The sequence below is a fragment of the Colossoma macropomum genome, unplaced genomic scaffold (assembly GCF_904425465.1).
Source record: "Colossoma macropomum unplaced genomic scaffold, Colossoma_macropomum, whole genome shotgun sequence".
NCBI lineage: Eukaryota > Metazoa > Chordata > Actinopteri > Characiformes > Serrasalmidae > Colossoma > Colossoma macropomum.
Genome location: NW_023494810.1, coordinates 17,519,088 through 17,807,445, shown reverse-complemented (window position 1 = coordinate 17,807,445; position 288,358 = coordinate 17,519,088). Strand labels below are relative to the sequence as shown.

Here is a 288,358-nt window from a genome sequence, read left to right as displayed (position 1 = left end):
ATAAAGCGACTGCTCTCCTGCTGCTGCGAGTCCCAGCTACAACTCCCAGCAAGAAGGTTATTTAAACCTTTCCAAATTTGTTAACACTGCATGTTATGAAGGTTTATTACACCATTGTCTGTATCGTGGCTAGACGCTGTTAATACTATAAGCAGTTATCTTCATTTACGAGAATGCTATAGCTAGCGGTCCACTGTAACTGTACGAAGAAATTAAACATTAGGTTAATGTTAGGTCAGCTACCACTCACCTGCAACCTCACCCACCCCTAGACATCAGGGCTCACACTATAACTTGATTGCTGAGCATTCAGATATTTCTGTAAGCATTAGTTCTCAAACAATAAATTATCATGGATTAAAGTCCAGTTCTGGTCAGCCATGCTGGAGTTAAGAAGGAGCCGAGTGAAGAGTGCCATGATATTTCTGTGATCGTCCCGTCATATGATGAAAGCCGGAGTTTTCGAACATTAACTTATTAGCTGCAAAATGTAATTAGATATCGTTGTGTCTCATTTAAAGAACCGCTGCTCAGCGGTTTGTGGAGGAGCCTCCTGAGCAGCTGGCGCCAGTCGAGGATTCAGAACCGCTGCAGTGTCATAACATTTTTAAAAACGCAAGCTGAGTTCCACAGAGTTCAGTACTGTTGCATGTGTGAAGAGATTCAGCATAAAGTGGTAATTATTTTCTGTTTTCTCTGCTCCTAACTACAAAATCAACTTAAGTTGAACTATCACCGTACAGATTAGTTAATGTTAGTGACTTTTTCCGTTAATGTAGCCTCATATATGGGTCATTCTACAGAAACGTCCATTTTTGTGTCCCTAGCGTACATATATATTACACTTGAAAAAGTGTAATGTTAGGGGTACAATTTATTTATATTTTAAAATAAAACAATGTTATTTTAACAATTACACCTTCAGCCATCAATTTAGCAATATTGTTTTTTAAATCAATTATATAGAATTCCAAGCACCACAGAAGTGCTCGTCCTCACAGTCATGTGTAAAAAGTGAGTGCTATATTTTGAGGTAAAAAAAGTTTTACTGCAATTTTAACTGCAATAATCTATACATGACTATGAAATATATGAATTAAATGACATAAAGAAAAAAATGCCAAAAAAACATTATGAAATATATAATGAAAGTTGTGGTCCCAGGAGTTGTGTCACTGGTGTGAAAAAAAAATCTCTTAATTTGAAATAAAACTGATGACATCACTTGACTTCCTTTTACCTATTTTCTGAGGATCTATGAAAAAAGCATTTTAAGTCCACTGTGTCTTTTCAGTTATCAGAAATTTTTAAACAAACAAACAAACAAAAAAATTACAGATTATGTTATTTTGTAAGTGGCAGAGCATGTTTCATAACAAAACATTGTTTTTAAAGTGTCCAGTCTTGGGACTGTGGAGCACAGAGCAAAAAGGATGCGTGCAGTGATTTTTAACGTTTTCAAAATATTGTACAATTAAATTAATTTACCAACATCCAACACAATTATTGCCTTGTAGTTTAACAAAAGATGTTTGTTCCAGAATATTTCTTTGGTTTGCAGTCCTGTACTAAAGATCACCTTTGCTTTTCTTTTCCCATTTGTACAAATAACCTGTACAATATGTGGAAGATGAAAGAAAAATAATAGCTTTTGCAATGGCATCAGCACAAGTTTATTAGGTGCCTGAGAAAAACCCGTTTGGATTGCGGACCAGAGGATTTGTGCGTTTACTCTCAAAGAGTTTTGCCCTTTGAGAGTAAACACAAAAGTGTCGCCCTTGGCTTGCTCACATGGGGCTCGAACCAGGATTTCTGTAAAGCTGCTTTATGATGTCTGTAGTTAAAAGCACTATACGCATAAATTGAATTGATTTGAATTGTTCTGGGTTAATAATCATATTACTATAAAAAATAGTATAACTGTTTATAAATTACTTGTTCCTAGTTGGCATGTGTTAACAAATTATCGGTGTTGTATTCTGCTTCTGCAGGTCTACTTCCCTTCTTGTGATATGGTGCCTTGTTGACAAGGAGGCTTGGTTGCATCAGACAAGCAGAGAACTATGCTGCCTGGAGTTTTAACTCCTACAGGGTCTCCCATGGCAGAATGGTCTTAGCAGAAGTGCCCCACTAAACCTACCACCTATTCTGAGCAGCAGCAGCAATATAGGATGATGTCACTGGCGGATGATCACAGAGGTGACAACGACAAAGACATCAGTTCAACTGCGAGGAAGAAGGCAATGGTAAACCACTTCTGTAATTTACCAAGAAGGGAAGTCAACATGTTTCACTGATGATGTTATGAAATGTCCACAGGAAAATGGGAATACCTGACCATTTCATCGTTCTAATGAGAAATCTCTACTCTGATCAACAAGCCAGTGAAGACAGAAAAAGGACATACTGATTACAGAGTTACAGAAATTAAAGAAGGCTGCATACTATCACAATACCTGTTCAACCTGAATGCAGAACATATAATGAGAGAAGCAGGACTGAAGGATTCAGGCATGGTGAAAGAAACATCAATAGCCTTTTATATAAGGATGATGAAACACTCAGTGGAAAATCTGGAAAACCTGAAGGCCCTTATAAGGGAGGTTAAAAGAACAGTGAAAAGACTTTTAATAAGTTTAATATGAAGAAGACTAAGGTTAAGACAACAGTAAAGACCATTAACTGTACCACTAATGTAGAAGATGTGAAAATAGCAGACAGTTTTTGCTTACTTGGATAAATTATTAACAACAGATGATCCAACACTCAGGAAATCCAACACAGATTGGCACTCAGCAGAACAGGCATTAAGGTGCTTGGAAAGATTTTCGAATGCAACGATGTGTCTCTACAAAGAAAGATCAGAACTGTCCAGGCTGTGGTCTTCTCTGTGGCTTTTTTGGATATAAAAGCTGGACAATAAACAAGTGTCACAGGAAAAATACAGATGCCTTCTCTGACTTTTACGAGTACCTTGGACAGCAAAGAAAACACACAAGTGGATTCTCAAACAAATCAAGCCTCACCCTCACACTCGAAGGTCAACCAGACTGAAGTGCTCTTATTATGGACATGTTATGAAAAGAACCAGTTTATTGGAAATGGCCTTATGGTTGGAAGAGTTAAAGGTGAAATAGGAAGAGGACGACTGGCTACAAGTCAGAGGGAGACAATCAGAGCAGTCATGAACCAGCCACTGAGAAGCCTGAAGACCCAAATAGAAGAAAAGATATTCTGAAGAAACACTATCCACATGGCTGCCAGGAGTCAGAAACGACTTGTTGGCACTTAGTAGTAATAATAAAATTACTTCATGTTTTGTGTGTGAATAATGTTACGCTCTGAACTGAATTGACTGACTGATCTGATGATTTGGCTTCCAGTTACTTTTAAATGCCGCAAAAAAATCACATCAGTTTTGATGCGCATAATGGAATACTTTCATTTGATATCTTTTTGTTTCTCAACATGGAGTGCCTAAAATGCCATTTGTTAATGTTAGTGGTTCAATTTTCAGTTTATTTGAGAATTTAACATAAAAGTGTATTATGTGGAACTTTACAGTGGCACAGTGTAGTTTTATAGTGCTCTGATCCAACACACTAACCATGAGCTAATGATGAGCTTTGATGAGCTTTGATCCCAATTCTTTGGATCAGATCAGAATATTTCTAGCAAACCTTTGGTCTGTAGTGTAAAACACCACACAATACGTTCAAATGTTCGTAGATGTTTGCTCATCTAAAATCAAGTATTAACAGCCTCTATTCTTCTGAGAATGCTTTACATTAGATGTTGGAACGTTACTGTGAGGATTTGATTGCATTCTGCCAAAAGAGCATTAGTGAGGTCATTTACTGATGTTAGATGATCAGTTCTGGATCACAAATGCCACTCCAATTCATCCTAGTGCCAGCGAGCTTTATACCACTCTGGTCTTGGCATTGGCCATGGTGACCTTGCGCTCATGCGCGGCTGCTCTAGAGAATCCCAATGCTCTATGGAGATTATACCTATATATATATATATATGTATATACATATGCATATATATAGGGTAGCGCTTTCGCCTCACAGCAACAAGGGCCAGTTTCCTTTCTGTGTGGAGTTTGCATGTTCTTCCCGTGTCTGCGTGGGTTTCCTCCTACAGTCCAAAACACATGCAGTCAGGCCAACTGGATATGCCAAATTGCCCTAGGTATGTGTGAATGTATATGTGAATGCATACGTCGGTCTGTCTGCCCTGCAAAGGACTGCTGATACACACTGCTAAAAAAAAATTACAGGAACACTTTTTAATCGTTAGGGTTAATCAGTTATAGCTGCTTTGCTGTTAATGAAATTAACAACAGGTGCACTAGAGGAGCAACAATGAGACGACCCCCAAAACAAGAATGGTTTAATAGGTGGAGGCCATTGACATTTTGTCCCTCCTTATCTTTTCTGACTGATTTTTCACTAGTTTTACAGTTGGCTTGGGTCAGCGTCACTACTAGTACCATGGTGCGGTACCTGGACCCTACAAAGGTTGTCCAAATCCTGCAGGATGGCACATCAATACATGCCATTGCCAGAAGGTTTGCTGTGTCTCCCTCAAGGGGGTGTCTTAAGAGTATGGAGAAGATTCCAGGAGACAGGTACTTACTCTAGGAGAGCTGGACAAGGCTGAGACCCCTCAGCAGGACCGGTATCTGCTCCTTTGTGCAAGGAGAAACAGGATGAGCACTGCCAGAGCCCTACAAAATGAACTCCTGCAGGCCACTGGTGCGAATGTGTCTGACCAAACAATTACTGCCCAGCACCGTAGAGCTTGATTGGCATTTGCCATAGAATACCGAAATTGGCAGATCCTGAGCCCTGTGCTTTTCACAGATGAGAGCAGGTTTCACCTGAGCACGTGACAGACGTGACAGGGTCTGGAAACGCCGTGGAGAACGTTATGCCGCCTGCAACATCATTCAGCATGACACACACACACACACACACACACACACACACACACACACACACACACATTTATATATATATATATATATATATATATATATATATATATATATATATATATATATATATATATATATATAAATAAAAGCAGTGTGCACAATGGGTAAGTTTACTAGACTTATTACAAGAGGGTTATTTTTTAAATATTTCAAAATAAATGGGACACCAACTTGCAATATTTGTTTTTTGTTTAATGGGTATTATATGCAGGGAAAAGAAAAACCAAGTGGCCAAAATGAGCCATATCAAAACCAAAAGTATAAGCAGAGTTTTGTGTGTGTGTGTGTGTGTGTGTGTGTGTGTGTGTGTGTAGTTCATTGGATTAAAGCACAAAGGGATGGAGCTGTAAAAAACAAAAGAAAAGCAGGCAAACAGTACACAAAAGGGCTGCTAGAAAGTCACCCAGAATAAATAAAGTAATGAAGGTATAATATACTGCATTACTGCGCAAATGTGAATCAGTCTGGATACGAAAGGGGCTTCTGGTTAAAAAGAGGAATAAAACATCACATATTATGTACAATATGTCAGTTATACATCTGGGGCATTCCTTGAGAAAATCTCAAAACAGTTGCTTTGGTACGTTATTAAACTGATTTCTAAACAGACTGGAGCTAACCAGAAACATACTGATCTTTGATATTCCCCACATCATTATACGAATTTTATACAGTAAATGCCCTCTATGTGAGAAAATGTGAGATTTTTGTTTAGAATTATGAAAATCTCAAACGTTCAGCATATACTGGTATAGAGCAAAACAATAGTTGAGCATTAACAAGTAAAAGCAAGCAAACATACTGACAACTATCTTATTTACAATAATTATCCACTAACCTGTTATAATGTTATATACAAAGTAATAAATGTATGAAAACAGTTTTTAAACCAGGTTTTGCTGTTTGAGATTTTGAGAAAACATCTGAGGGCATAAAATGCACAGTACAATTCTGTTTTTTTTCCAAAGTGCAATTCTTTTTGGTAGAGTAAAAAAATATATATCCATACTTTTGTATATAAGTAGAAATGTTATGTTCATAAACATTTTTTTCTTAAACAAGCCCTAGAACCAGTGACTAAAATTGGCATTTGAAAGATTATAGCACTTCCTAATGCTAAAGATAATAATTGTACCAAATAAGAAGTTGTTTCAGTTCTGCTGACTGACCATTTGAACGGAACCAGGAGTTGTACAGAGTATAAAAAAATAACACTTGCTTAAAAAGATACTGTAACTAAGGAATAATGGTGGGTTTAAGTCCATAATGGGCAGTACTATAGGGGGTAAATTATGGGATTAATTAATCTACATGGTATTCAAAAAAATATTAAGAAGAAAATTATATATAATATATATATATATATATATATATATATATATATATATATATATATATATATATATATATATAAAATAAAAAACTAACCGGTATGCATGTTTATATGAAAACCCTGCCCAGAAAATACATAGCACTGCTGCTCATGCAAATTATATTGATATAACAAGAAAGGAAATAAGCATCATAAACATTATCATATGTAGTGAAAAAATGCATGTCCTGCGTATATTCTATTTTTGTGTAATACCTTCTTGTATTTTTTTTGTTTACAGATTTTTCATGTGGCACTAGCAGGTCAACTATCTGCTACTGTCAGCTCGCTAATTAGGAAACACTTTCGTTTCCAATATATTTTCAAGTATCTTTGTTAAATAGCTTATAACAAAATATAATTCCTCGGATTAGCTTGAGAAGCTAACTGAAGATGTCAGTCCAATGTGGTGGTGATTTCCATCCAGAGTGTCATCATTTCGGTGTTCTTTTTGATGCTGATTTGGACTTTTATGACAGCTAAAAAGTTTTAGTAAACAAAACTTCTGCTTTGGAAAGTTCTTGCTAATCCAATCCTTGTTCCAGTTCACGTCTTCGTAACCGTCCATAAGTGTGTTACTAAAATGCATGTATTTGTATCATGTATTTATTTTGCTCCTATATATCTATGTATTTATATCACTTGTTCATGTTGTTCGCTTTGCTTTAGGCATATCAGAAAGCGTCCTCCAAGTTTTTATTGTTTTTTCTATGAAGTGCCCACAGCCTCTCCATTCTTTCGCCCATTTGGTTGCTGGTTCTCCTGAGTGTGTGTCTGTTGTGTGTTCTGGTTGAGTTGTTGCTGTAGTTGAAGCACTGCTCTTTCCAGACTCTGCCTCGCTTCACGCTCCTTCAACAACTCCTCCCTCAACTGCTCTCGATCAGCCTCAGCCTGCTGCAGCTTCACCTGTAGCTCCTCAATCTGAAAAGAAAGAGAAAAAAGAAAAATCAACCAGTTATTTGTGCATAATATATATTATATACACACACTATATATATATATATATATATATATATATATATATATATATATATATATATATATATATATATATATAGAGCAGAGGCCTCTTCACTGCCAGCTTTAGTTCATTAGCAATGTATCGTAATGTTGGTGTCAGTGAATTTTTCTGAGTATGAGTACATAAACGCAGTATCGGGCAAGTACCCGATACCAGTATCAGTATTAATGCATCCCTACGGCAAGTCATCACTATCTTGAGTGGGTGTGTTCTTTCCAAGTAATTTTGCACCACTGATCGATTGATCATGAAATTTTAACACAGTGTAAAGGGCTGCTGGAGATTTCTGTGATACAAAAAAAGTGAATAATTACAGAAATGGAGATACAACGTTCTTAAAAGGTGCACATCATCACCTGGTGTCATTTATTATTCAGATGTTTATTTCTTGTTAAGAAAGCATTTATTTTTTAATGTATAATACTGACACAAGTGAAGTTGAAAGTGCAGATTCTACATTTTCTTCCCATTCCACATTTGTGATTTGAATTTGATAAAGTTTTTATTATTCTGCACAAACAAAATATCCTTTGCAGTTTTCGCCATGTTTTTCAAATTGAAACAAACTTAAAAAGGTTTTCATTTGTGCAGGTGGAAACAGATGTGCAGACAATTAAATTATGTAATTAGGCAGTTACATTTAAACATAAATGCAATGTTAATGTACAGCATAACGACAAAAGCAACTCTAGATTCCTAGATCAGTTCTGACGCCGTCAGGAAGCTGTATCTTTCTTACCTGTGTGGAGTATTTTGCACGCAGGCGTCCGGACTCGCAGCCTTTATCACACACTCGGAGCTGTCGCTCTCTCTCCACCTCCCGCTTCAGTCTGCCACACAAATCGTTGGCATCGCGCACCTTCTTTTCACACTCAGCTCTCAGCCGCTCAATCTCCTTCCGCAGGTTACGCTTGGCCTCAATGGCTTCCCGCAATCTGCCCTTCTTCGTTGCCCTCACAAACTCCAGCTCCTGGCATGCAATCAACAAAATGAAATAATTCACCTGAACCACTGAAATGCATGCGTGTTGTAATTTTATAGACATTTTTATACAGATCCTTGAAATCTGCTTCCAAGACAATAATAATTCTCCCCAGTCCATACAGTTCATCTGTGGAAACTAAGATGCAAAAATAGCTTGTTTTAAATTTTGTGATGTCACAAACCTCAATGCATTTAAAATTATGTCTATTTAGACTGCAGTTTAGCTCATTCAAGTTAAAGTTACAAGGAATGAGGCAAAGTTTGAAAATAGTCAAGTAAAATGAATGACTCTTACAGATGCATAAACACACACAGACGTCATACAAAACAAGAAAAAAAATAGTATATGGGCATTTTAACTGCTAACTTTACCTGTTGAAGGCTACGTTTGGCCTGCAGAGCAGCAGTGAGTTTTTCCTCCTGTTTGACCCTCATGCGAACAATCTCCTGCAGGAACCTCTCTCTGGCCTCTCTGGAGCTCAAGTCACTGTACAGCGTCTGCCGCAGCGCCTCCAGCTCTGATGGCCCGGCCACTTTCAGCCGCACATCACACACTTCTGCTGGGCTGGAGCCTGCCAATCCATTACTTAATGAATGCGAGCGAGGGACTGCAACAAAAACACACAGGAGGTTCTTTATGAAGACAAGCATTACAAATACACAAAACTATGTAAAGAAATTGTAATTATAATTCTTACAATAATGCTATGGGTACAATATTAATACATCATCAACATAACTTGCATTACATACAACAATTTTTATCCTATTAAGTCTTTTGTGAACTATAATTTTCATATAGCTCTCATCAATTAATTCAAGTTTGGGAAAAAATGTCTACAATTCAAAAGGGAAAAGGTCTACAATTTAGCATGCCTTTCTACAATTCCTAATTATAATGCTTTCTACTGTTTCTAATGTTTCTACTGACCTCTGCTGACCAATCTGAACACTGCTAAACTGGTTTCAATAATGCTATAAACACTTTTCAACATAGAATGACTAACTCTGGTAAAATTACTAATACAATAAGATAATGGCATACTGGGCTGACATTATGCTACACTGGCTGTTACTGTTTATAAAGTACAAAGTACAGAATATTGTACATGATAATGATATTGTGTTGCCCACCCATACATGTACTATTACTGGTGGATCAGACACAGCAGTGCTGCTGTGGTTTTTAAATGCTGTGGCTACTCACTGTCCACTCTATTAGACACAACTACGTTGGTCCACCTTGTAGATGTAAAATTAGAGCCAGGAGCTCATCTGTTGCTGCAGTTTGTTAGTCACCCTCTAGTCCTTCATCAGTGGTCACAGGACGCTGTTGCCTGGATATTTTTGGTTAGTGGACTGTTCTCAGTCCAGCAGTGTGTCAGTGAAGTGTTTAAAAACTCCAGCAGCACTACTGTGCCTCATCCACTCCAACACCAGTGCAACATGCACTAACATGCCACCACCACGTCAGTGTCACTGCAGTGCTGAAAATAATCCACCATCTAACTAATACCTGCTCTGTAGTGATCCTGACCATTGCACAGGGTATCAAGGAGCACAGAGAAACAGATGGACTACAGTCTGTAAATGTAGAACTACAAAATGCACCTAAATGGTATGCGGAACTGATAAAATAGACAATGAGTGCAGGAACGAGGTGATTTTAATTTTATGGCCGATCTGTCTATGCACCAAAAATAAAGCATACACACTAACTGAACTGCCTTCAGCCATCAGGTTTTCTGTTAACTACATGGTGCCTTAACTACATGGACTGAATGATGTTCCAAAAGTCACACTGGGGTAAGTACTGCAATATTTGAAAAACAAAGAAGCAGTCAAAAATGTACCCAGATAATCTATTGCCCCAAATGGAGCTAATTATCACTGCCAATGTACAGGGTGTGTTTAGAAGGGAATCAAGGCAGGGATTAAGACAGGGCAGTTAAGGATTAATTACAATATTGTGGATGGGCTGCACAACACTGACAATATACCAGGTATTTCTATTCTTATACATTGTGATTGCAATCTACCATTTTTTTGAAAACAGACCAGTGGTTAAAGACTATTTTTTTTCAGTATTTATGGCCACTATTATTTATGTTTATGTGTATCCGATCATGTGAATCCCTAAACATCTGTGACATGACTGGGTGTTGGCAGCCCACAAACATTCAGTGATTGGTTAAAGGCTCATTTGCATACTGTAGCCTTGTGCAATATCAGGATTGCGATAGCCAATACTGCGATAACAATTAACAAACAATATAGCAAACAGTTTTACAGCCCTAGTTTTTGCCTTTCTGTGAAACTCACTCTCGTTGCAGGTGTCCACTTCAATCTCAGCATCCGAGTCTGAGTCGTTTTTCGCTGGCTGATGGAGTCGCGCTGCAAGCAAAGACTGACTCTCTCCAGATGGCCAGTGTTTGGTGGGTCTGGAGCTAAGGGTGAGCGGGTCTGCAGGCTGACAGCCTGTGGCCTGCAGCGCCTCATCCTTACCAAGGCCAGTCGAGGTCACTGTCACACTAGGGGCCAAACTCTCAGGGCGTTTAGGAGGCGATCTAAAACATTTCAGAGCAAAAATCAAACAATCTGAACACGGAGTATGTGATACAAGACAGAAACTAGTGTCAGGACCAGAAGAATAAATCTGTTTACAATCTTTTATTTTTTAATGAGACAATGTTGGGACAGCCTGTACACTCACAAAAATAGATTAATGTATTAATTTAATTACATCACACATTTACATCAAACTATGGTAGTATACATGGAATGAGATACCTCAACATTAACTGAAACTTTGAACGTTTTGAAATTTTGAATGTTTTCAGTCTGTAAGCGAAACAACCCACTTTGTATGAACTTTTCCCCCCAGAGTGTAAAGGAATAAAATATGGCCTAAATTGTCCTACTGTCCACTTCATTCCTTAAGAAAATTTATAGTTTACTGTTGTAAATAATATAAATGCTTTATTTTTCGAGTAAATAAGTGTTGTTAATAACGTGACCACTCAGGTGGGGTGTTGGCCCTTTCATCAGGAGATCGCAAGTTTTAATTTTACCCGATTTTCTCCCCAATTTAGTCGTCTCCAATTCCACCCGCTAGTTAGGACTCCCCCAATCACACGATGCTATCAACGCTAGGAGGGTGAAGGCTAACACAGGCTTCCTCCGAGACCTGTGAAGCCAACCACCGCTTCTTTTCGAACTGCCGCTCACGCAACGTCACTGGACAGCCGAACGCGCTCGGAGGAAAGCGCCAACCGCCAGATCTGTTACGTCAGCTAACAGACGCCTGCGCTGACTAGCATCGCGCTGAGTGATGGGGGGAGAAGGAGGGGCCATCCTACCCACCCAGAGAGAGCGAGGCCAATTGTGCTCTCTCGGACTCCCGGCTACGGATGGCTGTAGCATCACCAGGGATCGAACTCGCGATCTCCTGATGATAGGGCCAACGCTTAGACGGTTGCGCCACTCGGGAGCGGAGATCGCAAGTTTGATCCCCAGTTTGCAGTCCCCATTTTGCAGCGAAAATTTGCATTATTAGTTGATAATTTTGTAGTTTAAGTACTGACTTGTCGTGCAGACATTTTAAAGGCTTTGCAAGGTAATGCTGGTAATGTGACACTGCATTTGAACACTGGTCTGCTGTTAGGGCAAGATGTAAGTGCCCTGTAACAGCCCTGAGAGGCAGAAATCAAACAATCATGGAACATGACAAAGGTGATAAATCAGAGCCATGGTTTATTCATGTGAAATAGCTAGGTTTGGAGTGCAGAAGCATACCGCTCATGTTTGTGACTGGGCACTGCTCTCTCAGAGGTTGGAACTCTAGGACTCCACGGCCGGAATGCTGATGGCCGCTGCTTGAATTGGAGCTGCTTCAGATCCTAAACAGAGGGCAAAGGGCATGTTAGAGACTTTGCTTACACGACAGACAAATTGTTATTATAATTACAATAAAGTATAAAATTCAATTAAATACAAATAAACTATTTTCATTATAACAGAACAGCACAATGGCAGGCTCCTTCATGGATTTAAGTGGTGCAGCATGCATGATAGACACAACAGTCCTAAAGTGAAGGATGGTACAGTATAGACTGTCTCTTTCACCTGTTGCATTTTACCTTCTGCACTCAGCCACTTTACTGCGAAACTCACATTATATGCACAGTCATTTTAATCTGTACACTGACTGCAGTTTAAATTATCTTTGTGGCCATATTACTAAATCCTATTGTTAAATATCATTGCACTGATAAAATACCTGCACATCTACTATGCTGCTTCAAGCATTAAACGAAGTGATTACAATAAAGCTCACTTTGATTTTAATTACTGGTATCAAACATGTTATCAATATTCATTATATGGATTTGCACTATTTTCAATGAAATATTTATATTGATGAATGTTCTGCTTAAATGGTAAATTGCTACTTCAGTACTTCAGTAGGTGGCACAGTGTGCCTTGCTAAATATCCTGTGTTTATAACAGTATTCACAGTTCAAAGTAAGCATTAGGAAAAGGGCATAAATATTGTTACTAAGAATTACTGATCCCAAACAAAAGGGAAAAAATATCTTGACCCTGACCATATTTCCCAGCACTTTAATAACCTCAGACATCAACTGAAGTGATTCAGTTGGTGGTTTACTGATACAGTGACAGTTTGGTTGGCAATGCAGTTTCAGAATTACCAACCTTGTTCGTGGACGCAGTCAGATACTGCAGCCAATCAGCCTGCTTTTCTTTGTCCTCAGACGGGGAACGTGACCGCTCCTGTTTGGATTTCTTGGACGGAATAGGACTGTATGCCTGTAGCAGAGAGAAAGACAGGAAAAATGTATTTTAACCCTTAAATTCACACCTCTTGTTAATTGCCCTTGACCTTATTTCCCTCACCTTACCTCATCCAACTACCAAGGTAACAATGTAAATTAATTATTTCACTACTGTCAATAAAGTAAAACAAAATACACTTTACTACGGAAACAAACTGTGTATAAGCAACTTAACAGACAGTAATATAGACAGACAGTACACACATGGCAGCGTGCTATGATTATGAGGTTGGGTTGGTGTGAAACTGCCTGCACATACACTTTTAGAGCTTGCTGCAAACATCTGAAAACAAGTACAAGCTACTGTCCGGGGGGAGGGGGGTGGGGGGAGGAGAGGGGGAAAAGAAAACACACACCACAGGTATTCATTCATTTCAAAAACAAAGCCATCGGGGCGTCAAAAGGCGTAAAGGCTGACAGTGAGTAATCTTGCTGCCCTCAGGTTAGCGCTTGCCAACACAGGATGTGTTTACTTTCGGCATTTTTAAAAACCTGCCTAGACCTGCTCTTCACTGACTTACACTCAGGAATTTAAACTGCAGCGCCCGGGTTAGTCTAGACTAGTTCAGTCAGTAATGCTTTGCATAAATGTCTCAAAAAGTATGCCAAAAGTCTTGAAGCAGGCGGTAATTTTGTTATTATATAATAAGTATTTCAGAATTAAATCAATTTGTCAAAAACAGAATTAGCTTTTTGCCATATAGTTAAACCAAAGGTTTTAGAATATTTCACTGGTTTTCAGAGTTATATTCGAATATATTATGTGGGCAAAATCTTTTTGTACTTCTAAGGATAACTTTTACATACTTTTTTATGGCTGTGATGTTAATTACTCCTTTGATATTGTATATGTTCTATCTGAGAACCGTCTAAATCCATTTTGTTATACAGTATACTTGTGTATAAGCATAATCACAGTAAACTTCAGTTGAACAGAATTCTATGGGAAAAGCCCTGTTTATACTCCTTGTCAATAACAGTCACTATTAATTCACTCCTAATGTAACACACCTGATTGTGTTGACTGATCTTTCAGGAAGCTTTGAGGAAATCTGGTCGAGATTATGCTGCAAAACTCATTAACAATCAGTTACTGTATACACCACTGCTGCATATATTCAGCAACAAACTCATCTGTTCTGGCTTAACAAATATATCATCAATGGTTATTTCTGGATATTTAAAACATTGTTTTTATTTAAAAATAAAAAAAGGTTTCAAAGTTGTCACATACAGATGTTTGGACTGTAGTGTATAAAATGTGGATGAGTGTTAAAGTTAGAAAGGAATAAATGAGAGGGACACTGCACTTTGGATGTTCGGCCACCAGGAGACAGTGTTGGTCAGGTTTTAATGTCACAACAGCACACTAAGCAGAAGGCCAGTGATATACTCTCTCACATTTACTTGTTCCCTCTTTTTTCCCTTTCCTTTCTTTTCTCCCTCCCTCCTCCCTGCCTCCCTCCCTCTTTCGCTTGTTCTCTGTTGCTCATTCTTTCTCTCTCTTGTAATCTCTCTCTGCTTTTTCCCTCCTGTCTCTTTTTCCCTTCTCTTTGCAGGTCTCTCTTATAAGACCATAATAATAAGCAGCTCCTTTTATCACAAGGCATAAATGTGTGTGGTGTGACTGTGGCTGTCTGGAGTCCACTCTTAAACACACACGCACACGCACACACACACACACACACGCTTCTGTGAATGAAGTGATGAATAGTGGTGGCAGTTCATGTTAAAAGAACTCTTCAGCTGTTTAGAGAGAAACCTTTCATAGATTTAATGCTCCATTATGTTTATGATTAAGATTCTTTAAGAAGGTGTAATTTTACATAAGAATATTTCGTGCCATAGAGAACAACAGTTGGATGATTCCAGCAGTACTGAGCAGTACTGATGAACTTTTTAATTTTATCTGAATACTTCAGCTTTGTATGAACTTTTCATGATGAATCAATAGAACTGATCCAAAATTACTTGGAATAAAGTCCTTACATTAACATATCATTGCTATCAAACCAAAACCTTGTATTGTTTATTTATTTATTTTTGCAGAGTCTGAAAACGGCAGCTGCTGTTTACACGGCGTCTTAATTTTATGACAAACTGACAGATAAAAATGATCCGAAATTACTTAACATAGTTATATTAAACTTTATGTTTTATGCTTTTCCTGTAAATACACTTTTGAGATGCGAGGCTTTGTTCCGACTGCAACGATGTATTAATTTTTTTTTCCTTTCTATAAAGATATCATATCAGAGATATGAGTATGTTGTTACAAAAGCAACAACACATAACAACAACAACAACAACAACAATTATTATTATTATTGTTTATTATACTATTTTTCATTTTTGTAATATATATATATATATATATATATATATATATATATATATATATATATATATATATATATATACACACACACACATACATATTACATTAACTATGCTTTGTTTTCCATCAATACTGCTAAAAAAAAATAATAAATAAACCTCAATATTGCTGGGTGACAATTATATATTGCCTGGTGCTAGGTTTCAAAGTAGATGTTACAGTTATAAGTATAGTTTTACATAATTATGTGAGTGTGTCTTTTTTTTCCAAAACATGTACGATACCACCTATTAAGATTTTTAATAAAGGCCAATACTGCAATGAATATCGCCTGACCTGATTGCAGAGCGTAGATGTGTTTGACCTTTGGTAACATATCACACTCCAAATCCTTCCCGAGCCTGTCTACAAGGAAAGAGGTCAACACTCAACAAACTGCGGATGGGCAAAATCAAAACATGACTGACTCTCACACACACACACACACACACAGAGCCCGTCTGTCTGCTGCTGTTCCTTCCCTGAGGTTTGCAGTTCCCGGAAGAGCGCAGAGCCCAGACAAAACATAGTACACACACTCCAGACGCCACCCAGAGCTCAGCTTATGTGCGTGTGCGAGACTGCCGTGATGTGGCCTTCGCTCACCAGCACATCAAACGGCCAGACGCATTACACATGTCACGCAGTATCAAACAGCCAGACAAAACCACACACACACGCACACACACACACTCGTGAGCAAGACACACGACCTCAAGGTACAAAAACTCTCCACTCAAACAAAACACTCTGTTTCAGTCTTTGGGTATATTTAACTTGAAGACTCAGCTTCATGTTCATGAAACTATCTTGCTTGGTATGAAAAAAAAGGTTTTGCCACAATTTGACCTTTCTTCTAATTAAACTTTTGACATTGCACAGTGTACTTAATTCAATATCTGGAACATTTTGATCCCGCAAGGCTTTAGTTCTGCTAAATGTCACCCAATGATTCATGATACAAAGGAGAAAAAATAAAAACAAAAACTAGAGGTATGCGATATAGCAAAAATACAATATTGTGATATTTCAAGTTTTCATGATACACGACAAATCATTTTTTTTTCCAGACATCTTGTCAGTTGGAACAGACAAAAGAACAAACAGTGCTACATTTTAAAAAATGTGTTGCACTAAATCCAGCTAAATGGGACAAATTTTGCTCTTTTCATTATGAAACATGCAGTTGGTCAGTGTACAAGTACTGACGATATCCATGATATGTTCAGAAAAGTATACTGTATTGTGACAATTTACCACAATAATAATACATATATTTTCATATTTTCCAGCCTTAACAAAAACTAAAACTCACCTGAGAATGCGTGAGTGAGTAAATGCCAAAGGAAATGAATAAATGAGTGAATGGATGAGTTAATGAGCAAGTGAAGGAGTTAGTGAGCGAGTAAACGTGAATGAGTGAGTGAGTGAATGAATGAATGAGCAAATGAATGAGCAAATGAATGGAGTGAGGGAGTGTGTGAGTGAGTCAGTAAATGAGTGAGTGAACAAATGAGTGAAGGTACGTTTTCTCTGTGTAGTTTGCTTTGGCTGGCAGCTCTCTGGGAACTGTATGTGTAGTTCCTGAATGGGGTGTGTGTTTGTGTGTGTGTAGGAATTTATACTTGAAGGCCAAGTACAGCCTCCTGAAGCGGCCATTCAATCCTATGGCCTTTCAGCGGCCCATTGTGCTGCGCTACTTTGATGTTGCACACACACACACACACCCCCACCCCCACACACAGGCACACACCCTAAGGCAGGGATAAGACATATGCACTGGGAAAAAGATGCCATCGTATTTTACTGGGAAAGTATGCCTTTTAAATTTCTACTAGTCCATTTGTCATGAAGGTGTTCACAAAATGTAAAAGTTGGTATTTTACATTTTTATAATTTTTTTAAGGTTTTCTTATAGAAATATTTTAAGACGTATCCACACGTGGTTTCAAGACCCAGGCACACTTGTTTTTTGACAGTGTGTAAAATTACACTAATATCACGTCACAATAGACAACAATCAAGAGTTTTACATCACAGACTTCTGCCAATTAAGAAACTGTGCACATAAAAATTCAAGTTTACTTTTGGCAAATACTTGACATGTAAATTCACATTATCAACCAACAGCACAAAGCTCTGGCTGGTTTGTATAGCAACACTGAATATCCTACATGGAGTAAGTGCTACTTTTAGCAATATCTAAGCAAAATGATTTAAATGTAAATCATTAAAAAGTAAAAAAGGGTTTCAATATGACAGCAATCAAATCTACTGTTAGACAAGCACTTTGAAGCTAAGGCATAAATAATGCAAACAAGATTCTATGTGAATAAAACTAACAGAAGCATGACCAAACTGGTTTCACTTGTTGTTGGAAAAAATGTGGAAAAAAATAATTTTGGAAACAGAACTACCACATGCTGTAGCTGAATTACTTACATCTCAGTTGTTTCCTCAACACTACCAATAGGTGTTAACTGGAGCATGATAATGTCATGTTTCAGCTTTGTGTCAAACAAGGGGAGAAATGACAAAAGACAGAGGTTATATTGACTTACAAGAGATCAAAAATGACCCTCTCAACCGGCCCAAACTACAACTGAATCAAGTGCAAATATGTAAACTGGCCACGATCTTGCATGTGAACACAGGGATGCGCATTGTTGTAACTGACCAGTACAACATCAATTAACATTCACTGCTGGCTGCACACTGGCTAATAGGACACCAAGCTCAGTTGATATTCCATGAAAGTAAATCAAGGAGAGCCGTGTAGAACCTGGAACAAAAGTAGTTCATGAGCTTTTTCCTCTTTTCCCTCATGGCTTTTGAGTGGAAGACAATTAGGCTTCTTTTAAATCTCCTCTTACAATGTTTCAAAAATGCATATTGTTAAATCAAAACCTTGTAACTCAAATTTTTCCTGTTTTTCTTTCTTCTCAAAATGCTAGCTGACCTTTACAGTGTGTGAATGTTTCATGATGAATGGACCAAGAGAAATGGTACAAAAGTACTTCTATTAACTTACATAGAAGTTAATTTATTTCCCCTTCTGCTACTAAGGTTACTACTTCCGATATACAACATTTTCTTCAACAGCAGAATCAACAATGTAATTTGTTTGATTTACCTGTCTTTATACTATTTTGCATATATTGGTTTAATGTGTCTATGCATTGTGCTTTAAAGTGGTGCGTTGCGTTCAAGGAGATAGAGTGTTTATTAGAGGTGGGAATCTCTAGGCACCTCACGATTCGATCACGATTCAGAGGGCTGCGATGCAATTATAAAACGATTATCGATGCATCTCAATGCATCTTTTTTTTTCTATTTCTATTTTCTTACTGTGTGAGGACTTGGTAGTTTTAAAACAAAGTATTTGTAATGATCCATAATGAATTTACTTCCAATATCTTTTATTAATAAAACAAATGGAAGTGATGTGGCAAGTGAACTAGAAGGCTCTCATTAACTGCTCTTGTTTGAAAACGCTGCTGCCACTCATCTGTGATAAAATGCGCTGTTACGGTGAAATAAGATCCAGTGGTAATGGATGACCACGCAGCACATTATATATTCTTTAGTGATCTCATAACTTCGGTTTTGGTCTCGTGATAAAGGGGGGAGCGTGAAAGACTGCAGGTTACGTAGCAACGAGGTTTTGCTGAGCGAGTAACGAACGAAAAAGGAAAAGAGAAAGACAGAAGAACATTTGGAGATGAATGGACTTATTCGCATTTATAAGCAGCGCAGTTCGTTTCCTGGTACGTTAAATCTGCAACGAGGGACTGTCAAACACTAAAAAGTTGCGAAGATAAAGTCGCTTCTCTTTCTAATTTTCCTGTTCTACCTTAAATGGTGCCGCTTTTACATTCGGCGCCTCAGGCAGAATTTAAGGTGGAACAGGAAAGTTCAGCAAGAAGCTGGAGAGTGAGAAGCGACTTCAGCCTCGTAAAACAGCGGAACGCTGAGAGACATTTTACAAGAAACTATTCAACTTTTGAGGAAAAGTTTTCTGGCGGAGATGGAAGAAAAGCAGCTATAGCTAAAGCTTAAAGCAGAGCAAAGTAATTCTTAACATTTGTGTTGTGACTCCTGACCTAACCTGGTTTTTAATGCAGAGGGTGCCAGTCGGATATCTCGCTCATCCAGTAGTGTTTTTGTTATGTGCCGTCACAGACTGTCCAGGCGCTGCACTTACCCACTTCCAGGTTCCGCCCTTTGCGTTCCGTCAACATTATGTTATAAATTAAATATTTAGAAAATCAATTTTTGACATTTCAGAATCATCCACGTCTGCATCACCATGCATCTAAGAATCGATTTTTTCCCGCACCCCTAATATATATATATATATATATATATATATATATATATATATATATATATATATGCACACATACACACACACACACATATGTATGTATTATTATTTTTTATTAGTCTTCCCTATTGAACTCCCTAAGGCAGCCAGCAGCCACACAATAGCATGCCCCAATTTGCAATGCTACTGTACATTGTCATTGGTGCACAGCAACCAGCATAACAAGTTTAGTGTTACAGCTTCACTCCCCTGACTAAACCCTGCCCCGTAAAGCCTCAGATCCGCGCAGGTTTAGCTGAGCTTCGCCAGGCTCAACGGCAACAGCCTGGCAGCGCCAGCCGGGGCCAAGGTGTTATTGCGAGGTGCCGGACACGGGTGGCTCAGATAACAGGATATGAGCGCATACGTTTGAGTTGCTGTGTGTGCGGTAGAGCTTCACAAAATATCGTTTGTTAATTGTTGAGACGATGTTGATATTTGCAATACTAATGTGTCAAGGCTTGCAATATGAAAATGAGCCAAAAATGAACAAATCAGGTGCCGTATGTATTTTAACTAAACACTGTTTCACATAAGTTTTCTGTGGGTATTTTAATGAATTAAAGGTATTCACAAAATCCAATCAAAGTAAACTATGGGTTTTATCAAATTTAAAATTTTATAAATGTCTATTAATCTATGAGTTTTGAATGTATTGCAAGGTATCATGCAGCCCTAGTTCACTGTGAATTTGTGTGTGTGCATTTGTGTTATATTAAGCTCAGTGATCACCCAACAGCAGCTGGTCAGGGCTAAGCTGGCCAATGTCATCTTTTTTTCCCTTTCGTCCTGCTGCATCCCCTGACATCCGGCCTTTTGCTTCCTTTCCTGGAAGCCCAATTGTTGTGGCTGAAAACAGTGAGCCTGTGGCTGTTCTGTAGCTGCACTGTCACTTCCACTACTAACTACTAGTGGTGGGATTTCAGTTAGGAACAGTCATATCAATCAATATGAAGAAAGCAATTCAGCAGCAGTGATTTTGGAATGTTAGAATCGACAATGTTTGATTATAATAATCAATATGCATCAGTATCCATCATTATGTGCTCACTTTCTGGCCACAATATAATCCTTCAAAAAGAGCCTGGTGTATTTTGTTTTTATCTGCATTCCACTACTATGTAAATAACATCATGTTTATGTATTCAGTTAATTTTTAAACATATTAATTAGGGGTGCAACGATTATTCAACTAAAATCAGTTAGATTAGTTGGCAACTAATTTAGTAGTCGATTAGTTGGTGACGTCATTATAGACTAGTCTTTCTCGCGCTCTCTAGAAACATTGACATTACCAGAGAACTTGTAGAGAGGAGAACTACCACTCTGCAATGTCTTTCGGTTTTCTCAAACGCTAGAGGGCACTCCAGAGTGAGTCCAAAATGAATGGGTTGATATGAATGGGCTGAACACAGGAGAGCGTTTGCAAAGTTTTCTGTTTTCCGCTGGGTTACCATTGAAATGAAGCGTTTGCACAAAATCGTTCAAATTTAACTGTTCATAGAGAAGTTTGCCACAAACATTCACCACGTTATCTTCCGCTCTATCAGAGCGCATCTTCTCTGCTGAGGGGAATGTTTGCTCTCAGAGGAAAGCGAGTCTCTCACAGGAGCACGGAGAGATGCTGACTTTCCACCGTTTCAATAAAGACCTGTGATTGCAGAATTTAGTTGCATTTAGTTTAGACACAGCAGAATGTACACAGCACAGACTGCACTGTTTAAATTTAACATTCAAATTTAGATTGAATTTATTTACCTGATTAAAGAAAAACTGATCTAGTTTTATTTTATTGCTGCTACTTTGCACATCCTTGGTTATAAATTTTGACAGGAAAAATACATTGGAGTTTTATTTTTTTTATCTTTTGTATTAGCAGGAAAGTTAATTAAAACAGTAAATTCTTGAATGGTATTCATCTTTATTGTCTTCATTGTTAATTAGCAAATGCATAAAACAACCTCAAGCTAAATTTAAAAGCCAATAGCTACATAAAAGTTATTTGGTAACGTAGTTATTCATAATCCGAATAATCGATCATTCGTTTCAGTAATCGACAGATTATTCGACTATCAAATTAGTCGTTTGTTGCAGCCTAATATTAATGTCCTTCTAATGTCTTATTATGTATTAGACATTGTATTAATGTTGTATTAGAGAACCTGTATGCATCCAAAGCTGTTATGGTCCAAGCCAGGGGTGTTGTCCTTCCAGTCAAGCAGTAGCACACCTCATATAACTTAATTAATAGTTTGAAGACTGAAACCAAGTGGAATCAGGTGCTTATACTTTGATAACTTAAAGATTAAGATGACTGTGGAATAGAAGAATTGTATACTCTAATCATTATACTCCCATTAGTATTTTTTCATCATATAATTATGAACATGAACTGATATGGGTCAGCTGTGCAAAAAACAGCAGTGTTTAATTAAAAGCCTTCACTTTAACACTTCACCTTCGTTTTCCAACAGCAACTGTAAGGGATTTGTGATGCACCAATACAGTGATGTCCTTTCACTTACCACATTGGGTTTCATACTATTTACTGGCAGCTCTACCTGATTCTGACTTCAAAGCTGAAACAACAGAACCAATATTGCCCCTTATGCTTCACTATAAAGAATTTAAGAGAACATTTTTTTTTTTCCCCCCATGATCAGGATTGACAATTTTGTCCAGTAATTACTGCACTACATTGTCTGCCCCCTTGTCTCCACAAATTTTAAGTAGAAACAGGGCATGCATGCGTGTGTGTATTCTGGGGCACGGTGCCTATGTCGTGAGGACGGTCTCAGGACAAATCAGTCCTGATTGGATTGCGATAATAGCCTTTGGGTTGGTTGCTTGGAGCTGGGCAGTGGATAGACTTTCAGGAGCTGTTTATGCAGATGGGTTTTACCTGGGTTCAAATACATAATCCACACAGAACACACTCCATCTGCCACACAAGTTTGGGCAACACTCAAACTGAAATCTATTCCAGTAACTCTGTGTCCACTCAAACCTCAAGGGGTCAGGGGAACGTTTCGTCATTTTTGCAGCTGATTCAGGTCAAGGATAAAAGTTAACAGCTAGCATCTGCCTGCACTGTTACTATGTATTAGGGCTGGGCAAAATATGATATTCCTGTGATAAATTACATCACTACATTCTTTTCTGAGTAAATCATAAATAACGTAAGTACTTTGAGAACTTTGAACAACTGCACCTGTTCCTACTTAGTTTAGCAAACACTGAATTAACAAAACAAAAAAAAACACCTACTCAGTTTTTCATAGCTTTTTAAAATGTGGAACCACTGTTATGCTGTTGTAGTTTGTATTCAGATTTGGGCAGGTCTTACAAAAACATCATAAATATTGTGATACACGTTGTGTAATGTGAAAATGTCAAGTACATTGCGATATTTTTGCCAACGTTACTGTGTATCTGTTCAAAGTTAAAAAAAAATCAAACAGGATGTTTTCCATATATGGACTGACTGTACTAGAGAGTGAATGTTTGCACACTACATCTAATTCTTAGACTCAAACACAGGATGATTTTACCCAATGACGTCTGAACATACACGGCTAATCAAAAGATTAAATGCAGCTAGTTTGCTAGTTTTCTTTGGCAAAGGGTGGCTGGTAACTTTGGCCACACAAATCACTCTTGATGGGCAGTGCATTAGAGAGTATTTTTATCCACTCATGCAAAGGAATCTCTTCATTAAGCTTATATTGTACTCATGGTCCTAAATGGAATCAATCTGTGCATTGTGAAGTTCATAAGCTTTGGGGTATGTGGAGCATGTTTCACAATACAGAGCCTCTACAGAGGCCATAACCACAGGATAAGTTACTCCACATAGACACACACAATCCACAAAGTCAGCTAACACAATGTCATTCTGCTTCTCTTCACATTTGGCGCACTAATAATGAAGGAACAGCTGCAGTGCTAACCAGGAAGCCACAGGGCCTCGTAGTAGGAGAGCTATTTTCACTGCCCTTTTCACCCTCTTTACTTTAAAATGATTCAGAAATGCATAGCAGCTACAGCTTAAATCTCCTGCATTTTGGGACTAGACAGTGCTACTAAAACATTTAATGCGCTTTCCAGCAAAGCATCTATTTTTCCTGCATGCTTTGTCATTTCTGTTGATTGTTTTAAAATGTCATGACACCAAGTTTTACTTTTTTTTTTTTAATCATTTGAAAATGGAAGCTGGCCAAACATTTCATGGTGACATGACTAATAAAACTGGAAAATGTACTACATGAAATAAAATCCTGTTCAATTAACATACATTAAAGTTAGAAATGTTTCTGTTTCTCCTATAACATTAGTATTTTGCAGATACAAGGTATCATCATGGCAGAATTCTGGATTGTCCATTTATGTAAGCATTATTTTGATTAAGGAAAATTCCTCCTACAAGCAAGGGTACTTGGCCTATAAACTGTTTCTGAAATACTGCAATAACAATTAGCGCAGCAACAAAGGTTACCATTTTGGAATGTTAAGCGTTCTTGACTGAATTAGTTTGTAAAACACATGGACAAAAGAAAACTCTCCAGGACAGCCAGAAGGACACGAAGACACGAGTGAAGCTCGAGAGTTGCCCAGTTCACATTTTTAATCTGGGAGCTTAAGCACTAATGCACAAACACGGAAGGCAAAGACACGATTAGAGTCTCATGGGATAACCTCGGCCCAACCCAAACACACTAGGCTCTAAATAAACAGTGACATGATATCAGGCAGCAGGTAAAATAGGATTCAAACAAGGGAAGAACAAGTGCTAAAACGGACAGCTGCACTAACCCTCAACTCAAATCTTACCTTACTCTCTCTCAGTTGACGTTCCTACTACTCACCTACCTACAAAATTTGTTCCCAATGCACAAGCGCTAATGAAACAATTATTTATTGTTATTTTGGCTGATCTGTGTTACCATTTATGGTGTAAATACTGCATTTGACCCATGCTAAATGCTGACGGACCAGAGTACAACGTCGCTGAAAACGTCAAGGTAAAGAGTTTGAGGTCAAGTGTGAAAAATCTTTGACCGTCATTAGTGCTGAAGTTCAAAGTATAGCCTGAACGTACAGCTTCATCTGGAATGTAAGGTGCGATCAGGTCAGGGGTTTTCCTCTGATCTCAGAGTTCAGCCCAGCCACTCATCAGTCAGCATAAACAGTTAAACAGAGCAGGACACACAGGATATGTGCTCTGTCAGGGCACTGCTGTGCTCTGTCTGAAACTGAATACACAAACACTCCCTCACACACTCCATCATTGCAGCACGGCGCAACAGGAAGTACTAGAAGACTGCAGAACAAGGGGTGGGTTATTTGAAAATGTTATTGTTATCAAGGTAAATAATGCCATTTTGCTTTTCTAAGTATATCATGGGTATCGCCAATACTTCTAAAATGGTGAAAGAAGCGCTTCACAGCCTATTTTATTTTTTCCATGTTTTCTCTAATAGCTTTTTTAATATATGTAAATGGACATCCAGTGGTGTGATAGTAAATGCCTGAAAAAGTCCATGACCATATCATTTCTGTCGTAGGATCAGAGTTCCTGCCAAGATGTAAACTTTTTGGGAGAATGAATAGACAGCTGAATGCCAAGGGGAGGTTAAGAGGTAGAAGGGTAAGGAGAGGCTACAAGGCTTGTAAAAGGTCGTTAAAGGGTGAGGTTAAGTTAGGGTCAGCGTTTAGGATCCTGGGCGATTCTGAGTCTGCCCCAGGAGTTTGGGGCGTGGGGTAGTTGGCCAAAGCTGTGTGATAAATCTGTCTGTAATTTACAGCCTCTATTGGGCTCCTTTAAACCCACACACACTAAAACAGTCCCTTCTTCATCCACTGCCTGTAGCATAACATGGTAACATGGCAAAAGAGGAGCATGGAGGGGCAGTAATGGCAAATGTGGCATGTCGTCAGAAAAGTCAGTGACTAGCAACTAGCTAGCACCACAATAGCTTCCATCCATTCAAGAATGAGGTCACGGTTTGACCTCCACTAGTCCACACTGTGTCCATTTGAGACTGCTAGTCATCACCGCAAAAGAACCTAATGGAAAACACAACGAATTCTGCGAAATGCTTTCAGGCCCTGTGCATTTGTAGAGCGGTGCCGAAAGTGTGTGTGTGTGTGTGGGGCGGTGGGGGTGGTGGTGGTGGTGATAAAGGGGCCTCTAATTAGGGTTTGATACAGCCAAGGCTGGGAATGTATTTATTTTACTTTGCTCTGCTTTTTACGCACAATCACTCCGAAAGGCCAATGTTCCCTCAGCATTCGTCAAAACAAACAGAAGTGCGGCTGGAGTGCTAAAGGGGGGAGGGCAGAATGACAGGAAGCATTAGAAATAACAGAAGAGGGAGAAAAGAAGGATTATGTGGTTATACGAAAAAAAAAAAACTGGGTGAAAGAAAAAACTTGCTACCAAGCTGCTGTTTTACAGTGAGCTCACCCCAGTGACAGATCGTTTTTCCAAAATATTTACAGGCATATAAAGTTTGATTTAGCTGTTATTAATGCAACATGAGAGAGGCCATATCACATCTCAAAATGTAACACGTACATTTTAGAAAATCCCCCTTTTTACATTTACTTGTTTCCATTTTCTGTCATACTTACACTTCTGTGCAAAATGGGTCTAATGTGTTTCTTTAATCCAGATGATTACGTAAAATGATTAACAGGATACTGAGACGATGGGAGTCTTCCACTGAGCAGAAAAGGAGGACACGTTCTTTTAGGACAGGAAATAAAGGAAATAAAAATGTTGAAAACACTCCATGAATCTTTTTTAACAATAAAACAATCAAGACAATTGTTGCTTTGTTAATAGTGCACTGAAGTTATATGATTAGGACTCTTTTGTTAGATCTAAGCATGCATTTTTAAAAACGTTTCTGACGCAGGGTGTGACATATTACATTATTTCATTCACTTCGTGTGCTGTCTGCTTCACAGCCCTGCGAGTTCCTGGAAGCGTCTTTTTCCTGGACCGTTTTACAGCACTCCTCTGAATTTGAAGGGGCCAATGTTTTTCTCCATAGCAACCACATAACAGTTTGAGCACAGCTAAGCTGTGACTCAACAAACAGAACTCAACAAAATACCAAATTCGTTGTGTCTGCGCCAGGGTTTTCCCCAGACTAGACCCTCTCCCAGCAGCTCCTGCTGCGGTCCACATTAGCCAGCCTGAAAAACCCTGAATGCTTCTCAAAGTCCATCTGCAGCTGACTTCCATTAAAAACCTACATTTGCACGCATTTGGCTGTAGCAACATCTATGAAATCACCACCTAATTTTCACCATCAAAAATTGAACCAAGAAGCTTACAATCTGTTGGACTAAATGAAAATATACAAAAATGTTGACATTATTTGTAATTGCTTTCTAAGTCCATATATCGTTGTGGTCAAATCAAACTCTTGTACCATCTTTTTTTGGTTTAAATTTCTTCAAACTATTTGAAAATGCACTGAAAGTGATGTACTGAAGTTGCTGGATTTCATGAATCGCATTTGGATTGAATGGAAATGTGTGGCATAAATAAATAAATTTCATACAACATTCTGTGCATGTACAAAGATCTACAAAGAACCAACGCGGCTGACCACTGGGCCAGGGCCAGTTTGTGGAGAGGGAGAGAACGGAGGATGCAGGCCAGTGTGTTACATAAATGTCTCCTAAGCGAGCGTGTATGTGCGCTATGAGGACATTCTGCTCTGTACGTTAATGTGTTCAGTCTGATCGGGTCAGAAGGATTAGGGCCTGGTGCTTCTGTCTCGAGTCCAGCAAGTGTAGAGGGCACAGTGTTAGCATTAGCATGTAATCTCCCAGATTTCCCAGCATCAAATCCACACTGACCCGCAGTCCTGGAACAGCAGGCCATCCATTTTGGATGACGTGGATAAAGGGACAGCTTGGAGAAAAATCACATTTTTACCTTAATGCAAATATAATCGATCAGCTAGGACGTTTGGTGCCTTGAGTTTAATTAGTTTTGCAGTGGAGAATCTTGCACAGTACTAATTGCTGGGGTAAAAGCTCACATTACTTGTTAGTTACACTGGCCTTGTAGCTCAATACAAAACTAAAGACAACCTACATAGACATTTTTGTCCTGATATTGTACAAAACACACACACAGAGTACAGATTCATTGTGTGAGAGAAAATGTGAACAGGGTGAACAGACAGCAGTGTGTTAGAGAGGGAGTAACTCTGTAATAACTTTCAGCAGTCTAGCCAGCCGGCTGGAGGCCCAGACTTTGGCTGTTTCATTGCTCTTCCTGCACCCCCTCTGCTGGCTGCTTTAGGACCCACCCCCTCCCTCTGCTCCAGCCTGCGTCTGCTCCGCAGGATCTCTAATGCATTCTGCAGACGGCCCGAAGCTTTTAAAGAAACACACTCCGCATTTTTCTCTTCTGAATCATTCCTGTTGATGCAACCGCTTCGGAACAGAGATCATTATTTCCAGGCTTTCATTCTCTCCTTTTCTTTTTTTCGTTTTTCTTGCACTCTTTTTTCCCCTTTTATTATGTTCTTAGAAGTTGAGAGACCTCGACATGACACAAAAAAGCATAAGACAGCTAAAAATATGTTAAGAGCCCCAGTAAATCTCAGGCCAATTTTTTTTTTTTTAAGTGCCTTTGATGCTGCTTGTCAAGTGCAATCAAAGTTCCTGGCCATGAAAACGTATTTGAAGTCATTATCATGATAATTATTAGCGGTTAAATCCAACAGCCATGCTCAGGCAGTATTGGAGCACTGCAGCTTGCTGCCAGAGGGCTGGATGTGTGATATACACTTCTGCTTGTAAATCAAATACGGATTGTATTACAGCTACGTGCATGGGCAGGGAATAGCATCTTAGCATCTATTATTGCTAAGTGCATCAGTTTGAAAGACAAAACTGCATTTGGGAACTGAAGCAGGCTAGTAAGTGCTCAGTGACTTCTACAACTTCTTTGAGAAAATATAGCTAATTTAGACAAAGATGTATGCATTTAGGGCTGCCATGATTGTAACAATAATAGTAATCAAATTATTCAATTTAATTATTATTATTATAACAACATCAAAATGTACTATAGAGCACCTTTCACATGCTAAAGGACACTTTATAATGCGAACATAATTCTAAATAATGTCCAAAAAAAAGTAAAAAACAAAACTGCATAGAAGTATTTATACACATGGAGAGGGTGACAGAGACAGAGACAGAGAGAGAGAGAAAGAGAGAGAGAGAGAGAGACAGAGAGAGAGAGAGAGAGAGAGAGAGAGAGAGAGAATTTTTTTAAAAGCTCCCTGGCTTCTCTTCTATATTATTTCCTTAATTATTTTATGGTTTGTTATTGTTCACTTCAGTCCATTTTTCTAGTTTTACTGTTCCTTTTTCACTCAAATTATCATCACAATAATTAACAGTCTGGCACGTCATAGCAATTTGCAGTCTAGAACTGAATAAGCATGGTGAAAAGACAAAAACCCCCTCAGTACTGAAAGTCTCACCTGCTTGCAGTGGGCGTCTATGGATTTGAACAGATTTTACAGATTTAACCACAAAACGTCTAACGCAGTGTCTAGCACATTAACCGAGAGACAGCATGGAGCCAGCCGGCTGGAGAGGTAGAGCGGTACACCACAGTGAGGAAATAATTAAAAATTTAATGGGCTTGAGTGACACAGAAACCTTCAAGGGCGTGCCTGCCAAACACTTTACTTATTTATTTTTTTTTTTCCGCCGTCAGCATTTTTTTCTTCTCCACAAAGCATGCAAGTGTGAGGGTGGCAAAGAGAGGCTGCAAACTCAACCCCAAGCTAGGAAGAAAAAAAGGAAATTAGAGCCAAGAATAATTAAAAGGAGAGAGAGAGAGAGAGAGAGAGAGAGAGAGAGAGAGAGAGAGAGAGAGAGTGAGAGAGAGAGAGAGAGAGAGAGAGAGAGAGGGGTCACCACACTTCCGGAAAAATGTGTTGAAAGAAAACCTTGTGTGTGCAAAATGTACAATAAGGATGTACATAAAGATTTTTCTGTTAGTCCTTTCATTATGAAATTTTCACACAATATAATGAGCAGCTGGCATTTTCAAAGAGATTGTGAAAAGATTTTCATACGATAGCACTGTAACGTATGAGTGGGCATTACAAAAAGTGCTCAAACAGATGAAGTATGTTAGAGACATAAGCCATCAATAATGGATCTCTAGAAGTCTTTAAAGGAAAAAAAATGGACAGGTCTTAGCATCAGCCGATGGTCAGCCTTAGTAACAATAAATTATGTGGTATCGTGCCTTGCTGAAATACTGTTATAATGCAGATTTTAACACACACACACACACACACACACACACACACATATATATATATATATATATATATTATATATAATATATATATAGATATATATATATATATATATGTCCACATGTATGTCCACATTTGCCAAAGTTAGTGAGAAATTAGAGCTTTCTACCATATTTTCTAAATTTACTACATGAGAAAAAAAAAACAGCATGTTGCCTTTACAGTTGCACTATGACAAAATCTTAAAAATGAACACGTTTTTCAGCGTTGTTAGATTTTCTTTACATATCAATAGAAATACAATAATATCTTTGAGAATCAGAAATCATTTTATTAAAAGAGAAAAGTAGATCACATCAAAGCCTTCAGAGGAACCAAGCTGAAACGGCATTAAATTCTGCTTTTATATTCAACACTGGAAAGTCTAACCTTGATTGGGAGTGTGGCAGTCAGTCTGGCATTAAATATTCCATCCCATTCCCCTCCAGCACAAGTTCAGTGTTACGAATGACTCTTAAATGGAAGATAATTAAGGCATCTTGTATAATTCCCTTTTCATAATCCCAAATTTACTTGACACTGAGTCAGTTAAATTTGTTTAAGTGAACAGTTGATGCAAAGGGTGACGCATAACCCCACACATACACACCTCATCCACTGAGTCATCCCAGAGCATAAAACTCTGCACCATCTGTGTGAATCACGTCTGCTGCCCAATAAAACCCCCTCCACCGCACCAATCTGCACAAAATGTCTGCTAACTCTTAGCAGTCCACAGTTATTGCCTTAGTTTTGCTATACTGTTAAAATGTTATGGCATAATTAGTTTACACTTGATTCACATTCTGTATTGACAAGTTTCAGTCTGCACTTTTGACCTTTCTGAGTTTGTGTCAAGATTTATTTCTGCAAAACAAGACTGAATGTTTAAAAAACAAAAAAATTCCTCAAATTCCATTCAAATCTCCTCTTCTACACAAACACAAATGTTGTACGGACCAAATGTTGTATCTGTAGAAAATACAGAATATGTATTTTCTACAGAAATTCTCTGCTTGTTTCAAAACAAGCTACAAATGATACGTTATTAAATAACTATTCATTGATGCTAAAAAGCATGCAGCCATTTTATACTTAAACAATATAACAATACTTGCTACAAGTCCTGACAACCTAGTGGAATAATCTGTTACATGCAACTTCGATTATATTTTAACTGCTCTGTGTTACCGTCAAGCTGCACAAAAATTACGTTGCATGGAACTTGCAACTATTTGCATTTAAGAGTCACCATTTAGGCCAGCCTTAGGGTTAAACCCTCTGCCACCTAACACCAAATACTGCTCGCAAGTAGAGGGGGGGAGAGAGGCAATGAACTTCTGACCTGTTATAGAGGTTTTCAGAGGAAGTTCCAGAGTTTGGGGGCATTTAGAGTGCATCTTCAGGGCTGCGTCTGTGTCTCACCCTGCAGGGCTGTAAAAACGGCACTAAAATCCAAACTTCCAGCCTTTTATAGTGGCCAGATGGTGGGGGAACTGTGTGCCCTGTGCCTCTGGACTTGTCTGAAACTCCAGTAAAGCCAGTCGACCTCTGCTACATAAAAAAGGCCACATTCACAAAGAAGAAAAAAAAACACAACACACACAGAACTGCCATCAAACAACAGTGAGATCCGTGAGAATGCAGGTTATAGACAGGGTCAGAATTTTTGCTAATGGTGACAAACTTCTGCACAAAGAGAAAAAGGCTTTTGTACTTCAAAATGTAAATGGACATTATCGTCATGTAAACTGTCCAATAAATTACTGCTGATTTAGTGAAAATTTAATTGATTTTAGCAATCTTCAGATACCAAACATGTCTTGGATGATCAACTAAATTTAGGTTAACCAGTTAGCTTAGATAGCTGGGTAAATGTGATTTTTCACCAAACTACTGCTTTAACTACTGAAAAACGCATAAATTTACCTGTAGTGAAATTTGTTATCACCTTCTTTGTAGGAATTGCTACATTTTTTCTTGCCTGTTCCATGTGTTCATGCACACTTTCTGTGAATGTTTTTCTCTTGCAGATTTTTTGTAAGACTGAATATGCCTTCCTACTCCCTTTCAGTAGTATCTAGCCGTGGAACTGTGGCTTGTTTTCCACAAAGAAAATGGATATCTCAGGGAGGCTGAGCGTCAGATGCAGGACTGTAACCATAGAACTAAGGTAAACTGAAACAAGTCTTATTGATCCTGTTTTCCAAAGAAATAAAATAAAAATGAACTGTTTTGGAGAAAAAAGCCTGAATACTGTGAGCATCCTGACCAATCAGTTACACATAAGTGTTTGTGGGTTTCAAAGTATTCATGTAATCTAACTAAATTACTATGACTGACAAAATAATTCATGACAACTGTTAACCATGTCAATATTAATTCATCAGTGCTTTTTAATACATTGCAAGGCTGTATCGCAATCGCAAAAATGCAATTTATGTTATATGCAATATACTTGCAATACTACTGTTGTTTTATCATACAGGTCTAATCCATCTCCTTCAAATCAACTCTGCCTTTCAACCAGTGTTATCTTCAGGTTCATCCTTGGCCAGGCCTAAGTGAGGTTAAAAGGCCAACACCCCCACACCTCCACCCCACCCACTCCCCAAACCCCCACTCACCCCCACACTATAAAAGAATGGATCAATCAATGGCTTCCGCTGCCCGTTTATCAGTTTAAGAGAATGGCTGCCTTTCTTAACCCATTCATGTTCAAAAATGTAATGAAGTATGATGAACAATGCCACAGAATTTTCTGATTGGTCTAAAGCTATACAATAATATTTGAATTTGAATAGCTTTGACTACATGGAATTGTCATACTTCTATTCAAAACCAAATTTGGACTTTCATCATCATCATTAAAAATACTCATCAGAATTCCACTGGGACAAAGAGACCAAAACTCACTTTAGTTGTATGGATTGATCAATTTCATCAGCTTTGTGCTCAGGCAAGCTCAGAAATCATAAGAATCAAAGGAAATTTAAAATTTCAGATAGGACCATTTAATATGCTTTAAATAAATAAATAGATAAATGTCATTTTGTGCACTCTCTCACTTCAGCAGCTGCCTCTTTTATTTACCCTGCTGGTTGAAGCTTCACATTGTCGTTTACGTCCTGCAATTCAACCTGACCTCTCTGTAACCCTGGTCAGGGCCTTTCCCGGATCATTAGGGCAGTGGTGGCTGCGGGCTGCTGGACTTAGAAGGTTAACTGTCTCCTCAGTGACTTTAGGGGGGGCTGCTTTAAAAACAGAACGCATGGCAGCTTCTCTTAAAGAAAGAAATACTGAGCTCTTCACACCATCCAAAATAACACCGGCCAATAACTTACTTTAGTTTGGACTGCAGCTAAGGCAGACAGTCTTGCCTTCCGTCCTCAAAGGCTGCAAAAAAATACTGAAGCTACATTAACGAGGCCCTATCCTACATTTTTCTTGTAGTTTTCCCCCATAAAGTCTGTGCATTTAAGTACGAAAAACAGGCTATATTTGTTACCATGCCTTTAAGACTGATATATGTAAATTAGCTCTGTTCTAAATGACTGACCTGTATTGTGCCTTATTGAAAAAGCAGTCTGGGCAGAAACATTTTTTATGATTTGGGACCGAGCTGCTATAAACTGAATAGGCAGATATATGTAAATGTGTTCATTTTTGTGACATCACAAACATCTAATTCAAAATGTGCCGTTTTACAGCTTAGTTTACATATTTAGACTGTATGGTCTGGGGTGAAACATACATTTCGAAACTTTAACAGCATTTACAATTCTTTTGTTTCACAAAAGCAAGGAAAATTAGATTTTTCATGATAAAGTTAGAGCAGGAGTTTTAATACAAAATGAATAGAAACATTCTTGAACACCCCCCCCCCAAGGTTTAGTATGCATGACTATGATTACAAATGCCAAAAACCTTATTCTTAATCTTCTTTCCTAATTCTGTATAAGCTAACTTAAATTACTTCCGAGTAAAACATACAAATATTCATTTTGCGTATTTCGGTCGTTATCTGCATTAAAGTCCATATTCATGAATCTGTTCAAAATGGATGTGTGTGTGTGAGTGTGTGCGGTGAGGGGATGTCCTAAATTTGCTTTCTCTTGCTTGTCTAAGCCAGCAAGGACAAATGCAGCTTCAGCACATTTTTCATACGCCATAGTACTTTCTAACAGAGCAAGAGAAACAGATGAAAGGGAAGAGAGAGAGAGAGAGAGAGAAGAGAGAGAGAGAGAGAGAGAGATATTAAAAAAAGGGAACAGAATAAAGGGAGAGGGAGAGGGAGAGAAAGACAGACAGAAAAGATAAAGAGAGAGAGAAAGAAAAAGAGAGAAAGTGAAAGAGAGGGATAGCAGAAAGTGAAGTAAGATGAAGCGGAAGTCCAGCAAAAAAAAGCTGATTCTGCGCTACAAGCCCAAACTGAGGTGAAGGTTTCCCCCCGCCCCCAGAAAGACGCCTCTTTGGCTCAAGTTCAAAAAAATCCAACAGGGAGGCTGTTTGCATTCCAGGAAATTTCTGCCGTTTTCTGCAGAAAGTTGGTTTCCGTGCTGAATGCGAACATTTCAGTGACCACAGCTGTCTCGACTTTTGCAGCTAGGCCTTCTGAAAGCAAAACGAAGCTGAGGCTCGTCAGGAATTTCAATGAAAACACACTGTGATCGACCTTGAAGCCCATCCAGGGAGGAAATATCCAGGCTGAAATCTGCGGGCCTCTTTTTGTTAAAAAAATGTCAGTTTGTCAAATTCCTGCTGAGTTGCACCTTTTTCTCTTTACCAAATTTTATAAGTGGCATGTTCAGGGTGAGCCAAAAATATATCTTGGCAAAAATAAAAAACAAATTGAAAATATTTATAACAAATTTCATTTACACAGGTTGAAGTTTATCATACCAAAATAGATAAAACAGCTGTATTTCTAAACAATCTCTAAAACCCCTGTAAGTGTACACTCATTATTGTCCTTTGCTATACTACTTGAATGTTTTTACCTAATTAATTATAGTTTCTTACATAATTCACTCCATTCATATTCCTATAGGTCAGTTTCCCAACCCAGTCCTGGAGATCCCATGTTCTGCACATTTTTTTGTTTCCCACCTGTACACACCTGACCCAGTATACAAGGAGCTTGTTATTTAGTTAAGGGTTTGGAATCAGGCTTGATAGATAGAGGGAAAGCACAAAAATGTGCATACCAGAGAATCACCAGTACTGGCACTGCAAGAGCAGCATGTCTTAACAAACACAGACAAAATGAGAAGAAGTACAGAAAAAAAGAAAAGAAAAAGAAAAAAAAAAAAACCACAAAATCAACTTTTCCCCCCAACTGTAGTGCCACACATGTCCCCCTACAGATCCACTCATGTGTTTCCATTTTACTCAGAGGAGGAAAATGACCTCAGCACAGTAAAAAGCAGACAAGGACTGTGAACCAGATGTGAGCAAGAAAGAGAAAGAAGAGGAAGGAGCGAGGGAGTGGAGGAGGAGAAAAAGAAAGCGCGAGAGAGCAAGATTGGAGCGCAAAACATCTGCCTCAAGATTTTACTGCCAGCCCCTGAGGAGGCCTGTGATTAAGGGTTCAAGTGGAGTTCCTGAGGAGGATTCTGGGATGTCTCAGCCATACTCCGCCTGCACTGTGGAGGCAGACTGAAAATAAAGAGGAAAAAAAAAGGAAAAAAAGAGAGAGAGAGAGAGAGAGAGAGAGAGAGAGAGAGAGAGAGAGAGAGAGAGAGAGAGGGAGAGGGACAGACCCAAGGAAGCAGGTGTGTGTGATAAAATGACAATGAAAAGTATTAAAATCTTCTTTCAGTGTTGACAATGTAAGTTTGAGACAATGTAAATTAAAAAATTAGTCACTAAAACAACAAAAAATTAATATAAAATAAATATTTCACTCGTGGAATAGATGGTTACATAATGAGCACTTGGTCAGACAATGACTTGACAAAATCCCATCCAAGCTCTTCCTCCTAAGCCTTCAATAACATCCTCCTACCAACCCCCTCCCTAATCTAAACCCACAGGTTTGGCCACAAAGACTCCCCCAACCCTGACTTCCCTCCCATCAAACCCCATCACGCACATGCCAGTGTCACTCCACACTTGGGCGCACCTGCCAGCCATACAAAGGCCCATTTCCTCCCACTGCGTTCAGCCAAGGCCCTGCGTCGCATTCACTGCAGGCTGCACCACAACAAAGGGAGATAAATTTAGGGAGCAGGCTTGATGATAGGGTGACTAATCCTTTTGGAGAGACTAATTCTATCACAGGCCCCGTTACATAGTCGAGGCCAGCTGAACCACGGGCTGCAGAAATGTTGCTTTGGTCAGGATGACCCTCCGGCCTGTACTTGCTCTGCTGCGGTCATAACTCACGCTTTCGCAGCTTGACCCAGACATTCCGATCATATCCGTCTGGGGTTGTTTTTATCTGGATGTTCCGACAATGTGCAATTACATAAGAGTCTGCTGCCAGAGCTGTTTTTAACCAGGCTCTCGAAGCACACCAGTTTTTAGACCTTGGTTGAAGATATACTGTCCGTGTTAGGCTACGGAATGCATCGTAAAAATTAGGACCGTATGACCAACCGTATTTTTATCATTATCGCGATAGGAGTTTCCACGATTAACACATTGCAAGAGCGGTGATGACAGAACATATCACATTACCTCATACATGTAGCGCCAGAGAGACATCATTACATTGCTGGCACAAAGCTTTAGAAGCCTACTTAGTGGTTCTCTGTGCTGGGATTAAACCCTGCTCTCCCACGCAGGAGATGAGTAACTTAAATCATGAGACGAAATGGCCAATTACAAAACACACACATGCACAACCCAAAAACTACTCCATCCTGAACTACAAGCCTGTAAAAACGCATTAAACATTAGGATTGTGTTTTAAGTGTGCAAGCTAGTAATTTCTATTGTCACAACATACTTCTTAACCAAGTTAAAAAAAAAAACACACATTTATTCTTGTGTGCCTACATAAAAATAAATATGTTTATTTGATTTTCTACTGAAAAAGCTGTTAAGGTAAAACTGATGCTAAGCCTTTCAGAGCTAAAAGAAATGTGCTTGCAGTTCTGATGCAAGTTGCCATTAGTAGTAGTATGTCATACAGTGTCAGAGACAACATAAGCATGTCTACTTGGATTACCTAATTTAACGTGGTTTGAGGTAAGTGTGTGATTTAGGCAAGCAGTTCGCACAATGCAAACTGGTTGCATGATGCTAAATACTTGATAGCTACACTAGCCTTATAACTCAGTACAAAACTAAAAAAGCTAACTTCAGAATCCAAATGTGTCTTGGCTGATCAACTACACTTGTGGGTAGTATGCTAGCCAGTGCTGTTAGTTGAGATAACAGAACTGGCGGTTAGTGTTCTCCACCAAGCGGGTGCAATGATGTTGCATTAGCGGCAATCCTTACTAGTGGGTGGAATTTAATACAACTAAATTTGCGAGAATTGTGAAAATTGGTAAAAAAAAAAAATCACCCAAAAAAATAAACAAATAAAAACCCTACATTTAGTGTAAGTGAGAAATTTGTTTTTCACTAAAGCTAATTTGATAATTGCATTACCATGAGCGGAGACTGGAGTGGATCTTTCAATCCACTTCAGCCAAATGTCATTGTAGCTAATATGTATACATTTATTTTTTGGTGAATTATTGCTTTTTACACTGGCACTGCCAAAAATTACAGGCCAATTTACACATTAACCTTTTCATAGGGGTAGGACATAGGGGCTATACTGTTCATCAAATCTGCCTCGTTATGTGGCTGAATAAAGGTGTTGGAGCCAAAAGGAGAGGTGATTACCCAGTTTGTAATGGTAAGCTGAAAATCAGCTTGGAGCTGTTTAAGATGTAAGGCTGTAAGCTAGCATTAGCTAGCAGATAGTGTCCTCCTCCTTCATGGACTGTAATGGTTAGTCTCAAGACACAAGGCTGTTAACAGTGGGCTCATTAAAGGATAAGGAGTGTTGCTATGGCTGGCATGATATTTCAGGCACTGGCTGCTGGTGTGGATGTTACTGGAGGGCTAGAATAAAAAACACTTGGACGCTAATATCACATTTACCCACCAGCCGGACAGAGACAGACAGAGACAGACAGAGAGAGAGAGAGAGAGAAAGAAAGAAAGAAAGAATAGGCTAATTGGAGAGGCAGGTAAAGTGGCTTTAGCTAAGGGTCTTAGCCAGGGCTCTGAAAGTAAAAGTCTTGCTAGTCACTTACTTTTGATGACTGAAGGCAGGAGCAACACAGAGAAAGAGAAAGAGAAGGAAAAAGAAAGAGAGAGAGAGGGGAGAGAGAGGCCCTGTGTAACTGAGTAATTGGGGATGACATGAATGTAAAGGCAAATCAGGCCGTTTTGAAAAAAGCTTCATCCTCAGAAAAATGGAAAGAGGTTCAGCAGATGTTTGCTGAGGAGTCGGTGAGGGGGCGGAGGGAACAAAAGAACGAGCAAAGGAGCGACAGTACGGTGGAGGAGTGAATACACAGACCCACACAGCTACACTGGGCTGTATAGCAGAGAGGCAGCTGTGCTGAATGCGTTTGACATTGGGATCTTGCCTTTAGGCATTCGTGCTGCGCTTTAATGCTGAATACAGCAGCAGTAATGTGGTCTGTGTTTAAAGCAAGAGTTCGGCAAAAAATCTGTTTTCTTACATTACCCCAAAAGTCATCTGTTGGCCAAGACATCACTGTTGTCTGAAGTTTGCTCTTTTAGTTTTGATCTGGAGCTAAGAGGCTAATGTGGCCAACCAACTCTACTTGTGATTGGTATTATGCAAATTGCATGACTAAATCCCGTTCTAACCTCAAACCCTGTTGAGAAGTAAAAATTAATAAAAATCGACAAAAGTACAGACAAAAGTTCGGGTTTTAAGATGGCTGCTATCTCTATTTTTAATATACTAAACGTCAAAGTTTATTTATATAGCGCTTTTTACAACAGGCGTGGTCACAAAACAGCTTTACAGAAAATCCAGGTCCTAGCCCCCATGACCAATCCAAGTGGCACGAATAAACTCCTTAAGAGCAAGAGAAAGAAACCTTGAGAGGAACTAAGACTCAAAAGGAAAATCCATCCGCCTCTGGTCAACACCACAGCAAAACAAAAACACAAGCAAAATGAACAAAGGAGAAGATCTGAACAGAGAATAAGATAAAATGTAGTTCTGTCCATTTTACAGAGAACAGTCTGTTTAAGATTACTTAAAAGAACAGACAGACCAAACATGCTAATGTGGCTAACAACAAAGAGAATGTAGTTTAGCACTTAGCATCATGCCAAGTGATCAGGCTTTACTAAACAACTCAATGCAGGCCTGAGGAGAGTGTGTGATAATTTAGTTATGCAGCTTGCAGAAGCAGTGGAGGTTCTGGAGGAGTGAATAAACACTTTCATACAGCTATGTTGGGCTGTTTAGCAGAGAAACAGCTGTGCTGAATGTGTCTGACACTGGGATCTTGCCTTTAGGCATCTGTACTGCATTCTAAAGCTGATTACAGCAGAAGTAATACTGTGTTTGAGAGAGTAGCACACTTTTGTTGTAATCTGTAGGCTTTACTCTTGCTCCAGCACCAATCATAAACTGGAAAACGTTCGTGAAGTTCAGTGGGAACAGCAATCACAAAGGCTTAGCTCTGTGTCAAAGCATTGCAACTTATTTTTTCACTTTTGCATTCTAATTTTCATCCCACACAAACCATACAATCACACTACTGAAACGGCACAGCCAAAAAAGGCTTACAAGAAATGAAATCGAATAGCCATCATTTAACACTGTGTACATGACATCATGCTAAAGCTGCTAGCTTCCATTTCACTATTAGCCACATATAATGTTTGGTTCAGAAATTAAATTACTTGCTTGAAGTCACTAGTTAGCACTAGCAAAAGCATATTTTTTATTAGTGGCTCAAAGAGAGAAACAATCAGAGAAATCTGTGGAAAGCACTGATTTTAACAACTGTGTTTGTAAGAGGAGATATTTTAATAACACGGATTGAAAATATCAATCCAATTTTCTAAAGTACTTTCAGCATGCAAAAACTTAAGGGGAAATAATCTTCCATTCCTCAAACATGACATACTCTCTGAAAGTGTATACAATGTGGAGAATCTGACATTATCTCCAAGCGGAGGCCCTCCTGCAGGCCGTGTGTTTTGCGAACAGCCATCTTGCTGAGTGAGGCTGAAACACCGGGTTTCTGAGAACCATCGCAGCACTGAGTGGAAAATGGAGGCCCAGCCAGCTGTATGAGGCGCAGGGGTGAATCAGCCTTTCTGGAAAAATCGGAAAAAAACCGCCTCAAAACCCTCAGCCTCTGAGCAGCAGTGCAGGAAAGCCTCGATCTCACACAAAGAGAGAGAGAGAGAGATGAGGGAAAAAAGTTCAATTTTGTTGCAATTAGCAATTTAGCAGTGGCTTAGCAGTTCAGCTGTGCAGAGTTGGCTGCTAGCAAGCTCTGAAAACAAACAGTTAAAAAACACAAAAAGTCATATCACCTAATCGAGCTTCCAGACTAATTGCACACAAAATTGCCTATCTTTTATGCATTAGATAATAACAGAGCTGGGAAGAACTATTTAAAAAAAAAACACTCATTGTCAAAACAATAGTTGCACCCAGAAGGAAGTGTTGAATTGCAATGCTATTTGGAAGGTAGATAAAGGTTACCAGGAACAATAAATAACTAAAAATGTAGAGTGATACGGGCAATAGTTATTGAGCTACACATACAGAAGTAGTATCTCTCAGTATGGCGTTGGGCTGCCATGTTTGCTAATGCAACATGCCAGATGTCTCGGCATGGAGTTGCAGAGGTTCCTAATTGTGTCCTGCGATAATCCATCCCATGCAGCCTGAATATTTTTGCACAGTTCCTGCAGATTTTGCAGTAGGGTTGGAATGTTGATCGCACATCCAACAGCATCCTACACATTTTCAATCGGGGATAGTTCTGGTGCTGCGGCTGGCCATGGCATAGTATCTGTGTCTTCAAGGCAAGTTCTTGAGATGGCAGCAGTACGCAGACAAGCACTGTCCTGTTGGAATAGCACACCAGAGTATGCATTCAGAAAAGGGCCACTGGTTGCAGAACCTCATTAACGTAATGTTGGGCTGTCAAAGTGCCTCCAATGAAGACCAAAGCTGATCTGGCATCGTACGAACCTGCACCCCACACCATGACACCAGACCTTCTGGACGTGTAATGCATGACAACAAACCGTTCATTTTGGCGCTGACCACGGTGCCTCCACATACAGATCCGTTGGTCGTCTCCACCAAGACAAAAGCGGGACTTATCAGTCCACTGCAGTTTGTAGCGACGTTGACGTGGTGTTAAGGACAGTCGTCGTAACAGTCTGCGTGCGTGTAGTCCTGCGTTATGCAGCCGTCTGCCAATGGTGCTGGCACTAACAGGATGACTCACGGAGGGCATCACTGTTTGCTGAATGTCCGCAATTGTGGCTCTTGGGTCATTCCGCACGTCGGACAATACATCGGCTCTCCCTCTCCATGGTTCATGTAGGTCTCCCAGATCATTCATGTCGCTGGTGCGTGCCTTCTTCTATCCACTTCGCCAAAAGCATGCTATGGTAATATCCTTATGACCGGTATGGTGCGCAATACCTCAATAAGACCATCCCGCTTCCCGGAGCCCTACGATGCGTCCCCTCTCAAACTTTTCCAACTGCTTGAATTGCTTTTGAACTCTTCTGCGAGGCATACTTCACTTGCAAAGGATGCTACCAACATAACAGCACAAGTCAAAATGGAAAGCACGCGCAATGGGACCTTAACCGATAAGGCCCATCCTTGCTTAGGTCACACGCACAGCCGACTTGAATCATTCGCATGTGTCAAACCTACCCACCAAGTTCCTGTCCTGTTCCTGTTCCCTCTGGGTGATTCCTTCTCGATTGAAATAACTAATTTTTCTTGCGAAATTTCATGATAAAAACTCTAGTGTGACTAGGCCTATTTTGTTGTTTGTTCATTAGCAAGTTTCTTTTTTGCTCTAGCTAGGCTAGCTAATGATAGGTGCTTGAGCTTCAGGAGTGGCATATGTGAATCCAATAAGCATGCTCAAATAAGCATGCTCAAATAAGCCCATCTGAATCGCCTGTTGGCAGAAAATGTTAGCCTAATAAGATTTAAAGTACTGAAAGTTAAGAGTACTGAATTGTTTACTGTGTTGTTGTGTTGGAACTTCTGTTATTTAATGAAATCCTTCAACAGAATGCTCCAATTGAAAAGAAAAAAAGTTTTCTTTTTTTTAACTGTCATATTGTTAGCTAATATTCTCATAAATAACATTTTCTTTTGTATTTTTTCTTTTTTGTCCCATTTATGTTTATTGTTACTTGCTTCTGTAACAACTGTACTTGTAACTTCGATATCAATAAAGCACTGCTGAACTGAACAATTTGTAATGTTTATTGTTCGATAAAGGCAAATAACAAACAAATTGAAATGTCATTTAATTCAGAACACTTTCATGCGTAGGGAAACGAAACGGAGGCTGTTGATACCAGGTCATCCTGACATCATTTTTGCTGGAGACTCACTCTTCTCTCGGTAACATAATCACCACCAGCACGGAGGAGGCCAGAGAGGCTGGAGATGAGTGAGTGTGCGTGTGCCAGTGGGAGAGTATGAGTGTGTGTGTTAGTGTGAGAGAGTGAGAGAGAGCAAGAGCAGAAGCAAGAGGCAGGCACAGAGAAAGAGTGAGCGAGAGGATGAGTGAGGAGGGGAGAGAAAGAAAAAAAGAAATGGAGAGAGAGAGAGAAAGAAAAAAAAAGACAGAGAGCGAGAGAGAGGAAGAAAGAAAGAAAGAAGGGGGAGAGAGACAGAAGGAGAAACAGAGAGAGAGAGAGAATTGGCCGGTTTTCCTCAGCTCCCACCAGCCAGAGGAAGCACTGAGTGTTCGTATTTAGCACAGGAAGAGCAGCTTTGCTTAGCAACCGCACTCGCCTCTCCAATCACAGAAGTTTTTGTGGCTAATGCAGGCTGGGCGTGGAGCGGAGCCGTCTGCGTGCCTCAGAGAAGTGAACAAGAGGCCATGGACTGCTTAAAAACACAAAATCACTATTTTCAGGAGAAAGTGTGTGTGTGTGAGTGTGTGAGAGTGTGTGTGTGAGAGTGTGTGTGAGAGTGAGAGAGAGAGAGAGAGAGAGAGAGAGAGAGAGAGAGAGAGAGAGAGAGGCTGAAGCTAAGAGCAGGCTGTCTGCACTACTGCAACAAAAAACACCCTCTAAGTGTTTAAACAATTTTAATTTCAGTACAACAAAAAAATGGAAAATAAACAATGCATGGCAACTCACCAATATGCCTATCTGTCTCTCATTTACTGTCTTATTTACATAAAATATAAACCCTAATACATAAAACCGACAATAGAACTGAAGCTTCATCTCAGAATCAAAAGTGTTTTTGAATCTATTTTGTACATGATTCAGAAATTAAGGAGCTGTTGGGCATTAATGCTGTTGATGTCACATTTAGTATAACAGGACTTTCATGGGAAATGAACATGTAAAATACCAATATGGCCAGTAAAATACCTTTTAAGGGTAAGTCCAAACATTAGTGGTAAAGGTAGGCCACTATTATACTGGGTTTTGGGCATGAAACCACTATAAAATAATTCCAATGACACTTGTTAGTGAAGTAAAATTTTTGTTTATTCTGTAAAATAATGACTCAAGCGGACGTAAAAGTACTTTCCAAAAAACAACATGAGGAGAAGTAAGAAAGAACTACTCACGTGATTTACAGAGGTGCACTGGACTAATTAAGTTATTTTGAACTGAACTGAATCAATAAGTAAACCACAAATGTAGGCTTAGTATTCAGTTATTAATCTTAAAGCTTATTGTTTAACAACTATTATGATTTATTCTATTACACTACTATGCAAGTTATAAGTTAGAAAATTGGGAATTATGAAAGTCTGAGTCCACATACAGGCTCTTAAATTTCCAGGAGTTTAAAAAAAAAAAAAAGCCAATTTTCTCTTAGCAAAGGCTGTTATCCTATATGAACTACATCGAATATATCCAGTTGTCTTTGCTTATACAAAACAGATATGCTCATTTTTAGCAGGGCAGCCTTTGAACATTTAACATTCAGCTTCATCTGAAATGCATGAGCTAATCTTCAAGTTAACTTTGGGGGCGGTCAGTAGGCGGTTCGTAGGCGAGAGCAACATACCAGTTTGTCACGCACAAAACACACATACACACGCCAAACACATACACAGCTCAGTTGAATCACCATCCCACTGACTAACAAACCCCAAAGAAACAGCCTGAACTACAGCCTGGTTAGCATGTACCACCTGCAAGCTACAATTAAAATTTGTGTATTTGTGCTATTATATACTTATATACACTATTATATACATAACTACTATGAGTTATGCAATGAAGGGTAAATCTGCATGTTTACATTCACACTTAAGGTTCAAGACAAAATGCAGCAGAACTGAAAAACGTCAAGAATGTTTTTCTTACCGCAGAAAAAGACACAACTCACTATCAAATTCGAAACATCAAATATCTTCTCCTACAGGTTTAACATTTAGAATCACTGCACTTCACACAGATTGCTGCAAATGAATTAGCATAAAATCACGGCATGTTTTATTAACTGTCAGCTATAACTGCGACCTCTAATGGTAAACGGACAGTAGCCTACAGGGAAGCGAGCTGAACCAGCAACCAGAAAGTCATGGGTTCAAACAATAGGACTGACTGGGTATTCCTGGTTGTGCACTTTGGTAAGGTACTTAAACCCCACTGCTCCAGGCACGGCTGCTGTGCTGCACCGAGATAAGGCATAGGTAAGCAGAAAAATTACCAATTTTCAATGTAAGCAGATCACTACAGTATAACTTAATTCAGCCTAAGGCAATATGATGGTGCTAAAGCTGTGCTTGGAAATTACATTGAAAATAAAAATAAAATAAATAAATCTATTATAAGTGGTGATTTATTCATATGTACATTTAACCCTTGCTGTTTTACAATTAATCAGGCATGCTGGTGATGGAACTTGGTCAGGAAAAAAAAATCTTATTACTTTACACTGTATATCACTGCACCCAAAGTTTTAAACGTAAATTAAAAAAACGTTTATTAAATATGGCACCACCAATTTCCCTATAGAGTGCATTTTGTGTCCTTTCAACTTGTTTGAAAACCTCACAAAAGCTAAATACTGTGACAGAGACTGGCATCAAGTATTGTGATGTATTTGCCACATTGCCTATCCTTAATTCCTAATTTGGTGTAACTAGCAGGACAATGATTAAAATTCTACCAGGATTAAAACAAATTGCATCCTTTGACTCATCAAAACAGATTAAAGAGGGAATATGAGGACACTGGGACAGCTCTAATGAGAATGGGGGAGGACAGTGTAATTCTAAATGAACGTGAACCCACGTAAAATTTTCACTTTGGCCGGATTCAAACTCGGCCGGCTCTGACTTTGTCAAACGTGTTCTGGATTAACCCAATGAGGGCAAGCTCAATTAAAGCAGTGTGTTTTGCGCATCATAGCAGCTGCGTACTTTAGGATTTTCCTTCTATCTCTGAGCAGCAGATGGGCCGCGGTGTTTATCATTGAAGTTGAAGATGATCACTATCGACTTCAGGGCAAATCTGAGAAACTGATCATTAAAACAACACGGCCATCACAGTGCCATCTGTTCGCATGTGCTGGTGGCAGTGGCTGGCTATGCCAGTCTGAGCTTTAACCCATGCCCCCTTTGAAATCAAAATCACAAAACTAAATAAACAGTACATTACTTTTCTGTAAATATTGGGGAATGCCAAGGGTCAGCAAGATAGGTATAAAGCCTCCCAGCATTCAGCTGTGGAGCAGTGGAACTGCTCTCTGGAGTGATGTGTATCATCCAATCTCTTTAGAATGAACTAGAGAAATGCTTTTGAGGTACCTGACCTCACTGATGCTCTTGTGGCTGCACGCCATCAAATCTTCACAGCAATGTTTTGACAACTAGCCTTCCCGGAAGAGTAGAGGCTGCAGCAAAAGGGAGGAAAACCTGCTATTAATTCCATTGATTTCAGAAGAAACATTATGAGTAAACGTCTACAAACTTTTAGATATACAGTGTACTTCTCCAATTAGCATCATGACAACTGCATACCTGAATCTCATTTGTCTCAATATATTTCAAGTTACTAAGTAATCTCAACTAAACTGCAGTTTCTAACACTGTACAACAATGTTATGTATAAAAACACAACAGTACAGAACATTGCTGTTCTTGATTTTTTACCCATCTTGGAGCCTTGCTTTTCTCTATACATTTACACATCGCAAAAGGAACAAATTCAGACACAAAATGTGCTGGCTGACAGACACGTCAGAGCATCTTTATCCTATAATCTGGCATGCAGCATACAAACATACAGAATTTGGCCAAGATTTTATTGGCATCACTGCATTAAACGTGACTGCCGGCTTGCAGCTGACAGCAGTTTACGTTCTATGATCTTGTATAAGCAACCTACATACAGTGAACAAAAAACAATATAAAACAACCATGTTTACACTGTGGTTGATGTGTTATTAGCAACATCCATGGAAACAGACAGAAGCCTAAAGCTTCTCTGAACTTTGTTGGGCAGTTTCCGATAGGTCAGTGGTAAATGCTGCGAGTGTCAGTTTTTGGAGATAAAAGCAGGTGTCAGGTCTTCACCCCCGCACCAGGCGGCACAGGACCACAGCTGACGGCCTTTAACCATGAGGTCAGGGCAAAGAGAATAGAGGGTACAACCTCAGAGAGAGAGAGAGAGAATCTTGCTTGTCTGCCCCACCAGGCCCGGCTCAGGGCGTCTCCGGGGAACGATTCAACCCATCACCCAGCATCATTAAAATTCAACTGCTCAGCATGGAGCCGGCCAAAAGTGGATTTTCAACTCGACCCGCTGAGAGCCAGCCAGTTTGTTTTTTGCGTCTGATTCTAAGTGTTGTTTTCAAACTGGCATGCACGGGTGGTCTAGATGTGCTGGATGCAGAGCCAGCAACAGCAGCTGTAGAGAACGTAGTAACACTGCACAATGTGGACAAAATAATATACTGCCCTTTGGGCATAATTGTATCATTGCAGCCATACTGCTACATATTTGCAATTAATCTTAAAACAAATTAACCCTTTAAAATCAATAAAGCTTATTATCAAAAAGCCTATAAACCTAAGATCACATTTCTGAACATTTCTGTGACTTCCTGATCATCTACATTTATCAGATCACACGCCTTGTGTACGATTATCCAATCAAAAGCCTTGACCTCCCACAGAATATGCGAGGTTGCTCACAGCACAAAATCATTAGTTTAAGCAATTTGTTATTGTGCTCACTTTCCATATACCAGCCTTTAACAATACTGGTATTTCAAACTTTTCCCCTCATACATGGAAGTGCATAAGAAAAACAATGAAAAAAGCACAATAAAATGATTGACTGAAATATCATGATAATTAGCGATATATCACTCAGTCCTAGTGGATGGCACTGTGGGAGCGAACCTGGCTGGCATGAAGCCTCACAGTCTACACCACGAAGTCAGTAGACAGATGGGGATGGAGATGAGGAGGCAGTGAGCTCATATTAATCTCTTCCCCCACCGGCACAGCTGATCCAGGCATTATGCATGCAAACTCGCACGCAAAGGGCCACCTCCACACACACCCATCCATTACCGCCCTCTCCGCCTTCAGCTGGACACTCGACTGATTGGTTTTGCTCTCGGGTGGGACAGTAATGTGATGGAGTGAGATGAGAGAGGAGGAGAAGAAAGACAAGTTTGATATGAGCTCCATTCAAAAGCTGCACGACACTTCCAAGTCCAATGTACTTCACAACGGTAGTGTCCATTATATTGGCTTTCTCTGTAGGTCATTTATGTAAGCACCAATTTAGGCAGGATAAATTCCTCATCCTCAAACAATATTAGGGCCACTGCAATTAATTTGATTAAATCACGATTAAGCTTAATTACTCAACAGAAAAAAAAAAAAACTTATTGATGAACTGGCACTGGCTAGTTCGCAAATTTAATGATGTGAACGCCTATTTAAATTTACCACACACACCCACTCATTATGGCCCTCATCACCTTGAACTGGACACTTGGCTGATTGGTTTTAGTCTCAGGCTGGACAATAATGTGACGTGAGCAGGAAAACAAAAACAAGTTTCATATCTGTTCCATTCAAAAGTTCCATGACCCCTCTGAGTCCAGTTTACTGCCCACTTCTGTTCTCTCTGGTTTCTGACGTTTTGGCAGGACTTCACTGACAATGCACTTGAAACGTACACTAGAGGAAGAAAGATAAAGCAGCATTCTGAGCAACTTCTTCCAAATCACATCACCTCCATACAATTCTAAACTTAGTGATCAGTGCTGCAAGTTACAGACAAAATACCATATCGCCGTTACATTGTTGTTGCATTGCGCCTTGCAATATATATTGTTATTCTTAAAAATAATGGGTCCCAAATAGTTCCTGGCATGGTCATGCAGTTCTTGAAAACACCCTTTACTAAGTAGAGAACATTTACATTGTCTGGAACATAAATTGTACTTCAAAGAACCATCCACTGAAAGCTCTTCATGGGACCAAAAGTCGTTCTTCTACGGCACTGCTCCAAGAGCTCTTTTTGGCACCTTGACTTCTAAGAGGGTAAGAATGATCAAGCCAGATCATGAGCAACAGATTAGGGCTGCATGATACAAACACGATACTAATACTCCAATTACTGCTTAATGCAGTAGCCCGTGAATTATATGGAAAACATACTGATGAACCCTCAATGTGACCAGTTTAAAGACTGGTCTGTATTATTTTAACCAAAATAATTTGTTTATTGGATCGTGTGAATGTCTAAATTCGTCCAAATACCTAAAGCATATAGCACTGATCAGGATGCTTGCAACACAGAGTAAAAATAAGTGATTGGTTAGAGGACTCACCGGCATATTTGAGACTTCTGCAATATTAGTACCGTGGAAGCCGACATCGCGATAACAGTTAACAAACAACATATAATACATGTATAGCACAGACGATAAAGCCAAATGTTAAAGCCTGAACAATTTGCTCCAATACCGTCTCTGTTCTGTAATATCTTGGAAACTGGACCACTCCATAAATGCTAAACTCAGATGCAGATAAAAGCTAGCCCATCAGAAATGACTGATCAGTCAGAGCATCCCTTTTCAGTTGGAAAGTAAACACTGCAAACAGCACTTTACTTACCAAGTACAACACTGATTATGACGTACCACTTGAAAAAAAATTAAGTGTAGGTAGTGGTCATCATGCTAATCTGTAGTCCTCTGAGCTCAATAAAATAATGTTTCAAATAACATACATAGCAAAACCAAAACTTTCCTTTAAGGTGTAGCATTGTTTTAAATCCGATAGTAATATGTTTTCAGATACAACGAAGTGAAGTAAGGAGTAAACAACTTTCAGTCAAAAATCAGACCCTTTGGCCAACTAAGAAAATTCCTGGGGCTGCCCTAACGCAGATGCTAATCCACAGACTGATATAAAATGGTGTTCTGAAGGTGATCACATTTGGTAAACTGCTTGGACCACTGTCAAAGTTTCTGTTGCAACATTCTCTGCAGATTGGGCAAGAGGTGAAAATATCACTTGCATCAAGCCGTGATTTTTTGTAGTAAATGTTTAGCCAGTAATTTATTCGCCATTTTTTGGGCCTTTTATCAGACAGCCATCTGTCCAGTTGGAGACCCAAAGGGCTATGTGATTGGCTAGCTGGAATGAAAGAAAAAGAGGGGGGTTTGGGGCAGGGAGGGTCACTGGTTTTGCAAAGAGGTCACGTGTCATGGCCCTTGGACTATACATGTCAAGGCCCCAGCGGACACAGCCGGCAATTTTTTAATGAATGTCCAACACCCTTCCCAGCAATCTCCCCAATGCTGCAGCCAGCCAGACAAAGTCTGGACACTGGCCTCAAAGGATTCAGGCCAGTTCTTTAACCACAACACAGACTCTGCAGCACATCCTTTCATGATAGTGATGTCATGATAGTGTGGACTAGATTTTCAGCAACTGCTGAACAAAAGCATCATCACTTACAAGAACCCGAGGAACGTGCGTAATCATAATGAATAATAAAAACCTTTTACACTATTTGAAAATGCCACCTGCCCATTACATTGCGCTAACACTTGATGAAGAATGGATCAACAGAAATTTTGGAAAGTAAACCTTTCAAGTTTTAAGTTATATTAACCAATATTAAGCCAAAGTTTTTTTCTTTCTTCTGTAAAGTTAACATTTCAGAGACAGAACATTGTATAATACAGCGGTTCTCAAACCAGTCCTAAGGGCCCCCAGAAAGTCCATATTTTCCCTTAATCCCTATGTATTGCAAATATGTGGACTGTCTGGAGGGCTCTGAAGACCAGTTTGCAAACTGCTTTTATAGAAGAACTATTTTTGGTTCTCTAAAGAATCTTCCAAACAGACAATTCTTTAAAGAACCACTGTAAGAGATGTGTGAAAATGGAAAAACGACAACATAATGTAAATAATACACACCATCTAAAGTTTTTTAGAACAATACCAACAAGCCAGGAAAACATATATACATATACAGCCATTTAGTTCCACCGTTCAGCTTTGCAAAGCAAATATCATGATAAAGGACAAACAACAATACATTGTGCAGCCTTATAAAGAAGCAGGCAGAGATTAAGTAAAATATGTATGACGTGAACCAGAGGCAGAGAGAGTGTGAGGGTAGTTTGATGAGTAAAACTCTGCCGTATTTAAGGGTAGCTGTGGCTGGGTGATAACACTGAGCTGTTGTCTGGTGTGTTAGTGAGCCAGGGTGGCCTGCTGTCCCCTCGTTCAGCTCCATCAGGATGATTTATGCACACACACACACACACACACACACACACACACACACACACACACACACACAGTGGTGCGCTCATCCCGGGGGGAGCTGACCCCCATGCTAACTGGGACACTTCTGACAATGAACCAGCGCAAACGCTTCATCCGAAGAAAAAAAAAGAAAAAACACACATCATCCTGAATATATCAGGACATTCAGGACAGAGGTGTAAACGAGTAACCATGTAAAGATTCGACTGGATTTGCCTCCTTAGGAAAAAAGATTCAACACATCACAGTCTCAGATTTCACCAAGATTCAACTGGATTATTTTGTTACGATTCATCATTTTTGTAAAATACACAATGAACTCAAATATGACTTGATTCAATTATGATTTTTTGGAAACAATTCAATGCATCATGTAATCTTAAATTTCACCATGATTCGATTAGAGTTTGATTTTATTATTTTGTTTTTGGTACAATAAGTACCTGTAATTTGGTTCAATAATTTTGAAAATATACCAAAAAAATGTAACTGGAGGAACTGAGGACACATCAGTGGAATATGGACAATAAAAACAATACATTAGGATTTGCATCATGAAAGTGCTCTTCATAATGTTCTGTAGATGGCTTTATATAGAACCTTGTTGAAAAGTGTTCTATATAGCACTCAAAAGGGTTCTTCTATTGTTATGATGTTAAGCTTGTAGCAATAGAAGAACCCTTTTGGGTGATATACAGAACCCTTTTCAACTATACATACACACATTATATATATATATATACATACACATACACATATATATATATATATATATATATATATATATATATATATATATATATATATATACATACACATATATATATATATATATACATACACACACACACACACACACACACACACACACACACACACACATATATACATATATATATATATATATATATACACACATATATATATATACACACACACACACACACACACACATACATATACACATATACATATATATATATATATATATATAATATATATATATATATATATATATATATAGAACCTATACAGAACCATCTACAGCAGGTTCTCCATCAATCTGAAGAACACTTCCATGATGCAAAGAATCCTTTAATCAAATTTAGTCCTTTGAGTGTTCATGATTTTCTTTACTAGAAAAGCCTTGAAAAACTATTTTTTAAGAGTGTACAATAATTGATAACATTCCAAAATCACTGCAAATAAAATGGCAGCTTAGATCGATGCATCATTATACTTTTGATGCATACAGTTTTAAAGCACTGAGTAGTACATTTTATTAAAACATGAACAATTCAAGTGCAAGCATAAACTGAGATGTAGGCCTTTCTATCGCCCTGTGTAGTAAATGATAAAAATAAACAACGCTGCATCTCTGAAATGTGTCACGTCTGTCACATTTCTCGTAGTAATCAAACTGCATTTGCCCCGATCAGCCACACTGAGCCTGCTGGAGTAACACCATGGTAACACACACACACACACACACACACACACACACACACACACACACGTCACGTTCAGCAGCTGCCACATGGTGTCTGTGACCACTCACACACAGGGTCAGTGGTGACCCCAAACACCACAGCTTTTTTGGGGGATGACCTCTACACCCCCATAGACACACAAACTCACACTGCACCCCCACAAAAAACACAATACACACCTCTATCTCATCCCCCACCCAGCCTTCCTATCTTTCTTATAATAAAGTATTCCCACAGCTCCATTTGTTATATGCAGATGTCACTGAGTGTGCAAACAGAGCACTAATGCTAAACATAGGGCAAAAAACAGACATCATTACTCCATTTTGGTAACAGACAGTGTTTAATTTCAGACTATGGCCGTAAAAGAACTGTCTAATTTCAAATGCTGGTAGAGAAAAAAAGCTCATCCAGTAAAAACTGCCTAATTTCAAATGTTACAGGTAAAGTCTTATTTCTAGTTTTGGGGAGAAAGTGTTTCATTTGGTCAAATTACTGAAGAAACAAAGCATCCAGCAAAAGATGTGTCTAATGTTAGATTCTGAAGGAAAAAATGGACTCGTCTGGCAAAGAAGTTGCTAATTTCAGATTCTGGAGGAAAAATGGTCACATCTGGCAAAAGAAGTGGCTAATTTCAAGTCACGGATATGCAGGTGAAATGCAGTCACTGCCGCAGAGGTTAACTGTGCAGAATGTTGGGCAGAACAGTGTTACATTCTTTAACACAGACCAAGTACATGCACATATCATGTATTAGCAATGTTCAGTGGATGCAGGTGTTCTGAAGCAGCTGTGCTTACATCACCGCAGTAAAAGTACGAATCTGCTTCATTAAAAAGGCAAACAGCGGTGTAACAGACATATTTTCACAATGTCTTGAATGGTTCAGATTGTTATTGTATTGAACAAACGTCTGAACTGATGGGGGTCGGCATTTTCCGAAGACAAACGGCAATATCACACACACACACAAACAGATGCACACACGCAGCCAAAGTTAAAAAACTGCCTGTCCTAAAAGAGTTGAAGTTCTCTCTTACATACACAGATGAACATGTTAGCTAGTAGTTTAAACAGCAACGTTCTCGTATTTAAATGCGCACAAGTGATCATGAGTGCATGCACTCTCACCCAAGTCTCAATCACACACTCAGTGTAACTCTTACCGTGATTTCTGGTGCTGCGTGTTTCCCGGCCCGCTGGAATTTCTCCTTTAGCTCGTCCAGCCTCCTCTGGAGCTCCGAGTGCTCCGCGGGCTGCGCGCGGTCGCGGTCCAGCAGCACGTACGCGCGCCAGTTGGCCGAGTCGAAGCCCCAGTGGCACGTGCGGTTTTCGCGGCGGCGGTGGCTGTGCACCACGAAGCGGCGCGCGGGGAACATGAACCCGCAGTCCGCACACTGCACGCAAGCGGCACCGGGGTTTGAGTACAGCTCGGGCACGAACACGCCGTCGCAGCGGCCGAAGCACTCGTGGTACACGGGGATGCTCTTCTTGGTGCTCGCGAGCTCCACGGCTGCTGGGTCTCCTCGCGGCGGGAGAGATCCTCCGTGCAAGAGCGCGTTGCAGAGTCTTTCGGCGTCCGTCTGCGTGATCAACCCGCACGAGGGTGCGGAGAACGGCAGCACGCCCACGACTTTGAGGATCTCGAGCTGCTCTGCGGTGCACCGGGAGCAGTACACGTGCAATTCGTCGCACACTGCGTTGATCTGCTGCAGGGAAAAGTCGCGCAGCACCGTGTTTAGAATCTGCGGCAAGCAGAGTCGCTTCTCTCCGCCGACCACGAAGCACGAAATGGTCTCGCGCTCTAGCACCGTCTCGCAGCGCGCTGTAGAACGGTCAGGAGGCACCAGTAAAGGCCCGGGGAGCAGGGGCGGCGGCGGAGAACGTGTGGGTCCTGGTGGAAGCGGCTCGTTCCCTCCGGTTTTACCAAACGGAGCCTCGCGCTGCCAGCGAGCCGAGAAAGCTGCTGGTCCGCCCAAAGAGCGCATGGAGCTCAGGTGGAACTGACGCAGAGTCTGCTGGAGACCAGCCGGAGGCTGGAAACTCGGAGCCGAATCCATTAGCTCAAAAATAAAGTAAAACAAAAATAAACGAGTAAACAAACAAACGAAGTACGCGTCGCAAACTTTCCGTTACTACTAAATCCAGTCCTCAGTGAAGCTCGCCAAAGTCCACACGCTCCATCTCTTCTCACTTTTCCGTGCAAGCGGTTAGCTAGCAGCAGAGCTAGCGGCTAACTGTGCTAACTCTCGTTAGCTAACTGCGTTAGCTCTCCGTGCTAACTAACTCTCCTCATGTTTAGCGCGCCGCAGCGATAGATTTTAACTCTGAAACGAGTTAAAATCTGTGTTTTTTCACTATCGAATAATATTCCGTGTCTGTTTACGACGAGGAAATGTCAGTAATTTTTGTCTCCAGTCAGAAAAACAAAATCCAAAAACTCCCCTCAATGCCTCAGACAGAATGAAGGCGGACCTGCTGAGGCAGAGACAGACAGAGAGAGTGAGTGAGTGAGTGTGTGTCTGCCTCCACCCTGAGAATCTCTCTCCCGTTTGCGTGCGTGTTCGTTCGTTCTCTCTCTCTCTCTCTCTCTCTCTTTCTCCCTCTCTCTCCCCGCTTTCGTGCGTTCTCTCTGTCTCCCTCTTTCTCCCCGCTTGCGTGCGTTCTCGCTCTCTCTCTCTCCCTCTCTGTCCCTCTTTCTCTCTGTTTGTTTGTGTCTGCTTCTCTTATTGAATTCCTGCCCGGAATGTAGTGACTCCCTGTGCTGGCCCTGCCCCCCCCCGTGCTGGCTGTTCTCCTCGGACCGGCTGTTCCCGGAATTGCTCTTCCTCCCCCCGTTGAGCGCAGCTGCGCTGCCCGGGACACTGCAGCTCCGCTAGGGGGGACAGTGTGTAACAGCATTTTTCATTCTGAAATACTGCTCTGGCAATAAACTTGACTAATTTCTATAGCAACACGTATTAATTTATGCGCATTTAAATCATGAATATTCATTATTCAGATTATAATTTGTATTTATATTTGTACGTTTACATTCAGATCATATTACATATAACATAAAACAGAATGCAACTTTTATATACACTTTTATTTGATCTTTTTATTTAATAATTTAAACTATTTACCTTTACAATAAGTGTGTCTTTGCTTGTAATATCACCATACATCATTAGATAGGAATGCAAATAAACAATTTCAGGATTTCAGAATTTCAGGATTCACTAATATAGTAACAAGAATGTCTTATTTTGTAAAAAGCAGTTAATAACTTGTGTGCTAGTTTGAAGAACTCCAGCCTTCACATGGATTTCTTAAATTCCATCACCAGCATATTTGATTTAATTTAATGAAGCATTGATTAGCCAATCTAGATGAAGGATAGATAATAACCACGTGTAATACTGGGCTGCCACAGAGAGATGCTTGAAATTGGTTAAACGAACATGTACCTGTGCATCAGGCTGCCACACAACCCTAAAGCATAATACAGCCACCCATATGCTTAGTAGTATTTATTTATTTATTATGCTGCGCTTTTTTTCTCCAAACACACCTTTAGCGATTGTGGCCAAAGAGTTTATTTTCACTTCATCAGTCCACAGCACTTGTTTTCAAAATGCCTCTGGCTTGTCTTTTTTTTCATACTTCAGACATCGACCCTTGTCTTATGGGGGTTTTCCTTTTGTTTTTCTGGCCAGTATAAGAGTGGTTCTGTCTGAGAACTTCCTTAGTCTTCCAAATCTTGCATTGACTTCCACAAATTCCCTGAACCACTGTAAGAACTTTAATATCTTTTTATAGCCTTCCCGTCTTGTAGGCATCACTTAGCTTCATTTTTAGATCCTCAGCCATCTGAAATGTTTGTGATCATAGCAACATTTCTCAACCAATCAGATTGTGCTGTTGAAACTGTTATATGTATGTGTATACACCGATCAGGCATAACATTATGACCACCTCCTTGTTTCTACGCTCATTGTCCATTTTATCAGCTCCACTTACTATATAGGTGCACTTTGTAGTTCTATAATTACAGACTCTGCATACTTTGTTAGCCCCCTTTTATCCTGTTCTTCAGTGGTCAGGACCCCCATGGACCCTCACAGAGCAGGTACTATTTGGGTGGTGGATCATTCTCAGCACTGCAGTAACATTGATGTGGTGCTGGTGTGTTGGTGTGTGTTGCGCTGGTCTGAGTGGATCAGACACAGCAGTGCTGCTGAAGTTTTTAAACACTTCAGTCTCTCTGCTGGACTGAGAATAGTTCACCAACCAAAAATATCTAGCCAACAGCTTCCTGTGGGCAGTGTCCTGTGACCACTGATGAAGGACTAGAGGATGACCAACACAAACTGTGCAGCAGCAGATGAGCTATCTTCTCTGACTTTACATCTACAATGTGGACTGACAAGGTAGGAGTGTCTATAGTGGACAGTGAGTGGACAGGGTGTTTAAAAACTCCAGCAGCATTGCTGTGTCTGATCCACTCAGACCAGCACAACACACACCACCACCACGTCAGTGTTACTGCAGTGCTGAGAATGATCCACCACCCAAATAGTACCTGCTCTGTGAGGGTCCATGGAGGTCCTGACCTTTGAAGACCAGGGTAAAAGGGGGCTAACAAAGTATGCAGAGAAACAGATGGACTACAGTCTTTAATTGTAGAACTTCAAAGTGCACCTATATAGTAAGTGGAGCTGATAAAATGGACAATGAGCGTAGAAACAAGGAGGTGGTCATAATGTTATGCCTGATCGGTGTATGTGTGTGTGTGTGTGTATATATATATTTATATATTATCATTCATATGTATAAGTACCTGAGCCAAACATAAATTCTTCTACTCAGTTTTAGAAGTCCAGTCAGATCCAGCAGTTTCTGATGAAAACTGGACAGCTTCAATTTGCTACAAGCAGTGAGTCAATGTGAACGGCATTATGATAAAGGAGACAAAGAATCCTAGAAAGAATTTTTAAATTTCAACATTATAAGTGCGGTCACCCTGATTCATAACAGCTGGTGATTTTGTCACCTGAAAGACTAAAAACTCTCATATTTAGATACATGCAATTGCAGCCTCTTTCATACAGCTCATTATTTTTTACCAGTCCACTGCCTACTGCTTCTGCTTCACATGTAAAACTAGTTTAAATCAATTGTTCATGTTGTTTACAGCATGTGAGAATTGATTATCTCTGTTAAGCCCTCGCTAGCTGCTAGAAAGGCTGTGCTCAGCCTGTTCGCTGCTTCACATGACTGTAGTAAATGCTATGGCCCAGTTAAACAGTCTGCATTTCATTACTTTATACTTCAGTAACCCATTTGGATGCTGCTAAATTAAAAACCATTACCACGTAGCAGTACTGTATTCTTTATTGGCCTGACTACAAGAGGGCCCATTTCCTTATCTTTTTTATATTGTATTTTTTCCCCCTAATGTCCTTATGTGGTTTTATGCACCAAAAACTTTCAGACTAAAATTAAACTTATTGATTTGCAAATTTCCTTTCTTTCTTTTTTTACACTATTTTCTTTTCTCAGTATCAACTTTTTCTTGACAGTTACACATCTTTCCAGACTGTGGAAGGGTGGACAGAAATACCTGTGGATTTTCTCAATTCTGAAGCAAGAGTGGAGCTTGATTTTCTCCTATCCCTCAAAGATAAAAGCTTAAAGTACTGTTTATCTGGTGATGAAACATTTGGTGGTCTTACCAGGAAGAAAAAAAAAGTGTACTATTTATAAATGTTCTATGAACCTCATATGGAACATTTAAGGACCTGGGTTCACTTCCCCAGCTGGGCGACTAGAGTCCTTTCTGTGTGGAGTTTGTTCTCCCCGTGTCTGCATAGGTTTTCTCCGGGCGCTCCGGTTTTCTCCCACAGTCCAAAGACATGCAGTCAGGCCAGCTGGACACAGTAAATTGCCCCTAGGTGTGAGAGTGTGTGTGAGTGTGTGGGTGTGTGAGAATGTATATGTCTGTCTGCCCTGTGATGGAGTGGCGACCTGTCCAGGGTGTATCCTGCCTTCTGCCCAATGACTCCTGAGATAGGCCCCAGCACCCCCTGCAACCCAGAAGGGTAAGCGGTTTAGAAAATGTGTGTGTGTTTTTCTCTAATACTGAAAAAGACACGAGACAAATGCATACAAAAGCACAAAGGCCATGAGAAACAGAGACCCCAAGCAGTGGATAGTTATGTGTTTTCCATTGAACTAAGCATCATAAAGACTTAATAATCAGCTTATTTGAATGAGTTAGATTCAGTGTGTTACAGCATTACAACACTAAAATCAGGAGTACAGGTAGATGAAACCACAGTTGAGTGGGGTGGTTACACTACAGGGCCACTGGAGGGCGATATGCATCAGTGTATATATATATATATATATATATATATATATATATATATATATATACACACACACACACACACACACACTGCAGTCCATGTTGAATTAGTTAAGTGAAGTGGTCTTTATTGTTTTTCCTCAATATAACTTGTATATAACATAACATATTACATAGGGCTACATTAAGTGCAGATACATGACAGTAATAAAAGAGTGCAGAATATACAATAAATACACCAGAAATATACAGAACAACAAACAGTGTACAAGCCAATAAATTAACAATAAATAAACAGAACAGTAAATATTCATGACAAACACACGACACACATGAAACAGCAAAACAATGTACATGAATTGAGGTCCCATAACAGCATTAAAAAGATTAAGATTTCAAGAATTAAAGTGCAGGTGTGTAGTGATGGTCAAGGGGTGTGTGAACAGCCTACGTTAGTGTGTTCAGTGATCTGACTGCCTTGGGGAAGAAGCTGCTGCTGAGCCTGGTTGTGGTGGGACAGTTGTTCCGGTACCTTCTGCCAGTTGGCTGTAGGGTGAAGAGAAGGGCATAAGGGGTTGTTTACAATGCTGGTGGCCTTACGGATGCAGCACATGTGGTTGGATGGTAGGAAAAGACACCCTGATGATCTTCTCAGCTTTCCTCACAGTCCGAGACAGTGCAGGTTCCATACCAGACAGTGAGACAGCAGGCCAGGACGTCCTCTTGTATATCTATAGCGAAATAATTTCATTTAATTAAATTACTTAAAACAAGCATAAAATGTCTAGAAGTAGTTAAATAATCATATAATGATCATACAACCATCTCAAAATTTCACTTGCTTAGACCTATTTTGCAGTGTAGATGGCACTCGGGAGCCCAGAGCCTTGTCTAATTTAAAAATGTGCAGGGGCTCCCATTCCCCATGTCTTTGTCTAGGGCCCCAGAATCACTAAATCCGCCCGTTCAGACAACAGACATACGATATATGTCCAAATATATCTAGACACCTCTTCTAATTAGTAAATTTAGCTACTTGAAGGTTCACCCTTTGCTGACACAGGTGTTAATTGCACGTACAGGTAGCATGATCGCCATAGAAAAGCACTGCCAATAGAATGAGCCTAAGGTCATCATGCCCAGCATTTGGCTGAGGAGCAGTGGAACCGTTTTATATCTTTTAGGATGAGTTGGTGATCTGGAACTAATCATCCAACATCAGTACCTGACTTTACTAACGCTCTTGTGGCTGAATGCAATCAAATGCCCAAAGCAGTATCCCAAAATGTAGTGTAAAAAAAGCAGAGGCTGTTACTCCAGCAAAGGAGGAGAAACTCTCCAATAATCCTTGATTTCTAAAGAATCTCTGGAAGAGCAGGTGCCTACAAACATTTTAACATACACCCATAAAATTAAAATCCTTGGTTCTACTCTCTAGGTCCATTTCATCAGCCCCACATACCATACAGATGCATGTTGTAGTTCTAGCATCTGTTTTACATACTTTCTTAGCCCCCTTTTACCCTGTTCGTCAATAGTCAGGACTCTCACAGGACCCCCGAGAGCAGAGCATGTAAAATTTGGGTTGTGGATCATTCTCAGTACTGCAGTGACACTAACGTGGTGGTGGCGTGTTAGTATGTGCTGCACTGGTACAAGTGGATCAGGAACAGCAATGCCTTTTAACCTCTGAAGACTAAAGCTATGTTGTTTAGTGCATTTTTATTCATCCTTGCTGTTTTAAACAAGTATCACATGCTAAACAACATGCTGTCAGATTAATAACATCCTGAAAGAGGAAGCAGTTTGTGAGAAAAAAAAAAAATGATGTCCTCGTATGAGGACTGCAGGTTTATTTGCAAGAATATAAGAAGCAAGAAGCGGATTAGCATGCTAATGGCTAGCTAATATCTTCTATTAATTTTTAGGTAGGTAACAGCTAGTACAAATAGGTTAAAGTTCAAACTACCCTTGAGCTAAGACACTGCCCTGAAACAAATACCAGTGCTGATACCCAGAAAGAAAGACACAGAGTGAAACATGGCATCAGTGCAATACAATGCATTTCAATAAGTACTTAGATTAGTGCTCACTTAAATGTTTTACAAAGAGATGGATCTTCAGTTTGTGTTTGAAGACTTTGCAGGACTTTGCTGTTCAGACAACTAGTGGAAGGTCGTTGCTCCAACTTGTACCAGGATAGAGAGGAGTCTTGATGCTTGTCTTCGGCCCAATCCCATTTCACCCCTTGCCCCCTACCACTTAGCCCTTAGCCCTCTGTTTTGCACGTTCATGTCTAGGGTTAGGGTGTCCCAATTTTTGTTGAAACAGAGGGGGAGTCCAGCAGTATTGACGACTGAAGCGCCAGAATGTAACTGCTGCACCATTTAAGGTGGAACGGGAAAATTCGAACAAGAAACTGGCGAATTGAGGACTTCAGCTTCGTATCACCAAAGAATTAGTGGTTGGCGATAATAAATAATTATCTTACAGATCAATAATTATTTTATCAGAATTACATCAAGGCTATTTGCAACTTCAGATAGAACAACCACGGAGTTCCCAAATGAGATGGCAAGAGCATGGTGAGGACCTGTAGTACCAAGGATGAACTGTAGCTTAGTCTTGCTAGGATTGAGCTTCAGATAGGTAGCCATCCATGAAGAGATGTCAGTCAGACATGCTGAGCTGCAACTGGAAATCAGAAGATGGGAAGGAAAGCATTAGTTGGGTGTTGTGAGCATAGCAGTGGTAAGAGAAGCCTGGAAAAGATATTATATCACCAAGAGATTGAGGGTAAAATGAAAAGAGAAGAGGACCTAGTACTGAGCCTTTTGGGACACCAGTGGAGAGTCAGCATGGAGCGGATGTGGACCCTTTCCATGTTACCTGATAAGAGTGCCCCTCCAGATAGGACTCAAACCACTTCCATGCAGAGCCAGTGATTCCGAGATTGGAGAGGACAGACAGGAGGTTCTTGTGGTTTACTGTTTCAAAGGCTACAGAGAGGTCAAGAAGACACAGAACTGATGACAATTTGGCTGATCTCGCAGTCACTGCTTTGAGAGCAGTTTCTGTCGAGTGAGCCAGCTTGAAGCCAAACTGGTTGGGTTCCTGGAGCTGGTTCTGAGTGAGACAGAGAGACAATTATCTATCAGCTGCAATTCAAGAATTTTTGAGAGGAAAGAAAGGAGTGATGCCGGTCAGTAGCTGCTGACATCAGAGCTGTCAAGTGCAGGCTTCTTCAGAATGGGAACCACCCAGGCAGTCTTGAATGCTGACTGAACATGACATGATGTCAAGGAGCTGTTGATGAAAGTGATTAAGGGAAGCATGGAGATTGACTGGAACAATGTTGGTGGGATGGAATCCAGCAGACAGGTGGTTGGATTGCTGGATGCGAGTAGCTGCAGGATGTCATCTGTGGAGAGATAAGAAAAACAGGTTAGGGAATTAAGAGCGAGGGGGGACAAGGACTGATGGGAGGAGTGGAGACAGGAAAAAGACTGGTTGATTCTACTAACCTTCTGCTCAAACAAAGTAACAAGGTAAGGGCAGAGGGTGGTGGGGGAGGAGGAGGTTTGAGGAGAGGAGAAAATGCTGAAGAGCTTGCATGGATCAGACACTGATGCTTCCAGTTTCCTTCTGTAGAAAGATTATTTTGCAGAAGTAACTTCAAGTGAGAACTTTGAAAGAAGTGATTGGAAGGAGTGAAGACCTGAGTCAGGCTGGGATTTTCTACCACCTTCTCTCAGCCACTCTTAGTTCTCCCCTCTTGCTGCGCAGGACACCTGTCAGCCAAGGGGTAGGTGGGGAAGATCCTGCTGGCCTGGAGCAGAGAGGACAAAGAAGGTTAACTGCAGATGAGAGTGAAAAAAGAAAGTGTCTGTAGGTGTATCCAGAGAAAGAGAAAATAAGAACGAGTCAAGGTGTGGAAGGGTAGTTAGGATAGTTGAAGCAAGAGATGGAGGGATGGAGTGCAGGTTGTGTAGAGTGAAGGAAGAACTTGAGGGGGTGACATGGACACCCAGAGTAGGAAAGGAGACTGTGAAAGATAAAAAGTGATGATTTGAGCAGTAAAGTGGTTTTATTGTGGTATCCTGTGCTGGGGTAGGTCTGCGCTGAAGATTAGATCCAGAACATTGCCTGCTCCTTCAGCTAACATAAAATACGATTTTCAATAAAGCTGTTGCACATCACATCATCAGAAGTGATAAATTATTATTGAAAGTGTGGCTCTAACTACATGTGCAGACGTTTTTTGAAAATATAAATAACCTCTTCTTTGAGCAAACAGCCAAGCACTGTTCACTATAGTGCAACATAAATAATGAAATACTAATAGACACTTGCGTCAGAAAAGCAAGCACATTTTTTGTGCACTGTAAGACTGAACAATGACAGTGTCACTGATGTCAAGCACTGCTCTACTGAAGCTTCAAAAGCCATACGGCTGCTGATGTTGCCTCCTTGAGGATAATTTATAGTCTACATGATTTGAGTGAGTTCCATGAATTGTTTCGGTCTAAAAACAGGCAGGAATCCCTGAACAGCTTTTTCAATTTATGTTTGTATCCTAAATGTATATATGTTTATTTTCAATATAGGTCTACAAAAACAAATGAACACATATTTAATTCCTTAAAAAGGTCCTTAATAATGAAGATTTGTTATGACAGTAGCCATCATTGCATTCTTCAATTAAACCTCCAGTCTATGCATTTTACACAAAACACAGAGTGAGAATAACATAGAAGTGTTTTCACAGGGTAGTAGTTCAGGATAGTTTTTTATTTTTGCATGTTTGTTTTGTAATTGGCCATTTAGCCAAATAGTTAAGTTACTTGTTCTCCATGCCAAGGAGAGTTCAAGCCCGCACTCCTAAAAAAGATGGTTCCTGAAGGGTTCATTGGTTTACAAAACACAACGGTTCTATATAGAAACATGAACACTCAAGCTATAACAACAGATGTCAAGCTTGTAATAATAGAACAACACTTTTTGGTGCTTTATAGAACTATCTACAGTACATTCTCCATCAATCTGAAGAACGATTTCATATTGCAAAGGGTTCTTTGAGTGTTCATAGTTCTATATGGAACCATCTTTTTTACTTAAGAACCCTTAAAGAACCATCTTTTAAAGTGTAGATTCTTGGGCTTCTAACACTAAATTCCCACCAATCTAATTACTTCACTTTGATGCTATTCATGTAATTTGAGCCATTTTGTCATCACAGCCCTTTAACAATGTGTTTATCAAAGAAACTCATACCATAATGAAAAATAATTATCATGCAGCTCTAGCAATTGTATATATGTCTGTTTCGAATGCATCTGTTCATTCTGGGAAATATTACATTCACATTTGGTTACATTTCTATAGCATACAGAGCTCAGCATAGTCTCATAAAATTTAGAAAAACAGTACAGTTATCATCATTCTACAGTTCTCTAGTTTGTCTAAAAGTGTCAATTAGTCTCATTTGAGTAAAAAAAAGTTCTCTAGTTAAAAAAAGAAAGTTACATTTACATTTCATACAGCATATGCACAGTGTAAAAATTTAAAGATATGTGGTATACTAGGCTACTTTTGGTGTGGTAAGTTATTAGCTTTATGGGAACAATGTCCCTTTGTCCTTATAACATAACATGTTTAATGCCATACAGACTCATAAATATCATTTAAAGGCCTCATAAACTAATTTTAATATCAAATCATGACCTTTATTTTTTGTTGTTTTTTTTAAACTTTACCAAGATGGACTCTTTAAACACTTTAGCCAATTTAGCACTCTTGATACCACTAAACAGCAGAACAATTTCACCTTATCTCAAAACATCAGTTGCACACAGGCCAAAGGAAAGCCTAAAAGTCTTTGTATGAAGATGTAGATAAAGAAAATGGACAAACAGCAGAAAACACACAAATACTTATTATTACAAACCCAAGACATTTGTTTTGAAAGAAAGATGAAAATAAATATTTTTTTTATTTTAAGAGAAGCTTCCCATTTTGTTGGATCTGTCACATGCAGAATGATCAAACAGTGCTATTAAAAAACAGCTACGTCTTTCTTCTAAATACAAAATTCACACAAAACAGTGGCAAGTGGCTACAAAATATGACACAACCCACAATACATTAAACTAACAACTACACATTTTTAAGGCTTCCTTCAAAAATTCAACTTTCCTATTTAAAAATCCTACTGAAGCATTTCTTTTTAAGTGAACATGACCAGCGTTGCTAATACATGAGCAAGAGTTTGTGGTGGATTTTAGCTTTTTTGGTGTAGTGTTTGAAGACATGAAATGGTAGTGTGTTTCTTTGGAGTTTTTGGACATCTCCACGGGTTGGTTTACAAACGTTTTTCCTTTTAAGAAATGGCTGTCAGAAATGCTAATATTGTAAACAATTACTGCAATTCGATTAGCCTCGAATTAGCATCTTAATGGCTAATTAATAGCTTAGCATTGTTAGGCAGGTTAGCATGTTTGGTCTAGCTTTACTCTTTTTTTTTTTTAAGCTTAGTGAAGATGAATCAAAACAGACAGTGATGAGTTTAGTTTCAGTACAGCCCTGATAACCATGAGGTATTTTTGAGATATCCCTTAGTAGCAAAAAGCCCTAGAGTTAGCATTAGCAAGAGAGAGCTTGTCATGGATTTATAAATTTATCACAAAATGTGAAATAAAAATTTTACTGAAAAGATACACCGCCACTGCCAAATCAGCATTTACTACAGCAGAGTTACAAAAATAATTTCCATACCAGACCAAGCATAGCATTACCATAATTACTACTGAGAAAAATCTAATTTACACAATTCCTTCCCAACCAACATAAGCGATGGAAGCTAACAAATAAAGGAAGCTTACCCCACCAAGTTGGTAAGTCTCAAAAATGGACATGAACTCAATTCAAGCTAAAAGATGCCTACTATTATTGGATTTAGCTGGGTGATTTACTTTTGCCCATTTTTATAGTTGACAGTATGTCACAGTGTCAGAACCATATGAAGTCTATTGAAGACTACTTAACAGCTCAGTGTGGTTTGAGGCAAGTGTGAGGCATGCAGTTTGCACAGTGCTAACTGACGGGACATAGGCATCCATTACTTGTTAGCTACATTAGCCTTGTGTCTCCAGAGCGGAACTAAAGAAGCAAAATATAAAATTTTGATGTCTCAACTGATTAACTATCAGGGACTAACAGGAAAACTGGATAAATTAGATATTTTTCCCCTTAACAAAAACCACCAGCAACATAAATCATGATTATGACAATGAGCTGAATCTTTCCTGTATGGATTCCCTTAAGGCTCACATATTGTAAGTCTGACAAAGAAAAGAGAAAAGAGAAAAATTATCATCCCGTACAGTGCATCTTGTACAGCGTGTCTCATGCAGGGTCACACTCCGTCTGTTGGGAATTCAGGGGGTTTATCTTCGTACTGCGGTGGGGGTGTCAGTGGCTCTATGGTAGCCCCACCCTGTGGTGGGTTCTGGATGTTCAGCCGGATGTCTTTGACATGGAGTTTCTCGGACATGATCCTGCGGACACGAAGAGGCCTGAGGATGCGGCTGGCCTTGCTGCTGGCGCGGCTCGGCTGGGGGTTTGTGGGCTGTGGCCTGTGTGTGGGGGGGGGATTATAATTTTATTAATACTAGGGCCTAAAGGTATAACAATACACATATCGTGAGGTTTGATATAATTTTTGATATTTGTCATGTCTTAATTTTACACTCACACACACACACACACACACACACACACACACACACACACTACACAGACTGGTTTGGCTCTGAAAAATATAAATTTTATGCATGAAATACTAGAAACCACACACACACACACACACACACACACACTTTCTAAACCGCTTATCCTTCTGGGTTGCGTGGAGGTGCTAGAGCCTATCCCAGCTGTCACTGGTAGGAAGGCAGGATTACTACAAACTAATGATCCTTTTAAAACACACACACAGCCCAACCGACCTATGAACAATTAAATTCTGACCTAATAGAAACCCTCATACAAAATCATGCAAACCAAACCAGCTCATTTAAACACTCATATATGAAAAAACAAAAACCCAAACTGCCTCACAATACACTATATGGACAAAAGTATTCAGACACCTACACATTACACATACCCAGGCCTTAATGACATTCCTTTCTAACTCCATAGGCATTATTACAGATTTGGTCCCCCTTCAGCAGTTATAACAGTTTCCACTCTTCTGGGAAGCTTTCTACAAGATTTTGGAGTGTGTTTGTGGGAATTTTTGCCCATTCATCCAGAAGAGCATTTGTGAGGTCAGACAGTGATGTTGGATGAGAGGGCCTGGCTCTTTCCTGGCTTTTTCAGCCATGGAAACCCATTTCGTGAAGCTCCTAACACGCAGTTCTTTTGCTGATGTTGCTTCCAGAGGCAGTTTGGAACTCTTTAGTGAGTGATTCAACAGGAGATCGGCGGCCGCATTCTGAGTTTGCGTGGTCTACTGCTGGCTGAGCGGTTCTTGCTCCTAGATGCGTTCTTTTCACAATAATAGCACTTGCTGCTGAGGCAGATCTAGCAGGACAGAACCTGAAATTTTTTCTTAGGTGTAAGTTTCATCATAATCTTTATACAACAAATAAGCACAGATAACACAAAAAACAAACAGTGCAAACCACTCTGATGTTAGCCTATGACCTACTAATGCCAAACAATAATATGTTCCTCAATTTAAAATACATGAGCTTGAACAAATCAAAGCCACTTTAGCTTGGAAGAGAACTGGAGTGACGGCTAGTTGTCTAGCTAGTTAATTAGCCAATTTGTGACAGTACATTAACATTAAGCAAGCCATCTGTAGCCTTATTGTGCAAATAGACTGAAAGAACTGGCTAACCTACCCCTTCTATAATTTGGCCCTGCAGTTCTTCTCTCTGATATCCAAAAAAATTGCGTACTTTCATTCATTAATTTCTTTGTGTTTGTTTGTGTATGCTTTTCCAATTGTTCTCACTATGCTTTGTTCTGGGGGCAGCTGCCTTTGCATGACTGGCCAATGGTCACACTCTTAGAATGCAGTGGGTCACTAATGTGACTATATACGAGCACTCCAGTATTCAGCCAGCATATGCTGTATGGCCTGGGCAGTCTTCTTTCATTTTACATGACTATGCACATTACTTTTCCTCACTGTCTTAGTGGTCCACACACATAGTGGCCCACTGGGAATTGTTACGCGATGGCCAGTCCATCCCTGTCTAATGCTTATGTGCATAGAATGCACACAAGAAATGACATGCAAAATTCCACTGAAATGTACAAAATAATGCATCTGTTTCTCTGCATACTTTAGCCCCTTTTTCCCTGTTCTTCAATGGACCTCCACAGAAGAGGTATTATCTGGGTGGTGGATCATTCTCAGTACTGCAGTGAAACTGATGTGGTAGTGGCGCTGGTACAAGCTGAAGTTCTTAAACATCTCAGTGTCACTGTGCTATTCCACCAACCAAAAATGTGACAGACACACAGACACACACACACACACACACACACACACACACACACACACACACACACACACACACACACACTCTCCAGTGCTGATAATAGAACCATTCATTTTGGACCTAATTAATACTTAACATTATTAACTAATTTAGAAACAGGCATACGTACCTGGGGGCAGGAGGGTTTTGGCCGGTCTCAGTGTTTTGAGTCTCCCCCTCGTTCTCCACAGCGGTGATTATGTCCTCGTATGACGGGAGCTGGGTGGTGCTCTGGCGGAGGTTACTCTGACGGATGGGATACTGACCACTGGTCACGGCCTCTTCATAGCTGGGGACGTCATAGTTAGGGGCTGGCTGTTCACTGCCAAAAACACACAAGGAGAGACGCATCACTAAAAGGGTAAAATGGTACAAAGCAACAAGTTACAGCTTGTGTCAGATTCCAGTCCTTGGGACTTCAGCAATCTGTCTCATTTACACCTAATTCAACTCATCAGCTGTGTGTTACCTTTTTCCTCTAACATAACATGTTACATGTAAATTCCTGAAATCACTTTGCAGCTACTGACTTAACTGAAATCTTCTTGCTTAATATTCCTCAAAATTCTATAATTTATTATGAACCATGAATTCAAAGTAAAAATAGTTAATACATATTTTCTATACTTGTCCTTTGCAAGAGTGCACTACCTGCAACAGCAGACTGGGCAAAAAGTACAGGAATCAGTAAGATAGGAGTGGAATCTTCCACAAAAGATGATCTCATTATTTAGAATGTACATGAAACTCATGGCTAAAGGCCCCAAACTCGGCCAAAATAATTTTCATTTATATTTTAAAGCACGGACATAATGTAAGTACAATATGTCCAAAAGTGTGTAGACTAGAGATGAAACGGTTACCGGTTTCACGGTGAACCGCGGTAAAATTAATGACGGTTAGTAGTACCGTTTGAACTTTGAAATATCGTTAAAGCCGCGGTTGATTACCGCAGTGTGAAAAACCCGGAGATTCGGAGAAATTTCAGCCTTCTAAGAAGACCAAGTCTGACGTTTGGTCATATTTTGGGTTTTACAAGGATGCAGAAGGAAAGTTAATTGAAGATGACCACCCTGTCTGCAGAACAGGCCGAAAGAAAATAGCGGCGAAAGGGGGCAACACACCCAAGCTTACGAGTCATCTTCGCGACCACCACCCGCTACTTTAGAGAACGCAAGGTTAACTTTAACGGAGAAGTCTGTGGACTTCGAAATAGGAGAAATGTCATGGTTTGTGTGGTTTAACGTACGCTTATGGTTCGTTAATAATATAAAATGAAGCTTTTAGCGTCAATAAAAAAAAAAAACAATCGGTGAATCAACTGTGAATCGAAACTAAAGCTTTTAACACACATTTCTGTGGAGGAGAGTCTCCAAAATGAGCTCTGAGTTAACAGTCACACACTGAAGAAGTTCAATCTGCGCAGCTCCCCTTTCTCGTCTCGCTTGCAGTGTTTACTGTCTGAGAGGAGAATAACACTGTCTCAAATCACTCAGTGTCCCCTACATAGTGCGCTACTGTTCAAACACGATCATCATTAACAAGCAGTTGAGTTTTAAATAGGGAATTTGTAACCTGTTGTTAACGGTGATATAAATGACTTAGTCGAACATTTCATGCACTCTTTTGGTGAAGGATTTGCTATTTCATGATCCACAAAGTACACTACATAGTGCACTACATTTGAGACGGGATCTCGCGCGAGTAAATGCTGTGTGCCGCTTTTAGGAAAAGCAGAGTTTCAGAGATTAAACTTCAGGAGTGTTTCTGCCGCAGCTCAGATGCGAAGTTGTGTTTTAGTTTTGAAATGCTTTTAGAGAAGCAGCTCCACAGGTGAAGACACACTGTGTGAGTTCTACACTGTCAGCAGCTCACTGCACGGTCACGCAGTTCCTCTGTGATTTGGCTGTTTTCCCTGGTGCGCTGTATTGATTAAGGGTTCAGCGCCACAACGGCACAATAATGCTGCAGCTGCAGTTCGGACAGAAATCCCCGAGTGCAACACGTCTTAGAAGTAGTAATTCTCCATTAAGACCCACCTCAGAGTTGGTCCAGATTTAATTCTCTATGCAGGGAAATCCCTAGTTGTAATTGATATTATTATTATTATTATTATTATTATTATTATTATTAATAATAATAATAATAATAATAACAACAACAACAACAACAACAACACATTTGCTATTCTTTTGTTTGCAGAGTATTACAAGTATTGTAAGTAATACAAAAGTAATACTAAAAATGTATTGACCTTATTTTTTAATGTTTATGCAAACAAAAAGTGCATATTGCTGCCAATTCTATTTGTGTTAATATAAAAGTTGGTGAAACGAGTTTCAGTTTGTGTATCAGTATTAATTTTTTTAAATTTATTTTACTTTTCAACACGTGAATAATATCGCGATAATACCGATAATCGTGATAATTTGTCATGATAATCGTGATATGAAATTTTAATATCGTTTCATCTCTAGTGTAGACAAGTGCTCCTTAAACATTTATTCCAAAATGAAGGGTACTAATTAGAGGTCTGCTACCAATGTTTCATACGGCTCAGGCTAAGGTTGGGTTTTAACAAGTGAAATATACACAAATTTTAATATTCCTGGTATGTGTACAACAAAGCCAGCACTACTAACTGTTTACCATGGATAAAATGAATAGAAAGCTTGTTAAAGCCTGTGATAGTATTTTAAGTTATAATAGTGGGATGCAAGCTGTTTCTTTAGTGACACATTAACCATGGATGCAGCTGCTTTGCAGCAGCTACTATCCAGGAACAAATGACAAAGTGAATGTCAGCTAAAGATTGATCAAAGTCAAATTTATCATTACCAGTCAGACCTGCTTGGGTCAGGTGTCTAAGTCATGGTCAACTTCACTGCCTATGCAGACCTCTAGATCTAACAGGGAATTTGTCCCCACTTTTGCTGCAGCAACAGCCTCTTTTTTGGGCTTAATTTACCAACGCATGCATTGAAAGATATTCTAAATCTGTGAGTATGGACGAGAAAATTGGCATGTATCTAACATGCGTATGCACAACTGTACGATTTGAACAATGACAACCTTATACATTCTAATGCTGCATCTGCTCATGTACATCTAATCACATTCGCCTAAAAACACCTCTAAATAGCTATCTATTTATCTATGGTAAACTACTTCCATTTAAAAAGAACTAAGTAGCCTAAATTACTGATTATTTCAGACAACACAGAGCATATGAAAAGCTCAATTTAATGCAGTCTGGTTGTAATTCTTATTTAGGCTTTTTCTGTTTACAATCAGTTTGATGTTTTACTAAAATAGTTCTTCTGAAACAAATACTGTACTTTTTTGTTAAACATTAAAAGAAATAAGCTAAAGATCATTAAAATTTACTAATTAGTAGAGTGTCCAAATGCCTTTAGGGGCCACTGTATGTAAATACCTTGGTGTTGGACTTTATGGCAAGCAAGGAAAATCTGGTTTTCCATGATATGGGCCTTTTAATGACAACATTGTACTGTAGTGAATTACATTTTGAAGTAACTTTCTTCACCACTGATAATACACAGTTAAAGTTAAAGTCAATGGTTACTTACTTCTCCCCTGAATCTCCCTGCACTTGGTCAGTGTACTGTGTGACGGTGGCTGCCCCTTCCCTGCCCTCTCTCCTTCTCTGCTTGTTCTTTACACTCAGACAGACCGCCAGCAGCAGCATGGCTAGCCCTCCCCCGACTAGCACAAATGCCACAGATGAGGTTTTCAGCTTCGTTTCACTGCTGGTCACGTCACTTGAGTTTGTGGCTGACCCGTTTTGAGGCATTTCCATGGGAACCAAACTCCAGAGGATCATGACGACCCCCAGGGCCACCAGACCCACCCCCAGAGCACAAAAGGCATACTGTGAACCTGAGCTGCTTCCTCCAGCACTGGATGGACGAGAACGGCGGCTTCCAGAACACAGAGGCTGTCCACTGGAACACATCCCACACTCACACACATGCATACACTCTCCCCTACTCAATGGTTCCAGGAGAGCCAAAAAGTCCAAACCTGAGGAGACACAAAATAGAGCGCAGTACTTTAGTATAGGACCACAAAAGTGAGGCAATTGCAGAAAAACATGCAAAAGTCTAAACATGCCCCTGAGAAAACTTTCCAACAAGGATGTAAAACTTCCTTAAACTGACACGGCATGTCTGGGAATGTGGCCAAAAAGCTGGGAAGAAAGGGTCATCTGTGCTGTGTCTATTTCAGGCCCCTTCATCGTAAAAGATCTCCTTGGTACAGAGTCTTGCTAGAAGTGAAACCAACAACCAATTAAAGCAGTTCATTGAAAAAGAAAAAGAAAATGAAAGAAAATTATATATATATATATATATATATATATATATATATATATATATATATATATATATATATATATATATATATATATATATATATCACACTTCCATAATATAATAATTCAGTGGGCTGCTCACTATCGTGAGTGAGCTGTTTTCTCTCCTTTCCTTGTTAAGTGTGCTGCTCTCACACTTTCAACATAATACAATCTGCTACTCTTCTTATATTGTTCAGAGAGCTAATCTCTGTCCCATCCTCAAGTGTGTAGCTCTCTTTCTCTCTCATTCAGTGCAGTGCCCTCTCTCTCTCTTTCATTGTGCTGCTCTAACTCTATCTCTTGACCATTCAGTGTACCACTATCACTCTCCCCTCTATCATCAGCCTGCTGCATTTCCTCCATCATTCAATGTGCCGCTCTCCTTCTTTTGTTGAGAGAGAGACTGTCTCTCCCTTTTTCGTTAGGTGTGTTGCTCTCACCCTCCATTACATATTGCCATGGCTATAATATAAAAACATGTCACACCAAACCTTTAACGAACAGTGCCAGTGTTGCATGTTTTGACTTTGTGGGATTTACTGAGGCCCTTAGAAAACCAACTTTGCTAGCAAACAACATAAATGCAATACCCATTTTGTATATTTTGGTAATTTTTTGTAAGTGTGTTAGTGTGGCAAGTTATAAAACAAAAGTATATTTTGGGACATATATGTCTAGCAGCCTAAATTCAATCAAAAAGTGCCAGGGCATCCGCCCAATACTTTAAAAATTGGTGGATCAAATTCCTGCTCGCCTCTTCATTAAGAACCTGAAGCCAAAACATGAGAACTCCTATCTCTCAAAAAGCATTAAGACTCTTGCCATCAGCTAACTGAATGAAAAATATGACGGCATTATCACTACCAAGATTCTGGACATAGCATTCCTGCTTGATCCTCGGGTCGAGACCCACTATGTTAAAGACAAAGATGACGCCATGAAAGTAAGAGCAGTTGCTGCAATGACACATATGGGACGGAGCAACTGCAGAAGCTAACAGCACTTTGAAATGCACTCCTGCAGTTGAGGGAGGAAATGCTACACCAGCTAAAGCAGAAGACAATACTGGGCATTTTTTCATAAAAGCCTCAAATCAGTCAAAGCAGCTGATCTCACAGCAGAACAACAGGTTAATAAAGCTGTACTGACAAACTACTTTTAGGTGCTGATGTTGGCATAGTGGAAGATTCACCCAGCAACATTTCCTGAAGTGAGCCTCTTAGCTAAGTGCTATCTCTGTATCTGATACTAGTCCACTCTCAGAAGCATTTTTAGCACAGGAGACAACACTAGGACATGCAAAATCTCCACAAAGTAAGACCGTGGACAGATAAGTGTTCCATTAATTAATTAATTAATTAATTAATTAATTGATACATAGGTAAGTAAGTAAGTAGCACAACATCAAATTGTGCACTACTTAGTATGTATGTAGCCTAAGCAGATGTAATATAAATATGTTTAAAATGTTTTGTTTTTAAATTAGTAAAACTAAGTGCATATACCAAAAAAAAGTATCAAAGTATGAATATGATAAATTGGGCACTAACAGACAGTAAGGCCTGAGATCTTTGTGAGGCTTGTCATGTAGCCCTGAATGTTGGCTTTCTGCCACCCAGCACTGAAGCACAGCATTCTGGGGTCTAGGCCATACTCACTGTTGCCATGGCAATGCTGCTTTACACACTCAGGCATGTGGGCACTTTAGCTGCCACAACGCTAAATGGTGATAGAAAAAGTGATGTGGCCCCCTCTCAGGTAAAGCCTCTTCACACTCAGGCTTTTACAGATTCAGCCTACACACAGAACAGAAACAAGGACTGCTTTCTGATCTCTACTATACTACACCATTCTCCAGAATTATGGCATACATAAAGCTTGATTGTCACATCCATATATGTACTTGTATACGTCTAATCCTCAAATTATGAGATGAGTGCATTAATATTATGAGTGCACTATTATGAAGTTGGTTTCCTTTTACTGCTATATGGGCCATCCTACCAAATTAGTTCAAACTGCAGTGCCACAGTAAAGCTTTTTCAAAAGCTATTTAAAATAAATGAAGTGTTCAGACCATACATAATTACAAGGATTAGATTATGATCTATTTAAAATGATCATAAATTGATATAGTAATACACTAAATATAGACAAAATCATCATTTATAGGGTACTTTCTATTGGGAGGTGGCGGTCCCAAACCTTACCCTTAAATTTTAACTTTTGAAAATAATACTTCTTCTTTGTTCTTCATACTCTTTTAAAGTTCAAAATTTTAGATTTATCATGAGTTTAATTTTTAAATAATAAGTGTCTCCCATTTTCATGTTACTTTCAAAACACTAAGTGTTCAAGTCCATAAGTGGAGCTTTATTTTAGCCACATCCCTGCATTTTAGAGCAGAAAGTGAGACCTTTTTTGTAATCTTTTATTTATTTTATTTTTTAATGCATCAACACATAATGTAAAACAAGTAAAGGGCAGCATTGAGAAAGAAAAAATAAATAAATAAAATAATTTTTAAAAAACACACGTGCAAGGGGCTTTTGGTGGGAAAAACACAAAAACTAAACAAATTAGTTAAAAAACTCACCGTACACATTCAGCAGTTTTAAGTGAATTTGTTACAAGAAGAATGCACAGCAACCATTTAATGATTAAATTCTGCACAGAAGGTCAAAAAGACTGGCCATTTATTATTTAGTTTACATTTTGGATAAACAATTTGGACCTAAGAATAACAGTGCTAATAAAGAGATTCATACTAAGGCTACTAGAATGACCAAAAACACACTTAATAACGTTGTACTGAAAGGCAGGTAGGTTGGAATAAAAGGTGGAAAGCCATTTTTTATATCAGTCCAAAAAGTTCTCACATATGTTCAGTGGTTTCACATTGTGTATACTCTCAGAAAAAAAAAAAGGTATGAAACAGTCACCTGGACAGTACTGCTCTTATCACTGGGGTGGTACCCTCAAGGGTACATCTCGGTACCTTTAGTCAGGAAATATAATTGTACCATAATCCACTGAAATCATATTTTCTAAGTTGTATTGGATCCATACACACACACACACACACACACGTCTCTTCTCCGGGCGTTTTATTTTATTGTTCTGCTTCAAGACATTAGGTTATGAAAAGGTACAAATATGTATTTATCCACTAGGGAAAACTCATTTAAGGTACACAACTGGTCCTTAAAACCACTGCTGTGCCTTTGAGGGAACATTTAAACTGTTTGTACCTTGATGACTGAAAAATGTACCTGCACAGCACATTTATTTTAACAGTATTTGACAAACAAATAGATGACAGAATCTTAAACTGAGTTTCTTTTACTTTGGGTGGGACAAGAAGCTTGAACTAATCCATGACAGCCATGACCAACATACTGAGTCATTCATTGAAATAACAAGCTCTACTGAACCCTGCAAATAAAGTTTTATTTATAGCCCTCCTTAAACATGTATTTTTACATCCTAACCTCAGTAATCCCAAAACATGAATTTGTAGTCTAGGGCGAGGGTATATCAGAATATTGCATGGTACCTTTTACCAGCAGAAGCAAGGCAAGAGGAAGAGCTTTACATATTTTGGCTAATTCTCTATTAACATTAAATTGAAATTTAGTCATAAAATCAATAAAAGAAAAGAACTCACCATTTAATTTTCCCAAAAAAAGTCACATACAAACTAAACCTTATGATCAATCCAAATTGGTTTCAAAATTGATTTCCTGTTAACAGTAACAAATCTAGAATTGATCATTAAAGATCATTTTCCAGAAATGTTAAGTTTGCTGATGAAATCTAGACAGCTTTACTGGGAGTTCAGATAACTCAATCACACCTTAATAAAAAAAAATAAAAAATCCTCCACACTTAATAACCTATTTGAGATGTCGAACCACACAGAGGTGCTTTCTGTTAGGCAGGATTAAGCCAATTAATTCTGAAAAACCCAAAGCCTTCAACCTTCCCATTTTGTAATCTTAAACATGCTGAGCTTTATGGATGTAATGTGTTTTGTTCTTCCAAATAAATTTGGTATAACATTTTTTTTCTTAATGTAAGATAAGAAAACAGAGTGAGATGGATAAATAACTCAACAAACCTTCTTCTGTTTTAGATAAAAGAATAAATCCAAAAAGAGATAAACCCCTCAGACAAGGGCAGACTAAAGGACATTTTTTAGAATCAATTTGACTGTTAAAATTTTAAGCTTCTCTATCTAAACCATTGCTAAATGGTAATTCCAAGGTTTTTTTATTACTCTTTTAATAGGAATAGATGCAATGCAATCTTGTCAAGGGTACAATCATGAACAGGCACAAGTTCACATTTGCTCAAATTAAGTTTAAGATCAAATGCTTTAGAGAACTCGACAATAACCAAACGGTACACAACTGCTTATATTACTATATAACATTCTATCAACGATCAAATTTCTCACCAAAACCAAATGAACAACTAGCTTTTCATTTAAAACTATGTTCTAACAAATCAAAAGCCTTAAAAAAAAATCCAAAAACAACAGAAATCCATGTTCCTGGTCATAAGAATTGTAATCCAAGATATCAAGAACTAGCCAAACGTGAGTCTTCTACCTTTAAGAAATGCTGACTGACATTCACTAATAATACCAGTCATGCATTTTTTTAAGTCTGTTTGCATAAACATGTGCTAGCAATGTATAGTCTGAGTAGCATACCCAAAATTCCACAGTAAGGCCATCTGGTCCAGGAGATTTAGTAGCATGCATACATTTAAGAGCCTGATCTGATTCAATAAGTGTAATATCAGAGTCACATAATTCTTTGTTTTCTAGGAAAACTGAGTGGGAGACTCATAAGTGCTTTGAAAAAATATTTAAGTCATTTTCAATTATTTGGGATGCATGTAATTAACAATAAAATGAGTAAATTTCACTCTATTAAAATAGTGTAATTAGCAATAATGCTGTTTACTAGTAAGGAGGAGATCAGGCTTTCAGACTGTTGTCTAAATTGAAGAAAAAGTGGGACTGTTTCTCACTCTCTTGAATCCATTTGGTTTTAGAACGCAAAAATGCTCTTTTTCAGTTCAGTTCAGTCAAGAGGAGCAAGTTACTTAAACTGTTGATTTTGAACAGGATCTCAGACCGTCTCTTAAATTTATGCTGTGCTGCATCTTTACCAATCTTGATAGCGCAACAGTAAACTTTATATATAAAAACTCCCATCCTTCACAGACACTAGAGATGATAATATAAAACTTATGAATTAATTATTAATAATTACCCTGTAAACAAAAGCTTCATTATTTAAAAGGAATGCATTACATTTCCAATAATTTTTAAAACTCTTATTCTCATTATTGAAGGCACACAAACGTTTAACCAGGAAGTGAGACTGCATCCCTTCCCCTAATGGCCACATGGTAAGGAATTACATCCTATTGTTTTGAAGTAAATGCGTTCCAAAATCTGAAAATCAGAACGTAACCTTAAGTAAATACTTTTATTGAAACACAAAAGAAGTTATGATTTTTATGTATGTACAACTATTTAAAGCTGTGTTTGCAAGTAATGTACTGGTTTTGAAACATGGCTGCAGGGATTTTGCTTGCATTCAGCCACAAGAGCATTAGTGAGATTGGCCACTGATGTTGCGTGTTAAGGCCTGGCTCTTAGTTGGCGTTTCAATTCATCACCAGAAACAATTAGAAACTATCAGAAACTGCTGTTTCTTTATGGAGCTTTATGGGAAACTGTTTGGCTGAAACAAGAAAGGGTCTTCCCCAAACTGTTAGAAAAAAAATTTAAGCCCACAATTTTCTACAAAGTCTCTGTAGGCTAAGTTCACATTACTGTTGCTCAATTTAGATTTTTTGCTCAGATCCAATCTGACTCAGCTCACATTCGTGTAGGTAACTCAAATCTGTCGTTAACGTGAACCTACCTGTGTCATGAAATGACCTGTGTTTGCACGTCCTATTTAATAACATCATTTATATGAATCAGATGCATCATGAACAGCTACTAGCAAACAAACCAACAGAACAAGCCTTCGTTGCAAAGAAAATTTGCTCTAAACAGCTCTCAGCTGTTCATTATTACAGCAAGATGCAGACGAAAAATCCCATTTGCAAAAAAAGCCATTTGCACCAGCTGAATGTAAGTTCGATCATAAGTTGGAGTGTAAAGTCCATCCTAAACCTTACGTTGAGAGCAGTTAGTTTAAACAACTAGCGACACAGAATTTTGGTTGCACCACAGACACGTACATTATATCTTAACTAGTAGAGCGTAAAGTGAACAAAAAACACTGTTGCACATTATGCTTTCACTCTCTGCAGCAAGTCAATAAACGCTACCCAACAAACAGGAAACATTACACTTGCATTAGGTTCACATTTGTCTCTTTTTAAGCCACATTTACTTTGCTTAAGGTGTCGGTCATTTAAGCTATAATTCAAAGAGAGACTGTTTCACAATAAAGTGGTGTCCGTCTCTGGTATGTGTGTTTATTCTGTTCTGCTGCTGGATTTTTTTCTGATATTCGAACTGGGGTTTTCGTGCACAAATGTTTAAACGGCACTTTATCAATGAACAATATGTTAGCAAGCTGCGCCTGATGTAATTGCTATTTGAATCTAATGAATAACAAACAAAAAACAGAAAGGTATTGTTAGCTATAATAGTTATATTTTTAAAATTATCTGTGTTATGTATTGTATGATAAGGTCAGCATCACACACACACAACCTGAGCACTGATGGAGCTGCTCTTATTGCTCTGCATGCAGTTGGCTTGTGTACTTGAACAGAGTCATCCACCAGGTTTTGGAATGACCTTCTAGAAAAATCTCAGTTACAAACAGAAAGTAGGACTCAAGGCGCCATTACTGTCTGTGTTGCAAATCTGTGGCTAGGAGGTCCGTGATCTTTTCTTTTTTCGAATGATGTAAATGGATGTAATCTATCCAGCAGAAGTGGTTGCCGACATAACTAAATACGTCTTGGTTTTTCTTGCATGTTTTCCTGTCGACCGATTTGACCAGCCATTTTAACAGATTTTTTTACGGCAGAACTTACACCTACTATAGGGTATATGTAAATTCTAAGGTATAACTTAAAGCCACATTGAAACTATGTTACTTGGTGCAACCGAAACTGTTAATTCTAGTAGCTCGTAAACTTGAACGTAGTGGCAGTTTATGCTCAAACTAGGCTAAGATCGAACTTACGTTCAGCTGGTGCAACTGGCTTCAGATGCTTTGCTTTAGCAATGCTTCCTGGCATTAACTCAGGTTAGGTGTTGCTGCCACATTAACACTGACTGATAGTGCATGTACATTGAAGAAAAACAAACAAAACAAATTACTTGGCTGTATGCTTGATTTTAACCTCCTGTTAGCAATGGGTGTGACTGAAATTAGAGATGCACAACATTGGTGGCAATATTATTATTTGTTGATAGAAAATGTATTTTTGGCCTAATATTGAAATTATGGCTGATAATTACAACTGAAAACTTGGTGACCTATTTTCAGCCCACACATGCACTGAAACACGGCTGCCAACAACCCCTAATGTATTGACATGAATAGTGACAGAAAACTTTAATTGCAAAGACTTTCAACACAATCTACCCTTTTTCCCCCCACAATGAATGCTCGAAAAAGGCTGAGTTCAAGACTGTTCAGATCAGTTAAAGTAGCCCTTTTCAGATACAGAGATAGGATAGCTGGAAGTCAAGTTTATGTGACAATTAAAATGATGTTGGTAAGCTAACATCTCGTTCAGGACTGATGGCAAGGTATTTCAATGTTTGATATCTGTTAATTCGCATTGATTTATAGAAACAACATTTCTTATTCTACACAAAACCAAATCAATGACTTTATTTAGTAGACCCTCTTATAATGTAAAATATATAATAATGTAATAATAATGTAAAAGTAAAACATTCAAGTAGTTATGCACCGATCCAATACTCTGGATCAGTATGGCAAAGATACTGACCTTATTAAACAAATCTGATATCAGAATGGAATGTAACCTCCTGGGTGGGAAGGGGGAGCCAGAGCTTGTGCAAGAGGTTGAGGTACTAACTAGATATAGCTGCGCTCGCCTCCATTCACAGTATCGGCTCTGGAGCCAAACTCCTTGATAGGGCTTGGTCCCTATCCTACTCAGGAGTTGCACAGGGTGAGAGGCACCAGGCAGGTCTTGCTGAGAGATTTCAATGCTCATGTTGGCAATGACTCAAAAACCTGGAGGTGATGATTGGAAAGAGCAGCCTGCCTGATCTAAACCCGAATGGAAAGAAAGAAAGAAAGAAAGAAAGAAAGAAAGAAAAAAACTTTTGGTTGGCTTTATGGTCCAGCAACTCGCAACTCGGGAGCAGTTGGGGTGGCTTTGCTCAAGCCGTACCCAGTGAAGGTGGAGAAGCTCGGACTTCAAATGAGGATATTGTCAGTCAGGGGAAAGAGCACTTTGAGGAACTCCTAAACCCAAGAGACATGCCTCCTTCACAAGTCAGGGTTAGAGGCTAGATGGGTCAGACTCCACTTCCCTGGAGGTAGCTGGCAGGCTCCTCGGTGGCAAAGCATTTTGGGGGGGGGGTGGAATCACCTGGAAATGTTTAAGGCTCTGGATGTTGTGGGGCTGTCATGGCTGACACGCCTCTGCAATGTCACATGGACCTCAGAAACACTACCCTTGCACTGGCAGAACTAGGTGGTGGTCCCTATTTTTAAGAAAGGGGACCAGAGAGTGTGTACCAATTACCAGAGTATCTCGGGTTATCTCACCTCCAAGTCTGAGTTCTTGGTCCTAGCCCAGGAAAAGGAGGTCATGTCCACTCCAGGTAAGAGGACCTGCCCCAGATGGAGGAGTTTAAGTATTTTGGGGTCTTATTCACGAGTGATGGGAAGAGGGACTGTGAGATTGGCTGCAGGCTGGGACAAGCAGCAGCAGTAATGAGGTCACTGTACCACACTGTAGGGGTGAAGAGGGAGCTGAACCAACAGACAAAGTTCTCTGTTCACTGGTCCGTCTACAGCCCAACCCTCATCTCATGGTCATGAGCTTTGGGTTATGATTGAAATAACGGGTTTGCAGAGCTTTCTTTGCAGGGTGGCAGGCTACACTCTTCTTGACAGGATGAGGATCATAAAAACAGTGAATTCAAAATATAGTTAAGGTTTGTATTTGAAATGATTCTCACTTTAATGGTGAGCAGTGCATATTCCAGCAAACAACACTACCTGATGAACCCTGAGATATTCTCCGATGACTCACTTGTTTCAAAAGACTTTAGAATTCTGCATTGAATTGCAAGGTTTTTATCAATTTAACCTATGAAACAAAAAGGAAAACAAAACACTAAAATATGCAGTGCATTTACTCTAATAGGACTAGGACAGACAATGAATGAAAAATACCTTCTACACACAATTGGTTTAGAAGCAAGGTTGGGTTGTGGGTTGCAAGTGTTTGCAGTTAGGGTGGCTTGGTGGTGCAGTGGATAGCGCTTTCACTTCACAGCAAGAAGGGCATGGGTTCAATTCCCGGCTGGGCAACCAGTGTCTTTTCTGTTTGGAGTATCCATGTCCTCCCTGTGTCTGTGTGGGTTTCCTATGAGTACTCTGGTTTCCTCCCACAGTCCAAAGACATGCAGTCAGGCCAACTGGACATTATGCTAAATTACCCCTAGGTGTGGGTGTGTGTGTGAATGTATATGTCTCTCTGTCTGCCCTTTTACAATGAACTGGCAAAGCAAGAATTATATTGGTCTTTTCTGTTGAGAGTTTTGTGAAATTACTTTTTCTGCCATTTACTTCAGCTCTATTTGTGTCGGGTGGGACTGAATTTGGTGCAGGTGATGTCAGATCTGCCAAGTAAAGATTTTCAACTCATATGCATATTAATGTTTGCTCCCTAGTCTGCAGGAAAGTCAGTGATCATCATGTTGCTATTATTATTATTATTATTATTATCATTATTATATATATATATATATTATATATATATATATATATATATATATATATATATATATATATATATATTTATTTATTTATTTTTATTTTTATTTTTTTTCCTTTTTTAATGGATAAAATATCAAACAAAACAATCAAAATTTGGACCAAAAAGCCTTTATTAAATAATAATATACAAACTTCATACTACGACAAAACAATTTAGAAATACTCCAGGTTTTTCAATAAACAAAAAAGGAATAACTTCCTTCATATTCTGAATATTTTTAAATAAGTAAAATATATAAATCATTCATCAATAAAGAGGAGAGACAGGTACTATTCATTTATTTAGTCTCTTTTCACTTGCATGCAGCTGGCAACTAAAGAGCAAAATTCAGAAAAATTCATGAGGCTGAGCGACGCAATGCTGCACCACAAAATACTGCATAACATGGCAAATGACATATTAAACATTATTTTAAAGCTGGAATGCCCTTTTAATTTAGTTTTTTGAACAAAGAGAGGATGTATGTCAACTAGGTAGAGAGAAGGTTAATGGAGTTTGACATCTGACCTAATGCAGCAGGTATTAGGGTCATTACACATGTGGAATCAGTATCACTGCTCTGTATTGACTATGGCTGACATGTTCAGATACAGGAGCTCTTAAGTAAACAGACAGGTTTGCCAAGTTTGCTAATGACGAGCCATGACAAGTTCAACAGTCACGGTATAAGGAATAACAGGTGTGCCATCAGCTTGCATTACCAGAACAGATCAAAAGAGTTCAATTTCCCCATTTTTCACAGTCATGCTGCAACCGAGGAATAAACCAGATGATTTTTTGGTAAACACGGACTCACAGCTGAAGTCCAGATTTGGTCATGAACAAGAAAACGCAAACTTCTATGAAAATACACCAGTGCTTAGAACACTTTATAGTAAAGTATATAGTGCCGTGAAAAAGTATTTGCCCTTTCTTCTGTTTTTGTTAATTTGTCACATTTAAATGTTTCACCTCATCCAACTAATTTTAATATAAGATAAATACAACACACAAACACAAAATGTAGCTTTTAACCCTCTGGGGTGTGATGGCATTTTCTTGATTCTTGCATATATTCTTAAATTTGCCTTTAAAGGCACCTGCATACAACATGATACCCACATACTATATCAAAACGGATTAAATCCGGTTTTAGAAATTCTTCATATCACTTGTTAAAACATAGCTTTACTCATGTGGACGAATTGTTTTGGTGCTTGAAAAGGGTTTACCAAAGTCTCAGGTTCACAACAGTAGTGGAATGTATAAATAAAAGAGTATGTTATCCTCATCACTACTTTCCAAAAATGCTGCAGCAACTGCAAACGTTTTACACACCACTCGCATCTGTGTCAGACGTGACAGTGAAAAATTGTGTTTTCAATGTGATGGGTCAGTCCTTAGTGATTTCCTGAGTGTCCATTGGTCAGTTTCATGCAAAATGTAGACAGACACACGAATCCACCAATTGCAGGCGACAAGCAGATGACAGACACACAAATCCACCAGTTACATAAGTTACATTCCATACATGGAAATGAAAGGGCAGAAGCTACAGATTCAGGAACTGTTTGAACCATATTTCTGTGCAGTATTATCGCAAAGATATTAATAGAAAGATTTATTCAACATCTATATAATTCATGTGAATAACTAATTGCCCCCCCCACCCCTATTACATCACTGTGGAGGAATTTTGGTCCACTCTTCTTTGCCAATTTGTTTTTATTCAGCTACACTGCAGGGTTTTCGAGCATGAACCGCCCATTTAAGGTCTTGCCACAGCATCTCAACGTGATTCAAGTCAGGACTTTGACTCGGCCACTCCAGAACCAGAAGTTTTTTTTAGCCATTCAGAGGTGGACTTCGGATTTGGACTTCGATTTGCTTCGGATCATTGTTCTGCTGCATAACCCAACTGTGCTTGAGCTTTTGACATCACAAACTGATGGGTGTACATTCTTGTTCAGGATTTTCTGATACAGAGCAGAAATCATGGTTCCATGAATTATGACCAGTTGTCCAAGTCCTACAGAAGCAAAGCAGCCCCAGAACATCATACTTCCACCAAAATGTCTGACTACAGGTATAATGTTCTTATGTTAGACCTTAACTGAGGCAAGTGAGGCCTGTCGTTCTTTAGATGTTCATCTGGGTTCTTTTGTGACCTCCTGGACGAGTTGTCAATGCACTCTTGGCTAAATTTTCGTAGGCTGGCCACTTCTGGGAAGGTTCATCACTGTTCCAAGTTTTCTCCATTCGTGGATAACAGCACTCACTGTGGCTCACTGAAGTCCCAGAGCCTTAGCAATGGCTTTGTAACCCTTTCCAGACTGGTAGACTTCAATGATATTGTCTCACATCTGTATTTGAATCTCTTTAGAATGTGGCATCATGTGCTACTTTTTTTAGACCATCCAGCTTCACATTGCCAGACCGGTTCTATTTAAGTGATGATTAGATTCAACGGGTCTGGCAGTAATCATGCCTGGGTGTGGCTAGTGAAACTGAATCCAATAGTCAATTTAATTTGGTTAACTGGTTGATTTAGTAGTTAACAGCCAATTACTTTTTCACATAGGGCCAGGTAGGACTGAACAGCATTTGTACTTCAATAAATGAAACCATCAATTTAAAACTGCACTGTATGTTTACTTGGGTTATCTTCGTTCAATATGAAAAGCAATTTAATGATCTGAAACATTCAAGTGCGACAAATATACAGAAATAGAAAAAAATGGGAAGCGGCAAATACTTTTTCACTGTGGCAGCACACAGGCAGGTGCTCCAATGCCATACCAGTAATACTATAACTATGGCAATGTGGGCGCATTTCAACTCTTGCGAACAATTACTGTGTACACTGAGTCTGCTATAAAGCAAACAACAACAACAACAACAACAACAACAACAACAACAACAACAACAACCACCACCACTTCTTCTCTTAGCCTAAATAAGCCTAACATTATTCATGTCAGCCATGCCTTTTTGCTGCAGTAACGTGAAAGCTTGTACTGTCAAGCAAATATCACAATTAATCTACATTTAACGTAACGGTAGCTGAGTGGTGTAGGCCAAGCTGTTGACAGACTTGACTGTAGATTTATTTATGAACCAATCTTTTCTCCCTAGCTCATCACAAAATTATCTGCCAATAGGGGTGGGGGGGGGGAAATCAATTCTTAGATGTATCGCGATGTGGACGTGGACGATTCTGAATTGATTCACAAATGACCTGCAGTCTGCACGCCAGGGGAAAAGGGACCTGGATAAGAGCCATACGATATGCACATTGTGTCACACTAAAGTAAAATAGAGAACCAGGGCTTTCGTACTATGTTGGACACTTGTTGGAGACCAAAACCGAAAATGTGCTGCGTGGACACCCACTGCCACAGAATCTTATGTCACCGTAACTATATTTTATCACAGATGAGTGGCAGTCAGCGTCTCGTGCTCCAAACAAGAGCAGTGAATGAGAGTCTTTCAGTTCACTTGCCACATCACTTTCATTTGTTTTATTAATAAAAGATATTGGAAGTAAATTCGTTATGGATCATTACAAATATTTTGCTTTGAAAGTACCAAGTCCTCACATAGTGAGAAAAAAGAAATCCTGTATATAAAAAAAGTTAATAATATAATCATTTTATAATCGCATCACAGCCCTCTGAATCGTAATCGAATCGTGAGGTGCCTAGAGATTCCCACCCCTATCTGCCAACATCGCTTACAGCAGCTTATAGTGCTGTTTATCGCCCAGTTAAGTTACTCACAAAGCTAGCTAATATGTTCATCATCGGAAAACAATTAACGTTAACAAGTGGTTAAACTATAGCATTTAACTTATTCTGCCTAAATGATGAGGCTTAAGTCAGCTCCTTATTCGCCAGCTTGTTCGAAAATTCAAACAAGAAACTGATGAATAGGAAGCCAACTTCAGCCTTGTGCCTAAATGAAGCAACGGCAAATATATGTGCAACTCGTATGTCTGCTACAGTCAGTGCATTAGAAATTATTAAACCCGAGGGGACAGTAAACAAACGTGAGCTGAACAAATATCCAACATGGCTTGCTAGCCAAACAAAGTTATCTAACCTCTCTTTTAACCGCGTAGTGTTTATGTTGTAAAGGCTAGATTTTGTTAGAGCGCACAGTGCACTGATATGCTGTTGGACCTTCACATCTCAAAAAGGAGTTAGAGTGTAGTTCTGAATAACATGCTACGTTCAGATGCTCCTGTGCGTAATCTATTTAATCATTAAATCGTTTAAGCGATGACATATGTTTGTGTTTGTAACACTACATTGTGAAATCCCAAATTTGAAAGCTTATAAACTGCATTATGTCAGGTTATCTTGGTGAGGACTCCTAAATAACTACATATAATAATTGTTAGGGAAAATCATTGTTTATGTTATTTATTTCTGAAGAAAAAAAAAATATATACATATATCCACTGATCTATCGAAATCAGTATTGGTCGGGCTGCCAAGCAAACAGATCACAGTCAAAGAGTGATAGACGGTCTCAGTCCACAGGAATAAATGTGTTCTACATCAATTTTAGATGTAAATTAAATGGAAACTGATTGTATTTGCTACTAACAATGAGAAATTACATGTACACCTTTTTTCCACCCACAAAAAAAGCAACTGAAGTAAGAAATCTGAATACGCGAAAATGAAAAAAACTTCACTGCTCACAAAACGTGGCTCTCTTTTCACATTTCAGTAACTTTATCTTAGTTTGAATGGGCCAATATATAATGAAGTAATACCTGCAAGTTGGTTGAATAATGACTGTGAATGGCAGATATCTGTGTTCATTTTAGCCTGTTTAGCCTGTATTCACTGAACAGTCCATGTAACTCTGGGGGCAGAATGAATGAGGCTGAAACAAATAATACAGAAATTATTCAGTAATGCATTTCCACTACTGAATGCAGCTGCTGGACTATAATAGCAAACTACAAACAAAATACTTCTTTTACGTCTAAAACACCCATAGCTTTTCTTAAATTATGGTAAATGACAACTAGATGACTACTTCTTTGAATGGCTAGTCAACTAGAAAAAAGATGAAGTTTTATAATTATCATTTAAGAGCTCATAAAGAGACGCTAAAATGCATTTGTGTGTCAAAACCATGTCAGTGTCCCCTGTTGCAGGTACGAAAGAAGGTATGCCACAAGGAAATGAATGCCAGTGTTCTTACTTGGTCTAACAAACCACACTTACAGGGCAACAGAGTTGTTTCAACTGAAACAAAGATTCCAAATATAACCGTAATAACGGCGTTTTAACTCTTGTTTTTACCAATAAAGACTAAACTGAGTACATTTCATACACAACTACTGCTGAAAAGAAACCATTGTGGCTCAATGTCCTGCCTTATTGGCTTGGTCAAAATAAGTAGTCGAGTACAACCAATCAAAGGTTCAGTAGACCATCGGCTTGGTCAAAATAAGTAGTCGAGTACAACCAATCAAAGGTTCAGTAGACCATTTCAATGTCCTGCCCACAGCATTAAGGATTGGTTGAAGCCTAGACCATGTTAAAGGCTACTGAGAGTCTGGCTGTTTTATCCATATATATATATATATATATATATATATATATATATATATATATATATATATATATATATATATACTATATATATATATATATATATATATATATATATATATCTCCCTTGTTCACTCCCTTGACAAGAACCTGGATTAATCTTAACTTGGACTGTAACTGACTACACACAAATAGATGAATGATTACCGAAAGATGCATAATTTTGCCATTCAGGTAAAAGCTACTTCATGGTATCGGTATACTCTATTGCCGATACTATATTTAAGTGCCAGTATCGGTGCAACAAATCTGTAGTTTTAGTATTTCATTTAACATTACGTTCAGTTGGTGTACGTTTTGTGTAGTAATTGTGTTCCTGTAAATATTCACATTACAAATTTAAAAACTGCATCAAATACATATCAGTTTTCAGTGTCTTTGTCTGCTAATAATTGGTTTCTGCTAAGAAAAACATATATTGGTCAATCCCTTTATGGGACTATGGAAAGAGCAGAAATTGTTGCTTGAAAATTATTTAAATTTCATTACATAACACAATACAATACATGTTTTTTTTCCCTGCACAAATGAACACAAACAACTACACCAGGTTTCTCCAACCCCACAGTAGGATTTTGTGCACACTGTACAACATTTAACAGGTTGAAACTAATAAATGTTGTGTCGTGAGAGCAGTACAGAATTTCATAGACTCTGAAAGTCATGTAGTGTCCACTAGGCCTTAGAAAAAAAAAACTACCGATGCAATATTTACAGAAAAGTATTGAGAAATATTTCAAGAAGAGGTCACACAAGGAGGATGAAAGAACTCAATGCAGGTACCTTGATTTGTGCAAATTCAGGCGGTCAGTGAAGCATTTCACAGTTACTGCTTAAGCTTAAGCCCTACTGAAAGAGTCAGAGTCAGAAGAAATGGCTATTTTTTAAGAATGTATGTTGGTCATTTCATCCAATGTACCAGAGCCAAAAAAAATAATTAAAAATAAATAAATAAATAAATAAAAACCTTCAGAAATGTCTCTAAATAGTCATCCTTTACGTCATTAACAAAAATTAAAAGTGACTAAACAACAGTAGGGTGCACAAAAGTGAAAAGTACATAAATGAAATACCAACAGATTTGTTATTACACTTGGTGGTGGAAGCTTTGTGTCATTACGTTAAATGTTTTCTGTTTTACTATCACTGAAAAAAATGAAAAATAAAACTGTAATTAATGGCCACTCTGACCGGAATCTTAGTGTTGTAAATGAGAAACTGTATTTGTGATAGCAGAGTGCAATCAATGTAAATAAGTGTAAACAATGAATTCCAATAATATTCAATAAAGTATATGAAGTACATACTATATCTCACTACTGCGTAAATAATTCCTTGAGTCACAACTGTGTATTTAGTGTGTTTTTAAAATCATAAACTAACAAAATAGAATCAAGTCATGGTGAGACTTCAATATGCACATCTTTTAATATATTTCAATTCTGTAAGTGTTTAATTGTAATCTGACTAAATTGCTTCAGACAGAACAATGTTCATCTTGAGAAAAGAGATCAGAAATAGCTAATGAGATTTTCTTCACATCAAAATGAAGTGACAAAAGGCCTTTACACTGCCAATGTCTGTGTGTCCTTAGTTCACTTCATTCTTTCACACTTAAAGTGTGTGTGTGTGTGGGGGGGGGGTCAGATATAAAAGACATTTCTGATGCTTCTCTTTAACATCATGAAGACATTTTTACATTTACATTTTTTTCCTCCATTTAATGTGCAAGTCATGTTTTAAACCCGAGTTACAACCAAACAGTGTAAGCAGAGAGCAGAGAAAAAACAAATCATTTCTGACCAAACGCAAAACAGGAAAATCTGTCTATAGTCCAGGAAGTGCTATCTAAACACACCACAAATGACTAAACCAAACGAAAGGTCACTGAAGACGGATAAAATTCAAACCATCAGATTACATCTGTAAAAAGGGAGCTTTAGGATGTTTTACCAAGATACGTTATTTCTACAATTGAGTGATCAATAATGATTCGATTAATTGACCAATGTAACTATTCAGACTTCTTGTATTCCTCTCTCTTTGCAGCATCTATCATTAAGTTCATCATCATTTAAAATTAAAATTTTTCCCATAATTAAGGTTAGCGATGGCTAATCGATTTTGTCAGCTAATTGTCATCGCCCTTGAGGCAGGTGGAAATAAGTTAGACCGGGGTGAACTGTTTTTGTTAGGGGGCAGATGGGGGGGTTGCAGTCACAGGCCACTGACTCAAACTGAACATTCTTTTGGCATGGTGCCTCAAGAGGAAAGCTGGACTTTTCCAAGCTACTGTAAAATTCTGGAAATAGGAGCATCTGGTGGCAACTGCAAAGAATATCATTACACTGCATTTCAACGAGTTCCAACTGCACTTCTTCCTGTACTCCTTCCACGTCAATGGCAGCAGTCTTGAAACCACTGGTTAAATTCTGTGATCAGTGACGTGAGCGCCATCACATTTTTTCCAATTTTTCCAGGAATGTTGACATTTGGAAAACGGGAGCTAATTTCCAAAGCAGGAAAAGGTGGCAGTTTTACAGTCACATAATTGCCTCACAAAAAGACAAAACTTCACCGCAAATGATTTCGTGTGCCCGCACATTAGAGAGGAGCATGTCTTCTCCTGCAGACTTTTATTCAGTTGGCCAGTGAGGTCAACTAAAAACGCTAGGTCTGCTAACCATACCTTCAATTCACTGGGTGACTGTTTCTTGTCAGAGTAATTTTGTGAAATTCTTTTCTGAGCATATTATACCAACGACTTTAGCGAGGCACTCTTTTATAAAGTCATCCACTAAAAAGTGTATCTTCTAAGCCGCTTATCCTTCTGGGTCGCAGAGGGAGCTGGAGCCTATCCCAGCGGTCATTGGGTGGAAGGCAGGATACACCCTGGACAGATCACCAGTCCATCGCAGTAACTGTATCAGTTTTAACTGCGTTTACACTTGCATTTTTATGTGGCTTATAAGCCTGATACTCAAGACACATGAAGTGACCAAGTGTAATCAGAGTCTAAGAGATGATGTTTTAAGAGAAGAAAACAGAACAAAACAAAACAGACTAAAACTGTCCAATCACAACATGCTATGTCAGGTTCATAAGATACTACCAGGACTCAGGAAGCATTTAGTAACAGAGTTAAATGTTTTAACTTTAGTAACAGAAACTTGTTGAGTTTTATCAATACCACCTAGTGCTACTGTACCCAACATAAACTGCTACACTATTCTCTTTAGTGCAGTACGAACTAGAAACCCATGATGACATCGAAACCATACTGGTATCAGCAGATAATTGTTTATGCTTAAATTAGACATCAGATTAGCTTATATTTGACTTATAATTCAAACTGATATTTGAGGTGACACTGGGTTACCACACTAACATGCCTGCATTTTACTGTATTTGTAAGGCTGTTCAAAGAAAGTTTACATTTCCCCGTAAAGCTAATCTAGAGGGATTTAGTCCAAGTTGCTCCAATTTATCTTTGCATACATATTAGCGTAAGCACCAGCATCGACAGTCCATGAAAATAATAGAGTATTGGCACAGAATTCCAATATCAGCGTAACATGGACGATGACAAATGTTGAGAATGGAGATCGGATATAAACAAACAATGAGAGCTGATGAGTTGGGGTAAAAAAAAAGGAAAAGTCAATCAGTTAAAAAAAAATCCAGAAAAGTTAACTAATTTACAGTGTTGCATGGCCACAGCATTTATAAATTTTCCCTTTCTGTACTTGATTGTGGCATTTACTACAAGTTCTCTCACATCCCACTGCATCATCTTCATCTACACCACCTTTTAATCCATTAGAAAAACCCTTTACTAATTTAGATCACCACACACAAAAAGAAACCTACATATAGTTTTATACATTTTTCAAGAGCTGAAAAGACAGAAAACTCTGGAATAACCTGCTATAGTTTGATCACCAACCATTCAAGTTTTCCAACCGATGTACCATTTTATTTTTACCTTAAAAAAGATTTTAAAACGTAAAAACAAGAGAATTAAGTTTAAATAGTATAAATCTGTTGTCACATATCAACGTGAAAAGTGCAATGACGAATGAACTTCCAAAGTCTTCTGCACAACACACTTTAAATTAATATCTAAAAACTCACTCCAACCACACTTCTGCCCACTTTTATGGCCACCTGCTTCACCTTAAAGGACCCAAAGGAAGTGGTAGAGTAACTATATAAAGTTCTTCAACTCCTAATAGCTCTACCAAAAGACGTTAAACAGCTCCCAATCTTAAAACCACATTAAGTTTCGATTGTCTTCCGCCGCAAGGAAAAAAGAACAGACAGAAATAAGAACAACTTCAGCGTGAAATCAAAAGCCAGATAAACTCACCTTCACCTAACGAGTGTCTACTCGACGCCCTTGTAGTTTTGTAGTTTTATCCTGCTCTACCTGAGCCAGGTGAGTTTCCCCTCAGCACGAAAAATAAAACGGTTTCCTTAGTTTTCATTCGTTGAGAGAAGTAGTGTTTTCGAGTACTTTCGGTGTGTTCTCCTCTGTCTCCAGTTTTCTCTCTTCCTTTTGTTGCGGGCTATCAGAAACAGGAACTTTGTAAATCGGCTCCAACCGGTGCGCCTTCGCTGCCGGGTCTTAACGCTCGGCGGGTTCCGGATGTTCATCGACATTCTGTTCTTTTAATCTTCAACGAATCTTTAGCTCGAGTTGAACCGAATCACTTCCACTGGACGACGGCTGGTTCTCATCTCGGTGCGCATGCGCACGGTGAACTCACGCTGACTAAACTATCAAACTCCCAAGTAATGGATAAGTGAACATCCTGGCTGTGTCCCAAATTGATCTATACTTACTAAAGTGGGCATTCAGACATTTTCTATTTCCCCATGCGGACATCACTAGTACCCGAATAATCCAAACCAGTGCATCTCAAAATATAGGAAACAAGTGTGCGTCCTGTTTAACTGGTTCCATGGCCAACAAATGTTATAATATACAGATAAAAAAAAATTAATTAGCGGAGTGTAACATAGTAAAACACACACACATACAATGAAAAGCACTTTATCATTTCTCTAATCAGGGGGTATTAATCATAAAATAAAATTGTTATTTCTTGTATATGTAAACTCCACTCCCAACAACATCATGTAAAAAAGATCATTCTTGAAAACACACACACACACACACACACACACACACACATATATATGGAGAAAAACTAAACTGCAGGTGCATTATAATATTCTCAAAGAGCAGATCTCAATCTACAATAATGCTATGAAAATATCCCAACAGTCATAGCTCTCTGGGGTAATTAATAAACACAAAGATAATACCAAAGTCCATTCATTTTCTACCATAGGCTGACTAATTAACCCTCCCTTTTCTGCTAGCATGTCGCATGGTGATTTATCCTCTAAAATTTGTGGAGTTTGCAATTCATATTCAAAATGAAATAGCCTTGATAAAACAGAGCATAGCTCAGCCAGCTGAAACAAGCTTCTATAACCTTCCTAATAAGCCAACTACATCAGTGATGAAATCTTTCTCTGTTATCAAGAATCAGGAGCTTACAACTGTTATAAACAATATAAGCCTCTACTAAAGGACTAGCATGGATCTTTCCATAATTAAGAAACGTCTTAGAAAAAGTTGTTTTCAAACAATTAAATGTGTATCTAATATCAAAGAAGTTATATAAGAAGAGTTAATCAGGTTTTCATTCTAACCATAGTACTGAGACAGCATTGGTTCATGTTGTCAATGACCTCAGGCTCAGCGCTGATGGATAAAAATCCTCCTATTCTGGTGTTATTGGATCTTAGAGCAGCTTTTGATACTGTTGATCACAAGATTTGTCTTGAATGCTGGGTTGGCCTCTCAGGCACAGTTTTAAAATTGTGTAAATCATAGTTAGTTAATAGACTGTAATGGTTTCACTGGGAAATTATTCTTAAAAAAAAATTTACATTTCTTGTGGAGTTCCACAAGGTTTAGTTTTAGGGCTGTTGCTTTTCTCTTTGTACATTACCTCTCGGTGATGTCATTAGGAAACATATTAATTTTCATAGCTATGCTGACGACACACAATCATACAGTACATTTCCATTCCTTATGATAATCAAGACTCTGTTGACAGGCTTACCAGCTGTGTGTCAGATATTTTTCACTGGATGTCACAATTTTCTACAACTAAATCACTAAAAAACTGAAGTACTTATCCTTGCTACCAAAACTCAGAGAAAGCTGCTTTATGAGAAGCTTGTTCAGAGAAGTGTTCTTCAGCTTAATATACCAAATCGGAAGTACAAAACCCGTTTTATCCCGCATGTAAAAGCAATCACTAAAGTAGCTTTACATCTTTTGAGAAATATTGCTCAGCGTTTTCTATCTTAGAGCAATGCAGAGAAACTTGTTAATGCTTTTGTTACAAGCAGAGTTGTTTACTGTAATGCTCTTCTTACTGCACTCGCTACCTGTATCATTCAGGATAGATTTTAAAGTTCTGCTACTAGTTTTTAAGGCTCTAAATTACCTAGCAACCACTTACATCACAAAGTGTCTATCTGTATATGTTTCAGCACATAATCTAAGATCTGCAGATACTGGCATTCTGCAAGTACCTTCCATAAAATACAGGAAACATGGAGAGACCTCTTACACTATGTTAGCAGTAAGGGTGTCTCCCTCGACCCTGCAAAGATGTTGATTGTCCAGCAATGGTCTTCCCCGAAGTGTTAAGTGCAATACTTTTTAGGATTTGTGAGATATTATAGGCGATTTAGCAAAGACTTTTCAGAAAATGCCAAGCCTTTAGATGGACTGTTGAAGGGCACAGGCTGTTGCAGATTGTGTGATTCCCCTCATGCTCTTTGGATCCTGAAATGTGAGACTGTACAATAGGAGTTTGCACCCAGCTGAAAGAAATGATTCTAAATTCAGCTGTTTTAAACTGCAGCTTCTTGCCTTGAAATGGGCAAAGAAAAATTCAAAGATTTTTGTGGGGTGCCAAAATCATAGTGATCACAGACAATGATCTGCTGGTTCATTTGAATACAGCTGAAACAGAAATGGGTGAACAGAGATGGGTGGCCCAGCTGTCAAACTTGTACACAACCTACACCGATTACTACTACCATAATTTCTTTTAAAAATCAAATAGAAAAAAAAAACACAAATTCACACTTGTCACACCAAACACAAAAGAAAATTACATAATTATCTAGCACTATGCTCAGCGGATAATAAAACCACTATGAAGCAACCTGCCTTTCAAAATGTAGGACTTAGGGAGGCAACAACTGTCATGGGGCAATTAAATGAAATCAAGCTACACCAATTAAAAGAAAAAAACAAAAACAAAACACAAGCTTCTTTCCAGTAACAAAGGAGAGAGTACTTAACTTTAGGAAGTACCCTCGTCCTCAGCACGCTTCCTTTTGGCTTCTGTCTTCCAGAACGTCACAACGACAAGCCTCTGTCTCGCCGAGCTGAAGAACTCCCCTTCTTCAGTTCGGTAGCTTCTGCTGGGAGCACAAAGGCACGCTTAAATGAACAAAACAACAATTTCTAATTGTACAAAGCAAGTGATGCTTAATTCTGTGGAAGAGTGAGTCGTGTCCTCACTCTTTCCTCCGATATCTGCAGTCTCTCGCTCAGTCCCCCGCCTCCCTCTCTCTCTTTCTCTCCCTACCCCCCATCTCTTTCTCCCACACAAGGTGTGAAACACAGGGGGTCCTGTGGGGTCCATGACCTCCTAATTGACCTTTTGGACACTTTGAATGTCTCAAGTTCAAAATTTTGGGGGTTCCCAGAAGTAAGCCTTTTGTGATAATATGTTGTCCGCTGGGGAAAAAACGATGCTCAAATCCATATTCAGGGAGAGGTAATTGTTTAGCAGCTTCACCCACAATCTGCAAACTTTCATCTTTAGTATTCTTAACTAACTAGAGATGCAGCACTGGTCTGGTTTAGGGTGGCGCTGGTTCACCCAGTTGGTCATTCATAGCCTAGCAACTAATTTGATTTAGAATTATTGACCAATTGTGTTTGCACACAGAGGAATTAGAACTCCACATTTAACCCATCCGTGCAGTGAAACACCCACATACATGCACACTAGTGAACACACACACACTAGGGGGCAGTAAGCACGCTTGCCCGTGGTGGTGGGCAGCCCTATTCACAGCGCCCAGGGAGCAGTTGGGGGTTAGGTGCCTTGCTCAAGGGCACTTCAGTCACATCCTGTCAGCTCAGGGGATCGAACTGGCAACCTTCCGCTCACAAGGCTGGTTCCATAACCTCCAGCCCACAACTGCCCCAACTGTTACTATGCCTGGGATACCTCTAAAAAGTTTCCTTTGCCGTAGCATATTTGTAAATTTGAAAACATAAAGAAGAGAGTGGTGGAAAGAGTAAATTGTTACTCATTTCTTAAACCGAGGACAAAGGAGGAGATGTGTAAGTTAATGTGAGTTCATTAGCAAACCATAAAAGAGCATTTCCAGAAGAAGTAATATTACACCAACCATTTTGTTGCTATTACAACAAGCATCAACATCACTATGGTGAGTTAACTAGCAGCCAGTCAACACTGGAGTAGCCAAAATAAAGGAAAAGCCAACATGAAGTAAGTAGTAAGGTGTTGGTCCACCACAAAGCACCTGGAACTTAATTGCACCTTGGAATAGATTCTATAAGTTTCTGGAGCTGTACTGGAGGGACATTAAGATATTTCTTAAATTGGTGTTTTGATGGTGGTGGTGGAGAATGAGCAATACAGTGTTATAATAGACGTGGCTGCAGGTTTTCACACCAGCCCTTTGTGGATAAGACAGGACACTGCACTGGACACAGCCAAATGCCCCCCGCAAAATAGCTGGGCCATGGGATCTCCTCACTATAGGGGACACGTCTTCAGGCCTGAACCGTTCTTTTGGGGTATGCCACATATTCACTTGCCCACATGAGGACCATAATCACTTTTTCACATCTCTGTAGACCAGTGTTTATGGTTTTTGTACCTCTGAACAAATGTTTATTTGCCTTTGTAATGAGGGGTTTCTGACTGCAGCCCTACTATAATATCCCTCTCTGCAGCTGTGGACAGATAGTTCTTCCTGACGTGCTGCGTTGACATTCTCGGTCACTTGAGGTACAGTTGCTCTTCTGTTTTTCCTTAAACTAATACAAAATCATCTCATTTATTGAATATTTGCTTTGAACCACAATTTCCAACCCTATTTACTGATGTCTTTCCCAAATATAAACAGATACTTCAAAAGCTTTGTTTAAAAACAATAGCCACATTGTACTGATACTCAGATTTGACCAATATTTCACACTGATATTTGATGATGTATTTATTGTAGTCTGGAAGAGGAGAACACTCAGGTGATGCTAGACTACTGTGCTAAAATGTCTGCATTTTATTTATTTTACTGCATTTGTAATCCTCCCCAAATGTTGTATTTTTCTGTTAGGCTGATCATGGTGGATTCCCAATATCTCCACTTTATAATACATTGGCAGTGTAAAGATATTTACATAAAAAATATCAGATATTGGCATCAGCTGAAAATTATGTATCAGATCATCCCTGATGTTAGATACATAAAGATTGTTTCATGATAATTTGATGAATATATTTTGAAGACTAATCCAGCATCTTAAGAAAAACATTCAATTCAATTCCTCAAGGAGCGATTGCAAGGATTATTTCACCTCTACGGTGCGTAATATCATCAAAAGATTCAGAGAATCCAGATAAATCTCTGTGCTGAAAACCACAAGTGAATGCCTGTGACCTCTGATTCCCCAGACAGCACTGCATTAAAAACCGGCATGCTTCTGTAAGGGATATCACCGTGTAGTACTTTGACAAACCACTGTCAATAAATCTACAAATGCAAATTAAGACTGTACTATGCACAATGCAATGTATGCTTGTGTATGGGTCATTCTCTGAACAGGGTGGAATTTGGATTGAAAAAAAGAAAAGAAATTCATAAATTCTTAAAATGAAATATCTTACAACATTTTTCAATATCATATGTACTTTTAACGAGTCAGGAATCTAGCATGTATGTCTCTGGTGTTATCATACAGAAAGTCATTTTCTGAAAATGTAAATTTTCACAGGAATACAGTGAATGAAGCAATATACAGTTTTCATTATTCACTTAAAAAGTTGTGTAACATAAATACAGCATTTAAATGGTTTCATAGAGTAGATAAAAGGTTTTAATTTGATTTATTAAATAATTGTAAGGAGAATATAAAACTTACCAATATTTATTTGTAAAGATATTAGAGATTCAAGGATTGTTTGGTAGATCGTAATCCATCCAAAAAAATTGGAAAGATTTCAACCCAAAACTGTAACACCAGTGTCACTTTGCAACAACAACAGAAACATGTTACACCAGTGACAACACAACTGCTTTTTTGCAGCACAAAACCATTTAGCCAAAATAGCAATACTGTTAGAAAATTAGACTGTTGGTCTTTAATGTGCATATCGGTTAATGGAGTTCATCAAATGTGAACCTCTGACCCTGTGTAACACCATGTCAGTGGCGTTTCAGGCGCAGGCTGTGATTCCAGTGACCTTGCCACCAGTGGCACCTCGATGAAAGCAGTGGATTATCTCAAAATGGCTGACAGATGCAGGGAAAGTAACCTTGCTTAAAAACATTAAATTAGTAATCACTTTTTTTTATAAAATACTTTAAAATAAATATCACATACTTCGATTTTAGAAAGTATAACATCAGTGACAGACAGTGTAGTCTGAAGTGCAAAATAATATAAATTCATGAAAAATGGGGCAAATGCATCTACTTCTCATTCAAAGCTCTGAAATGACACTCTCCATTGACCTTGTGAACCTAAAAAGCAGTTGTAAATTCAACCGTATTTACAAGCAAATGATTTAAACCCTATATTTAATTCAAAATAATACAAAGATAACATATCAATGTTAAAACATAGAAATGTTATTGTTTTTTGAAAAATATATGCCCATTTTTAATTTCATACCAGCAACACATTTAAAAAAAGTTGGGACAGGGGCAACAAAAGACTGCTAAATTTGTGTAAAGCTAAAAAAAAATCACCTGGGGGAACATCTCACAACTAATTAGGTAAATTGGCAACAGGTCAGTAACATGATAAAGTATTAAAAGAGTGTCCCAGAGAGGCTGAGTCATTCATAAGGAAAGACAGGTATGGGTACAGCACTCTATGAAAGACTACATGGGCAAATAATACAACAATCCAAGAATATTATTTCTGAATGTTAAATAGCAAAGAACTCATCATATATAGTACATAATATCTTTAAAATATTCAGAGAATCTGGAGAAATCTCTGTATGCAAAGGAAGTGGCTGAAAACCAATATTGGATAGCCGTGATCCTCGGGCCCTCAGGCAGCACTGCATTAAAAACAGACACAATTCTGTAGTGGAAATTACTGCATGGGCTCAGGAACACTTAAAAAAATCACTGTCTGTGAACACAGTTTGTCGCTGCATCCACAAATGCAAGTAAAATCTCTACAATGCAAAAAAGACCCCATATATAAACAGGATCCAGAAACACTGCCTCCTTTTCTGGGCCCAAGCTCATTTCAGATGAATTGAAGCCAAGTGGAAAAGCATCTTGTGGTCTGAAAAAACAAAATGTGAAATTCATTTTGGAAATCATGGACGCTGCATCCTCCAGGCTAAAGACGAGAGGGAATATCCGGCTTGTTATCAGCACACAGTTCAAAAGCCAGCGTCTGTGATGTTATTGGGGTGCATTAGTGCACATCTGTGAAGGCAACATTAATACTGAATGATATGTACAGATTTTGGGGCATTATATGCTGCCTTCCAGGTGATGTCTTTTTAGAGGAATGTCTTGCTTATTTCAGCAAGACAATGCTGAATAAACAATCAGTTTCAACATTTCATATGTTCAATTAAATATAGGGTTAAATGATTTGCACATCATTGCATTCTATTTTTATTTACATTTTGCACAGCGTCCCAACTTTTTTGGAAACAGGGTTATAATTGAAAATGGGGCAATATTAATTTTATTGGGAAATCAATTGAGACAATAATAATTTTAATAAAATGTTATTTTTAATAATGTTTATGAAAACCTGATTATGTTTTATGAAAAAGATATCTATTCCTAATAATTTAGGAATAGCATGACTGCATAATCAGAGAGTTAAATATTATGTTTTTGTTAAAGGTCAAACAAATTTATCACTACTCTCTGTTTTTATTAGTATTTTACATATTGTCTCAACTTTTTTGAAATGAGGTTTGTTTTACAAGAAAAGTCGTATTTTCATATGGGCAACATTTCCTGAAAATAAAAATTTTAATACTGCATTTTTTGCCTTTAACAGTAATTTGTATATATTTATTTTCTGGGAAACAGAATGCCTTTTTGATACTTAAAATGCAACAAATAATTATGCAGGCTGTAGATTGTACAGACTAGTTATTACCCATCTTGTGGTATTTGACATCCCTCATAAGAGTATAGTTGTGGAATCATAAATGGAATGTAGTGTTTTAGAGCAGGAAAGCTATGCTGTGTAGCAAGGAGGAAATGGACAGAAAAACTCAGCAAACCTTTTCATTTATTGTTTTATTCTTATTTTTTCTGTACAGACTGTGTCAGAGACACACAAGAAGATGCTATGTACAGATGTTTTACAACATTACTGTTTCTACTGATGGCACGATCATAGGTACTGTACAATCATATGAAAATTAGTTATTACTTCAACAAACACCTGTACATTACCTGATACAACTTTTTTTTTTCCTTTTTGCAGCCTATTGCACTCAGTGCTGATAATCGTCAGAAGGACAAATGTAACATGAAATCTGACAGTATAAATATGAGGTATGGTTAATAGGCCCATATCCCACATATTTGTTCTCCTATGATAGCATGTGTATGGTTTATGGACCCCTTTGTCCCTTAGAATTAAACAGGATGGTTGTTACTGTGCCTTTAAGACTGATACATGTAAATAATCTCTGTCTTGATTGACTACCCTGCATTGTGCCGCATTCAAAAAGCAGTATATGCTGACGCACGCTATAAAACTTCAACATGAATTGGTGGGGCTAAGCTGCTGTTTACTGAGTAGGCTAAATATATGCAAATGTGTTGGTTTTTCTAACCTAACAAAAACAATGAATTCAAAACAGGCTGTTTTTGCAGTTTTGTTTCAGTCTAGACTGTATGGACTGGGGCTTGAACAGCACATTTTGAAACTTGTTTACCATGTTTTATCATGTTTACATACCATATTACTTTCTTCTATTTTAAAAAGTGAGGAAATTTTTTTCTTTAGTTTCCCACTGGAGCTATGAGGCTAATGTAGCTAACATGGAAACTTATAGCTGGAAGTTTTTAATGGTGCAATCAGCATGCCTAAATCATACATCATGTTAAATAATCTCAAATATAAACTTGCTTATGTAGTTTCTGACATTGCATAACTATAAAAATGGACAAAAGTATAAAGCATTGCTAAAAAAAAAAGCAGTAGCAGCCATCTTGAAGCATGAGTTTTGTCAGTACTTTTGTCCATTCCTTCGACACATGTCTTAAAAGACATCTGATTCAACTCAACAGCTAGTTAGCAAGGCCTTCAATTGAATTCAGAGCATAAGAAAGCAGCAACTGCTAATCTCCGCAGAGCTGTAGCACAGTATAACAAAAATAGCTTATACTGTCAAAAGTTGGCTTAGAGTTATCACAGAGTCAACTTCTCACATGTAGAACTGTAAATGTTAAAAGCTGATGCTAAATAAAGCTGACACTGTGACTTTATTTTAGTTTATTCCACATTACCATAATTATGTCTCTGCGTTTAGCCATGCAACCTACTGGCTAGTCAGTGTTTAGTAGGTGTATCAAATAAAATGGGCAATGACTGTAGGTAAAAAGTTATGTGTACCTGATAAACTGACAGACAGACCGTTCTTACCCAGTCCTACTTGATGTTTTACTGTGCTACTTGACTGCCTAACATGAGTACTGTTGCACCACTAGGCAAACTATGATAGCTGAGGTTAAAAAAGATATCATTTGCAATGTTACCTTGTCAAGCCAACACATTTGCATTCCATTCACTGAGCATAAAACAATTTACCTAGTGTAGAAAACAACTACCACTCATTTGATGATTTTACCCACACTGGCTAAAGATTTTCCTTAATTGACCAAAGCATATTTTTTAAAATTATGCTTATAATAGTTCTCTGCAGTCATTGTCATGCTAATATTAGTAACTCTTGGTCTGAACAGTTTTTTGCCCCCAAAAATTAAAAGACATTTTCAAAAATCACCACTGTCATGTTATGTGCCAAAAATGCTCCAAAGCTGATTTTTAAAAAATATTTAGATGCAACAACAGCATTCATCACTGTCATAAACAAAACCAGTTTAGACCCACAATTCCAAATAGGGGCATGACACCAGAGGCCTATGGATGCTGCAAGATTTACCTTGAATTATTATTCATGCTGAATTCTTATTATTAAGTATAAGTAAATGTGTTACAGTAACAGCCTAGCTAAATACAACATTTTCAGCCAAACTGCTCCACAGACAACTGGCAACTTTTTATGCAAGGTTAGGTCATATGTACACTGTGAGTTTAACACGTCAACTTTTGACAGCATTAACTATTTTTGGTATAGCAAAAGGAACCCATATTGACACACTTGCTTAAAAAGCAATGAGTAAATTGTAATATTGATGTAAAGTCTGAAGAGTGAGATTTTGCTCCCCAGTTTTGCAGCCTTTTAAGTTGAAAGATCAGTTTTCATTTGACTGGCCTGAGGCCTTTTTTGAAGGGTGTGTACTTACTCTGCTCCACATTCATCTGGATTTCAGTAGTGGAATTTTACAAAAACCTAGTGCAAGACAAAGTGATATCTCATCTGTAACATACGCTTAAAAAAATCTTCCATTTCTCATGGGAAAGCTAGCTAGCTGTGCCTATTTGGGTGCCTTGTTTTTAGCCTTGCTAAAAATTTATTGCTAATGTGATTGCTAGTATTATTAATACACCTTACTTCCTTAATAATTTTTTTAGTTGTGAGCTATAGGGTCCTGCAAACTGTCAAAACCTGATTGAGAGTGTTTCCAATTCTGTATTGTATTGGATTTAGCTGTAGAATGTCTAACAGTGTTGAATGGTATTTAACAAAGTGCACTGGCAGAGTGGACTGTCATCCATGCACTGCTCACAAATGTGCTCTTTCACAGCTTCTCTTATAGTGCACACTTTTTTATTATTAAATTATGTAAGTTTAGAGCATATTATTAATTTCAAACAATATTTATTTTGTATGCATGTGAAATGTACACTTTTAGGTCAAATCAGATGTATTTTTTTTTTGGTCATATAATTCAGCTAATATTAGCTTGGTAGAAAATTCCTCACTGTTGCTTTCAATCTGGCTATTTTTAATAAATCTAGTAATCTAATAATCTAGTAAATCTGAACAGCAATCTAATCTTTCCCAGCGTACTGTAAAGCTAGTTCAACCACGAGTTTGTTTGGGTGTGGGAAATGGGATCCTATGTCAGCTTTAATGAACATTTGGGTCATATTTTTCTGTTTTTTCACTATGCTAATGATGCTAAGGTATGGCAAGTGGCCACACACATATGCTACCCTGGGAACGCTTCATTAGTGATTGAAGGTAATTTCCCTGTGTGATTTTTCCACCACTGGACACACATTGATCAACTGTGTTCTAGTGAAGTCACAGTGAAATATGTCTTAAGTTAAACAACTGAGGTGTTAAACTGAACTGCATGCATGATAAGATATGATGAAGCCTTAAAAGTAGTACAATAAAAAAACCCAAAAATGTCACTTTCTTTGTGTTCTGCATTCATTTTTTGTACAATGTATGTACTTCAGTCTACATTGAAGTGACAGAGTGGCTTGTTGTTTTTTCTTCTTTTAAAACGAAGAGAGATGATCAGATTATTCAACGCTACAAAAAAGAGGTATGTTGCATGTGAAATCACCTTAAGTCTATTCAATACATCTAATATTTGTAAGAATATTTTAAGATTATTCTATTCATTTGTAGACTTGTTTAATTGTTTTTTTTTTTCACTGGAAGCTAATTTTGCTTATTAAAAACACTCTGTTCTTATCTTATTCCATTGGTGGATATATATATTTTTTAAACAAGCAAAATGATCTACCAATGGAATCAGACCATTGAATTAGACAATATTACTAAAACAAGTAAACATAACTAGAAATAGATTTAGTAATATTATTATTATTATTATTATTATATTTGTTTTCATTCTTAAAACCATCTTATAATCACAAATATTAGATATACTGACTAGATTTAAGACGTTTTCACATTCCATGTTGTTTTGCAGTGAAACCACCCCCTCACATACTTGTTCCTCATGTAATTTGTTGTTTTAATCCAGTAAGTGCACACAATACAGAACAGTACAATGGGTTCATATTTAATGCTAGTGAAAGGACACTGGAGCATCTGGTTTTGATTCCAGCTGGCTCTGACCTCAGGTCAGAATGAGCTTATGTGAGTGGTAGTATGTTAATTACTATCAAAGTATATGATTTTTTAATATATACATACTTATATGTATAGAGCATCTGTTCCTTCTCTTGGTGAAATATACATAAAACCTTTCATAGAGAATTTACACTTTACACATTATAATCCCTTCTAAGCACATCTGGTGCATTAAAAATGTGTAAAAAGTAAAAAATAATAAAATCAATAAACAAATCACAATCTGAGCAGGAGAGTGTTTCACAAAGCAGAATTCCTAGGTTTCCAAATTAAAGGTGTACCCTGCATTCTAATCTCTATTTGATGCATTTAGTAGAACATGATCAGTTACCACAGATACAAAATTCAACCATCTCCCTGTACGTAGGAAAACTAGTTATTAAACCAGTTGACTGGAAACACACTTTGAACAGAGGCCAGTGGGTAGTTGCTGAATTCCATTATTAAATGTTTTTTGTGAAACGTGTTTTTGTAGAACACACTCATGAAGGTATTTGTAAATTAAGCTGTAAATTTGAATAATTTGTTGATTCAGATATGGGACTAGTTTTCCAGAGGGAAAAAATTGAGGCAATTCATTGCTATCTTAGTGATTCAATCCATCAGTTAGTGTGATTGAGCAGGCAAATAACCAAACTGTGCTGGGTTCTGGTCTTCCAGGATTAGACTTAATGACCCCTACCATAAGGAAAGTAAAACTAACTGGAGTTGCTGCTCCAGTGCTGAAACGTTTAACAAAATTTTATAAACTGCTATCTGCCCAGTGGTTTCTAATGTAATTATATTTAGAGTCAGTAGGTTTTCTGTTGTTTTCTAAGTAGTGGGAAACATGGTGAAATTATTATGTCTGGTAACTGCCTGTGCATTTGAGACTTAGCAGATAGAGCTTAGGTTTGAAAAATGGCAGTGAATTCCTTTAAGCCAAGTTTGTCCAATTAGAAAAGAGCCTTTTCGGCTTTTGGATCAAATTTTTCAGCTTACTGAGAAATCTCGTTTTGTGAAAAAACCCTAGATGTCCTCACTGCTAGATTTTGTTTATGGTCACCAAATCTTAGTTCCAAAACGATGACCTGAACATGTTCTTTCAGAGAAGTGCCATTTGTTTCATATATTTCCTCAGGTTTCCCTGCTCCTAGACGTTAGTGATCTCTATGCTGGAGTAGCCGTGCATGGGGCTGCCCTTTGCCCTTGGAAGGGCCTTGATCCGCTCCTCTCTGGGCAAGGACCCACAGTTGCCATGGAAACCGAGGTCCCGTCCACCTGGGATTTTGGGGTTGAATCTCAAGGGGCTCTGAAGAGAAGTGGACAGTAAATTTATCCAGTTATGCATCACCAGTAACTACTGTTCAAATGATTCATATCACTTGTCATGTTAATAATTTTGGTCATTTTATATACAAAAATAATTTATATGCTACATCGTACATTGTGCGTCAGACTCTGTTGGAGTTCAGTAAATATTACATTTACATTTCAGTAGCAGCTGTTTTTAGTGGATTTATTAAGCATCAGGCCGCAAAATACTGTTGCTCTCTGAAGCAGCTGACCGCTGGAGGTGCACCGCTGGCAGAGCCAGTGGACTAGTGGGCTGCTATGCTAAAAGCTAAACCAAGGCTAAAGCCTTTCTAATGTCCACTCCTTTCATAACAACCTGGACTAACATTAACTCAGACTGTAACTGACTACCCCGCTGGAGAAGATCAATGACAGAAGCCTGACTCAGGTAATCAGGCAATGAGCTACTGTTAGCATGTTCTACACTGTGTATATATTGTGCGACATGGCTTATTTGTGGCATACCAGTGAAACTAATACCTCAGGACAAATTCCAACTGGTATGTCACCCACTACCACTGCCTTCCCATAAAATACTGCCATTGTAGATTTTACCGTTAGCATTTTTACTGCTGCTTGTCAACTCACACCAGCGACATGCGTTAAGTACTGGTGCGCATGCACAAATCAGTAGCATGCAAGTATGTCAGAAATTGCTTTGTGGTGCCAGTATCCCCAGCGCTGATACTGAGTTTCAATATTGGCACCAATACTGATACAGTATCGGTATCAGTACAGCCCTAGTACTTACAATAATAACAAACTGAGCCAGTTCTGAGCACATTATGGATTTACATTATTTAAATTGCAGAGTGTTGCTTGAAGTTAAGCCATAATGCCTTATTATAATTTTTGTCATCTCTGTCGAGTCTTGATTACCACTTATATATAAGGTATTCTGGATACTAATTTTATTATAACATCATTCTGTATATTTATTTTATAATAACATCGTTCATTTTACTCTAACATTCATTATAACTTTATTCTTTAATCTCATACAGTTATTTAGAATCAAGTGCAATTCTGTTAATCATTAACACATTTCTTTATGTCTCAGTATTTCTCCTTTATTTCCCCTAATTTTGTTCCTGTTTAGCATAATTTGAAGCGCCTCTTTACATTGTGTTAAAATTTCATGATCAATTGACAAGTAGAAAGGGTACAAATTGCTTCCATCAAAAGTTGTTTTTTTCTTTCTTCTGTATCATTTTGACTATATGAGTTTTTGTTCTGACAGTGACAGTTTGGAAGCTGTAAAGTTGCAAAGATATATTGCTTTATTGTAAACACTGATTCCAAACTTTTCAATAGTACTGTGTTTTATCTGTATGTTGTGTATGGGTGTCTTTAAGCCTTTACCTTGCCTGATCTGGGCCTGAGAGTGACCCGCTCTTCAGCATAGTGGCAGCTGGAGGCCAGTGAGTGTGTGGGCGTTCCTTCCTTACGGTTGTACTCCTGATTCTGATTGGTCCTGTGGAGAGGGAACATCCAGATTTTTTTTTTCTATTGATAACAGTGTATCGTACAGTGTCAGAAACCACATTAGCTAGTCTATTTGAGATTACTTAACAACTGGACAGTTGCCAATGTATTTGTGGAGTATAAGCTTCCATTACTTGTTGTCTAGACTACCCTCATGCATGCTCCAGTGTAACTAAAGACTTTAGACAATGAATATGTCTTGGCTGATGGGCTACATTTGTAGAAACAGTGGTTTAATAGTGAATGTTTGTTGTTGTCACAGACAGCAGTGTGTTATACTTTGTGTTAGCGGATGTATACTGACCTTGCCGGATTCAGCAGCACCTTCATCTCCTCGTACAGATGCCGGTGGATCATGTGTTTGTTGTTGGGGATCTCCAGGGCTTTGGCCATGCTTTCTGCACTGAAGGACGGATCCAATACCATCACAGCTCCGTGGACCCCACTGTTCTGGAGGCTGTCAGCATATTCCTGTACAGTGGAGGGGATTCAACATTTAACACTAATGTGCACAAGAGACAAATTCCTGCCTACATAGGGGGTTGGGGTACTGAGATGAAATAGCTTTATTGTATTGAACTTATCCTGCAGTTCTGATTTATTTTAAATAACTACTATGAATTATCCAGAAATACCCAAAAATCATTCAGTAACTACTATAAATTATACAGTACCTACTATGAATTTTTCAGTAACTACTGTAAATTATCCAACGTTATTTTACTCATAGTAAATATATTTTGGCCACATTAAAACTTTTATTATTTTATTGTTATTAAAATATTAACATTAATATTATTTTAACATTTAAATGTTGTGTCAAAGCTCCAACGTCGCACAATAATGTAAAATATAGTACACAGCATACTAGTAAGATCTCACTGTTTCTGCCACCAAAATGAACACCATTTCATAGTAAGCTGAAGGTTTGATCTGGTATGCCTCATGCGCCAAAGCGCCTCATGACTCCAAAGATGCAGTGAGTCAAACATCTGCACTGTGAGAGGAGGAGACAAACAAAAGATTTCACCCACAGCCTGAGTCAGAACATATACAAAAGTCAGGGACTGACAGCTATGTTTGCCTTCAATCTCTTTGGCGCATTTTGCTCAGTGCGAAAACAGAGAACGAGAATTCGCACCTTTAGGTCAATGTCTCTGACCCATTTAATGACCCTCTGGCTGGTCCACACCACAGGGTCCACATCTTGCTGCTCACACTGAACACGCCGGGTGTGCAGAACCTTAAGAAAAAAGATTAGGAGATTGGGAAGATTTCTTCAGACAAAATAAGAAGTTGACTTGAGAGGACACATGCAATTACTTTCCCAGTGATGGACAGGAAGGAAATATCTCTGCAGTTAACCCGGTCTGCCTTTGTCCTTCTTTCTTAAATATTATAACAATTAAGGCAACTCTGAAATCTTTGGGTATTTGCTCCCTCTGACAAAATTTCAGGGTTAAGACATGCATGTGCTACAGGAGATCAGTTCTACCCTCGGCTCAGAACAAGAGGGGCAAAAGTGACATTTTGGGCCATACATATTAAATTAATGGTCCAGTGTGTAAGATTTAGGGGGCATCTATAAGAAGATATGGAATACAGTATACAAAACCATGTTTTCATTAGTGTATAATCACCTATAACTACGCATTGTTGTGTTTTTTTTTAGCTTAGAATGAGCTCTTCATATTTACATAGGGAATCTAGAACATACAAACCAAATGCTGGCACTAGAGAGTGCCTTTTGAGTTTTTATGTTGAAGTGGCAGCTTGAATTTGGTGGTGCTATAGAGTAATCAGGCCTGCTGCCAGTGCTGGCTCACAACTGAGTGGTGTAAGAAGTTTGATAACCCAAATCTAATCTAATGCCAAAAAAATAAAAATAAAAAAAAGTTTTTCATTCAAATATGAATGTAGTTTGTAATCAATGTGTCTTACGTCCTTCTGGTACCAATTCTTCAGTTTCATTAATGTAAGCTGAATCTTTACAGATTTGAGAGTTTACTTAAAAGGGGGAATATGGTAGATCAAAATAGTTCAAAACTGCTGCATAATTCAATTATTGAGATACAACTTAAAGTGATTTGATGTTAGATGGTGGATTGGAATTAAACTTACTAACTCTGCTTTTGTTTACAATGGTAATATAGGTACCAGGGGTTGTGACGTCTACATTTTATTTGCTATCCAAAGTCACTTTGAATCTGCACGTCTTCTGTTTTTATATATTTTACATTCAGATTTCTTTACAGAGGTGCTGATAGGAATCATGGATCACAAATCACAAATATACTCATTGTATACTGCCCTAAATGACCAGTCAACCTCTATTTCTCCTCTGAGTTTGTATATGTAATGTTGTTAATGGTAAATTAGTGTTAAATCTGAAAAATATGTTTTATCTTACAACAACTTATCTCTCTGCCGTGAACTGATTTTAAAAATCTAAGTTTTCGGCCAAAACTTTATCTCAAAACTATTGCAAAACAATGTATCAGGCAGCGTATTCATTACTGTTTCATGTAATAACTTTTGTGTGAGGATCTTTCCATCTGAGTCCAAGAGCCCACTGACTGAGTGTAACACCCACTGCCTGTGTGCCAGGTCATGACTAAGAGCTCCCAAGTTTCTGTTATCAACAGGTCTTAAAAATGGGACCCGTCTGGAAAAGACACTTTCATACAATACATACTCAAATATACACACGCGCACACACATGCATTAAATCTTGATATGAAAGTCACTGCATCCCTCTCCTCTCTCTCAGACTGTGAGTAAACGGACACTTAAGACCGCTGTTTCACCTCTTTATCAAAGCTGAGCATCTGTAGCAGCTGTATTCCTGATAGCAGGCTGGTGATGTGGAACTTGTTGTTGATGTTGAAGATGGTCTCTAGGTCCCGACGGGTGAGGGATCCCAAAACCCGGCCGTCCACCAGCTGGTTCTGGAACAGCTGCGAATACTGAGGCAGGCCAAGGTCACTCAGCCACGTCTTACACACCCACTGATGATCCATGTCTGCTGCTTTGGACAGTCTGAGGAAGAAACACTACTTTAATATTTTTACATAACCTTATATAAACTGTATAACATTGAGAATGAAATTGTAATAAAGTTAATATCCCGAATGCCTCATATCTAAAAAGTACTATTCAAATTTCAAGGCAGATAAGTTGACAAGAAATTTTTGAACTGACCTTAGTTCCGAAAGAAGTTGGGATGTTGTGAGATATGCTAATAAAACAGAAAGCTGTGATTTGTAAATTCTGTGCTGTATTAAATTGAAAACACTCCAAATACACACGTTGCTTGAAATTTTTATTTTGTAAATATACGTTGATTCCAAATTTGATGCTCACAACACATTGCAAAAAAGTTGGGACAGGAACATGTTTACATGTTACATCATCTTTGATTTAAACGACACATAATAATTGTTTGGGAGTGAAGACACCAATTGATCCAGTTTTAAGAGCAAAATGTTTTGCCATGCTTACGTTATACAAGTCTTCATTGGCGCAACCATATGGATCCTTAATTGTCATATTTTGCGCTTCAACACACATTTACTTTGCATCAGTTAATTTTAGAGGAGCTCCAGCCTAGAGAAGTCGATGGCATTTCTAGAGGTGGCTGACATATGTACCACTCTACATAGTACAGTCTTAACTTGCATTGTGTATGCAGTGACAAACAGCGTTCATTCACAATGATTTGTCAAAGTATTCCCGAGCAGTAATGCAGCATGCTGGTTGTTAATACAGTGCCATCTGAGGGACAGAGATTTTTCAAAGATTGTTTACTGATGCATTTTTGGCAGAGTGGTGAGCTTTGACCCATGCTCATAAAGAACTGGGCCTTTTCTGGATGCTCTTTTTATACCCAAACATGATTACATCACATCTTTAAGAATATTTCAGAGCATTTGACAATGTTCCTAGTCTTTAATTTCCCCTGTCCCCTTTTGAAATGTGTTACAAGCATCAGTTTCAGAATGAGTGTATATTTACAAAAAAACAATTAAGTTGATAAAAAACCCAATAGCTTGTCATTGTACTGGTTCAATGTCAAAGTGGATTCACAAATCACTGCTTTCTATTTTTATTTGCATTTCACATACTGTCCCATCTTTCTTGAAAAGAGGTTTGTAAACAGATAATTACAGAATATTTTTTCTTTTAATAACTTATTTAAACTTGTTTAATTTGCTATTTATTGGCTTGGTCTGTGTTTGTGTGTTACCCTGCTCCGTTCTCTGCCTCTCTATAATCCTCAATGGCCAGTCTGAGTTTCCGGCGGTGCATCGGGCTGGTGATTCCCAATCCCACCTCCAGATCCTCATCTGTCAGCCCCAGCAGGACCTGCAGCAGGAAGTTACCAACACTGAGCTTAAAACAACGCAGAAACCACACACACCCATCTATAATCCTGCTGCAACCTCTGCTTTAATCAGCTACAGCAAATATTCACACCCAGGAACAAATGAGACCATTAAACTGAAAGGTGAAGTTTTAAGCTAATTGTTACAGCTCTGATGGTCTGTATGCAGGTCCACACTTCAATTCCTCATTGTCATATTTATATAACTTACATAATAGTTTCATAGAAGTTACTGAATAATTCATAATAAGTACTGAACAGGCTTAATTGGGCCGTATTCTAAAGAAGAAGAACATTATTATTTGAAGTTCAATGAACTAAACATTCCAGGTTAAACTGATTACTTACTTTATTTAAATTTAAATTTATTTAAATGTAAAATTGTTTACAGTGCATGTACATGTGCTCAAGCTTGATGGGCAGTCTTTTTTATACATGGATTGGAGAGTAAGAGTTATGTTTTGAAACTTTAACAATATTTACAAATGTTTTTATAAAAAATAAAATAAAATAAAAAAGCAAGGAAGGTTTGGTTTTCCAAAGCCCTCTAAGATTAATAACTGAATACCAGACCAGCAGTTTAAGAGGTTAAGGTTGTCAGCTTGCAATTTAGAGGTGGAAGCATTACACAAAACCCAAAGAGTCACCAAAAATTGTTATTAGTAATAATGTGGTTCTGTTGGCATCCTAAACAGCCACTCCAGTGCCATACCTTTCCACTCTTCACATTCTCAGAGCAGGCTCGGATATACATGGGCATAGCCATGACAACCTCGAGCCACGCCTGGACGGTTCCAGCCTTCCACAGTGAGATGGGCCTGGTGCGGGTGATCTCGGCCTGCTGCAGCCGCTCCAGCTGCTCCTCGCCGTCCGACAGGCTGGGCTGCGTCAGGCTTGACAGGCTGTCCGAGTCTGGAGTGGTCAGCAGGAGGGAGGGTTTAAAGGTGGGTTTCAGGGTTCAGATAGATCGAGAGTAAAAACAGAACCTCATCTGTTCTGCATAAGCATGTAAAATGCATTGATGTATCAAACTGAAGGTAAAGATTCAACTGCACCATGTAATAATCATGTAAATCATCGTAATAACATTTAATAAAGTACAGAGCTTTTGGGCAAGTTTTTTTTTCAAACTTGGTATTGGCTTTATTGTTGATATCCCACTACTGTATAAACAGTTCCTGCAGTCTTATTTGTGCATTCAGGGCCTGATGTACTAAGCCTTTTTCTTAGTACAAATCGGATGCATTCTGCCTGCATGTTATGTAGATGGTGTACAAGCCTAGAGCAAAGTTTATGGCCCATGTGTATGGTAAAACGCAAAATACGGTTCTATTACTTATTCCACTTAATAAAGTTTGAGCTACTTGCATAGAATTTCATCCACCCAGAGAAGATTCATGAAGCAAAAGCTGCTATGTTAAAACATTTTCGAGGAACATGGTCATATGGTTTTGGCGAGAGATAGACAACAGAGCTCTGAGGTCCATTCACAGCTGCAGGACATTTAGGACATTTCAACAAACTTAACAATAATATTGTACCCCTTTAATGATCACAGTAAACTTGTAGCCATTTTTGTGATTGCCAGGGTCTTGTGACTATTTTCAGCCATAATATGCATTTTCTAATGTTGAGTTTCTAAATTTAGAAAAAATAGTTCTGTTTCAGCCTTGATCAGCTGGCTGCCGTGTCTTTCTGCACAGTCTGCGGCTGTTGCCCCGGGAGACAGTGGAGGGATGAAGTGGATGACGCAAAACTGAAATAGGAAAGGTTATGCCTCCACTGTTTAAAATCACCAACAACAGTGGTTAGATGGAGGCACAAGCCTCAAAAATGTTTGCCACCAGAAAAAAAAAAACTCTTGGAACCGACTGTATATACATTTGTATGCAAAAATTTGGCCGCTCCTTGTCAAATTACATGCCTTGTTGAGATAATACGTCCTCTACAGAGAACACACCTGTGTACAAGTTAAGGCACATTTATATTTTATTTTTTTCCAACATGTTAAACTCAAAAAATTAAATATTGCACTAAATTTTGCAGAAAAATGCCATATTTAAGTTTGTTCCCTGTAGAGGATGTGTACTAATTTTCAAAACCAATAAAACATGCACTTTGACCAGGGATATTCAAATTTTTGCATTTGACAGTATATGAGAAGACTTGGTGCAAAATGTGCCGTGATGTGGATGCAATATGCGTGTGCAGTCCATGTTATCATTTAGCAAACTCTATTTTATTACCTGCAGTAAAATAACACTCCTGTACATGGGAATTACTCTTTATCTCTTCGTCACTGAACTTGTCTTTTCTGTTTAATCTCCAGCTTGTTTCGGCTCCATTATTTCACTACCTCTTTTAAACCCTGCGTCTAGGAAGTTAGTAGTTGGTGGGTGTGCTGTGCCTTCACTTGTACGTACAATACATCTGGCCCTCTGTGTTTTTAAACATCATTCTGAATTTTGACAAAATTATCAAACCAAACGGAATTGAATCATGATGAAATCTGAGATTTCAGTAGGTACTGATTCCTAAAGAATCAAACTGAATCAAGTCATTACGAGGTCAGAGGTTTACACCACTAGATAATTGATTTGATTTTATAATGATTCTTTAGGACATGATTCAATGCATCGTAGCATCTCAAATTTAGTTTGGCCAAAGAATAAGCACATTCCTCTAAGTGTAACTGATTCTAACATTCCAAAATCGATGCAGTTGAATCACTGCCTAAAGACTGATGCAGTTTGCACCCTGCAGGCAAAAGCTATTAGAAATCGTGGCTGTTTCTGCAGAGTTTGGGCTTCAGAACGTCAGATGGTTTGAGTCATCTGGCATTAGAGACATAACAAAAGGGAGGAAGTGAGTCATGCTGTAATTTCAGAGGGAATCACAGCGTGCTGTGGCCGACAGTGAGGCGGTTAATGGCGGCCCTAATTCACCACAGATACACTCTCCGGCTCATAACCACTTCCACATGTGTTATAGCCTCAACCCTGACCACTTCCCTTGCCCACTTCCCCTTTCTGCACTTTCATTCTGAACATGACTCACTCACATCACTTTGGAAAGCCATTTTAGCCTTCTTCACAGTTTCTAGAGATCAGAAATTCAATTTTCACAAGTAAAGATTACATTTTGACATGCTTGCAATTGTTACCTGGGCAAGATAAAGCCTAGAATGTAAGAATAGAAAGCGTTATTTTTACATGGTAGAACGGAATGCTTGTAATGACTCATTTTCACTTGTAAATCAATTTAAACGTTTAATTTAAACGTTCAATTTAAATGTTTTAATTAGAATGTCAATAGGTTAAAGTGTGATATCAAGAAATCATGGTCTCATGACCCTGATTAACAATTGTGGATGGAGGCCAAGGAAAATGACAGCTTTTCTCTCTTTTTTCCTCTGCAGCTGCATTCAGGGTGTGAATTACACTGGGGATTTGGGGGGGGGGGTCAACCCTCTCTTTTAGACTAACTTAGCAAAGAAAGTAAAATATGTTCCCTTATACCATAGCAGTGCGTTGACTTTTCAGTTTAAGTAGGCTAGGTTACTTGTGTGTTACTTAAGTATATGACCCTGGCTATCCTGCATCTTTAGCTGGCAAACTTATCGTCAAACATACCATTATGTTATCAGCTACCTCTGCCACCAGTAGTGCCCAATCCTGGTCTTGGAGAGTTTAGATCCAACACACCTGGCTCTGATATTCAGAGGCCCCTGTCATTACCTCAATCAGGTGTGTTAGACTCTGTTTCATCTTACTTGTATCTGAGTTGTAACCTGAAAAGATCTTAACCACATGCATTTACCCTGGTAGTCAAAGGTGTTATGCGGTATGTGTTATACGCAAATCAGCTCCGAAACAGCAACCGATTGCTGGCATTTTCCTCGTTTTTCCTGGTCTATTTAAAAAAATAGTTACCACGTCTGATGCTGTTATCCATTTTCTTACACTGGCTTTACACCGACATTTGTAAAAATATGGCTGTTATTGATAAGTAGCCTCCAGTATTATTTTTTAGGGTCATGGACCATCTACGTTAAGCTGTATTGTTGCTAGACAGTGAATGAAATGGCATGAAATTATTGAATGTGGCTTGGAGAAACAGATGCATATACACTTGTACACTTGTGACCACCTGGTGGTTTGAGCATTTTAAACATAAATTTAAATTTAAACATTTAAAATGCACCTTGGGTGTGTTTACACCTGCATTTTTGTGTGGATAATTTCTATCTGAATAAATTCCTGGCACTTAAGACGCATGAAATGACCAGATGCAAACAGGGTCTTAAATAAAATTGGAGCTAAACTCTACAGCGTGGTAGATTTCCTGGACAAGGATTGGGCAAACCTGATGAACTTGTAATATTACAGAAAGGACAGTGCAGACCTGCGCCATCTGCTGGCTACATTAAAACATTTTACTTTGCACTTCATTTTGCCATTAGGAAATGGCACACTGCCCAGAGGAAAACAGGTTAAAAACGCTTAAAGCTAGAACTTGTGAAACCATCATACAAGCACAAACGCTGTGAATATCCTGCTGAAAAAAATCAAAGAGACCATTAAAACTTTCTTCTGGGTCCTGGTGGTGTCCAATAGTCAGCAGTGGGATTTTGTGTTTTCCTGATGGGTTGACATCGCAATGTAAAGGATTCTAATAGTTTAAGAGCTGTTCCTGGACTGATTCCAGATGCATTTGGTGGCTTCCTAATGGGATCTAAAGGTGTCCTACTGGACACTAGTGGTCTCTCATAGTAAACATTGAGGCAATTCCTATTGGAACAGCAAAACAAAAAGAAGATTTAATCCTAATGCTTCTAATGATCTTTTTTCAAGTGGGAATATAGGAGCAGAAGATTTTGCTGGGCAATATAACTATAAATTTCAATATAAGTCAATGTAACAAGATCTTTTTCTGAGGTTTTGTTCCGACAGCAACAATGCACGTCTGAAAATGGGGGTGACACTGCACACTATGCTGTACTAACTGTATTGTTCTGCACCTCAAATTCATTATTAATCTGCATTTTGAGCAGGAACAGAAGGTAATCAGCTCTCTGAGTTTGTATGTGTGCCCATATAGGGAGCTCAGGGCTTAAGCTGATTTTGTCTATAGAAAAAATAATAATGGCACTTTTAAATAGTGCTGCTATTGCACTCTGTGGTTAAAAATGTTCCAAAGCTAATACATTTCATCTACATTTTTCCCCCAAATGTCAGTGAGTACACTGAATTATGAGGTCGTTAAGTAGAATACAACATGCTACAAGCTAACATTCCTATGCATTTATTTGATGTAACATAAGTTATGTGAAAGTAAGGCTATAACTACCTGCAACGTTCTTGAAAAGTCAGTGGGAGATGACAAGACAACTATATTTCTGTTCGGTGATTTTCTGTTTCTGGACACTCCAGAATTCAAGTGCTGCATTGCACATGATTCAAATATGAAGTTCTGTTGTTGGATTTCACAACAATTTGCTTAGAAAGTACACATTCAACTGTGTGCCTGCTGCTTACTCACAGCATACTGTTAAGTTAAAGTAAGAAATTTACCTGGTAATGGAAAAGTGAGAGAGTGAGCAGCATAAACTACTTAAGTCACTTAATTCCTACTTAATTCCTAGTGTTCATTGGGTCATCTTAACAGGTAGATTCTCTAGCATTGTGGTAAATGTAAGATTAACATTATAGATCGACTAGATCAACATTATAACACTCTGTAGTCCAAAAATGATTAAAATTACTACCACAGGTTGGTAGCTGGTGAAGTTAGCATTACGCAGTATGCTAGCAAATCTTACATTTACTTTCCCACACTGGCTTTAATACTGCTTATGGCTGCTCTAACTTAAAGGGAAATTCTACAGGTTTGTCTGCATAATTAAATCCTTAGGATGTAAACAAAATCATTCAGAGTGGTTTGATGTGAAATGCTCCATTCTAGAGGAACTTTGTTCTAGATGAACTGTTCCATTCTAGAGGAAATCAGTTAGAAAGGTTCACAGTGGTAGTGATAGAAACTAGACATCTAAAGTGTTTTATGCCTTTAAATCACAGCAAGATATTACATGAAATGGGTAAAAAACACATTGTCTGATGCCTGAAACATTTGTTTTTCAAAAAGCTTTGGTCCATTCACAGCAGAGTGGGCATTGCAAGGCAATATATTTTTCAGATTTACCCCTATTTTACTATTGTCAACATAACATATGAAAGCTCAGAGGACACATGTTGGTTCACTGGTGATTGTAGATAGTAAGTAAAATGGCTATGTTTGTGTAGGAACATTACAAGTTAATTATTTTTTTTAGCAGGGTAATGAACCACTTCACATCAAACCACTCCCATTTCCCATTTAAACACTAGCATTCAATGCTTGTAAGGCATATTTAACTAATTGTTTACTTTGTACCTTGCAGTTTTTTAGTAAATCTTTAAATCTTTCAACTTGAAGCCTAATTCTACTGGAGGGGTGCTTTAACGTGCTAGCTGACTGTCGAGCTGGTTGTTAAAGGTACACAATGTAAGTTTTGGGGATTTGTGGACTTGGTGACCTCTCTGGTGGAAATATGTAACTGCACACAAGTTAAATGTTGATTTTGCATTTCAGATCTAAACACTGAGTCAACCTTCTTTTTGAACCTGTGCATCAGGCTTTACAGCAGTGGTCACTAACCCTGGAGATTTACCTTTCTGCAGACCTTAGCTCCAGCCCTGATCAGGGTCATCTAACCCACTGAATTATTGCCTTAATTAGCTAAATAAGGCATGTTAGTTTTGGGTTGGAGGTGAAATGCGCAGAAAAGTAGATCTCTATGAGGAGGATTGGTGACCACTCCTTGACAGGGTGACTAACAGCAGTGTATGCACATCATAGTTTAGCATGTTTTTTCTCCTCACTCAGCAATGCTACTCTGTCAATTTTAACAAACAAATCTTATACAGTGCAGTTATAGTGGACCATATGGCCTGTACTCAATTTGTGACTGCCAGAGTTGGGCAAAATAAATGATGGCTGAATGCTGAATATACTGTCCTAAATGTATTCAGTAACATAGTGAATTACAATGCATAAAATGTAATGTATTCAGAATACAATTAGAATACATATTGATAAAGTACATGGGTTGTATTTCTATTTAATTCACACTGTTCCTCACTGTTACTGATTGGCAGTTTTCTTAATATAATTCTTCAGTTAATATGTTCCATAAAAAATTGTTTATCCTTTAAATGAAGTTCCAAAAATCTCAGTTGCCTGCTTCAGCCCACTGCAGCTCCCATAATCCCCCAAGCAGGAGTCCAGTACAGCATTGATGCTAGACTTATCACTCACAAACTTGTCCACTTTATTAGTTACCAGTTTGATCATCCCTTGAAGAGTTAAGTAATGCTGAGGTTAACAACTGATCATTACTTATCATCATTTATCAGTCTACTCAGGCTTTAACACTTCAGTGTTCGTAAAGAAAACGTTCTTCAGGTTCTTTAGAGAACAGCTTTACATGCCATGTGCTGATTTTAAAACTGTTAATAAACAAGCGGTTTGTGGTTTGTTTCAAAGAGGGTAAATACTTTTTTAGTGGAAAGGAAATTCTATAAGGATTCTAAAAGTAATTTTATAAAATGCAACTTGAACTGAATACAGATACTTAATTTCTGTATGCTGAACACATATTCCCAATATATGTATTCTCTTACATCTTAACCCTGGTGACTACAAACATGCATTTGTACATTCTCCACTAAAGTATCGGCTCTTTTTTGGCTGTTTCTCATGTCCACTACTCCACTTAGTGAGAAAGTAAACACTGGAAATCCAAAAAGAGCTTCTGCCAAGAGTCATGGGAAAGGGAAAGGTTAAAGTTCAGGGAAAAGGTGGATAACTATACACTATTTCAAGGCTATTATATAACAACACTAGCTACTTAAACCGTAGCCTACTTACTGGCTTATACAGGGTATTTTGGGGAGATTGTAGGTCTTTTGATGATAGTTCTGTGTGCAGGAGTGTTAGCTTGCATGTAGCACAATTGTATCAAAACTCCTGTATTAAATTGTATCTTAACTCCTGTCTAATTGGATCCAATGACATTTAGGGGGAAATGCCCTCAGGACAGAACACATCACCTTAGGAACATTTCTGTTTAGCACAGGGGACAACAGCAGCAATTTTTTGAAATTGCCATTGATTTTTCCCATGAAGAAAACCTGAGGTGCTTATTTAGGCAATGACGCACTAACTCAGAGCTCCACAGTTTCTTACCAAGAAAATCTAATGCATGTCAGACCTCAGTCCTTAGAAGCTTATGCCCACCGTATATTATATAGTACAAACACCATGGAGAACCATGGATTCACACTGGGTGCACTGATGATGCGTCATGCTGAAATGCAGACCATGCTGGACTTGTGTGAATAAATTCACAGTCAGAGCCACTTGCATGCGTCAGGAAAACTGCCTTTATCATGCAGCACTGCCATGAGTATGTCAGCTGATGGCTTAAGATGCTTTTACTCGCCTATGCTCACTACGCAAGGTGCAACAGCATGTGTGTACCAGCAGGCGGCAGTCTAGTCATTTCTTTTGGGCTTAAAAGGCCTCAGGGGCAGGTTACATCATACCACGTTGTCTGATTAAACTGGACATTTGTGGTTTTATTAAAATTAGACATATGAATATGAATCAGTGAATAATAATAATCATACTATTATTATTATTATTATTTTCCTGTTATTAAGTAAGCCTATGTTAACAAGTGTGTCATTTTAAATTACAACCAAATACAAAGCATATGAATAGTAATAATCAATATTTTGCTGTTGTTAAATTTGCCTGTGGCGTTAACACTTCCAAATTAAAGTCAGTCCACTATGAAAACATTTCTGAACCTTTACGGCTCTTTGAAGTTCACTTTAATCGCATTTGCTCAGTTCAGGTTTTAATTAGTCTTTAATTAGCTGCAGTTAAAGGCCTTTATCTGATGAGTGTTTGAGTGAGGGAAGGCTGGTGGATCTGTGTGAATAAACGAGGCCCTAAAGCGCAGCGGAGGGACTGAATTAGAGCAATGACCTTGCCTACTGAAAGCATGATTTTAATGGAATGGAAGATCAGTCCACTCTCTTCTGAACTAATGTGGATAAAGACTCATTTACACTGAACCTTGCAGTTTTAATCTACGCTGAAAAAATGGGTCTTTGAATTGAATTGATTCAAATGTGTCAGTTGGTTGCACATTAATAAAATGTGTTACAATGTAATTATTGCCAAAGGAAGTAACCTTAAAGAGAGCAATTGCATTAACATAATATCCAGTCACATGCAAAAAGCCTTGAATACCCTCTACAGGAAACAAACTTAAAGGCCACATTTTATGGGCACTTTTTTTTCAATATGTTCAATATAGCAAAAAACAGTCATTGTGCATTAAAATGTGCTGAAGTGTGTTCTCTGTAGAGGATGTGTACTTATTTTCACTAATGGACAAACTTGAATGCTAACTAAGTGGCGACCAATCAGATTGTTGATATGTTGATAGCCACGCAGTGAGAACACACAATAAGTGTGAGGTTAAACCGTTGATAAAATGTTATAAAGTTAGATTTTTTTTAAAGTTAAAAAACAGTATTTTGCTGTGTTGGGTTTCAGAAAGGGCCTCTATCTCTATACACACTTTTTCTCTTTGCACACAACCTGTATGTTTTAGTGACAAGCCCCCAAAGCACCTAACTGCTGTGGAGGAAAGCGATTCAGCTCACTGTAACGAAAACACAGCGTTAAATATATTAATAAAAATAAAAATACAAACTCCTCTACAAAACAAGTGCGCATGAATCTTTGCTACACTCAAATTCTCAGATCTCTGTATTATTATCATTGTTTTTAGCAGTTGCAGTTCTGAAGTCAGGGAGTGCAGCCCCTTCAGCAAACCCACTTTCCTTGTCCCTGCTTATGTAGATTTAGTACATTACGTCCAAAGCTTTCACAGTTCACCTTTTCACTCTATTTAGACCTATTGCAGCCGCAGCCTTTTTTTTTAGCTGGGTCTGTAATTTAAATGATTAGAGAGGAGATCTGTGATTTTAATCCAATATGAATCTGTAAGGTGTGTAATTTGTACAGTCTGACAGTCATAACTGAGGAGTGAATGGTCCACTGTAATAGGCTGAACTCAGAGCTGCCTTAGTAACAGTAGTCCTGCTCCAATCCACCTTATGGGATGACAATGCATGCTAACAGAAAGAGCTGTGCAGTGTGCTGCTAATAGGAACTAGACATGGCTCCAGAGAATTTGTAGAAAGGAGAATTGCTACTCAGTAATGTCTTCCGGGTTTGTCAGATGCTAGGGGCGCTCCCGAGCAAGTCCAAAATGAGAGGATTGATAAGGAGCTCTTGAGCAAGTTCATGGTTTATAAATGCTTAAATAATTTTCTATTGAAGAATGCATTCATTTCCTGAACACAGAACAGCATAAAACATTTCAACATCACTGTTATATTTTTAGGAGCTTCTGAACTCCAGTTACAGGACTTGCCTGATGTACATTCATGATAACAGTGAGCACAAACCGCTTCATTCAGTCAATGAGCTGCTCTGTTCGCCAACCAAGCAGCACTCAGTAGCAGTAATGCTAGCATCCTGCTGCTCGTACCTGTTTGCAGTATAAAAAGGAAATATACAGGCAAGTTTTCACTGGTTTTAGTGAAATACATCCTTCTGCTTTCCAATTTTTAAAGAGGGTCCTGGACATGTGATTAGAAACTATTTTAACATTTTTGTTTTTAGACATTTAGCTCCATTCACCCCACTTCATTTAGGATTTGCTCGCAGGTGCCCTCTGGCTGTTTATATTTTTGATACAATGGGAAAAATAGGAAGGGGCCAGACTCCCCCTAAACAGGCTTTGAACATATTATCAGAAGTAATACAACAAAACATATGGCCTGTGCAAAAGTTTGGTACATTTTACATATACATTTTTTCCTAATATGTTAAAACTCAGTAAATAAATAGAAAGTGTGCACTAAAATCTGCAGACCAATGCCATATTTATGTTTGTTCTTGTAGAGGATGTTCATTTCACTTAGAGAATAACTAAATGTATAATTTGAAGAAAAATGTGAAAAGAATTTTATTGAACACAAGCCAATGTTCCTCTATACATATAAAAGCTTTAACACAGTGTGATTTATTTGTGTGATTAATTCGGACATCAGTAAAAAAAAATAACATGTGTGCAACTGATAGTATCTTGCACACCAAATGCAAAAATGCAAAATTATGTATTTGGCTTCTGTTTGGTTTTTGCAAAACTTTTGCAGGAGACATGAAATCACTCAACCAATCAGGTTCATTTGTTCACATTAGGATAATTAAGATGGTCATCATGCATAGTACCAGTATCTCCAATGGATATCCAAGCTATCTGTTAAAAGTTTTCATAAAATTTCAGCTCCTTTTGCATTGCTGGAACAGAAAGTTGCATTTGTTAATTTTTTTGCAATGCAAAGAAAAATAATTTTAATGCCAAAAATTAATGTGGTATATTTTGAATTGAATTGAAAGTTTTTAATGAATTAGAATATTTTTATCTTTTAATTATATTTTTAATTTCACTATTCAACATGCCCTGCGATGGACTGGCGACTGTCCAGGGTGTATCCTGCCTTCCGCCCAATGACAGCTGGGATAGGCTCCAGCACCCCACCGCGACCCAGAAGGATAAGCAGTTTAGATGATGTATGTATGTATTCAACTTGATTACATTAATAAATACATCAGATGAGTTGATTTCCTTTCCGCCAGCAGAATGGCCAATATGAGGCTGGCAGAAAGGGGTTAATGGTATGTTATTGTCGATGTTTGGGTTTTGTTGTACATGCCTGGGTACACCTTGACTTCAGTACTGAACAATCGGCATCCATGTTTAAAGAAAAATCAACATCTGATTTATTCCACACCATGATTGCTAAAGTTGGGAGAACTGAACTCTTTCCAGATCGTTCCACCATGCATTGTGATTGCTGCTGGTGGTGGCAGAATTGTTTTAGAACATGTGGTTTACCACCATCTATCTACCAGCATAATGTAAATGCAGCATAAGAAACAATGTACAGAAACTTGTGATATATATGTCATTGATATGCATGTCTAAAGCTCTGACTTCAGTTTCTTGGTTAGGATTAGCCATCACCAGGAATGAAATGATTCGTATTGTTGCCACTATTGGAGGGTTAATGGTGTTGTATTAGTTTCAGTTGACATAACTCATGTAGGTTATGGATGCAGTGGCATTTGGGCGTTCGTGTCCACTGAGGTAAGACGATGTTAGGACACGTGTGTTAACACAGATGGTGGGTAATCACAGATGATAAGCAAGGGGAATTCCTCAAAACATGGTAACCCCAGAGCAGGAAGGTTAGAGGTACACACACACACGCATACACACACGCGTACACATACGCATACACAGGGTCAATAAGAAAGGAGCATGGATGTCGGGTTATGTGTTTTATTTTAAAATAAGCTTTTATTTCGATATCTTTTTAATCATATTTATTTCCAGAATGTTAAAACCTCTTTCTGCCTCTGAAATTGAAGACAGCCTTTTTTTTCCACTGAAATAATAACTTCCTTCCTAATCTTTAAATAAACGTCTTTAATAGATTGACTCTTATATCTGACATAATCTACATTACAAACCTTACAACATAAAAATCATTAGAACGAACATGAGGAAGGAAAAGTTTAATTTAACAGAGCCGAACGAATGAAAAAAACCAGTGCCTCCACAATGCAAAGAAAAGCTTTTAAAAGAAAAGAGGGTGTTTGATATGTCAGCGGAGAGAGAGAAGCATGACGTCACTGGCGTCGCTAATAAATCAGAAGCAGTTATGAAAGCAATGCAGGTTATGCTTTTGGCTGTTGGTTTTGCAGACACAGGAGAGAGAGCGACAAAGAGAGTAAGTTACTTCAGAAAAACATTCCGATACAAGGAAAATTCCTTATCTAGGTTAGGAATGTTTAACAGAGAAACCTTGGAAATTACCTTCAGCTTAAACCTTTGGCACTTGTTAAATTAAATTAAGGTCTGCATGAGTTTAGCACCCATCCTGCGAGAATGTTCACTATAATTTTTAGTTTTATGTGCAAATAAAGTCCAGATTTAAGGGTCACAGTCAGTGCTGAGTTATGCTCACGTGAACAAATAGGACAGTGAGGATATATTAATTAGCGGCTGCATACGACCCTGATATTTCAAGTACCGCACTGATATCTTCTCTACAGCACCAATATCTCCCCTACAGCAGTGATATCTTCCCTACAGTGCTATTTTCCTTACAGCAGATATTTCCCCTATAGTACTGATATCTCCTCTACAATGCTATTTTCTCGTCAGCACTGCTATCTCCTCTATGATTTTTATATCTCCCCTCTATGGGGCTGATATCTTCTCTACTCTGCTCATTTCCTCTCTATGGTGCTCATATGTCTGCTGTGGCGCTGATATTTCTTATACAGTGATAATGTCTCCGACATGGTGCCGATACCTCCTCTACGATGGTGATATCTCTTCTGCAGCACTGAAACCTCACCCACAGCTCTGCCTGATAGTGTATTCAGTTCCACCTATTCCACCTGTGCACACACCTAAATAGGCTTCCTAATGTTTTTTTTTTCTTTTTTTTTACATTTGGATTTGCTTTTCTTCGTTCAAAGAAAAAGCTGTATTTGTGGGTCTGCGTAGAATGTTGTACTCATGCCTTGATGTGACATTGTAGTGGGCGTTAATATGTGCGCATATATTTTATACATACATAGCGGCCTTTGTTCAACTACAGTTCTAGTTCAAGTTTGAAATCCTGGCACGATGGCTTTGAGTAATCATAGCTGTTCTAGAGCAAATAAATAGCAAATTCTTTAAATGTCGGTGATGATGGTATGAGAATGAACCATGTGGCAAATGGAGACGGGAAATCTAATTCAGGCTTGAAAATGGAAAAAAAAGCATTCATGACAGAGACATAACAAGCACAAGGTGCACAAGAACTCCTATTTACAAATGCACAGCAGTAATTCAAGTTTCCAGTTTATAAAAAGAGACATATATTACCACAAATAAAAGCGTTATAACACAGCATAAACATATTCACACGCAAATGATCCCATGTATATATTTATAGGTATGTAAACATATCTACATATGCCTACATATATAAATATATATTTCATTTACATACATTATTTTCAGTGTATTATGTACATTTCAAGGAGGCAGCAGGTATTTCTCCCTCCTGTGGTTCAGCAATGTGGCACACGCGCTCCCAAGCATACTTCCATACACACATACATCTTTACACATGCGTGCAGATATACACACACAGCTCAATCACCAGTCGGCATCCTCCTCTATATAATAATCAGGTGTGGAAGTACCATCAAACAGGCCAGGGTCCAGAGACTTGCGCTGGGACTTGCCCCGGGCAAACACTCGAGAAAGTGACCCCAGACTCATCTTCTCCTTCTTTTTCTTACGCTTCTGGTCCTCGAGATCCTCCATGGACTGAGCCAACACGGACAAAATAAGCAAGAGATGGGTAGAGAAAGAGAGAGAAAGAGAAAGAGGGGGCAGTAGTGGACACATGGCCAGGTCAGTTATTTTACATGTGATTCAACTGTACAATAATGTCTCCCCAGAAACAGGGCTTCAAGACTGCAGCCGCAAGCCGTTTGCTCTGCTTTACACTTTTGGTTGGTACTTCACTATTAAAGGGGAATTCCACTGATTTTTCAATCATAATTAGATGTTTGAGGTTTGGAGAGTGGTTTGACGTAAAATGTCTCTTTAGAGAAACATACTGACTTGCGTTTCTTTACAATAGTGGTAACAGCAACGAGAGGTCAAGATGCTTAAAAACCAGATATATAGCCATTTTACTGGGTAACCCTACTGGGCCTTCTGAGAGTTTATTTGTAATGTTGATAATGGTAAAAAAAGAGCTACATCTAAAAAAATATGTTTTCTATTTTGCCTTGCACGTACCGCTCCATCATGAATTAATAAAAAAATACATTTTAGGTCAAAATAACATCTCAGGCATCAGGAAGTGTATTCATGACAATTTCATGTAATAACTTTCTGTGAGGGAGGTTTTAGACTTCTAGCCTGAATGAAACTTTTCAAATGTCTGGTTCCTGGTTCCACTGTAAACAATTCTGACTGGAAAAGTTTCTCTAGCACAGAGCATTTCACATCAAACCACTCTGAATCATTTTGTTTACATCTTACTGCTTTGATTAAAATGTTGTACACATGTTATAATATGAATTATTATTGAAAATTCTATGTGGAACATGTGGATGCTAACATTTAATACATACCACATTTGTGTTTGTAAATAGAAAAGAAATTTGCCTACAGATCACAAATTAGCCATGACCTTTGTCATTTTTAGGACATCAAAACAAACTGGAAAAAGTACAGAATTCAGAATCTAAAGCCCAGCTCCTGAAGCCCTGCCCCTGAGCAGCTCAGCGCATGAAGTGTAGGATAAAAAGAGAAGTCTGGGGGTGATTACTTGGTCGAGGGTGCCAGGCGGCTCTTACATTGCAGAGGGAGTGTGTCCTGTGCCGCGGTGAGTTAATGTCGCTGGGAGTGGACGAGCGGTCGCCATCGGCCGCTGAGGCATCCGAGAGGATGGAGGGCTGACGGGAGTGACAGGGGCTGATCCGCAATGCAGCTAGAAACAAGACAGACAAGGAGTGCGTGAGGAAGGACACAAAAAAGGACACACTCAAAGAAGGACACAGTGCTCAGCTTCCATCCAAGTGTTCAAAGTGTGTCAAATAACAAAGGCTTGATGGAGACGGAAAATATTACATTGTCAAACTTCACATAAAAGTTTGGATGCTTGCTTAAGGTGGATACATTTTTTACTCTTAAAAATGATCAATTATGATGGAATCGCATTTGCCAAATAAATACTGTACAAACAGAAAAGTCCGGTTGTAGCTATGGTAATTACTTAATTACTGCAGAAATTTAAAGATTTTTAAAACACTTTAAAAAAACATAACAGGAAAATTAGATTTAAAAAGCCAGCCACAGATGCTGAGTCATTATGTTTGCCATTACGTTTTGTCTCCATGATTTTACAACGTAAAAACTGCCATAAAATGAAACAAAACAGCAAGAATAAACTGCTCAACAGTTAGGATTTGTTTGTAAACTCCCGGCATATTTCTCAGGCGTGTTTTAATAATGTGATGTACAGACTTTTGCTCATGACATTTCAGTACTTATTTGGTTTTAATTTTGACAGCTGAATGGAAACCTGGCACTTGATGCGAAGGACTGCTCTCATCTCATCTCATGCTCTTACTGCTATTTAACTGCTTATGGTCTGCTACTCTCAAACACCTACTACCTCAGACTACACGACACCACTGGATACTGGATGTGCATGTGTACCTTGTCTGTCTGCAGGGTGTGAATGGTACAGTGTTTGCTGGCTCTGTCTGATTGCTGCAGTCAGTGGAAGTTCGGCCTGCATCACCCACTCCTGACTGCCGTTTACCACCGGCTCTGAGGGCATGGCCAGAGAATGACGCTTCGGAACATCTTTAGTCAGGGTAGCCAGAGACTGCTTCGCCTGAGGGGCAAAAAACACACACGTACACATACACACACATACCTTGTCATTATGTGGGGTCATACACAGGTCTCATATATATATATATATATATATATATATATATATATATATATATATATATATAACAAAGTATGCATTACAGTAATTTAATTCCAGTAATGAAGTAAGGGAGAGCGGGGCACAAGCTAACGCTGGGTAAAATGCAACACTGTTATAGTTAAAAAAGTTCAAGTAAAACATGCTTGGTCATCCTTTCATATTCCCAAATCCCACAATTTTTGAGCAAAAAAATAAACTGTGTTAGGTTGTAACCTATTCTCCCCTAGTCCAATGCTTTACAGTTTAACTTATTTTATTCACACTACCGTTACTGATTTAATAAGAATTTTATTACTTGTGATACTTAATTGTCTATAATAAAGCAATATTTATTTTACATGATACATTTGAAACATATTTTTCTCTATAATTTCCTCTTTTGTCCTTTTCATGCAATCGCTTACAGCTGACTTTTAATGTGTATGTGACCAGTGCAGTGCGATGCCTGTGTTTAAAGCCAGGTGACAGGCCATTTAAATGACATATACTGTATCGGGTTATCTCCTTCCAAATAAAGTGAAAGGATTACTGGGTATCCCTGTGTACTTTTCAGTAGGTACAGATGTGTTTGGGTTTTAAAGAGCACTGTAGAAGTAATGAGTAATGAGATAAAGACATCCAAGACATAGAGGAATTCCATTATTAATCAGTTATTTGAAATGGGCAGTTATAGATGTATGAATGAATGAATTTAAAATGGATTACTTTTGTTCAAGAAACTGCCCCAATGCACATATAATTATCTCCTTAATACTCCTTAAAACTTTTTTCTAATTTCATTTTTTCTACAACATTTGAGCACAGCAGCTGCCCTTTGTATTGTGTGAAGAAATCATGACGTATGGACCAATACAAATGCTCTGAAAATTGCTAAGAACAAAATTTGTTTACATTAACTTACATGCAAAGTAAAGACTGTCTTTGCCCTCTTTTTTTTTTAAATATGTGTTTTTCTTTGGACAGTGACGATATGTAAGTAACAATCATTTTCTAAGCCTAATAGTAAATTTAACTCTAATCTCAACCTCAATGACATCAGATATAAATAGAGTCCCAGAACATAGCAACTCAATAGAATAACTGTACTAATGAACAGCACTAAAAATAAACAATAACAACAACAACAACATTAACCAAAGAAATTTAATTTGTCATGCCGCGCCACTCTTGTTTTTAGCCTCCTCATCAGGATCTCAGGATGCGGGTTTCACTCAACAGGATCTAAGTGGCCCCCTCAGACTAAAACTTTTAATCTGTGTGTTTGTTTGTGTGACTGTGTGTGTGCGGAGTGTTGGCACTGCAGGTGGGGCGGCACACAGAGCACAGAGACATTAGGCAGATGAACAGAGTAATGATGCTTTTACTGCACAGCCAACAGCCCTCCAGCCTCCCCACAGGGCGCTGTGTGTGTCGGAGAGAGTGTGTTTTAATGCCAAAACAACAGTATGCCATGTGTCTATAGTGAAGTTATGAAGGCTGGCAAAGAGCCATCTAGAGGCCTGAGGCTCTCCCTCTTTCTATCTCTCCCCTGTTCCTTCTCTCTCTTTCTCTCAGTCTTTCTTTTGTTCTGTCTCTCTTTCCTTCACTCTTTCTGTCTCTTGGTGTGGCGTACTAGCTGGCGTACTACCTGACGTCACCAAACAGACTGACAGAGGTAAGTGGTTGCATATATTATTCAATCAATATATCGCTGCTATTGTTTTTCAGGTTTTGACATAATTTTAAAATGCCTTTTGCCCTTTACATTCTGTGTAGAGCCAAAAAAGGGCCAAAAGTAATGGCCCAAAATTACTTGGAAATAAGTCTGATTACATTGACTCATGTTAAAAGTAAAGTATGTTTTTCCCTTCTCCTGTAAAGTTACCATTCCAACAGCAGTGATATATGTGCTAATTGGCTAATATACCAACTAAATTCACTGATTTTTTTCTTCTGTTGTCTGTAATTGTGTAACTTCGAGATTTTGAAACTAAAATAAAAAGTGCTATATAAACAAATTAATATTATTATTATTATTATTATTATTATTGTTGTTCTTTTTACTTCATTAACATACCACCAACTGACTAATTTATCTACTATGTCCATTTGTCAGTTAACGTATCTGCTGGTCAACTAACATACAAGCTAATCGACTAATATATAACTGCTATCCTACTAACATATCCGTGAAACGACTAAAATATGCTCTAGTCGACTAATATATCTGCTAGTAAGGGTGGGTGAAAGAAATCATCACAATAACAAAATATTGTCATACTGCCCAACCCTTTTTGCTGCTTAACTAATATCTTTGTAGATTGATATATCTGCTAGTTGACTATCAGCTAATCGAGTAAAACGTTCACTAGTCGACTACTATGTCTGCTAGTCAATTAATATATCCTTTAGTCTTCTAATATACCCACTAGTTGACAAATACGTACCCTAGCTGACTAATATATCATTAAGTTGACTAAAATATCCACTATTCAACTAAAATAGCTGTTATATCTGTTAGCTAAAATAAATCTGTTGGTTGGCTATCGACTAACATATCCACGAGTAGATTAATAGCCACTAGTTATCTAATGTAGCCATGTCTCAACAAGTATATCCACAAATGGGCAGTGTGGGCAGCTGTAGCTTAGTCAGACGCAGTGGCTAGCTTTCATTTTGGTAGTGAAACACAGAAGCAACAGAAGCAGTAGTTTGCAGAAGGAGGTTCTAGACGGCAGTTTTTCTGCTAAACACGAATCCTACACCCAGTAATACTTCTTATGAAACTAATTCCACTCTTTCCTCTGTGAGCTGAAAGTTTTATAAGTGTGTGGTGTCTGTGGTTGTGTGTGTGTCTCACCATAGTAAGCTCTGCCTCCAGCTCTTTAATCCTGTTCTCCTTCATATCAATCTGTGATCGTAGCAGGTTAGCGTGCTCTGTGGCTTCTTTGGTCTGCCGCCGTAAATCCCACTTCTCCCTCTCCAGCAGGTCCTTCTCTTTAGCCAGAGCTTTCACCGCATCCTCGCTTTCCTGCATGCAAACACACACAGCATCAGCATCACTACACTCCACCATAACCTTTTTACGTCTACAGTGGTACGTTAGCATGTTAGCGTAGTGAAAAGCTTCAGTGTCGTGTCAGTGTGTCTCCTGGGGAACGAAACAAACCAAATACAGCAATCAACACTTCATTACCTAAAAGAGTAAATAATTAGCTCAATTGTTTCCATACGTCTGACGGCTCCTTATTAGTTTTAACTTCAACTGCAAGTGTTAGAAAGGCAGAGGAGAATCTATGCTTGTTGCCAGCTGTACATATAATGTAAATCTGCTTTTGTTTAATTATTTATTCTGTATGTCATCCTTTCATTTAATACCCTGTAAAGCACTTTGCTCACTTGTATGAAATGTGCTATATAAATACAGATTACTATTTTTATATATTATTGCATGTATAGGGCGGCACGGTGGCGCAGTGGGTAGCGCTGTCGCCTCACAGCAAGAAGGGCCTGGGTTCGATTCCCGGCCGGGTGACCAGGGTCGTTTCTGTGTGGAGTTTGCATGTTCTCCCCGTGTCTGCATAGGTTTCCTCCGGGTACTCCAGTTTCCTCCCACATTCCAAAAACATGCAGTCAGGCCATTTGGACATGCTAAATTGCCCCTAGGTGTGAATGTGTATGTCTGTCTGTCTGCCCTGCGATTGACTGGTGACCTGTCCAGGGTGAATCCTGCCTTCTGCCCAATGACAGCTGGGATAGGCTCCAGCACCCCACTGCGACCCAGAAGGATAAGCGGTTTAGATGATGGATGGATGGATATTGCATGTATTTGCATTTGCAATGTGTAACACTACAAAATCTGCTACCATATCTGTAAACATCTAATGACTTATCTGAGATGTTAGTCTATGAACCACTGCATGAAACCGCTGCTCTGAGTTTGTTCTGGTCAGTGTAAAGCGAAGAGGTTAAAGTGCGTGGGATGAGAGTGGTCAGGTTGCTGACCCTTGTGTGCTGGCCACAGTTTAAGTGTGTGGGCATAAATGAGAGAGGTGAAAGGTTGCTCACCTTTCTGTGCTGGTCGTAGTTTCTGATGAAGTCTCGGAGCTGCTCCTCACGACTCTCCAGCGTGGTGTAAAGCTGCTGCATCTGGTTCACTAGGTCAGCTTTCTCCGCCTTTAACCTCTTACGGTCACCCTTCATAGCTACACACACAAACACTTAAACATTAATGCCATTTTCCAAATGACTACTGGTTATTTTTAACAACACAGGTGAACGTAGTGTAAAAAAAATGTTAGAAAATATTAAATAAAAATTAAAATATACTAAAGAACTACTTAAAACTGCTGATCGAGCAGATAATTATCTGAGAACTGCCTGGGCAGTTTTCGAATGAGCACGATTGATTGACATCCCTCTATCCAACACACCTAGCCTGCTACACCATTTATGCTGAACTGAACTTTACAGCACGAACACAGAGAAATTAGTGAAATGAGCACACTACCCCCTGTGTTTACAGCTTACTAAAAACAATAAGATTTTGTGTTATGCTATTTTAAAGAAGGTAAGGCTCTGCAGGATGTACACCTAGGGAATGTACATGCAATGTTATTGTCGGGACCAAGGGCTATCCCCTTCAACCCCAGGCCTCCAAAATAATATAATTAATAAATAAATCTTTCAATACTGGCTAAACACTAATAACTTTTTTAAGTCTAAGTTCTCAAAAGATGTCAAAAAGAATAAAGCCTTCAGACACTGAGTTGTGGAAAGAGAAAAAGGCTTCTTCTTTATTTCAGCATCAAGTGGCACGCAGGTCTCCAGAGACCAACTGCACAAATACAGTGTTCTGACAGCGCCTCATATACCCTTATCTGGGGTGTTATGATGTCACCTCAAACTTGATGTTCCATTAGTCCCCATTCAAAAACTACCCCATCACTTGGCCTCTTAAGTTCACTGCGTATGACACTTCTTTTTTTTAAAAAGCTGGTTTCAGCCAGTTCATACCAGTTTATCTGATCCTACAATGCCATACTGAAACATATATCATATGGACTCATATGAGTTCACTGACAGTGCACTTGCAAGTAAGGTCATCTAAGTTCATTTGCTTTTGGAAAGCCCCCGAACAGGCAGACTATAGCCTTATGCCTTTCCTATGTTACCTCTTAGTGAAAAATTCATATTCCCTTTTAGGCAATGCTTAACTATTTGGTTGCTGATTACATTACATTACAATCTATTTTACTTATTGATTATGGGTGTATTTATTAAAAATTTCCCATCATCATCATGGCCAGTTAGACAACAAACAAACAAATGTATGTTTAAAGTATGTAAAATCTGTTCCAGCTGACGGAATAGATATGATTCCAGTTTAAGCAATGTTTCTGTCCACAAAAACAATGCTAGCCTATTTGAGCCATCTCAGTTTTTTACATGTGAAGCCTTCTTTTTTTCACTTGAATGTGAGTGAAGCATAGACTTTACTTAAAATAATAATATACTAAAATGTTGTGGTACAACCAGAACAGCTCCTGCGCTGTACTAACGGTGTGTGGAGGAGACTCTTCTCTGATACAGCTGTAAAAAAAACTCAAATAAACAGATCTGCTGTTTGTGCTGTCAGGTTTTAAATCTGCTGATTCCTTAGAAAAAAAAGGGAAAAAAGAGCTAATATTCTTGCCTGAAGCAGATACCTGATGGAGTCATTGGCAGTGTGGATCGGATGCAGTGGCTTTAATCAGTATACTTACATATTTGGGATTATTTTTTTGACAAGTATTTTTCTTATTGTTGGATAACTTTAAGTGCTCCCTCACATGGGATTCATGTCTAGGGCATCTTTGCTTTTTTAGCTTCAATGGCCACATGAAAAGCAATGCAGTTTGTTGTGCTCTGAGGTAAAGTGATGTGGATGTCTGGTATTAATATATGATGGATTCAACTAAATCTGCTATGACATTTTCTTTGATTTTCTCTTAATAATATGTCTTTAAGATTTTGACATTTGATGTTTTTTTTTTTCAATAATACAAACACTTTCACCAACAATTAACCCCATAAACACTAGCCTCCTGGGAGTCCACACTTATGTTCCTCACAACTACAGAAATTAGACATTAGTTACTGAATTACAGATTACAGATTAAGATGAATAACAACTTGCAGTTCAAAGGATAAATAAATCAGTCACTGATAATTCTTTGTGGCATTCAAAACTCCCTATAAACTGTAGGTAGGAAAATGTCTCTTTAAACACTTTGTTGTTGTGAAATTCCTGACTGCTGTATAAAAGAATGCTGAGCATTAACATTACAGTTGCTACAGTTACACTGCAGTTTGATGTGCAGGGTGCACTACATAACATGGCCTCCAGGGGGTGCTGTGTACTAATGCAAACGTTTCCAAAGGGGTTGGGGTGGAACCTACATCTGTTCTATTGTTCCTTGATGTCAAAGAAAATAAATTGCATATGCATTAAAAGATTAGAGAAAGAACAAAAAAAATTAATGTTCCCAAGGTTACAAAACTTTTCTGTAAAGTTGCTCCAATGAACATAAAGTAGTTGATACGGAGCCAGGACCTATTCGAGGAAATATGAGAAGAAATATGAGAACCTACTGCATCCACTGCAGATCTGAAAACTTTGTATTTATTTTTCATATAAAGCCACAGAGAATAGCACCAGTCTTTTCAGTGAGATAGAGAAGACTTTTTTTTAGAAAAAAGTGTCAGTTATTTTGTCCAAAGCTATGTTGCACATTAAACTTTTAAGAGATGCCGCACTGTTTCAAAACCACAACCAGTTCTTCCACTATTAGTGCACACACAGACAGTCTGCCACCTGCTTCCTTCCCGCTAACACGCACACAGCAGGCCAAAACATTTTTAAAGACTGACTGACATTATTACATGTGATGATACATCCTGGAATGCGTGCTGAATGTGGTGACACATCTAACTATGTGTGACTGTCTGCGTGTATATAAACTGTGTAAGTTTGAATTTGTTTGCTTGTGATTGTCAGCCATTACAACATTTTTTTGACAAAGCCAATTCTATGAAATAAACTGATTATTGTGACATTGTGTCATATCTACTAAGAATTATTTACTTATTCTATTAATTATTCAGTAACTATTATAAATTATTCAGTAGCTACTATGAATTACTCAGTTACTACTAAACCTTATGTAGTACCAACTACTATGAATTATTCAGTAATATTTATGAATTATAAAGTAACTGCTATGATTTTGTTCTGCTATAAATCATTAAGTATCTTCTTTAAATTTTTCAGTCACTACTAGGAGTTATTTAGTAACTACTATAAATCTGCAAGTATATTCTATAAATGAATGAGTATCTAATATGAATTAACAGCAGCGATATACATACGTTATTTGCAAACTCTGAAGCAAGTTTACTTATTTTTTAACAAATTAATATTTTACTTAGATAAATTAGGGTTTCTGAAAGGAAATGTAATAAAAATAGCAAATATTAGCACTTTTCTAGCAAATATTAGTTAGAAATATTAACTTTTGATCTTGAACTCCAGAATATTTGTACTCTTTACTTTAGAATTAACTCTTTAACTTAAGTTAAAATCAATTCATAGGCTTGAATTTAATTTTTTAATTTACTTAGAAAAATATTTGCATTTATGAGTTTATAAGGGATGCAGCCGATGCTGGTATTCAATATTTTTATTGTACATATCTCTTGATGCACATGTTCACATACAAACATTAATTAAATGTAGACATTGGGATTACTTCTTCCAGATTACCATTACAAATAATATTTTTTTGTATAGGGTTAAAATGCAGTATAATAAAATGCAAACACTTTAGCACAGAAGACCAGAATCACCCAAACATTCTTTCTGGTGTACAATAAACATGTTATCAAATATCACTTTGAAATATGGGCCAAATCTTAACATCAGTTCGATGCTGATCATTTTTTCTAAGCAAATATCTGCTGATACTGATCTGATTATGATATCATTCCACATCCCTGGTGTTCAGTTTACCTACTCATCTTGTACAGGTGATTTTAATGGTGCTCTATACTTCATTACTAAACCTAATAATAAAGTTATATACTTAGCATTGAATACGTAAGAATGGAAGTCTGAGGGACAAGTGGTGATTACAGCATTATGCTGTTACTGATTCTGCCCAACTCTCCTTCCAGCCTATACTACATGCTAGTTCAGTTTGTAGTGTTATAGACAGTCGTGCCTGCCTCCAGCTGAAGTATTACTAAAGAAACTTTTACTTGGTGCAGAGCCACGCTGGCTGTCATTCTGTAGTTCAAGGGAACTGGGGAGGTAATGATTCCTCCACACAAACCAAACAGGATTTACAGTTCAGGTCCAACCACACTGTCTGAAACAGCTCCAACTCCCTCAGGTACGCCAAAACAAGATGTAGATGCTCTCCACTTTTGTGTATCTAGGCCTCGTTATCTGTCTGCACAGGTAAACATGGGAATTGTTCAAGCAAGCTTCTTTGTAGCTTTTCCCTGTAGCACACCATGACACAGAATCAGGAAGAGGACACAGCAGAACTTGTGGGACACTTACAAAAAACAGAATTTGCACAACCTAAATAGTTCTCGTTCGTTCCAGCTAAGAATGCTAATACTAGCACGCAGAGGCTCAGCAAGTGTTTGGAAAGCACAGTCCACTGACTCAATTCAAAATCAGGACTGAAGATCAGTTCCTTCAGTTCTTCACCCCTCTTCACCATGCTCATAGCTCAGTGTGCTTACGCAAACCTCTCAAACATGCTCCAGGAGCATTAGCAAGCAGATAAAGAGATGTCAGATAAGATTAGTATACAGCTATCGCACACACACACATACCAAAGCCCCTGCTGACAGACGGCTAATCCCTCTCAGCTGAAAGATCTCACCTGAGAGATCTGCATCACACACTTCTCAAACTGTACTTTTTCAAATCACGATGGAAATCAAGAGGCAAAGCTCTCATTATTCTACTCTGAAAATCTTCAAACCTCAGCTAACACCCAGCAGGTAAAAGAGCTACTTAGCAGATTCAGGTTTTAAGCAGAACTCAAGAAAAAGCACAGCATGGTGCTGCTTTTTCCCAGCATCAAGTGGCCAGCTAGGTGCTGGATGATTAACAGCTACTATCAGGACTATTCCCATGCTGCCTCACTTTGCTTCCTCTGTTTTATGAGTATGTGTTCACCACTGGCTAATCCATGTCTCTGTCAAGGTGTGGTATTTAATGCTAACGCTGAAGTACTGCTTTGAGCCAATATGTTTGAAATTAGGCACTGCTAGCCGCATCTCAACTGCTAAACTGCCTTAGCTATTGCTAGTCACCAGTGAGAAACCCTCAGGGCTTTCTAGGCTTTTAAAGAAGGCCTAATGAATACATGTCTGTACTTTTTAGCTTCTTTCTATTTAACGGCATCGTAATTTGTCTTGTTTTTAAACTATGCAATTATTGTAGTCATACTGTTATTTCACTGGTAAGTTTTGGTTGAGAAAAAAGGATCAAAATCTTCAACTATCTACGTAGACACAGCCTTACAAGCTTTCTCATTGGCTGGGCCTTCAGGAGCTGAACTTAGGCCTTACATGCTAAATTGATAACCAACACAATTATGATATGACAGTTCAATCAATCAATCATGTTTTGAATTACAATGGGTGTTGTGGGAAAAACATCACTCTGGATCTTCTGGAAATCCTAGATAAGTCACTGATTAAGAATATAAGCTGTAGCCTGACCAAGTTTCAGTCAGTTGTTAGAATGGAAAACAGTGGTAACAGAACACTTTACTGAGTCACAGTAAAACTGCAACATACATGGTAAAATAAGTGGTAATGTCTCTTGCAAGCTTTAAAAAATGTGATGTCTTTTACAAAGTTACTCACTGCTGACATATTCTTAGAAATCACTTAGCAAAAATTTGCATTATCATAAAGGTGTTTTTTTTTTTGCTTGTGTTTTGATCAAGTTTTGATATTCACAGCCCAAACTGAAGGCCTAGCTCCAATAGTCATGGCTTGCTACTGCTAGTCACTCTCTAAAGAAGCACAGAAAAACACAGTCATTCAGAATCATCCATCATCTAAAGTGAAAGGCAGTCTCTGAAATGCACTGTTGTATCGTTTAAAAGGTAAGCTATTTGCTGAAATATCTCTCAGTAAAGAGACATATCTCACATTTAGGTTATTGAGTGCTAAACGTATCTGAACCTTTGAAGTGGTGGATAATAGGTGTACTTCATGCTCTTCAGACATTCAGATGATAAGAGACAATACAGTGACCTTTATAGACAATGACTGGAGTGTAATGTGTGTGTGTGTGTGTAGAAATGATGCTGTTCTTTGGGGAAATAGCTTAGCACCTCTGATGCTCTGCACTCTGATGTCTCTGCTAAAATCAGGCAGATTGGTTCGTAAGTGAGAAAATGTTTTTCCTGCTAGTGTCACAAAAGTGGCTCACTATACAGTACTCGTCACTATACATGTATAGGTAACGCATCATAATGCATCACAATATCGCAACTGAGTTATAATGGTTCATGCTTGTATCTCCACTAGCCATATCCCTGCCATGGTGAACATGTAACAAACAGCAAGTTGGGTGTAGAAGCTATAGAAGAAACTTTACAACATTTACTTTCCTTTTTTGGTTACTGCCATCTATTGGTATTAAGTAGGTACTTCATCCACATTGACTGAACTACAGCACTTCGTGTAAATACAAAGATGACAATCTAACTAACTGAATAAATTAATATCATGGCAATGACCACCTAAACCATGACCCAATCTATGTTTTAAAATTTGGGACAAAGAACTTTCACTATCCTATCACTGTATAAAACCCAGATCTGCATACAGGGTGTATTATCCTACTCATTCTGTATGAACACAGAGACATTTAATGTAACTTAGATACCTACTAAGTCTACCTGTATTTCAATGAATGCAATAAAAAAACTTGATTGAACCCTTCTTTTTTATGAAGCACAAAGTAGAGTAACTGACTGCTATGAAACAAAAGAATGAGTGAGTCTGAGGAGCCTTTGTCCCTACTGATTCTAAGAAGCCACTGACCTACTGAGTCTGAGGAACCACTGAACCTACTTACAGAGGTGTAAAGAGTACTGAAAATCCCTACTCAAGTACAAGTACTGTTACTGTAGTGACAATTTACTCAAGTACAAGTAAAAGTATTAGTCAATAAAATTACTCAAGTAAGAGTAAATAAGTAGTTAGCTGAAAAACTACTTAAGTTACTTTTTCGTATTTCCACAACGTGAACATATTTCTGAGCTGACTCGGCTACATCACTGGAAATAATCTGTACAGAAAAACACTGAAGCTAAAGTTCTGAGAGCTGAGACTGATCACAGTTTGCTTTGCTACTGAATATTGAGTTGGAATGAGGTTTACATTAAACTGCATGCATTTCATGGTTAGACGATTATATAAGATGTCCTGGTTTATCTGTTTCCAGTAAAGTATTTCAGAATCCCTGAAAGACTGTGCAGAGGATGTTACTGTTTCAGTGAGTACATTTAAAAAAGAGAAAAAAAGAGTCAAAATTATGAGTAAATTGCTTAATTAATAATGTGATTTTAGTGACAGTCCTGCTGCCCATCAGCTCCCTGGACTCTACCTTACGTTAATAGGTGTGAACCTCTCACAGCCTTCAAACTGTATATTTTCACTGATATCTGTTCAGAACATTTACACCATTAAAATTAGCAGCAACATCAGCAATTTACCCAGCGTTGATTTATTTCACTAATCATGCTGATCACTTCATACAGAATCAGACATTGTTACTGCATTTTTCACAGTTAAACAGCTACACAGCCTCTCACAGTTAAAGACAAACACCAAGGCAGAGAGAGAGAGAGAGAGGAAGAGACACAGAGGGAGAGAGAGAGAGAGAGAGAGAGAGAGAGAGAGAGGGGCGGATCAGATTAGGGCAGTCAACGACAGCGCGACAGAATCACTGCTCAGAGTTGATAAAGATCCTGTATTAGACTAGATTTCTTGTCTTCACGACCGTTTATCTCCAAAACAGCAGCTAGACTAGGCTGTATAAACGGGAACCTGTGGGCTGTGGGCGACACCTGTTGTAGCTGACAGACACTGTAATAAAATATACGCAGCAGATTTCCAATGTAATAAACAGCATCATTATAAAAGAAAGAAGAAACCTGTAAACATGGTACCTGTTTAGCTCGGTTAACGATACCTCAGTCTGGAGTCGAGTTGTGAAAGCGGATCTCAGCAGGTTTCGTGTGTGGCCGCTGATAATAACGCCGTTTTCTTTATATATACAGATGACCTGTTGGAGCTCGGTAAAGTTAGGTTGATATTCGATATTCAGCGGATATTCGCGTTTCGCCCCTCCTATCGCTCACAAACAACCTCTTAAAATTTCTGAAATAACATTTTCTAAATCGTGGTAAAACAAACAACAAACTACAATCATTATATTTCGTCAAAGTACTCGATCTTTCCATTTCGCCAAGTACTTTTGATGAAAATAGCCGGAATCGCAGCAGTAGGCGCCGAAAACGGTAAGGGACCGTCTGTAAAGTGCGGGTACTGATTAAAAACGTGAAACATTCAAAGACATAAGGAGCCTGTTGGCGTTATTTATAAAGACTTTAAACCTACTGAAATAGAAAGATAATGTGAAAATCAACAAATCAACAATAACTGACACTAACAAGTATACATCGGACCTGATCTGACAAACATACTACAACCTTTGGATTCATAAAATTTGCCTGAGTTGAATTGCAGAGATTATTTTTTATATGTAATTAATTGCTACTGTGAGATGTCCATAAGACATACACATCTAGTCACTTGTAGTGTACAGGTACCCATCTTGCAAAAATATTACAACCTTTAGTTTGATAACACATTCCTTTTTTTGATTTTTTATGACATTTAAATTCCTACTATGTTACGTACATATAACATACAGATTTAAAATCACTTGTAATGCACAGAGACACACCTGACAAGCATACTACAAACTTTAGTGTGGTAAAATATGCCTCAACTGAATTTTAATGAATATTTTATAGAAATAAATCGCTATTGTGTCACATCCATATGACTTACAGATCTAAAATCACTTGTAGTGTAGAGAGACACGCCTGACAAACATACTACAACCTTTAGTTTGGTAAAATATGCCTCGACTAAATTTTAATGAATTTTTTCTTGAAATAAATTGATACTGTGATATCACTGTAGTGTACACTGATTTGTAGTGAACATGTCACAAACCTACTTCAACCTTTAGTTTACTAGATGTATTCTTTGATTGGATTTTAATTTCCTGTAATGGACTTGCGACCTGTCCAGGGTGTTTTCTGCCTTTCGCCAAATGACTGCTGGGATAGGCTCCCCCTCCCCCCCTGCAACCCAGAAAGATAAACAGCTTAGAAAATGTGTGTGTGTGTGTGTGTGTGTGTGTGTGTGTGTGTGTGTGTGTGTATGTCAATTTTAATTATTCTTCTTAAAAATTCCTGTTCACCTATTTGACATACTGAGCTAAAATCACTTTTAATTTATTAAGACACATCAATTGACCCTACTATAACTTTAGGTTTAAAAAGTACCTCTACATTTTATGGCCACCAGAGAATCACTTCCATTTTAAATGGCTGCCCAACCCTGCTTGTGACAATCTGTGCATAGTTCCAGACCTGATCTCACATACTTTAGAACATACACTTGATCAATGTCTTTAAGAGCATCTGAATACTAGAGTCAGGTGTGGTGGAACTACAACCCTGATGAGTGGTAGTTTTTTAGGTGTAGAGTTGAGTATTTTTGAGCACCCCATTTCCAAAAAGTTGGGAAAAGAATTTCACATTTCGATTCATTGGACCACAGGACACTTTTCCACTTCCCCTAAGTCCATTTTAAATGATACTGGGCCCAGAGAAGTAGACAGCATTTATGGTCCTGTTTATATAGGAGTTTTCTTCTTTGTGTTTTAGAGTTTTAACTTGCATTTGTGGTTGCAGTGATGAAATGTTTTCACAGACAGTGGTTTTCAGAGGTGTTTTTGAGCCCATGCAGTGATTTCCACTACAGAATCATGTCTGTTTTTAATGCAGTGCTGCCTGAGGGCCCAAAGATCACAGTCAGCAAATACTGGTTTTTGGCCTTGTCCCTTGCATACAGAGATTTTTTTATCTTTTAATGACATTACGTACTGTAGATGATGAAAAGAAACAGTTCTTTGCTAGTTTATGTCAAGAAACGTTATTCCTGAATTGTTGCACTATTTAATTGTGCGGTCTTTCACAGAGTGATGAACCCCTCCTCATCTTTACTTCTGAGAGACTCAGCCTCTCTGAGATGCTCTTTATACCCAATGTTACCTCATGTTACTGACCTGATGCCAGTCAAACACCAGGTTTGTTTTTTAAACATTTCACAACTTTACCAGCCTTTTGTTGTCTCTGTCCCAACTTTTTTGAAACATGTTCAAAATGGGCAAATACTTTTCAAAAAAACAAAAACATTTCTCAGTTTCAACATTTGATATGTTATATTTGTACTACTGTCAATTAAATATTGAGTTTAAATGATTTGCACATCATTGCATTTTGTTTTTATTTACATTTTGTACAGCGTCCCAACTTTTTTGGAAATGGGGTTGGAAATGATCAAGTTTCAGGCTTGTGAACTTTTTGGTGTCACTCCACGCTCCTGTTCAACCAGGGGTTCTAGGGTCCTACACAGCCAGCCTCCACCACTGACCAGCTCCTCAATCCTTTCCAAACTGCCAATCTTGTGGTCTAGATTCACTCAATGTTTTGGGCTTTGGGAGCCTCACTTTATGTAGTGTACTCTTGTTTGGGACTGGCCTGCTCCGGCTCTGACTCCACTCATTTATTACCACACACACTTGTGGCCCATTTCTAAGACTGAATAACAAACAAACAGTATTGATTTAATGTTTTAGGCACTTGAGAAAAATTAATTTAAAAAGCTATTTAATTGGTCAGTAAGCAATTAAGAATGTTAAGAAAAACATAAATATTAGGATGAATACAAATTTCCAAACATTCCAAACCCTCTTGGGGTTTCTAAACCCTTGTGGACATCAAGCAATACTTGTAGTTTTCATCCACTAGCTTTTTTTCATTAATTAGTCTTTGATTAAATCAGGAGTGCAGGTTGTTGGATTTGTTGGATATTATTATCATTAATTTGCCCTTCGTTCGTATTCTTGTCTGAGCTGATACGCTCATATTTTTTTTACTCTGTAACGTTATGAAAATTAAAGTAGCGAAGTAAAAGTATTTTATTAAAAATTAACTTAAATATGAGTGAAAGTACTATGATTTAATTCTACTCCAAAGAGTATCGTTACAGGGAAAACTGTTCTCAATTACAGTAACGAGAGTAAATGTAATTCGTTACTTACACCTCTGCCTACTTAGGGATGGCTCATGGTCTTGTGAGGCTCCTGGGCACTAGCATCTTTGGAGCTGCCCCCCCTAACTCTAACCATTGCCATAAATAAATGAATAAATAAATAAACTGAAAAGTGAGATTAAACAATACTTCATGTTTGTGTTCATCAGCAATGCAAATTTTCAATCCTTTTTTTTTAGAATAAACAAAATTAGCCTTATTATTGATTAATGTGCAATTTTCTACAGTGTACATTGTGACATTCTATGCTGTTGTGTAAGGTTTTATGAATGTAAAGCCAAACTGAGCCTTAATGCAGGGAAAAAATATTCCTACACATAAAAAGGGTACAACATCCAATGTAAAAGGAAGCAACAAAATAAATGATAAAGGGGCCCAATATTTCCTGTTTTACTTCATTTGTTTAGTTGTTCATCTAATGCTTACATCTGCATTGGACAAGTACTTAATGCGCCTCTAGTCTGAGACCCCCGAGGACCCTGGGGTCTGGCCCTAATGGCCTAGTCAGTAATCCATCCCTGATCCTACTGGGTCTTCAAAGCCACTGATGTGTTGGGTCTGAGGAGCTACTGGCCTCTGCCGAATCTGTGGAACCACTGACTCTACTTTTTCTGGTAAGCCAACAACCCAACTGAGTTTGATGAGTCATTGACCATACTGATATCTTAGAAGCCATTGACCTGCCGAGTCTGAGGAACTATAGAGGTTGCTGAGTGTGAGGAGCCACTGACCCTACAGAGTTTGAGGAACTATTGACCCTATAGAATCTGAGAAGCCACTGACCCTAGCGAATCTGAGGAACAGTTGACCTTACCGATTCTGAGGAGCCCCCAACCCTACGGATTTTGCAAAGCCGTTGACTCAATTGAGTTTGAGGCCCCCACTGACTATAGAAGAGCCCTGGACCCTACTGAGTCTGAGAAGCCACTGACCTATTGAGTCAGAGGAGCTATGGACCTTAGTGAATTTAGTGAATTTGAAGAACCATTGACGCTTCTGAATCCATTTATTCTACTGATTCCATTGATCCTACTCAATCTGAGGAACGACTGGCCTTACTGAGATTGAGGCGCAATTAACCCTACAGAATTTGAGGAACCACTAATCCTACTGAGTCAGAGAAACCTGATGCCTTTTCCACAGCCTTCCACAATATTTTTACACAGTTCATGAGTGTGCTCAGACCTTGTAAGGCCTCTTTGGCTCGGTCCAGCTCCTGCTCCTTCTCTCCAAGCTGCACCCGTAGCTCTGCAGCCGAAAGTGTGTTAGCTGAACAGCCCTGAGACTCTTCAAGGTCTTTACTCAACATTTCCTTCATCTGCCTCAGGAGGTGCACTTCCTCCTGCAGCTGAGCCACTTCTTCCCTCAGCAGCACTGCAGAGAAACACAGAGAGAGAAATAAAGTTGTCAGGAAAAAAGTTGAAAATTTTACATCCCGTCACCTAAAAATAAAACGCTGAAAAACAGAATTTGTTAACTTCCTTAAACTCTAAACGTCCATATGTGTGGATCCACACTTGAACTCTTTAGTCTCATAACTACATAACTTACACATTAGCTTCATCGTAGTTACTAAAAAAATCATAGTAGTTTTTGTATAATAGGCCTGTAGTTTAAGAGGTTAAATCATCAGCAGATGGAAGAGAAAAGAAAGAGGAATGAGAAAGAAGAGGAGGGGAAAAAACAGTGAAAGGCAGAATGAAGGGGGGAGGAAGGATGGAAAGAAAAGAAAAAAGAGAGAGGGACATGATTAGTAAAAGCAGTAATTATGAACAGTGGTTGCTGGGCTGTAAGATTGCAGCCTTCTACAGCCAAAGCAGAGTGAAAATTGCTGTGATAACAGAAACAGAGCGCTCAGCTGTTTTCTTCAAATTCACACCCTCCACATCATTCACTGCTATTTCTGTTGAAGTATTTTTTGGTTTAGACTAGCTACAGACAGACAGACAGACAGGATCACACACACAGACCAGTGTGGGTACAATACTGAGCTTTTATTCAAATGTAGAACCAAAACCAAATACACTTAACTGAAATAAAGGCTCCTCTAGGCTCGCTCGCCAAACTCAGTTTTAGTCATGGCTCTACAGCCAAAGTTCTCTCCCTACCATTTTTTCCCTATTGGCATGCTTTGTTTTTGTTTATTTGTTTACTTTGTTTATTGTCAGTTCCATCCACTAGCTAGGTCTCACCCTATTTCACGATACTTCCTCCAAGACGTGAAACCAGACCAACTTTACCAACTTTAATGAAACTAATGCACTGTACACTGCAACATGCTTCAATGAGAACGCTAACTGCCAATTCTTCCTATTCTAGCAAACTGACACCCACGTTGGGGGAGATGGAGGACCATCCTACCCAATCTAGAGGGAGTGAGGCCAGTTGTGCCGTCTTGGATCCCTGGCTCAGAAGGCTGCTGTGGCATTGCTGGAGATCAAATTTGCGGCCTCCTGATGATGGGTGTCACAGCTCCTCCCTCTGCACGTAAACAGTGCACTAAAATTCTTTTTTGTTTTGACCGAAAAATAGTGACCAACTGTTCTCTGTTGTCGGGGATGTTGGATTTCATGGCACATATAAGTCTACTAAAATTAATCATTTTAGTACATTAAGCAAACTAATTTTATTTATTGTCAGCTCGTTATGGTTTTAGGTTTTCTGTTTTGTCTTGCAGCCCAGGTTTTCTTGAATTTCAGTTTTGGCCAAATATGTGGTGCCTCACTAATAAACAGGGCTCTCAGAAATACACGTATAAAACTGTCACTGGGGCAGTACCTCTCTTGTCACTGGGGTGGTACCCTCAGTGGTACATCTCAGTGCCTTTAGTCAGGGAACATAATTGTACCATAATCCACTGAAACTCCACACACCCTGTCTTATCTCCAGGCTTTTTATTTTATTGTTCTGTTTTAAAACATTAAGTTATGAATAGGTACAAATACGCACTTTTCACCTGGAAAAACTTCTTTAAGCTACACAACTGACCCTTAAAACCACTGCTGTACCTTTGAGGGAATATTTACATTGTTTATACCCTGGTGAATGAAAAAGTACCTGCACAGAGCCTTTATTTCTAAAAGTGTACAACCAATAATTGTTTCTATAATCACTTAACCTATCAACTATTTTTCAGTTAATTGACTAAAAATGGATTTTTGTTTCATAAAAAAAATCAATAAATGTAGAAATTGCTGTTGTTAACATTTATTTCTCAGTTGAACAATTTCTCTTGCTAATCAAGTATGACTGAATACAAAACAGTTCAATTTTTTTTTATTATTACTTTTTCTGTTTACTCAGTTCTAGCACATAATTTTAAATTTTGTCACCAGTTATGAGTCACATCAAGATTATGAGCATGTCTTAAATATCTAGGCAACATCAACGGCTAAAGGTTTCTTCATTAAACATCACTATGTTTATGGCTGGTACGATTGACTAGCACATTTATGATTTTATGAATGCATATTTCAGATTTTAGGCACATGCAACTTTATCATCATGAAAGCATTCTAAAGCAGATTTTACTTGCACTATTTTTGTCCTCCCAGGTCACCTGGACTGTGTTAGTCTGGAGCCTTTACCTCTACTGGGCCAACATTAGCCACTAAGGCTAAATAGTTAAAGCACTTACACACTACCAGCAATGTGTTGAAACTCCAGTATTTCTGGTAAGTTTTGTAATGTTTGTGCATTGTTGTCAGGTTACTATAAAATGCCATCTCTTTATATGTATGCACTGTTATGTGCTGTGACCTTTGTGGGTCTTACTATCTTGAGTTTATCTCCATTTGTCCCACCATTATTTAAAGTACTGTCAATGCCACAAAGAATTTTCTTTTTATGGTGCAACTAATAAAGCTGTATTGAAATTGTAGGAATTAATGCATATATAAACAATATATGTTTGGATTCACAATGAAATCAGTATCATATCAGTTTCGGAAGATATTTGCATTCAAAAATATATTCAGGTTCATGTAGTCATAATTTCAACATTTTATAAATGTTTATGTATTGGCATCAACCCACAATCCCTATACTGGTGCATCTTCAGACGTGTGTGATAAACAGCAAATGAAACCACAGTAACAGCCAGATTCTAGATTAAAGTAAGTTGTGAAATATCAGCAAACACAGCACCATATTTACAACAGCACTAAGAGGCTGTGTGTGTTTTTAATAAGCTGAAGAAAGTTTGTATTTTGTTCTGATTGAAGACCTGCTATATCTCAGCTTTTCACAGCGGGCTGTGCACGGATGTGTGTGTGGGGGTGTGTGTGAAGGCACCAAGGCTGTGTGAGTGAGTGCAAATTCAACTAAAGAAAAAAAACTCTTCAACGGGCTTTTTAAAAGCTCACATGCAAATGCTTTTCTTAATTAATTAGCTGATTTATTTATTTATTTATTTTAATTCATTCACTCTAAATTGATGCAAAATATTTCATTTAAACTCAGCTGTTGCAAGAGTAAAGCCACTAAATAGCAGAGAGAGTGAATAAATATCAGACTGAGGGCTATAGATTAGAAAACAACTGCAGAGAAATCAATATTTTTGAGAAGGAGCAATACATGTTATTGACAAAAAATACATCAAATTGATTGTAATCTGCGTCTTCTACTGCAGTAGCTTCAATTGGTACAGTGGTCACAAATCAATTAGATGAGATTTTGGATATCATCAGCGGAATTAATGAAGAATTTCAGTGGATTGCTGCGCTTTGTAAAAGCAGAATATTCAAAAAGCAAAAAAAGACAATATTTTTGCCATAATTGCTGGACTGGCAAAGCAGAGCTTGCTAAGAAACTGTTTTGGTAAGCCTACTTGTTCTTATCAATCCAAACGAAGCCACCCAAAAATGATTTTCTTTTTAAAAGGACCATTTAGTGCATTTGTCTTATATTATATTGTTTTCCATGTGGTCCACTAATGAGCGTTGTGTAGATTTATTTCTCCAAACCAGTCATAATTCATGTTTACGTGACCATTTCAAACCTCTCTGTATCTCTTAGAATCTTATTGCTACAGTACTGTTGTTAATTTAAGACTGATATATGTAAATTACTTTGGTTTTAATAGGCTGTCCTGTATTGTGCCTCATTCATAAAGCAGTATGGGGTGAAACACTTCTTTTAACTCCTTATGTGGGTGAGGCTAAACTACTGTAGGCTAAATAAGTGACTACATGTAAATGCACTGGCTTTCATAACATCCACAAAACAAATGTGAAACAGCTTAGTGTCCATACATGGACTGGTGTGAATGGTACATTTGGAAGATTTGACAATCTTTTCATACTACATTAAACCCATATTTCAAACCAGCAAGGAAAATTCATTTTTCTATGGTTTGGACCCTTTAAAAGGAAAATCCTTGTTAAAATAAATCACATTAAGAGAGCAATTCCAGATTAAAGTGAAAATTAAATTACTTTAAGCAGCAGTGATAGCAAAAACTGAAAGCCTTCCCACTGAGAGGCTGAGAGAGAGGGACAGACAGACAGAGGGGCAGAGAGAGAGAGAGTGAAAAGTAAAAAGCTAGAGAGAAACAGAGTGTAAAAGAGATAGAAAGAAAGAGATGGAGAAAGGAAGAAAGTTTGAGAGGAGAAACAGACAGGGGAAGAGAGGAAGAAAGAGAGAGAGACAAAGAGTTGGAGAGGAACAAAGAGTTGGAGAGGAAACGTAGAGATAGAGAGAGAAGGAGAGAATAAATGAGAGAGCAAGAGAAGAAGAAAGAGGAGGAGAGCAGAAACAGAGAGAGAGAGAGAGCACTCTTCTGTTTCTACTACTGACAGCGTAGGGGGCCTGCGGAGTGGCTGATAAGCGAGTGGATGGACAGCCCATTGGTCACTGTCCTCCTCCACTAGCCTGCTGCAGAAGCTTCCTCTCCAGTAAGCACCATCTCTCACACTACTGTCCTCCAGCCTAAAGCTGCTTACTCATTTGTTTACCCTGGAGACGACTTATTTGGGGCAGTGGGCCCGATTCTCTGCAGGCCAGAGCCTTGTGTGAGCGCCACAGACTTGTCAACAAATCTGTTCCAATAAATCTGTGAGCTCATCAGGCCAAAAAACAAAACACAAAGGACATCAGTTCTATCTGCATCAGTGTCTGCAGCTCGTTACCTGATAACCAACCTGGAGAATTCCTATCAAAGGAGTAGTTCAATAAAACATGTACACATGAAGGTTTTCGTTCCAAAATGCATTATAGACAACTTCTGAAGTTTTCTTTTTTTTCGTAACATATGTTGTTGGGAGTGAGCTTTACACATACAAAACATATCACGGCTGTATTACTTTAGTTTGTAATGGCAGTTTATGTACCACCAATCAGCACTGTGTGAAGTGCATGCTTAATTCATCCCTCACTTGCCTCAAACAGCCCTGAGTTGTTAAGTAATCTCAAATAAACTTGCTTAAGTGGTTTCTGAAGCTGTATCTATAAAAATGGACAAACAGACATGGACCAAACTGCACGCTTAAATCAGTATACACTTGCTTCAAACAGTGTCAAGTTATTAATGGCAGCTCTTTTGAAACTTGACAGCTAAACAATCGTCGCTGTTTGAACAAAACCTCATTAGTCCAAATTGGAAACTTTATGGAAAAAGCAGATAGAAGTTAACGGAACAATAATGGAACACTTTTATTTGTCTGTTCAGTAAAAAATGGCAACTACACAGATACAAGGCTTTTTGCACGATAGCAACAGAACACAGCCTTGGCTGCAGAACCCCATGAACTTTTGTAAATCGCAAATAAAATGACACAAGGAGATATCAACACACCTAATCACCTAGCCAACGTTAGCTAACACAGAAGCAAGCAAGCATTATTCTTTTTTGGCCCCACTCAGCCTACTGTTTTATCAGCTTCAGATGAGCTACTTTAGTCAATGTTCTTGGCTAGTGCTACAGCATAAGCTAGCTGATATAGTATGTGAGCAAGTACATTAAGCAGCTAACCAGCTAACCAGCTAATGTTAATGTTAGCTACTTCACACTGTTTGCATCTTCTATATTGAATATGGTAATGGTAAAACAGTAATAATGGCCAAGTGTACGTAATAATACAGTGTAACATAGCGATTATCATGCAAAGTCACAGCATCAGAGGCACATCCACCCGCCAGCCAGACAATGAGGTTGAGGCTTCAGTTACAGCAAAAAGTTTTATCCTGCAACGTCCTGCTGGTGTTTGAAGCCTCCTACTGAGAGAATCTCTATAGAAAGGCAGAGAGCCTCAAAGGAGAGCCTCTGTGTGTGTTAGTGTGTGTCTCTTATGGGTGTAAAAATGCACTAAACGCCTCAATCTGAAGGTGAACTTTCAACTGATTTTGTAAAGTTATTATCAATTCTAATCAATTATAACATTCCAAAATAAGTACATATCTTAAAATCAACCCCGTTAATAGCCTGCTGGCATGTCCAAACTTTTATTACACACTTCTATAATTTAAGAATAACTCAGTTAAGATGCTTTGTTGTCTAGTACAGAACTGCAGAGATCATCCCTTATTAATTTAATTTCCAGTCAAACCAGCCATTAAGTACAAGCTATTAATTCTTCAGGTAACATTTCTGAGGAGATTAGATTTCAAATAATCAAAAGGAAAACATGTAAACAGGAGTTTTACATGTACGTGGATATCAAAAATTATTCAAAGATGCAAAGAAAATTGGACTCCTAGCAACCATGGTAGCACTGGCAGACCTCCAAAACTGTCACCATCAGATACAGATAAGATAAAATCAAGCTCCACTCTTGCTACAGATTTGAAAAGATTCACAGGTTTGTCTGTCCATCCTTCTACTGTGAGAAGACAGCTGAACACTGTGGGTATGAAAGGATGTGTAGTTGTCAAGAAGCCATTATAGAGGAAAAGAAAATAGACAAAAAAGAAAAGAAATTGCAAATCAAGCAAAGAAGCTGCTGGTGTTCTCAGAACAATGGACTGGCCACCCCAGAGTCCAGACCTCAACATCATCATATTGAGGCTTCTGCATTATTACCTGTTGTTTTCTGATGCTGTAAAATGAATTTAACTTGTACTTAAAAGCTGTTAAGACTGGAAACTAAATAAATATATTCTACAGGTACAACAGTGGTTTTAAGATCCAACTGTGTTTCCTAGTGAAAATTTTTATAACCTAATATCTTAAAAGAGAACAATAAAATAAAAAGCCTGGAGACGAGACAGGGTGTGTGGAGTCAATACAACTTAGAAAATGTACTTTTAATGGATTATGGTACATTTATGTTCCCTGACTAAAGGTACTGAGATGTACCTATGAGGGTATCACCCCAGTGACGGGGGAGGTACTGTCCCAGTGACAGTTTACTTTTTTTTTTCTGAGTGTGAATTGTACAAAATGACGCTCTGCAACATTTCCTAAAGAATCAAAATCAAATTAAATTCAGCAGACCTTTTTCCTGTGACGTCCTGCTGTTGTTTGAAGGCTCATAGTGAGACAAGCTCTACAGAAGGGCTTGAGAGGAAGCTCAAAAGAAATCGAGTGTGTACGTGTGTGTCTTGTAAGAAGTGAAGCTGATTTACGCAAAAGCAATCACGCTCTATAATTCCCTCCAACGCGCTTTTTCATCGATCCGCACCGAGCTCGTATCATCTCCAGAGCCGGAGTAATCGCATGCCTCTTTGCTTCCCGGCCTCACACTGCGGAGAAAATCAAAGCAAGACAAAGCCACAAAAATCTCCCATACTGAAAGTAGAGAGACCTGTTTACAATGGCAGCAGAATAAAAGAAGCTTCTGCAGAACTGTGTGTCCTAGCACAGATGAAAAGGGCAAGAGAAATTGAGATACACTTGAAATTCTGAAATGTCAGTAAAACGATCCATACAATTATTGAGAAAAGATTTTATCCTAAAACTGACTTTTTTAAATCTATTCATAGCGGAGGGGTACATGCAGGGCGTAAAGCAAAATAGTACCTGAAGAAAACTTAAAATGGATATATTTGTGTTGTAGACTGAAGCTGTTGCCTGGACATATAAAGATTCGGGCTCAGACCAGTTCATTGTAGAGTTCTTTTGAGATATCACCCCCCATATTTCTTTTTAATTAACCTGTAAAATGTGCAATTGTTATGTTTGTATTTAATGTAAGGAACTGCACATCAACAAAACAGGAAGCAATTTATCAATGGTGATTGGCATGTCTTATAAACAAAATCCTAAAAAAAAGAAACAAGAGAAAAGAAAAATACACTCAAAAGAGATGTTTTCCCAACAATGCCATTATTAAAATCCTGTGTTCATTTCCTCTCTCTCCACATCAACCATCTCTTCTACACATCCCCTCTCTAATGTTCTGCTAACACAGAAACATTTTATCTATAGTTTTCACTTTAATTTCGTAAAACTCTTCTTGTCTTAAAACAAACAAGAAAATATATAAATCTAAAAACATAAATATAAATGCATCTGGGTAGTTTTGGAAGCCCAGGTTAGGCGACTTCCCTGTTGTAGACACTGTGACCCTTGGTTCCTATCACTGCTATTGCAAACAAACCAGAGTTTGGTCATTTTCTCTGTAATGAACCACTTCACATCAAACCACTCTGAATGACTTTTTTTACATCTCAATGAGTAACCTGTGAAGAAATCGTTAAAAATCAGTGAAACTCCTCTGTAAGATTAAGTGTGTACATTATATGGTGCAACAGCAAAACACAAGTACCTTAATGTGAGCATGTTGTTAGGAATGGCATAAGAAGGTAGAAAATTCCTTGGTGGTTTTTGAATAATAAGAATTAAAAAAACTAAAACAGAGTGTTCAAATGAGTTATGAGCTGCCAGCTTTTCGTTCTTTTTACTGAATTTTAGCCTACTAGCACCAGTGCACCTGTTTCCCCTTTCTGTGTTTATAATATTCATATTGCAAAGCCATTTTGCAGCTAATTTGCATACCCACAAGCTCCCACGGCTCCTGTAATTCTGTGTTTAATGCTGTTGTTTGTTAGATTAAGCGTTTGCTGCCTAATAAGTTAGTACGTGCCATTATGTGTCATCTGGCACGTTATCCTGTATCTGTTTGCTCACCGTGAACGGGAGTCTGGCAGGCTTTGTTAATCCCTGCTGGCCTTAGAAAGTCTTTTTCCTAGTCACCAAGCATAAAGATCTGCAGGCTGTAAGTATGTGCAAGCATCAAATAAAGAGCATTTCATTCCGAGATGCTTCTTGGTCCTCTTCCTTACTTCTTTACATATTACATGAATATTACATTTATATTATATGAAAAACCTGTTTTGTTTCTTCCAAGTAGAAGAATATTTGTTCATAGATTTGTATAACTGAATTATCGAATGTAACTGGAATTATCAAAGTTTGTCAGAATGCACATCCCTATCTAAAGCTGGCAATACGCTTCAAATGACAAAACAACTACATGAAATCAAACAACCACTGCACACAAGTGTACTTAAAGAGGACATGTACATCTTTCTTAGCACTCTCAGCACTGTTAGAAGCTCAGTGTTTAGTGACACAGGTACCCATGTGGCATGTGGACCAATCACAGTCTGGGGAAGTCTCAGAACAAACAGTGCAGATTTTAGGAGTCTCTTCAGCAACCAGCTCACGCTGCACTGTACAAACTAAAGATGCCAATTTTAGCTAGTTCTTTTGACCAAATATCCAACCATTATTAGCTGGTGATTAATCATTAAACAACAAACCTAAAATCTCAACAAAAACATTGGTTTTCGTTGACATTCACAGTGCTGAGTTTTATACAAACAAGACTTTAAACTTTATTGAATGAAAAAAGCACATTAGTCCAAAATTATAGTCCAAAATCGAAAATTAGTCAACATGAATGGCCTGACCACAGCTATCTTGAAGTTCATACGGATAGACAATCACCAACAATCACCATTAAGTTGGCTGTCTATAGTAGCTTCCAGCAAACAACAGAAACAGCTCGAGCTCAAATAAACAAACATTACTCATCTCTACACTCTAAAAGTGTTATGTCCCCATTAAGACGTTAGAACTTCTATTGTTTTTGTAAAACCTATTATGGAGAATAAGCAGTAACAGAATTTTATTTTCCCCTCTGCCAACTGTTTGTGCCATTGACCAACGTGTCCTCAATGAACGTTTTCTGTTTTTGTTTTTTTTTACGTTTGCCTTGATTCAACTCAACTTATGAAAACTCAGTTCAAACTCTGCTTGACCACTGTGAAAGCTAACAGCTGTGGAAAATGATTGTGATCAGCCTAAATAATTATCATCTCAAATGACTGCGACAGACCTCATTTTTTAGATTATAAAAAAACATTTCTTCATTCAGATGGGGCAAAACTGATGACTGGTGTAACAGTGTCTCAGCCTGTAAAGGTGTGAACTTGATGCCTTAAGAAACTAAGGAGTGTAATGAGAGGACACATACACATGAGCGCATATCTGCTGCAGGTGAGTTAGTCACTGAGTGTTCAGTCACAAAAGCCTGAGGGCACCAGTCACCTGAGATAAAGCCGCAGACTCATCAGGGCAGGGAAAAAAATGCTGAGTCAGCTTTCTGCTGCACTTGGTCATTCATAAGTCTGTATATGAACTTTCAGAGATAAAATCTAGGAGACAAAGCGACAAGAGCTACAGAGTTCATGTTGCTTACAAGCAACATAAGCGTACACCAAATACCCTCAAATTGTATTGAATTGTTAATCTGCTCACATTCTACATTCTTCTTGTATTTTATTTTTCCCCTGAGATCCACTTGTGACATTTGTGCAGTTTTATTTACCAAAAACAGTTGTAATTCATTTTTACATGACCGTTTTCCAACCTATTCCTTAAGATTAAACTTTTAACTTCAGCATGAATGGGCAGAGCTAAACTGCTGTAAGCTGAATAGGCAGAGATATGTAAATCTGTTGGTTCTCATGACATCACAAAAACAATTCATTTAAAGTGGACTGTTTCTGCAGCTTAGTTTGATTATATGGATTAGGGACTTAACGGTACATTTTGAAACTTTAACCGTGGTTTTATACTACGCCAAACTCTTTTAATATTACAAAAGGAAAAATCAATATTTCATGGGCCTGTTATTTACAAAAATGGACAGAAGTACAGACAAAAGTCAGGCTTTTAGCTATGTGATGTATTTTGGCCTTTCTGATAGATAACAGTATGCCATACGGTGTCAGAAAAAAGGTAAACAAGTCTATTTTAGATTACTTGACTTGGGTATGCAGCACAGTGCTAATTGGTGGGGTATAAGCTTTCATTACTTGTTAGCTACATTAGCCTTCATCAAGCAACCAGCAAAACTGTCATAAAAAACAAAAGGTTTTCTTTGAAGGGACACACTTCAGAAATGAATCTACACTGAGGATAAATGAATTCTTGCGAGGATGAATGCAGATTGTAATTTAAAGGTTGGTCTAATAAACAGAAGAGTGTTTTTTTTTTCTAACAAGGATCATCTGCTGCTAAATGAAAGGCTTCAAAGGAATAATTAGAAAAATGCAAATAGGAACACATTTTGTTTTCATTTTTCTCTTTGCCAATTATGTAATAAAAGGCCTACAGTCTCAAGGCTACAGGGGTGCTTTTAAATGTTGCACTAGCAACAGAAATAACCAGGGAGAACAGGGCTGAAAAATGCCCCCATATGCAACATTTTTGCTCCTATAAACACAAAAATAAGCCCCAAATTAACTTAAAATGTAATAAATATAAATGAATATTTTAATGTAATAAATGTCTCTTAATGTAATATGAATTACTAACTATGGTTACCTGCACATCAATGGTTTGATATTGGTCTGACTAAGACTATTAGTTTAATTAAGGCTTGTAAACAACATGTCATCGTCTGACTAAAGTGTGGTAAGAACATGCTGTCCAGGACGTTACTAAGTGGAATATTTAGGATTTAGAGAAGTAAATGCTTAGATTGCCCCACTGAACGTCACAAAGAGTTTCTGAATCATCTTATAAAATATATCCATAAAACCAAAAAACTGCACTGCCCTTCAAACCATCTAAAATGACCAAGATCATGGTCACAGAAAACAGTCTAGCCAGGCAGTTTTGACAAATGATTGCAAAATACAACTTGTGTTTTTCTACTTACTGAATTAAAACAGCTACAGAGTCTTTAGACTGGCTTTACATTGTGAAACTTACATGCAGCTTTAGTTTCGTCAGTTAGTCAGTGCTAACGCTAACAACTGTTTAAACAGCTGCTTGTGCAACTCTTTATTCTTCTTAAGTGTGCTGATATTGTGATCAACGTAGTTAGAATATTAAATTTTCTCTTCTCTTGACGCCCCCTGATTTTATAGATAGCTAAGATTTATCTGGAATCTAAAATATAAGAATTATTATAAGAGAGCAGACTGAGATCTTTAATAAACTTGTAGGGCTTCTAGGACAGGATGAGTGAGACATCATGTACAACCATAACAGCTCTTTTAACATTAATTTTCATAGGCTTAACATACAGAGAACAGATTGAAAATGCCAATATATACTAAAGAACCACAGATAGATAAAACACAGAGAACAAATGAAAGAAGTCCAATTCCTGAAAAGTTGAACATTATACAAAGGCTACAAAAATGATGCAAATATTTAAATAACCACACGGATGACAAGAACGGTACGGTATGGTAGTTGCTAATTTTGGTAAATAGTAGCATGATAAAATGTGTTGTGTGCATCTGTGATTGTTTTTGAATTGCTTTGTGTAATTGTCAAGTTGAGGACGTTGCATGCAACTCACAACATGAAACTACCTGCATGAATATTTCACCGTGTAAAGCCAGCCTTAGAGATGATGTCAGAGTGACATAATTTTGACTTTTTGGGTCATGTACAATCCTGCACAGCGGTCATCACTAGCTGAATTTTCTTTCAATAAAGTGACGTAATATTAGATGGGAAGAGTAAGCATTGTCAAGGTGACTAATTAAGAACAAGATCTGCATCACCAATTTAACTGACTAGCTCTAATTCTGAATATAATAAATCAATGTGAGTCAGTGTCACTATACAACAAACATTCTGTAATTAAAATGAAGTGCAACATTATACAAGAAGCTGCTGCAAACAATGATGTCTCAGTTCAAAAGCATTCATCACCACAACACTGAATCTTACAGTCCTTAATTTGTCATTTTTTTGCTGTTGTAAATAAATTGCTTGTTAATATTCTGATTAAGGTAAAATGTTATTTTGATTACATCATAAATTGTGTATGAATGCCTCCAAATCCCAGGTCAGTGAGAGACAAAACTGGCTCTAAAAGGAGTATAATTTCCAACCTTGACTAGCACATAAAATGAGAGCTTTACAACCCCCAAAGCCCTGACTAAACAGGTACTGACTCAGAGAGTGCCTCATAGAACTCAGGTTGACCTTCTTGTCCTGACAGTATCTGGATGGTGTTCTGCAATATGAGATAAAACCCAGCATAGCAGCATATGAGGATAAGCTGTGTGCTAAAATGCTAAACAAACTCCCTTAGCAAGTCACAGCTGATCTGAAAAGGCTTATGGTTATGGATCATCACATTTAAAAACTGACCTTTTTTCCCAGGTTCCAAAGTCCACATTCCCCATTAACTGTACGCACAATGAGCCTGTTCAAATGTTCAAATATGACTGTTTAGTTTGGTCATTAAAACAGGAATATCTGACATTGGATCAAACTGCATGTACCAGGTCATATCAGAACAATCAGTAATCAGTGGTTCATGTGGCTCCATGCACATCGTCTCAGCAGTTATCCTCTTTGGATATCTGTAAATCTATAATGTGGGTTCAGTTGAAACTTATGACCATTTAAAGGAGCACAACGGCCAAAGTATATATATATAAAAAATATATAATAAGCTAGGTGGGAAATCGAACCCTGTTTGAGACAGGGGAATTATCTAATATGCTAGCCAACTGCTTTAGCATTAGCATGCCCTCTTCATATTTTCTAAATTTCCACATGCTGAACACTCCAGCAATTCTTTAGTTGGAATGTGTCTTTGATAAAGAAAAAAACCTGATGACTGCCTTCCGTCCTTCCGTTGCAAAAACTACAGCTGACTTCAAACACACACATAAGGACACACCTGTGCGAAAGAGAACTGCGCTCCATAGAACAGCTGGCAATAGACTGTAAAACCGTACAACTGCAACATACAAAGTAAAGAATATATTGTTTTGTTGAGTGTAAAGCTGAAAGTTAACCACCGACTGCTTGCTGCAACTGCTTGCTGGCCCTATTGTAACAATGTCAAACTTGTAACAATAGAAGAACCCTTTTGGGAGCTATATAGAACCCTTTTCAAAAAGGTTCTATGTAGAACCATCTACAACACATTCTCCATCAATCTGAAGGACCATTTCATGATGCAAAGAACCCTTTAGGTATGGAAAGCGTTCATTGATTTTCTTTACTAAAGAACCCTTAAAAACATCTTTTTTAAGAGTATAGCTAGCACCTTGGCTGTATGTATTAGCCTGTAGATCAGCAGCTAGACTAGCAGTATTTGCCTAGTGCATGCTGGGAATTGTAGTGAGAGAACATTGATGGGCACTGATAGGATACAAAATCATGACTTCTGTCAAATCCATAAGGCTGAGGAATGCAATGCTGTGCTACAGATTATTACATAACACGATACTCAATACATTTGTGGTTATCTTGTCTTAATGGACATGAATGCATTCATCTTGAACAACAATTAAAAGAGCTTAAATTACCCCAGTCAACCCAGTAAGAACATTTAGGTTCTGAAAGGTTTTAAAAATGTCAACTAAAAGCGTATTATTAATTTCAGATCATATTTATTTTGTATGTGTGAAAGGCTACACTACTAGTACAGACTATTGTCATGTATCTTAGCTTAGTTGGCAGATGAAAATAAGTGGCATTTGATTATTTTGAATTTCTTCATGCAACTGTTAAGTTACACAGAAATGTGAAAGCTTCACTGTGTAAAGTGAGCCTTGCTTTGAAATCAGTGATTTCAGTCAGTGCTGTTATAGCCAGTTCTCAAAGTATCCTCCAAATAGAAAATTAGAAGAATGTTTCCCCAAACATGGGCACAGCTGCTTACTGGTATTTTCCCACAATCCATTGCCAGACTGCCTGTGCTGGCAGCCCTCTATATTACTGTCTATGGAACTTTTCACTGTGACACTGAATTGTGAGGGCAAAGTTCACTGCACATCAGTCAACTTTGCTATTATTTTGCCGCTACGTACATTAAAGGAATACTCCAGTCCTTTGAACCTGATCACTATTTGACACAACTGTAGCAAACAGTCAGTTAGACATGGACAATAATTTCACCATATTTCCCCAAAAGAAAGAACAGGAATATCACCAATGGGTATTTGCTGAAATTTTACATGAAATATGAATTTTCCAGTCAAAGATATTTGTAAATTAAATTGTAAATCTGTATAATTTGTTCTTTCAGAGATGATACTAGTTTTCCAGAGGGAACAATTTGTTGATAGCAAAGTGGTGTAGGCAGAATTTTCACAGGTTCTGCCTGATTGCTATAGACACTAAACCTTAGTGTATGTGAAAGCAACCAGAGCTGCTTTTTTACTGTGTTATTCCAGTTTTACAAAGTGGGATCAAACTTCAAAAGAACACCTGTCTTATCCTAACACTTGTGTTGTTATAATGCAAAGGCTGTAGTTTCAAATTCATGTTATATATTCACGTTTTACATATTTATTCACAGAATTCAGCAACTGCCCTTTGGCTTCTGCAAGCATGTTCAGGGTCAACAGGTTATTTTCTAAAAACCGTGAAATTACTGTTTGTGGTAGTCAAGTATACACTACAGATGCAGCAGATAGAGATTAAGGTAAAAAAAAAACAAAAAAACGTTTTATCACTTTGACATTAAACTGTGGGCGCGGAACCCAACGCACTACAGTCAACTTTTGTGTTAGTGAACTGCCACTGCGCTTTAATGGCAGTGAGAGAGAAAATAAAACTCAGTGAGCAGCTCATAGAAATTGACAGTGTGCTGAAAGTTGGAGGGGTGAGTGTTCTGCACACCGTTTGCTGCTTTTGGTTGCTTTTCTATCTTTAATTCCCTCTCAGTGAACAGGATGCTTGGGAGAGTTCAAACAGAACATGGAAACAAAGGGGTGCTTTGTGTCAGAGCGCAGGTGAGTGTATAAACCACTAAAGAGAAAATAACATTATCATTACACTGCATTATTCCAATCCCCTCCATTGAGGCCCCCTTTACAATGCGTTCTTTTTGATAAACTACAAAAAGAATGTTTCATCAAAAAACTCTCTCTCTCAGCTCCGCTCCTCACCAACACCGCACACAAGTCCTCTTCAGAGAGATTTGTGCTTGAGTCAGTGTACACCTTGCACACATATACACACACACACTCTCTCAATTTCACTCTCGCTCTCTCCCTCATTCTCTCTTTCATTATTTTTGTCATTCTTTCTCTCTCACTCTCATTCTGTTACTGTCTCTCGTTCTCTCTGTTACTCTCACTCTACATATTACTCTCTCTCTCATTATCTTTCATTCTCTCTATATCACTCTCACTCTCCCTCTTTTACTCTCTTCCTCATTCTCTCTCTATTACTCTCACTCTCTATTATTCCCTCTTGTTTTCTCTCTATTATTTTCACTCTCTTTCTATTGCTGTCCCTCATTCTCTTTCATTCTTCTTTCTCTCATTCTCTATTACTCTCTTTCATTCAATCTCTATTACTCTCACTCTTTTACTCTCCCTTATTCTCTTTCTATTGCTCCCTCCCTTTATTCTCTTTCATTTTTTCTTTCTCTCATTCTGTTTCATTATTTCTCTCTCATCCTCATACAGTATCCCTCTATTACTCTCTCTTATCTTTTACTCTCTACTCTCGCTCTCCCTCTCTCATGCTCTCGATTATCCCCTCTCCCTCTTTCTCTCTTTCATTCTGTCAGTCTGTCTCATGCCCTATCTCTTTTTCTTCCTCTCTCTTTCATTTTCTTTCGATAGTACAGTTTTTCTTGATTGCTTACAGACTGTTTTTTGCATGCTGGTAGAATTTCTGAAGCTCAGATGTTTCTTATTTGTGCCAGAAATTTCACTCTGAAAGTTCACTGCATTTCTCTCATCAAATCAGCAGTCGTGAGTGACAAACAAGAGTATTTTGTGCATGTTTCTAGTGGCATGTAGCTTGCAGAAAGCAACAAAAAAATAAGACTCGAAGCTTTGAGCACAGCTGATGTGCGTCGCTACCGTTATCATTGCGCCAATCTCAATAACTGCATTTATAACACAGTTACAGTGCACAGAGTGCTTTGGCAGAAGCAGCAGTTCGGAAATGGAGTGGTTCCTACTACTGATCTAACTGTATATTATTTACCTGTGCTCTTGTGGAAAAACAAAAATACACACCCACAGTTTGAAAACTGCTACAGGATTTGCATTCATCAAATTCGCCATAAGCTTATTATTCAGCAACTTCTAACACAATAAAAAAACAGGGAAAAAAATGTGTTATTCTTATAAGTTACAGGAGTGAGAAACATAAGGCAGGTCTGTGAAGGTTAAGGTGAAAGGTTAAGCTAAAGAGTGTCGGAACACACAGGAATGGGACCATTGGTGCATCAGTTCCCACAGAATAAAGGCAAAATGTGCAAAGCTCATACTAGTCTACATGTGCAGACTACCTATGTGCAAGTTTCACTTCTGTCAGCTGAATATCACTGCACCAGAGCACTGTAGTGTATGGGTGTCTGTACCCCAGCTGCCCAGCATGCCGTCTCCCTCTGATGATTATGGATATGATGCACATGAAAGCAGGCAGCTCTCATAGTTGCCGCAGGAGACAGCAGAGGTTGGCGCTGTGGCGATGAGGGTCACTTTCCATCTAACGGATCGTGGGGCTAATGGCCCTTACGCTACACTGAATTACAGCAGAACAAATCAGCGCAATCCTTCAGAGCCCTGAAGGGGGATAATCTCCCCCTGCTGCAGCATCAATAAACCACACTGGATCTGAATACAGTGAAGTCGGGGGAATTAATGGGAAGACAAGAACAACAGAGATAGAAGTAATTGACCCTTTGCTAAATACTGGGACCCAACAAATATGAGGTGGCACAGATTTATCAGTGGAAGTTATTCTCATAAATCACCAAAATATAGTGGATTATTTTAAACTGTAACAAATAGACATCTCTAACATGAGAGAAAGAATTCACTTTACTGGGGCTGCTCAACTGACAGTCACCACCTGGGTTATTCTCATGAACATGACAAATACTGGGACCCATCTAAAACTTATCTTAAATCTTTTTTGGACTATACAAACAGTGATGCCTTGTTGAATAATTAAAATAAACCTGATTGATTTAATTGATATTAAATAGATTTTTAGTCATTTTCCAATTTAAGTGACCAAATTCTCATTATTGCAACGCAAGGTTTGAATATAAATCTGTAAAAATTTTTTTTTACTTTTCTTTTCACAATTTGAATACTGTTGTCAGACTAAGTGTATATGGAGATACTGAAATATTTATAGCCATGTTCTGAAACGTTTAACCGTAGCGGTTAATTTATGGTAAACATAACACTACAGTAGTAAGATAACTGTAACCTTTAGCTTTCCTGGCGTGGATGTAGCTAGTATGTACACGCAGGTTCACCAATTCAGAGGACCTATGTAAAGTGGTATGTACACGAAGGTCTCGTACTTTTGTTTTTACGGTACATTTAACTACATCTGTGAACCTCAGATGTTTGTGCCATGGGTCGAGAAACAATGCATTGATTTTTTTTTGAAACAGTCTAGAACCTCTGACCAGAATTGACGTTTAACAATTCCCTCTGGTGGAGTACGGAGTTCAGATAAATCCTGCACACAGCTTCTTTAAACTAAACAGGAATACAAGCTTAAGTGCTTCAGTAGGTGAGCTGAGAAACTTAGTATGTGCTACACTGGTGGGATGGAGGGGTATCAGAGTGATCTTGGCGGGAGGGTGAACTGCAATGCTCTAGCTTTTTAAAGCTGCTCCTCGCTCTGAGCAAAATCGCACCATTCTGCTTCCACTTCATACTGCTCAAGTACTCTCCATCACTGGTGATATAAAAAAAGGTGGAGCTGTGAAAGATACAGTCAGTGTATTCTCAATATTCTACGATATTACCCAATCAGAAGTCATCATGCAGAAAGAAAAAAAGTCACATGTGAGGTTGTTCTGAGCACGTAAGTCATTTACTGTCAGGAGATTTCTTTATACTGCATGAAAGCATGAGACGCATAAGCGTGAGTCTCACACCAACACTGTAAGAGCTGGCAACCATTACCTGCAGTCACAAATTATATGAACTAAAAGCGTAAAAACTAGTGATGTATTGATGCCATTTTCTTCAGGACGAGTACCTAAGCGCATGGCAGTAAGACTGCCATGAAGTCAGCAACACTTCTCTGCAAAAGCAGATCCTCCTTTACTGCCAGCTTGAGTCGTCTGTTCGTTAACATGGCAGCGCACATTAACTATCCATGTGATACCATCACATGGTCTCAGCTGTTATCAGATGTTAGTATCAATGCATTTTTATGAGGTCGTGTGAAACTAAAAAATGCATCATACAGAGGAACACGTTACTTTAATGCCTGTTACTAGCTTCAAACGGCCATATTTAAGTATTAAAGGGCCCACATCGTACATGTTTCTTGTATTTTATCTTTTACGTTGAAGTCTGCTTAAAAAATCTGTGTGGTTTGGTCATGATTCATTTTAACATGACCATTTTCCAGCCTCTTTATCCCTTAGAACTGAATAGGCTGTATTTGTTACTGTACCTTTAAGCTTGATATACACTCATTGTTAATTTTATCAGCTTCACTTACCATATAGGTGCACTGTAGTTCTACAATTACAGACTGTAGTACATCTGTTTCTCTGCATACTTTGTTAGCCCCCTTTTAGCCTGTTCTTCAATGGACAGGACCCCCACAGGACCACCACAGAGTATTATTTGAGTGGTGAATCATTCTCAGCACTGCAGTGACACTTACGTGGTGGTGAAGTGTGGGTGGTGGAGTGTGTGTTGCGCTGGTACGAGTGGATCAGACTCAGCAGGTCACAGCATCCTGTGAACACTGATAAAGCACTAGAGGATGACCAACACAAACTGTGCAGAAGCAGATGACTTTACAAGGCAGACCAACAAGGAATGAGGTGGACAGTGTTTAAAAACTCTAGCAGCACTGCTGTGTCTGATCCACTTGTTTCAGCGCAACACACACTAACACACCACCACCATGTCAGTGTCACTGCAGTTCTGACAATGAGCCGCCACCCAAATAATACTTATAATAAAACACTAGATAAGTGATTTCAACCACAACTAACATTAGAAAATGCACTGAGCTCATACTGTTGCTTTTCTTTTTGCTTGCTTTTGGTGTGGAAAGTGAATTTGCGATCCTCCAGAGACTGTTTCATTAATCTGGATTAATCTGGGTGAAATATGAGCCCACCTCCAGCAGCCTGACCCAAATATGGCGTCCCACTTCAGAGCAGAACATCCAGCCTCGCCATAAAAAACACCCCACCCGTACAGACAGCATTAGAGTGAGGGAGTGTGTGGGAAGCTGGGGGCTGATACACTGACACACAGCGGTTTATTCCACTGCACACACACAGCCATGAAAACGCATTACACTGCCCCACACAATGCCGAGGGACTGGGGGCAGCAAACACTCTTCCATGGGCACACGCTCCTCCGTGGGCTGCTGAAAAAATATAGCGCGGTTTCTTTTTTTAAACAGCGGAGGACATGGCTAAGAAAGCATAGAACAAATAAAACACACATACGCAAACTGAAAAGGACTTACATAGAGCAGTGTGATTCACACACACACACACACACACAGGATTCTGTTAAAGTTAAAGCTTGTAATTGATCAGCCAAGAACATGTTTGGTTACTTAAGTTTGTTCCTTCAGTTTTGCTTTGTAGCTACACGGCTAATGTAGCTAACAACTAATGGAAGCTTTTATACGTTCAATTACCACCAAACTGCATGCCTAAATCATCACACACTTGCCTCAAACCATGCTGAGCTCCTAAGTAACCTCAAATAGGCTTATGTGGTTTCTGACACTGTACGATATACAGTTGTATGCAAGTGTATGCAAGTAAAATAAATGAACACATCTTCTACAGGGAACACTGAGCACTGGCCGCCCTACACCCTGTCGCCAGTCTGTGATTTGTCCCTCCTTGAACCACTGTCAGTAAGTTCTCATTACTGTCATCTGTCCACAACGATTTGGCCCTTATTAGAATCATTCAGGTCTTCACGGCTGCCCATTTCTCCCACATCCAAAACTTCAACTATGAGAACCAACTCTTCACTTACTGTCTAATATATGCCAGACCTTGACATGTGCCGCTGTGCTGATACAATTAATGTTATTTGTTTCATCTGTAAATAGTCAGACTGTTTTCGCTCATCAGTGTATATATTATACTGTGTACAAGTTTTAGGCACCTGAGACCAGATTTAAAAAAGTTAAGTGTGTAAATACAAATAACATTAATTCAATAAATACTGATATGTACAGTATTACAATGCGTTTGTGTAACCATTTCCAAACATCTCCTCAAGGAAGCCCAGTATTATTTGTGGTTATCATCCAATATTTGGTTTGCCTAAAAAATATGTTAAATTGGGTGTGCTGGTGATGAAAGTGAACAAATCCATGTTTTAGCTGGGGGCAGCAAGGAGACCTCTGGAACCAATTTTTGTTCTTCTAGCTAGTCCACAAAATATGAACTATACTATACTAACTATAAAATATGAAAAAAAAAAATCGTGAGAGAGAGAGAGAGAGACAGAGAGAGAGTTTGGGTGCACCTACTAAGTGGAAATAAATACACATCCTCTACAGAGAACACACTTCTGCACATTTTGATGCACAGTTACTCTGCTGAATTTAACATATTGGGTGAAAAAATAAGGTTTTTTTCCAGCGAATACATTTTTAATTGAATTGTTTATGTGCATCTGTCATATTAACTGTGCTGCTGTTCCTCTACACATAGGTCAGTCTACCCAGGCAGATTGGGCACAGTTCTAGCACAAGAACAACACAAACACACACATGCACAAACTGTTACAAGTTAAGGTTACAGTTTTATGAACTGAATTATATTGCTGCCACTACTGAATGAACTCGCAGCACTCGCAGAAGTCTTCATCACTAAAATCATTATTTCTAAACAGCTCTCAGCTGCTCCTTTTTAGAGCAAGAAGGTGAATAAAGGCCAGATGATTTAACGCTTCTGCAGTTTTTAATGATATTAATTTCAAGTTGCCTTTGCCGATACTGTATGATCATATGTTCATATGTAGTGGGGAAAAACAAAGAATTCTAATCTGACTGTTCTCATTAAGGTCACATAGCTGTAAATCGGGTATGTATCCAATCCAGGAACACCTTCTATCTGGGTGTCAACATATCTTAAAATATATCATGTGTCTAAATGAAAATATCTTCAAGTATCGTAATATAATATTTTTTCTGATAATGCCCAACCAGATTTGCTGCTCAGACAGAACCTTACATTAGGCAAAAAGATAGAAACTTCAAGGCATACAGGTTTGATTTGTTAATAATTGAGTAGTCAATAAGCTAAGGATTATAGCAATAGTAACACTTGCATTGCTAGTTACTACTTAAGACCGAACTCTCTCTCTCTCTCTCTCTCTCTCTCTCTCTCTCTCTCTCTCTCTCTCTGTCTCTCTCTCTCTCTCTCTCTCTCTCTCTCTCTCTCTCTCTCTCTAGTAACTAGCTACATACTCTCCCTCCTAGAAATCACAAGTGGCTGCTCTGAATTTCCTCCAGGACAAAATTTACAGACACAAGTGACACTACAAAGCAAACAAACTGGCAGTAAAATGGGAAAAAAAAAAAAAAAAAAACTGGTACCGCAGTGCAGCCTGCCAACGCTACAATCCTCTTGGACTGTCAGCCTAAACTGAGCCATATTTTCGGGTGGCCTCTGTTACATAACAAGCACACATACACACACACGCACATACAGCAGCAGTGTCTGGCTGCGAAATCCCCGTAGATTCAGCTGCTATGATGTAATGCAGAGCATTGTAGATGGGGATTTGACAAGCATGTAAGCTCTACACGTACACGCGCACACACACACACACACACACACAGAGTTCTTGGTGCTTATAAACATGCTGATATTACAAATCATTGCCTTGTCTTGTGTAAAAAACAATTTAAAAAAAGACTTGTGAGTGTTAAATACAACAGCGACAACATGCCCGCCAATTTCTGCTTCTATCCAAATGTGGTACACAGCTACAGACAGAATCTGAATAATTTTCTGAATAATTAATAGTAGTTACTGAATAAATCACAGTAGTTACCAAAAAATAAATTTAGTGTAGTTATTGAATATGTCATAGTATAAGTGAAAAATTAATAGTTGTTACAGAACAATTGATAGTGGTTACTTAATTATTTGTAGTACTTACTGAAAAATTCACAGAGGTTACTGCATCATTTGTAGTAATGACCAAATAATTTACCTTAGTTACTGAAAAATTCACAGTAGTTACTAAATTCATAGTAGGTACTTAACAATTCATAGTGGTTGCAAAAGAATTCTTAAGAGTAATAGCTGAATAAGTACCGAACTTACACATTAGTTCATAGTAGTTAGATGAATAAGTGGTTAATTTGTAGTACATACTAAATAAGGAAAAATTAAGTGACCCTTATTAATCCCACAACGGGGAAATTTCACCTCCGCAATCTAACCCATCCGTGCAGTGAAACACCACATACACATTAGTGAACACACCCTCTAGGGGGCAATGAGTACACTTGCCCAGAGCGGTGGGCAGCCCTATCCACAGCTCCTGGGGAGCAGCTGGGGGTTGGGCGCCTTGCTCAAGGGCACCTCAGTCACATACTGTCGGCTCAGGGGATCAAACCGGCAACCTTCCGGTCACAAGGCTGGTTCCCTAACCTCCAGCCCATGACCGCTAGCATTTCCTGAACAACTCATACTAGATACTGAATAATAACAGTAGTTACTGAATAATTCAGAGTAGATACTAAATAAGTAAAAGTATTTACTGAACAATTCATACTTGTTACTGAATAATTCATACTTGTTACTGAATAATTAATAGTAGTAACTGAATAATTCATACTAGATACTGAATAATTTATCATAGATACTGAATAATTCATAGTAGATACTGAATAATTAATAGTAGTTAGTAAATAATTCATAATAGATACTGAATAATTTATAATAGATAATGAATAATTAATAGTAGTTACTAAACAATTAATTATAGTTACTGAATAAATAATAGGAGTTCATGAATATGTCTTAAGATTAATAACTAGATAATCCTAATCAAACAATCTAATTGCCTCTGGCGTTTCTGAATGAGCATCCTAAACTACACTGCCTGACATGAAACAAGACTCAGCTCAGGCCTCTTTTACTTCAAAATTGCAGTTTTTCCTCATGCGAAGCAGCCAAATGTCCCCATAAAGACAAAACGTTCATGTTTTCATTATCCACACATCACATGCACACATACACAGAGAGTTAACCAGCACCAGGAAAAAAGGTAAAAGAACACAAACACATTTCTGTTTGTTGCTGCTCTACACTGCCCTAAGGCAAACTGATGAGGGACACATGAAAGAAGACTTTCAAGGTTAACAATCAATCAGGATCAGTCCTGCCATATAAACACTCAAATATTCCAGTACCTTTAATCCACTTGCATCTACTGCAGTATGCATTAGGAATATCCACAACTCACTGAGATTTTACAGACAGTTCACCCTTATTACCCCCATCAGCGAATACTGACTCAGTGCTTTCCTCAAATATAAAAACAAGCTTCAGAAAAACTACCGTTAAAGGAATAGATGTTAGTGTTAAAGTGATGATTCAGCCAAAAATCAAATTTATTTCATTTCCCTATTAGCTTAACTTGACATGGTTTGAGGCAAGTGCGTGATGATTTAGGCATACAATTTCCACAGTGCTAATTAGCGGCTATTAGTCGCCTCATAGCTCCAGCACAGAGATAAAGAAGCAACTTCATGTCAAAAATCTTTGCATGTAAACATAGCCAATGAGCCTCTCAGTAGAGAGGCCTGGTATAGAGCTATTGTTGCTGTTTTCCATTTCTAACAACCCACTGATAATGCAATCTCTTCAGCTCTTGAAGTCCTAGCCAATAGCAAAAGCTTGCTTAGCTATTTCTGTCGAGATACCATGAAGGAATTCCTGATTGGCCAGTTTTCCAGTAAGTGTTTCAAGAATTTAACCATTTTGTTTCATTCAAAACTTAGCAATGAAACAAGAGTTATATCCTAAAGCAGGACCTGTATTCTGCAGGGTCTGCTTGTTCGCTGCATACCACATTTTTTTCCGCCACGGATAACTTTTAGTCCATTTAGAGATGTGTGGTGTGGTGTGGTCCCTTCCATAAAGACCTGCCCCTTCTCCACTTTGCAAAATTGTCTATGACTAAACTGGAGGGAAACATTTGCTCAAAAAAATTGCCTTTGACTATTTACTGCTTGCACTGGTTTAAATGTTGCGAGTAGCGATGCGGCTCTGTATCACTTTCCACAATGGACTGAAGCTACAGCCAGAAAGTAGGATAGTAAACTAACAAGGAAATTAACATTTTATGCCAAAGCCTTTGGTAAATATGTTCAAAGGCACACACATACTAACAATCAAGCTAAGAGGGGGAATAATGCCTTTATGCTAAAACATTTTGGGTAATGTGTTTAAGTACTCATTCATGTGTTAAATATTCATGTGTTTCATACTATCTCTCAGGCTAGCACAGAAATAATGATTTCAGAATGACTGAAGGTTGACTTATACCTATAAAAGTTTCCACTGCGCATTGGTCCATTTCAGATGAGCTTGAGCCCAGAGAAGTCAGCAGTGTCTATAATTCTCACAATAACTCCAGGATATGATGTTGTACTGTTTATTATTGTGTTTGTAAGCTACAACACCATTCAAATCTAAATCTAGATATATAGTTCTATGCCATTGTAAAGCTGATGGGATGGAATATGTGTGCTATAATTTACTTTGGAAGTGTTTCTCAAGAAGACCGCCATTGTGGTTTTCACATTGTAGTTTTCTATGAAAATACATATTTGAGTAAAAACATTAGACTATTCCTACAGGAGTTTGGATAAGGTGTGTAAAACTTGTAAAGCTTGGCTGTGTTGACTTAAAGGGGTGTGGGGAAGACACTGTAGGAGTAAAGCAAACACAGCCTAATTCACCGCAGGTTAGTTTTAAATGCTAGCAGGGTTTTTAGCTCATCGCTCCAGGCACAAGGCAGATCCAAGCCAATTCAGCGGCAGCTTCTAAAGCTCTAGAAAACATTCCTGCTTCATGACACGGCAAGGCTAAGAGAGGATTCATAGGAATTCTGAGTGACAGATGCCAAAACTACAGCTCATCTCCCTATCAAACCACAGCTGCCTAAAACATCCCCAACATGAATTCGTGACAAATCAAAATAATATTTCAAATTAGCAATTTAGGAGTTTTAAACAGAATTATTGACTTTATTATGTTTTTTTTTTAATATTCTGCCTATATTTTTGCGGTCAAAACAAAACCTTGTTCACCAACATGCTAATTTTACATAAGAAGGAAGGAGCATTTCTGTCAAACAAGATTTCACTCCAAGTAATTTTGAACCATTCCTATTATTTCATTCATCATGAAATTTTGACACAGTTTAAAGCTGAAATTTTCAAATTATGTTGGGTAATCAACAAGATCGTAGGAATAAGTTGTTTTTTTTTTAATTTATGGTGGGACAAAAAGGTACTCTGTTGGTGGAATGTCTTTTAAATCCCTGAATATCCACATTGTCACATACTGGGTTTAAGAGTTTCATTTACAATCAGTGTTTTCCAACCAGTTTCCCAGCAGCTGCATCTCTGATCTCTCTGACAGTCTTCATAGGTTTACAGAAGATTACATTCACAGATTATGGCAGGGATTAAGACACACAAATACAAAGTCAGATTTCTGACGCACAAACAAAAGCATGACCGTGCTTGCCTTGTGGCTGCTGACCTTGTAACTGATTTTTTTATACAAAAACGATAACTGGCCTTTACACTGTCAAAAAGGTCAAAAATAAAACCTTGTATATTAATATACACTGAAGTTAGGGTTAAAATAACGATTTCAGGGACACATGTTTGTGTTACAACTGTTTTAGAGTAGTTATTGAATAATTCATGGTAGTTACTGAATAATTCATAGTAGTAACTGAATAATCCATCATTCATACAAAATAACAACTGCTTAATTCATAGTAAATACTGAATAATTTATAGATACAAAATAGTAGTTAGAATAATATACTAAGTTACTAGTTGCCATTCAGAAAAGATGGTTGCATTACAACTGTTTCTTAGTAGTTACTGAATAATAGTAATACTGAATAATTCAAAGTAGTTACTTAACAAAAGTAGTTAATGTACTCGGTAGATTCCAGTGTTTCTGCTATCTGTCTACAACATGTGGTGAGTCACAGACCACGTAACTCCAGTTACGTCACCCTGAAACGAAAACACAAGCAAAACAGCTCTGAAAATATCCAGCTAAGGACGATTTATAGGGTTAAAGGTCAGTGTTAAAAGCTGGTCAGCTGTTGCAGATCATGTTAATTTATGACTTTTAAAACGTGATTTGGCTGAGCCGTGTGTAAGAGGCTGATTGAAGTTCATTGAGTGTCAAAAACTGGTCAGGTGTCACTGTGACTGTGTTAGAGGAGAAGTAGCTAAAATGGGTCAAACATACCTCATGGAAATATACACTATGGGTCACACTGTAAGTAGGGGTCAAATTCAGTTCATTCACACACTCAACAATCAACATGATTGTGCATCCCTATTAAACATAATGTAGCTAAAGAGAGTGAAATTCTACTCCAGAACACAAAATATGGGCCAAATTGATGTCACAGGTCAAATTCAGCTAATTTTCACACGTGAGCACATGTAGAGTCATACACTCAGAGACATCTGTGCTGTCACTTGGTCAGCTAAGCGACTCAGATAATGCTAGTTTGTGGATTAAAAACATCATGCAGCTGAAATGTGCCAAATACAAATCAAATTCATAAGCAAACCATTAAAAACACAAAAATTCATGGGTCAAACTTAAACCATACATCAAATTAAACACATTCCCACAGATGCTAGCACAAACTTAAAGCCATAAACACATTCAGATCCATAATGACAGCTGATCAGCTAAATAAATCACGTTATAGCATATAGCCATGTTTCCAAAAAAGTCGGGACGCTTTGCAAAATGTAAATAAAAACAGAATGCAGTGATGTGCAAATTATTTAAATATATTTGATTGAAAACGGTGCAAAGACAACACATCAAAAACTGATAAAATGTATTGGTTTTTGAAAAATATATGCCTATTTTGAATTTGATATCAGTTTCAAAAAAGTTGGGACAAGGCAACAAAAGACTGGTAAAGAAAACACCTGATGGAACATCTCACAACTAAATAGGTTAATTGGCAACAGTTCAGTAACATGACTGGGTTTAAGAGGTGCATACCAGAGAGGCTGAGTCTTTCAGAAGTGAAAATGGGGAGGGGTTCACCTCCCTGTGAAAGTTGTGCAATGCAACAATTCAAGAATAATGTTTGTCAACATTAAGGGAAGGCCTTACTTATTTCAAGGCAAAGCAGATACCACATTCTGCGCGCATTACAACAGCATGGTTCCATAGTAAAAGAGTCTTGGGGCTAAACTGGCCTGTCTGCAGTCCAGACCTGTCACCCTTTCAAAACATTTGGTACATTATGAAACAAAAAATATGACAAAGGAGACCCCGAACTGTTGAGCAGCTGAAATCCTATATCAAGCAAGAACGGGAAAACATTTTACTTTCACAACCACAGCAACTGGTCTCTTCAGTTCCCAAATGCTTACATATTGTTGTTAAAAGTGATGCAACACGGTGGTAAACATGCTCCTGTCACAACTTTTTTTAAATGTGTTCAAAATTCAAAATGGGTATATATTTTTCAAAAAAGAATACAATTTCTCAGTTTCAACATTTGATATGTTGTCTCTGTACTGTTTTCAATTAAATATAGAGTTTAAATTATTTGCACATCATTGAATTCTGTTTCAATTTACATTTTACACAACGTTCCAACTTCTTTTGGAAATGGGGTTGTAGTTAAAATGGGTCAAACACAAATCAAATTCAAATTCCAACTACGGGAACACAACCCAAGGGTCAAATTCAGTTCATTCCCACACATGCTAGCACACACATACATAAAGCCATGGACACATTCAAACAGATCTACACTGTCAATTGGTTAGCTAAGTAAATCAGATCATGATAGCTTATACTAGACACATTAAGAGAGATCTAAACTGTCAGCTGGTTAACTAAGTGAATCTAATTAACAGTTTTTAAAACATCATGTAGTTAAAATGGGTCAAACACAAACCAAATTTAGACTGAAACTAACACACATCACAGGTCAAATTCTATCCATTCCCATATGTTAGCACACATATAAAGCCACAGACACACTGTCAGTTGGTTTGCTGAGTCAATCAGATCTTAGCTTGTGTCATTTAATGTAACATAACGCAGCTAAAATGGGAGCCAAGCCAAAACTAAATTCAAATTCAATCCATGGGAACACAACCCACAGGTCAAATTCAGTTCATTCCCACACATGCTAACACACACATATATAAAGCCATAGACACATTAGGAAAGATCTAAACTATCAGTTGATTAGTTAAGTGAATCAGATTGTGTTTGCTAACAGCCTTTAAAACAGCATATAGCTAAAATGGGCCAAACACAAACAAAATTCAGACTGAAGCTCTGGAAACACACATCATAGGCTTGATTTACACCACGGGTCAAATTCAGTTCATTCACACACGTTATACATACACGTTAAGCCACAGACACATTAAAATGTCAGGTGGTTAACTGAGACAATCAGATTATAGCTTTTGTCTTTCAATGTAATAACATAATGTTTGTAAAATCGTTGAAATATAGACCAAATTCAAATTTAAATTCACACCATGGGTCATATTTAGTTCATTCCCACACATGCTAGCACGTGTTGAGCCACAGAGATCTACACTGTCAAGTTAAGCTAAGTGAATCTGTGTCTCAGTACTTTCCTTCTTTCTCATTCTTTCATGCTCTCTCTCTTCAACACATACACACAGACGCACTCACCTGGCTTGCCTTCCTCCTTCTCAGACCTCATACCCCCAAAAGCTTCAGTGGACGCCACTGTCAGACTTTGTGTGCTCTCATAACCTCCACACTTTACACACACTCACACACACCCATACATACACACGTCTCTTGCACGGGCCTGAACGGGCTCCTCCCTGCCAGGTTGCTAGGGAGGAGTTCCCTTGTGTAAGACAGTACGTCTCTTGCTTTTTCTTCTCTCTCTCGCTCTCTCTCTTTCTCTCTCTCTCAACTTCTTTCTTTTCTCTGTCTCTCTTGCTTTCTCTCTCTCTCTCTTTCTGTTTCTTTTCTCTCTTTCATTTACCTCCCCTTCTACACTGTCCGCAACCTGTTCTGTTTCTCTCTCTCTCTCTCTCTCTCTCTCTCTCTCTCTCTCTCTCTCTCTCTCTCTCTCACTCCACCCAGTTTCACAGCCATAGGGGTGGATAGAGTGCGTGGGGGTGGGGTGTGGGCTGACACCATTTCATCCCTGCCTTGCTCAAACACACACACACACAAACACTGTGGGGGATGGTAGGATGGTCTATGAAAGCTCAGGTGAGTTTTCAGGTGTATCACATTTCAGCAGCTCTTTCGCTCCACCTAATGGCCAAACCAAACACCACTGGGCTTGTAGATGTCTGACCTTGTAACCAGGGTAACTAGGATAAAAATTTTCAGAGAGGCCGATTCTGCAGAAAAGTGACCTATATCACAAAGTAAATAAACTAACTGCCGAATATCTGTTTCACATCAACTGTCCATTACTCTTTTTTTTCTTCACCAATTCATTGATTTACCCATCCATATTTCTTACCTTTTCCTTTCATTTCCCATCCTTCCATTTTTCCCTTAAACTGCTATTACTGTTTCATAAACTGATTTGTCCCTGGTTACTATTTAATTGTATTCAATTAATAATTTAATTATTTATTTACCTTTTTTTTTTCAACTGAAAATATATGTTGATATATAAACTAAACCAACTTTGAACTACCATTAGTTTCTCAGTTGATCACTAATATAGCAACTACAGAGCTTGCAGCCCAAACTGAGCAGCTACTGGAACTAAAGCATGCTGATTTAGCAAGCAATGTTTTGAGTGGTTTAAATAAAAAAGTAATTATGGATTTACATTTTACAAGCATAATCTGTTAATTATAGTCACCAATTCTTATATTTTAACACAGAGGTGTCATGTGTGTTGCATACCTGTCCATCTTAAGAAGCCAAAGTCAAAGTGGGACAGTAGTTTTCTCAGAGGAGGAACTCTTTCACCCATCGTGAGGGCTCATGTGGTTTATGTGAGAGATAAACAGAGCACTAGGGCTGAAATGAGTGTTATAGTTTATTAACTAGCTGGTATCTATTGCTTTTGGCCTATTTTACCAGTGTTTTAAACACAAAGCTGTAGTAAAATGTGGGACAACTGTACATGTTTAAAATTTGCCGTACCATTGCTGTTTATTATGTTTGTACAGTTTATTGACTTGCTTTCTGTTGTTTGACTGTTCGCTTCTATGTTGCCAATTCATGCTACATCAAAAATCTGGATGTATCTGACTTCATTATTTGACTTCGAAGGGTGCTCATGTGGTACTTAGTGTTGGGAAACTTCCAATATTTTTTTTTTGATAAAAACAAAACTACTTGAAAGCAGTGTGGGTCTATGGCCAAACCACAGCTGCTCTGAGGTCAGCTTAGAACCAGTCACTATTAATTGAGTAGTCTAGTTGCTGTTGCCACATAAAATCCTTCCAAAACTACCAAGGTCCAGACCTCCATGTCCTCATGCTAGTTACGGCCACACTCATTACATTTTGTTTGATTAAGTCTCTTTAGGAAAATATTCAAATAGTATAAATATTCAAAAAGTATTTTCTCTTGGGTAATGTCACGCTCTAGCTAAAGTTGGAAAGGCTGAATGTTATATTTTAGTTAAACTAGATATTTAATGTTTATATTTTGGCCAAAAAGTGACTCTGTGTTTTTTTTAATGGAATATTATTAAATATTCTATCGATTATAGATAACATATAATATCCAGGTTACTCCTGTCCCTCATAATGCTTTGAGTGACTTATGGACATAATTTATGGCTTAACAGATGTTCTGTTACATGCTAATAACATCCTAACATGACAGAAATATCTAAACAAATAAAAATGCAAATTGTTGGAATGCTTGTGTTTCAATATTTAGACTCAATTTTTCAACAGAAACCTGAACCTACGCTCTAGTCAGAGGATTCTATTTACAGCCTTTACAAATTACTTACGGTAAAGAGCCAAAACCATACAATGCATGTCACCACAAAGCAATGTTCAATGTACAAAGACTTTAATGAATTTGTTCAACAAAAAAAAGCAGTATATGATAAATGCTAATTTCTGCTAGTGACCCCGGTATTTCCACCTTGCTATGTTAGCACTTAGCGGGATTAGCTCGGCACTATACTGGAGATGTCAGCTCCAGGTTAAATACAGATATTTTAAGCTCCTAACAGGCCTATAAGTAACGTATTTTTTAATTTGTATTTACAGTGTTATAGCAACTCATTGTTTAAAAGCTTAAACTCAAAGTCTGTCTTGTGTAATGTAAAGTGAATGTAAAGTGTAATTCAGATAAACAGAGTGTGTTATGTTCAACTGGCAATTCGACATGTGGTTGGACTTTTAATGGCCCGGATTTCTACGATAACAGCTAGGCTTTTTCAAGGAGTCATTATGAAGCTACATTGTTTTCTGATTCACTTTGTTTTCTTGAGAGGTTTATGCTTGCAAAATTCTTGTTCGTGCCATCCTTTGATCTGCACCCAGCTGTAGTGACAGCTGCAAACTGCACATTGTCCAAGAATGTCTCAGAGACATCTGATGACACATAAAACAATAAGCGCAAGTTAAACCGTAAGCATACTTTCTTTTACTCTTCTAAAAACAGTAATGAGTAACACTTCCCTTCTCGATATTTTGGCCCTAATTTAGAAATGGAATATGTAATAAAAATGGTATAATCTAGTGGTCATGTGAAAATTGGTATATATAACTTTTTAATGTTGAGTAACATTCTTGAATGATCCGTCACCCAAATAAAACCTGTTCAGTGGTGGTCCTGTGGGGATCCTGACGATTGGTGAGTGGGGCTAACAAATTACGCAGAAAAACAGATGGACTACAATCTGCAATTGTAGGAATACAATTAGGACCTATATGGTAAAAGAGTGTAGATACAGGGTAGGTTCCTAGATGCTACTCACTCCAACTCCATGAGTGTGTTGGTTGGTTAAACTATTCCTTTAACATTAGCTTTTCACAGACGTTTAGTTCCATACCTGCTAAAGTGAGTGAGTCAGTATTGGCTACTGTTGGCAGATCCCCCCGTGCCAACTAGGCCGTGCTTTTCTGTGCTGGTCTCTGCACCACGGCCTGTGGGACGTGCTGTCAGATAAAGTGCCTGGATGAATGTGGAAACCTTCAGAGAGCTAATAGCTAATAGAGCCAGGCTGATAGAGGCCTATGGTGGCTCCCAGCTGAGTGGCAGAAGCAGCAACACTCCAGAGCACTCAGGCCCTTAGCTCTGAATCATCACTGCTTTTCATCCAGATAGGCCCAGGCTTACAGCAGCAGGCTATGACATCTGTGTGCGCAGCAACACAAACCACTTAGACTGCTCAGTTCCTAGCAAAACACTCCAGCATACACATATTAATTTTAGTCTGAATTCAAAAAGCCTGTAGGAATGTTGAAGAAGCAGAGAACCTTCAGTGGAAAGCTCTTGTATGCTGCTGAAGTAAATGTGGCCTTCAAATCTAAATCACCCCATAATGTTCATATGATCATTCTGATAGATTGTAACACACTACAGGAAGTGTAGGGGTGATATGGCTTCTACTGTTGTACCATTAAAAAAGTTTGTCACACAGACAGAAGTTTGAATGAAGGCGGTCAGGGGCAGTCAGACCCAATTTACTGGGTTGTATTCTATAGAATAGAACACAACTGAAAAACATACAGAATGACAGACAGAATAGAACAGAACAGGACTGAATAGAATTGAATACCATAGATTACAAGATAAGGGAAGGATATAGATTATATTTGTGCAACATACTACCAAATAGAAAGAGAGTAAAACAATATAGAACAGAATGGAATAAAACAGACTAATATTGAATAAAATACAGTAGAATAGAAAACAGATATATAGTACCAAATACACTCCACAGACAGAATAGAGTGGAATGGAATAGACTAATACAGAATAGAATACAGTACAGAATATAGCAACATAGAGTAAAGTAGAATCAAACAGAACAGAATAGAGCAGTTGTCATGCATTCGGCAAGAGGTCAAAGGAAAACGGACTCCATTTCCCAGAATCCCTCGGGAGATCACGTCACGGCACAACGTCCTTCAGAGATGGGGGACAACACGGACTCCATTACCCAGAGTTCTACGGAAACTCACGTGATCACTGACTCTCAAACACGCTCCTATCAGAGATCTAGTTCCCCTGAATACTGATGTGTCACACCTGTGTAGGATGTCATATGACTCAAGCTGTTTAGTTTAAAAGCCCGGGCTTTAGGTAGGCAAATTGCGAAGTATTGTTTCCTTGAGAACTACTGAGCGTTTGTATTTATATGACCGATACTCTGTTTTTGACCTTTGCTTTGTTTGTCTGGATTCTGCCTCTTGTCTTACCCTTTGGATACTTTTGCCTGTCTTTGCTGACCTGTGTTTTTGACCCCTTTTCCTGTTATTTGGATTACGTTTTTGCTCTGCCCTCTTTGGATTGTTCGCTTGGTATTTTTTGAATACACTTTGGCCTAGAGTGCTTTAAACTGCTGCTCTCGTTATTTTTTATCCGCGAGCGTCTGTTTTTTTCTGTCAACACGTTACAGCAGTATAGAACAGAATGAAAGCAATATAGAATAAAATATAGTGGAATAGAATATAGCTAGATAGTACACAATATTCTTTGTTCTATACATAAAATACAATAGAATGGAATAGTAGTAGAGAATATATCAATGTATAATAAAACAGAGTAAAACAGAATAAAGCAATAAAATATATTGCTATATTCTTTACTACTCTGTCTGTCCTAAAGATAGAATATAGCTATGTAGAATTAAATAAAATCAAAATAGAATAAAGTGGAACAGAACAGAATACAGCTCTACAGTACTGATTATTCTCTATTCTACAGAATAGAATAGAATAGAATAGAATGGAAGTGTGATAAACCAGCTGTATTTCTGCATGTAGAGCCTCACAGCCCATCATTAAGCTGAATAAAGCAGCATATTATACTTAGAGCTGGTGGAAGTGAACGGTGTACATGAGTGTCCTCACAGACACTGCTGCTGTGTGATGCTGCTTTTGATAAAGAGATAAAGATTATGATTGAGGATGGCAGTGTAGAGAGCTTCACAGGGAAAGCAATAGCTGGTAATAAGAGTCATTATGGACAGAAAATGGAATGCCTAAAACAAGACCTATAGATTCTGCTGAATGCCTGGTGTGATCAATGCGCTTTAGAATAATGTGTCTCTGAGTGCGGTGACAACCCAGAGGCGTTTATTTACTGAGGAAAGAGCCTTGAGGGACTAAATAAAACCATGTTTTCTGGACATATTAGAAGTGGAGTCTATGTGATATGTAGGAATACACCATATACCCATTAGGTAAATAATTATAATTTGCATATTGCTGCTGTTGGAACAATTTAAACATGATTTAAAAATGCTATGTAAATTGTCATTTACATTGTGTGTAAATTTAATGATGAATAAACCAATTGATCACTGCTGACTTGATAAGGTGCATTCTTCTAAGTTGTTTTGTCAACTTGGGTCAGCGCCACCAGTGCATCATGATTATATATCATTATGTTATAGAATCCATTATATAAATTTCTAGACCAATCAACTTCCTTGCAAAGATGGAGCATAAAGTACACCAGACACCAGTGTGCTTGTCCACCCCGACAACAACCTTGCTGATACTGCCACAGATGAGTCCCCAAAAAAGATTTCAATTAAGAGTGTCTACATTTCAGCCTTTGAACAGGTGGCAAAAGTTTGGGACACCAGTGGCAGTTGTGAGCTCTGCATTTCACAGCTTCAGTGATACAGTCGGATTAAATGTAATGAAAAAATACTCTTCTGCTAAGATGTTGTTTGGTTAGGTTAGCAATGACACTCCAGATATTAAAATTTGAGGATGTTATTTATAGGAAAAGCCTATGGGAGGAGTGTTTTTAGCAGTGTATTGTTGCAACAAGTTTTCCCCGAATGTGTGTCCACGTTACAATGTATGTCACAGTACGCATAATACTTAAGACCAGGCTGCACTACTAGGCTAGACAAATATAGCACAGCAAACAATTAACATGCAACATAAACTTTGTTAAATTAGCATTGTAGCCTACATGCTTCACAAATGCTTAGAAAATCAAAGCACTTCTGTTTGTTTTCTGCACATCCCTCATGAATCAAAGCTGCCTGATTAATGCCCTACCTTTGTCGAGCGAGGAGTCCGGCGTACTGAAGTCCATGAGGCTGGACATATCCGTCTGGAAGCAGATATCGGACACCACAGCCTTCTGCCTGTGGTGGACCACCGGATCTGCGGGGGAAAAAAGGACAGATTACTCAGTAACCTGCAGCAACATTACACAGCATGCAGCAACATTAACACAGGTGAGCTATGGAGCAGCCAGGAACATCTGATTACCATCTCCATATTCGTTCTAGTCGATTCAGTACTTTACCATTCTATTCTGCTCAACAGTACATGTCCAAATGTGTCCAGATGCTCCTTTTAATTAGAGAATACAGCCTCTTTAAGGTGAATCCATTGCTGACACATGCAATCAATTGTGCACATAGCTTGTGTAATCTCCACAGAAAAGCACTGCCAATAAAACTGGATTCTGAAGCAGCCTCACACGAGCCTAAGGTCACCATGCCCAATACAAAGAGTCAGCTAGAGGGGTATAAAGCCCCCCAGAATTGGGCTGTAGAGCCGTGGAACTGTGTTCTTTGAAGTGTAGTTTCATTCAATACCTATGGGATGAGTTGGAGTGGCAGCTGTCATCCAACATCACTACTACAATCAAATTCTCACAGCAGTGTTCAACCACATAGTGTTAAGCCTTTTCAGAATAGTACAGGCTGTTACTGCAGCAAAGGGGACAACACCCTGTTAATACCCTTGATTTCTACTTTGTTCTACACTATTACATATAGTGTCTATTCTATTCTATTCTATTCTATTCTATTCTAAGCAAAATTTTTCTATATCATTCTTTCTGTCTCTTTCTGCTCTGAATCATTTCTTTCTATCTTTCTATTCTATTCTATTCTATTCTATTTTATTCTATTCTATTCTTCGTCAGACTCAGTACAGGCTGAGCAGCTTTGACATTTTCCTCCTCCGGAGTGCTGGAGGTTGGGTAGGAGCCATCCTCCTCCGGGCAGGAGGTGTTAGAGGGCTAATGCATGTGAGTCACTGCTAGCGTCTCCCATCTATTACCACAGAACTGTAATTAACTCTGTTACAACGCCACATAGCAGAAAACGCAGCACATCCACTGAATGGCCTTCATAAGCAAATACTCATCCTCCAACACCCGCAGCCCACGCCGCAGCTGCAATCAGCACCGCATTGACTGTGACAAGTAGCAATTTCATTTAGGAAGAAGAACAGTGTGCAGAATGATGATTTTTTTTTCTTTAGAACACTGGGGTGAGGTGAGGATGCTAGCAGGGTGCAGCGTGTGAAGATAAGAGCAGTCTCTCGCTAAGAGCTCCACCAATCATCCATCATCTGCCGTATGTTCTGTAAGAATTCTCACAGCATTAACGCCACCGGAGACCGGCACACACACTCCTACTACATCACACGGGACAGAACAAGGGCGGGATATGGCGATGTCAGCAAGCTGCACCGGAGACACCATTAATAAACGTGACTGAAAATTGGCACTGTGCATTGCTCCAATGTCAAGTCCCCTATATTATTACACACACACTCTGCAGTACACATAGTGATGCCACTGGCCAGTACACATAGTGAAGCTAGTTTTCTACTTCATCAGTATGTTGGTTTTGCATTTGAGACATAAACATCGATCCAGCCTTACTTTTTGGGCCTGTGCATGTGACATTAATATGTAAAGGATACTTACTCAATGTAGATTGTTTTTTTGTTAAATTTCACATTGACTACAAGGCCTTGCCTATGACATATATAACCCTTAACGGTCTTGCTCTGGCATATCTTGACAATCTCATGTGACATGGCCTGTCCAGACCAGTTTGGTCAGCTGAAACAGACTTACTGCAAACTCCTAGGATCGCTTAGAGCTCAGTTGGTGGAAGATCTTTTTTTTATAGCTCCTAAACGTAGGAATACCACTTTAGAAAATATTAGGAATGGAAGTTTTATTGGATTGGTTTTTAAGTCCAGATTAAAGCCATCTTTATACAGGTTAGATGTCTAGCATATTGGGGCTCATTCATTTTTTGCAATTTTGCTGAAGTTCCATTTAGGTCTGGGTATTTTACCTCTCTAATGTTTTACATCCCTGCTGAAAAATTAGGATTAAAACCTCTATTGGAGGTGTTAAATTTGGATTACAGACCAAGAGTTTTTGGACCAATCTGGGCAAGCCTTCTGGTGGAGGTGGACCTTCTCTGGACCATTTCAGGGCACTTGTTGTTGCAAGTCTATTAATTCACATATAATCAAAACACTAAAATAACTGTACAGCAACCTCTTAGCTACCCCTTTCATGCAGCCTGAATTGAACTATGTGACTGTATAAAAATGGGTAACAGAGAAAGCAGTTAGCTGCTATCATGAAATGAGTTAACTACGGTTGTATTTGATAGGTTTCATAAATCAAAAAACAGCTGCAACCTTCGCTAAGTTTAATGTGCTTCGTGAGACAGGCACCAGGTCATTTGGGTAATTAATTTAGGGGAAGTGTACCCAGTTGGCAGGCGGCACGGTGGCGCAGTGGGTAGCGCTGTCGCCTCACAGCAAGAATGGCCTGGGTGACCAGGGTCATTTCTGTGTGGAGTTTGCCTGTTCTCCCCGTGTCTGTGCGGGTTTCTTCCGGGTTCTCCGGTTTCCTCCCACAGTCCAAAAACATGCAGTCAGGCTGATTGGACATGCTAAAATTGCCCCTAGGTGTGAGTGAGTGACTGTGTATGTCTGTCTGTCTGCCCTGCGATGGACTGGCGACCTGTCCAGGGTGTATCCTGCCTTCCGCCCAATGACAGCTGGGATAGGCTCCAGCACCCCACCGTGACCCAGAAGGATAAGCAGTTTAGATGATGTATGTATGTACCCAGTTGGCAAGATAGCCATCTAGGTGTTTTAAGAAACTGAGGTACCAGTTTAGGATGAGCTAATGTCAGATGGCTAATTCGACCTGTTAGTACCCATGTGTCAAACACAAGGCCTGCAGGCCAGATCAGGCCTGCCACACAATTCTATCCGGCCCGCAAAAGTATTTTAATTTTCTAATAACATTAGCCCGTTTTGCTGCACTACAGTTCCCAGCATGCACTGCAACATAATGTGCACTCTGACTAATGTGCGCAACTTCAACAGCAATCTATGGGACAGCAGTTACACTTCAATTCTGCGCAATTCCACACCAGTCATATCACCAAAATGCATTGCAGCTGCAGTTCAGCCAATATAAACACCTAACGTTAGCTTAGTAGCTCAGAAATTGAGCCCAAGTCTTAACGAACAAGCAGTAAAGAAAGGAGGCCAAGTGTCTGTTTCAAGCAGATAAGTAGGTTTAAAAAGACCTAGCTCCTGGGGATATTTAAATTTGGAATACTTCAAGTGTCTATGTAATATTTACTACTGCTACAGGTGTCTGTGTTTTAATGTTGATTTTTTTTTTCTATGGCCCGCAGACTTGATGAGATTTTTCAATATGGCCCTTCCACTGGTTGAGTTTGACACCCCTGTGTTAGTAGATAGTAGCAGTTTGCCAGTTAACCAACAGCTTGGCAGTCAGGTAACAAGAGTTTTTCAGCTAGCTAATAACAGTGTGCCAGTAAGCTAACAGCAGTTTCCCAGTTAATCACATGCACTATTATTTAAAGTAAATATGCAAATTTTGATTGCATTACAACAGACAGCCCACAATAAATTAATATTGATAGATTTTGAATCTGTTGTGTAGAAATAAAGAATGTCTTGAATCATGTCATCCAGGCAGAGAGAAAGTCTCCGTGACTCTCTGTGGAGAGACAGTGGATGCCCGTCAATTATCCGAAGCTTTGACGGGCAATCCGCAGACAGCCCTTGTCATTTTCCACATCGTTATGTGAGGTGGCGTCAACTGCTCTCTCCCAGCCCTGCTGCCTCCAGCCGCTTTTCATGGCTGACTGCATACCTGAGCTCCAGCCTCTAATTGAAGTATCTGCTACAACAGTGCGGTTTTTAAAGTGCCCTTTCTAGAATGACACTGCTGATCTCAAAGGAACAGTTTAGCAAAAAAAAAAATGACACAATTTATCCCTTACCCTAAATGTTGTTGATCAGCCATGACATATTTGATGCTTAAAGTTTGCTTAGCTTTGCACTGGGAAACTACAAGGATATTTAATTTTGCACATATGCTAACAAGCAAGTAGAGATGACAAGATTCCCCCTTTTTTCAAAGTATTGCCTGATACCGATACCAATCCAATATTTTTGTTTACAAACTGAGCTTCAAAATTAAGCATTTCACTTAAGAAACAGCAAAGACCAGCATGGGTGACCAGTACCAGCACCAGACTAGCATAAACCAGCAGAAAGTACCTTAGACCAGCGTGGAATTCATGCTCTAAGCTGTTTTTTTTTCAGCCATGGACATGACACAATGTGACTCAGCAGACAGTTTTGGCCAAATTCTGGCCAACTGTTAACTGAGTACTGGGCAGATGTCAGGCATGCGGGCCAGAATAGGGCCAGATGCCCAACAGCTTCATATGGTTTTGCCTCGTGTCCGTATTTGTGAGCTAATTTTGGTGTGAATGTTATGGACCAACAATGTAGTTGGGCCAGATTTGGGCCACATCCACTTCACAGTGTGAATATACTGGGCCAGAACAAACCCAGGGATCTGGTCCACAGACAAATTTTGCTGGGAGGTGTGCTATTTCAGGTTAGATTTGTTACAGGAGTGAATCAGATTTTTCATCTTCTATGTAATTCAGCATTTTCTGTTGATTAGCCCAATACTAATAGCCATCAATTTTGATATTCCATCTCATAGCAAATAATGGAAATGAGCTACAAAGGTCTGTTGCATAGCTAAAACAGCAGTGGCAGCAATACTGATAACAGAATGTCGTACAGTGTCAGAAACGACATCAGCAAATCTGTTTGAGATTACTTATCAAGTTAATGTGGTATGAGGCAAGATGATTTAGGCATGCAGTTTGCACAGTGTTAATTCATGCACATAAAGCTTCCATTATATTAGCATCGTAGCTCAAGTGAAAAATAAAGAAGCCTCAGACCCCAAACATGTGTTGTCTGTGTAAATAAGATTTTTACTGAACTCTTCTTTTAAAGCCCCCCACGAATCTGAACTATACCTGCTAATATGATTTGATCAGATTTTATTTGCACAGGATGAAGCGGTAGCAGAAGCTGAAAGCTGACCAATTCTCCCCATTTTCCCTCCTTATATCTCTCTGTCTTTCTTTCTCCCTCCTTCCCCTCCTTTCTCCTTCAATTTTTCTCCTTGTCCCACGGTGTCAGGTTACAGGCTCTGAGGGGCCTCTATAAGAAATACATTTTTGGCCGAGTGGAGGCAATAATATCCCTGTTGTGCCACCGTATCATTTTCCAGGGCAGGTTGCTGGTGACCAAACGAAGAAAAAAAAAGAAGAAGAAAATAGAAATGAAATGGTACTGCTCTCTCTGTGTGTGTGCTTTTTTCTTCTTCTTCTCCTGCAGATAGCTGGAGGTACGTGGTATTGATCGAAGGTTCTTCTCGTTAAAAATAAAAACTCCCCATTTCTCTCAGGGCCTTTCACACTCCACTGCTCTCTCCGGGCTTTGATAGAACGACTTGCCCAGATGGACTGTTTAATACATATTGATGAGAGGCTATATAAATGAAAATAGGGGACGGTTTATTGGAACTCATCAAATCTAAACAAACAGGTATTTGTGTATGGATAATTGTGAGTAATGAAGTGCAGTTATAGTGAAGGGTAGGGCATTATTCAGCACAAAATGTAATGTGGGATGTTTCATAACAAGTAGCCCACTGCGCTACATCACCCAGCGGTCATTAAGCGACTGAGGAGAGGGCACGGTCATTACTGAAACGTTTCTCAGCACTAATCAATAAAACACTGACTAAATCTAACCAATGGGTCATGAAGAGCAGCTGTGTCAGCTACATTTACTCATGTGTCCTTAGCCTATATATACATTATCCTTACTGCTTAGTTCTGATTTTTTGCTCAAATCCAGTCTTTTGACCTTAACAATAGGTGTCTGAAGAATAGAGAAAGTAGAGCACCTGCTCCCCTACAAACACTTTGGCTGTTCCACTTCTAACTTTTCCTAAAACAAAACAAAACAGACACTGGAAAGGTGTGGCAAACAGCTATAACCAGTTGCATTTTCTTTTTTGTTTTGATTTTTACAAAATTTTTCTCCCCCAGTTCCACCCTCTAGCTAGGCCTCCTCCCATCACATCTTGCCGAACTGCCACTAATGCAACATCATTTGACGGGACGGCTCAAAATACTTGAGGGAGAATGCTACCTGACAATTCTGTTAAGTCAGCTAAAAGACGCCCAATGTCTACCTTTGCGCTGAGTGAGAGAGGCAAATTATGCTTTCCTGGCCACACCTGGTGACTTCCTGACAAGAGGGCCAACGCTCAGATTGTCACACCAATCAGGATCCTCCACTAGCTCTTAATTTGGCCATAAACAGTTTTGGTATCTTGCAATCGGTAGCAAAGTGACAACAGTTAGCTACTGGCTTGCTAAAGCCATTCTAACAAGTTAACTAGCTAGATAAATATGCTGGCTGGCTAACTAGCAAGTAAATGCAGTGTAATTTTGGTTGGCTTGGTAGTGTTAACTAGCTCTTTTTAAAAAGTCACCAAAAAGTTAGCAAGTGTCAGTAATTATTAATCTACCCCAACTAATAGGATTGACATAGCCATATTTGATCATCAGGTTAGCTGCTAACATTAGCTCCTACCTACACCCACTGAAAAAAACAGCTTAAGTTCTATTTTTATTTTAATTTTACCTTGGGAGGTGCTGTGACTTGAGCGGTTACCTACGAAATCTGTGATTTTAATACAGTACAAATATGCAAAGTCCAATGTAGTTTTCAAAAGTTTTTAAAAGAACAGGGGAATAGAAAGTGGTGACTCCTTTTTTATGTTTTCTACAATGTGCAGACAAGGCTAACGGATAAAATGGAGCTTGATTTTACCAATTTTTTCTTGTCCAGTGGCGCTTTTTTTATTTTTACTTTTTGGCATCATATTTGCCATTTAGCCGCATAACATTTTGTTATTATTCAGAAGTGTGGTGCCAGTTGTATAATGTTGAGGTAAACATCTGCATGATGATGGTCCAATCTGGGCTATTTCGGGTAATTTGTGGAAATTTCGATAATCTTTTATCCTGTACGAATGACACACAAAAAAGAATCCAACTGGTGCTGGTTTAGCTGGTCATCCAGCATTGTCATACCAACACTCAAAACACAACACATGCTGTTTTTGGTGGTGATCAGCATATCAGCTTCTATTGCTGCTGACCAGCATATCAGTATCCAAAGCAAAACATATGCTGGGTGACTGACTATGCTTGTCTATGCTGTTTTTTTCGAGCAGGTATGTTGACCACAGAGATGCACATGCAAGGGAAGGGTGATACAAAAAATATGAATGAATAAAAAAATAAATGCATGCATACATACATACATACATACATGCATGCCCAAATTCTATTCACACTGTCACTTGTAAATTGCATATTTGTGTACTTTAATTTTGGTCCCTTTTTGTATTCCCTTTCTTTGTATAAGCTTTCCGTTTGGGACAAATTCTGACACAGCAGCACTGAAACAGTTAAGTGATTTCCTGTGGAATTTGCTCTTTGCTAACAGGCCTGACCTTTGAGGTGCTCTGCCTGGAGCGTGAACGTCTCTTTCTTGTTTAACCCCTTGCGTCTCCTTAAATTCAACATTAGTGTTACACACAGGATTAGTGTTGTTGTTGTTGCTTTTAGGCCTGTGGGACTAGCATTACACACACACAGCAATGTACACACATGCAAACACACACACAAACACACACACACACAGACACACACACTCGTGCTGGCTGGCTTCATATCTGTGCTTTATCCATGCTCCAAGAACAAATAAACCCCACTGTTTACATGGGATGTAATAATTCCCTGTGTCTGTGGGCTTTATGCTTTTTAATACTGCTGCTTTTCTTGTGCCAGCACAGTAATGTCATCATGCAGCATCTTCAAAGTTCAGTCAATTGTTAAAGGAACAGCTGAACAAAATATCAAAACATCAAAATATCAAATGCACACAATTTTACCTTTATCATAAACAAAGTATGGACAAAATTCAATTAGTTAGATGGCTGCTACACCTGTCTTTAGTTATGCAATGTACTTTAGTCCACTGTTATAGATAAAAGCATGTCATACAGTATCATAAACCACATAAGCAAATTAGCATGTGAACTGCACAGTGCTAATTGGTGGGGTATAGGTTTTCATTACTTCTTAGCTACATTAGCCTTGTAGCTCCAGTTCAGAAACTAAAGAAGCAAACCTCAGACACCAAACATATCTTAGTTAAGTGACTACATTTGGGGAAAACTGTGTACATTTGACTGTTTTTGCCAAACTATTCCTTTATCATCAAATGTACACAGGCAGAGCAAATCTGTTATCATTTACTCATCATCAGTCAAAACCTGCCATTTTTACATGATTTTCTTCTTATAACAGCAGCTACCTGCTTGTAGACTTCTGATTGGAGTTTTTAGACTTTGTTTTTAGAGCTGAGCATAGTTTGTGAGATGGACAGACTTTCTGGCCTTCACTATGCTGGGTAATCACCTCACAGCTGGCAAGGGTCAAAGGTCATGAAAATAATGAGGAGAGACAAGTTTCAGTATGATGCTGACCTCTGTACTGCAGCCAAACATAACACATCAGCCTTTCTCCTGCCAAACAGCTACCACAACTTATTTATGAATTTACAACTATTACACACATTGTACTGTTTCTTAAAGCAATAGTTCAGAACAAAACTAAGTTACACAGTTTTCTCTGTTACTCCAAGTGTAATCCAAAAGCCAAGACATGATTGGTACCTAAATTTAGCTTTTATAGTTTTGCACTGGAGCGACAAGGCTAATGTAGCTAAAAAGTTTATACCGCACCAATTAGCAATGTGCAAACTGCATAGCTATATCATCACACACCTGCCTCAAACTGTGTTGAGTTGTTATTTAATCACAAACAGACTTGCTTGTGCTGTTTGACATACTGCTATATTGAAAAACAGACAAAAGTCCAGACAAAATCTAGGCTGTAGCTACTGTTTGTAGCTATGCGACATACTTTTGTCTATTTTTATAGATAACAGTATGGCATACTGTGTCAGAAACTAGATAAGCAAGGCTTGGCTGATTGACTACTTTTGTGACAAGGGGAAACAGAAAACTTTTTTTGGTGGGACTATTGCTTAAATAGAAAATGACTTTCCAAATGGTGCAACTCAAAACAAATCAAATGTGGCACATGAGGTTAAATATCACACAATATTCACAATATTCTTATATCAACTATTTTCAACAGCACAGTTCATCAGAGTTGTTGTCTGTTACAGATCTCTGAGAACAGTCCATCATTTTGTAGTTCAAAATTTGCATCCATACTCTTCCTGAGTCTATCCTATTTTTGTCAATGGGAAAAATGAATAGCTTTTTCAATAATAGCTGCTGTTACACCTTGTGGTTAACAAAAATGTGTCAATACCCATATGTTTTGTCCTTTGTACAGTTTATCCAAGAAGTTCAAATATGAGTTCTTTAAGTTGTCGAAAAAAAGGTATGGTGCTATACACATGCTAAATTCAATTAACATCATAACACTGGCAGCCTCACCAAAATACTCCACACAAGACAGCAGGCTTTGTCAAGTGTGGTAGTTAAGAGGCTTTAGTTTGAGTAGTAGCCTTGTTTTCGTTCAATGTCATTTCAGTATGCAGGAGTGCTAGCTTGTGGCATGTATATATTGATGTGAGCATTTGACTATTTAACAATATCGTAATTCAAAATACACTGTGATATTCGGGGAAATTGTGTGCATAATACAAAACAACCAGCTTTACAACATTTTCACTTACTACAGGGTGCGATAGTAGCAGTATTTCGGAAACGGCATTCATTTTCCCATTGATTAAAAACGGATTAGACCTGGAGGGCCACATCGCTGACTACAGAATGATGCACAACCTCAAATGTCTATTTGATCACTAAAAGGACTAGTGCAAAATATGACCTAAATAAATAAATAAATACATAAATAAATAAACGCCACTGTGTGAGTCATGTTTGTGTAAGCGCTGAAAATAAAATGACTTTTCATTCAGAGCTCCATCACTTACACACAAATCATCTGTGGTGCATCTAAAAGCTCCGAGTTATAGTGTTTATAGTGTGTGAAAGCATATGCTGGGGGGCTGAAGCTCACACACACACACACACACACACACACACACACACACACACACACACACACTCACACACACACACACAAATACACACGCGCCCACTCTGCTTGGCACTTTGCTGTGATTACTGCTGACAACTGCAGCAATACACTGGCCTTTAGCTGCTCACTCCCATCTCCGTGGCGACAGCATTTCTGCTGAGAATAAAACACACACACACACTCAGCAGTGAATTGGTTCCAGGCTCTCTGTGAGCTAGACATGGTCAGTCTCTGGGCAGCTCACGGCCAATCAGCTTCTCCATCTCTGCTCACTGCCTTATTAATGTCACACCTGTCCACACACACACTTCGAAACATCTATTGACACACTGACCGTCAACGCTGAAGCGGGATAAAACATACAGTAAGACACATTCAAAACATGCCAAAACGTCTTTTTTATGTCTTTTCCGGCATGTTTTTTTTTTATACAGTTCGATAACTGTGTTTAATTTCTTTTTTGCACACTTAATGAAAATAGACAAATAGTACATGAACATTATTAGTTAAACTTGTTACAGATAAAGTTTCCAGTCTACTATTTATTCCTGCATTGTGCAAAACAAATAAAACCATGACAAACCAACCTATTGTTAATTTACTGCGTCTTCTGTAGGCTCACAGATGCAAGAAATAAACATATTTTAATGGCTGACAGAACCAACTAGACACCTGACAACAGAGCTCAAAAAAAAAGAAAATGGACAGTCCAGTCCAAAACTAGACACCTGGCAACCCCAGCCAGAACCCCCACATTTTGAGGCCAAGATTCTCTAAAGAGTCTCCTAATACTTACTTTCTGAAGTGAAAAAAGACATAAACTCATGACAAAAGTCCTTCAGATCCTCCTTCAGAATTTGATGTTTATGTAAATGCAGCATTCACTCCACACAGTCCATATACACAAGCCAAGCTGCAAAAACAGCCCATTTATAAATTATTTTTTTTTCGTCATGTCAACCAAAGCATTTACATATATCCACCTCTTCAGCCACAGCTGTTTAGCCCCGCCCATTTATACCGAAGGAACGCTGCAGCTTGGACTGCATTTTGCGAGGGCAGATAAATATCATTCTTAAAGGCACAATAACAAAAACAGGCTAGTTAATTCTAAAGGATAATGAGAGGCTAAAAATGGTAATATAAAAAATGAATTATGACCGTTTTGTTTGTATAAAACCACACAAACATAATAAGTTGACCTGAGAGGGAAATATAAAATGTCCTTTCAATTAACAAACGCAACAGCGTACCATGATCAAAGAATGAAACATACATTGGTTTACATTACATATTTAGTGAGAGTATCGAATAAAAAATAATAAAATAACGGCAATGCTTGCTGTATTTAGAAAAATATCTTCAGTACGAACACATTAATATATGTCATCAGTATTTAGTGCTCTGATCACCACTGCTTTCAGTATAATGATCACTGCTGCTTCACTGGAAAAAAAAACAGTAAGAAGTGACAGAAAGGAGTAATATGCATATGCTTCTATACTGTTTATACTGCTTGTCCCTTCCATTGTCATTCATGCAGCCCTCATTAACTCCTCTGTGTGTGCGTGAGGCTTTTAACATTGTGACACAGGATGATAAACACATGAACTCTGAACAGGCTCTGCTCGCAGGTTTATTCTAAAGCACTTGGAAAAGATCTGAAATAAGACTGTCCAATGGGCATTTGAGGGCAAAGTGAACTGCGACAGACGCATAGCTTCACAGCAATGCTAATTCATGCTGAGTTACTGTGATGCACCATCAGGTCGCCCGAAAAAACATCATGTACTGCGCCTTTAATGGCCAATTTAACAGTAACGTTTGATTGGCTCTATACTATACAAGAGATGGCAACTGGCAGACAAACTAGAAACCCGTTCCAACAAACGAGAGTGAATAATTAGTCAGGTGTCGCACGCCCAGGGCCGAAGAATCTCGGGCTGGTTGCCAGTCCGCTCCAGCTTCAAATAATTCTCACTTTAATTGCTCTGACATTCATTGCTCTCTGAGCTGCAGACTGACGAGAGTAAAACCACCGTAATATTTATCATCACCAAGGAGACGAGAGAGAGAGAGAGAGAGAGAGAGAGAGAGAGAGAGAGAGAGAGAGAGATGTGGTAGAAATGGAGAGAAAATGGGAGAAAAATAGATAAAGAGAGTGAGGGAGAGACTGAAAGATAGAGAGAAGAGTGAGAGACCAAAAGAGACAAAGAATGAGAAAGAGAGAAACAGAGAGAGTCAGAGGAAAAGAGAGTAAGAGACAGGGGGAAAGTAAGGGACAGAGAATACGAAACATATAGACAGACAGATGGAGAAAGTGAAAGACAGAGATAGAGTGAAAGAGAGAAAGGAAAGAAAAAGTGACAGAGGAAAAAGAGAGAGAGAGGAGAGAGAGAGACAGAGAGAGAAATACAGACAGAGAGAGAGAAGACAGAACACAAGCAGAGAGGGCAGAGAGAAGAGAGAAAGAAAAAGAGGGAAAAAGAGAAAGAGATAAGAAAAGGTAGAGGCAGAGAGAGAAAAGATGAAAGATACAGAGAAAGATACAGAGAGAGGGGAGAATAAGTGAGAGAAAGAGCTAGACACACAGAGAAAGAGAGAATTTTTTTAAAAAAGGTTATTGTTGTTTTGTACAGTCTTTTTTGGGTAAAGAAAAAGCGTCCAGGTTGGGAGCTCAGTCGGAAGCGGCTGACAGAGTGAATGCTCCTAAAGTGTTGAGAGGGGAAGCGAATCACTCTGTAGCCTTAAAAAAAGTAAAAAAATCACACATTTGAAAATATCTGAGGGTCTCCGATCACTCCAGAGCTCGATATCGTCAAATGTGTGATTTTTACGACTCAAAAACATTGACGAGTCCTGTAGTGTGAGGTAGTCAGCGATGTAACTCAATGAGTGATTCAAGCAACAGCCAGTGAGAGATGAGATGAGACGTCTATGCATGCCAAGTGTGCAGTGGGCCGCAGGGAGTGAGGCTGCTTGTTGAACACAGACTACTAAGAGCATTTATCATGTTTATGACGTATGGATCGAGGCATCAAGGCACTCTCTTTACAATTTCAAATCAGCTGCCAGTTTGTAGCGAAAGATTCTTCAGCTCTCAATGTGATATCAACATTTCTCATCTTCTTAGATTGCATTTTCACTATGCGTAAAAGCACAAACAGGTCCAGTCCAGTTTAGCTTTATTTGTGTCAAGTGAAAACAGGTGAGCTCTGGGATTTTTACCGCTATTCCATAGTTGAAACTCATTGTGTTTAAGTCTCTCTGACTTATCCTCTAGTGTGTGCATCCTCACGACAAAAAGACAAGAAATTCTGTGAAAGACTGAGGGTAAGTTAGTGATGCTCTCCAATTTAGAAATCTGATTTTAAAAGTAGTGTAGCATATGCCCAGCATAAGTGAAAACAAGTGAATGCATGCTCTACAGGGAACAAACTTAAATATGGTATTTTCTGCAAATTTTAGTGCACAATGTCTAGTTATTTGATGAGTTTAACAGATTGGAAAAAATAAGACATTAAATATGAAATGTGCTATAACTTCTGCACAGGCCACATCATATGTTTTATTTTTTCCCAGAATGTTAAATTCAGCAAATAAACAGTAATTGTGCAATAAAATGTGCAGAAGTGAGTTTTCTGTAGAGAATGTGTTTCAAAACTGTTCTATTCCCCTGTTCCCCGTTGTCTCTCATTTTTTATCTATCCATCCCTCTTTCTTTCTTTCACTTTCTCTCTCTCCTTCACTTTTTTCTATCACTTTCTGCCTCTCATTCGCTTTTTTCTTTCCCTTTCCAATCTCTTTTCTCCTTTCTTTCACTGTTCTCTTTCTTTCTTACTCTCTTGCCTGTTTCTTTCATCCTGCTTTCTATTTATCACTATCTCCCTCATTCTTTTTTCTATTCCCTCTTTTTTCTCTCGTGTTCTCTTTGTATTTCTTCTACTCTTTCATTTTGTTTTCTCTGTTTCTTTATTATGCTCTCTCTCTCTCTCTCTCTCTTTTTCAGACTCTGAGGAATAGACCTCCTCCAGATTCCTAGGGGGATAGAATGCTGACAGAAGGGGAAAAGAAGCAGAGAAAAAAAACTTTTCTTGCCCTCAGATCCAAACACAGCGCTTCCATTTACAGTGTGTCATTAACACGGCCATGCTGAAGATGGCATTGATGAATCGAAACAATCTCCTCCATGATGGGGGAAAATGGAGGGAGAGTGGCGGAGGAGTTAAACCTGAGGCACCCCAAAAGAGAGAGTGCAAAAAAAAAAGAAAGAAAAAGAAAAGAGGTTTCATGTTTTGGCAGTGATGGAGCGTGGGGAGTTATTGGGCGAGTTGAGAAGCTCAGCTTAAATTCACTCCACAAACTACTCCAAACTGACCACAAGTTGTAGGATCCTAGAGTGAACATCAAGTAGCACTTTGCGGTGGAGAAAAAACAGAAAGCACTTAAAAGCGATAGTTCACTAAAAAATGATCAGCCAAGACGTTTGCTGTCAGATGTTTAGTCAGGCCTGTGACACAGTCCTATGCAGCCAACAAAATAATTTTAATTTTCTATTCTTATTAGCCCGATGCACTACAGCCCCCAGCATGCATTGCAACATAGTGTGCATTCTGACATCCTTCCCCCAAAAACAATCTATGGGCCAGTGGTTACACAAAAAGAAAAGATGTCTGGTGTCTAGTTCAAGCAAAGAGGCAGTTTTAAAAAAACTACCTGAAACAATTTATTTTTATTTAGAATTACTTTTGAATAAGTATTCTATGCCTATTTTTCTGTTGCAGTTTTGGCATATTTTAGTTTGTAAACACTGTAACACAGTTTGTAAACACCGCAAAAGTAAAACACCTGACACTTTTTTGCACACTTTTACATGATGCAATTGAATAGAATGTGCACATACAGGTTGTTTCTGCTTGCAAGTTCATTCACATTAAAGACTTACTCACATTAAGAATTTTTCTAAATTCCTGCATACTTTCATCATCAGGATATAAACAAAGACGTTTAGGGTGGTCTGATATGAAATGGTGCATTGTAGAGAATCTTACCTACTTAGATGGTGGTGACAGGAACCAAAGGTCATAATGTTTATAATGCAAATATAGCCATTTTATTTGCCTACACTTGCACCTACATATGTTTTCTGAGTTTTTATATAGAATGTTGATCATGGTAAAACAATGGAAAATAAAAAAAAGGTGTCTTTGGGGACTATTTTGCCTTATGCCACCATGCTTGTACCAATTTGGATTTTTAAAAATACATTTTAGGTCAAACCATACATTTGTGAAAACTTCCATTACTTCTATTGTGAACAATTATGACTGGGTAAGCTTCTCTATAACAGAGCATTTCACATCAATCCACTCTAAATGACTGTTCACATTCTGTTTACATCTTAATTATTTAATTATAAAGAAATTTGTAAAAAAAAAATCATTGGAATTTCCCTTTAATGACAGATATGAGTCATTAACTCATGTAAACCATTAAATTAGAAAGATCAGATCTGAGCAAAAAACTAGAATTGAGCAATGAGGCTTGTAATGTGAATGTAGCTGCATGCCTAAAACAAAATTTTCTCACCTCAGTCTCCAGACTATGATTTTAATGTCAGATCCTATTTGCCCCTTGCAAAATTATTAAAGCATTGTCAAGTGTTTTGAAGTAACAAAGAGGATTTGCTAGCTGAGCCTATTTGTTAAATACCCCACTATCTTTAGTTTACCTGATTTACTTTGCAATCTTCCTAACATTTTCTGGAGTTTTCAAAAATATATACAGAGGTGCAAATTTGGTTTGACAAGCAGGGGGGGCCAATATCAAGTGGCTAAAGCTTACAGTAATTCAAGCATAAAACTGTATAAACAAAGTACATCTACAATTACACCTGTCACACTGACATCTTTATATGTCAATATTAAAAGGAATATTATTAACAGGAATAATAATATAATACATATTAGGTACAGATTCAGTTTTGTTGCCTATTAGGCATTGTTTCTATGTGCATGTTGCTATAAATAGTTAAGCAAAATCCCCAATAATGATAAATATGATAATAATTAAGAAAAGTGAGGGCAATTAATAACTATGACATAAGTCAACAAAATGATCATAGGACAGTAAAGAAGTGTTAAAAATGATTCCAGAAAAGGTTAGTGCTTATTTCATTTTGTTGTTACTGACTATGACTAAATGAAACAACACTAGAGTTCTAAACTGTAATTGACAGCTTTGTAATAATTGATATCTGACAGCTCTTTTGCAACTCTATATACTTTTTTGACAACCATCCTGTGATCCCCCCAATTTTTTTGCATAATTTCATTGCATAATTAGGCAACTGTACATTGCAGAATTGTTAAATGTGACATACTTTTATCTATACAAATGGACAAAAGTACTTAGCATAGATAACAACTGTGACAGCCATGTTAGAGGCTGAACGTTGTCCGTACTTTGTTTATAGGTATCAGTATGTCATATAGTGTCAGACACCACATACTTAAGTCTATTTAAAATTAATTAACAAATTGAAGCAAGACTGTGACGATTAGGCATGCGTACAATACTAAATGTTTCTACAATGCTACATGTTAACTTGTTAGCTGTGTTAGCCTTGTAGCATCAGTACCAAAATGTGAACACCTGATGTATTCACATGTGTGAATTTGATTGATTTCACCGGGCTATCCCTTTTAGGGTGGAACCTAAAAATAAATAGAATTTACAGCTCAGAAAAATCAGAGTGTGTATGAGTCCCTTAACTTGACCGGTTTTATTGTGCATGTGTGTGTTCTGTCAGTCTCCAGCAGCACAAATGTCACACCACTGCAGTTTCCTAAAGACATGTGGACGAGATACTGTACTATCACTGTCACTGTCAGTGTGGCACATGAGTGTGTCTGTGTCTGTGTGTGTGTTTGTTTGGGGGGGGGGTTCCACTACAGCAAGTCAGTGTCATTTTCGCCTGCAGAAGTGGTGGGTTCACACTCCCATTTGGAGCGATGGAGTGAAAGAGTGCAGTGACATGATCTTAACGTTTTGATCTAAAAGATAATACTTAAAGTATTGTGCAAAAGAGACCTCTATTTATTTCTTTATTTTCCTGTCAAATTGACAAGTTATTCACTTTTCAGTTGGTTGAATTTTCTGCTTCTCATGATCCAAGTAATCTCATCAGTCCATCAAACCTTACTCTACATCTCAGATGTCCAGTTTTGGTGTTCTAGTGCAAACGCTTGTTCTTTTTCTTAGTTAAGGCTTCTTGGCAGCTACACATCTTTTCAGATCCATTGCACTAAGTGTGGATTTTTTCAGATCTGAAGCAAGAATGGAGCTTGATTTTCTCCTCTCTCTCAGAGACGAAAGCTTTAGGTACTGTTTGGCAGCTAAGGTGTGTTTGGGCAGTTACTTGTGTAAATTTTAGTGTCTCTTTGAAGGGGAACATAATGTCAGTGACAACCTTGGGAACTTCTTTTATTGGGAGAACTTAGTTTTAGTTTTAAGATTGGAAGAGTGGCAGTCAGGTTGTTTAAAGTGGCAGTCGTGTACACCAAAGTAAAGCGCAGATAACTTCAGTACTGATAGATTTGATATTATACCTAGTGTTGGAAGCTTTTGCATAATTTTCTGTTAACCCCTTAAAATCCCAGGCTTATTACATACTAAGGCTTACTATTTAGTAACTACAGGGACTTCAATGCAAACTTGCTGAGCCATTCTTAGGTTATAGAAGTGTGTAATAAAACGTTGGGCCCAGTTGTAGGCCTTGGCCACTGGAGTAGTTTTTAGATATTCATCCTCAGTGAAGAGCTCGAAGCTTAGATCAAGCTTTGGATATCAGATCTGTATAGCAATAATACAGCAGTAAATAGTAGTACTGGCTGATAATCAAGATTTCAGTATCAGTACTGGGGAAGAAAAAGTGGTCATCCCACTCTGAAGCACTTTGAACCATTTTAGGCAGGTTGCTAGCTAATAATTCACTTTTTAAATAAAATATTTTATATTTAACACATTTAGCTAGCCAGTTAGCTAGCATCACCTAACCCTAACATAGCTTCAGTTACACAAATCGATTAAAAAATAATCAGTGACAGACAACACATTCAAATATTCCACTCTTTATCAAGATTAATAGGTAGCATTTTTCATGTATCATAGCATAAATTGTGGCAGCAGACAAGGAAAGCAGAACAAATGCTAGCACAAGCAGCAGTTCAAACTGCTGTCATGCTCACATTAGCTGGCTAACTAGCTGCAGCTGGATACTACTACATTAAGCTAACTGGTCACCAGCAAATAAGCAAGTTCTTCTGGCTGAAATGATATCATCCAATTTCATGGCATGGTACATTAGTGGGATTTTGAAGCTTGTTCAGGTGGTTGCAGTTGACGCATTTGTTTGGCACTCAGCCAAAAGTGTGGCTGATGTTAAGTATGGTTGGCTGATGAATTCAGCTAATGTCAAAGTTTCAAGGACATGTCAACATATTTCTTGGCTGATCAAATCAGATAACATTAAGGTTCTAAGGAATTAGTGGAACCTTAAATTTTTCTACCTTTTCTATTCTGCAAAGCTTGTAAGGCTTTACATTACACACGTGAAATTAAGTTTCATATACGTTTCTAACAAAAACTAAAGTGGCTTGAAAGTTTCACCATGAAAAGCCAGCCTGATAGAGCGGTGTGCATATGGAAAAAAAAAGCCCTGGCTGGCTCCATCATCACCCACAACTCACAATCCTGCTGAATTACAGCCTGCTGATGTCCAGCCATGCACACACACAGTGCAGGAAAAATGTTGTTTATTAATGTGAATTTATAGTTGTGGACAGTGAAGAGAAATCAATAGGCTTGTATTCACACAGCGGTAGAGCTGAAAGGCTGCTGAGAGCGATGGCTGATTCACTGAGGTTTAAGCACACTGGTCCCGATGTACTATGCTTTGGCGCCAGTTTCAGGTGCAGATCAGACACATTCTGGTCACGTGTTATGTGTGAAAGTGGTGCACGAGCCTAAAGGCACAGTTTAGACATTCTTTAAAAAATCTTTAAAACATATCGTCATTGTTAAATAAACCATGTATCTCCATTATGTTATATCTTTATACAAACTTACATTAAAGTTAAGGCTATTTTTTTCCTGTAAAGTTACAGTAAGTTGTTTTTGGACAGAGCTGATATGCGAGGGAGGATCACGTGAGAGCATCACACATGAAAAAGAACGAAGATATGGTTGACTAAAAATTCCACTCAATTTACTAAAGTTAGCAACTAGCAATGGCCGGTTTAGCGTGGATTATTCTCTGCTTTTTAGAACTAGGTGTAAATCAGTGGCAGTGTTTCATATTAATGAGAGATTTTCTTCCAGACACAGCTGGACATAGACATCAGCCTCGAGCACATGCTGAAAGAATGTTATATCAAATCTCATGATCAAAGTACACAAGAGGATAACAAGTTGAAACACTATTGCTCCACATTCTATATTTTTAGTTGGATTAGAATTGCCTTAAGCTTGTTGATGACTCAGGCAGCAGCCTTAGTAAATCAAATGCAAATTTAAGGCATGTTCATGGCATGTACTGCAGTGGCATTAAGGCACGTTGCACCTGTGCTCACATGTACATCTGGCCCACTGTGTCTGGACAGGCAATGTACATACTGCACATACAAAAACTCCCTTGCACACACATGTAGACACTCAAAATACAAACACACACATAGACACAAAGTACACACACAAACCCACACCACAACACAGCTGATACTGTGGCAGTGGAAGCGTAGTCCGGGGCAGTGACTGCTTAAAGGGGCCTGGACTCACAAATAAATACAAATAAAACCATGACATGCAACAAGTAAATCCACTGGGTGGGTAGGATGGAGCAGCAGTTTGAAAAGATGCGGTAGCTGGTTTCACAGGTCTTGGAGGAAGCCTGTACTAGCATTTGCTCTCCTAGTGCTGGTGATATTGTGTGATCAAGTCCAAATTAGTTGGTGCAACTGGATACGTCTAAATTGGGGAGAAAATTGGGAAAAAAAAAATAAATTGACAATGGAGTACAGTCAATAATATCAATCAGTAAAGCGCTGTTTATTCAAAACTGCTGGAGACACATAAAATTATACTGGTCTATATTTTCATTTTTTCACTCCTTGAAATCAGTACTTTTATCAGTAAAAAAGTGAGTTAAAAAAGAGTGTTTGCCCAAATGTTCAGGTGTGGCACTGAAAATATTTTTCTCAAGGTCACTATAAAAGCTAGTGTCTCCACTGTGCTGCACTTCAGGATTTGGTGCTGAAGCAGATGAAGCTTTTCTTCCTTTTCCTCCATTCCTCATTATAGAGCAGAATGGTATGACGTATGTCGGAGTACAAAGGTCAGTAATTAAGCAGAGTGAGTGGAGGCCACAGCAGTGGGGAAGAGTGTGTGATGAGTTCTTTGATGAGGAAGATTACCGTCAGTGTGTTCACACACCCGCAGAGACTGAGCTGCATTTACAGAGCTGCAACTCAAATTCTCATATGCGGTGTTACAGGTCAGATCAACATATAGAGGTCATATTATGCATCAGTTAATCACTGTACCATAAAGTATCAGTCCAAAAAGGGCCCACCAAACTCAATATATATTTTATTGTTTGTTTGATCTAAAGATCTAAAGTAGCGGTATCAAACTCAAATTACCTGTGGAGTACTAGGCAGGCTGTCTTCTCCAATAATAATGATGCTACAAATTGCTAACATTATTATTACTACACAAGCTACTACAACCTTTTATATAAGTATATATATATATATATATATAAATAAGATAATTTGGTAATAATTCTTTATTGGTCACTGCATAATTCCATGTTATTTCACAGTATAAATAAGCAACACACTTCAGGAGTAGGTGTGTCCAAACTTCTGACTGCTCCTGTATGACTTATAAAGTGCTGCTGTTAGAAATACAGGTTCAGCTGCAGCTGTCAGAGAAATGATGTAAAGGGTGTTTTAATGTCAGCTCAAGCATTTGGTGACTAATGAGTAAAAATATGCTGCATGGATGCTTTGGGGGCCATATGCATGAAGGAGGAGCTCCAGCACTCTATTACCTACACTAAATCACCATAATGTCCGAAAAATAGGTGATTTCATGAACTTAAGTAAATTGAATTTCTTGCAACATTTGCCTCATGGCTTATATGCAATAATGACACGATATTGGACCATCAGCGGAGTTAAAGCAGCATGGCATTACTAGAATTTCATTTTGGGGCAGAGCCAGCTCACTAGTATAGAAGCCATGTCATCATTCTTTAATAGGCATCATGCCCATGTTAAGAACTCTGGGTCTTAGCTGGTTTTCTGTATGACAGAAATGAATGACGTTTCAGAAAATCTTGGCTGTTGTGGCATGTTGTAAAGCCGATATTTTGACATATGGACATTTTTCCTATGAATGTTATTGGATCCTCTGAATTATGAAGTTGTTAAGGAGCCGAATATGACTACTGCTTAGGGGTGTCACAATACACGTTAAGGTTCATTTTTTCAAGCAGTCACTTAGTGTCGATTCTGTACTGGCGAAACAAATAACTTGCTCCACAGGGATGTGTATAGCCTCTGATTTCAATGATTGAAAATCTAATGTTATAAAATCCACCCTCATTGCAGCTAGAAGGAAAAGGAATCACACTTTGCATACAAACACAAGACTAGAATGCAAATGAACTTGTATTGTTCAATTAATTTAATATTGAGATGTTGTTTATTTTTATATTGCACTTTTCTTTTGTATTGTGGAATTTGCATATTGTTACACCCCTACTATTGCTACATGAATGCTAACATGTAACAATATACCCTACCTCACCAAAATACCCCACACACAAACCAACAAGTCAAATGTGGTAGTTAGGAGACTTTGGCAGTTAAAGGCTGCTGTTTGGGTAGCTGGTGTTGGTATATAGTGCTGAAGTTTAATAGTAAAATTATAGCACATTTGTTGCTTTATTTGTATTTTTCACGCCACAGCAGGGGTTCGCAAACTTTTTCATGCCAGGACCCACAAGCAGACCTGAGACCGACCAAATATTTTGGGAAGTGAAATAAGACATAACCTCATAGTTCTTTATATTGAGTATAGCGATATAAAGCAAGAGCACACCATGATAAAAGAATGAAACATGCATAGGCCTATACTATTATATACTTAGTCATTTAATTAATAGAAAAATAAAAACATATTCACCTCACAACTGTGATTTGATGAAAGTTTCAACGTTAAAGGCCTATACCTTTGCATTAGTTTGGCTTAGTTTAACTGCTGTTAGCCTACTGTAAATCTACTATGTCTTTCAACATTAATTAATAAGCTTGTTTTTGCAGCAAAACTGGATGTTTCTGCAATGCTACAAACTACAAACGGAAGTGTTTTGTACTCTTTGTACTACGTCACTCTGCATCTCTTCCGTCATTGTTTGCTTGACACTCCATGCAGAAAGCAATGCAGCAATACAGCAGGGCAGTATAGGCAGCAGGGTGCAGCACAGAAACCCCCTTCTAATCTAAAATGACCTTCATTTAGCTCTGCTCTCATGGAAAAACAGAAAAAAAACACTGATACGCTTCCTTGTGACCTATTCATCCCCACACTGTGACCCATCAGTTTCAAAACAACTGCACTATAGTAAAACAACCAACATCTAGCTCAGCAAAGTTATAAGATTATAAAGTTATCATGACAGAAAAGTTATTATAACCTGAGAAAAAAACAACACCTTATTGATTATGTCATATTCAACAGCCTCCAAAACCAACTGTTATCATACCATAATGGCTATAGGCTAAATAAATACAGTCTAGTTCTGGACATCTGCTGAAGCCACTCAGGTTATTTTCCATGAAATATCGGAGGTTGCTCACCATGGTCAGTTAGCTACAGTGCTGTGAAAAGTTTGAGAATGCCTTTCATTTATTTAATTTAAAGTCAATTCAGTCATTTATGTTTCAGTGACAGTAAAATTACAGAGAAGCCTCAACAGCTAAATATAATATCAATCCTTTCAGTTTTTAATGTATCCACCCTTTGTTGTTATTGCAGCTTCCGTTCTTTTGGGGAGAACTGCTTTCAGTTTTGTAAATAAAACTGCTGTGATATTTTTCCACACCTCAAAATTTCAGTGTTAGAAGTTGGTGGCATTTTCTGCTTTTCAGGGTCCAAATAATCCCATTTCTAAATTTAGAGTTATCAATCTGTAAAACTTTACTCCACATCTCAGGTGTCAAGTTTCATTGTTCTAGTGCAAATTTCCTTTTCTCAGTAATGCCTACACATCCTTTCAGATGCATAGTGCTGAGTTGCTCCTGGGATGCACACTTACATTCAGAAACTGGAACACACTTATACACACACTCATTCACCAAAAAGAGCATCTACACTTGTGTGCACAAACTTATACACACATTTATCAACTAGCAAAAGCACACAATTACACTCCGCTTCAACTTCATTCCCAGGATACTGTGGTACAACTGAAAAATCTTCTCACTGATGAATGGTTCTGATACCTAAAAACATCACCAGCTCACTCTTACTTGCAGAGCCTAAAGCGCGCTAGCTATTCATACAGACACAAAACCGAACTCAGAAAATATTAATAAACCTCATTCCTTATTCCATCCGTCAGACAGCAGCTTTATTTGCTTTTACCCATGTTCACAGAAAGAGACGTGAAAAAGAAAACACAAACAATATGAGGGTAATATTAGAGGACTGATAAAGACTTGATCAGTGTAAGAGTGCTCATCAAACACGCACTGCAGGAGTGGAGATGTATTCATGAGGGAAAGTGCTGAAGGGCTGTTTAAGGTGAGTTCAGGTTCAGTTGAGAGCAAACACGTTTAAAGCAAACTGGTGCTTTTTGAAAGGCAGAAAGTTGAATAATTTTACTGAGACACGCTTAAAGCTGAATACAGTCTATTCTTTCACTGTAGCCGACATCACTCTGACATGGAAAGAGTGTCTCCAACAGAGCTGGAGTATTGAGAAGTAAATGTAATAATGGTATGTTTTATTTCAGAAATATGGTTCAGTAAAACCCAAATTTGACACTTTTAAATGGTTGATTCACTAGGCATTAAGCTTCATAATAGCCTATATTAGTATACAATTGGAGCTTTTTATGGGAAAATCAATAATGATTGCATTATTTCTAATAATACAAGTGTAAAATTACTAAAAATTGCATTTGAGTAAAAATGCACAATAAACACTTTGTTAAGACATATTTGTGCACATTTTTGCATATGAATAATCTAAGTTCACATTCTCTTACACTGTAAAAGTGGCTTGTCAGATGTACTTAAAAAATTACTTCATGTGGTAACAAGTAAATTAACTAGTTATATTCAAAACTAGTTAAATTGTTTCTTACCACATGAAGTAATTTTTTTAAGTAGATCTGATGAGCCACTTTTCACAGTGTAGTCTATAATAGGCAGCATTTGATTCCTATAGGTTCTAGGTTGTGGTATTTAAGTTTTTAACTAAATGACTAATTTAAAAAGTCACTGATACTTCAAGATGCGCTCCTCAATCTACAGTGCAATCTAAGTCATCACTAATCAGAGGCTAAATAGTCAATATATTCTACCATAAAGCCATAAAATTACCATTTGAAAACACAGGACACAAACTGACTTTTAAACCAATTAGTGATGGATATAACTGTACTTAAAATAAAGAACACAAGGATCAATGACTTCCTATGCACATACAGGTTATAATGAATTAAGTTCAATGCAGAATGAACTATTAGAAGCGTCTAATATGTGTTCCTTAAAATAAAGTGTTACCCCAAATATTAATACATAATGAGTCTCCTCAACATCAGTAAGCCAACAAACATGCTTCTGCTAAAATCTTAAATGTGTTTGGCTGCCTAATTATATTTCATTTGCGTATGCATATTATTAAATGTAAACGCTTATTAATTACTCTGTAGTCTGTTGAAGTCATTAAACAAAAGTATTACTCCTGAATCTGCAGTGAGGCCCAGTAGGGATGGGAAACATGATGATATTTATAGTTATTATGATAAAAGATCCCACATTATGTCACAATGTGCTTTTCTGAGCATAGAAATCATCAACAACTGCGTTTCATTACAAAGAGAGCTTAATTAGTCCTGTTTAATATAGACTTAGTGAGGTACAGGATTTTTAACACTGAAGAAAATCATTGCATTTATAGCATTTGATGTTACATTACTCTTTATTTCTAAGTCTGATCTGAATTTATTGAACCTAAACATATCCAAAGGATTAGCAAACAGTTGTGTAATGGTAATAAACCTTTTGCAGATGTTTTCTTGCTTCACTGACACGTAACAGAAAAAATTAAACATAGTTGTAAATTCAAAGTAAAGAGTAGGTGACCCCAAACTTTTGACAGACAGTGCATGTTGTGTATATTGTAAAAAGTGCATGCTTGTTTTTGCAGTGACTCCTTTCCAATATGTATATTTCTTGGAGTTTCACTTCTTTTTCTTTACAATATTTCTTTTTTCCTTTACGATACTTCTTTTTCTCGACGGTACTTCTTTCCCCCCTTCGCAAACCGCATTATTGGAGAGACAGCTCACAGACAGCACAACACATTGATATTCCCCTGCTGTACTCTGTGTCCTGACACCTTCACATCCAATAAACGAGGACAGCCAAAAAAAAATCACACTCTACAAAAATCCACCCTGCCATTTCTCATCTGCCCCACCCCATCCATCTCCATCCAATCCAGATAAATGCCCCGGTCAGAGTGACAAAACACAGTGTGGCTAAAGGTCGACATTTTTACTCAGATGAGAGCAGTTTTGCTTCTTCTTTAAAGGGCCCAAATCAAGGAAAAACTACACCTTGCTCGCAAAGCATTTGATGTGTTTCAAAACACACGGTTCTCTCCCAAGTCCATGCATATTCTGAAACTAAATGAAACACTGTTATTGGAGTGGAAAATGGTTAAATGTTGTGCAGCTTATGGCTGTGAGTAAGCAAATGGATCATTACAGCCTTCCAAAGGATCTACACATTCAAAAGTAGTATTTGAAGGTGTTTTCCCCACATTCATAAGGATTCCAGTCTAAACTTTTCATATTTCAGTTCAGAATTTTTTTTGAATGAGGCACAATCAGAACAGAGGCAATTTCCACAGATCAGTCTTACAGGCACATGCTGTATACTTCTAAGGGATAAAGAGAGGTTTAAAAATGGTTATTTCAAATGAATTATGGCTGATTCTCATACACAAAACCAGATAAATGTGGAAAAAATACAGTATAGAAACCTGTAACATATTACAGCCAACAGTGCTGCTCCTGTGTAAGCATGGTTGGGCGGCTTCCACTCGGCATCCAAAACGGAGGCTAGAAATATTGATCAGTGCCCATCACATCCTCAAATCCTTCTAAAACCCCCCTACTCGATTGGCTTATCATAGATCAGGGCGGAACGACTGGGCAGAAAGACCTGCATTGGGATTTCTGTCCCACAGTGAAGCAGATAAGAGTTGGTGGTACTGAAGATGATGTAACCAGTAATCAGCTTTGAGGACTATATGGTAGCGGCTAGGACAGCTAGACATCAGCCTGAAACTGACCTCTATTTATTTTTTATTTATTTCCATTCAAAGCAGCACTAAGTAAGACTTTTTTTGTTAAAACTGAAGGAAGTAGCATTACTGAGATAGGAAAAAAGCACACTGAAAAATGGTTTCCACAAAGTGCTGCAAGTTACCCTGTAAAGACTGAAATAACAATTGAAAAGTTAGAGGCATCTGCTCAGTTTTGGCATGAGTTTTTCAGACCACATCATATATCTTTATGTATTAAAAGAAGGTCTGGCTCAATAATTAGGTTTCAAAGGCAAAATCAACATTATATTGAAGATCTGATGACAATAGAGGATAATTCACTTACATCCACCTCTTTTATAAAAGTTTTACTGAGTTCTATCTGAATACTTTTCCAACATGTTTGCAAACATCAAATTCATCCACTCGGGGGAACTGAAGCACAACCAACGTTTTAACATGTTCTTCCACATTTTGCATGCAGCTAAACATTTCCACCAGAGAGGTCTCCAAAGCCCCAAATCTGAAATAGTACAGCTTGAAAAATATATATTTTTTTATTATTATTTTTTTTTTATATTTTTTGTCTGATGTCAGAGGTATCAGTATATAGGATACACGCATTAGACAGATGTCTTGAAAAATTCAACAAAGCTGAAGTTGGTTTCTTATTCAAGTTTTCTATTCCATTTAGATGGTGATCCATCCTTTAGTGTGTTTTATCACTATTTTAATTAATAAATGTTTGTTAGAGAAAGACTCTCCTTTGACCAAAAAGGACTGAATCCTGGCTTACGAAAGTGTCAAAATCTCTGTTAAGAAGAAGGGAATAAAAACACTACTTAACTTTGGTCCTTTTTTGGACCAAAAAGGACTGAATGCTGGCTTACACAAGTGTCAAAATCTCTGTTAAGAAGAAGGGAATAAAAACACTACTTAACTTTGGTCCTTTTTTGGACCAAAAAGGACTGAATCCTGGCTTACACAAGTGTCAAAATCTCTGTTAAGAAGAAGGGAATAAAAACGCTACTTAAGGAGGATGAGGACATATCCGAGCAGGTGGATAGTAAGCAATGTTGACCCTAACTAAGGGTAAGCCTTGTACACACATACATGGGAATTTCGTTTTTTTTCTATGCATTTATGCCTTTTCATCCAGCACTCTAACCCAGACCTTGCTGGTTTCGGAATTACAGTTGGTGGGGCAACTTTGAAAACAGAGCGGTTATTGCAGAAGAATGGCACAAGAATTTTCATTTGTCAAGGACAATGCTGTTCTCGTTGAGTGAGCTGTTTTGCCCACACATTAAAGACTTGGTTGCATATTTTGCATTTTCATTTGTGTGGACTGGATTTTTTTTTTTAAAAGAAGGAAGAAAATCCCCATTTTAAAAAATACCCATGTAAGTGTGGAGTAGGACTAACTTAACTAGCACTAGTTTGTCTGTCATGATTATATCATATTTAATATGAAATTTTTTGCCAGTTTTTATTTTATCACTAACAACCCACTTTGGTTATCCCAGTGAAGCATAAAATAATAAAAGTAAGAAATGAAAAAGATGAAAATGCACAGATTTTAGAAAAAGTAACTTTGCATGAAGGCAGTGCTGTGTGCATGTGTGTGGCAGGAGAAATACAGTTTGGGGTGGGCTGGTCCACATCATGTAACTCCTGGTCTGAAAATAAGTCCTATTACAGCCTTGTCTACAGCACAAACTGAAATGTTTCGAGCAACATGCTTCAAGCTGTTTTGAATGCCTGCTCACACAATCTGATTTTGTAGGCCAAACTAAATGCTAGGCAGAGCTCTGCTGGATGCTAATGATCCAGGTTGGTCTTTAAGGGTCAGGAGCACACATGGGGGATCTTACAGAAAGGTCATTCTGGTTTGACATTTCAATCCCACCCACCAGCCACCAGTGAGGAATGGCAATGTGTAAAGTACTTATCTATGGCCTTTCTATACGTCAAGAGGAGGAAGAATACAAATAGAGCAATGCATAGATTTGATTCAATTACGATTAGGAAATCAGGACTCACTAAATCTTGAACTTCACCATGCAAGGAATTTTCCACTGGGTGGAGGAGACAAAATTTGTTAATTAAGAGTAAAAGTATGTTTTGTCAATAATTTCTTAGAAATACTGCCTTCATACTGTAATTCAACAGTTTCACTAGTTCAACTAGTTATCCTGACATACAAAATTTTACCATAATAAGTATAACAACATAAAATAAAAGTAAATGTTTACTTACATTCATTTAACCTTAAAAAAAACAGTACTGGCCATTATGTTTTACAGTACTTTGACAGTAAAAATACTTTTTTTGCAGTGTAGTTTTAGTTCATTTTCCATCTGCTTGAGAGACAGCTGGAACCACCATAACTATGATTCACAATTTAATTGTCTTTTTGGTCATTTTATGCCAATATTGTCCAATTTGGCTACTTACCTACCTACCTTCCTTACTAGTTAGCTTAACTAACTAGCTGACATGAAATGTCCGCATTTACCCAGACTGAAGTGTTGAGTCATGCAATGGTTTAATTTTTCCTCTTCAGAGTGTTAACTGACACATTAGCTATCTGGCTTACTAGTTTAGTTTAGCTTATTGTATCTAGATAACTAACACTAGTTGTGCTGACCTTACATAATATAGTGCACTTCTCCATGCTCACAGACACCTAAATGTCTTCATTTACACAGAATCATGTGTGGAATCAAGCAAAACTTGTATTTTTCTATGATAAGTGTAAAAACACTCGTTCTGTGGAGGCTAGCATAAATGATAACACTGTTACCTTCATAACTAGCTTACCTTACCTTACTCTTTACAAAGTAATAATTCTAAAAATAACAATCGACACATCAGTATACGATTCTAGCTTGCGTTCTGGAACACTTATTGGTCATGAAGGTGCTTGGAGACTTTATCTTCAAGAATTAGCTAAATCGTAAATGTCTTCATCTGTAAGAGTTACCAAAGACAGAAGATAATGCCCTCAAGTACCATTTTTGTTGGTACCTATCTTTGGCAGGTTTTATTCGGTACTGCCAATGAAAAAAGCACGGTTGCAGTTTTCTGGAGAAATGAAAAAAGTGTGAAATGGAAAAAACACTCATTTAGGCTAAAAAGCCATTACACTCAACATGCCTATGTGCAGTTGAATCACCACCTTCATGATGCATTTTTTTCACCCCTTGGACTAATGCTCGAAAAAAATCATTTCATTGCCATTAGAACATTATGATTACTCACACAAAACATTAGAAAAAAAATACTGTCATCATCAGCCTGGCTGCATCATTTTAATGAGACTACAGAGGGAAAAGGCAGCAGTAAGTGTCTGTAGCCATTTCTGCAGGGATTTGCTTTAGCATTCAGCAGAGCCGGTCTCTGTCTGATGGACTCAGAGGCAGATGTTGGCCGTTTGGTTGACAGTTATCCAGCGTTTACAGCTGTCAGTCCAGGCTGAAGAAGTGAAGAGCTGAGAGGCATATCAGTAATGAAATCTAAGATAGCCAACATCTAACGAATCTCTAACCAGCCTGGAGAGACGCACATCTCTCTGTAATTCCCTACAGAGGTTTCTGTTCACCTTTTCTTCACACATACAGTTCTCTCTCAACAGTGCAGGGCTGGAGAAACATCCATTATGTCAAAGCTCTGAAGATTTAACATACGAGGTTGGAGAGTTCACTTTATTAATAGCTCTATCTTGCAGGGGTAGTTAGCCTCTGCCTATACAGTTAGCCATCTTGTAGGCCAACTTATTAATTGATATTGCCTTTAATACCTTATAATCTAATTTGTTTTATCTAGCATTGAATTTTGAATGATTGTATACATACATACATCATCTAAACCGCTTATCCTTCTGGGTCACGGTGGGGTTCTGGAGCCCATCCCAGCTGTCATTGGGCGGAAGGCAATGACAGGATACACCCTGGACAGGTCACCAGTTCATCGCAGGGCAGACAGACAGACAGAAATACACATTCACACCTAGGGGCAATTTTAGTATGTCCAATTGGCCTGACTGCATGTCTTTGGAATGTGGGAGGAAACCAGAGTACCCAGAGGAAACCCATGCAGACACGGGGAGAACAGGCAAACTCCACACAGAAATGACCCCGGACGGGAATTGAACCCAGGCCATTCTTGCTGTGAGGCGACAGCGCTACCCACTGCGCCACCGTGCCGCCCACTGAATGACTGTGGTAACCTCCAAAATTAAATGTCTTTATTGAGGTTGGCCTAATAATATCCTGAATAATTTAGCATTATCAGCTATTGGTTAAGGTTGCTGTAACTACCTAGGCTAAATTATCAACTGTTTTCTAGCTAATGCTAACTCATCAGCCTCAAGCATAAAAGGGACATTTTAAGCTCCATAAATTATTGGTATCTACCACTTCAACTGAACATTTGTTCATTTTTATAAAAAAAAAAGTCATCAAAAATGTAAAAATCATTTTGGATCAGATTCTGCAGGAATGATGAGAATATTCACACACATTCAAATGCCCATGTGCACAAATATGGGGAACTCTATAGTCAGCGGCTAACCCTCATGGCCTTAGGTCTTCATAGAGGGCTTGGGTCAAAGTCAAAATAATGTGCCTTTGGTGTCCCCCGCAAAGTCATTTAGATTTCATACAAACATTGTACAGTTTTACTCTGATTGAACACATTAATACGAATATACAAGTATGCTAACCTTCACTTTAAAATACATTTTGTACATTTTATACCATTTACTTTGATGTGGAAGTGCTGCAAGGCTAAGTTGAATGACTCTTCTAAGTGGTTAAATAACAACTTCATTTTCTTAACCTTTTAAAGACGTTTGTAAATAACTAAGGCATTTTTATCATTTATTTTGCAATTTTTATAAAAACATCCATCTATTTAAACATGTCCAAGAACTGCTGTCCTCCCTGCCATCTTGGGATTAGTTAAATAATCTTATCATAAGCCTACAACAATCTCAAAATGAAAAATATTTGATACATCAACTAGATGCTTTTTTTCCTCGTTTTTGACCTTTTTGGCTCAAGCCCTAGATCTAATAGTCATAGTTCACCACTAATTAGAGCCCGTCATCAGTGGTCAGTTTCTGACCACAGAGCTGCTCTTGCTTGGACATTTTCGTGTGGTGGATCGTTCTCAATCTAGCAGTGACATGGATGCATCTAAAAACTCTATTGTGTCTGATACATTCATAGCAGCAACACACACCACCACTGCTGTGCTGAGAATAACCCAAGTAATATCTGGTCAACTCGAATAATATCTAGTCAACAGTGGCCCTGCGGTCAGAGATTGAAATGAATCCCAAGCTCCATTTTCTGCATGTAGTTTGCATGCTACAACTGTCTAGCTTGCAACAGCAATGAGAAGCCAGACTGTTTAACACATTCACTTTGAGACACTGTGTGCTTCTAATGTGCCCTGTGGTCAGAAACTGACCAGTGATGAATAGGATGCAGGGTAGCTGACAAATTGTTCATGACAACCAGGGCTGTTTCTTGCTGAAGTCTGCTTTGACTGGCAAATGTACCCATAAGCTATTCATACCATTAATTATATTTCAGTCACTCAGTGAAGAGTGTAAGGCTGAATAAATTTGGAGAAAAACAAAGACTAAATCCTCATGAACTCCACAATGGAGCCCATCAAGGACAGCCCACTCTCATTATCCACGCAGCAGCGCAAGCGCTGGAAAGTACTGACAAAAGGAAAACCTCTAATGCACTTCTGCTCTCTTTCTGAGCAGTTACTCAATGTCACACAAACATACACACACGCATGCACACATACCCACACATTCATCTGGCGGAGACTCCCTGTCACAGCTGGACTGGGCCCTCATCTCCCTGACCTCGAGGCTTTGCTGGACGGGGCTTGGCAAGATGAGGTCGGATTTAAAAGGAAGATTAAAGTGGCAAAATCTGTCTGGAAAAGTTCCAAGCCAGATGCAATAGCACAGAAAAAGGGGCCAGTGTTTTGGGAGAAGAAGTGAAGGGAAGGTTAAAAAGCAGCTGACAGCAGCAGAAAATGGGGCGTTTAAGGTGATAGTTTGGCAAAAAAATCTAATTTCACCAATTTTCACCAAATGTCACTGAACAGCCAAGACATGCAAAGTTTACTTGAGCTTCACACCATAGCCAACAAGTATGAAAACTTATATCCCAATACTTATGTGCAATTTGCATGTCTAAATAATCACACATAAATTGTGTTGGGTTGTTAACCTCAAATAGCTTAAACTGCTTATGTGGTTTCTGACACTGTGTGACATACTGTTAACTACAACCCCATTTCCAAAAAAGTTGGGATGCTGTGCTGAATGTAAATAAAAATAGAATGCAATGATGTGCAAATCATGTAAACCATGTTTTTAAAGGAAAATACTACAAAGAAGCTTATCAGTTGTTGAAACTGAAAATTGTTATTGTTTTTTGAAAAAATATATGCCCACTGTGCTTCATCACCTATTCTTTTAACAACACTCCGTAAGCATTTGGGAACTGAGGAGACCAATTGCTGCAGTTTTGAAAGTGAAATGTTGTCCTATTCTTGTTTGATATAGGATTTAAACTGCTCAATGGTTTGGGGTCAGTTTAGCACTTTTAATATGGAGCCATGCTGTGGCTTGCATGCAGAATACATGCAGAATGTGGTCTTACATTGTCTTGCTGAAATAAACAAGGCCTTCTCTGACAAAGACATCATCTAAATGGCAGCATTTGTTGCCAAAACATGTATATATCGTTCAGCATCAATGGTGCCTTCACAGATGTGCACTTCACCCATGCCATGCACACTAATGCACCCTTATACCATCACAAATACTGGATTTTGAACTGAGCACTGATAACAAGCTGAGTGGTCTTTAATCCCAGAGGAAACAGTGTCTGTGATTTCCAAAAAGAATTTCAAATGTTGATTTGTCGGACTACGGGACACTTTTCCACTTCACCTCAGTCCATATATAAGTGAGGGCCCAGAGAAGGTGGCGGCATTTCTGGATCCTGTTTATATATGGTTTCTTCTTTGCGTTTTAGAGTTTTAACCTGCATATGTGGATGCAGTGACGAACTGCTTTCACAGACAGTGGTTTTCAGAAGTGTTCCATAGCCCATGCAGTGATTTCCACTAGAGAATCATGTCTGTTTTTAATGCAGCGTTGCCTGAGGCCCAAAGGTCATGGCCAGCAAATACTGATTTTTGGCCTTGTCCCTTGCGTACAGAGATTTCTCTGGATTCTTTTAATCTTTTAATGCTATGTACCGTAGATGATGAAAAGTAAAAGTTCTTTACTACTTTATGTTGAGAAATGTTATTCTTGAATTGTCGCACTATTTGATCATGCAGTCTTTCACAGAGTGGTGAACCCCTCCTCATCTTTACTTCTGAAGGACTCAGCCTCTCTGGGATGCTTTTTTTAGACCCAATCATGTCAACCACCAGGTGTTTTTTAGCATTACATAACTTTACTAACCTTTTGTTGCCCCCGTCCCAACTTTTTTGGAATGTGTTGCTGGTATCAATAAACAATAAAATTTCTCAGTTTCAACATCTGATATGTTGTCTTCGTACTATTTTCAATGAAATATAGGGTAAACAAAACATTTTGATTTGTTTACATTCTGCACAGCATCCCAATTTTTTTTGGAAATGGGGTTATATAAAAATGTACAAATTGTATGTCAAATTGCTAAGAACAGTAGTAATAGCCATCTTAAAACCTGAATTTTATGCATAATCTTGTCCATTTCTTTTGCACCACTTCAATATTCTCTGCCCAAATATGAGACAACCAACGTTAATTCACAACAAACTACCACCAGTCAGAGGGAAATGCATTGAAATTGCATTAACTAGTTCCTTATTCATTCCTTAGGCCATGCTGGTTGGCCAGCTAAGCGGTGTTCTGGTTTTGGCAGTGGGCAGCATACCAGCATCCAAAACGAAAGATATGCTGTTGGTTTATTTGGTACTATGCTGTTTTTTTTCCAGCAGGTTGAAGGTGGGGTCATAGCATAACAGCTAAACAAAGCTAGCTAGCAACAACTAATAGCCTAGCTAGAGTGCTAATATGATAGCTCATTAATGGACCTAATAAAATGATAAACAAAATTATCTTAGTAAGTAAAACTGGTTTATACTCCATCATCGAAAATTGAATTGTTTGTATTGACAAAAAAGTTGTTCTTCAGGGAAACAGTTTGATTCAAGAACTTTTAGCACTGTTAGCTAGTTTATTTGCTGAGCGGTGCAGACTGCTGTCTAGGTGGGTTGAGGCGGGGGCCTGAGGTTGTATTTTTGTTCCGTGCCTGGAAGAAGGAGAGAGAGTTGTACTAAAAACAATGACATAAAAAATGAAAACCCCCCTGGGAAAGTACATGACCCTTCCCTCTTGAGAAAGGCGTTACTGATCCAGTCTGAATTATTGAACACAGCCCATGTTCCTGTGAACGAATTTACAGGCTACAAGACAGCCAGAATTTTTTTCTCTGTGACTCTGGTCATGTATACAGTAGAGAGAAAACAGCCATGCTCACTGAATTATAGATTAAAAGTTCCTGTTTGCCTTGCCCATAGCTGAGAGGAGAAAAAAAAAGCTATTCAAATGCTAGCACTCAAACTCGAGCTGCTATAACATTTTAAATATGCCCCACACCAGTAGGTTTAATAAAGGACTTCACAGCACTCTGAGATGATCGTATTGGAAAGCTGTTATTTGGCAGCTTGACATTTAAATGCGTTGTGTTTCATTACTGGATGGGTCAGACAGCACACATCATGCAGCATAGCCTATGTGCTAAAGCGCTGCTGTACTGTCGGCATAAGCGGCTTTTTTACTGCTGTAACGTGACATTTAAGTACATGACCGGATTGAACTTGTATAGAGGGCGCTGAGTACTAAAACAGAATGGTAGGTGAACAGATCAGCTGTGGTTAAAAAATCAGCTGCTCTGCAAAAAAGTTTCCACTTCTCCTAAATCCAGTCCATCAGGCAAGACATGTTTGGTGCCTGAAGTTTCTCTAGTTTTGTACTTGAGCTATGTGGCTAATGTAGATAATGAGAATGAAAGACCAATGACCAATTAGCAACTTTCCAGACTATCATTTTAATCCTTCCTAACATGCTTGTCAGATCCTATTTACCACTTGCAAAGTTCTTAAAAACCATTAATGTTGTTCTGTGTGTAAAGTGTTCTGTAGTAACATGGAGCATTTGCTAGCTGAGCCTGTTTGGTAAATACCCGGCTTATCTGCAATACATTAGCTTATCTGATTTACTTTGCTATCTTCCTAACATTTTTACCAGATGTGAAAATGTACATAATCCAACCAACAATTATATATGTAAACAAATATGAAGAGCTGTGAAAACTCCTTTTGACAATTTCAGTTGTTCTTGTAGTGAATCCAATGTCAAGTTGTGAGTTATCTGGAGGAAATACTGCAAGGCTGCCAGTATTTCTCTTAATGACTGTATGTAAATTATCAATTACTTTTGAAAATGTATGAAAATGCCTAGAAATGAATGTTTGCTTAATGTACTTTAGTGCTTGAAATACATTTTGGAATTAAACAATACATTTGAATACCTATGTATGTCTTATTCATATGGCCAAGAAGGTAGTAGAAGTACTTGATCAAGCTGAATTTGTACAGAGAGCATTGGGTACAAGAACAGAACAGTTAGCGAAAGGCTCAGTGGACGAAGTGCATGTTTGTCAGGGTAAACAGGAGCATTTGAGCATCCCTTTGGCTGAGTCAGCCGTGTTTAAAGTCAAAGAGGAGTCATCTCCTCCTCAGGCCAGTCCTCATTAGCAGCAAGGCCTGAGGCCTGTCATTTTTTTTGTGTTGTCTGGGCTGAAGGCTTTGTGTATGTGTGGATAGCTGTGTGTTTATTGCTGTCTCTAGGGCTGCATCTCTCTGGCCTTCTCTCTCTCCTCTTCCAGGCTTAATGGAGTGCTTTGATGACATTAGGCATTTCCTCGGGTTGCAGCATGCGGCGGGGAAATGAAAGTAACATATTGGTCCCTGATCGATATCTGGACAGCAGACGTGACAGGAATACATCAGCAGTGCTTAGCAGCTGTACTGCTAGATGTGTGTGTGTATTCAGAACTGAAATAGTGACAATCGATGCACTCATGCTTCTTTACTGTAGCATACTGTAATGAATGAAGCATGGTGGCTGACTTCTCTTGCCAATTACACACATGGCTTTGTACACATTCACAAAAAGGACATTTCAGCTCCTATTAATAACATCTCTGTGTTAAAATAAAATGACTAGGAGTGGAAAAGGGTGCAGCATGCAATCCAGAGTGTTTCTCACTATTGTGTGTCATTTTTTTCCCCTTATAGAGGCTTTAAAGGGCTTTATATCATGGAAAGACAGATTTTCCGCACTTTTAAAAAATATGATGTACTATATAAGAGCTGTTAAAGTTTTAAAAATGTATCGTTCACTTTCCTTTCCACACAGTCCATATGTGTAAACTAGGTTGCAAAAACAGCAGCTGACATCACAACCATGAACATATTTACATATGCCTGCCTATTCAGCTTACAGCAGCTTAACCTCACCAATTCACATCAAAGTGATAAGGACTGTTGTAACTGCAGACAGTCTGTAGCTTTTTGAATGAGGCACCAAACTAGGCATTTTCAAAGGGGTCACCCAATCAGAACAGAGGTCATTTACATATATCATAAAATGCACAGCAATGACAGCCTATTTAATTCTAAGGGATAAAGAGAAGTCTGAACATAGTCAAGTAAAAGGAATTACATCTTTGTACATAAAACACTACAAATGTTAAAAGTAGACATCAGCTGGAAAAAATAAATACAAGACATTTCAAATATGGGCCCTTTAAAGTGGAAAATAAAGCCTGCAGTCTGCAGTACTCATGAGTGGTTATTAGCCTGCTCTCAAGTCAACTTAGACAAGCTCAGTGTTTTATTAACACTGTTCAACATTAAGATGCCTAATGGGAACTGTGGGCGTCTGAAGTGTGAGTGAATGTGTGAGCTGCACAGGGCTTCACAGGTAGATAATTAATAATGACAAAAAACATCAACTTTTAAAACAGCAGTGGCAAAGAAAAAGTGAACTTTTTACTTTTATATCAGCTTTTTTTCAGAGACCAAAACAAATAACTCAGACGTGGGCACCAATCTGTCCAGCACAGAACAAGCTAGCAGCCACCCATAAATTCACCAAAAGGAATGAAACCCTGCTATGACAAACTTGCTTATGAGACAGAATTTCTTTGCCCACTCAGAGGGATTGCGATGCGGACAGAGGGAAATTGCCACCATTCATTTCCGCCCGACTGCAGACAGATTGTAAAACTGGCAGCTGTGGAAGTGTGAAGGCGAAACACAGGGTGTGAAATACAAATCATAATAGTAATCTAACCATTGCAAAACACTCAGTTTGCCTGACAGCAACAAAATAAAAAGTGTTCACGGCATACAGTAGCAATCAAAAGTTTAAAACATCTACTCCACTTATTTTTACTATTTTCCACATTTTAGAATAACAGAGAAGTCATCAGAAATTACACATATGGAACTATGAAGTGATAAACAAATTGTTGCTACAATATCTAAACCTCATAACTTTATTCAGGGAGGGATCACATTGTCTTACAAGGCCTCCATCTTTAAAGGCAAATAAACAATAATAAAAAAAGATCTAAAAAATAACTTATAAACAGCTTGTGTTTGTTTTTCTGCACCCTCAAGGCTTTCTAGTGAATTCTGTGAAATAAAATGAAATATGTCTGTAATTTTTCATACAATAATCATACTTGTATTCAAAAATATTTTAGGAATCCCCTTTTTTCATTCTTAGGGTTTGGTTGGAAACAGAAAGGTTAAATTCTTTAAACACCCAATTATTTTTAATTAATTATTTTATGTCTCTGTGGTATCTAGGTAGATACAGCCAAGTTAACTCTTCCATTAGTTAGGACTTCAGGAGCTAAACTGAAGGCCTAACATGTCAGATTAACTACTAACATTATCAAGAATTGACAACAGAATCAACCAATCACAATGGCCACTTTAGGCTTTTTGGAAGTCCTATATATGTCACTGACCGCGACTATAAGTGACAGGCTGACCAGTGCGTTTCAGTCAGAAGGAAAACAGTGGCAGCTCTGTACCAGAGCAAAGAGTCACTGTGAAGCTGATACATTAATCCCTTAAATGTTAACCCCTTAAGTGGCAAAGTTTGATTACACACTTCTATAACCTAAGAATAGCTTAGACAGTTTGCAGTAAAGTCCCTGTAGTTGCAGAATAACAAGTCTCAGTCTGTAACAAGGCTGGGATTTCAAAGGGTTCATACCTACTACAAGCTTCAAATAAAACATATGGATCAGCCAACAAATATTTACATGAATCGCTGTTAGCTTAGCTCTAGCATATGAATAAAATTCCATAAGTGTGGTAACAGAAATGATCATTATCATAGGGCGTTTTATTTTCAAGCTTTGAAATTTATGGCCTGAACTGAAGGCCTAGCTTTGATAGCCATGGTTCACCACTGGAAAAAATGTAATTTACAAAATTTCATGAGGAATGGTCCAAAATTACTTGGAATAAAAAGAGTTATCATTACAAAGATACAACAGTGATAATATCCAGACTATTTTCTGTTTAAGATGTTTGAAAGTAGCCATCCTTTGCCTTGTTGCAGTTTTGCAAACTCTTAGCAGTCTCTCAATCAGCTTCTCAATGAGGAGAAAGCTGAGAGGCTTAAAAAAGATACACATATACACTCACACTGTACTGAGACTGAAAAAAACATTAACAATGTGGGAGCAAAAATACAATTAGGTGTCTGTTTACGACACAAATTCATACACAGTCTTTAACTTCACTATTTTCACAAATTTCAAGAACTTTAAGGGTCCACGTAATGGAAATTCTTTTTTTGCTGGACAGTCCAGCGAGCCAATCTATGAGAATTGTTCTATCGTATTAAGTGACTGACTGACTGACTGATTGACTGATCAAAGGTGTCCCTGACGTCATAGTTGAAACGTGCCTGCACAAGCGTCACCCAAGTCACTGTCCTCCAATACAAGGCTAACCTATAAATAAACAAAGAAAGGGGAAAATATATTCATTGAAACATGTTAATGGTCTTATAAAAAGCTCTTCCTAATAATGGATTTAATTAAAAAATTGTCAAATTTGCACACCATTTCACACGTGTCTCTGATGTTAACTTAAAGAAGGGTTTCTGATGTGAAGGGTAAGTGCTTAGTGATTTCCTGATTGTCCATTGGTCAGTTTTACATAAAATGTAGATGTACAGACAAATCTACCAATTACACACAAAGGCAGATGAAGTGTATCTCAACCCCTCTTCATAGCCTCATAAGTCTGGATGTGAGTCACGTACAATCTCATGATAATATTGAATGGAAAGGGCGACTCTACAGATTCAGAAATTTTTTCTGCAGTGTATTATGGCAAAGATAGAAAAGCATACACAGAAACATCAACTTTCACATGCGGCAGAATTTATGGACCCCAGAGGGTTAAGCTGTGTCCAAATTCTGCTAGAACTTCTCACCTTGCTATATGAACAATGTTATTTAGCAAGCTCTTCTGGGTGAGGTTAAAGTCACTAGACCAAAACTGGAATACTATTTTGATGTGTCAATCAGTATTTTTAGGATTATAATTTTGTGAAGAGGTTGTCACTGAAATGTTAGCTAGCTCCAAAGCTATAATGCTAGTTTTGCTCCTCAAATTTTTACATTTTCAAGAGAAAATGTAAAAACTCCTTTACTCCACAGATGATTCTGATCCACTAGAGAATTTGTGTGTCTGTGTGAATAGAAATCTAGTAATAATATTTTGTCATTATTACAATTATTGTTTTTATTATTATTAGTAGTAGTACTACTAATAGTAGTAGTAGCTGTAGTGGTGTTATAGTACTACAGTAAAAGAAGAAGTAGTACTTGTAGTAGTAGTAGTAGTAGTAGTAGTAACTATTTCTGCATTATTTGACAAAAGGTGGAAAAAACAAATTCACTCCAGTCCATACTGTCCAATATATGTAAACTAAGCTGTTTTGAATTCATCATGGCTATGATATCACAATCATAAGCACATATAACCACCCATACAGCCTTCAATATTTATATTTTGAAACAAACTTCAGCCTTTAGATCAAAATGCCTCAGATTATCAAAGCTATATATGCAGTTAGGTGGGTCCAAACTTTAGGCTGGTGGTATTTGTCTGGTTGATGTATCCCACTCAACTACCCAGCGTCCTCCTCTCTCTGCAGGCAGTAATTAGTGGGTTGCCACACACTGACGCTAATTATTGTCAAGGCTATGAAGCGAGAGAGCTCACCCTGACAAGCTGCTTACACACAGGACAGGTGGGCGGAGAAACACAGCAATGTTTCGCTAAAGATAAGTGTGAACAGTGCCAGTTTATGAAGACGTTATAAAGCCTGGACGACAGGGTTTTGCACCGTTTCATTGCAGAATCAGAATCACTTTAATATTGCGAATAAAGGCCAGGCACACTTGCATGCATGAGGGATTTGTCTTGGTCAAACTGAGGTATGTGGACAATACAGAATACAACTTGGTTAGTAAACAAAAATAGCAAACAAAAATATACAAATGCACAGTAGGACTGCACAATGTATTAAAAGTTCAATGTTTATTCAATAATACAATGTGGTAAACAATATTTCAACTTTCAATGCTTTCAGTGTTTTATTTACATAGACTTCCACTCCTTTGATCTTGTATATTGCCTAGGTGAGTCAAGCTGCATAGAGGTAGGCAGAAATTTACTTGTCAGAGAACTCACTGCACCAGCTGAAAATTAATGCTATACTATGTTGTAACGTGATTTTTTTCAAGTCAGTCATTACTCTAAGACAATGTAGAACTAAAACAAGCTTTATACAAAACGCATGTGAGCCAAAAATGTGGTTATATTGTGCTGGACATCTGTTAATTACAAAGTTGCATCTGTGTTCATATGCTTGGAAGTTGAAGATAACCTGCTAAACTGGCCCCACCAGTGCAAAATGTTGACTGTCAGTAATTAGCTCCTCTTAGTAAATCTGCCCCTTTATGTTTTAAAATGCCCTTTCTACAGAGCTGTAATCATATACATTTACTTGGCTCAGACTGGAGCATAGGAGCATAAGCCCTTTCCTTTCCCCATTTTATTCTGTCAGTATCCAGCCAGATTCCTTGTTTTTTCACAAAAAAAGAAAAAAACAAAAACAGGCATATCAACAATACAGTTTTAAATTTCCACATACAGTTTAAAAGTTCATTTTTCTGTTTTTTCCAATGCAATATGGCTGTTGTTATACCCTTGTAGCAAATGTAGCAAATGTGCAAGGCTGCTATTAAGGAATAGATTAATAGATGCTGTTGCATGTTGCATGTTGCATGATACATGCCATTACACCAATATGTGTAAAATGGTACATGACTACCACTGTGCCAGACAAAATACATGCAAGCAGTCATACATTTCAAAATCTGTGCACTGTGCATTTGCTAATTATGTTTGAGATTTAATAGAGATAGGCCTACTATAGTATGTTTAGCGGGTGGCTCATGTAATTGGTAGTTACATGCACCACCTTAAAATGCTATTAGCACACTGAGGAAGGCCGTGTGCCAAAACATGAGTCCAATAGATATTCTCCAATTATTATACAAGTGCTGTCTCAACTTTTTTCATTTGTCTAATATAGTGTGTGGGCAAAGCCAGTGTGCGTTAAAACAAAAACAAACTCCTGGAAACTCCCTCCCTGCGACAAAACAACTGTTGCCATCAATAAGTCTCTTGAAATTGGAAGGCATTTCAGTTTCATTACCATGTGCTTTATAGTTGGCTCATTACAACAACACAGCCGATGTCAAGAGCTTTCCAAACAGTCCGAAAGCTGAAACTCCACAATTAGTCTGAACTTTACACGGCTGCTAATGAACCAGATAAACAAAACGGTAATGACAGCCAACTTTGAGTGCGTTTAGCAAATTAGTCTAAACTCTCCATGTACGGGCCAAAAGCAAACACTTCCAGCCTTGGAGTGACGTCCGGCTCCACAGTGCAATTAGGGTCCAGTTTACAGAGCTGGCATTGCTGACCCCCAGCCACCATGCAATCTTAATTAATTGCTCAATTAATGGCTGCCTGGCAGTGTAAATAAATTGGCTGATGTGTGTCGATGGCTGATCTTTGGTTGTGGTCTGCAATAATAAGGTGGATGGCTTATCCAGCCCACACACCATGGCAAAAAAATCTTGACAATTATGATGACAAATTGGTGACTCATTAGTGAGAATTACGCGAGAGAGATTAGCCGCGGGAGTGGACCGTACATACATGGGTGTAGAGCCATGCTTTTTTAATGACCTGCTCAGGGGAGTTTTCTGTGTCCACAAACTGAATGACTCAAAATGGCCTTTGGTTTAGTCTCGCTAAGAGCCTGTATGCACACAACAGAGCCATTATCAAAGGAAGAGACAGTTCACTGGATGAAATCTGAATGGGACAGCTCATAACACTCAACATGGATCTCTGAGGACGTGTTGTCATTCTGTAGTACAACAGACAAGCCTTGGGTGTAAGCCGCTGTTCTCTATGAGAAAATTGAAAAGCATTTCTGGAAATCACCGCTATCTGACTCTGGGGTTAAAAAGCCCATATGTTTTGTCCTGCGTAAGTTATTTTCCCCTGAATATAACTGTGTCACTTGAATTGTAAAGTTAAAAACACACTGGCCAAAATCTAAAACTGTTAGTAAAGTACATTAGCAAAGCTCTTGTAAATATGCCTACTTGTATCCTGCATTAATGCCCCTCAAATGGCCAGGGCTCACTGTCAGGTCCCAAAGTTTTATTACACATTTCTATAAATTAAGAATAGCCCAGTCAGAGTTTGCATTGAAGTCCCTGTAGTTCCTGAATAATAAGCCTTAGTATGTAACAAGCCTGAGATTTCAAGGGGTTAAGTTGCTTATGCCTAAGACTTACACTAATGCTACGAATGCTAGCTTTTTTGTATTTATTAGCCTATAGATTGGGTCCTAGGCTAGCAGACAGGACTGGGTGACACCACAGGGATTTCCAGTGGTTATATGACACATGACATATTTGCAAAATGCATGCTGGGCAGTATTGGGAGAACACTGATATCAGAAAACATCAACCCAATTAGGCTAATGATTGCAATGCTGAGCTACAGAATACAAAAATAACATGATGAAAAACTTAATAAAACTACAAAACTACTGACAGAAACTGCTTAGGTCAGAAGTCTTTTTTTTGGGGTTCACCATGGTTGTGATGCCACAACTATATCTGTTAGATTTTACCCGTGATTTAAAATTCATTTTTTTTAATGTTAGCTTGGCTTTCACTTTGAGGTTTATAGGTTTCTTCTGATTCAGGTATAGCCTTGTCTTGTATGACTGGAAATAACTACTCGAGTTCAAGACCAAGATGGCCACTACTAGACAGACTGGCCTGTCTATAGCTTCAAAAAGTTTTAAGTAAATGAAATCCCGTGGTGACATGTTTCAATGCTGCTCTGCATATCTGAACATAGTCATTTAATGGAGGACAGAGCTGCATCATCCTCCTTATTGTTGACACTTCATTTCTGTATCTCCTTTTAACAAAAAGACATGTCTTTAGTCAGAAATAATGGAAAATAACATCTTTTCAAAAGCAAGCCACAGCAAGTTAACTTGTATTCCTATAACAGTTAATAGCTATGTTTAGGTTGTATTTATGAACAAAAAAAGTAAATGTGATCTAATCTAACATTGTGACACACATACAAAATAAATAGCATCTGAAAGATAAAATGTATCTACTCTTTAGGTCTAAAGATGTGTTTCCTGATAAAAATTGAGTTTTAAGTTTCTCAATTGGATGAAAAGGATTTTTACCACGGTTCAGTAAAGCGCTTCCAACCTCGCAACAGTAGCTACAAAAGGATGCAATTGCGGGCGGCGCATGGAACTGAATTTCCTTTTACCCTAATGCTTGTTCTTTTACCACTTCTTGTCTCAACTCATCCCTCACTCCTCGCTCTCCTCCTGCGAGTCTTGGCCAGCTTAAACGACAAGCCAATCATTCGGTGACACTAATTAACACAGTGGAACTCGTTTTGATTGATGGAAGCAGAGACACAAAGGCCAGCCTGCAAGTGAAAGCCAATAAAGCTTCAGGCGATGAAACGGACCAATCCGGATCAATGACAAGATCGCCATGCCGACGAGGCGTTCACACACCATAATAGAAAAGGAAGAGAAAAGTGCCAAGATTGTATCTGTGCAATAGCATCAAATGAGGCGGGCAAACAAGAGAGGGGAGAGAGAGAGGGAGAGAGAGAGAGAGAGAGAGAATTAGAGAGAGAGAAAGATGATGAAATCAACAGTGAAAAACTGTTTGAAAAATTAAAAGGATGCCCTCATTTATTAAAATCCTGTGCATCAGGCGGATTATTGAATGACTACACAGTTGCGTCAGATTTAAAAAGAAAAAACATTTAAGCCACTAATGTTACAGTAGAACTAAATTTCAAACAGAGGCACAGAGCATAACACTTAATTGTAATTGGACCTCTTAAAGTGGCCAGTGAGTAAAAGCACAGGATATGGGTTTCTAATAAAGTGGCCAGTGAATGGAAGCACAAGGTGGATGTTTCTAAGAAAGTGGTCAGTGAGTGGAAGCACAAGACAGGTGTTTCTAATAAAGTGGCCAGTGAGTGGAAGCACAGGACAAGTGTTTCTAATGAAGTGGCCACTTAATGGAAGCACAAGTAAGGTGTTTCTAATAAAGTGGCCAGTCAGTGTAAGTATGAGGTAGGTGTTTGTAATAAACTGGACAGTGCATGGACACACAGAATATAAAATGAGAGAATACAGTTCACCTGGGTCTATATAGCACCAAAAAAGGCTCCATGACTTGCAACAATAGCCCTTTTTGGTTCCTTATAGAACTTTTTTTAAAAAAGCTCTTTAAAGAAATACATATAAGAACCACAACAGATTTCTACCACAGAGAAGAACCATTTAACAATGCAAAGAACCATTTATGCATTCACAACATTCTTTGGTTGTTCACTGTTCTATACAGAACCATTGCCTTTACTAAAAATCCATTGAAGAACTGTTTTTAAGGGTGTCCTTAAGAAAACCTCTATGCTGTTCAACAGAAATAAAGACATGAGTTAGTGTTTTGGTGACTATGGTGATGGCAGATTTTTGTCTTATGTGCATACTCCCACTGACCACCTTATTAGGAACAATAATCTTGTACTTCTAGTCACTGGCCACTTTTATAGATTACACACTATATTTTGGGGACTCATGCCTTGTATTTCCACTTATTGTCCATTTCATTAGAAACTCTTGCCATGTGCTTATATTGTCTGTCTACGTTATACACTCCACCTACCTCATAGGTCCACTATTTGGTGTACAACTACAGACTATAGCTGTATAATTTTTCAGGTACTCAACCCTCTTCATTATTGACTGACCACAGTTGACCAAATATTATTTGGATGGTGCATCATTCTCAGCACAGCAATGACACTGACATGGTAGTGGTATGGTATTGAGTGTGGTGCTGGTAGAAGTGTTGCTGTTTTTTTTTTTTGTCACTGCTAGATTGAGGTTCAGTCAACCAGCCAATTGCGGCTCTGTGGTTGGAAACTGACCAAGGGTGTAGCAAGGGTGTGTATTATGTATTTAATAACAGACATAATAAACATTCAGTTTACATTCTGTATTAACAGATGTGAGATGTGTAAATCATGATAAATGTCTCCTCTTCTACCGACAAATTCTTATGTGAAATGGATTATAAGCATAGAATCTGCTCTTTCCACAGATTTTCTCTGCTTGTTTCAATAAGCTATAAATGAGAAATAATTAATGTAAAACCTGCTTTAGACACTGTCGGCAGTAACTGTAACCTCTAAGGGTTAAGTAGTTTCTATACATGTGCAAACATAAACCACTGTGCTTTCAGGTGCTAATGTGAAGATGCAGGTCGTTGCTGGAAGGCTCGTCACTCCAGAACATTCTGCGTTTCCTCCATTTCCTCCTGAGCCATGTTTAATTATAAACGCTGGAGCCCTAATTACGGAGGCCTCAGCATCGATTTTATTTAAGTGAGATTTAACCAAAACAATCCTCAAGGGACCTTCCGAGCAGCTGGTGAAGCTCAAACGGAAGACAAATTTCCAATTCAGCCGGCTCTGAAAATTCCTCTTTCCACTTTAAAAACTCACAATCAATGTGCCCTCCAAAAAGTGCCATGAAACATGCGGCCACTCTTTGTCCACGATGCAATATGTAAATGGTTCTGAAAAGGTCAAATGCAAATGCGTGAGCAGTGGAAAAATTGTCTAGGAGAATGCAACTTTTCGGACAGTAAACTTCTGTCCTTAAGAAATCAGTTCAACACGTTACACCAAACGCTACTTGAATAAATACTTACAGAACCAAAAAAAAAGAGTGACTGAATAATGCATAACTCAGTTTCGAAGGGAACAGCTAACACTTTTAACATGCTTTTAAGTGGAAAAACAGACACTCTCTCTCCATCAGAACAGCACATTAAAATGACAGTCAGGCCAAAAGTTTAATTTACACGTTTTTTTACCCTACTCCAAATCTAGATGTTTGGGGTCTGAAGTTTTCTTCTTTAGTTTTACACCAGAGCTAAGAAGCTAATATGGCTAACAAGCAGAGGGGCCCTTTAGGCCCTAAAGGCCTAATGATTTCTGTGAAATCAAAAAAATACAAGTCTGTAATGTTCAGTGTATTTTTATTTAATATTATCATTAGGCTTGTATTTAAACTCAGCAAGTGTTGTAGTAATAAGTCTTATTTCTTATTTCTTATTTTTATTTTGGTTAGAAACAAAAGGGTTAAATTCTTTAAACACCCAATGTAAAACTGCCCAATCAGATTTTTTTGACTCTGTGGTATCTGGGTAAATACAGTCATGCTCACTCTCCAATTCTTTAGGACTTCAGGAGCTGAACTGAAGGCCTAATGTGTCATAAACCAACATAATTAGGGAGTGACAGCAGAATCAATCAACCACATTTTGATGGGTGGGACCAATTTTGTGAGAAAAAATGTCACTCCAGGCCTTCCGAAAGTCCTAGATCAGAGGTCGGCCACATGCGGCTCCGAAGACACATGCAGCTCTATTACCCTGTTGCGGCTCCAAGGCAGAATTAGACTTCAAGTAAACATAAAAAAAATTTCCTTTGTAGTAAAATAAAGCTTTGTCTATTGTTTTGACCCAGTTTTAACAATAAATGGTCTTATATCCTGGAGTTAATGTATAACTGCTAATTCATCAACCTTTAACCCTGAAGGTTGGCGTGCAAACTGCTAGTGACCATAGCAACACCGACAACAGTCTTGCCTAGTTAGTAGCTAATGAAAAGACAAAGAGAAAGATTTAAGACAAACACCGATAATTTGGAGACTAATTGATTTATTTACATTTATAAGCACTCCAGCTGGATTCCTGATACATTTAATCTGCAACAAGACACTGTCAAACACTAAAAAGTTGTGATGCTGACATCAGCTTCTCCCTTGCCAGTTTCTTGTTTGAATTTTCCCGTTCCACTTTACAAGGTGCAGCAGTTAGCTACATTCTGGTGCCTCCTGCATCATTCAAGGTGGAAAGGGAACACTCGAACAACCCAGTGAATGAGAAGCTGACCTCAGCCTCGCAAAAAGTTGAATGTTGAGAGACATTTTACAAAAAACCTATTTTACTTTTGTGGATGTTTTCTGCCAGAAATGTGCGAAAAGTGGCTACAGCTGAGCTAAAGCTAAAAGCAGAACAAAGTAAGTCTGCATTTTCATTTACATTTTTTAGCCTATACGAGCATATCAGCACATACTGAGACATATTTACAGATGGAAACAAGATGGAAAAACAAACATAAATCATTGAGATTTCCAAGGTGGTTTGATTTTGTAGAAAGAACAAAATGGCTCTCCTTAACATTTAGGTTTCCAACCCCTGTCCTAGATACTTCACTGACTGTGAGTATGAATGGTAGTCTAAGCATTTTGTTTTAGTCAGAGCTTCAAACAAAACATGGAATACCTTTTGCAAGCTTCAAATATCTTTGTTTCATCCAGAATAGCCAAATAATATTCATGTGAATCTGCATTACAACCAGAATCTCATAGGTGTGCTAGCAGAACTTAGCATTATCTTACAGAGATTTTTTTAAAGATTTGACAGTTTTTAATTTTGACATTTATGGCCTGAACTGAAGGCCTAACTCTGGGTGTTTGCCTCTGCTAAAAAGTGATGGAAGCTTTCATCACACCAATTAGCTCTGTCCTCAAACTGCATCCAGTTGTTACGTAATCTTTAATAGATTTGGAATTTCTACATACTTTTGACCAATTTAATAGATAACAGTATGCAGTACAGTATCAGGAAACACATAAGCAAGTCTTTGCAATTACTCAAGAACATGATGTGGTTTGAAGCAAACATATGATGATTTAAGCGTGCAGTTATGTGGTGGGGTATAAGCCTGCACTTCTTGACTGATTGACTACATTTAGGGATAAAACTTGGCTGATTGACTACATTTGGGGATGAAAATTGTAATTGTTAGATTTTGGGCTGATCTATCACTTTGTTCCAACAATAAAGCAGAAATGTTTAGCCAAATTTAGAAATGAAAGAAAGGCCCAAAAATAATTGGTAAACAGCAGGCCTCCAGCCATGCCACTGATGAAGAATGCCAGTCGTATGCAGTCGTTTATAGGCAGAAGAATGAGGCTGATGTCATTCTTCACGGTGCATAGATAAATATTTTCCTATAACATGACCTCTCCAGCATGAGCCTACATTGTCTCTAATGCTAAACGCTACACTCTGTACTTCTTCAGGACACCGCTGCAATGTTGTTGCTAAGCAACAGTTAAATGCAAAAAAGAGAAAGAAAATACACAGAGGCTTAAATTTTAATCCTCTTTTTCAAAAGAATGTGTCTGAAAAGAAAAGGTACACAAGGGGAATACACCACAGTTTAAAAAATGGTGGATTAAGCCTTGGACAATTGATAGCAGGAGTAAGACTGGTCTTTGCGCTGTGAGTAAATTTGTAACGTATGTGTAATTACATAACAATTACACACATAATTACACACAGTACAAAGTGGTTTTGCTGCTAGCACCCAAATTTTCAATGGGGGACATTACTGTGAATATCAATTCTAATCAATAAAACTGATTTTTGACTTTTTTGTATATCTTTTTGTATATCTAAACCTTGTGACCAATTTTGTGGTCTAAGTCAGTGGGAGTGGCCTGGAGGGGTGGGGGTGGGGGAGACGTGGTGTTATTGTTGGGGCCCTCACAGAAAGACTTAATTTCTTAATAACATACCTCACCAGTTAGCTTCCATCAACACCACATAGACAGTCCTGACATCTGTTTATCTCTCTCTTATTCTTATATACCGTATGTAACCTTATTTGGTCAGTGGCCAAACACTACGATCCAAACAGGTAGTCTACCATAAACATTTAGGTTAACATTAGATGCTAGAGTTGAGAGCATCAACTTGTTTTAAACACAACGAAAACCAGGAGCAAGCAAATGACATTGTCTTTTTTATTTCTTGAAGGGAATTTTTGTACATAGGGGGTAGCATTAATTTGTTTTGTACTGGGGCCCTTAAGATCCTGATTACACCACTGGTCTGAGTGCTAAGGTTTTGTACAAGAGTTTTGTATATATACTGATGTGAGTTCACAAAATGTTACTCAGTACACAAATTATTAGATATTTGTAAGGTTTTGCCAAAGATGATGTCTGCTGCAGCTGCTGATTTTGAAAATATATTTAAACAGTGACACATTATTAAGTGTAACTATTGTGCTGTATGACTTGCATTGCATATGAAATTCTCCAGTGAAACAGTACAGCTGGCTTCCTAGACTAACTAACTTCCTCTTAAGCGACGTTCTGAAACATCATATCCCGGCACCGAAAATGTCCATGTAATTCCAGCTGAATGAGGCTGGGAAACTGAAGGCTAATTTTCAAGCTAGTGGGTTCTGACAGAGAACAAGCCTGTTAGAAGTGAATAAATGCTGACAATTTCGAGGACCCTCCATTTTCTTTAGGCCACAAGATAAGACTCTTTACACTACAAAACCCGTACTAAGCTCTGTTCGAGCTGGATTAGTTTTACCAAAGGAGGCCCAGTAACTTAATTTGTGCATGATTTGACTGGCCAATTCATATGGGAAAAAGGATCTGTGTAATTTCCCCAAATAGTCTAACATCATCATGCAGATGTTAACGTCGACATTATTTGACAGCCGCCATAGTTCTGAACAAAACAACATGTTGTGTGGGTATACAGCAAATGGATTTTTCTTTTCTTTCTCCTTGTAATGCGACCATTGTCAAAAATGTTGTGGACTTTAGTAGTCTAGTCATGAACTTAAGGATTAAGGAATTGGGTCAAATCAAGCTCCATTTTAGCTGTTAGTCTTGTCTTCAGACTGCAAAAAAAGAGAGACTGTCCTGTTATCATATTACTGTGATGTCAATTTGAACAAGACTAATGTTACTGAGGGAACTCTGAGGTCAGTGAATTATGGAAGAGATTTTACTGCAGAATTATTACTCATACAATAATATAATTATTACCCATAAGAAAATTATTACTCATCACAGATCTCATTAGTAATCATTCAAATGACAGCCCCTCCCCAGGTAAAGCTAATCTAGTTTGAAAAAGGCTTATGGACTAATAACACATTCAATTAGCCATCTTGCTTTGCATAACACTGCACAACATATTTTTTTCTTAAAGTTTGCCAAAATGCCCTGACAGCCTTTGCACAGATGGATCTGTCCATACACAGTGCTCTCTGAGCTGGTAAGTAATGCTCAAGGTGACATCTAAACCTAATCTCTCCAGCAGAGTCACAGATATCAGATGTCTTCCATATTGCTGAGCAAAGGTCCAAATGACTGTCTAAAACCTGAAATCTGTGGAGACATGGACACACAAGCAAAACGAGCCAAAAAAAAACCCTCTAAGCTGCAGTGGCAGCACTTCACAAAAACGTAGCATATTACCATATGACAGACTAATGCCCCATCTAGAGCATGCTACAAAAATCTTGATAACACGTTACTGAAGGGCAGCATTCATAAGGCTACACAACACATACATAAGCCTTTTATGACAACTGACATAAAAGTAGACAAACTTATCTATATATATACATATGTGTAGTGGAAGAGCTGTGGCTGTCTGTGTGCTTTATTTTAGCGTTGCTAATTTCAGTGATTATTGTTGATACAACAAAAAAAGAACTACTGAAGGGGCAGAATACTAGCATAATGGCGTAAGGCAGAGTGATGTCACATCTAGCACTAAAAAAAACTAGGTAGTTATGGTCATCTGGAAACTATGTTTTTTTGCTTAGCTTAAAATCAGCAAAATGCACACTGGCTGTCAGCTAATGCAGCCACAGTACAAGGCCAAAAATTGTAATAGTTAGATTTTGGGCTGATCTATCACTTTGAGACACTGTATGTTCCAACAATAAAGCAGAAATGATTAGCCAAATTTGCCACTGATGAGGAACACCAGTCGTATGCAGTCGTTTATAGGCAGAAGAATGAGGCTGATGTCATTCTTCACGGTGCATAGATAAGTGTTTGATAGCAATTCATTGTCTCTTTCATTGTCTGGAACATAGTGTTTTTGTTAACGACTGTCAAAAGATGACTATTTTCTCTTAATTTTTAAGATTTTTACTTCAAATAAACAGCCTGCATACATTAATTCAGTGTATTATGCAGTGCTCGCTCTGTGCCGTGTCATACATTCAGAATCAATCAGAGTGTTTAAGCGTGGGAAATCGCTCCCTAGATCAGATTTATTGGGCATTTGTCTCATATTAGTCCACTTTGTCACAGAGCTGTGCTGTGGTAACTCCCATACACAAATGGAAACATCAGCCTTGCCATGCTGAGCCACAGACTTTGTGTAGAATGAAGACAGAAACATCTGAATGTTAATCATTGACCAGCACTAGGCAATCTAGAACAGCACACATCTGGTGGCACAAGGCCTATGGATTAGTGTCACAAATGATTGCATGATTAAAGACTGACCAGCATTATTTCCATTAAAATGAATTTTGTTTGTTGAAAAAATCCTCTAGAAAGTTTGAGCTTGGTCCAGAAGATCATTGCACACCAAGGGGTTTATTTGCACATTGCAGGCTTCTGTGATATGAGTAGTCTGTGATATTGTAAGAACGATTAACGAGCGGTATATTGTGCAGCCCTGATGCTAACATCTTTAGCCTTGAGATAATGGAGAACAGGAAGTTGCTTTACCGTGCAGCAGATCCATTTCCTGCGCGTCCCATGGCACACAGCTCGGCCGAGCCACTGTGTCTGGAGTCCAGAACCACGGACCGTCCATTTTTCCCCTCTCTGTGAACTGCTACCTGCTTATTCCTACTATCATATGGACTTTACTGTGGAAATCTCCTCCCTCAGTGATCCTCCTGTTCCCCCCCACACTGTCCTGCATCTGCCCTCCTCCACCCCTCCCTCTCTACTTACTGCAGCATTCCCCTGCCCATCCCTCTGACTCTCTCTCTTGCTCTCTCTCTCTAACCCAGATAGGTTTATAATACTCATAGGTTTGCTCTCTGCATGTCTTATAGTTGAGTTTGTTTATGTCAAACTGGATCTGATTATGTGTGTATGCTTTTTCTTATTAAGGACAGTGTACTGCATGTAATTTTTTTTTTGGCAGATAGGTGTGGTGGTTGGCTGCAGAGGCAGGGATTTGATTTTTTTATATATCTTTTTGTCTATCTTAAACCCAGATATAATGTGATATATAAAAGTTTAGGTCTATTTATGAGTGGAGTTTCAAGCTTACTTCAAACGCTGCTGTGTTCAGTGTTTCTTTTCTTTGCATGGACAGTGTACTATGTATGGTGTTGGAAACAGTGGTTTATGGGGTTTAAGTAAAGATATAGTAAATGGGATGATTCAACTAAAAGTCAAGTTTGCCCAGTATTCCCCTCAGTCAATGCAGATAGACCCAAAGGGAGTGTTGAGCTCCTGCCCTTTTGCCTCAGACTGTACTAGTGACCTCTTGGACACCGTGTCTAACTGCAATAATTGTGCCCACCACCCTCCAAAATCTTCAAGACGTCTTCCAGCAAGGCTTAGCAAGCCTCAGTCCGGAAATAGAGCTAGGTTGGCTGAGACTCCACAAGCTCCAACACTCTTGGGTGCCCTCACTGGTGCAATACTGACCACCTATAGAGATTTCCTTTTCTCTTAAAAAATCTCTTAAAATTCTCTTAAAATTTATCCCAATTAGGTTCTATAGTGTATAGCATTTGACTTTTCCACACTGGAGATTCAGGTTCGAATTCCTCATTGACCAATAAAGTTACTGTTCTTGCTGCCATGAGAAAAAAACTTTTACCATTACATTTGGTTTCCTCTGAAACATGATTACACTCTCTCTCGATTTGAGTGGCTGCAATATGCTGTAAATTAAATTGAGTTTAATTTCATGCTTATGTTGCCTATTATGTTTTTTTCTCCTTGAGCCCTTGCCCCCCAAAATGTTTCTCCTTGAACCTTTGTCCCCCAAAAAGTAATGCATCGGAATGGCCAGTAGCTAGTGGTAAGCCAGCAACCTGAAGACTGTGATTTTAAATTCCAGAACTGACTGAGTATTCATGGTTGGGCCTTTGGGCAAGGCACTTAACCCCCCTCCCCAGCTCTGCTCTGCCGGTAATGCTGTGCTGCTCCCAGAGCGAGTGCAGTTAGGTAAGAAAATTACAAATTTCCCTTGTAGGATAAATTATAAAATAGTATATGAAGTTTGCTTCTTTAGTTTTGCACTGGAACTGCAAGACTAATGTAGTTAACAAGTAATAAAAGCTTATAGTGTCCCGTTTCGACAAAAATAGCATGCCTAAATAATCACACACCTCATATCATGTTTTTTAAAGAGAGAAAAGCACAGACAAAAATCAGGCTTCACAATGTTCACTATTTGTACCTTTGCATTAACTTTTTTTTTTCCATTTTTATAGTCTATGTGAGAATATGTCACAGTCACACTGTCAGATAGTCTTGAACAGTCCTACATAAACCTTCAGAAATAAAATTATGTTTATCTAGTATAGTTCAAGAGATACCAAACTGTTTACTCCAGAACCTACCACATTTTTATTCCCACTTCTTTCAGATTCCCTTTGCACTGTTTAACTTTAGTGGGGACGTGGCGATTGTATGGACCTGGCCAAAGCCCAGCATTAACCAACAGGAGGCAATGGAGGCAAATCTTATATCTCTAACAATTCTGAAAGTTGATAGGCTCAAATATTTTAGAAATGTTTTAAAAATGTTGTTTTTAAGTTTGGAGGGGGTTTTCGTTATGCTGCTGCATTGTTTGTTGGAAGCTGAGACTTTGAAACAGAACCAATGATGCTTGTTTTTTCCTTGCTTTTTTGTCTGAAATAGCTTTGAAGGAAAAAGTTGCGTAATGCAGCACTTTCCACTATTAAAAATGGCCAAACTTGACCGTTTCCCTTTAGCAACTTGATACAGGTTGAGGCAAGTGTGTAATGATGTAGGTATGCGGTTTGCACAATGTTAATAAATATGGTGTAAGTTTCCATTACTTGTTAGTTACATTAGTCTCATGGCTTCAGTACAAAATTAACCCCTTAAATGGCCAGGGCCTGCTGGTGGGCCCAAAGTTTTATTACACACTTCTATAACATAAGAGCACCTGAACCAGTATGTGTTTACAGAATATTATGCCAAAGTACGTAAGAAGCCTGGGATTTTAAGGGCTTAAAGAAGCAACTGCTTTAAGAGTCTCCCTCTTTTCCTGACCCACTGTTGCTGATTCCCTGGCATTGACAGAGCTGCTATGTGTTGTCTATGTGCTGTAGTGAATGCTGGCAGTAACTCAGACTGAAACACACACTCACACACTCTGCCCTACCGCCAGCCCTGATGAGATGCCTTTGATTTCTTTGATATCTTGATTAAAGGCGGCTATATTCACCACATCCACAGAAACCTAACTCACTCTGTAATTACACAATCCAACGTGATCCAACTCAACCTTAATATTCATGTGGGGTCGATTTTACTGTTTACACAGTGAATCAAACATAGAAGTGAACGTCCCTGGAGACTCCACACTACTAATTAAGACTTCAATTATTATTGCCATTTTGCTCAACATTTGGATTTACATGACACAATTTTGTCAATGTATTTACATAATTATATAGTAGCTGCAACATAAAATACATTTATATTCAATTTACATCCTATATTCTTTTGACTTTTTTCTGTTTTAGTGTAAAAAAAGGACAAAAAGTATTGCAAATAGCTTTTCTTTCTGCTGAACAGGACTATACACATATCAATAATTAAATGTCTACAAATTCAAATCCTCTAATCCTCATAACGTCTTTTCTTCTACTTACAATCACAAAAGTACGGATTGAAGTTTCTGCAGAATTTCTGCAGTGAAAAACAATTCATAATTAATAATTATAAAGGTGTTTCAAGGCTTACAGTTGTATGGAAAATATGGGGAGCTTCTGGCTAAATTACATGTTTACAAGTTAAATTAAGTTTTTGAAGCACAATTACTGATTATTTGCTGAATTTAACATACTGGGAAAAATATAAAAGTGGTCTGTACGAATGTTAAGGCACATTTTATATTTAATGTATTTTATATGTAATTCTTTTTCTCCAGTATGTTAAAATCACCAAATAAATAGAAATTTGCAGAAAAATGCCGTATTCAAGTGTGTTCTCTAGAAACTTAGTTTCATCTAATTTGACTAGGGATGTTCAAACTTTTGACTAGGGGTGTTCAAACTTTTGACTAGGGGTGTTCAAAATATGACTGTGTGTACCTAGGAGGAGTGCCCTCTACTGACCGGAGGAGTCAGGAGACAACCTTATAGGAAAATGCAATAGAAGAACATTGCAATATGTCGCCAGTATATTCCAGAATGTATATTATTGCTGTCATATTAATACATGGAAGTAGTTTTCATTTTTTATAATACAAATTGTAAATTAAACTGCCTTTTACATTGTGTTAACATTTCATGATGAATGGGCCAACAGCATGTACTTGAGACAAAATCTTGTTACATTAAATTACATTGAAGTTTGAGTATTTTTTTCATCTTCTGTAAACTTATCACTTCAAAGACATGAGGATTTATTCTGACATTGAAGACACGTTGCAATATTCAAAATGTAAATAGAATGTTATGAAATACATCTTCAGTTCTTCAGTACTTTGTATGGGCCTCTCTGGCTCTTAGCTGGTAAAACTGAGCCAAACACGGGCTCAGTGGGAGAAGCAGCAGTGGACTGGCAACGGCTAGAGCCTCAGCGTGGGTAAAATACAGAGATGCGCTGTGTATTGTGTTTGTCTAACTAGACATGCTTAATTCCAAAAAGTGGCACGTTTCCAGTGCTGCGGAGAGAGTGTCTATCAGGCGAGAGAGTGGGAGAGAGAAAGAGAGAGAGAGAAAAGGATAGTAATACAAAAGGACGGACAAAAACCGGAGCCACCAAAAAGCTTAGGCTGGCACAAAGTGTCCAGGTCAGTCCACCGCGGCGGCTTTAATGGACTCCAGATGGGCTTTTCTCCTCACGCTGCTGAAAACACTGCGCAGCTGAAAGACGTCAGCTCAGGCGGTCAAACGCTTTCCAGTAATCCTGCCCAACCCTGGCCTTCTGTGTGTGTGTATGTCTGGCACTACATCCACTGGCAGAGGAAACACACAAGGATACGAGAGCACAGCAGTCCTCAGGCCAGGTCAAAGGTCAGGAGCAGGATGAGGGAGGAGTTAGGTGTCAAAAGTTGATGTGTGATTCTTGCAGGATCAGCTTCATACAAATGTCAGTGTTGTTAATGCTGTAAACTTTCACACCATACAATAATTGATTATATATTAATATACTATATTAGTCGTTTAGCCCTGCTACCTAATAAGTATTTCTGTCAACGATTAGCAGGTATTTCTTGTAAAATGACCAAAGAGCATAGGTTCAGGGTACCTAATAAACTGGCAACTCAGTGGTGCACTACTGTATATTATTTCACTTTGCTACTACAGAAAACACGTATCTTACCATGAGCTCATTGCCATGGACATGATTGGAAAGTGTGAAACAGGATGTCCAGGCTAATTATGATAGCTGATGTTACAAAAGATATTTATTCGTTCTTAGCCAACATGTAGGCACTAGAAATGACACGATACCACTTTTTCTTTTCCGATACTGATACCTAAAGCTTGACTGAATTTTATTTTTTGTAAACTACTTAAACTTTAAAATGAACACATAAAAGTAAGCTTTCATGCTGAAACTACTCAAACACTCCACCACACCACAGGAAAAACAATAGCTAGCGGCATCTATCACACAGTGTGAGTAATGTTTTCATGTCCATCTTAGCTAAACGCAACATGTTTGCCTGTACCGCTAAACAGGGTACATTTTGAGTGTAAGCAAGATTAATTGTATTTACAGTGCATGTGCACAAACCTCTGCGCATTGAATTTACGCTTAATGCAAGTTTTGACAACTATTTTCATTAAACTGGTTTTCTGTGGCTGGCTTTATGTGACTAGTTGCTTGAAACATACATCAAACTATAGTAATATAATGCCTCCTGCAAACAACTGGAAACATGTTTTAAACCTCCAGCTGCAACCATCTGAACTTCATGAAACAGCCAATCAAAGTGCAGATAACGCAATGTGATGGGTTCAAACAATAACATTTTGACCGATTGGTTTAAATCAATGCATCATGGATAGTGAATAGAACAACCATTCAGGCTATGGAATTTTACAGTATGTTCTGAGAAATCCAGAAATGTTTGCCTTAAAACAGCTCTAAGGCCCTTACTGGGGAAAGAGAAAGAGAATATGAGAGAGAAAGAGGGAGATAAAGAGAGGAAAAGACTTTTACAAACAACTTTAACTATTTTAACTGAGTCTAAAAAGTTGCAAAACTCCATCAACGGCACGAAAGCGAGGACAATAAGAAGCCAATTACTTGTAAGAGAAAAACACCTGCCGCCTGGAAGCGCACTGCTATACATCAGCCTACAGCCTCAATCTGCACATTCAAACCAATTACAGCCTAACACCATATTACCATACACTTATCCACTGCCTGCCACAATTACAGCCACTTTCCACACTATTCATCATCTGAGAGTGTGTGTGTGTGCGTGTTTGTTTTCATATATTTTCAGGATAGAATGCCCTGACTGATAAACTATAGGAGCAACAAAAGAGTTCTGACTTTGTAAAGCTCATGCTTCATTTTTTCATTTTTTAAAACTGAAAGGGCAAAGCCATTTGTAAGATTAGGGTTAGATTCAGAGTCCAGTCAAAATGGCCATTAAGTACAAGTTACTCTTTTTTCAGGAGATATTTCAGAGGAGATTAGATATAAGATATTCCACCAAATCCACCATACAAAGAAAACAGGACTCCTAACAACCGTGCTGGTAGATCACCAAAACTGTCACCATCAGATAAACAGTACATAAAGTTTTCATCTTTGAGAGATTGGAGAAAATCAGATCTACTTGAGATCTGAAAAAAAACCACAGGAGTTTCTGTCCATCCTTCGACTGTGAGAAAATAACATGTGACAACTGTGACATCTATACATATATATATATATACATATATATATATGTACACATACACATATATATATATATATACTACTCCCACAAGTCGGATATACACCGATCAGGCATAACATTATGACCACCTCCTTGTTTCTATGCTTATTGTCCATTTTATCAGCTCCACTTACTATATAGGTGCACCTTATAGTTCTACAATTACAGACTGTAGTCCATCTGTTTCTCTGCACACTTTGTTAGCCCCCTTTTACCCTGTTCTTCAGTGGTCAGGACCCCCATGGACCCTCACAGAGGAGGTACTATTTGGGTGGTGGATCATTCTCAGCACTGCAGTAACACTGACGTGGTGGTGGTGTGTTAGTGTGTGTTGTGCTGGTACGAGTGGATCAGACACAGCAGTGCTGCTGGAGTTTTTAAACACTGTGTCCACTCACTGTCCACTCTATTAGAGAGTCACTCCCTGTCAGTCCACCTTGTGGATGTAAAGTCAAAGATGATAGCTCTGCACAGTTTGTGTTGGTCATCCTCTAGTCCTTCATCAGTGGTCAAAGGATGCTGCCCACAGGACGCTGTTGGCTGGATATTTTTGGTTGGTGGACTATTCCCCCTTTTACCCTGTTCTTCAGTGGTCAGGGTAAAAGGGGGCTAACAAAGTATGCAGAGAAACAGATGGACTACAGTCTGTAATTGTAAGTGCACCTATATAGTAAGTGGAGCTGATAAAATGGACAATGAGCGTAGAAACAAGGACATAATAATATGCCTGATCGGTGTATAATACATAGCCATATTTTTTTATATAGGTATTTTTATATATAGGGTTGTGGTGGGGGTCCTGAGATTCATGTACTCATTACCTAGACAAAGACCAGTGCATCTGTCTCGAGCTGGACACACATACACACACGCACACACGAAGAGAACACTCAGCCCAACAGAACAGAAATCTGCTTACAAGACACTAACAAAATTCCTCTGTAACAATTCACCAAGCGCTGAAAAATTCATGACTATTCTTATTTCAGGAGAGATAGACTGTATATGTCGACAAAAAACATCCCGTCCAAATAATAAACAACTGTTTTGCAGCGGTAAGCCAGAAAAACGGAGGGAAAGCTCATGAACTAAATATTCATAAACTGTGCACTCACTTAACTCTGACAAATATTTATAACTGTATCCACTGCAACACATAATTACTCCCCCATGAAGGGGCACATTTCCCTCATATTTTCCCTCTTTACCGCACACACTCTCTTCCATGCCACACCTCCTTCCTTCCATCCCGCCAAAAAGGAAGATGGACCAAAGCCAAGAATATTTTCCCATCAAACAGAACAAATACCATCTGTGCTTCGATAGGGCTGAGACTGCTGTTAGACGAAATCCATTACACACTGGAGGGAAAGTGGAAATAAAGTAAAGGCCAAACGCCCCAAAAACAAGCAGATGAGCGAAACTAGGCTTTACAAACTCACATCTGTGATCATTCACAAATTTATCCACCCAAAATCTGTTCATTCCTTTCATTCTGTTCAGCTCTTGGTGTCTTGTGCTAAGATTACAGCTATAGATGTCTTATGAGGTACAATATTAGCCCCTTAAAATCCCAGGCTTATTACATACTAAGGCTTATTATTCAGTAACTACAGGGACTTCAATGCAAACTGGCTCAGGCATTCTTAGTAACCTAAGAAGTTACTTCTTAGTTAAGAGGTTATTCTTAGTAACCTAGAAGTGTGTGATAAAACACTGGGCCCACCGGTGGGTCCTGGCAATTTAAGGGCTTAAAGTGATAGTTTGGCATGAATTGTCATTTCCACAATTCCCCCCTTACCACAAATATAGTTGCTCAGCCAAGACATGTTTGGTGTTTAAAATTTGCTTCTTTAGTTTTGGAGCTACAAGGATAATATAATGATAATGATAATAACAAGAAATGAGTGCTTATATCCCACCATGATTAAACAGAACTTCTTATGTGGTTTCTGACACTGTATGATATATTGTTATCTATGAAAATGGACAGTAAGTCAGGCCTCAGGATAACTGCTACTGCTTTTGGCTATGCAATTTTAAGATAACAGTATGTCACAGTATAGATAACAGATACAGTGTCAGAAACCACACAAGCAAGTCTATTTGAGACCTCTCTGGTTAGCTACATTAGCCTCGTAGCTCAACTGCAAAAACATCAGGCACCACCCATGTCTTAAAAACTGTCTGATTTTTCACTGAACTATCAGTTTTAGAAGATCCATTCTGAACAGATTTTGACAGTAATCCTTTTCCATTCAGATGCTTTATGACATACGCCTTTACCCAAAGCAAAGAACAGTGCTGATGAACTTTTTAGTAGCAGATATGATGCTTGTTTGAACGTGCACACGGCGCTACTCACACTTTGCAAATATTTTAAGGCAGGGTTTGGTAGAATGACTCAGGAATGGGAAATAATTTCCCGAATGGCAATTTTAAATCCAGATTAAGAATCTGTTCAGGCCTGAAAATTTCAAAGTTCAGGCCGGCGTACACCTAGTCTTTTTTTCTTCTATAATTTGGGATTGTGCTTTTATTTCATTTGAGCTGTAGTGTTTATCTTCCAAATGTTTTGCTTATCTTCCAGTATAAATCAGTACATCATAGAATCATTTCAGTGCACTCACTGACACCCACAGCAGTGTGGCCTTGATTAGAATACACGCATCCCTTGCCTGTAGTTGTGAGCTGTTGGCCGCTTTTTCCACATGTAGACCAAACACAGCCATATTGGGAAAGGGCAGAAGACATGAGCAGCTGAAAGAGAGAGAGTGTGTGTGTGTGTGCGTGTGTGCATGCAGACCATACAGCCAGGCAGAGGCACACTGGAATGCTATTGGTTCATCAAGAACTGGATTTTACTCAAAAAAGTAGGTTGTACATAATCTACACAACAAATCTCAGGTCAAGGACATTTTAAACATTTTGGTCAATAATAGTTAATGACATTTAAAGTGACAGATCTGTCACAAAACTAATTTATACAGTTTTCCCCTTTACTCCAAGAGTAGTCAATAACCCAAGACACGTTTAGCGCTTGAAGTCGGCTTCCTTAATTTTGCACTAGAGCTATGAGGCTAATGTTAATAAGTAATGGAAGCTCATGTAAAGCAAATAGCATCATGCAAACTGCATGCTTGAATCATCACACACTTGCTCCAAACCGCGTCAAGCTGTTGAGTAATCTCAAGTAATCTCAGTGTTGCTAAACAATTATAATAACTCTTGGCTTCTAAGGGTTTAAAGTGTTACGTCAGCCAGCATTAATGACAGATTCAACCATGGCAATGTGTGTTCATCAAAGTAAGAGCAAAGTCTAAATCCATGATGAGTGCAGCAAGAGAATAAAGCAGGAAAGATTTGCAAGAGTGTTTCTGAAATTAACTAAATTGCCACCACTGACAAATAACTGTTTACCCACCAGATGGCCATTGGCTCTTCTGTTTATTTACAATGCCAATATGGAGGCCGCCACACACATTGGACTGAGAGGACTAATTAGGCCAAAGCTGTGGGAAATGGAGCTGGACTGATCAGGAAAAAGTCAGAGAAAACGGCAAAGTGTACAGCAGGGGTTCTGCTGTGGCTGGAAAAGCTCCAAACCTTCAAGGCAGGAGGAAAATCAGAGTCAGAACCAGTAAAAGGGTTAGAATCAAATCAGTATCAGACTTAGTATCAAAATCAGAATCAGTATCAGAATCAAAATCAGTATAGCAATCAGTATCAGTGTCAAAATCAGAATCAGTTTCAAAATCAGAATCAGTATTGGAATCAAAATCAGTATAGCAATCAGCAATCAGTATCAATATCAAAATCAGAATCAGTGTCAAAATCAGAATCAGTATCAGAATTGGAATCAGAATCAGTATCAGTATCAGTATCAGAATCAGAATCAGAATCAGTATCAAAATTTAAATCAGTATAGCAATCAGAATCAATATCAGATTCAGAATCAGAATTTGAATGTTTCAGAATTATTGTTAAAATCAGAATCAGAAACAGTATCACTATAACTATCAGAATTAGAATCAGTATCAGAATCAATATCAGTATAAGCATCATAACCATTATAAGAATCAGAATCTGTATCACTATTGCTATTAATATTAGTATCCAAATCAGAATCAGAATCAGTATCAGAATCAGAATCAGCATCATTATCACTATAACTATTAGAATCAAAATCAGCATCGCCATAACTATCAGAGTTAGTATCCATATCAAAGTCAGTATCAGAATCAGTACCAGAATCAGTTCAATATCAGCATTCACTGTTCACTGATTTCTGCTGTGGAGACATACAATATTGTGACTCTGGTGATTTCACTCTTTTCAAATGGACAGATTTTCTGTAAGCTGAGTGTTTTGAAGGTCCGGTGAGTGATCATGGCAATTTCAGTGCCAGCACTGCCCGGGGTGTGTGTCTGGCTCAGTTCCAGCAGTAATGTTGGAGCTGTTTGACTGAACTATGTGTGAGTGTGAATTTGTGTGAGCCTTGCGGCTGCAGCTGTGTGCCAGCGTGCCCTTTCACACACACTCTGAAGGTGTGAGGTGTGAGGAGGTGACCCTTTAGCCTGTCAGTGAAAAACGTCAGTGTCCTGCGGGTTAATGAGTGTAGTGAAAGTAACAACGCTGGGAATTTCAAGCGCTACTAGAGCTTAGCTCGAACAGGGGCTTCTGTAATTTAGGTATTTGCTGATAGGGCACCAATAATTAGTCCAGTAAGTTGATTATATATTAAAAAAATATACTGTTAGTATGTCTTTTGATTAAAATCATACGTGGATTATAATGTCCTGTAATGTACATATAATTCATATGGTTATTCTGACAGACTGCAATACATTACAAGAGGTGTAGGGGGTGATATGGTTTCTGTAGGTAGCTTGTGTGGTCTACTGCTTTGCAGTTAAGGTGCTGTTGCTTGTAGATGTTTCCAATTTATAATAACAACACTTACAGTTGACCAGTGCAGCTTTAGCACTAGAAATATAACTATATAACTAACTTGTTAGAAAGGTTACTTTTTAAGACAGTGCCACTCAGCTCTTCAGCACAGCCCATTCTCTTATGATTGTTTATGTATGGAGATTGTATTGCTGTGTGTTTATGAACCTGTTAGCAATGGGTGTGGCAGGAATAGCCAAAGCCACTAAATATAAGGAGTATCCACTTACGTTTAGGCCACAGGTTTAGTATATAGTGTAGGTTGCAGCCATAATCAACATACCCCAGAAGAAAATGTGTAAATTTGTACAATTACTGCTTTAATTCATCCAGTGTTGTATCCTCAAGCATGAATTTCTGCATGTGTGCCTTCAAAAACACAAAGTTAACTTCAATAATCTTGCATTATTATGCGGAGAAAGCCATGCATAACCACTCAGTTGCCTGCTGGTGATGCTCTATCTATGCCCTGTTCTTCATCCGCTATAGATGCACACAGAACTAATCTGCTGCTTTACCACAATCTTTTTCTCAGCTGTGGCTTTGTAAAGGCCTCGCTAAGCCCCAGGGCAGACTTTACCCTTTAAAGTTCCCACTGATGCATACTGCACATGAACCATGGGAAAATTTATCTCCTCCACTTTGGCTCCCTCTCTTTATAAACTCACTCTATTGTGCTCACTCTCTCTGCAGGTGGTCCCAGGTCATTGGTCGTTTTTTTTTAATGCCTCGTCCCGTGCCTTTACGACTTCTGGCCACAAAATGTTTCTCTGAATGTTCCTTGTTTTTCCAAACTAATCTCTATCTGCTGCATCTGTATCATCACACGGTCGATTAACACAGACAGAAATTTCCCTGCACTTAGAAAAGAATGAAAAACCCACTGACTCAAAACACACTTTTGATAGAGGCCAATGGGAAAGTGACCCTGTCTTTTGAGGACCCTTGGGTATGAGAAAGACAATGGAAATTAAGTTATTATGATTATTTTAATTATTATCAACAGTGTACATCTTTGACCACTGACGTAAATTCTATTTCTGTTCTTTCAACAACAATTCAATGCATCATGAAATCTCAAATTACACCACAATTCCATTTGACTATGATTATTTTGGACTGATACTGTGATTATTCCTTGTGCACATGAAAGTATAATTTTCATGATAAACAGCCATTTGCATGAAACATGAGAAGCAGTCACCAAAAAAATCCTGCTTAGAGCCCCCGAAAGGCAAGAACTGGAATTGTGTATGAGACGATGGGTCCTCCTAAACATATAATGTGTCACTGACAAGCTCCAGTGTTAGCTTTAGTGTTAATTCTAGCGTTAGCTCTAACATTGGATAATCTGAAGGGGCAGTTTTTTTAACACCCTATTTCTAAGATGGGTTTCCCAAAAGCATCTTAGCACAAAAACAATTCTTAAGAGGTAGAGTGAGCATCACAATGAACACTCTCTTTACCTGTTAAGATGATCTTAAGATAATTTAGCACAAGTGCTGCAGATCCTACCAGGCAGCCTGAGCTGAAAGCTTGACAGACACAGCAACTAAGCAAGGTGGGCCTTGTTAGTATTTTGCAAAGGGTCAGTTATTCTCTCGTGGATTCCTGGCAAAGGATGGCTCTGACTCCCTGCCATGGATGGCTGTGCAGAATTATTTTGACAAATACTCTGAATACAAAAATGTGACTGGAGGAGCTATTTATACAGTAAAGGGATATACACAATGAAAACAGCTTATGGCAGCCTTTTTTTTAGTTAGCAAGCTTTCATGATGTTGCAAGTCACTGCTCTGTAGAGGAGCGGTTAGCCATGTTTGACCATGTTTGGCTACAAAAGGTTAACCTGGCCCAACCCACACAATGCATTCTGCTGAAAAAACTCCATATCACATCAAGCTCACATTGCATCAAGCGCAGTGCTAAAAACTCTTATGATTAGAGCTTTGTAGAAGCAGCCGTGCCCTTTCGGTTTGGTTTCGAGGCAGAAATTCCACAGCCGAATCGGCAGCTGAGACTGAAATTGTGGTTAATTACAGGACTTATGGGAAACTTTTCAATGTGAATCCCAGTGAAACCACACATCCGCAAAATGTGACAGCCACGTTGAATGAATTTCATTGTTTGCTTGCCAGGATAAAAGATGGAAGATTCCACCAAGTCGTTTCCTGCAGAGCTGCTGCCCTCACTGTACGCTTAGAGGAAGTCGATGTTTGAAGGACAGGGAAATTGAATGGTGGGCTCTTGGGGGGAAAGTGCTATCTGGAGGGCCAGCTTGACTTTGGCAAGAGATTAAGCCAGACTAAATTATTAAGGGCAGAATGTGTGAACAGACTTCCACAATTGTGCTGAAAGATGGGCTGAAAGTTGAGCCTGGCATGACAAGCTGTGAAGAAGTCAGAGGCCAGAGAATGGAGCCCTAAACTTGGCAAAATCCAGCTCTAAACATTAGCATGGAGATATTCCAACCCACCTAGATCCCCAGTGGCCTCTTCTTTCATTTTGGTTTAATTAATTATCCAGTTATTACAATTCTGTTTTGTGTTCTTGATATCAAAACAAAGAGAAAAAAAAATACAAGTGGAGGTTTGAGAAGTACAGGACTTGCATTTACATGCTGGCCCTATCATCAGGAGATTGTGGGTCTGATCCCCACTACAGCCATCCATGGTCAGGAGTCCAAGAGAGCTTAAATGGCCTCACATTCTCTGGGCTCCCACTTCCCCCCATCACTCAGTGCTATGCTATCAAAGGCAGTCTGTTAGCTGCTGTAACAGCTAGAGTTCTCCTTCAAGTGCATTTAGCCATCCAAAGACATTTGAAAAGGTGCAGCAGCTGGCTTCACATGTTTTGGAGGAAGCATGTGCTAGAGTTCATTCTCCTAGTGCTGGTAGCATCATGTGATTGGAGGAGATTTAGCTGGTGGATGGAACTGGACACTATTAAAGTGGGGGGAATCTGGGAAAAATCACACAAAAATGATAAACATTAGTATAAGAGAAGTGAAATTGTGAGGTTGTTGTTAACAATTTTGATAATGGACATAACTTACTTTACTTAAACTGACAAAAAGTGCTATATCACGTTTATATGATGAACATGGTCATTCTGACAGATAAAAATAAAGAAAGTGTACAGGGGAATATGGCCTCTAATGTTTCATTTCATAAATACTCTGCAAGGCTCTATAAAGCCACTCAATGCAATAAAGCCATTGCAAATGGAACTGCACTGCTAACGCATTGCAGATGCGCTTAATTAATTTTTCTATTGGAACAAAGAGGCAATGATGAATCACATATACATACATATTTATGCTAGCAAACCTGTTCTGTGAGAAACTCGTCAAAATGCTGGTCTATACCAACAGCTGATCAAACAAAGTCAGGCTGGTGGTACAAGAAGCATTTGCATTGCATTTCGTTGTGAATTGTGTTGTGACACATTCACATACAATACATACAATATTATGATATGCAAAACAGTGTTTCTGTAGCTTGAAGTCTCTGATTGTGCGTGTCATATGAGCCTTTGGCCAGAAATGTACTTCACATAAGTATACAATGTGTAAAATAGGTTTCTGGCCTAAGGCTTTTATTAAATGTAAAGTCAGTCTGACAGACTGCAATAAACTGCAGGAAGTGCAGGGGGCGATATGGCATTTATTGTTTCACGTAAAAAGTGCTCTATAACTAAGCAACAGAACATGAGAAGAACATGTTCTCACCAATAACATCACAGCTGTACATCATCACAGTTGTGCCAAATAAAGAAAAAAGCTATCAATATTAATATTGGCAATTTCCTCGATCAAAAAAGCATTTCACTGCATATCTTGCTTGCTGAATTGTAACTGTATACATTCTTCTGTTTCTGTATTCCAGTTTATTTAACTGCTTTGTCGTCACAGCTGCTGACTTAGGGACAATGAGAGGCTTGGAATTTGATGTAGTTCGTCTGTCACACTCCTCCTCAGAATCTGACCAAACAGGCTGCAGGTCAAATAGCAGTTTATATAAATATCTAATGTATTCATTTTCTGTGTTTGCATGTGCTAAAGTAGAAATGTAGTAACAGCTCCAGCGTAGAGTTGTTACTTAGCAACCAGTGCTCAGCGGAAATGACTCATGATTACAATTCTAATGGTTCAACAGTTCAATTAGTCAATTAATCAAATAACAGTCAATAGACGGTCAACAGCAAGCTCTCTTTACTGCAGTAAAGTTCCCAGACTGCATATCAAACGGACCTGTGATTTGCTTGTAGTTCCTCTGCTAAGAAAGAGAGGCTTTTGACTTTGATCGTGGTGAGTGCCCTTGAAGAAACCTGCAGAAACATTTTATACTTAATCAATTAGTGTTGCTGTTTGAAGGGAATCTGAGCCTTTTTAGAACTCAGCCATGGCCTGTAGTGGAGGACATTCTTCTCCATCATGGCTTCTTCATGGCATAAATCTCAGGCAGCTGGATGACGCAAATATAGGAATGAGCTGTGACTAGCGATTAGCCAAATAACACGCCTGCTGGAGCTCCACACTGTGAGTCTTGCAAATGAAGTGCTTTACAAGAACCAGTTTCACTGTATTCAGTCTGAGCTCATCTGAGGACTGATTCATGCTGCCCAGAGAAAATAATAGTAATAATAAATCTCTCTCTGTCTCTCTACCATGTTTTCTCTCTTTTTTTTCTTTTTTCTCTCAGTCTCACACTCTTTTCTGCCTCTCTATCCCTCTCGCACTCACCCTTTTATCTCTTTTTTCTGTCTCATTCCTTTCTCTTTCACACCCACTTTTCCTCTTCTCTCTTTTCTCTCTCTCCTCTTTTTCACTCTTTTGCCCTTTACCCTCTGTATTGCTTGTCTCTCTCACTCCTTCTTTCTCTCTTTGCCCACAGTTTTCTCTTTCTCATTCTCTTCGCTTTCTTTCTTTTTTGTATCTCTTTCACCCTCACTCTTTCTCTCTCAGACTCTTTTCAGTCATTCTATCCCTCACACCCTACTCTTTTCTCTGTCTCTCTTCCTTACTATTTTTTCTCTCTCTTTGCTATGTCTCACTCTTTTCTCTTCATTGCTCTTTTTCTCTCTTCTTCCTCTTCTCTTTTTCTACCCTCTATTGCATTTATCTCTTTCTTTCTTCTCTCTCACCTTCACTCTTTTCTCTCTCACTTTTCTCTCCTCTCTTTCTTTCTACTTTTTTCTTTTCTCTCACTGTCTCTCACTTTTTCTGTCTCTCTATCCATTTCACTCTTTTCGCTCTCTCACCTCTCCCATTTTCTTTCTGCTTCTCTCACACATCTTCCTCTCCTTTCTTCCCTTCTCTTTTACTCTCTACACTCTCCAATGTGCTTCTCTCACTCTTCTCTCTTTTCTCTCTCACTCTTTCTCTCAATGCCATCTGTTTTCTCTCTCTTTCTCACTCTCTTCTCTTTCCTTCCCTCTCTCTCTTTCCTCTGCCTCTCGTCTCTCTCACTCTTTTACTTTCTACACTCTCTACTGCATTTCTCTCTTCTAACTCTCGCCTTCACTCTTTTCTCTCTCACTTGCTTTCTCTCTATACCGTCTCACTATTTTCTCTCTTTCTCTCTCTTCTCTTTCCTTTCCTCTCTTTTTCCTCTCCTCTTTCTCACTCTCTTGCATTTGTCTCTCTTACTCTTCTCTCACTCTTTCTTACTCATTCTTTTTTCTTTCTCTCTCTTTCCTCCTCATTCTTTTCTTTCATTCCTTTTTCTATATTATCTCTCTCTTCTCTCTCTCTTTCTCTCACTTATTTCTGACTCTCATTCCATCTCACACTTCCTCCTCTCTTTTTCTCTCTCCTCTCTCTTGTGGCTGAAGCAATGAGGCATATTAATGGGATGAGCTACAAGTTTTTTTTTTATGAGCACTCACTCACCCATACACCAACTCCCTCACTAACGTTACAGGCTTTTGAAGTCCAGGCTCAGACGAGATCCGGCTGATTTAAGGTGAAAACTCAGGGCTAGACTTACTGAGGGAGGAGAGACGACGGTGTGGGAGATTTATTCTTAAACTCAGATCATTATCTGCACCCCCATGGAGAGAGAGAGAGAGAGAGAGAGACAAAGAGAGAGAGAGAGAGAGAGAGAGAGAGAGAGAGAGAGAGAAAGGGAGAAAAGGGAAAAGTGCAGAGGGTCAGATCTCCAAAGCAGGGGTGGAGCCAGGGGTGGGGCCATCTGCAAGGGTTAAACTGGAATTTGAAATGTGGTGTGTTTCTCAGTTTACTAAAGTTAGCCTACATAACTAATGTAGCCAAGCTATGCTACAGAAATGGCTAGCTATGCCATGCTCTTACTAAGTCAACTAGCTAGTTACCTGGCTAATATAATCTAGTAAACAAATTGGATTTTGGGTGAAGTTAAGGTAAGATCAAGTTTGCATGGTGTAAATGCATTTGGTACACTTTCCCTTCTTGTTGACACTAGCTCTGAGCACCTCATTGGTTGATTTAAAAAAAAAAAAAAACTCTCACCTGAAGTTGCCTACAAGTGCTACAGGTGTTTTCCACTTGGACAGTGATATGGGTGAATGGCAATGTTAGCTAATGTTAGCTTAAACACTATGAAGTAATTCTTCATGGTCTTTCAGATGTAAACTCATTCAGAGTGTTCTGCTGTGAAATTGAAGACAAAGTTACTCAGATTACTCAGATACACAAATATAGGCATTTTATTTACAATCCAAATCCACCATTGAGCCTACATGTCTTCTGAGTTGTTGTAAGCAATGCTGAATGTAGTAGAAAATAGTGATAAATCCAAAAAGAAATAAAAATAAAAATGCTTTGGGCATTCTTACATTTGGGCTTTACAATGCCTATGAATGGATTTAAAAATATGTCTTAAGGGCTTTTTAGGTAACTCAAAACTATAATAGTAAATGTCTCAAGTATGAGGCAGTGTATTCATAACCATTTCATGTTACAACTTTAAACACTTAATGCTTCAGATGTCTGGTTCCCATCACCGCTGCTATGGACAATTCTGACAAGTTTCTCGAGAGCGAGCATTTCACATAAAACCATGTTGAATGACATACTTTTACTGTAAATTAACAGGTTTTGTCTGACACCCCTGCTGCCAGACATTTTAATCTTAACTTACAGAACCACCTAAACTACAGAACGTACAAATTAGTATTAGTATTGTAGTATTTCATGATAGCTACAAAATAATTTGTATAAGTTCCTGAATAATAAGTCTTTACATTTAATATAACTGAGGTTGCAGCTGAAGGGATTACAGCAGAGACTGTATGAGACAGTAGAGGCGTTTTTACAGCGGCTGCCTCTAGCTGATCTGATTCACTTTTTTTCTGTTTTTATTCTCCGCTCTCATGTGGTCATCTCCAGGGCTCCAGAATCTTCTGGGAGCCATAATTCACTATCTGAAGAGAGAGAGAGAGACTGCTGAGGTGTGAAAACAGGGCTACATCTCTCCATCTCTCTCTATCTCTCTCTCGTTCTCTCTCTCGTTCTCTCTCTCATCCCTCCATCTCTTCTCAGCTCACTGATTCAGTCTGGGCCCCTCATCATAACACAATAAGGAGTGACACGCTGCATATTTTCTCATTCTCTGAGGGGCGATGCTTACAGGGCAGGAAATGAGACATTATGCATCCTTCAACTGGAGCCTGGTGTTTATTAAGCCCATATGTCAGCCTCTGCGAGAAAAAGGGCTGCTTTATGTTACAGAAGCAGTCAAAAGTTGGGACACACCACCTGATATTTTCCACATTTTAGAATAATATTGAATACATCAAAACTTTGGAATAATGTGTATGGAAATCTGCGCTGACCAAAAAAGTGTTAAACAAATCGAACCTCTATTGTTTAGACTCTTCGAATTAGCCCTCCTTCGCCCTGATGCGGCCTACATCTGACTGATAAGCGGAGCAGGCATTTTAAAAACATATATTTTTTTAGGAGAATTCAAACGATTTTTCAAAATTTCTTCAGAATTCAATCACTGAGATGTAAACAAAGCCATTCAAGATGGTTTGATGTGCAATGGTTCACTGTAGAGAAACCTACCAGCACAGATGTTTTTTATGATGATTCTTTACAAGATAAAACATTCAATTTTATGTTTGTACCATTTTCAATTTAACACATCAAACAGAATTTACTGATCACTGCTTTCTGTGTTTATTAGCGTTTCACATACTGTTCCATCTTTGTTGGAAGTGGGTTTGTACTGTTATGCCTCACAACACCCTGCATGTACCTTGTACCTAACTCTTGTCTCAAAACTTTCGTAAAACTTCATCGGGCAGCATTTTCGTGTCTATTCCTTGCTATAGCTTTCTGTTAGGTAGTTTTTTAGGGGCATTAACCACTTCAGATGTCTGGTTCCTATCACCACCACTGTGAATAATTCTGACTTGGTAAGTTTCTCTAGAACAGAGCATTTCACATTAAACCACTGTGAATAACTTTGGTTATATCTTTCATTATTTAATTCAAAATTGGTGGAAATTCCCTTCAAGCATAAGATCTCAGTGTCTTTATCAAAACCATACAATGAAGGAGGTGCGTCCAAACACATTTAGAGGGAGTGCTTTCTGTTACATATCTGCATATGGTGGTAGAACAGAGCAGGTGTAAGTCTGGCCTGAGATCATGCAGGTATGCTGGTGTCAAGGTTGATGAGATGTAATTGGACAGACTAAATGATTCTCCCCATGTGGGGTGAGTGCTGTCCGGCATTCAGCTGACCCACATCCATCGGCATCACTTTGAAGCTGCCATCAAAGAAAGAGAGATGCCAATCCATCTGATCGAGGCTGACTGTCGCATCTCTGAGAAACTTTAAAACTTTTAACCTAAGAGGAGGAATGCTGAATGCTGATTTAACCATCCATGTCTCTCCCTCTCTCCCTCTCTCTCTCTCTCTCTGTCCCCCTCCCTCTTTGTCTCTCTCTCGCTCTCTTCTCCCTCTCCATCTCTCTCTCCCTCCCTCTCTTCTCCCCCTCCTCCCTCTCTGTATCTCCATCATTATCCCTCTCTCTCTCGTACCTCCCTCCCTTTTTTTTCTTTCTGTTTCATCCCCCTCTCTCTCTGCATCCCACCCTGTCACTCCCTCCCACTCTGTCTCTCCCTCCTTCTCTCTCTCTCTGCTTCCTAATCTGTCTCTCCTTCCTTCTCTCTCTCCCTGCCTCCCGCTCTCTTTCCTCTCACCCTTCCTCCTTCTCTCTCTTTCTTTCTCTCTCCTCCTCCCTCTCTTTCTCCCTGCCTCCTTCTGTCTCTTCTTCCCTCTCTCTCTCTCCCTGCCTCCTGCTCTCTCCTCTCATCCTCTGTTTCTTTCTTTCTCTCTCCTCCTCCCTCTCTCTCTCTCTGCCTCCTTCTGTCTCTCCTACCCCCTCTCTCTCCCTGCATCCTGCGCTGTCATTCCTTTCAACCTCTCCCTCCTTCTCTCTTTCTTCCTCTCTTTTCATCTCTCTCTCCCTGCTTCCCGCTCTCTATCTCCTCTCACCCTCCCTCCTCCCTCTGTCTTCCTGCCTTCTACTGTCTCTCCTTCCTTCCCTCTCTCTGCCTCCTGCACTCTCATTCCTCTTACTCTCCCTCTCTTTCTTTCTATCTCTTCCTCCCTCTCTCTCTTCCTGCCTCCCAATCTGTCTATCCTTCACTCTCTCTCTCTTTCCCTGCCTCCCACTCTGTCTCCCCCTCTGTCTCTCTTCCCGCCTCCTACTGTTTCTCCTTCACTCTCTTTTTCTGCCTTACTAGATCTCCTCTCATCCTCTATCTCTCCCTTTCTTTCTCTCTTTTCCTCCCTCTCTCTGTCTCTTCCTCCCACTCTGTCTCTCCCTGCCTCTCGCTCTTCCTGACTCTTTTTCTCTCCTCTCACCCTCTCTTCTTCTCCCACTTTCTCTCCCTGCCTCCCACTGTCTCTCTCCCTGTATCCTTCTCTGCCTCTCCCTTCCTCTCTCTTGTTTCCTATCTTTCTCCTCTCACCCTCCCTCCCTCTCTCTTTCTCTCGCTCTCTCTCTGTCACAAAGCCACTGTCTTTGTTGCAACCATATTTCTCCCTGATCTGCTCAGCTGACCATGTGAATGTGAGTGTGTGTATGTGTGTGTAAGTGTGTGTGCTGTAGAACACAGCTGATGTCACTGATTGTTGTCGCCCCCCACCACCAGCCGCAGTGTCCCTGAGGCCCGAGAGGTCAAAGGTGAACAGCAGGAATTGATAGGACGACCCAAACACCTGAGACTTCCAGCTCCGTCTGGACAGCCAGGCGTGTTTGCTTTGTTGTTTTTTTGTGTGTGTGTTACATAACATAAATAAAACATAAATAAAATCCACATTTAAAATAAAATTGGCCCTCTATCTGTATGTACAGCACAGTGCAGAGGTATTGGGCATTTGAGAAAATGATGTAAAGCTATTTATCTAGGCAGTAAGTGTTTAATTATTAAAAGTATAGAATAAGTAAATATAAACAAATAAACATTACACTGTGATTCCATTTATGTCAATGTGTTCCAAACTTCTCCTTGAACAAGTCCAGTATTTCCAATTACTATCCATTACCTAGTTAATCTAAAAAATACTATATTACATTAAATCAGGTGGGCTGCTGATAGAATTTAACAAATCTAAGTAATGGCTGAGGTGCACCCAGAGTCAGAAACCAAACCTGTGTTCTTCTTACTGTATTCTTCTAACCAGCACATTAATAATGTTTTTTTTTAAAAAAACAATTGAAAACACATAATGCAGAGGTAGGATAAACAGGCCCAAGACTTTTGTTCAGTTTGTTTTATCTCTGTTGACACCAAAAAGAGTGCTTGCACATCTGTACCTGGTGAATAAATAGTTGGATTCTGATTTAGAGGATTTAAAAACACTAATAATGTCCAGTTAATCTCAAACAATGTCCAAGTGATCTCAAATAGACCTGCTTACATAGTTTCTGAAAGGGTATGACATACTGTTATCTGTAAAAATGGACAAAAGAACATCACATAGCTAAAAACAGAAGAAGCAGCCATCCTGAGGCCTGAGTGTTGCGCATAATTTTGTACTTCGTCATATTTGCATGTGATTTTCACAATCCCAGAAGCCTCATCCAATGCTAATGCTGGGGTAAATCAATGATTTTCCACTATTTGTGAAGAGATTTGGTCTGAAACATATCTTCTAACCCCCATCTCACAGTGAAAGAGCTAACAGGCTAGTGAGCCTGACTACATTTGCCCCCTCTCTTTCTTTCTCTCCCTCTGAGCCTCATCAGCACAGCCACTGGGGAGGCAGCAGAGGCCCTAAACAATACATTAATTACACACGTCCACACAACAACAGCTAACAGCCATGGCTGAACAATGCTAACTGCCAGCAAATCACACTGCTACATGCACAGAGAAGTGCTGCAGTGTTAGGGTTCAACAAGGCCACAGTTACATTGATTTTAGTCCAATTAACCCTTAGAAGTCACAGTTTCACCAGCAATTTTGAAATCATGTTGTAATTTTACATTTATTAATCCTCATTCGTAGCTCACTGAAACAATCTGAGGAATTCTACCTGAGAGTGCACTTTTGAAAGTAGGAGATATTTTCTTGTGATTTAAATTACTTTTATGATCTTACTGTTGTGCAGTAAAAGTAGTAAAAATAGTATTAAAATAGAAATATGAGCTACACCTCTTTAGTTGAGACCTCTAAGCGTTAAACCACTGCAAAAGAACAGTTTGCATTGCTATATGGTAAAATCAGGTGACAGTGACTGGCACTAAAATGATCGTGTGTTACTTGTTGCCAGAGAGGGGAACTTTTTAATGTGATTTTAGTGATCAATACAGCTTCCAAAAATGAGCTTTTCAATATAGAAAAATCTTTAGTCTAATGGACAGAACAAAGCACTACATGCAGTAAATGCGGTGCTTAAAGGAAAGAAGCAAAACAACTTGAAACCTTGGTTAAAATGTAGTTCCCCATAGCGAGTATGCTACTATGATACTGCTAATGCAGTAGTTAATTCAGCCAGTGGTGTGACTCAGTTTGCATTATTGCTATAGCCATGGTGCGAAATACTAATGCACCTCTTCTCCTTGAAGATAAATTTATTTTTAAGTTATGCTGTTCATTAGGGAAAAATAGATGCTCAAATACAAATTCAGTGAAGGGTCAGAGTTTAGCTGGCGAGCTTTTGACTTATTTTTAACTAACTAGCAATGCAGCACGGGTCTGCCAGTGGGTGGCGCTGTAGCAAATTGGTTCACCCAGTTGGTCCTTGCCTATCAACTGTAACTATGCCCTGGATACCTCTGAAAAACTTTACAGTTTGCCGAAGCATATTTGTAAATCTGAAAACTTATTCCCAAATTCGCAAGAGATATTACCAATATATTGAGACATTTCTCAAACTGAAGACAAAAGAGGAGATGTGTAAGATCTTAGTTAATGTGTGGAAGAGCACACTTCCAAACTTAAAAAAAAAACGTCTTAAAGATCAATTACTAAACCAAACATTTTGTTGCCACTAAAGTTAGCATCAGAGCTGCTATGACGAGTGAATTAGCAGCCAGCCAACTCTGGAGTAGCCAGCCAACATGGGACCCCCAGAATACCAGGGAGTATTTCGCACACTGGGATCTACTCTCCATTGATAGCTGGGAGATGTTGTTGGAGCTAACGAGATGACAGTGTAAACAGTGTGTTGCTGCAAAGAAGCTTTGAAAAGAAAAGAGAAAAGTGAGCCAAATGTTCTCCTAACTAACATTAATGCACTGTTGTAATATGAGCAATTGTTGGCCATTAGGTGGTGCAGAACATTTTGTAGGGGCTGAAGTTTGCTTCTTTGAATTTTTCCTTTCACTTTAAATGGCGCAGTAGGCCGCAGACACCTGAATGTAACTGCTGAAACATTTAAAGTGGAACGAAAAAGCTTTATCTTATTTTGGCATCAGTAAGTCAGGTTAGCTAAGTGCCATTCTACTTCTGTACACATTTTCCATTTAGTGTTTGTTCTGAGTCATTTTTAAATACAGACATTTTTTCAAGGTACAAGGAACGGCAGAAAAAAGAGAACGACAGGAGAAGCAGCAGCACAAAAAGGCAGATATAGGACAGAACCTTATCTCAGCACACTAATGTATCATTAGTTATTTCATTTTCAATATAGATGTCAAGAACTAAAACAGGACAAAATAATATATGGTCATTTGAGTTCTGATAAAATACCAGATACCAGTTCATCCATCCATCCATCATCTAAACCGCTTATCCTTCTGGGTTGCGGTGGGGTGCTGGTGCCTATCCCAGCCGTCATTGGGTGGAAGGCAGGATTCACCCTGGACAGGTCGCCAGTCCATCGCAGGGCAGACAGACAGACATACACAGTCACACACACCTAGGGGCAATTCAGCATGTCCAATCAGCCTGACGGCATGTTTTTGGACTGTGGGAGGAAACTGGAGTACCCGGAGGAAACCCACGCAGACACGGGGAGAACATGCAAACAAACAGAAACGACCCTGGTCACCCGGCCGGGAATCGAACCCAGGCCCTTCTTGCTGTGAGGCGACAGCGCTACCCACTGCGCCACCGTGTCGCCCCAGTTCATACACATAACTTTATTTGTGGCTAGGTGGTAATTATACATGCAACTCATTTTTGGCTAATGGTATTTCTTTTTTAAAGTAAGTTAGTGTTCTCATTATATGGGCATACAAGCAGATATATTTTAAACACTCTGGTAATTACACATGAAGTTAATTGTTTTTTTAGATTTTAGATAAAAGCATTGCCATTTTTTTTTTTGTTTTGAACTGACCAGTTGTTTTTTACAGTCTGCGGTGAAGGTGCCCTAGAATCTAGAGGATAGACTGTGTAATCGTGTAAAAGGACCCATGTGCTCAGCTCCTGATGTTGGTACAGTCTAGTTACACCCCTGAATTCAGCTGAAGTCATCAGCTCATCTAGCTGAAGTTACAGATCACATTCTATTAAAACATAAAACTTACTAAAACGTCAGTAGCTGGATTAGCTACCTTTTTCCTTTAAACGCAGAATTTACTGCATATAGCAATTCAGTTCTGTCCAGGCAGAAGTTTTTCTGTGATGAAAGGCTCGTTATTTAAAACTGTGTTAAACCTCTCAAGTTTTCAGTCGGGATTCACTTTCGTACAGTGCAAAATCCAAAATTCTCTACTAAGGACTTAAGACTTGGACTTGCACCCCAGTGACTCAAGACTGGACTCTCATGAAGGGACTTCATAATCTCAGTATGTTGCCATACAAAGTCTGATTTTGTTGCCCAATGGTAAGCAAGCTTCTATAGCTAAAGTTAGCTACCAATTATAGCTAGGCAGCTAGCTAATGTTAGCTATTGCATTTCCCCCCTTTGCTTTCAAGACCAAAACTATGCCTTTAAACCACTGAGATGAATGAGTATAGCGGAAATGTTCTAAGATTTATGGTGTCTGGGGGAAAGACCCATAACTTTCCTTCTGTATAAAGTGAGGATCCAAGGGTTTCCCCAGCATGGAAACAGATTTTTCTCCCCAAACATCTATACAGCTGCTAATGGAGCCTCAAGAGAAGAGCCAGTGTGTGTGTGTGTGTCTGTGTGTGTGTAAGTGGGGGATATTAGCCCCCCTCTGCGGCGGGCCCCAGCCTGGGGCTATTGTTTGGCCACAGTTTCCCTCACGCTGCATTGGCCACAGACAGGGTGTGGCTCACAGAGGACAGGCTGGGGTCTGGAAAGCAGTATGTGTGTGGGAGTGGGTGGGATGGGGGGGGAGGGTGTGCTTTCTCTATACTAGAGCTTTAATTGAGCCTGAAATTTTGAACCAAATCCAAACACCAGAATCAGAATCTTTAATCTAATTCCGACTATAGTCTGACAAAATTCTGTTTGAACCCAACTGTAGCCCAGCAAAATTATGCCTGAATTTATCTGAAGCCAACAAAATTCTGTCTAATCCCAACTGTAGCCTAACAATGTTCTGTCTAAGCTTGAAAGTAGCCAAGGAACCCAATTGCATGAACCCAATTGTAATCCAACAAAATTCTGTCTGAATTCATCTGCAGCCAACAAAATTCAGCCTAATCCCAATCCCTAATGAACCTGACTATATCCCCACAGAATTCTGCCCAACACAACTGTAGCCCACAAAATTCTCCTGCCATCATCAGATTATTGATAAACAAGATAAGGAAATTGACAAAATGTTTCTTCCAAATGTATTCATCAATCAATGCCTTTAAACAAAATCCCAAACATTCTTAGTTCAGACAGATTCTATATAATGTGTTGTTTTTATGCTGGCCTCAAGGAGTTCAGTACCAACAACACAAGTGACTCCGACATGCCAGAATAAAAACCCAACCAAAAGTTCAGACAAATATTTCAAGCTCTACCATGCATATGGGGAACTAGCAGGAAGACAAGGAAGATCTTGAGAGAAGTAAAAAAAAAACTCAAAAAAGAAAACACGTCTGCTTTCTGTAATGCATCTCATGTGGACCAGCAGAGCTAACGAGAGCACATGCCTTTCACTTCAACAAGATCAAACCTGCTCAAGAGTAAACTGCACAATTCAAAGCCTCATGTCTGGATTTCAAAGAAAGAGCCACGAAGTAAGCTAGTAATTACTACATACTATATACTTGATTTTTTTTCAGGATCGCCAAAGCAGAGAATTACAAGACCCATAAAAATCACCACAACTTAGAGAGGAATAAAAGCGAGCATAATTCTCAAATCACATGATGGCAGTATAAGAACCACAGGGATGGCATTCTTTCTGGCTCTTATGCTGCCTTCACTGCTAACATAGTAATTGTGAAATGTGTGTTTCCTAACCTAAAAGTTCCTTCAAGTCATGGCTTCAGAAACAGATTCTTTCATTTCAAGTATACTCTTAAAAATAAAAGTTGGCTTAGATGTAAGAACAATTTAAAATTTGTACAGAACCATTAATTATGCAGGTTCTACATACTCACATATCTCATTTACAATTATTGTTTAAAGAGCCACCCATTGAAAGATCTTCGGAGAACCAGAAGCAAACAATATTTTGTCTGAACCCGAATGTAGAACGAGAATATCCTATCTAAATTCAACAATATTGTGTCTGAAAGATTCTGACTTGTTCCTGAACTTCAGCATATCAATGGTGGCTCATTTTCAGTCTCTAACTGTATCTCACTTTTAGTGAGTTAGGCCATAAACATTTGCTTACATCTGTAACTGCTGCCTTAAAGACCGTAAATTCTTACAATGTGGGAAAATGGAAGATATAAACATAGATCAGAGTAGATCATTTGTTAAAGTTAGCAATACATTTAGCATATTAGGTTGGCTAACATACTCCATATTTACAACTACAAACTGAACTACTGAATGACACACTGTTAACTACAAAAATGGACAAAAGTACATCCTAGCCACCCTGAAGCTGTTTGTCTGTAATTTTGTTCACTTTCATAAGAGTTAACAGAGAACAGTGTGTCAGAAACCACATAAGCAAGTCTGTTTGAGATTACTTAACGCAGTTTGAGGCAACCGCATGCAATGACTTAAGGCCAATACACAACGGATGCATAACATCACATAGCAGAGAGCATCAGTCTACTCGTATAAATTTAATGGAGTAAAAATTTCAACATACTTTATCAAGCTTGGCATCAGTTTACCACATCTTCACAATCTCTCTGAAAGATACGAAGTGAAAAAAAAACTCGGATAGTAATGTTGGCTGAGGACATACCATTAGCATTTGTGTGTATATAAAAGACTGACTGCCTTTCTCAGTGTAAATTTCAAGCCATGTGTCATCTACTATAGCTTTCTGAGGTCTCGATATAGCTTTAATTTAATCTAGTAATGGCAAAATACTGAGTGGCTAAGAAATGGAACAGATAGTTTAATCATTTGCCAAAGTATTGCTTCACCACCTCCATCTTTCTCTCACACATATTCTCTCTGGCTCTCATCTTCTCTGGATTCTCTCGTTTCTGAGGTCAAAAGCTGCTGGCCTGCACACTGCCCACCAACATTTACATAAAAATCCACATGCTACCCTCCCGGCAGCCTCACCCCAGGCTAGCACTGGGCAAATTATGTTTTTTTTTTTTTAAGTCAGAACAAGTGTAGAGTTAGCATACAATTCATTTATTGTGGAATCCCTCCTAGGAAAGATGAATTAAGTACTCAGAAACTGATGAATGGGGTAGAGGATGGTAACTGTACACCAGCAAGAAAGGGGTTTCTAATAAAGTGGCTGGTGAGTTTGTAATACTTTAGAGCTGAAAGAGTACAAAGTCTACTTTATTTCTCAGATCGACAGTAAAAGCAGATGAAGTTGGCATTAAGATGCCAGTCAGGATGCCCAGTCTGTTTGCCCTGCAGGCTCCAGTGCCGCCCGTTTCTACGGCAACACTGCCAGCCATCCGTCAGTGGCGGTGGCCCAGTCCACTGTTCAATAGAGCCAGTCACTGCAGCACACACACACACTCCACAGTGCTGTGGCCAGTCACAACACCGCACACTGCAGTGCTGCAGACCATCAAGCTCAGCACAGCTCTCTCTCTCTCTCTTTCTCTCTTGCAAGAATTCTAAAGACAAACTAGTTATTTAAGTAAATAACTGAAATGTTGCAAACAATTATGCAAATTAGGCTGCACTTCCTCCACCTCTGTACAAAAGAATAAAATTGTCTAGGTCAAATTTCTACATAATTAAATTGGTAAGATATGACTAAAGTAATTCAGAGTGGTTTCATGTGAAATGCTCCATTCTGTGGTGGTGATAGGAACCAGACATCTGTTGTGAGGTAATGCCTCTAAAATCTCCCTCACAGAAAGTTATTACATAAAATGGTTCAGAATACGCTGTTTAAAACATTGTTTTATTATATTTTTTTGATACGTTTTTGGCTTAAAACACATTTTTAATACATTCATGGCAGAGGGGTAATTCAGAATACAGTAAGAAAAAACAGCATTTTAGATAGCACGTAAAATGGCTATATTTGCAAGGTAGACATCATGACCCCTGGTTTCTACCACCACCACTGCAAAGAAATCATTATTGTTCTACAATGAACCATTGACATCAAACCACTCGGGATGGCTTTACACCTCAGTGACTGAATTATACACAGTACATACAGAAATCTTTAATGTTGAGCAGCTTCTCATTGCTGTTTTGTTAAGTTTTATGGCACTTCATTTACATGGATTGTAACTCACTCGCTCACTCATTCACTTGTGTTCAGCAAGCTGAAGATTCTCTACAAGAGGGAGCTATTAGCACTCAACTTTTGGAGCTCTGGATCAATGACACTGTATCTTTGTTTGATAAGATAAAGGTTTACATTTTTAAATATTTTAATTTCTTTATTAGACTACAGGTACCTGTTGCCTTCTGCCATATTCCATAGCTGTGACTAGGCAAAATTATGAGCAGTCATTTGACTTTATTCTATTTATTTTATTTGTATTATTTATATCTACCTCAGGCAAGCATACAAACCTTTATGCAAATTATGAAGATTCTGTTTGACATTTGAGGTTTCCATTAAGGCATTTCTTCCAATATGACAAGATATATAAATATGCATAAATGTATAAAAGTACATGGAGGGAAACCTAGTTTCTATCTTGCTTTCTGTCTCTGTCAATTCAATTCAATTCAATTCAGCCCTGTACACTATCGCCAAAGCATCACTGAAAAAAGATAACAAATATTAAGCCCCAGTTTCCAAGACACAGAATAAGCCTAAACTGAAACTAAAAAGAATTTCCAATAATGATTTACCATTGGCACTGCACATAATACATGTATAGCAAACCTGCCCACAGAGTTTTAAGAAGCATCAGTTTCAATTACAAAAAAAAACTCAGTTTTTTCTATCTTTCTCTTCTCTCTTTCTCTCTGTCTCTTTCATGCTCATTCACACATATATAGATTTTCCATCTCTTCCTTTCCATCTCCAGCAGTTCTCTGTGCCTTCTATGACAGATTCACAGTTAGATTCTCCTCTGCAGCATCACCAGCACGACTCAGCCTGCAGTTCAGCGCTGCCGGAGGCTCTGAAACGCGGGTATGTCTGCTTTCGCACTGCACTCATTTGCTGAGCTGTACTGCTCTCTCCCTCACTGATAGATCTGAGGAGCAGAGTCTGTCTGAGCACAAACTGCACGCTAATCCAGTCCATCATGTCCGCAGGCTGTGATCCAGCCTACCTGAAACTGAACTGCTCTCCACTGCAAGGACTCGGTAAACAGTGATGAACAAAGTACAAAAATCTTGTACTTGAGTAAAAGTAGCAGAATAAAAGTCTTCTATTTACATTCATAATTGACTTAAAGCACAACTTTACTACTGTACTACTTCTATTGAAGTAAAAGATGCTCAGTAAGGGCATTTCATTTCAACCAAATAACTGCAAGAAAACAGAACAGAGGATGGGTTTTGGACAGTTGAGAAGAAGTTCCTGTTAATCATCTGAGCCATGACAACAAAAAACTTGAGCTGTGCAAAGCTTAAAAAATAACAATGTTTTTTTTGCTAGCAACCCCATCAGATTAAAGCTATCTAACATTGCGGCTATCTGTTTTGTTAGCCCTCTGTTTTCGTCGTCTATGCTGCTAGGCAGTACTGGGGCTTTTACTCAAAAAATTAATGCATTATTATATACCGCCTGTGGGAAGTAATTTGTTACGTTACTTGTTACATTACTTTTGCATTTGCCTATAAAGTCAGCTTCGTGTTCGCCAGCTTCTTGTTCAAATTTTTCCATTCCTTAAATGGTTCAGCAGTTACATTCGGGTGCCGGAGGCATTATAATAATAACTGCTGCACCATTTAAGGTGGAACGGGAAAATTCTAATAAGCAGGACATGCACAAGTTCTTTTTTTATGCTCTTCAGTAAAGTACCCCAAAGCCAACAACAAAGTTGGCGAAAACCAGCCCAAAGAGCACTTCACAGAAAAGCCTGTTAATCTCTGCTTTTGTTACCTGTTGAAAATCAAGCTGTGGCTGCTTGGTTAGGGCTGGCATACACTCAGCTTGAGCATCACTCTGTGTCCAGGTGTCTTTTGCAACTAGTTTTGTGCTGGCATGTTGCCTGTGCAGGTGCTTGGAGAGATTTGATGTTGTGTTTACAGCAGTGGATAGTAGTTTCTGGCCTGGGCACAGTTTGCACTTTACAATCACATTTTTGTCGTTTCATGCAACAACTTCAAAGTAATGTACCTATATCTACCCCTCAAAAAGCTGCAGACCTCTCTGCCATTTTTGTCCTATCTCCTATCAAACTCTGGCCAAAGCCACATGACGAGAGGTCAACTAATGTTTGTGCAAGCATGTACTATTAGAAGCTGTTACATGATTACTGGAGGAACAGTAATGTGTTACATTACTGCGTTACAGACAAATGTAATGTGATTACAGGTACTCCCAACACTGCTGCAAGCTTATACAGCCCTACACAGAGCAAAGACTCTGCTACAATACATCAGAGATGATAGAAAGTTCACCAGCAGGTTGATCTCAGGCTTTGTCTGAACATTAAGGTGAATTTTCAAGTGTGCAGAGTTCAAAAGTGTGTGAGGCCAAAGTGCTGAGCAGGCTGGGCTGTGAATAATGCATTAGGCTTTCAGGCTATTGATCTTAGAGGACACAAATCTTTCCATTTTAGGTGGTGGGTGAATATGTAATGGCCAAATGTCTTTTCCCTCACAACAGACAGCTCAGCACTGACAGTAACGTAGTCAATGACAAGAGCTACAATGTCCAACTTAAAGCATGATAATCCAATTGATGGACTGGTCAGCTGCCAATTTCTCAGAGAAACCTTCATTTCTGCTACGACAACAGTAGAGGGGGATGCCACGTCAAACTACATAATTTCGATTGAAATAACACTGCTTATTAGCTGGTAACAAGTTAGCTAAACTAGATAGCTAGCTGTTGTTTACGTGACAGCTGTTTAAGCAGCTGCTGATGCCAGATTGTGTTCTCCTCTGTTAGTCTGCTGTTAGCACAATCTGCTTAGCTGGGTTATTCATTTTCTTGTCTCTTTTAAATTTACACAAACTGGAGCGTAGGATAAAATGTATTATGAGAAAGGGAGCCTGAGACATGGTCACAGATGGTTTTATATAGTCAGAGTCATACAACATATGAAAAATAAAAACTACTAATCTTGATAACTAGTGGAATAATTAAATGTGTTGCATGCAACTTTTGACCTTTTACTGCCAAGCTGCACACAACTAGCAACATACAATTGTTTGCATGAAGGTTTCACCATGTACAGTTAGCCTTAGGGCTAGTTTGCTCAAAATAGTGAGCTAGCTATGCAACTTGTATAGTCAGTTTGCATAGTTTGCCTGCTATCAGTGTCATTATTACTTGTCTAGTTTGCAAGCGACAAAAATTTATTATTAAAGGGAAGCATGACTAATCACCTCATCACAACAATCACCATCTAGCATGAGCACGTCTGGACTGCTTTTGCAGGTCCTGGACTGATTTTTCTGTTTCTAACACCTCTCTTTTTAAAGAAGCATTCCTAAATCTAGCATTTAAAATGTCATTGGTCTTGTTATGTAATATTCAGTCCCTCAGCCTAACCGGTTTTATAGAATTTAAAACCGCAGCGTGCACTGCGCAAATACGTCATATAACCATTGGGAACCCTCCACTGCTAGAGGACTGCTAGAGGAGGCACTGCCGTAGAGGGTAATAAATACAGACATGAAATTCTGTGTCATAGCATTAGTGTTTGCTATTTGGCTTCTATTTGCATTAGCCAGCTAGCAAAAAAACCTTTGACTATAACACTTTTTCAAACGTTTCTCCCACCTCCAAGATACATCATCATAAGGGCGTTTTCCAACTTTTTGAACCAGAAAATCTCACTTGACACTTTTTTGGCAGCACTGTGGTAAGCATGTTTACAACAGATGTAGTAATGGTTATAGAACCTACTAAACTTCAGTTCCTATGCTGGATGTACTAAGTAGTTCCACTGCAGTTCAAAAGTGACCTCAGTGCTTAAGTCAGTTTTGGACCTGATACTCCGACTCTAGTTGGCTTTTTGTCAGGCTGTTTTCATTGAAGTAAGATCACTTATGAAGACGAGTGTGGTTTAAGGATCCCCCACCCACCTCTGCGCTCACACACGATGTTTTAATTACACTGTGCCATTGCACAAGCAGTTCATCATGCAGTGAAACCTCAGGAATGTAAAGATCCAGCTTTACTGGTCATCTATCTCAGCTTACAAAGGGCTAAATGAGGTAAAACTCAGCATGGAAAAACACGCAGTGTTTTATTTATGGGAGCGCTCATAGAGGCCTATTACACAAAGCAGATTCTTGTTGCTTGGGAATTAAACATGATTCAGAGTTTACACCAATCATGTTGCCAGCTTGTTAAAGTGACGAAAAACATTGTAAACCTGAGGGAACACCCTCCAATTACATCACCGTCAGAAATGTAACTGATAAAGCTGTTTATTATGAGCCTTTACTGATAAAGTTGTTTACTATGAGTTTATTGTTGTGTGATGTTATTCACTCTTATAATTAGAGCGGCAAGATGATGTCTTTATTTCTATTTAATTTCTCTCTCCCTCTTTCTCTCACTTCTTTCTCTCACTCTGTTTATATCTCGTACTCTTCCCCCTCTTACTCTCTGTCTCTCTCTCCCACTCTTTCTTTGTATCCCTCTTTTCCTTATTTTTTTTTCTCTCTTTCATTCTCAATCTTTATTTCTCTCACTTTCCATTCTTGCTATTTTTATTCTCTTCTCTCTATTTCAACAGTGCTTCATTGGCATGCATGTTATAATCTATTTCTCTCCCTCTCTCTATCTCTCTTTCTATTTATCTATCCATTCCATTCTCTCCCATGTACCTCATTAATGTGTGTATTTGTGGTGTTTGGAGGGTGTCCAGTTCACATTCCAGCTCAGTTCTTCCGCTTCCTCTCTCTCTGCTCACAGTGCATGTCTCTCTCTCTCAGTCAGGTGAGTGAGTTCAGTATAATACAGTCAAGTATGTGTGTGTGTGTGTGTGTGTGAGAGTGAGTGTGGCTAGCTCAGTGTGTACGCTTGAGTGTGTACAGTAAAATATAAACAAAGTGCATTACTGCGCCATTTCTCTTTCAATCACATACACACACACACACACACATACACACACATTTGCCCTCCATCCAGGTCTTGTGTGTGTGGGCAGTGCAGTGTGGTTTAGTTTTCCATTATTCAGGGTCCCGTTAACTAATCTTGGGGCTGGACATGATCTCGTAACAAGAATGTCTGGGAACAACCTTGACAAAATTTGGGCTAAATGTGGGTGAGAACGTAGGCTTATTAGGGTGGGAACAAACTGAGAGTGAAATTTTGAAAGCAATCCAACACATTGTAAAGGCAGAGCTCAAAGCAGAGGGTGATGGTGCACTCGTCAACATTGTCCGACGGGTAACAAGCCAACAAACATTTACCCATGGACCCAGTATTGTTACAATATTCTGAATATTTTGCTTCAGTCCACTGCTGCTCCCATAATCCCACTGTCATTTTATGAACTAAGCAAATAATTTGCCATATCCCAATAATAAAATACTGCAAAAATTTGACTAGCTGTGTGATTTTCAATTAATAACATGTATATTATTTGCCACAAAATGCATACACGATTTTAAAATAGTTTTGTAATACATCACTCTGAATCTTGCTTTACAAAGTGTAACTTGAACTGAATACAGATCCTTATTTTCTGTATTCTGAATACATATTCTTAATACTTAATACCACCAAAAAGAAAACAATTAAGCATGTAGATGTGTGTTGTGTGTGTGTGTGTAAAACCCAGTACATGTGGTAAGAAATAAGAGAAAAACAATTCTAACGATAGCTTTTCACTAGCTGGCTTGTTTTGCTTGTGTCATCAATTGTAGTCTGGACATTAAAAGAGCAAGTAGTACAGGAATTTAGGGGTGGGTTTTAGACAGGGGGGGGTACACTTGTTTTTGACAGATTCCAAAGCAGTCCGGGCAAACCAAAGTTGTCCCCAGTTGTGTGTTCTTGTTACAGGATCATGTCTGGCCTGAGACTACCCTTTAACAAGCTCTAGAAATATTCACTCCATAGAACAGCTTTATAGTTCTGCAGTGAATGAACAGAGAATAGTTCAACCTGACACAAGGCTGATTTATATGTCTATAAAAAAAAATTTCTGTGAAATGGGGACTCAAGTTGCACTCAGAAACTCAAGACTCAGCTTGGACTTGCATCCCAGAGACTCAAGACTACTTGGATTTGCAACCCAAAAACTTGAGACTTAATCTAGACTCACACCCCAGAAACTCGAGGCTCAAAACGAACTTGCAACCCATAGACTCGAAACTCAGCCTGGACTTGCACCCCAGAATCTCAAGACTCAAATCGGACTTGCATCTCAGTTGGACTTGAAACTTGCTCAAGCTCACAAGTCACATGAACTGACTAAACATCCCTGGTGAACAGGCACATAAATATATCTGTATTAAGAGATACAAAGACGGGGTTCAAAGAGCTCACAGAAGCCTACAGCCCCCCAAAATCTCAATTACAACCTGCAAATCTGTAGAGCTGTGTGACAAGCCAGTGCTGATTGGCTATCCATTAGTGTTGGGGTGGGACGAGACCCAAACAATACTCAACCCAAAACAGATGTAGCACAAAATCAAGAGGGAGCAGTTCGATTTGAACTGCTTAGACCTTCAAAATATTACAAAAACAGAGACATGAATATTAATTTTTCGCGAGTCATCAGGAAAATCTCTGTATATCTGAGTTTGACGGAAAGATAAAAATAAAAAACAGCAAAAGGAAGAAAGAGAGAAACACATGCAGATTTATCACATACTGAAGATTGTGAATGAAAGAATCGGGAAGAGAAACACTCACACTCTTCACACAGAACCCACTCATTTAAGAGGTGCCACTATTTCTCCACCTGATCAAACACACAGCTCACACACCCATGCTGTCTGGCCCTGAGACACACACCTCAGCTCACACCACACCCTGACTCACACACACTGCATCAACTGATCCTCCTCTGCTTCAGCCATATGGAGGATCTTGGAGCTGCCCTACAGGAAGTTTAGCTAACAGCTAACAGCAAACGAACACACATAACCTGAGGCAGTGGAGGCACACACTCCGACACACACTCCAGCACAAAGTCTGACCACTAACATCTGCCATCTTCCATTTCCACCTGCCAGTACATGTCTTCATTTCCTTACCAGTGCTAGTAAGAAATACAGAGGATCTGCTAGCTGAGCCTGTTTGCTAAATACACTGCTAACTTTAGGAAGTTAGCTATCCTGGTCTATTTTGGTGTCTTTATTTTGTTTGTGGCCTCATCACTGAGTACTTAAAGCAAATTGCAGTAAACTGAAGAATTAGCTACCATCACTGAGATCAGAATCATGTTGCCCATGTTGCTTGTCTGTTATATGTTTATGGTTCTATTATAAGTGGTGACAAGTTGCTTTGCTTGCTAGCTGGACGATGGTATGCTGGTCACCAGTAATGAAAGATGACGTACTGATCATCACCAAAACTATCAAATGTTGAGTTTTGGTGGCTGATATGCTGGTCAGCTAGCATGACCATGCAGAAGATTTAAATTCTCAATACATTCACACTGCAATAATGAAACCCTGTCATAATCATGAAGTTTCAGCTGATATTTAATAGCCATATAAATAATTGCATTGAATAATAATTGCAAATTGAATTGTCCTATTTGTTAATTTTATGTAACTATCAAAGTACAAGTCTAATTGGCTAATCAGATCTTGTTTCTTAGTTGTCGATACTTAGTAGCTCCCACACAGGCTTCATTCTTCAACAAGAACTGTCAGGGATGACTCTCAAAGTGCCTGAGTGTAGCAAACAAGAGGACGAAGCTAAGTTTGTAAAGTTCATTAAAGATAAATACAATAAGAAATAAAAATCTTATAGCATTTTTAACATTTTCTGTCTTCTTTTAAAACTGAACAGTCTCTGTCTGTCTCTCTCTCTCTCTCTCGCTGCTGCATACAATAGCCATCCCACTGGCTACCCAGGAAACGGGACAAGGCAAAAAGAAACAGCACCGGCTCCCTCCCTTCACTTCTCTTTCACTCTAAACAAAAGCTCACCCCTCGCCTCTCTCTCTCTCTCTCTCTCTCTCTCTTTCTCTCTCTCTCTCTCACTCTCTCTCTTTCTCAGCCATTCTTTATTCCACACTTCACCAAACTGTTACCTCAGAAACAGCACCAGCGCTAAACTCCTCCAAGCCTAGAGCACATTAAAACTTATTGCAAAGAAAAACTCAAAGAAATAAACAAATAAAACTGCTTAGCCATACAGACTGTTAAAACTGCACACTCGCCATACAGAACAACAAAATCAATTCAAGTTGGAATGATGCAAATGCAGTCTTTAAACTCACATGCTAAAGGCAACAGCTTTTGTGTTACTTTTAACCCCTTAAACTTTTATTACACATCTAGTTTATACACAGCTAGACTGTATTATAGTCCACGTAGTGGTAGTAAGCATGGGGTTTTATGGGTTAACCCAATCTTATTTCACACTGGCAGCGTGTTCAGCTGTGTTCTTGTGGCCCGGACAGAAAATGGGTTAAAATAGTAATAACAAAAAAACTGTTTATTTAATAAAACCCATAAACCCTTAAAGCCCACATCTAACTCTAAAATGGTTGTATTGTATTTTTCTTTAATACTCCTAACTTTGCCAGCCAAGTTTAGGCAACATAAATGTGCCAATATTTATCACAATACAGCAGTATGAACTGAAGTGACAGTTTATTACTCTTGTAACTACATAACACGTTTCATAGTACTTAAATTGCTTATAGTAGTGAATGAATGAAAGTCTCAAGACTAATAATATCTGTTTCATAGTAGTTACTCAAAAAAGTAATCCATTACAAACTGCTAATCACTGAGTGCGGTGGGATTATTTTACCTTCCTGAAAAAAGTAAAACGTATGAGTAACGCATGTCATTAAATTCTTCTAATGTGATTACAAGACTTTAAAGAGTAATGCACTGCACTACTTTGTTACATTTCTGTACATGGTTGTTACATTGTCACAGTAGTTTATAGCAGTAACGCTAGGTTTATAGTCACCAAACACTAAGTTTAAGGGGTTAAATAGTGCTAACACAACAACAAGTGTGTTGTTACATAATGAACACAACGTTTTGTAGAGCGTATAAAACCTCAGCAATGGGAGTTTGAGCTGTTTCTTACCGTGCGCGTGTGTGTGGTGGTTGTGCTGGTTGTTCTCCACACTGCTGGCCCCCAGCTCGGCCAGTCTGCGGCTAGTGGCAGAAAGCTCGGACCGCAGGTTGGTCACTTCCTGGCTGGCCGACTGGATGGCTCCATCGATCCGCTGGGCCAGCTGCTTATTGTCCTCCATCATCTTCAGGATTTTACCCTGCGGGGCCAGCGCACACACAGCAGCATGGTGTCACACACACTGGGGGGAAAGCAGCCGCTGCAAAAACTCCCCCGCTCCTCTTCCACTGATGAAGTGCACATACACCACCGCGCAGCGCAGACAGAGCACAGAATCCAAACAGAAAGCTTCCTTTCTTTCCTTTCCCCTCTATTCCAATCTACAGAGAACCAATCCAGCTGTGTGAGTATGTGTTACTCTTTGTGAGAAAGAGTGTAGATGTGTGTGTGTGTGTGTGTGTGTGTGTGTGTGTGTGTGTGCAGGAGAGATAAAGAGTGTATGTGTGAGTGTATGGTGTGGGTGTGTGTGTGCGTGTGTGTGTGAAAGAATGCGACAGCAGCGATGAAAGAGTGTGTGAGAGTTGTTCCCGCTTGCTCGCTCGCTCTCCAGCAGCTCCTCCAGGAGAGACCCGAGAGCACAGAGACACAACACACACTCACTCAGTTTAACACGGAGCATACCATCTGCTCCCGGACACGGGGGGGGAGAGAGAGAGAGAGAGAGAGTGTGTGTGTGTGTGTGTGTGTGTGTGTGTGTGTGTGTGTGTGTGTGAGAGAGAGAGAGAGAGAGAAATGGAGGAAGAGGAAGAGAAAGAGAGAGACAGATATATATCGTCGCTGTCGGAACAAAAAGCCTTGTCGAAAATTAAAGAAGGAAAGAAGGAAAAAACTTGTCATGGAAGTCAATAGAACAAGATTTTTGCCAAATAATTTTAGACTATTTCTGTCAATCCATTCATCATGAACTTTTAACACAATGCAAAAGGTAAATTTAAATTAAGCAAAAAAAGAAAAACAACAAAAATGGGAATACAAGTTATACAAGGATACACTTACAAGTACAGTATTGTACCAAAGTCAGAGACCATTCATCCTTTATTTAATGTCCAGTCAAAAAGTGACCATTAAGAAAATGTTGATTTTAAAATGATTTTTCATGAGATATTTCTGTGGTGATTAGATATAAGATAATCCACCTGCATAAAAGAGGGAAATATCAAAAGAAAAGTGAAAACAACAGTAGTTCCTGAAAAACCTATAGAGAAAACCTATAGAGAAAATGAGATTCCTAACAACCGTACAAGCACTTGTAGACCACCACAACTAGAAAGCTGTGGGAGAGAGACAGAGACAGAGAGAGAGAGAGAGAGAGAGAGAGAGAGAAACAGAGAGTGGGTGGAGTTGAAGTGCAATGTTCCCAAAAGACTCCCCAAATGTAACAATGAGTAAATCTGCTAGAGAGAGAGAGAGAGAGAGAGAGAGAGAGAGAGAGAGAGGGGAGGGAGGGAGGGAGAGAGGAGAAAGAGAAAGCGAAAGAGAGAGAGATTGAGTGGAGAGATAGACAAGAGTGTGAAGAGAGGGGGGGAGAGAGACAAGAGTGTGCAGACAGAAAGGGAAAGAGAAAGAGAGAGAGAGAGAGAGAGAGAGAGAGAGAGAGAGAAAAGAGAGAGAGAGAGAGAGAGAGAGAGAGATTCTTATCCCAACTCCTGTTCTGATCAAACATCTTAAAGAAAGCAGAAATCTCTGTCAAACACACACACACACACACACACACACACACACACACACACAGCATTGACTCCCACCCATTTCCCTCATTCTTCATTACATATTCATTCTTTTGTCCCTGGAAAATCTCCCCCACTCTCAACTACAGAGGGTACAGATGGGGGTGGGTTAGAGAGAGAAGAGACAGAGACAGAGAGAGAGAGAAAGAGAGAGAGAGAGAGAGAGAGAGAGAGTGCAAAGGAGAAGACAGATGGAAAGAGAAGGAAGGAAAGACAGAAAGGGTGAGATCAAGAGAGGGAAAAAGATCAGGATAGGGTGAAAGAGGGAGAATGAAATAGAGAAAAGGAGAGAGATGGGGGAGAAAAGAAGAGAGAAAGAGAGAAGGAAAATAAAGAGAACGAGTAAAAAGGGGAGAGAGAAAAAGAATGAAAAAGAGATGGAAAGTGTGTGAGAGAGGGAGAGAGACAGAAAGGAAGCTTTGCTAGCTCTGCAGTGAACACTGCTGCCCTTCATGAGCCCAGTTCTGTCCACACAGGAAGTCAAGACAATTACACTGCAGCTAATCAATCTGCACAGGGTCAGAAGTTTGAGGCTTTCTTTTCCTCCAGCTGGTGTTTAAAATCCAGTCAAATGCTCCATATTAACTGTTCCTAAGCCTCACAAGCTCCACCCACACTGTTACACAGACTGATGTACACGCACTAACGCTGCGTTTGGACAGTCCTCATAAACTCAGAGACCTGTCACAGCTCCAAAACTACAGTGGTTTGTGTTCAGGTGGTCATTGGCAACTAGTAAATTTATCACAGCGATAATATCTAGACCAATTGCAGCAAAAAATACTTATTTCAACTATATATGCACATTATTGTACACAATTTTAAGTGTCAATGATATATTTACTACTGTTTGCCAGCTTGGACTACTGTGTGTTTATATGGTTTCAGAACCTGACCAATACTGACAGGTGATCACGTTATATCTCACAAACTTGGGTAGTATAAAACATCACTGAGTTTACTAGGTGTATTTATGGCAGCTGGTCAAGTATAGTTTCTCTATGGCAAAGTTTGTGAGGAGGGTCCAAATACACCATATGATGGCCATGACTATCATATTAGAATCTTGCCCAAAAATTAGCTGCAGAAAGTGAGGATACTGAGGATTGTTTAACACTGATTTCAGTGTGTAGTTGATTATGGGTGTGACAGATGACGAAATGCTTAACATCCAACATTACACCATCTTTTGGCCTGCATTTGGAGAAACTTGCTTCTCATTTGCAGAAAGTTTATCCAGAAGAGAGAACAGAGTGAGCAGAGTCATTTTGCTGTTTCCAAGACTTGGCAGAGCTGTATTGTTGTCGTCTCCATGTCATAACAACTGCATTGTCAATGTCGTCTATTCGCTATTGCTGATCTTCTCAAGACATATTCTGTTTAATGTAAATTGTCCAAACAAAACAAATGGAAATAAATAGTTAGCATAGCATTTTACAACACGTCATGATATACGTCACATACATGCTGCTTGAACATTACAGCACCCTCAACTTACAATGGCATACACTGCACAACACTGCACTTTTTTATAAAGTGTTACTAGTTATTAGCGGCATTAATAGCGGCATGCAGGGCCTGCTCCACACTGCGACAAGTCTGACGTCCTTCAGAGTCTGACGTCCTTCAGAGCAAGCTGTAAGTGTTGGACTGAAAAAAGGTTGTGAAGGTCACAGCATCACATCTACAGGTTTAAAACTACTCTGACACTCGTGTCAGTGTTGCCTGGTGGTTTTTTAGTCATAAACTGTTTCATGCAGGTTTTGTTCTAGCAGCATTTCATGTTTGCCTGTGATTGGTTGGTTTGCATGCCAGTCACAAGCCCCTATCTGTAGGTGGTTGAGTGACCAAACCTACCAGTTTGTTTGGTGATACTACCTAGGAGCCTGTCCTGTGAGACAACAAACTACTTGCTTTAGCCGTAAAAAATACCGTTAGGTAAAACACTTTTTTGCACTGTGCTTAAAACCATGAGATCACCCATTACATTCTCCCCCTCTAAATGGGTGGATGTATGACTGTGATCAACAGTGGCTATTTAATCACCAATACGTTCCACTCTCGCAGGCTGGAAATTGCAAGAAATGGGCTCAGCCGCTCCCTAGTGAGAGAGGGAGAGCGGGAGCGGATGAGCGAGACAAATTTTGAGCACCATCACACCAAAGAGAGACAAACAGCCCATCATTTCCTGCTCAGAATGGAACATTTCCTTATTGTTATTCAGCAGCTGAAGCATCAGGCACAAGCGAGTCAAACAGAGACACTTAAAGGATGACAGTTTCCTCAGTAAACCCAACCTCTTCTGACCCCGTGCTCTCTTAGCCCGAACATCATAGTCTATCCAAGGTGAAGTGTTTCTTCAACACTGGTATCATCATGCAGCTGGATGAGTATAAAAGGCAACACATATACAATCCCTGGTCACTGTAATAGAAACTGCTGCCTTGTGGCTCCTCTTTGTACAGTTAAAGGCTGTAGCCTGTTGAAGGCTCTAGATGTCTTTACAGTAGACACAACCTTGTGCTCATTTTTCTTTAATAACCTATAATCTATTAGTTTTATTTCACTTGGCACTTTTTTAGCCACTTAAAGAAAGGGCTAGCACGTGCTTCCTTTGAGACTGCAGCTTTTCAAACTGCGGCTAACGAAACATCATTGGACATCTCAGCATACCTGGAGGAGAAGGCTAGCTTCCAACTCTGCTATGTTAACTAACAGATGCCTGCATTTGCTAGGATCGCACTTGGTGGTGGGATAGGCCACCCTACCCACCCAGACAGATAGAGGCCAGTTATGCTCTTTTGGACTCCTGTGGATAGCTGCGGGATTTGCTTGCAGTGGTCTAGCACAAGTATTTAAGATAAACATAGCATATTATTTAGTCTAAACTGTCTAATAATTTTACCCGCACTTTACAGTTACAAATCTGATTCCAAAACTATCTGTACTCTGTTTAAATACATGTGTTCATTTCCCATCACACAACAGTGCCCGTGAAAGTAGGCAGAGTTCTCTAGAAGCTCTGTGAAGGTGATATGATTTGGCATGTGACGCAACTCTAGCGTCCAAAAACAGCAAGCAGTAAGTAGCAGAAATATGTTAACAGTTAACAGTAAACACAAGCAACAGTAGAAACAACTCTAGAGCTTCAAGCTCTGATTCCATGTCTATTTAAAGATAAAGTGTTTTGAATATGTTACTGAGAATTTGGCTTTACGTGAAGAGTCACATTTCGGCTAGCTAGTATTTTTTTAACTGTTGCTGTCTACCAAGTCTGTGATGATTTCTTTTGACCAGCCAATGGTTTAGCTTCACCCACACATCCCGGGTCGGTATGCTTGCACACTAGCCTGCATAGATGGGTATCCAATCATTTGTTCTTAGTTAAAACAGTGACTGAACATTTCTTCATTTTCGTCAAAATATCATTTAGTAAAAATAAAAAAATACCAATTAAATATTTTTTAAATAAAATTCAAACAGTAAAAGCACACAAGCTTCCCATCTCATCATAGACAAATTTAAGAGAAGTTCTTTTAATGCTTCTTTAGATTTACACTGGAGCTACAAGGCTAATGTATCTAACAAATAATGGAAGCTTGTACTTCACCATTTAGCATTGCGTAACCTGCATACGTAAATCATTACACATTTGCCTCAAAATGTTTTGAGTTTTTAAGTAATGTTAAATAGACTTACTTATGTACTTTATGATATTGTATCATATACTGTTGTCTATAAAATTGACAAACGTACATTGCATAGCTAAAATTTTATCTATTTTATAGACAACAGTGTGTCATTATATTAAATGTATATAAAAACAACTTACTGACACCAGGTTTCTCGGTGAGAACGACCTTTCTCATCACTAAAGCCTGTTATAGATGGCTTTAATTCTGTTGTCCCTTATAGGGAGTTAAATATTTATAGCGGATGCAACTCTTTGAGTGAAGGTCAGTGCTTTAAGTGCTCCAAGTTCCATTCTGGGCCACACAGCCCCACCCAGGATACCACCACACGCATCCGCAATGAGCCGGGGGGGTGGGGTGGACAGAGAAAGAGGAAGAGAAAGGAAAGATGCGTCATGTCTTTTCACTGCACATACAGTGGCAGAACAAGGATCTTAGGGGCTCCAGTGCAAAACAAATTAATCCCACACCAAAAATGACACATAATTGGCTTGTTTACTAGTAACTGCTATGTCTCAACCAAATTGATGTTCTAATGTAAGCTGCTGTTGAATTATTATTGTAGCTACCTGTGAGTCATGGATGTAAAATTGCACAAGTAGTGATATAAGGAGTCCAGTGAAGACATCAGGGGATCTAGTCTTCATGGCCTTACCGGCACTACAGGCACCACCTGCATTTACAGGTGTTATACAACTGAGCACAAAAATAATTGTACATAATTCTGCTAACCTTTTCTTTTACAGCCCCCTAAGCTATAGGTATTAACCAGGTATGTCTGGGTTACAAACCTAAAAGCACTAGGTAATTATTTGAGGTGAAAAAGTGGTAAGTACACAGATAGTCTATTTAAATTACACTGAAATGCCCAACAGGTGCAAGCAATTAAGCTGATAAGGGACAAAATAAATATCTCATATTTGGATAAGTAACAGGGTGGTAAGTACAAACAAACTCACACTAAACTTCACTGTAATGTCATACTTCACTGAAGTAGACTGAATGGCACAGGTGAGGTTGATGGAGGTAGTACGATGGCATTTTAGGGCCACTGTTAATAAAAAATAAAAATAGTAGACTTCGAGAATGAAGTCATAATATTTCAAGAAAAAAGTCATAATATTTTGAGAGAAAAAAAGTCATTATATTTCGAGAATAACGTCCTAATATTTCGAGAAAAAAAGTCGTAATATTTTGAGAAAAAAGTCATAATATTTTGTGGATAAAGTGCTAACTGTATGGGGGCTGCCATAACGTATTGGGTTCTCGGTTGCTGTACTGGCTCACTGGAGTTCCACACACTCCTGTCTCCTTGTGGACCATTCATTTTGATTATCATTCTCATCGTCTGTGAAACTTCATGCCCTCTTTGAATGGCATGGAGATGTAGCCACTGATAGCTGTGTAGACGACCCTGCCTGTGACTCTCCTTCAACATAACAGACAGTTTCCTCCGTGTCCGTCTGGTTCTTTATTCTAAATAAACATAGATATCTTATACTAATAACAGGCTGGGGCTGATGTGTCAGGAGAGACAGGGAGACTTAATATTTCTTTATGGGTTAAATCAATATGAAAGTATAACTCCATCAACTCCTAAACGCCCCTCATTTTAACACGAGGAGGTGCTGCCTTTCTCTCGTTGTTTTGGCCACAATTTTGCAATCTTTCCTGGTATTAATGCCACTTTAATGTCATAATTCTGTGACTTTTTTCTCAAAATATTGTCTTTTCTTCTCAAAATAGTACAACTTTTTTCTCAAAATATTACGACTTTATTCTCAAAATATCATACCAAACGACTTTTTTCTCAAAGTATTAGGACTTATTTCTCTAAATATTATGACTTTATTCTTAACAGTGGCCCTAAAATGCCGTCGTAGTTTGGTGATCAGAAGACCTGTGATGCTAAGTACTGGAGCGAGGGGTTGGGCGGGGCATGGGATGTAACACATTAATATTTTAAATAGTATTTAAGTCTATTATTTAGAAACAACAAAAAGCAGTGATTTTTACTATAGCTCTTACTATGTTCTTACTCTTACACCTTACTGATACATTATTTATATGGTTTATGTTCCTGCTTAGATTTGTGAAATTACAGTGAAATTTAGTTGGTTTAAACTTCAAAAAATTATCTATTTATGAGATATTTTACTATGACCTCTATCTGTGGGTCAAATCTGGCCTCTGAGGACATTTGATTTGGACTGACTGAAAGTTACCCTAACCCCACCTGTTCACCTAATGAGAGAACAAACATATTTTTATACTAGACATAACTCTTATTCTTAACTGGCCTAGTTATTTGGATACTGTTCCTCACTCGAACCCTGTTAATACCTAGAGTTTAGGGAACTATAAAAGAAAGCTTCACCAGTTTGACTTGTAAATGCTTTTACAGTCATCATTTTATGCAAATGTATTCTTTATATCAGATTGTATTTACTACTTCTCAGTATACTTTTATTTATATGCCTGTATACTATTGTTATTATAAAGTGCTGACTCCTGGCAACCACACAGTGTTTCTCTAGAATATCCGGTGTTCTGTTTGGGTCTTTAGGCTTCTTAACCCCTGAACAGGCCATGGGCCTGCAGCCAGGTCCAAAGTTTTATTACACACTTCTATAAACTAAGAATAACTCAGCCAGTTTGGACATAAGTCCCTGTAAATACTAAATACTAATAAGTTTTAGTACATAATAAGCCTGGCATGTTCATGAGTTAATTGCTTGTTCATGATTCCTCTGATTAACTCTTTTCATCTTGTTGCTGGTGGTCCTCTTCCTCTTTTACTTTCAACTGTTCCAACCAAATTGGACGTTTCCAATAAACTGGTAATTCTCATAATATGTCAAAAATAAGACAGCACCAGTTTGGTTGTCTGGGCTTTGAGTGAGAGGTGAGGGTTAGTTTGGTTGAGGATCCTTTTTTTTTCAAGCGCTGTCCAAAATTAAAAGGTCTTTTACATTCATAAAGAACCACAAAATAGACATATCTTTGAGAGACACATCTTTACATCTGAAGATGTTTTCAAGCTTCTTCATCGTTGTTCTGCCAAGTGCCAATATGTGTCATATTGTTTGACTGATGGATCCTTTTTGAATAATAATTAAAGCAGATAAAGGCTGTCCACCCTTTCTTCACCATCAATGGTAAAGTTAGCAACCTTTCATGTTGTCATAACCTTCTGAAGACCCATCTTTTGACTCCATTATTAATGCTTCTTCCACCAATCTTGAATCTTCCGTCATCTTCCTCAGGTCCTGCCTCTCTCATTATATGTTCAGCATGCAGGATACAAAAGTATGGTGAAAGTATGCAGCCTTGTGTAACTCCTTGTCTAACCAGTCTGTTTGTCTAGTTTCCTCAGAACACTATCTCTTTTGCGCAGCATGTGTGTAGAGTACACATATAATCTTGTACGTATTTTTGTCACAATCTTATTTACTTTTCTTATTTGTTGTGTTTAATATAATTCATATTGGTATAACATGCCAGTCTTGAACCAGGGGTCAATAAATTGTCATTATGTCTTAAGTTATCCAAAGAGAAACATTAGAGGAAAATAAAGTGAGAGCAGCTGTCCAGCATGGACTCTGTGTTTGACCATTTCTCTGCTGCACTGCAAAAGGGCTGAGCAACGCTCTTTAACACGCTATGAATCCTTCCCTATTGACTGGACCAGCACGGCCAGCACAAAGGCCCAAGCTTGAACAATAGCGGGTGTCGTTAGGTGTAGACAAAGGGCAGAGGCTGGACAGCTAACAGGCGTTTTTCAGCTTTAGCTGCAAGGCCTTTCAGTGGCCTTTGCTGTTCGCACCTGCCTTTTGGCAAAAAGTCAGTCTGTACTGTGTAGCACTGCCAAACATAGTTAGCGGTAACAGCTCTGCAGCTTTCTTAAGGCTTACATTAATCACTTATTTATCAAATATTTGTATTCTTTGTTTCTTTTAAACATAATAATAAATTACAATATGGTTTTAAATATAGATTTAAATAACAGATATCCAAACAGAATTTTTGCATTTCAGCTTTCCATTCTAATTTATGGATAGTTTAATCATTGCCTCACAGCTTGTGGGTGCAGAGATCGCCACTTAGTTAAGTTAGCATTATATAAGTAGCTAATATCCTAGCAAGCATAATGTTAGCTAGCATTTTGTGATTATTTTGCACTGGCTTTTCATCTTTGTAGAAAACCTTTGATGATAGTTTGATTATAACTAACCAAATCAGTGTCAGAATGTGCTACAGTTTGTCAAAAAAATTAATGTTAAACTTAGACCAGAATGAATTCCATGCTGGTTTAGGCTGGTTTTTGCTGGTTTAACAGGTCACTCAGCATGATCATTCTGGTTGACCAGCATACCAGTGTCCAAAATACAACATACTGGCCATGGATGCATGGGAGGCCACACAGAGCAACCTGGGAAAACACTGGACACAAAGTAAGAGAAACTAAAAACAGTAAATTCTTGTATTGTTAGCACAGAGGTATGTTTATGTGTTATTGTACCATTATGTGCTGGCCTGTGGGGTGGTGGGGCAGTGGTGGTGTCTGCTAGATGTGGGGCTGTTAGTGACCTGCCCTGCTCTGCCCTACTCTAAACAGCGCTGAGCGGCGGTGGTGTTCTGCTACATGTTCAATAAAAGAGCCTTTCCGCAAAAGCACTATGATTCTAGCATCTCCTTCCTTGCATCACAATATGCTGTTTTTGCTGTTGATCAGGCTAACAGTTTCTATTGATACTGACCAGCGTCCAAAACATATACTGGTTTTGAATGTTCTTCTAGCAGGGATGAATACAGTTTAAGTGCATGCTAATGAAAGCCAACAGTTGCTAGTTAGCTATGATGATAAATCTTGAATATTTCTTGTTAAAGGAGTAAAATGCTTTAAAAAATAGGACTACTTACTGTATAATAAGGCACACGCTGTTGGATAACTTTAGCTATAAGATACTAATTGCCTTATTAATAAGGAATTTGTTCTGAAGGAAATGTTAATGTGTGAGTACAGAATATACACTATACCACACAGAATATTCTGGTTTGAGTTAAATGAAATATAAATAATTTTTACAGATAATCCAATAGATGTACAAAATATTTAGTATATATGGTTGTAAGCAAAAGTTTGAACATCACTGATCAGATGACACAGTTTGTTGATATTCTAAGTGTAAATAAGTTAATACATACTCTGCAGAGAATACACTTAAACATGGCTTTTTAGTGCACAAATTCCATTTGTTTAATTTTATTTTAACTTCATTCTGGAATGTTGTACATATTTTAGAACAATCTGCAGCTCAGAACACAATTCTGCACACAGAACATTGCTTAATTGCTCTAAAATTGCTTATTTTTTTCTCCTAGATTCTTACCTCGGCACAAAATGGCCACAGTTAGAAACATTTTATATATTTACCTGCAACCAAATTATTTTCTTATTATTGAAAACAATTATTCCAAACCTTTTTTTAATGGTAAAAGCATTTGAGGGAGTATTTGAGGGATTTTGAGGAGTATTTGAGAGGGGTGCAGAGGAACATTTCAGCCTTAACAGAACTTCAGCAAGCCTCCACTGTCATGCATAAAAGCCAGTGTAAAACAAGCAGGTCATCTGGCATAGCTCAGCTGGTCATGTTCCTACAGCCAGAGAATCTCCTCTCATCTGTTACTGTCAGCCAGTTCCTCTGGCACTCACACTAAACACGGCTAATCACATTCACCCACTCTGCCCCATGGAGAAATGATACCAGATCCAGACATCTACACTGAATGCAAAACATCTGGAGCTAAGATCAACATCTTTATGGTGTTTAGCATGATGAGTGAGAGATGGAGATGAGTCAGGAGCTGGTTGCACCAGCTGTACATAAGTTCCAGTATAGGCTAGTTATAACATAAGTGTTCACTAAGTTCAGGTTTACACAGCCCTAAATCTAAACAGGTTGCACCATACCAACTAGTTTTGACACTGAGCTTAGTAGCCACTAATTATTTTCACCTTCACTGAACAGGTGTAAGTGTTGGGGAAACCAAACCTGAATCTATTTTTTTAGTTAGCTAAGCTTAAAAAACTATATGCTGTGATTTTGCTTACAGCTCTGATATGCCCTGGTTTTAACTCCAAACACAAGGCTAACACCCATAGCTCCAGTTCAGCGAGACTAAGCAGCTGCAGAAACATCCAAATTGAGGCTGCTGTTGTGTTGGTTAGACAGAAGCTGTTGTTTATAAAAGAGACTACCTTGGTAGTTGCAAGGAAATATTAAAGTATAAACAGACAATGACTACAAGTATTCAGTTTTATTCAGGTTATTTTGTACACGTCACTCTCTTCTACTGAATACTTTTTCCATGGAAAAAGTCAGCGTAAGCAGCCGTCACTTCTCCATGACAGCACGTTGAAAGATAGGTTCTGAACATGTTACTGTCATCCTAAAGTGACATACACATTAGTTAGTTGTTACTAATTAAGACATGAATTAAGGATTTGTGGTGCAACCAAATTTAGTAATAGGATAGTTTGAAATTAACTAGTGTTTACTGAGGACCTAGTAAAGAATTAACGCTCACATTTAAGTATATATTTAGTAAAAACGAGTGCAACTCAGTCCAACTGTGCTTAAAACAGGTGAAATATGTCTGGCAATATTGGTAACACTTTCTATGAATGTCACCTTTGTAAGCATCTATAAACACATTCATAACATGTTATAATGCATTCATAAGGCATAAACATGGCTATAAATATTTATAAAAATGCATTACACGTTATAGCCATGCTTATTATGCATTATGAATTGTTAACATAATACATTATAAGTACTTTCATAACAAATTATAAAAGCTCATAAGTCGCATTTGTCTGCTCTAAGTAAAGTGACGCGTACTGAACTAAAGCCTCCTCCAGTCTTATGAGTGAGGCTTCAAGTTGAAGTATTTACTGAAGAATTTACTGAAACACTGAAACATACACAATAAAGCACACTATAGGCTTCAAATGTTAGATTTTAAACTAGTGCTGCCATAAGTAGTGTCTTAGTGTGTGGGAAAGTCAATGTACATCACTGTTAGCTTGGCACTAATACACTGCATATCCAATAGAATGCTAACAGAAATCAGCACTACTATACTGTAGTGTAGTGATGTTGCAGAGTGAAGGTTTCTAGCGCTTGATGTTAGAACCAGTGAGGGAACAAATTATAATGACAGCAGTCTGCTATTTCGCCTCTCCCTCTCCAGGCCTTCACTCCACAGTGACTCCACGTTCAGTGTGATGTCAGATGGGGTTCGGGGAGGGGCTCATGGGTACTTGGTTTGATGTGATGTAATGTAACAGTGTGAGCACTGGGTAAGAAAAGTGCATTGTAGCAATAATTCTAGGCTGGACAGCCTGCTTGGACCATCTGAATATTCAGGACTGAAGCCCTGAAGATGCAGCCCTAACAGCACCAATGGTGAGAAATAAAATACTGGAAATCTCAGGGCGTAAATAAACTTTGTATTTGTCTTTATGCTCTCCAAGCTGGGACTAACTTCTTTGGCACTGACAGTATAACATGTTATTAACACTATTTATAATGCATTATATTAACAACTCATAATGTATAATAAACATGGCTATAAAGTGTAAATCAGTGTAATTCATTTTTATAAACATTTATAACCATGTTTATAATGCTGTATGAATGCATTATAACATGTTATAAATGTGTTTATAAATGCTTACAAATGTGACATTCAAAGAAAGTGTTACCGCAATATTTAACACTGATCTTCTAAGTAACAATAAGTTCACACATCCTTTGTAGCAGTGGTTCCCAACCCAGTCTTCATGGACCCCCTGACGGTCTACATTTTTTTCTTCATCTCTGCATGTTGTGGGGTGGGTTGGAGTAAAAATGTGGACTTCTCTACAGTTTATTATTATTATTTATTTCTTTTTTCAAATTTGGGACTTTGACCACATTTGTGGTCAAAAAAGGTCTGAATTTAGTCTTATCTTTTACACTTAAGCTCATGTTCAGACCATTGGATTTGTGAATTTGATCTAATCAGAGGCTTTTGCACAAACTTGTGGAATCCATGTTGGCACGAGTGCAGGTTGTATACCAAATACTAATAAATTTTGGCATTCAG

General features: G+C 38.6%; 3 protein-coding genes across 15 annotated transcripts; all 3 read right to left on the bottom strand.

The window, feature by feature from the left end:
• Nucleotides 1–6,436: 6,436 nt before the first annotated feature.
• On the bottom strand, nucleotides 6,437–55,594 carry skib (v-ski avian sarcoma viral oncogene homolog b). The gene is made up of 7 exons (XM_036559692.1): nucleotides 53,992–55,594; nucleotides 13,099–13,212; nucleotides 12,178–12,281; nucleotides 10,705–10,949; nucleotides 8,755–8,990; nucleotides 8,138–8,368; nucleotides 6,437–7,298 (listed from the first exon to the last, which is right to left on the bottom strand). Exons 1-7 carry the CDS (start codon nucleotides 54,883–54,885, stop codon nucleotides 7,086–7,088), a joined length of 2,037 nt encoding a protein of 678 aa, XP_036415585.1. The 5' UTR covers nucleotides 54,886–55,594; the 3' UTR covers nucleotides 6,437–7,085.
• A 3,690-nt stretch (nucleotides 55,595–59,284) lies between these two features.
• tmem51b (transmembrane protein 51b) lies at nucleotides 59,285–93,409 on the bottom strand. Of its 7 annotated transcripts, none has more exons than XR_005006126.1 (7): nucleotides 93,129–93,409; nucleotides 72,322–72,775; nucleotides 68,862–69,053; nucleotides 66,560–66,811; nucleotides 62,702–63,006; nucleotides 62,067–62,598; nucleotides 59,285–59,908 (listed from the first exon to the last, which is right to left on the bottom strand). XR_005006126.1 is itself a non-coding variant. In XM_036559581.1 (5 exons), the coding sequence occupies exons 2-4, from the start codon at nucleotides 72,726–72,728 to the stop codon at nucleotides 66,592–66,594; spliced, it is 819 nt and encodes a 272-aa protein (XP_036415474.1). In that variant the 5' UTR covers nucleotides 72,729–72,775; nucleotides 93,129–93,409; the 3' UTR covers nucleotides 61,600–63,006; nucleotides 66,560–66,591. The 7 variants fall into 7 exon arrangements, 2 of the variants coding, with proteins under 2 accessions (XP_036415474.1, XP_036415475.1); XR_005006125.1 differs by lacking the exon at nucleotides 59,285–59,908 and adding an exon at nucleotides 61,600–61,871 and having other exon boundaries at nucleotides 61,997–62,598; XR_005006127.1 differs by lacking the exon at nucleotides 59,285–59,908 and adding an exon at nucleotides 61,600–61,871.
• A 7,985-nt stretch (nucleotides 93,410–101,394) lies between these two features.
• kaznb (kazrin, periplakin interacting protein b) lies at nucleotides 101,395–280,432 on the bottom strand. 7 transcript variants are annotated; one of them, XM_036560009.1, is made up of 16 exons: nucleotides 280,342–280,432; nucleotides 274,735–274,921; nucleotides 182,673–182,780; nucleotides 145,999–146,187; nucleotides 133,387–133,523; nucleotides 132,179–132,349; nucleotides 129,057–129,237; nucleotides 128,192–128,325; nucleotides 127,022–127,148; nucleotides 113,277–113,476; nucleotides 112,427–112,545; nucleotides 110,988–111,219; nucleotides 109,322–109,423; nucleotides 108,485–108,651; nucleotides 108,058–108,169; nucleotides 101,395–106,651 (listed from the first exon to the last, which is right to left on the bottom strand). In XM_036560009.1, the coding sequence occupies exons 2-16, from the start codon at nucleotides 274,904–274,906 to the stop codon at nucleotides 106,493–106,495; spliced, it is 2,310 nt and encodes a 769-aa protein (XP_036415902.1). In that variant the 5' UTR covers nucleotides 274,907–274,921; nucleotides 280,342–280,432; the 3' UTR covers nucleotides 101,395–106,492. The 7 variants fall into 7 exon arrangements, 6 of the variants coding, with proteins under 6 accessions (XP_036415902.1, XP_036415901.1, XP_036415903.1 ...); XM_036560008.1 differs by lacking the exon at nucleotides 280,342–280,432 and having other exon boundaries at nucleotides 274,735–275,367; XM_036560010.1 differs by lacking the exons at nucleotides 182,673–182,780; nucleotides 274,735–274,921; nucleotides 280,342–280,432 and adding an exon at nucleotides 176,149–176,613.
• Nucleotides 280,433–288,358: the final 7,926 nt, after the last annotated feature.

Excerpts from the sequence above, each read along its gene's own strand:
- skib (XM_036559692.1), bottom strand. The coding sequence starts at position 54,885 with ATGGATTCGGCTCCGAGTTTCCAGCCTCCGGCTGGTCTCCAGCAGACT. Across the intron at positions 13,213-53,991 it reads ACGCAGCACCAGAAATCACG|GCATACAGTCCTATTCCGTC; the intron begins GTAAGAGTTACA and ends TCTCTGCTACAG. Across the intron at positions 7,299-8,137 it reads GTGCAAAATACTCCACACAG|ATTGAGGAGCTACAGGTGAA; the intron begins GTAAGAAAGATA and ends CTTTCTTTTCAG.
- tmem51b (XM_036559581.1), bottom strand. The coding sequence starts at position 72,728 with ATGCATGTGTGTGAGTGTGGGATGTGTTCCAGTGGACAGCCTCTGTGT. Across the intron at positions 69,054-72,321 it reads CAGGGAGATTCAGGGGAGAA|TGAACAGCCAGCCCCTAACT; the intron begins GTAAGTAACCAT and ends TGTTTTTGGCAG. Across the intron at positions 66,812-68,861 it reads CAAAACCCTCCTGCCCCCAG|GCCACAGCCCACAAACCCCC; the intron begins GTACGTATGCCT and ends CCCCACACACAG.
- kaznb (XM_036560009.1), bottom strand. The coding sequence starts at position 274,906 with ATGATGGAGGACAATAAGCAGCTGGCCCAGCGGATCGATGGAGCCATC. Across the intron at positions 182,781-274,734 it reads CCACCACACACACGCGCACG|ATCCGGTGGTCCACCACAGG; the intron begins GTAAGAAACAGC and ends TTTCCCCCGCAG. Across the intron at positions 109,424-110,987 it reads TGCTCAGCTTTGATAAAGAG|GTTCTGCACACCCGGCGTGT; the intron begins GTGAAACAGCGG and ends TTTTTTCTTAAG.